Below are 288,358 nucleotides of genomic sequence, written 5' to 3'. Positions count from 1 at the left end.
AAGTGGCTGTTTTTTTCTATATACTTTCTGTATTTTACCACTTTTCCACACGAAAGTCTTGAACGTCTCTAACTCTTTTGCCTAACTCATCCTGTGCTCAGAAGGGTGCTTTCTGATCTGCCATTTAGACTCTGAAATGGACTATCCTACCAGGAGGATGGTAATGTCCTGCACAGATGAATAAAGTTGGTAACCCTGGGCCATTCGCCTCCTATTAACGGTCACCTTTGCATTGATGAGTACAAATATGGTACTGGCCTTGCAGTAACCACCCCATGAAATCCTGCACTTAGCAAAGCTGGGCTCCTCTGTTTACTCCAACAGCTGGGGAATCCTCCCTGCCTCCCCCACTGAAGGGTTTTTCCATGTCTCCAGAGAAATAACACAGAGTGTGGATGAGAGGAGGAAGGATAAGCAGGGGTGCTGAGGACACAGTGCTTGGGTCCCTAAGGTAGAACTGTGCACCCATCTGGGACACCTCAGCAACCTAGCTTTAGGGTGTGTGCCCCTGAAAGGGGTGGCAGCCCATCTGGGAACTCTGGGTAAAGTACCGCTACCACAAGATAATAAACAGCAGTAATAAGGCCTCACTGGAAAACTGAATAATACTGTTATTAAAACTTTTATTACCTGTTTTATATGAATTTAATTGCCTCTGGCAGCTATATTTTGGGAGCAATGAGGATGACAGAAATAATAAGAATGAATTAAACCACAAGCAGATCCAGTATCTGGGGAAGACACAGAGCCCGCTTTCACCAACGGGATTGACAGCACCGACTCTGCAATTCTGCTCTGGTCTACATGAGGCAGCCCCAAGACCCCAAGGTCCCAGGCAGCAGCCACAGCCTGTCCTGATATTTGCCCCTCAAATACCAACCACACTTTGGGAGAGTTGAGGTCAAGCAGAATGAGTAATTCTTCCCTTCCTCTCTCTGCACTGAAAGGAAAATCACTACCCCTGTCCTCAAGTAACCGGGATTCTTTCATTATGGATTTCATCTGGATCAGTTATTTCTGTGGCTTAGAGAATGTTAATAAATGGACAAGGCAATTCTTTTACGCTATACTTTTAAGTAAAGCTGTTAACATGTACTATATTATATTTTATATATTAAAGAAAAAAAATAAGGTCTTTATAGACCATTCCAGGCATTTGACAATAAACAATCCTAACTCTCACAGTCTGGGCTGAGGAAGTTATAAATTATTAATGTGTCAAGCACTGCCTTCTGAAGCTTCTTTTCCAGCTCTGACCATGAACCCAAGTATCCTGTATTTTAAGTTCCATTCAGGCAGCAAGCCCCTGAGACACATTTTCAATTCCAGGCCATGAAGGTGGACGGTGCTGATGTCAGGGTTTCATCTGCACAGAGCAAACCCCCTCCTCCCTTGATATTTCAATGGGTTTTTGAAACACTCCACAATAGCTTCAATAACCTCGCCGGCAATTTGTGGAGTGGATCATCAGCTCCAGCTTGAACCTCTCCCAAAGCTCCCTCACTGATTATCCTAATGTAGCGGCGGTAGCAGCAGCAGCAGCAGCAAAAAATCACCACTGAGCCAAGAGGCCTTGGATCAGGAAGGCTCTTGGAGGGTGTTTTCTCGGAACTTCTGCCTAGAGCTGTCACCTTCACAACTTAAAGCACTATATATGTATATATGTAAATGTGTGTACACACACACACACACACACACACACACACACACACTGCATTTTCACTCACTTCCCAGGAAGGAGGCAGAAAAGATAAGAATTTCTTTGAGCCTGTCTTTGCATTGCTTTCTGTGAGCTTATTTTCCCCTCATATGTGTGCACTTTTAGGGTGTGGGGTCCCTAGAAGAACAGGGTCCTACTTTGTCCCGCAATATGGTGTTTCAGTGGAGTCCTAGACTTACAGTAGCCACTTAAAACATCCTGAAAGTTTTTTTTTTTTTCCCCAAATAAAATTTGCCATGGAAAACTTCTCCTCAGGGCCTTCATCACACGCACATGTGACTCGTTTGCATAGTTTTGTTTCTGGCACCCTGATTTCCATTAATAAAAGAACCCAGCAACGAAATAGTCTTCAGCTCTACCACAAATACCCATTTCCAACAGATTGCTCGTTTCATCTCAAACACCAAAAATAAAAAGTGACAAATGTCAAAGACCTAGAAAGGTCATCTATTTTATCTCTGCTCATTTTAAAGGACAGTTGCTTTAGAAGATTCTTACATACTGCCCCAACCTTCACACCATCTCTTTTTTGGGACAGGAAGTTAACGCCCACCCCGAGGGGGCTCCCCTTTTACAAAGGCTTGTGACTCCAATAAATGGGATGCTTCCCCCATGAGGCTGGGCCACGTGAGTCTGATTATTAAACAGGAGAAAAAAAAATCCTCCTGGGGGCAGGGAAGGGGGCAGTAGGTCAGAAGGTCACTAAGTGACAGAGAAGCCAGAAGCTTCATTTCTCACCAAGAAGTGGTATAGGCCCGGGGGTTCCTCCATCTGTCAGAGTACCCATATCCCAGGATTCTGGAACTCACTGAGCTTCTGAGGGAAGAAATGGAAGAGGCATCTGAGCGATTCCCTGGAGGGCCCATCTCCTCTCAGGGAGTAGCTTCGAGATGTTTTTCCATCTTTCTGACTTCTCTGAACTGCTGCAGAATCCTATTTGTTTCCCCCCCTCTTCAGTTTCTAACTCGACCGAACGTGTTAGTGGTACTATGAGGAATTCTGATTTTTAATCTCAGTTCCCCTGCCAGGTTTTCACCCCAAGCGCTGCCATACTCCGTGGACGTGGGATTTGCCCACGGCCCTGCCCCTACCCCACCGCTACTGCGGCTCTTACCAGCTGCCCTGTGCGTCGACCGCGTCTCGGCCATCCGGCTGTCCCGCCTGGAGTCCGGGGGCGGCACGACCTTCGCAAGCTCGCCGGAACCGGTGTCTGGGTGCGGTAGGGGGCGACTGTGCAGCAGCGGCTTCCTGGGCAGGGGAGGCTTGGCGCTGAGCGGCTCCGAGGGCCGGGCCTTCCCCTTTCCCGGCTCGTGCGGGGACCGTGCCCCTCGAGGGGAGGGGGCCTTCGCGGCCGGACGTTTCTCGTCTTTGGGGAGCAAAGCCAACCCCCCTTTTTCTAGCCGGATTTCAGCACTGTATCTCTTTACCCCTCTGACTTCGACAGAGGACGCCTCCCGGTGCTTGAAGGACAGAGAGGTGGAGCGCAGCTTGACAGGGAAGGGGCCTCTGTCGTCGCCCGAGGGCGGCTCGCGGGCGGCCGGGCAGGGGTCTCCAGGGGCATCCCGGGGGGTCCGGCCCGACCCGGCCTCTGTGTCCCCCGAGTCCCGAGAGGCGCCGCTGCCGCCTGCCGTCGCGGGTTTCCCGCCGTGGGGCTCGGGGGCCGGCCGCAGGTCGTCGAGCGCCGCCTCGCTCCTCCACACCAGGCTGCTCTTCAGAAGCGGCAGGCGGCCGGCCGAGGGGCCCGCGGGGCCGCCGCGCTCCAGCACGCGGGCGCCACCTGATCGCGGCCACGCGCGGCCCGACGACACCGAGAACTTCACGGCCCGCAGCTCGCTGCCTCCCCGCTCCACCTTCCGCTCCGGCGCCAGTCTCTCAGGACCCCCCGGTGGGGACTCCGCGGGTTCGGCCCTGGGCTGCTCGGCGGGGGCGGCCTCTCCGTCCTGGGGACGCGGAGCGGGCTCCTCCGCGGGCGACTCGCAGGCGGGCGGCGCGCTGGGGCCCACGCTCACCGCCGGGGCCTTGTGCTTCAAGCAGCTCTTGGGGGCCGGCGGGCTTGGGGCGGGGGCCTCGGGAGATCCCTTCCCTGCTCCCTCGGTCTCGGTCTCGGGCTCCGGCACAGGCACGGGCCCGGGCACTTCCATCGTCAGCTCCCCCTCCTTCTGGACACTTGGGTCTGGCCCCTCTGGACCAGCGGGAGTCTCCGAGGTGGTGGCAGCGTCAGTCTCAGGAGGTGTCGTGTCCTCCTCAGGGATACAGGGAGACAACCGAATCTCCACGTCTGCGGAAACGCAGACCACCTCCTCAGTGGGGTGCCTGGCTGGGGGACACGTGCTTTCCAGGGACACTTCGTCCCTCTGGTTTTCACTGTCGGGATTATGGTGTGGGGAACTTTCCGGCAGAGAGAGAGACTCGGGGCAGGGGGCCGGGCCTGACACGGGCTCGGTGACCTCGGGGGTGGCCGGGCGGCTTGAGGGGTTATCCCCAAGAAAGCGCTCCTCCTCCTCCTCAGCGCTGGCACTGAGGGCTGGGCAGTGCTGCAGGCGCGCCCGCCTAGCGCGCGGCCCCCCAGGCTGCAGCATGGCGGCTGGCCCCCCGGGCTCTGGGCTTCTGTCCAGTACCGCATCCTGCTGTGCTGAACTGGGGCTCTCTTCTGTGTTGACTCTGGGTAACGACTTCTCCTCGTATTCCTCTTCCTCTGGGGTACAGGTCAGATCACTAAGGGATTCAGACTGTGCTCGCTTGCAGGAATAAAGAGGACAAAAGACAGCATTATTATGTCGAATATTAGGAAGCCTATGACCTTTCCATTTTGTACAAGATTTAATATGGTTTAAAGGAAGCAGTGTGTCTCTTAAGCTGGCACCTAAGCAGACATTCACACATGGTGTCTCTTCTTAATCCTTCCCTTACCCATCTCTTTGGAAACTTGCCTTACAAGTTCAGCTTTCAGCAGAACAGTGGTGGCTATGCCCTGAAAGTAAATACTGCTTAAGACTCTAGTGACTGGGGGCACCTGGGTGGCTCAGTGGGTTAAGCCTCTGCCTTTGGCTCAGATCATGATCTCAGAGTCCTGGGATAGAGCCCCACATCGGGCTCTCTGCTCAACAGAGAGCCTGCTAACCCCCCCCCCCCCCACTACCTGTTATTTCTCTCTCTCTATCAATTAAATAAAATAAAATTAAAAAAAGATTCCAGTGACTGAACTACAAAACCAGCGGACACTGCTCTAAAAAATGAAGCAAAGGGGATCAAATAAGCTGGGGGTCTGCCGTGCTTTGCACTCTACACCTATTATTTTATTTACTCTTGATTCATCCCAGTAAGGATTATTTCCTTTTTGCACTTGAAGAACTGGAAGCTCAGAGAGGGCCACACCTTGGTAAAGATTGAGCTTATTAGCTCAGCTGAAAAGCTGGTGCTCTCTCCATGACCCTGTGCTGCCAAGAGCTAGTTTCCCAGTTCAGTGCTCTCTCTCCAGGGATGGGCCCCATGGTGAAGGGAGACTGGTTTGCCTAAAGGATGATTCTTATCACCTCAAACACAGTCAGGGCAAACCACATCTTGTAAGGTAACGTCCCAAACCATAGCTGATGGATAAAGTCCAAACTTTTCAGCTTAATTAAAAGTCCTATATTCTCTGGTCTTAAATTATTTCTCCCAATCCCTGCTCAGGTCAAGCTGGGCCCGCACTACTGAATATGCCAGCCTCTGGGCCAAGTGACTGGCCAGCTCCTCTGTCCCCACACCTCCAGGGTGTTCCACCAGCAGCCCCCCAAGAACAGTCTCAGATTCCACTCTTATAGGAGGAAGTCTTGCCTCTTCCCTGCAGCTTACGGTGTCCCTCCTTTCCTGAAGCCCTATTGGCTTGACAATCAAACACTGCCTTGTATTTTTCTTCTGAAAAGTGTCTGGAATTTAAATTTAGTCCAACTTCCTCCTTGCTGTACCCAAAGTCAGTCGCTGCTCACTTAGGAAGGAGAAGAGACCAAGGTAGTCATGAATTATTCAAAAATACTGTGAGAAAATGACCAAAAGCTTGAGGGTTTTGAGGTCACTCTTTTTTAAAAAAAAGTTCAGGACATTAGAAAACACTTTGATCTTCTTGGAAAAAAGAAAAGTTCAGGAAAGTAGACCTCCTTTCCTTTATGTTAAGAAATGTGCAGAGTGTTTGTGTTAGGTTTTTGTTGTTTGCTGGTACTATTTTAACATTTGTTGTTTGCTGGTGCTATTTTAACATCTTCCAGCTGGCCTCTGCTTGCTAACAGAACACAGGATAACTAGAGTGTTTGCGATAATACCTTAGCTAATTCTTGCCAAGGTGCACAGCCCTATGCCCCTGGATTGGAAAAAACGAAGATGTGCAAAGAAATCTACAGAAGAATTTTCAAAAGCCGCAGGTTCAAAAGATGTCACTGGCCTTCTGCTACTATAGGAAATCACTGATGTTGAAACCTGTTTAGGATGTGGGTCGTGTTTTAAAACTATCACAACCCTCGCAAAAGGAGCAGAAAGCTGAGAAGCAGGCCCAGCTGGGCATATCCCACCTTGAGCCACCGGAAGCTACAAGGAGGTGACAGTGAAGGGCTGGGCAGGATGAAGGCAGCATGGAGTGTGGACTTGGGACACTGAACAGAGGCTCTGCAGGGAGCAAAGGGTCTTCTGACTCAGCCTGGGCTCAAGCCCTGAGTCCAGCAGGAAGGCTGCACATACCTGCTCCATCTCTGCCGCCGCTGCCCCTCCCCTCCTCCTCAGGGCCCTCACAGCAGCTTCACACCCTGCAATCCTCTGGAGAAAGCGAGAGTGGAGGACCCACTGCTCAGCCGGCACCAAAATGGAGACGGTCATGGCTGCCTGCTCATCAGCCTCCTCTCACCAGAAAGAGTGAGTTTCGGGGCAGCAAATGTGTCATCTCTGGGCAGAGGACACTGCTGAGAAGTACTGTCAGTCTCTAAGACCCGGAACTCGCAGTTGGTAGCTCTGTCAGCCACAACCTGGGGCTACTCATATCATTGTGCTGCTCCCACTAAAAGAGAATTAATATTCCCTGCTCCTAGCACTGCTGGGGTGGGGATGAGGACTAGCCAGGGGCAAGGTGCTGCTGTAAATGTTCAGTTCACAGGCATCTGCTTCCGGCACGTCAGAGCCCCACACAGGCCCTGCTCCTGAGAGCAGGATAAAATGCTGAGATAACCGCCAGCTTTTGTCTTTTGTGTGTTTCTCTTCCCCGACCTCTGCTCTGGTGGGGCAGAAGTGTTTTTCCAACTGGTAATAAATATCATGGTCTTAATAGCCAAGGTTGGTTTGTTTTTTAACTGTGCCAAGATGGAGTTTTTAAGGCAAGAAAAGCCCGCCCGGCCCCTTTTTTTTCTCTAGAGCTCCAAAGATTCAGAGCCTAGATGGTGTCAGGTAGAGGGTTCACCCCCTCCCCCCGTGACAGAGCTGGAAGGTGCCTGGCCAGGCTGGACAGCTGTTCTGCCCAAAGGGAGGACAGAATGTGGACGGCGGCAGGAAGAGTCGGAGGGGGTGACTCAGAGAGAGATGCCTGAGTGGGGGCAGCGGTGAAAATGGGGAGGCATAAAGAAACCTCAGATGTTATGGGGGATCAGAAAAGCGGGGGAAACTTGAACCTCACTGTTCAGTGAAATCAGAAGGAACCCTGACCTCTGTAGAAGTCTTCAGGGTTCCAGGGGGCCACGGCAGCTCAGCCTCACCCTGGGAGCAGAACAGGAATGCAGGAAAGCACCCTGATCCCCAAGAGGGGCCAGAGTACCAGGAAAATCTTCATGGTTGGGAGGAGGGACCTTACAACCAAAGGGCAAAAGGTGCTATGAACACTGAAGGACAGGGGCCTCCACCTTAGGGCCCAACAGTGACACTGGTGACCACTAGCCAGACACCTCTGCCCAGTCAAAAACTGAAGGGTTTTAATCCCTACCAAGAAGGGAAAGCAAAGGAGGAGAGAGGATATGTAAATGACAGTGTTTAAATCAAGAAATGTTTACCCAGAGTGCCTAAATCAGAATTTGTTATTCTTAAAAAAAAAGGGGGGGGCGCCTGGGTGGCTCAGTGGGTTAAAGCCTCTGCCTTCGGCTCAGGTCATGATCTCAGGGTCCTGGGATCGACCCCCACATCGGGCTTTCTGCTCAGCAGGGAGCCTGCTTCCCTCTCTCTGCCTGCCTCTCTGCCTACTTGTGATCTCTCTCTCTCTCAAATAAATAAAATCTTTAAAAAAAAAAAAGGGGGGGTTTGAGGGCTAAGCCAAGCTGAAAAGTGGCGAGGTACAGTGCTGTCCAGTGGAGAGCGAGAAAGGATGCTGCATTTCCACCTGGAGTATGAGCCGGGCTTCCCTCTGCCACAAAGTCCTGGCCAGGCTGTGGCTGGCCCTTTGGTTGTGAGGTCCCTCCTCCCAACCACGAAGATTTTCCTGGTACTATGGCCCCTCCTGGCAAAAGACATCCCCAAGGGAATAAAGCCCAGACTTGAGGCCGGAGGGAGCGGGCTCTGTCCCTGCCCTGTGGCTCCACTCAGCATGAGGACAGGCAGGTTGGTTACTGGTCCCAGACAAGTCCCACAGCACCAAGCCTTTAACTGTAAATGTGCTGGGTGTGCGAGCATTTACACAAGTACCCTAGTGACCAGCTTGCACAAGGACACATTAGCCTGAGGGTAACCACAGTTCACTTCTCCAGTGTTAGTCTCCTCTAAAGTCACCCCTGCTGGCAGGCGTTTAAAAAGCACCTTCCACATGCCCAAAGGAAAACCTACTATCCCTAGCTGAGCACCTAGCTTGTCCGGGGCTTTTCATCACCCTACAGTCTTGTCTCCAGGGAAGGAAGAAGAGAATATTGGACTGTGGAGAAGTCTTTCTCAGCACTGTCATTCTCTGTGGCCAGGCTGGCCCCACACCCTGCTCTCAGCTCCTCCAGGGCTGAGACATTGTGGTAACCGCTGGGCAGCAGAGAGGGCAACAATCTTATGTGGATTTATTATTTATTTATTATTATTTGGATTCACTATGAATCCAAAGCACTCCATGAATGAGTTCTTGGCTCTTAGAACTATGAGCCGATGACTACACAGGCAGCATGCCTGGGTGTGGGGGGGGGGACTTCTGTCCTCACAGGGGCACAAACCCCACACTACTAAGTAGGTCCTTGCCCAAGGCAGGCGTTCGAGCTAATGTGTCAGCTTATCTGTCATTGTTCATTCCCTCATTCGTTCATCCGTTCAACAAATGTACATTAAATGCCAGCTGTGCAGCTGGCACTGCTCTAGGGGCCGGACACAGGGCTGGGGCGAGGGCTCAGGAAGACTGGTAACAGGAACACCTGGGTGGCTCAGTCAGTTAAGTGTCTACCTTTGGCTCAGATCGTGATCCCGGGCTTCTGGGATCGAGTCTCACACTGGGCTCCTTGCTCCATGGGGAGCCTGCTTCTCCCTTTGCTTCTGTTCTCCCTGCTTGTGCTCTCTCTCTGACATATAAATAAAATCTTTAAAAACAAAAACCAAAAAGACTGGCAGTAAATAAGTGAGCACGCACATTTATAAACATCATTTCTGTGTGTGGCCAGGGCTACGAAGGAAGGGACTGTACTGGTTGGAAGGTGGGGCTGCTTTCCACAGGGTGGTCAGGTGAGCCTTTCTGGGGAGAGGACCTCCGAGCTGAGACCCAAAGACAGAAGGAGCCAACCAGGAGGAGAGCATCTTAAGCCGTGGATACAGCAGGCATCAGGCCTGAGGCCAGAAACAGCTCTGGAGGCTACAGTGTGTTGAGAGAGAGGGAGAATAAGAGGAAGTCTGAGAGGTAGGCAGGGCCTGGTTGTTCCAGACCTGGAGTGCCGACCTTATGCTGACCTTACACTGCCATGGGAAGGCAGGGGCCCCCAGTGCATGATGGCTTCACGGGAGGTGTTGCAGAACCAATGAACAGATGGCATGTTTATGCAGCGAAGAGACCTACGTGATGTACATTGAAAAAGAGGAGCAACTCCAGCTCCTGCAGATGGTCCCACTGATCATGGGGGTTTCTTACAAGGGGCATGTGACCCTGAGAAGAGAGAGGCCAGGGTTGGAGGGTGTGGGCGTGGGGGCGACCAGGCCTGTGCAGCCTGCCTCTGCATATAGGAAGAAGCCCCATTACCGAAGACAGCCGCCTCATTTTGCTGGACCGCTGGTTGCGAGGCTTAACCAGGAGCTTGTGCTTAGCTGCAGAGTTGTCCAGGCAGGAGGAGAATTCTGGAGGGTAATCGAAATCAGCCACGGGTGCTGTGCTGCTGTCCGAGGTGCGGGGGGAGATGCCGGCATCGCTTGCCTGCCTGGAGAAGAGCTGGTCTGGAGACTGTGGCCGGGATGAGGAAACTAAAGAGACCTTCATGGGACAAGGAGCAAGCAGGCCATGCATTAACTCTTCAGTATGAAATGGGTCCAGCCAATATATCAGCTCCCTTCTTTTATTGTGCTCAGGCTTCCCACGCCGTCTCTGGACTTTACATGGAGGGACAGACCTACAGCCTGACTCTCAACAGGGAGGACTCTAGGGGACTTCCTTAGAAAGGAGCTTTAAATGTTGGGCCAACCCCCTACAAACTTCTCACTCATTTTCATGGCCATGCAGAGAGCCTGCATCCCGGGCAGCCTCGGTGAGACAACTCTGCTTTCACCCTTCCAAGCAGGTACAGGCACTTCGGTGAAGAGCCTCTTTCTCTGATGAGACAGACCCACCTGATCTCTCTAAGAGCAGGCGTGCTCCTGCCTCTAGAAGCCTAGAGTGTGCCCAGAGGTGGTTTTACAGGCTGGAGCGGAGGATGGGCAGAGCCTATCAACCCAGCAGCCCATCGCTGCAGCTGCATTTGTTCTTTCCAGAAGGTTTCTGTATCTTCATGTGTCCTCCTGCAGAAATCTGGTGTGACAGATATTTTGCTAGCTTACACCTCAGCAGCGAGGCACTGACAGTCAGTCAAGGGCAAAGGCACTGCCAGGGAGAAAGGGGATTTTGGTAGTCACCCGGAAGAATGACGGTAGCATGCTCTTGCCCGCCCACTGAACTTGGCCATCCCCTTCCCTGAGTGAGGTCTCAGTGGGTTCTACTGCAAAGAGGTTTATCAGCATGAAGAGGCGGAGGAGGGTACCCAGTGGGCACCCATGATAACCCACACAGAAGCAGGATGCAGAGAGAATCCGAGAGGTGCTGGGCTTTAGTTATAACCCTGTCCCCTGCTTCTATTCTGTATGGTGCTCAGCATTAGTGTCAAGTTTACATTTTTCTCCCAGTGTTGTTCATCTTTCACATTTCATACACACAACAAAAGTTACCATTGTAACCGCTTCTAGCCATACGGTTCAGTGGCAGTAACGACACTCCTGTTGCTGGGCAACCATCTGCAGAACTTTCTCTCTCATAAAACTGAAAGTCTGTGCCCACTAATCAAGAACTCCCCATTGCCCCCTGCCCCCCAGACCCTGGCAACCACTATTCTACTACCTTCTATCTCTATGACTCTGACTACTCTAGGTACCTCACATTAAGGGGAATCATTCAGGATTTGCCTTTTTTTGTCTCGCTTGTTTCACTTAACGTTCACCCATGTTGTAGCCTGGGTCAGACTCCCTATATTCCACTGTATGTAGATACCACACTTTGTTTATCTGTTCACCCATCAATGAATGATGCAATAAAGCAATGTGGTTGCTTCCACATTCTAGTTAGCGTGAATAAAGCTGCTGTGGACATGTGTGTACAAACACCTCTTCAACAACTAACTTTCAGTTCTTTCAGTTATATATCCAGAAGCAGAACTGCTGGATCATACAGGGGTTCTATTTTTAATTTTTTGAGAACCTCCATACTGTTTTTCCCACAGTGGCTGCATCATTTTGCATTCCCACCAACAGTGCACAGTGGCTCCAATCTCTCCACATCCTTGCCAACACTTGTAATTTTCTTCTTTGATAGGAGCCATCCTGATGGGTGCAACGTGGTGTCAAGCTTACATTTTAACCTAAGCCCTTAATTTTAGGCATTTCACAACGATTTAGTAAGCCCCCGTGAAGATGGTCTCCTCGGGAAGGAGGCAGCAAACAAGACGTGGGCAGTGGGCAGACTCCCAGCGGCCTGGTTACATGTTGCTCAGTTTCTTTTCCACAACCCTGGAGCCCCACACAGAGCAGGATGCAATAGCTTCTGCTAAACTAGGGGACCCTAGAAGAATGTCACTGTTAGAGAGACAAGCTGATGCAGGGACTGCCCCTGCAAGGGAACTTCCTTGGAGAAACGTATTTTCCCTCTTAACAGAAAGGTCCCTTATATATTCTCTTGCAAGTATGAAGTTTATTTCTGCCGAATGGGGGAAGACTATTACTACAATGAGGGGAAAAGGGTAATAAGTGGACATAATCTATTTTAATTCTCTTGTTTCAGCTACATGGGTTCTTACAGGAATAAAGCAAGAAAAATTATTAAAAAAAAAAATAAACCACAGGACAAGACTCCTGGCTTCCTCTGTGCCTGTGGCTTTGGCTTCCACTGTTGTAGCTGATGACTCAGTAAGTCACCCAAGATTGGATAGGTGACGCCTTTCCCAGGTGTCCTCCCTGAGGGTCACCATTAGAATGGGTACATTCCAAAGGTCAAAAGAATCCTTCATTCCACCCTTGTCCAGAGGAACGATATGTATATACACATGGTAAAATCTGGGGTTTTGTTTTCCTGACTGTGTGGAACTTAAGAGAACAGGAGAACAGGCCAGGTGAGCTGCTTCTGCAAATGCAGTACTCCCAGGTGAGAATGATTATGCCTTTTGTGAGGACATGGGCTTTGGTCACCTTCCTATAAACGCAAAGAATGAACCTTCCCTGCCTCCTCTCCACTCAGCTCCCCGGCTCGTCCACCACCTGAGCAGCTGGTCCTGGGCTCAGGCCCATACCAGCCCTGAGAGGGTTGGGGGCGGGGGGTACAATCTGGCAATGGGCTTAACTTCACAGAAACTCTGACCACAGTGACCTCTGTCCCTGCAAAATGCCTGCACTGGCTGTCACGGCTGGTCTTTCCTGCTAGGGCGCCCAACTCTCACTTCTCAGTCTTTGTGGTCATTCCGAGAGTTCTTGGAGCCTGAAAAGACCAACACCTTTCTGACTCAGGAGAATTATGCATCCTGTCTTTGATCAGCACAGCAAGTCTGTGAGGTAAGATAGGACAGGGCAGGAAAGCTGACCTGTGTTTTTATCTGTGGGCTGGAACCTTTCCCATTTGCACTGCTTGCTCCTAATCACCTGGTTTGTCCTGAAATCTGTGCTTCTGGATGATTCTGGAAGTGAATGATTTAAAAAGTCTAGCAGGTGGCCAGCCCTTCATTGGAGGAATGGAACTCAAACAGGAAAATGGCCTGGGGTTCATGGGCTTTTCCGGGGGTGACCCTGGGTGACAGCTGCTTTATAGTGTTTGTCCTCAAATAGAGGGGCTCAGCCAACAAGGTGTGGGCTGAGGCTTGTGCACACGGGAACAGCCTGCAGACATGAAGCAGGGCCGGTGGGGCCTTTTTGGGAAGGCTGTCTCCCAACCGGCTTTTAATCCCCAGCTGAAGCCAGGGGAGGCACTGACCTACCAGATCTCACATAATCCTCTCTAAAACCCTCTGAGAACATGGATGCATTTCTGCTAGAGCCTATGTTGTATCTCCCCATGTGATACCTGCCCTCATCTCCTGGGACAGCTTGTCAGCAGGACACCTTCTACCCAGTGCTTTCTACTTAATGGCAGGACACTTAGCAGATGGCTAGTTGGATGTCATTTTACCTTAAAACTAGCCAAATAAAGTTTTATTAATTGTCACCTCATGTCTGGTAATGAGATTTTTAAAATAATTCTAGGCATTTCCTGAAAAATTCATTCCATCAGAAAATACAACCTTGGCAGTACCATGAGATACTTGTTACTAGAAACATTTCACCACAATAATCTTCATTAAGTTTCTCTATCACACATGTGGGCCTGCTTCAGGAGTTACAACAGGAAAAAATGAAATACCCCCAATCCCATCCTTTGGGGATTTAGGGTATCATTATACCAAATATCACATGTTTATATGGAGACATTTTAAAGGGTGCACTGTTTCCCCGTCTCAACCAGTCCGCTGTGCCCAAGAAACTTTTAGGGCATTAAATATGATCACTATGTCTTAAAAACCATGATAACAAAGATTACACAAATTTTTTTTAGGTCTTAAGGGCTCCAATTTTAGTTTCCCATTACCCAATTAATGAAATTATCCAGTTAATAAAATCTCAGAACCTTGTTTTTCTTAGCAACATGACCAGGGATGCTGAGAAGGATGAGGCTAGCCCTGCCCAGTGAGAGGAGCCCCCACGCAGCTAACTATGTATTCTGTGCACTGTGGTGCTTTGCAGGTTCAGCGTTGGGTTCATGCCTTAATGAATGGAACTAAAAACTACCTGTTCTCCTGTACAATCCCAGCTAAAGGCAGAGAGAGCCAGAGAACTGTGGGATGGAGTGAGGGCAAACCAGTCCATACGGCTTATAAGAGTTGCTTCTCCAGCACGTGGCCCTGAAACTTACAATATCCCATCTGCCCCTGAGGCTGGAGATGCTGACGCTCCACATCTCAGAGTATGAGATGGGTCTGCCACGTGACAATGGAGTTAGCCATTGCCTGCCGACCTTCCCCTCCAGGATTTTAAGGGTTGGCTTGAAACCCATCAAATAGGCCAAATCATCCTTCTTGTCTTCTCCTCCTCTTCAACGTGGGAGAACAGATGTGGGTAGCTCACTGCCTTCAGACCCTGCTCATGGAACAAGCAGGGGCAGGTTCACCTTAGAGCAGAATTCTGGAGAGAACAATTCTCTAGCCAGCTCTGAGCGAACTCCCAACCCTGGAGCTTACTTACATGTAGCTATACCACAGCCCTTCCTCTGGCTTTCATTGGTGATGCTCAGGGGACCCACAACCGCACCTAAGTTAGATAAATATTCTTTCCCCTGCCTTTGCCAGGGGGCTTCTGGTTGTCCAAGCTGACGTGACTGCTGATGTATAACAGAGTGGCTCAGAATCTACAAGACAGTGGTTCACGATGAATCCCCGAGATTCCCAGTGAACACCCCTTCACTAGGGCACAAGCCAGAGCTCCAAGAATGCACCGGGCAGGGGAGTGGCTATAAAACATGGACTCTGGCCTTTGTTTTTCAAGTGTGAGAAAAACACATATAACTCCAATTTTATCCACCCCTCAGCAGGGCTGGTCTAAAGGGAAAAGGATCATTTATGTACAAGCACAGCCTATGGGCTTAAGATGGCGGCACCACGAGCAGGTTGACTTCCTCGGGGTGCAATTCTTCATCCTGTTTCCTAATGGGGAAGGGTGTTATCCACAATCAGCTCCCCTGCCCTGCTGAGGTCATAGATACCCCTCCTGCTTGTCAAACTTCCCCTGTTGCCCTGTTTTCCAGCAGCACACTACCGCATTCTAGCCCTAGACCAACAGGTTCTCATGGTCCTAAACTAAGATCAGAGAGTCCAGATTAAGTCACGTATGTTCACCACTCCCTCTCCCTCCAGCCAGATGTCATGACAACAGAAAACAGACATAAAGGTGTTTTCCTCCTTTCAGATGGGATGCCTGGTCTGGTCATCTGCTCAGACAGGAAAAACCAGGTAGAGGATTGATTGTATCAGATCTGTAACCATTACAAAAAAATGTTACCAAAACCGTATCTCCTGACAAGATGGACATTTCTGCTCAAATAATGGAAACAGCCCAAGACTGTGAGCTCCACTGACCTGGTCTGGAATACCGCCTGGCCACACAGACCATGGGACTCTTACAGGAGCACACGGGGGCCACCAGAGCACACCCCCACCCTCAGTGCCCTCTGAAGTGGGTGCACGCCAAGCCACGAGGTGGCACAGGCTTACTTGCCTTTATGGTTGTGCCAGGACCGATGTCAGGTAGCAAGGACATCTCCGGGGGGCTCCTGGGTAGACCGTCATCCTCAGAACTCATGCCGGCGTCATCTCCCCGCTTGGCAGGAAGGCCCCCCGGAGGAGGTGGTGGCCCCATTTTCACATTACACTGTATTTTTAGCTAGATTGTAATAAAGAACATTTGCTCTTATTTTCATCAGCAACTTTTTATCAACAAATATTCCTGCTCTGATTCATTCATTCAGGGTCTATTTTCAATGCCCCTGCCTGGTGTAGTGGACTGAACTGAAAAGCGTTGTCTGCCACCATCCCTCCTGCTCTTGAAAATAAGTGGTGACAATTCAGGATGAGTCAGGATCCGTCTGTAAGTAATTCGCAGTGTCCTGCATGCAATTATACTTCAGAATATGTCAAATAACAGGCAGAAAATAACTTGAAAACGTCTTGACTCGTATTTGACATACATACCAAGTGTCACTGCCAAGGAGCAGTTTACCTGCAGGGCTTTAATCCGGTCGCACACATTTTCTTGGGAAAATACCCGCACAGGTCGAGGGGGATCCTGTCCCGACTCAGGAATGAAAATACTGTCATGCGACAGGGCCCGGCTACCCAGTGCGCTCCTCGACTCCCTAGGACAAAAGAGGCACCGTGAGAGTCTGCACTCCTCCCTGTCTCATGCTGAGCACTCAGGATGGAGAGGAGGGCCGGGGCCTAGTGGCACAGCCACAGTAAGCCCTCAGTTGTATTTATTTTTAAATGGCTTTTCACTCTGGCTTATCCCCACCCTGTCAAATACCACAGCCAATGATGAGGAGCACTGCAGAGGTAGGAATTTTCCTGACGGCTCTGAAGGTTGTGTGAATTCTTTTTATTAATGGGAAAACCAGCGTTCAATGTGGTGTGAGGTCCAAGACAGCAGGCCTGCAAGAGGAAGGGCTGGCTGGGAGGGGTGGGCGGTGTGTGCAGAAGACTGTGGTGGATGCCTGAGGAAGGTGAAATCATTCCTGTGGGCAAACAAGCTGGTCCTCAGTAGGCTAGAGGTCGTGTCTGCACAGCAGCTGAGGACCTGCCTGACAGAGGGATCCTGGCAAGGCGGTCCAAAACACATATCCATGGACTGGGTTTGAAATGGGAACTGCCGATCTGCAAAGTCGTGCCCTCTTTTCATTACCTGCTGTGAATGATCTTTCTAATCCAGCTTGTGTGCCTAGCCCTGGAGCACAGATGGTGGGCCCTTTCATCATCCCCATCCCGGCCTCTGCCCCAGCCCCAAGCTCAAGACTCCATTTAGGAACCGAACGCACAGGACATTCACACAGTGTCTGTCCTAAGAGGATGTGGGGGTTAGCTGTCTGAACAATAGGTGGAAGGAGATGATTGAGACCCGATGATGAAGGAAGGAAAACCTGCCCCCATCGGCACTGGGCATCTGTACTCCATGCTCCCCCACCCGCAGGCCGCCCCAGGCATCCTGTTCTCTATGTGGCATTAAGAACTCTTGGGGGCGGTCCCACTTCACTTAGATCACGTTTTGTTGGTTAATGGTGCTTGCCAACTTCTTTCTAGCTCACGGTAGTGAGTCTGCAGCAGGGGAACCTAGAGGCTCCCAGAAGGATGTGTCCTCACTCTTCAGGGAGGGCATGAAGCCCAGTGAAAGAACCCGGCAGGCCCTCCCTGCCAGTGGCATCTCCTGTTACAAAGATCACATGCACACCTGCCTTTCCCTCCTACTGTGGGTAACCCATGGCCATGCCCTTTGAGAACCATTACCACTGCTCCAATGCCTCTACTCTTGGTATAAGCAGAAGTTGAGACAGCATGAAAAGGCCTCTGCAAAGATACACTGGCAAAAACATAGAAGGTCATATGCTCAGGGCCATTCATTACAATTACAGAAGGAAGAGACCACCAACATCCCAAATGGCCCTCAGCAGGTATGTGCATAAACCAAGGCACATCCCTCCCACCCTGCAGGTGACCACGCGGTAGGGCAGCACCAGACTGCACCGAGTGGAAAATGAAGCAGAGTGCACAACAAGGTTTATGGTATGTCAGCTCTATGTGGGGAAGGAGTGTCTGAATATAATTGAACACAGGTGAAGAGGTATGTTGTTTGCTTACATTTTAAAACATAAAAATAGAAGGATAAGTAATAGTTTCCGTTGGGGGGAGGGACAAGACAAGATCGGGAGACAGGGTGCCAAGGCACTTATACATGTATAATTTTGCCTTTAGAATTATGTAAATATTTTATATAGTTAAACGACAAAATCAGACAAAAAGAGAAATAAGATAATCTCTGAAACTAGAAAACAAACAGAAACAAACGAGCCTAATTTTATATCATATTGTTGGCATAACTGCACAGAGGACAGAATGATTTCAAGTGATTTTAACTCAACATCCAAGTGATTGTTTTTTGTTTTTGTTTTTGTTTTTTTTTTTGAGAGAGAGAGAGAGAGAGAGAGAGGGTGAAGGAGAAGCGAGGGGAAGTGGGGAGAGGGAGAGAGAGCATGGAGCCCAATAAGAGGTTTGATCTCACAACCCTGAGATCATGACCTGAGCTGAAACCAAGAGTTGAACATTTAACTGAATGAGCCACCCAGGTGCCCCCCCAGATGACTTTTGACTCTACATTCATAACAGGATAAATTCCAAGAACAAAAGAACCCACAAAGTTATAAAATTACACTTGGTAGTCTTTTTGGTAGCAATACTGATTTTTAAAAATGGTACACAACAATCTTAATAGACGTAACCTCTATGTGGGAAAGCGAGGTAATGAGATTATTGTAGGTATATTATATGAAGAAGAAAATGAATAATTTTGTTAATATCACTAGGAACCAAGTGTATAAGAGAACAGCGAATTCAAATAATTAAAGTAAAAAAATTTGTCTTAAGTTTGAACTGGAAATATCAGTGAGTTATTTTTCTCTTAAAAAACAGAATTTATTTTCTAGTATCTAATCTACTGAAGAAGTCTAGAAGCAATGAGAGCCAGCTAGCAATCATCACCTCTGGCAGCTAGACTGTGGTCTCTAAAAATCATTTCATACTAAAAGGAATGGGGACCATATGAAGAGGTGGCTGATCGTAGGTCTAGGCCAGGAAATGTACCAAATAAAGCAGGGATTTCTCATTGTATAAGGAAGCAAGGAAGGTTTCAAAGACAAATGCGGTCATGTCTAAAGAACCCAGGAGCTAATCTGAAGTGATTCCCAATAGTGTAAGATGAGGCATTGTGAGCATAAAAATGAATACTGTCATGTGCTAAAGCAAATAAAATATATAAAAATCCATGCATTCACAAAGATATATATTTAAAAAAAAAAAACAGAAAAAAAACCCAAAACTCTTTGGTCAGTGCTGGAAGTTAGAGTACCAGCTAGAGCACCAGAGCGTTACTCTGAAGGTAGATTGGTGAAAGGAGAACCAGGCATTATTCTGCCTTTCACGGACAACTTGCATGTTAAAGAAACAAAGGAGGTGATGGAAAAAAGGTCTCCTCCATGTAAGAATTCCAGCTAACATATACAGAATGAGTGATACAATTAGGAAAACCACCATTCTGCAATAAAATAATGGATCCAGGTAATGATCATCAGCAGGTGTTGAAACCATTAGGTGAAGGTTTGTGGAGCTATCACACTGAGAGAAACCCCTGACCCCACTGTTCTGTCTCAGTGTTGTGAGAAGTGGGACAACCAGACGGCATGTGCCTCATGAGGCGATGTGACAATAAGTACCCAGTACCATCTTGAACCTAAATCGAATTAAATATCCAGATCCATCTAACACTTTACAAGAGATTCAGAGACTATAAAAATGAGTTAAATCACACCAAGAGAAAGCAAATCCAGAATATGGGATATTTGGTAGAGAAAATTACCTTGCTTCTCCATCAGATCAATGGCATGAAACAAAGTGGGGTGGGTCGAGAGGGAGAAGGAAAATCATTACAGATTAAGAGACTTAAAAAGCATAACAACACAGACACAATAAATGGGTGTCAGCCTTTTAAACCGACAGGGTCCCATGTGGTTTCCCAGCATTAATGCACCTTGGCAAATGGAACTCTTTGCCCACGGTGATGGATGAGAAGTTGCTACAGAATCTAGAAAGCACACAGACTCTCAAAGGGGCTAAAAAGTGCCTCTAAGATTTTGTCCGTTATATAGTCAATTAATTTATAACAAAGAAGCCAAGAATATACAATAAGGAAAGGACAGTCACTTCTATAAATGGTGCTGGAAAAACTGAATAGCCACAAGCAAAAGAATGACACTGAACCCTATCTTATACCATAGAAAAAATGAATTAAAGACTTAGATATTAAGACTCAAAACCATAATACTCCTAGAAGAAAACAGGTAGTAAGTGACCTTGACATTGGTCATGGCAATAATTTCTTAAAAGCAAAGGCAACAAAAGAAAAATAAATAATGAAACTATTATCAAATTTAAAATCTTCTACACAGCAAAGGAAACCAACAACAAAATGAAAAGACAACCTATAGAATGGGAGAAAATATTTGGAAATCATATTATCTGATAAGGGGTTAATATGAAAAATATATAAAGGACTCATATAAATCAATAGCAAGAAAAAAAAAATCTGATCCAAAATAGGCAGAGGAATGAAATAGACATTTTCCCAAAGACACACAAATGGCTAAGAGACACATGAAAAGATGCTCAATATCACCCATTGTTGGGGAAATGCAAATCTCACACTTGTTAGAATGGCTATCATCAAAATGTTAAGAGATAAATGTCGGTGAGGATGTGGAGAAAAACTTTTTTGCAGTGTTGGTGGGAACGTAAGTTGGTGCAGTCACTGCGGAGAACAGCATGGAGGCTCCTCAAAAAATTTAAAATAGAACTACCATAGGATCCAGCAATTCTACTTCTGGGTATTTATCCAAAGGAAATGAAAATAGGATCTTGAAGAGATATCTGCCTTCCTATATTCACTGCATTATTCACAACAGCCAAAATATGGAAACAATCCAAGTGTCTATCAATATGAAGAAGAAAATGAATAATTTTGTTAATATCACTAGAAACCAAATGCATAAGAGAACAGTGAATTCAAATAATCAAAGTAAAAAAATTTAAGTTTGAACTGGAAATATCAGTGAGTTATTTCCATCCAGATGGATGGATACAGAAAATGTAGTCTGAATGTGTGTATATACATATACACATGGTATGTTACTAAGTCACAAGAAAGGGGGACATCCCTTGGTTTGTGACAACATGGATGAGCCCCAAGGGCGTTACACTAAGTGAAACAAAGAAGACAGAGAAAGATAAAAAACTGTATGATTTCACTTATATGCAGAATCTAAGAAAGTCGAACTCACAGAACACATAGTAGATGGTGGTTACTAGGGGCTGCAGGATGGGGGAAGTGGCACAAACTTCCAGTTGTAAGACGAGGAAGTAAAGAGATTGACAGCACAGTTTTGTATGGCACAGTCATTATCGTTAATACTCTTGTATTATACACTTGGAAATTGTTAAGAGACTAGATCTTAAATACTCTCACCTTAAAAAATAAATAGTAATTAGGTGACGTGATGCAGGTGTTAGCTCTATGGTGGTAATCTGTTTTTAATATATATGTGTATTAAATCAACATGTTATATGCCTTAAAATTCCACAAAGTTATGTATTAATTTTCTTCCAATAAAGTTGGGGGAGGAAAAGATCTTGTCTTATCCTCTGTGTTGCTCCCTAAAAGCAATGCACTTCCTGGGCCTCATCAGACCCCACCCCAGCCTAGCATCACTCCTGCAAACTCCTCCCCACCTCCATCAAGGAGCCAGATGCAGGGCTTGGTCCCAGGACCTCGAGATCATGACCTGAGCCAAAGGCAGATGCTTAACCGACTGAGCCACCATGGCGCCCCGTCAACAAATTTTTACCAGTAATTGAGGACCTGGCCCCTGCCAGGTGCTGGGAACATAAAGATAAAAAGGAATTTGTCCCCATTGTCTGTGGGCTCCAGAGACAATGAAGAGACACATAAGTAGAGAGGTCGTTTCTCACAAATGTACAGACACACACACCCTGCTCCCCACTCTGCTGTGGTCCTGTTCTCTGGTTGGAAGGGCCACTGTGTTCGGGTTAAGAGACAGGGCATGGGTGGTGAGTGAGTGTTAAAATTTCCCTGGGGCTGGTCCAGTGAAGACATTTACTAATCAGCAGGATTATCATGATAATGTCTTGTTTCCTCAGAATTTGGAGCTCACTGTCTTAAAAAATGCGTGTACCGCCCGTCCTCCACGCTCTTGATGAAGTGTAATGAGGGTCCTTTCTGCTCCCTGCCAGCACCAGGAAAGACAAAAAACCCACCAAAAACCCTGAAAGAAAAAACTTGAATCTTTCCACTTCAGTCATTTGGTGCCACCAAGTGGTCAATGCAATTTCTACTCCTCTAAAGCAGGCAAGGAGACTGGGGGGAGAAGAAGGGGACCGGTCAGCATCACCGGGATCCTGAAACTTATGACCCTGTCTAGCGGGATCTGTTCCCCCATCCCAAGGGTCATTATACCTTCTGTGGAATTTTATTCTCAAACTAAAACAAACTATGTTTGTTGCATGGCAACAAATCTGTTTTCTCCCCCCTTTTATTCACAGAAGTGACTTCTGGAATCACTGAAGCATGCATACTGTAACTATATTTTGGTGAGGTACCAGTTCTAGAAATAAGGATTACTTCACTAGATTTCCCCCAAGTTTTCACACCTATTGGTTCTATTGTATCCAACAAGAATTTTGGATGATTTTTCCAAGACTTTCCCCCGCCCCTCTCTCCTTCTAATGGAAAATTTTCTTATTAGATAGTTCAAAGTTCAGGCTTAGAGAGATGTATTTTCCTGGTATATTCTATGCCTTCAAAAGAGTGTTAAGTCAAATAAAATCATGGCTTGTGTCCTAATCTTACAGCTTTCAGTTGCAGGGCAATGGGCAAGTTCTCCAAAACTTCTCTAGAGCTTGGTTTGCTCACTTATAAGATGGTAGTTCTGGCTTCCTCTCCCACAGTGATTGGAGACTTTTAATAAACACAGCACTTGGCACATAGGTACGTGATAATGTCTTCCCTCAACCTTCTCCATCCCTATGTATGAAAAGACAGAAAATACAACTTCCCTAGAAGAACCTCCAGTCGAATTCCCTAGAAGAGAAAGAGACTCAGAAATCCAGCCAGTTACCAGGACACCAAGACAGAGTATCTGGGTCCTCCCGCGCTCGCACAGGCTTATTGGGGGAGAGGAGCCTGAAGGATGGACGGGGCAACTTACTCGAGCTCATCCTCTGAGTCATATCCCACTGGCCCTGACTCGATGGCAATCACCTCACTCTTCGCCTGACTTTGTTTCCAGGTGCTATTTCCAGTGGAAGACGTCGATTCCTTTCTCTTCTTTTTCCCAAAGAACTTCTTAAATGTCTTGAACTTGGACTTTTTCTTTCCTATGCAGAAAGAATGCATGTGGTTACTTGCTGAGCACGTGTGAGGTGTGCACCATGCATCCATTACTCACTCCTGGGAAGTCCTTTTTCCACACAGAAGTACGTGAAGTACACAGACAACTGCTTTTGCACATCTGAAAAAATGGATCCCATGACCCTGTGATCATGACCTGATCCGAGATCAGGAGTAGGATGCTTAACCAACTGAGCCACCTGGACACCCCCACATGCTTCTTTTTTAAATTGCTGAATAACAGTCCACTGTACAAATGAGAGCAAGTTTTAATATCTAAAATATACAGAGCTGAAAGCCAGAAGACCTGGTGAGATAAAGGCCATGTGTTAGCTCAAATTAGTTTTCTGAATAATCCTCAACTGCTTCATTTCTCATGAATGTGTGCACCAAGGACAATCAGAGGAGACCCAGCCTCACGGTGCTCACTGGAATGCCAGACGCCAGGAGGAGCTAACAACTTGTGGTGGAAAAGAAAACGTCAAATGGTGGTGACAGCACTGATCCCCCCACTCCCTGCTTTACCATGCTTCCTGGATTGTTAGAATTTATGACACTTTGAAACATTTTGTGATCTCTTCTCTGATGCTTCCTTTATTCTCACCCACAAATTCTATCATGTTCAGGATCCTGTGATGTCACATGACCAGCTCAGGGAACTTCATTCCTTTCCTTCTGAATATTTATGATAAACAACAGAAAGATGTAACATCAGAGATCACCAGGATATGTCAAACATATCTTGAACATTTCCTAAAACAATTTATTGGCTTTATAAGTAAGCAATTTTGTAAGGTTCCTTTAAAAAAAAAAAGATGTTATTTGAGAGAAATAGAGCAGGGAAGGGGCATGAGCAGGGGGGAAGGGTAGAGGGAGAGGGAAAAGCTGACTCCTTGATTGAGCAGGGCTCAATCCTGGGCCTCTGGGATCATGACCTGAGCTGAAGGCAACCGCTTAATGGACTGAGCCACCCAGCTGCCCCTAGCTGACTTCCTTTTTCAAAAAACCCAGTATTGAGGGGGGTAGGGAGAGGGTGGTGGGGTGATGGACATTGGGGAAGGTATGTGCTATGATGAGTGCTGTGAAGTGTGTAAACCTGATGATTCACAGACTTGTACCCCTGAGGCTAATAATACATAATATGTTAATAAAAAAAACAAAACAAAACCCAGTATCTTTATATTTATATGACTGTTCCCTTGGAACATGATCTTGCCTTAATGTGGAGAATTACTTAGGATTACTCTAGCTAGGGGTCCTTATATTATCTTAGGTGGGGCAGATCCCTGCACAAAGGGATATCAGTCCTATAGCTCAGTTTTCTTAGGTTCTAGTGGAAGTTTCCTTACCTTAACAATCACAAAATGTTTATGCTGTTAACTGATGGTTCTCAATGAGAGTTTATTTATTTACTTTAAAGATTTTTATTTATTTGTTTGACAGAGAGAGAGATCACAAGTAGGCAGAGAGGCAGGCAGAGAGGAGAAGCCGGCTTCCTGCTGAGCAGTGAGCTCGATGCAGGGCTCGATCCCAAGACCCTGAGATCACAACCCGAGCCGAAAGCAGAGGCTTTAACCCACTGAGCCACCCAGGTGCCCCTGATGAGAGTTTATTATTTGGAAAGTCTTAAGAATTTTCTGCATTTGCCAGAACACCATCTGGCCTTTGCCTAGCTGACACAGGTTTGCATCTCTGAAGGTCTGAACACATGTGCAGCCTCGCCACCCTCTGCAGTCAGAGACGCTGTTTCTGGGCCCACGAGCGTGGCTATGAAGACCCGGCCGGTAACTGCTGACCACTCCTGTCTGAACTGGAAGTGCCTGGTCAGCCAGCCACTTGAGCTCGTGTTAGATCTGTTCACCTGTTAGATTAAATTTCTTTAATGGTCACAGGAACTATTTGGATCTTTTACTTCTCGAAATTGTTTTATGAGGTTATGTTTTTTGGGAATTTGCCTATTTTCCCAAATTTTCAAATTTACTGGCATACAGTTATCAATAATATCCTCGTATTGTTTTAGTATCCACACCGCCTGTAATAAAGCCCCCTTCCTCAGCTCTGATATTCATTCTTTGTGCCTCCTCATTTTCCCTTGATCAGTGGTACCAGAGATCAATTTTATTTGCCTTTAAAAAATGTTGGCTTTGTTAATTCTCTCTGTTGAATGTTTATCTTTTTGTTCTATTAATTTCTGTTCTTATCGTTATTCTTCCTTTTCTTCTACTTTCTTCAGATTTACTGTGCTATCTTTTTAAACAACTTACCTAATTAATTTTTAGGCTTCTTTTTATAGTATATACATTTAAGGCAATACATTTCCCCCTAAATCCCTTTTAGCTGCATCCACATTTTTTTAACAGCATGGAAGATGTTTCTTTCTTTCTTTATTTTTTTATTATTATGATCAATTAGCCAGAATAGAGTACATCATTAGTTTTTGATGTAGTATTCAATGATTCATTAGTCCCAAGTTTTAATATATTTTCATTATTACTGAAATATTGTTGAAATATTTTCTAATTTCCATTATAAAACCTTCTTAGACCTAAAGGTTATTTAGATAAGTGGATCTTAATTTCCAAGCATTTGGAGATTTTCTTAGTGTCTTTCTGTTATTGATTTCCAGCTTAAGTGCTCTGTGGTTAGTGAGTATCTGGGTGATTTGAAACCATTCAAATGTGTTGAGATTTGCTTTATAGCTTACCATAAATTTGTAAATGTCCCCAGTGTGCTCGACAATAATGTATGTTTGCCAATGTTCTATATGTGTCCATTAGAAAAAGACTTTTTTCTTTTTAATTATGTTGTGTAGGTATGTGGTACCTTTACTAATTTTTAATACATTTGTTCTATCAGTTGCTGATGGAGATGTATTAAAAATAACCCACTCTGCATATTTTATTTTTTTTAACTGTCAATTTTTCCTCTACAAATTTTAATATTACAATGGTACAAAGAAAGGTACAATTCTTATCTTGCTGGGGAATTGAACCTTTTGTGATATGGCCCTCTTTATCTTTAGTGATGCTTTTTGCCTTAAATTTTATTTTGACTGCTTTTAATGTATCTACTGAGCTTCCTTTCTCCTAGTGTTTACAAGATGCATGTTTTTCTATCCTTTTACTTTCAGCTTTTCTGAATCCTTCTACCTAGGACTTAAGTTTTAGAAATCCAGTCTGATGATCTTTAACTTCTAACTGGAACAGTTACTGTAATTAGTCTACTTACACTTACTGTAACTACTGCTATGTTAATACAAGTCTACATCTTAAAACTTTTCCTTAATCTCCTTTTCTTGTTGTCTTTTGGATTAGCTGACTTTTAAAAGTTATTCCACTATTCCCACCACGAATTTGTAAGTTATGCCTTTAATGTCTGTTTTCTCCAGTAATTACCTTAGAAACTATGCTATGCATTCTATTATAGGACAAAACAAGGAACTTAGAATACTTCAATCCTATTTATATGCCCTATTGTTTTCATTCTTTGAAAAACCCAGAAGATATTCTTCTATGTTCATTTAGGTGTGTCTGCTTGTTTCTCATTTTCCTTGCTTGTCATTCTTCTTGTGTTCCAGACCCCCCATCTAGGACAATTTTCCTTTGGAATCTGCTTTGGGAGGGTCTGCTGAAGACAAATTCAGTTTCTGTTTGTCTGAAAATGGCTTTATACCTCCTTCATGCCTAAAATATATTTTTCCTAGGTATAACTTTCTAGGTTGGCAGTTATTTTTTTCTAAGTTATTCTTTCAATAATACTGAAAGATTATTTCACTGTTTGGCGGTTTCCATTGTGCAGTCGAGAAGTCAGTTGTCAGCTTCTGCCCTGTGAAGGTCATCTTTTTTTCTCAGAATGATTTTTCATTTTGTCTTTGATTTTCTACATTTTCACTGTATATGGATTTCCTTTTATTTATTCCTCTTGGGGTTCATTTGATTTCTTAAATCTGTGGGTCGGGTCATCATTTTAAAAAATCTGTTCCAGAAGATTCCCTGCTATTCTCTCCTCGAGACTATGCTCATGTGTATGTTCTACTCTTTCACTTATTTTTGTGCCTCTTATACTCTTCTGTACCTCCCATCATTTTACCATTCAGTGCTACATTCTGTATACCTTCTTGTGATTGGTCTATCCTGAGCTGATAGATTCTGCTGTTAAACTCATCCACTGTAACAGTTCTAAAAAAGCCATTTGGTGGTTTTCAAATCTGGTATGTCATTTTTTAAAAAGTTATTTTAGAATTTATACAGTAAAGCCAGACTGCCTGTATGGCTCAGTCAGTTGAGCGTCTCTTGATTTCAGCTCAGGTCATGATCTCAGGTTCGGGAGTTTGAGCCCCATGTTGCGCAACGTGCTAGGTGTGGAGCCTGCTTGGGATTCTTTCTCTCCCTCTCCCTCTCTCTTAAAAAAAATTACATAGTAAAATTCACTTTTTTGGGGGGACATATAGAGCTACATAATTACCTCAAGATATAAAACTTTACCACAACTCTTCATACTGTCCTTTTGTAGCCAAACCCGTCCCCTAGCTTTAACCCCTAGAAACCACTGATAGCTTCTCTGTTCCTATAGTTGTACCTTTTCCAGAATGTCATATAGATGGATTCATATAGTATGTGTCCTTTTGATTCTGGGTTCTTCTTCTCAGCACTACACATTAGAGACTCACCCATGCGGTTACATCCATCAGTAGTTTGTTCCTTATTACTGCCAAGTACATTGTAGGGAAAGACCACTTTATTTAAACATTAAGCAAACTGAAGGACATCTGGATTCGTTTCAGTTTTTGGCAATTATGAATAAAGTTGTTATAGGTTTTCTTTTCTTTCTTTTTTTTTTTTTTTTTGAGAGAGAAAGAGAGACTGCGAGTGAGGGGATGGGGAGAGGGGAAAAAGGAGAGGGAGAGAGAGAATCTCAAGCAAACTCCACTCTGAGCCAAGCCGGACACTGGGGCTCGTTCTCACCACCCTGAGATCATGACTGGAGCTGAAATCAAGACTCGGAGGCTTAACCGACTGAGCCACCCAAGCGCCTCTTGTTAAAGTTTTCTGTGTAGATATAAGTTTTCATTTCTCTTAGGTAAATACCTAGGAGCAGGACTGCTGGGTCTCAGACTAAAGGTATATTTAATTTGACAAGAAAATGCTGAAATATTTTTGAAAGTGGCTGTACCATTCTGCATTCCCAACAGCAATATGAGGATTCCAATTGCCCTGCATCCTCCCATCACCTGCTGCTGTCAGCAGCGGTGTTGTTTCTGTTCTGCTATTCTAACAGGTGTACAGTAATATAGTAGTTTCGACTTGCATTAACTAAAAGTTGAGCACATTTTCATGAGCTCATTTGCCATCTGTGTATCTTCTGAGGTAAAGCATCTTTTAGAACCTTTGCCTATTTTTTATTTGAGTTGTTTGTTTTCCTACTATTGAATTTTGAGAGTTCTAAACACAAGTCGCTTGTCAAGGATGACTTACAAATATCGCCTCCCAGGCTGTGACTTGTCTTTTCATTTTCTTAACAGGGTCTTTCACAGAGAAAAATTTTAAATTTTAATGAAGTCTAAGTTAGGGATGGAGGGGTCCTATCTAAGAATTCTATGTAATTCTAGGTCACATACATTTTCTATGTTTTCTTTGAAAGGTTTCATAGTGTTACATTTATGCCTATGATATATTTTAAGTTTACTTGTATGTCATCTGTGACATGTAGGTCGAAGTTCTTTTTTTTTCCCATCGGGATGTTCAATTTCTTCTAGCACCCTTTGTTGAAAAGACAACCCTCTCTCCACTGAATCAGTGCTCCACCTTTGTCAAAGATCACTTGACCATATTTGCACAGATGGGTCTGTTTTTGGCCTGTGCTCTATCTGTACGTATCCATCCTTTTGTCAGTACTGCACTTGACTTCATTATTGCAGCTTTACAGTAAGTCTTGAAATCAGGTAATAGGAGTTCTCCAATTTTGTTCTTTGTCCAAATTGTTTTCACTATTCTAGTTCTCTTGCTCTTTCATGTAAATTTTGGAATCAGCTTGTCAATGCTGGAAAAATATCCTTCTGGGATTTTGATTGTTTCATTTTATTCCTCCTCCTCCTTCCCATCCCTGTCAGGTTATTTCAAAGCAAATCCTCCCAGATACTATGATCACTTCATCCAATGGATCTGGCTTCTTCCTAAATAAAAAAATCTTTGACTCATCATGGAAATCAAATAAATGATCCCTGGTCAACACGCTTGCTACAGGATACTGAACCATGTCCAGCCTTCCCCAGCAGATGTATAAACAGTCTCCTCTCCCCCACAGGTATGAATGCACCATTCTGAAGCTCAGTTTGGGGGAGAACTGACATTGTAGCAACACCGAGTCTTCCAATCCGTAAATTTGGTTTTAGTCCATTCAGACTTCTATAATAAAGTACCATGGACTGGGTAGCTTATAAGTAACAGACATTCATTTCTCGCTGCTCTGGAGATGAGAAGCTTGCAATCAGGGAACCAGCACTGTGGGGCTCTGTTGGGAGCCCCCTCATGGGCTGGCTGACTGCAAATTCTTGCTGTGCCCTCACGTGGCAGAAAGAAAGCAAGTAGCTCTCTGGCCCCTTCTGATAAAGGCACTAATTCCATTCCTGAGAGCTCCACGCTCATGACCTACCTGCCAGAGGCTCCACCTCCTAATATCATCACACGGAGGGGCTAGGACTTTAACATATGAGCTTTGGGGGGAAATCAGATATTCAGTCCATAACGCTTAATATGCCACTCCATGTATTTAGGTCTTTGCTGATTTAAGCAACTCCTTTTTGTATTTTTGTATTTTTCAGTATGTAGAGCTTGCATATTTTTGGTTAGATATATACCAAAGTATTTTATTTGTGCTATTGTAAATGATACTTTTGAAAATTTAGTTTTTCAATCGTTCATTGCTAGTTACAGAGAAATACAATTGATATTTGTATTTTGACCTGGCATCTAACAGTCTTGCTAAACTTGAGAGATCTAAGTACTTTTTTGACATTTTATATAATCATGTCATCTGCAAATAAAGATAGTTTTATTTCTTCCTTTCACGTGTATCCCTTTTATTTCTCTCTCTTGCCTTTGAGCACTGGCTATGACACCTTTTACAGTTTCTGGTTCCTTCCGGATACTTTCAAACTTTTAAAAAATTGTCTTCGAACATACTGTGCACAACTGTTTAATAGCACATACTTGATAGTTCTGATACTTGATGCCTTTGAGTGTCTGCTTCTCTTGTTTCTGCTGTATATGAGTTTGCTAGGGCTGCTGGAACAGTACCACGAACCAAGCAGCTTCAATGGCAGAGTTGCTCTGGAGTCTCAGTTCTGGAGGCTAGAAGTCTGAGGTCAAGGTGTTTTTGGCAGTTTACTTCCTTCGAGTCACTGTGACAGGGAAATCTGTTCCATCTCCTCTGACTTCTGGTGGTTTGCTGGGAACTGGTGGCATTCCTTGGTGTGTAGAAGCCATCACCCTGATCTGACTTCGTCTTCACACGGTGTTCTCCCTGTGTGTGTCTGTGTCCATATTTTCCCTTTTTATAAGGGCATCAGTCATAGTAGATTAGGGGTCTACCATCCTCCAGTATGACCTTCTCTTAACTAATTACATCTTCAATGACCCAATAATGGCATTTTTTGAGACACTAGGGGTTAGGACTTCAAACTATGACTTCTGGGGAGACATAATTGAACCCATAATGTGTCAGTTCTCATTCATGGTGCCCTACTGCTTTATATGCTTGATCATCACTGACTGTATGTTTGTCATGGCGCTGAAAACATTTTCTTTAATAATTTGAAGTCTAGATAGAAGGCACCTTTCTTCAGAGAAGATGCTTGATTCTATAAGGTACCTATGGTCATATCCAGCCCAAGAATACTATTAGCCAAGTTCAAGGGCTGAGATTCTCTAAATTACCCAAGTGATGAAAACTCAAGCTATAAATCTATAAAGGGTTGACTTACCCCTGGTTCACACTTACTCAGATTTTATTGCTCCTTGGGCTCCCAACTTATTTTCAGGAGGGTCGTCTCATAGACAGCCCACCTGGAATGGACCTGTACTTTGATATCTGACCCATTGCCTCATCTACCACTCCATGAAGATGTGAAAATGAAATTTCAAAACTTCCAAGATTGGTAAATGATCTGAGAGCAAAAGTGGCTTCTATGATCATTTATCTCTCTGGATTACCATTTCTTTTTCAATTCTGACCTTCTTATTTCTTACTTTTAAAAAGATTTTTCTTATCTAGAATTTTTAAATCATTTTGTTTTTCTTCATCAAGATAAGTGTACTTTTTCATCCCCATCCCCTATTCCGCCCCCCCCCCCAGCCACCTCCCCTCTGGTACCCATCAGTTTATTTTCTATAGTTAAGAGTCTGCTTCTTGGTCTGTTTCCCTCTCTCTCTTGCCCTCCCCTTGCTTGTTTGTTTTGTTTAAGAAATGAGTGAGATCATATGGTATTTGACTTTCTCTGACTGATTTATTTTGCTTAGCATTATACTTTCTAGCTCTATCCATGTTGTTGCAAATGGCAAAATTTCTTTCCTTTTTATGACTAATCTTCCAGTGTGTGTGTGTGTGCGCGCGCACGCACGCATGCACGCGTGTGTGCATTTATGTATGCCACATCTTTTTTTAAAATCTATTTATTTATTTATTTATTTTTAATTTTAGTTTTTATAAACATATATTTTTTCCCCAAGGGTACAGGTCTGTGAATCGCCAGGTTTACACACTTCACAGCACTCACCATAGCACATACCCTCCCCAATGTCCATAACCCCACCCCCCTCCCAACCCCCCTCCCCCCAGCAACCCTCAGTTTGTTTTGTGAGATTAAGAGTCACTTATGGTTTATCTCCCTCCCAATCCCATCTTGCTTCATTTACTCTTCTCCTACCCCCTTAACCCCCATGTTGCATCTCCTCTCCCTCATATCAGGGAGATCATATGATAGTTGTCTTTCTCCGATTGACTTATTTCGCTAAGCATGATACCCTCTAGTTCCATCCACTTCGTCGCAAATGGCAAGATTTCATTTCTTTTGATGGCTGCATAGTATTCCATTGTGTATATATACCACATCTTCTTTATCCATTCGTCTGTTGATGGGCATCTAGGTTCTTTCCATAGTTTGGCTATTGTAGACATTGCTGCTATAAACATTCGGGTGCACGTGCCCCTTCGGATCACTACGTTTGTATCTTCAGGGTAAATACCCAGCAGTGCAGTTGCTGGGTCATAGGGTCGTTCTATTTTCAACATTTTGAGGAACCTCCATGCTGTTTTCCAGAGTGGTTGCACCAGCTTGCATTCCCACCAACAGTGTAGGAGGGTTCCCTTTTCTCCACATCCTCACCAGCATCTGTCATTTCCGGACTTGTTAATTTCAGCCATTCTGACCGGTGTACACCACATCTTCTTTATCCATTCATCAACTGATGGACACTTGGGCTGTTTCCAAAGTTTGGCTATTGGAAATAATGCCACAATAAACACAGAGGTGCATGTACCCCTTTGAGTTAATGTTTTTGTATTTGGGGATAAATACCAGTAGTATGATTCCTGGATCACAGGGTAGTTCTATTTTCAATTTTTTGAGGAACCTCTATACTGTTTTCCACAGTGGCTATACTAGTTTGCATTCCTACCAATAGTGCACAAGGGCTCCTTTTTCTCTAAATCCTCACCAACACTTGTTGTTTCTTATGGTTTTGATTTTAGCCATTCTGACAGGTATGAGGTGATATTTCATTATAGTTTTGATCTTCATTTTCCTGATGGTAAGTTATGTTTAGCATCTTTTGATGTATCTGTTGGCCATCTAGATGTCTTCTTTGAACAGAAGTTCAAAATCAGATATCATGTCTTCTGCCCATTTTTAACTGGATTATTTGTTTTTTGGGGGTAATGAGTTGTATTAGTTCTTTATATATTTTAGATACTAACCCCTTACTGGATATATCATTTACAAATATCTTCTCCCATTCAGTAGGTTGTCTTTTAGTTTTGTTGATCATTTCCTTTGCTATGCAAAAGCTTTTTATTTTGATGAAGTCTCAACAGTTTATTTTTGCTTTTATTTTCCTTGCGCATGTATCTAGAAAAATGTTGCTATGGCCAATGTCAAAGAGATTACTGCCTGTGCTCTGTTTTAGGATTTTTATGGTTTCAGGTCTTATATTTTCTTCATTTCGAGTTTATTTTTGTATATGGTAAAAGAAAGTGGTCCAGTTTCATTCTTTTGTATGTGGCTGTCCACTTTTCCCAATACCATTTGTTGACGCTTCTCTAGAATTTTAAATTTTAGTGAAGGGGTTGATGTAAATAATTTAGTTCACTTATTTGGAAAAAAGAATACTTAGTTTCTCTTTTTCTTTTTAAAAACTGATTCCTCGTGGTAACCTCTATAAATATCCAAAACTAGTGATTATGGAGGCTGTTTCATACTAAGGAAATACTTCTTCAAAGAATATTTTCTTGTTTAATTAATAATTCAAAATCCTAGAATACGAGAAGTTGTGAATTCCATTTTCTCTTACATTTAATTTTTAAAACCTCACCTTGTATTTAGGCCTATTTGGTGTCTATCAATATGTGACAGAGGAAAAGTAGTTCTAATACGGGATAATAAGGAAAATCTGTCTATAATATATGAAATAGAATCTTTAATGAAATTTTAATATCTGAAGCTAAAGGTTAGCATGTAGGATTTAGTACTAATGGAAGTTGTTCCTCCTGGACTATATCAAAGAAAATCATTACTAGCATTTTAACCTTAAACAAGAAAGTGATGGAGACCTTTGTTACTGAAATAAGGGGAGTATAAATGGCTAATCTAGGAAAAAGGTATGTTGTCCAGGGATCGGTGTTTTTTAATGCCAATTTTACAACTCTATCAAGACACAAATAACAATCGACAGATAACAGTGAACCAATCACATAACTGGGTAACTCTTAGAACATGTAATGGGATGATGAGTCATGGGCCTGGAATTTAGCTCAGTAAGGAGTATAATAAAGGTCTCTAAAGGAGAATAAAAGCCATAAAAGAGAGAGATCAAGGGCTCTTTCTTGATAATATTATTTCTTCTGCATGATCAGGCCATCTCATACTTTTTCCAACCACCAGTAGATCCTCTGGATGTTCTTAGGTGATGAATGATTCCATTGCTTTCAAGTCAACCAAACGAAGGGACAGATTTACCTCCAGGAATGAGTAAAGTGACTTTAAAAGCCCCTGTATTTGACAGGTATGAGGTGATACTCGGGTACTGCCCTGAGTGGCCTGAAATCATCTGGATGTGCTCTCTAATCACGATAGGAAGGGCATGGGGGTATTTGAACACACTATGAACTGAAACCCCCCCGTCCCCTCGCCGCCCTGCCACACACACAACCCAAAAGGCTTGGCTCCGTCAGCCTCTCTCCCTGGCCTGCAACCAGACATAGGCTCTTCCCAGAGAAGGAGAAATGAGGGCCTTACCTGTGCTGTCCTCCCCAAGGCCTTCGGCAGTTTCCCGAAGCTTAATATCCATCACCCTTGTGGAAATCATGTCCAGCTCACTAAAATCAGATGGAAATTCTTATTAAAAGGGACATGCTTAACGGAAGGTAACAATGAGTGAAACGACTTTGCTGACTGCTTTTTGCCCACAACTTCACCTGCACACACCCCAACAAAGAGAGACTCCAGGGCAGAGTACAGGGCAGCAAAGGCCAAACACGTGTCCACAGCTCAAGATTAGTAGCCTCATAGGCGTTTATCTAATCACCGACAAGGGCAATTTCATGGATATCAATTAACTGGAACGAATGCTACACTAATTTACACAATACAGATTTGTTTCCTTTCTTTCAAAAATTTTTTTTCAGAAAGTATGTTTTCCTCATGGGTGAAATAAAGGGGATTAAGAGAACACCTGTCATGATGAGCACTGAGCAACTTACAGAAATGCTGAATCATTACGTTGTATGCCAAAACTGCTATCACACTGATTGTTAGTTGTACCTTGAGAAAGAAAAGGAAATTATATTTTTCTCTTATTCACTGTAGAAAGTTTAGAAGGTAGACAGAATGAAAATTACCCCAAATCCCACCTTAACCAAGGGTAACCACAATTAAGGTTTTGACTTCCTTCCAATATATTTGTGTGTATGTGCATGCCCACATCTTATTAGGAAGACTGACTTCTAATTTTCTTGTATCACATCATCAAAATTCTTCATAAGCGTTACTGTAATGGCTAAATAATATTTTGATATGTAGCTGCAACATCATTAATATATAGTGGGTTCTTTAGAATTTTTATTATGAAAAATCTCAGAGATACAGAAATACAGAGAATGTATAATGAACTTAACATATTGTCACTCTTGTTTCATTTTTACACCTTCTTCCTCCCACTCCCACAAGGTTATTTCAAAGCAAATCATCCCAGATATTATTTCATTTCATCCATACAGTCTCATGGTTTCTTCCTAAATTAAAAAGCCCTGACTCTTTGTGGAAGTCAGTTCAAGCTGTGTCCCTGCCTTCCACAGTTGCCTTTAAAACAGTGTCTTCTACTCCATACATACTAACTCACCATTTATATGGAAAGCTGTTTATTACCGGCACTTACTATGAATCCTCAGACTTCATAAGCGGCTCAAACATCCAATTAGCCAACTAATATTTACCACTTGTACACAGCACATAATGGGAAATAATGGGAGAATTACAAAGAAAATATTTAACAGAGGAAAGGAGTTGTTGGTCTTTGCCCCAGTTGGGTCTAACATTTAGGTTTTTAATATTAATGTCAAAATGTCCATCTTCTAGTTAGCCAATTCCCGAAAAGGTGAAAAAAGTTTTACTGATTTTGTTTCTTCAATGTGCATATAATTTGGCTTCATAAAATGTCTGGTCAACAGAACAAAGGAGAAAAAACCCACATGATCATCTCAAATGATGTGGGGAAAAAATGGCTGACAAAATTCAATACACTTACATGGTAAAAACACTAAATAAGAATAGGAATAGAAGGAAACTCAACATAATAAAGGCCACATCTGACAAACCCAGAGCAAACATCATCCTCAACAGTGAAAAACTGAAAGCTTTTCCTCTAAGATCAGGAGCAAGACAAGGGGGACTGATTTCACCACTTCTATTCAATAGAGTATGAGAAGTCCTAGTCAGAGAAAATTAGACAAGAAAAAGAAGTAGAAGGCACCCAAACTGAAAAGGAAGAAGTCAAGGTATTTCTATTTGCAGATGACATGATCTTATATGTAGAAAACTATAAAAATCCCCCCAACACAAAAAACTGTTAGAACAAATCAATGAAGTCAGCAAAGTTGCAGGACACAAAATGAACACATGAAAATTAGTTGTTTCTATACACGGACAATGAACAATCTGAAAAGGAAAATAAGAAAAACGCTTCCATTTCTAACAGCATCAAAAAGAATAAAATACTGAGAAATAAATTTTACCAAGGAGGTGAAAGACGTGTATACTGAAAACTATAAAATGTTGCTGGAAAAAATTAAAGAAGATACCAAAAAATGGAAAGAGATCTCACGTTCATGGACTGAAAAAGGCTTATCATGATTTCCCCAAAGCAATGTACAGACGCAATCCCTGTCAAATTCCCTGAGCCCATAGTGTCCTGATATTCTATGAAACTGTGGTGGGGGCAGGGGGGTTGTGGTACCAGGGCATTTATATGGAAATAAAGAGGGAGCAAAGAAGGAAAAGCAGGAAAATGTAAGAAGCAAAGAGAATCAAAATTGTAAGGATTGGTTAAAAGTAACCAACTATTTCCCTGGGTATCATCCTTAAGGCTGCTACTGAACTAGAAAGTCCAAGGGCAAGAGCTTTCTACTGCTTGAGCCACAACAATTACAATGAACTCTTAAGCACGCAGTGTATCATCTGAACTACTTCATCTACTCCCCAGGAATCTTTAGTATTCACATTTTGGGACCGAGAATATATATTAAATAAGTATACTAACTGGCTCAACGTAGCAAAGCAGAGACACCAACCTGCATATTCATGTTGACCATATATCTAGCAAGTATGGGCTCTTTGGCCTGGGACACAGTGTGGATGAGACTGACATGCTCCCTGCATCTTGCAGGTGCTGATCCAGTGAAGGCAAGAGTCCTGAGCTATCATCAGAGGGGCTTCAGGGAAGCTAGGAAATCCAAAGGATATGCACCTCCTACTGAAACGACTCTGTCTGTCAAACAGCCCTGTGCAGAAACATGCCTGCACCCAGAGGACAGAGGCCCCAGGAAACCAGCCCCTGGGTTTGCCAGAGCATCTCAGTTTAGGGTGAAGGGGTTTGAGGCTGTCATTCTATATCTGTTATCACCCTTGAGGAGTCATGATCATGTAGGTCTACGTGGGAGAATGTGTGCACAAGCCCCAGGGGTTGGGGTATAGAAGGGCACTGCATCCCACCGAGGGTGGAACAGATCTGGATGCTCACACTGGCTTCCGCCTGGCTTGAAGTGAAGTCATGTGGTAAAGTCACACATGGCAGCAGGTTCAGGAGCTGGTGGGAGGCCCAAGAGAAAGGCCCAGTCTTCAACTTGCTGTAAGGCACATCCTGGTGGGGCCGGATGCAGGGAGCACCACCAGATGGCAAGGCTGTTAATGGACTCACACACAGAGGCAAAGATCACCCCACAGATGAAGAGATTACATGGGAATCAGGCTCAGCTTACATGGGAAGTTTTAGAACCTGCTTATATTTTCTGTTCCAAGCATGTTTATACCAAGAAGAGTGTAATATGGTGCAGAGGAAAAGGGGCAAAGACTGGGACATCAGGCAGTCCAGGGGTTGAAACCTCACCCCACCACACACCAGTGCTGAGCCTCAGTTTCTCCATATATAAAATGGGGATAAAAGAAAACTTTAATTAAATGGACTGCAAACACAGCACGCACAAGCACTTGCTGAGAACAGCTGTCAGTTTCTGCAGCTTGTTGCCCACCTCATACTAATGCATGTTTTTGCCTAAACGTCAACAAAAGCATGCACAACCAGCATGTCCTGGTAGCGGGGGAGTTTGAATCTATCTCATGAAGACAGTCTGCTTGTGCAAGAGGCTCACGTTAGGGGCGCCTGGGTGGCTCAGTGGGTTAAAGCCTCTGCCTTCAGCTCAGGTCATGATCCCAGAGTCCTGGGATCGAGCTCCACATAGGGCTCTCTGCTCAGCAGGGAGCCTGCTTCACTTCCTCTCTCTGCCTACCTGTGATCTCTGTCTGTCAAATAAATAAATAAAATCTTAAAAAAAAAAAAAGAGGCTCACGTTAGAGCCAGTGTTACCCAAGATCGACATCTGGACTCCCAGAAGACCCCTGTGCTTTCCAATGCCCTGCAACCTGAAGGACCTTCTTGAGCAAGGAGAACCACCACTGCCAGGTAACTGGTGAGAACACACTCCAGGCCACAGCGGAATGTCTACCCCTTGGGACTGTGGAGTGTGCACATGGAGGACCTTCCTCTTCACTCAGACACCCCAAGGGGTAATATTCCAGAGGTGTTATGACGGAATGTCTTCTCTACTGGGCCCAAAGGCTTGCCATTCTAGACACATGTTCTCCTACTCCTAGTAAAATTCAAGGACATGCCAGAAGAAAGAAAACCATAATGAGAAAGGTAATGTGGCAAACACCCTATAATTTCCAGCACCCCTTTTGCTTGAACTCCAAATTCACCTCAGGCCACCTCAATGTCCCCCTACCAGCTTTCTGCCCTTTAGCACCATCCCCAACCCCTGTTGTTCTGACAGCTCTAGTCCAGGGAAAGGAAAACTTATTCTTCAAACCTAGACCTGAGTGGATCTCTTCAGGGGTTCTCACTGATTTAAAAGGGGACTAAGCCTCCAGCCCCCTCTGTAGTTCACAGCACTCATCAGTGTGATGAGTAGTAGGGGCACCTACAGAATCCAGGGGAGTCCTGCGTCTAATGAAGCCTCCCTGGGTGGGGGGCTGCCCCACTCCCTCTCTCTGAACCCTAACTGTAATCACAGGCTCATGGCAAAATTTCATCATTAGTTGCAGCTTATATTAAAAAATTCTACAAAACTTCATTCATGTGAAGATTGAGAATAGTTTTAATAAGGTATTTTACAGGTTCTAATCCATTATATTTACCTACACAAGGCAAAGAAAAATATTTGTAAACTGACTGCATAACCTGAGCACATAATTACGTACGAAAGCCTTGGTGTTCATCCCTACAGACCTGCCAATCCCATCACACCCTCCAGGCCATGTTCAGATCCATGTGATATTCGTTCTCAGACCTTGTACCTTCTTTCACAATGCCCACCAATGCTGTTAGCAACTTGTTTATAAGATGTCTGCCTAACATTCCCCTCCCTTTCAAGATGGCGAGCTTGGCAGGATGAGCTCTGTGCCAGTTACATCCATTGCTCTCCTACCAGCACCTAGGACAGTGCCTGCAGCAAGGAATGGAACACAACGCAGGACCAAGATAGCTGACAAAATGAGAGACGTTTCTGCAGATGACTGACAGATGTACCAACAGAATGAAAAACAGTAAATCATCCAGTTCCAGAAATGGATCTATTCTTACAATCTGATTTAAGACTGAGGAAATCCAGTCTTGGAAAATGATACCTGACTTTGTAAAAAATAGTCCTTATCATGACCCTTCTCAATGGAAACTGAGGGAGGACTGAAGGAAGCTATATTTTCTTTACAAAGCAATACAACTTTGAAAAGATTAAAAACAGAGGTAAATTTGGCCCAGGTGCAGGTATTTCAGTGAGGCCAAATCTAGGTGTGCTTCTCTTGTGCTTCTTCCAGTGCCTGTGGCTACTTGGTATAGTCATGAGCCCTGGAGAAAGTGGACTCTACCTTTGCCTGTGTGTGGCTATACCTGAGATTCTCAGGGTGAGTGATGACAATTACAATTAACTTTTAAGAAAATTACAAACCAATGATCACAGAACCACAAATGCAGTTTATGTTTAAAAATAAGTCAAGAACACCTGGGTGGCTCAGTCAGTGAGGTGTCTGCCTTCGGCTCAGGTCATGGTCTTGGGGTCCTGGGATCAAATCCCACAGCAGGCTCTCTGCTCAGTGGGGAGTCTGCTTCTTCCTCTCACTGTTCTTCTGTGCTCTCCACCCCACCTCAAATAAATAAATAAAATCTTAAAAAAAAAGTAAATAAAAATGAATCTGAATACCAATGCTCATGTGCCAGATCATCTGAAAAATCTTAGAACCATTCCCAAATACCTGTCTTGAAAACGTCATCTGATCACTGAGATCTTTTGCTTTCCAGTGTCCTGCAAATGGGAGAACATGGACAGAGAATTCAGAGTCTCAGAGCTAGTGCTTCTTCCCAGATGACGCAAAAACTGACAAATATAAAATGCAACAATAGCTGAAGATTTCAACACCCTACTCTCAATAAGTGATAGAACTGAGCAGAGTATCAACAATGTTACAAAAGATTTGAAAAACACCATTAACTAACTGGATCTAATAGAAATCTATAGAGTGAGTACTCCACCCAACAGAACGAATAGCCTTCTCAAGTGCACATGAGAGATTCTACAGAATAGACCACAACTAGACCATAAAACAAGCCCAGATAGATTTAAAAGGCTTGAAATTACAGAAAGTATGTTTTCTGACAACCATGGAAGGAAATTAGAAATAAATAAGAGAAGGAGATTTGGGAAAGTCACAAATATGTGGAAATTAAATACTATGCTCCTAAATAACCAATGAAATGGCTGTATTAATGTCAGAGAAAAACAGATTTTAAGAGAAAACTGTTACCAGAGATAAACAGTCTTTCTGTAATGATAAATTGGTAAATCCATCAGGAAGATAGAACACTTATAAACAGGTATGTACTTAAAATCAGAGCCTCAATACACATGAAGCAAAAATTGATAAAATGGAGAAAGGCAATTCAATAACAATTGTGGCAACTTTAATAATTGGGGACCTCACTTTCAAAAATGGATAGAACAAATAGGCAGAAACTCAACAATGATGTAAAGGACTTGAGCAAGTCTGTAAATCAATTACAATATATGTATATACATACCACTCCATTCAACAACAAAATACATATTTGCCTTCCCTGCTATAGAACATTATCCATGACATCATATGGCAGGCCATAAAATAAGACTCAATAAATTTAGAATGAGTTAATTCAAATAAAATGCACTCTTTAATCACAATGGAAGTAAGTTAAAAATCAAAAGTAGAAAGAATTTGGGGAAATTTACAAATACACAGAAATTATACAATGTACTGCTAAATAACCAATCAAGTCAAAGAAGAAATAAGTGATAACATACTTTGAGATGAGCAAAAAACACAACATATCAAGACATGTGAGATACAACTAAAACACTGCCTAAAAGAACTTACACCTATAAACACCCACATAAAGAAGATCTTAAACCAGTATCATAGCTTTCCACTATATGAAACTAGAAAAAGAGAAAACTAAACTGAAAGAAAACAGAAGAAGGAACATAATAAATATTAAAGCAAAAATTAATGAAATACAGAATAGGAAAACATTCTGAAAAATCAATGAAACAAAGTTGATTCTTTAAAAAAGATCAACAAAATTGACAGACCTTCAGCTAAATAAAATGAGAGAAGATTCAAATTATTAAAATAAAAAATGAAAGAGCATTACTACCAGTCTTAGAGAAATAAGAAGGATAAAAAAAGAACATTATGAATAATTATATTTCAAAAAATAGATAGCTTAGATGAAATGGACAAATTCCTAGAAAGACCAAGCCACTGAATTTAAATCAACAAGACAGAAAATCTGACTACATTTACAATAAGTAAAAGGACTGAATTAGTCACTTAAAATTTCACACAAATAAAAGCCCAGGCCCAGTTATATTTACTGTTGCATCCTATCAAACATTTATAAAAGAATTAATAGCAAACTTTCCCTTCCAAATTGTTCTTCAAAAAATAAAAAACAGTAACAACTCCCAACTCAGTCTATGAGGCCAATATTATCCTGAAAGTCAAACCAGACAAAGACTCACAATAGAAGAAAACTATAGACTGACATCACTTAGGAATATAAACACAAAAATTCCCAAGACAATACTAGCTAATCACATCCAGAAAATGTAAAAGTGAGATTTATGCAAGGAATGTGGGCTGGTTTACTATATGAAAATCAACTAATTTAATGGCTGATCCCTTGGCACAGAGAGAGCCTACAGCAATTGAAAAAATAAAAACAAACCCCAGCAAATCCTGAGGAAGAGAGAAAATCTGATTTCTGGAATTATCACATTATTAGAATCAAATGTCCAGTTTTGAATCTATCCCTAAAAAAAGGCCCAAGGCAGATCTACTGGACAAAGACCTTAAAACAAGTATCTAAAGAACTAAAGAAAGATGTGGAGAAAGTCAATAAAGCAACGTATTAACAAAATGGAAATGTTAATAAAGGAGAAAACCTAAAAAGGAACAAAAATAAATTCTGGAGCTGAGAAGTACATTAATTGAAAGAGTCATTAGGATTCAAAGGCAGGATTCAACAGGCAGAAGAAAGAATTGGAAAACTTGAAGGCAGGTCAATGGAAATTATTGAGTTTGAGGAACAGAAAGAGAAAAGACTGAAGTAAAATGAACAAAGCATAAGGGCACCACCAAGTAAACAAACCTAGGCATTGTGAGAGTCCCAGAAGGAGAAAGAAAAAAAGAAGCAGAGAGAATATCTGAAGAAATAGTGACTCTAAAGTTCCCAAATTTGATGAAAGACATGAATATAAACATTCAAGGAGTCAATGAACTCCAAACAGGATGAAATACCCACACTGAGATACATTATAATCAAACTGTTGGAGTCCAAAGATAAAAAGAATCACGGAAGCAGCAAGTCATCACATGCAGGAGATCCCCAATAAAGCAGATTTCTCTCAGAGAGTCTAGAAGCCAGAAGGCAGTGGGCTGATATAGTCAATGTGCTAAAAAGAAAAATGTCAACCAAGAACATTGTATGTGGCAAAGTTGCCCTTCAAAAGGGAAGGATAAATTAAGATATCTCCAGATAAACAAAACCTGAGTTCATTACCACTAGCTCTGCCCTGCAAGAAATATTTGTTCAAGGGTATCCTGCAGGGTGAATGAAAGGGTGCTAGACAGTAATTTGAAGCCATATGAAGAAATATCTTAGTAAAGGTAAACACATGGGCACATGGGTTTATAACTCCGCTTTTTATTTTCTGTGTGACTTAAGAGACTAATACCTTTCTTTTTTGGGGGGGAATAAAGGTTTGTTTTATTGAATGACTGATCTATGTAAATGCCGAGGCCACTATGTATAGACAAAAGAGGGGGAACTTTGGTTCTTGGCCTCTTCCTCCTTGGACAGAGTCATAATTTCCTCCTTCTTGGCCTGGAGCCGCTCTTCAAGGCACTTAGGTACTTTCTTAGTCTTAGACTTGCAGGCCTCAGCTCAGTCCCAGAAGCTTCTTGTCAGCCTTGTATGACTTCAGCCTATGGATGTGTTCAATGAGAATGTGTTTGTTTTTCAACACGTTACCTCCACTTTCAAGTACAGGCTGTGACACATGTGGCAGTCAGTCTTCCTAGGTTCACAGTATCTTCTAAGCAGCCAGCACATAATTCTCATCCTCCTCATCTAGGTAACCTTCCTGGTCATCTGAGTGCTGGCAGTAGCCTTTCACTCCCCCTGTGCCCATATGCCTGCTTTCCGTGGGGCCAAAGTGTTTTTCTGCCATGGACTCCAGGAATGGATAGTCACAGGCTCCCAGATGATCAGCCCATCTTTGATCAGCTTCCAGATCTGCTGATGGGAGTTGGCCCTAGTAATTACGTTGGCCTCATTGAGATCCAACCAGACCTTCTTTCTGCTACAATGGAGGACACCGGAGGTAAGCCTCTTCCAAAGCCAAGCATGGCAGCGGCCATAGTAGTGGAAAGACCGAACTCCAGTCTCATACATTTTTAATTTTATTTTTTGAGAAGAATTAATCTACTTCTTTGCTTTTTTAAAAATTCTTTTTAAGTAAGCTTCCACACCCAGCATGGGGCTTGAACTCATGACCCTAAGATCAAAAGTTGCATGCTCTACTGACTTAGTGAGGTACTATTTTTTTTTTAAGATTTTATGTTTTTATTTTGAAAGAGAGTGGGTGTGCACAAGCAGGGGGAAAGGGGAAGAGAAAGGGAGAAGTAAGCTCTTCATGGAGCAGGGAGCCCAATTCAGGGCTCAATCCAGGACCTGGGATCATGACCTGAGCTGAGGGCAGACTCTTAACCGACTGAGCCATCCAGGTGCCCCACCCTAAAATGTTTCTTAAAAAGGAATTGGTAGTCGAAGAGCTTGCAATGTTGTAGCTTTGGTTTGTAATTCCTCATTTTGTTTTCTACATTACATAACAGAATGATGTATTTTTTTAATTATTAGTTTATGTTTTTGGACACACAATGCATAAAGATATTATTCTGTGACATGAACAACTGAAACAGATGAAGACAAACTTGTAAGAGGACTGGGGTTTTGTGTGTTACTAAAGCTAAGATGGTATAAATCCAAATTAAAGTGTTATAACTTTAGGATGTCAAATGTTATTCCCATGGGAACCACAAAGGATGGGGCTACAGAATATGTACAAAGGGAAAGAAGAAAGGAACTGAAACATTTCACTACCAAAAAAAAATCAACTAAACACAAAAGAAGACTGTAATGCATGAAATTAGTGATAAAAAAAAATCTGTAAGATATAGAAAAAAACAGCAAAATAACAGAAGAAAGTTTTTCCTTGTCATCCTTAAAAGGAAGGCAATTCTTAAATAAGCTACAATGTGGAGGAACCTTGACATTTTGCTAAGTGAAATAAGCCGATCATGAAAAGACAAATGCTCTATGATTCCAGTACTCAGAAGAGTCAAAATCATAGAGACAGAAAGTAGAATGGTGGTTTCTAGAGGCTGGGGAGAGCCGTAATGGGGAGCAACTGTTTAATGGGGAGTGACTGTTTAACGGGAACAGACTTCTTGTTTTGCACGGTGAAAAGCATTCTGGAGACAGACAGTGGGGATGGTTGCACGACAATATGAATATAGTTAATAATGAACAGCACACTTAAAAATGGTTAAGGTGATAAATTTTCTGTTGTGTGTATTTTATAACCAAAAAAATGAAAAAGAGGGCACACAAAAACTTGTTCACCAATGTTCATAGCAGCATTATTTCTAATAACCAAAAAGTATAAACATCCCAAATGTTCATCAGTTGATGAGCAAATAAAAAAACATGGCGGCACCTGGGCTCAGTTGGTTAAAGCCTCTGCCTTCGGCTCAGGGCATGATCTCAGGGTCCTGGAATTGAGCCCCACATTGGGCTCCTTGCACAGCAGGGAGCCTGCTGCTCTCCTGCCTGCCATTCCCCATGCTTGTGCTTGCTCTCTCTCTCTCTCACACTCACTTTAATAAATAAAATCTTTTTTAAAAATGTGGTATATACATATGATAGAATATTATTCAGCCATAAAAAGGAATGAAGTACTGATTCATGCTACAATTTGGATCAACTGTGAACACTACGTCGCAAAAGACCACAACCTCAATGAAATACCCAGAACGGGCAAATCCCTAGAGATGGAAAGTAGATTAGTGTTTGCCTAGGGCTGGGGGGTGGGGTGCTTGGGGAAGAGAGTTGGAGTGGGAAGAGACTGCTAGTGGGCACAAGGTTTCTTTTGGGTGAGATGAGTACGTTCTAAAGTTAGATTATGTTCATAGTTGCACACTCTATATAAATACTCCAACACCTGTTGACAGTGCACTTTAAACAGGTGAAGTTTATGGTACATAAATTATGTGTCAACAAAGCTCTTGGATAAAAAAAAGTGTTACCAGAAATAAAAAAAAAAAAAGGGTGAGATAGCTTTTTGGAACAGAAGATGTGATACAATTTGTCTCCAGCAACCCCACACTAAAACAAATGCTAAAGGAAGAAGGATATGATCTCAGATGGAAGCTGAAGATGTGGACAGGAACAGAGAGCAATATATAGGTGGGTAAATCTGAGTATGGACAAGAGGGATAAGGAGTCTGGATTTCAGCCAGAGGCCCTGTGCACAGATGGCACAAATGTGTGCCCTGGCCCTCCTCTCCTTTCACACAACGTTCCATTTCTTTCCAGCCCAGGACCTTTGCAGATGCTGTTCCTCTGCTCAAACATGCTCTTCCCTACCCTCACACCATACTTTTTTTCCTTATTAACACCAACTTAGCCTCAATTTCGTTTCCTCACCAAGACCGATGTGTCCCTTCAGGATGACCCAGGACTTCCCACAGCACACCTCCTGGTGACAGCCTTTGCCAATTTTAATCATTATCTGTGTTTGCATGATTCTTTGATCCAGTTCTGTTTTATAGATTTAAGCCTGCTTACATTCCCTATACATTTAATCAATTTTTCCTTTTCTTGGGAAAAAAGATAAAAATAAACTGTGACTTAACTATTGTTCTCTAGTGAGTCACACCAGGATCCGCCTGTACCTTTTTTAGAAAAGTAAATTTCACATTACTGAGGCAAATGGAATGTGTAATGCTTGCAAAGCTCCTGTGAGAAATCTCTCTTCAAAAATTGTGGCAGCTCCGTGATTCATGATAGATATTATTATCCTCCAGAGCAGCCTTGACCACTGTATCCACCCCAAAGTGACAGGGCTGTCAAGGCTGGCTTCACCACAGCCATCTCTGACACCTAGATGCATGTGCACAAAACCTTCTCTGTCCACCTGTCTGAAAGGAACCAGGGGTGGGGAGTGGTGGATAGATCCATTTTGACATTTGGGAGAAAAGAAAGCCAAGAAGTCTTACGAGCAAAGGGTTGAAACCAAAGAACTCAGACACTGAGTCACAGTGCTTTGAGTGGAGCAAGAGGGGAGAGTAAAGGAACATACTGGGTGGTCAGTTTTGAAGTGTCCAGTATCCTGTAATTGTTTATCTTATGAAACACTAAAATTAGGCTTGGCCTAGGGAAGCGAGTCATCCTATATCAAAACTTGAAGATTAACTCAGCATTGGGAATGTATAACAGGTGCTCAGTAAATACTGCTGAATGGAAGAAGGGGGGGGGGGGAAGGAACCAGATGCACGTATAACACTTGCTAGATAAAAGAATCACCTCCTGATAAAAATGAGACAGCCTCAATTACCCAGTCATTTCCCAAGGCTACTTCTCACTCCACTTAGCTCAACTATGTCACACTTCTTCGGTCTGAGTTCTGCCTGTCCATTGTCTTCCTTTAGACATTACTGAGGGACAATCATGCAGAGCTGAAGTTTGATAGCCTTCAGGAGTGAAGGAATATGGATGCAGAGGACCGCCCTGCTTCAGGTGCCTTGGCCCCATCCTCAGGCTTCCCTTTGGCTATAGGCTGGGCAGAAACAGCAAAGAATTCCGGAAAGAATGAGGCACTGGCCACATTTCACTGGCCTGTTTCTTTGCAAAGAAACGAGGTTGTTTTTTTTTTTTAAAGATTTTATTTATTTATTTGACAGAGAGAGATCACAAGTAGACGGAAAGGCAGGCAGAGAGAGAGAGAGAGAGAGAGGGAAGCAGGCTTCCTGCTGAGCAGAGAGCCTGACGTGGGACTCGATCCCAGGACCCTGAGATCATGACCTGAGCCGAAGGCAGCAGCCCAACCCACTGAGCCACCCAGGCGCCCAAGAAACGAGTTTCTTGATGAAGTCCCCGAAGTTCATTTTTGCTTTTGTTCCCTTTGCCTTTGGAGACGTTTTGCTTTGAAAGAAGTTGCTGTGGCCAATGTCGAAAAGGTTACTGCTTATGTTCTCCTCTAGGATTTTGATGGACTCCTGTCTCACATTGAGGTCTTTCATCCATTTAGAGTTTATCTTTGTGTATGGTGCAAGAGAATGATCGAGTTTCATTCTTCTATATATATACCTCATCAAGATAAAAAGCTTCTGCACAGCAAAGGAAACAGTAAACAAAACAAAAAGACAACCCACTGAATGGGAATAAGATATTTGCAAATGGCACTACAGATAAAGGGCTGGTATCCAAGATCTATAAAGAATGTCTCAAACTCAACACCTTCAAACAAATAAGTCAAAAAATGGGCAGAAGACATGAACAGATGCTTCTCCAAAGAAGAAATACAAATGGCTAACAGACACATGAAAAATGTTCAACATCATCAGCCATCAGGGAAATTCAAATTAAAACCACAGTGAGATATCACCTTACACCAGTTAGAATGGCAAAAATCAACAAGACAAGAAACAACAAATGTTGGGGAGGTTGTGGCAAAAGGTGAACCCTCTTACACTGTTGGTGGGAATGCAAGCTGGTGCAGCCACTTAGGAAAACAGTGGGGAGCTTCCTCAAAAAGTTAAAAACAGAGCTACCCTATGACCCAGCAATTGCACTACTTGGTATTTACCCCAAAGATACAGATATAGTAAAAAAAAAGGAGCACATGCACCTCAATGTGTATCACAGCAATGCCCACAATAGCCAAATTGTGGAAAGAGCTGAGATGCTCTCCAACAGAGGATCGGATAAAGAAGATGTGGTGCATATATACAAAGGAATATTATTCAGCCATCAGAAAGGATGAATACTCAACATTTGCATTAGACATGGATGGGACCAGAGGAGATTATGCTGAGTGAAAGAAGTCAAACAGAGAAGACAATTATATGGTTTCGCTTATTTGCGGAACATAAGGAATAGCATGGACATTAGGAGAAGGAAGGGAAAAATGAAGGGGGGGAATCGGAGGGGGCGACGAACCATGAGAGACTATAAACTCTGGGAAACAAACTGAGGGTTTTAGAGGGGAGTGGGGTGAGGGGATGGGCTAGCCTCGTGATGGATATCAAGGAGGGCATGAATTGCATGGAGCACTGGGTGTTATACACATACAATGAATCATGGAACACTCCATCAAAAACTACTGAGGTACTGTATATAATAGAATAAAAAATTATTAAAAAATTGTTGAATCACTGTTTTACCCCTGAAACGAATATAATGCTGTATGTTAATTATACTGGAATTAAAAATTTTTAAAAAGAAAAAGAAAAGAAAGAAGTTTCATTCAAACAAACTCGGTCATCCACAAGATAAACAGCATAGTTTATGAGCATATAAACAAGTATCTTATATTGGATAACCTATGCCATTTTTTGAAATTTACATAACAGTTGATTTCATGGTATTAGGAATCCTCGTAAATGGGCAAACTGATAAGCTACTTAGCTGGGAATGCATACGATGCAGTGTGTACATGGAGACAGGCACACATGAACTTGTGTTCACATATGAAGCCTAAGCCTCCGTGAATATTCCTCAATAAAACTTACATCTCATACTGTGGAACATGGCAGCTCTCACAGGAGGAACCTGCTTTTACACATCCAGGAGTGAAAGTTTGCATATGAAATTTGAAGAATGCTAGTTTAGACATTCTCGGGTTATTAAAGTGAAAAAAATTCTGTTAGAGACTTCTACAAAACTATTATTTCAAAAAGAGGTGAGCATAAGACCTTCCAACTTTGCAACCTTAATGTAGATACTGTATTTGCACAGTTCTTGGTAAAACAGCATATGAATTCACTCTAATGCTGGGGATGTCTTGCCAAGATGCTGTGTGACTTAGAAGCTTTCTGTCTTGAAGGGAGAGCTGTACCTTGTGCAGACAGCCGCACACACATCTGACCAAGGGACACTAGAACCCAAGGCCCAGGGAAGCTTTCCCAGAGCTGGATCACATTTAACTTCATCAGTTTACTGAGATAATAAACTCCCCATTTTCCAGAAAGATTTTATTTATTTGACAGAGAGAGAGGGAGGGAGGGAGTGCATGCATGTGTATGAGCAGGGGGAGGGGCAGAAGAGAGGGAGAAGCAGACTCCCCACTGAGCAGGGAGCCCAAGATGGAGCCCAGCCCCAGGACCCTGAGATACGACCCAAGCTGACGTTGGATACTTAACCAACTGAGCCGCCCAGTTCCCCCATAAACTTGCTTTTTAAATGACGTATACCAAAAATATTGACACAAAGAAAGTTCTTACAGCTTCATTTATCTAGGATGTTACATATGTGATTGGCATTTCAGCAGCACGGCAGATGCAGAGCTGAGATTTTTTTTTTGTTTTTGGTAGGAAGTCATGCTCTAAGGGCTATTAATAAGGAGACATAACACCACCTCTCATTCTGGCCCACTCAAAATAGGCAGACTCAGACACTGAGGCTGAATAATTATCAGTAAAAAGATTTTTCTGAAATAAGAACAATGATGAGGAGGACTCCCACACATAGGGCTTTACACAGCACAAAGGCCTGGCTTCACAGGGAATCCTAAATTGCTGGGTGGCTGCCCCTTTGTAACAGAAGAAGAGTGAGGCTCGGCAGGGTAGACCATCTGCCCCCAAGTCCCTGAACGTCCCCCACATTGCCAAGGGGTGTGCTGCCAAAGGCACACCATCTACATCCCAAGACCATCCAACCAGCCCAGGTGACGCGCAGATGTGACAGTCACCTGACTGACAGAGGCCGCCACACTGAGAAATCTCTATCCGGGGAACGAGACCTATGACTTGTTTCTCCTGAGCAAGTGAAGCTCAGTCAGGCCACGGCTCTCTACCACTGTGACAGAACCCACTGCACTGGGAACCACACAGCTTCAGAGGATGTGGTCATGGGCAGCAGGGCAGCTCCCACAGCCCCGTCTGTCGGCTGGGGACAAGCCCCCGGAGCTGGGTCTGAAGGGCAGGAATAATTCTGTCTTTTACTCTGGCCTCTGCTACATTCTCACTCCCTCCCCCCAACACAGTGTACAGACTGTGCCATGGGGATCCAAGTGTCAGGCATGGCGCATGAAGAGTAAAATGCTCCCAGTCCTCTTTCCCTCTCCCTTCCTTTCATTCCCCACCACTTCTGCTCTCTGCTTCTCCTCTCTCCATATGCATGTGCCACAAAGAAAAATAGTTCATACACGTCAAGGAGATAAATTAATGTCTGTAATGAAGGAGGGCATAAACGTACTAGAAAACATGACAAGAGATGCGGAAGGTCTACTCTTTTGCCCTAGGGGATGGCAGTTGTGGCCTCCCACCCCCTGCCTCCCATCTCTCTGTGCTCAGAAGCCCACCTGGGCTCAGGCCTGAGGCACTGCTCACAGGAAGCCACCCTCTGGGTGCTGAGTTAACCCCCCTGCACTTTCGTCCTGCTGGAAACCAGCAGCAGGGCAGGAGGGAGGGGCCTTACCAGTCCCATCCCCCATATCCCACGGTGGCCGGGGCCCTTGGGACACCATTGGGTGCTGATCCAGAGCCTTCTTCCTTGTGTCCCCAAGCAGCTTCACTGGGTCTGGCAACACTGTCACCTCCCCAGCCATGAGAAGTGGGGCCTCTGCCAAGCACAGCCACTTGGGTGAAACACACAGCAGTAAAAGCTAAGAACACATTCACTTGCTTCTTTCATTCCAAGTTGGGAAGGTCGGTGGGGGTGGCCCGGCACCGCAGGAAGCTGGTCCAGAGCCGGCACCTGCCTCCTCTGAGTCACTGCCAAATGGCTTTGGATGAAAAATAACCAACTTTGTTTCACTGGGCTTTGTTTCACTGGGCTCGCCACAGGGGAGGGCAGAGGGCACCGACAGGGTAAGGCTGCCTTTTCCATCTGGGTAGGCGCTGACCCCGGGAAGAAGTAAGATCCAATGCTGAAAAAATTCCCAAGCGGATTCTGAGCCTAACACAGTCAAGTTGTATGCCTCCCTCCCGTTCCGGCCCCAGGAACACACAGCACAGCCTGCCCTCCTTTAAGTGTGCTGACACCTGCGGAGCGAGGGGCCACTGCTGGGGACACCTTTGTCTCTGCCACTGAACACACACTCCTTAGCTTTGCTTTCTTGTTCTTTATTTTTAAAGACCCATCATGTTATCCTGGGTCCATGACAGGCTTTCTGGTCTGTTTTCCTGGGATCCTCCAAATGCTTGTGCTAGTGGGGCACTGGCTCAATCTACTCCCTGGCAGGGGCACAGATCATACCACTGGAGAAAGCACCAGTTGCTGCCTGCTTGGCGAGGCTCCCAAGCCTCTCCCCAGCACAACGCCACCCTCCCTGGAGATGTCCTCTCTGATACCTGCAGCTGGGCCACTTAGGAGTGATAGACTCCCAAAACCTGGCTTAGCAATGACACCTGTCTCCTGTTTGTCCAATGTCTCAAGGCTGCTTAACCAGGACAGTCAGCAGTTTCCAGGCAACGTCTGGAGGGTTGGCAGAAGGCTTTAGATGACAAGCGTGATTCTGTATTATCACTGAAACCAAGGAGCAGGCAGGCAGCAGGGGGTGGGGCTGACTTTGGAAGATGGTTCTAAGAAAGTCCTAGCTTGCTTTTCTGTTATCCAAAATGCATCTATATAAAGTTCTTGTCAGACGGTTCACAATTTAAACAACAAAGCATGAGCCGTGTATGTGATGGTGACAAAAGAAAGCAGTGAATTGAGAGAACTTGGGAAATAATCACCAAGAGCTTTGAAGGTTTTTATATATACTTGCCTTTATGTGCTTTAGACCTGAAGGCCTCCTGCCTCGATGCTGGCAGGAGTCAGCTGCTAAAGGTTCAGCCTCCTCCCAGAAGAGGGACAACAGGCTGGCAGGGTCCCTCATTTCCTGTAGGTGTTTCAGGGGCCTATGAGGTAGAATGAACTACTGAAGGGCCAGAGATGGCCTCAGGGCTCATTTCTCTGGGGTCCCAGGTAGCAGCCCTCCCCCAGAGGCATGAGCTGGTCAAACCCAGCAAGACCCAGGCAGCAACCCACTCCTGCTCTAGGCCAGCCTTGCTAGCCACACTAAGCTCTGAACCCACCCCACTGCCACCTGCTATGGCCTGCCCCATCTTGGGGTCACAGTGCTGGATGTCCCTGGGCCCGAGAGTTATGTGGGGAAAGATGGGCTCCAGGCGGCTTGCACAGGCATTCCTCTGTACCATGTCCCAGTGGGTGCTCTGCGGCACAGTTTGGATCTTAAACCTCTGTTCAATTTCAAGAAAAATGTTCAGGAATTTCCTTTCTTTGCTGCTTTCTTTGCCCATCTTTGCAGTGCCAAAGCCATACATCCCTTGGGACATGGGAGAACCAAACCAAAAGGCCAGTAATGCCCCTGGTGCACTACTATTCTAATGGAGTCTATAAACCTCCAACAGGAAATCTTTCTGCAAGGACATCAAAGGACAAGGACATCATTGTGTCAGGACCCTGGGCTCATTTTATTCGGAGGAAAGAGACTAAAGCAGGTCCCAGGTCTCAGATGGCTTACACCTTCTCTCACAGAATGCTCACGAACCTCTCCGAATTAAACAGCAACATCTCATCTCCTTTTTGTAGGTGAGAAAAGAGGATCAGAGAAGTTAAGCAACCTGCCCAAGATCACCCAGCCAAGAAGTAGAAAATCTGATCCTCAGATCAAAGCCTGTACCTCACCCAGGTGTGGTACCAGCCACCCACCCGCTAGCCTCCTAGAACGGATTCTGCTTGAGCCCACCTGGGCTGGGGCTGACAGGCTTGTATTTCTACCAGGTCCCCGGGGGATGCCGGGGATGCTGTCCATGGGCCCTCCCTAGATGAGCACTGTTCTCTAAAAGAGTGTGTGCAGCAAAACCCACTATTTTTTGAAAGTCTCTGGATGTATATGAGGAACACAGGCAGGACCACAAAGAGATGTGACCTGCAGTTATTTCTGGGTCACATAATTGTAGGTATTTTAAGATCTCCTTTTGTGCTTTTCAAGGTTTTGCAATTTTTCTGATTGAAACTGTATTTTATTCATAATTAGGAGATGCTCCAATAGTTTCTTTTGAAGATAAGGCAGGGGCTGTCAGGTGACCAGGACTTGGGGTCTACCCTCCCTGAGTCTGGGTCTCCTGACCTGGCAGCCTGAGGAGGGGCTAGAGCTGCGGCAGCTCCGGAGTGCAAGTTCCTGCCCAGGGCAGGGCACACCGAGGGCTCTCATCCACTGGAACCAAGAGCTCATTTGGGAGATGCCATGCCTATCATTTCCAAGGTACTTTCCCACTTGTTCCCCGTGTCTCCACATCATATCTTTGTCCGAGCTGGAGGAGAAAGTACCTCTAAAGGCAGGCAATCCTCTCAGCCACGCCTGCCAGGCACGTCCAGGCAGGCTGGCCCACAGTGAGCATCTGTCACAGGACGCAGCTTTTCTTCTGGTCCCACCGTGTCTCCCGTCCCACTGGTGGGCCCTTCCCACCGTGTTCTGCGCCCCCCTGCCCCGAAACAGGGATGCAGGGCCTGCCAAGAAGCTGACTGGGAGAGACTCCATGGGACATATGGCACTTAGCCTCTGTGCCTCTAGAACAGCCCCCACACACTCTTGGGACCTTAAAGATATCACAGTGTGGTAACCAGCTCTCCCAAGTGCAAGCCTACTGGGGCAAATGTGTCATTTCCTTGGCTGCCTCATTCCTGTTAGGTTTATTTTTTAATATTTTTATATAAATGCAGATACTTGTACCTCTTTACTTCCATCAGCATGAGCAAAGCCCATTCTCTGTGTTGTTTCCCAAAACCCTTGATGCCCCACGCTGAATCATTACCTGGTAGCTGGAGCTGCCAAGGATTTGCCCTCGTGGGCATGTGTGACACCTTTGGTCACTGCACAAATGTGGCCTGCTGGCCCATTCAGTTGCCTCTGGGTCATTTCTCAGATTTTTCCATTAGCCAGCTTGATCCCAGGTTAAGCCACGAGCCCCCAAATTAGCTTCACATTATTGAGAGCAAAAGCCAGAATGCTCCAGTGATCAGTCCAAACTGGAGAACATTCAGGTTTGGAGTTAGATGCAAAGCTTTGAGGAAAGTGTAAAATCCCTGAAAACAAATTCTAGATCTGGACTTGTTTGCCTTTGTTTTTTTGAACTGTGTAAGGATACAGGTAATCTTATTTTAATGCGTTAATAGGTCTCACATTGCCTTGTTGATTTAGCTATTAAAACAGTATCCACTTAGTTTATAAGTTGACTTAGAAGAAAACAGCTGATTTAGACAACCAGTACAAATGCACTGCAGAGCGTAAATCTGTTAAATTACTTTTCAGAGTTTTCCCATTCTCATACAGGCTGCTGACATTCCTTACTGAACACGGCATTGGCCCTGAGGCTGAGCTTAGTAAGGGCCAAGCTACAGGGGATACGACTTTGTGTCCCCAGCACCGAGGGCTGTGTCAGAGCCCAATATGTGGTTATTGACTTACATGAATATCTTGGAAGCCTCATTTTTAAAGTGACCACAAACCACAGTTTCTGCTTTTTGTACTACTTTGTTTTTATCATCACAAGGAAAGGTAAGGTGGAATGGCAACACAGGCCACGCCCATGGCCGTTCTCCCATGGCTTGCCCCTGGCACACATCAGTAACCAAGCCCAGCATCATTATCAGAATGACTCCGTACACAGGACTCCGGGAAGCTACTGCCTGTTCCTTGGGGCAGCAACTCTGTTGGCAGAAATGGCAACCTATCTATAGAACGCTTCTAGCCTTGGCTCCACCGCTAAAGAGCTACTAACCAGCTGAATGACTTGGAATGAATCATTTCCCTCTCTGGGCCTCAGTCTCCATTACTATAGGAGTGGCTTGGACTCGTATCTGATCTCGGAAGAGACCATTAAGTTACTTCGGAAAGATAAAGGTCTGTGAAATTAGCACACATTCCTCTTTCTGCGAAGATGTGTGAGTCAGTCAACATATAAAACATGTTGGAGCTGAGGAGAACGTATAGTGAAAATACATCTTGTTTTCTTTTAAAGATTTTATTTATTTGTCAGAGAGAGAGAGAGAGAATGAGCAAGGGGAAGGGAAGAGGCAGAGGGAGAAGGAGGCTCCCTGCTAAGCCAGGAGCTCCATGCCCGGCTCAATCCTAGAACCTTGAGATCCATGACCCGAGCAGAAAGCAGATGCTTAACTGACCGAGCCATCCAGGCACCCCCAAAATACATTTTCCACATCAGGTTCTCAAAGTACTGCTTGTTTGTGATCCACAAATGGAAGTACGATGGTAATCCCACCATCCCGTCCGGCCCATCCCCCCTTCCTGCCCCTCTTCTCCCCCACAAAACCACAGGCAGCCATGCCCGAGACGCAGCACACCTCCCTGGAATTCCTGCTCTTCACCTCCCACACTCATCAGCAACTCTCACCACCAACCCAGGCCCTGGGAAAACTCTGTGCTTGTCTGGCACCCTGCGTCCTTCCTGGGAACCTCTGGCCAGTCACCACGTTCATTCTTACACATCTCTGCTCCTGGACCTTGTGTTCCTTAAGAGCAGAGATGAGGTCTTTTCATCTCTGTAGCCTTCACCTACATACAGTAGGCGCTTCATAAATGTGTTCTCAGTGACTGAGCCTCACCACTGATGCAGCAAAAATCCAAGGGCAGCTTGCGTTAGGTAACAAATCCATAATCACTTTTAAGGAGGTCTTTCACTTTGTTAACTTTCTTTGGAATATCTAAGAAAAAAAATCTCAAATAGTTGATTTTATTTCAGCCATTTGGTAAGATTCCCTGACAAAGTGCTCCTGTGTGATTCAAATGTGGGGGCTGGCCAGGTTTGACATAAATATCTTCCTATGCTATAATCTAGAGACACCACGCTTGGAGTAAGGACATGGAGCAATGTGAACTTATATTTGGCTGGTTACGTGAAGATATTTAATGTTCCAAATTATTCCAGCCTCTCTGGATTTTAAAGACCTTTAAAAAGCAGCAAAATCCCCATTTCCTGAAATATTTCCATAGGATTTGGGTGTAGTACACAGAGCTGCCACAACACTTAGCAATTAACGACTTTTGCAGTCTCATGGGTCATAGCTGGCTTCTTCGATTAGACTGTGAATTCATTGAGGACAATACCAATAAATCTGGTTATTTCTTTTTATCCCAAGGTGCCAAGTGTGCAGCAGGTGCTTAATAAACGCACAGTGATGAACACAGTGCAACACATAAATCATGTTCTCCTCCCACTGGCCAGGGTCATTTGCAGACACAGGACTAAGCACGGTACTCGAGTCTTGCAGGGAGAACGGCATGCATTCTCTACTTGGCTGATGCACAGGAAAGTGACCATAGAGAGGCAGGTGCGTCGATCTGGCAAGACCTCGTGAACATGTGAGAACACTGAGGATTTCTCAGATTCTGCCTGAGAGTGATGGCAGCTCACCACATGCCAAGAATTGCTGTAAATATTTCATATATGTTTACTCTTTAAATGTTGGCTGAACTGAGTACTATGAGTGTCTTGTCCATGCCAGGCAACTCTGAGTTGTTAATCAGGGAAAGAGTCACCAGGCGGCAGTGGGCAAAGCAGGAAGCAGCAGCCCAGGCACAGGGAGTGCTGAGACCATGGGGCTGCTGTTTCTGAGCATGTTTGCCCGGTGCCTGCTCCTAAGGCAGAACAGGATTTCCAGGTCTCCGGCAGCAGATCAGGTAGCCGCACAGCTCGGAGGCTCGCTTCCCTCTCCACCTAATTTCTCTCCAGTGGCAAGGGCGTCGCGGCAAGAAGCGACCCAGAATACCTGATAGTCGCACTGGGCTCCGAGGGAGGACAGAGGTGCTGGGGAGCCCACTTCCCGGAGCTCTCTCTGGGAGCTGCATCAGCTAACCTTGTGGCCAAATCTGACACCCCCACTGCCATCCAAGGGAGGGACCCTCCTGCCCCTACTGACCACCCCCAGGGACCAGCCGCCTCAGCATTGCCTGGGAGCTGGGGGGTGGTGCAGACTGTCAGGCCCCGCCCAGGCCTACGGACGCAGAATCCCCACTGGAACAAGATCCCCCAGGTCATTCCTCTGCGTGTCCAAGTTTGAGAACCACAGGTTTAGGGTAGTTGTTCCCAACCCTTGTTGCACATCAGAATCACCTGGGGAGGTTTTGAAACTCCTGATACTCAGGTGATGCCCCAGCCCAACTGCTGGCCATGGGACCCAGGTGTCAGTATTTGCTTAGTGGTTTCAGTGGCGGCCAGGGTCGAGAACCACTATCCCACAGGTGTGTCAAGACCTGTGAGTGTGGCCCTCGCATCATTAGGTGAGCCTTCTGGTGAGACACACAGGACGCGTGTAAGGATACAGTGCTCACCCATAAGGATAAGAAGCAGATGCAAGACTGGTGCCCGCACCATTCAGGCAATGCTAGTGTCCATGACCTCGTGGTGGGAGCTGGGCACACAGCATCACTGGCTGGGGGAGGAGGGCTCTTCACACTGATCCAGCCCCCTTCTGAGATGCTGCTTACAATACAGGCTTAGGGTAGCCCAGAGAGATCTACCTGCCTACTCGAGGCTAGGCTGCACTCAGAAGGGCTAGAAAACTGGACTTCCTGGGGAAGGGACAGAATGCTTCCCAGCCCCCAGGGGAGCGCCAGGGAATAGTAGGGCTGAAGCAGCTAAAGCACAAACTGGGGGTGGAGTGGGGAGCACATGGGTCTGCATCCAGTGCTACAGCCTCCACCAACAAAAGGTTTTCCTTTAAGTCACTGAAGTTCAAACAAAGCAAAACTGAGGACCGCAGCCTCTTAGGAACAGAAACCCATGCAGCAGGGGAAGGTTAAAACTGTCCAGGCTGCATGCTACTTCAACTGGCTGGAAGGGGCAGCAACTCCATTCCTGGGCACTGCTGAACAGGGAGGGTGCAGGAGGGGTGGAAACCATGTGAGCTCATGGACTCAGTAAGAACCTGCCAAGGTCTGACTCTCAGGCCACCGTGTGGCCCAAGACAGGAGCTACAGCGATCGGCCAGGTCAATGTAGTTCCAGCCCCTAGGCAAGAGTGGCTGCTGCAGGGACAGACACACGACTTATTTCAGGCCAAAGAGAGAGTCAGAGCTCTTCTGGAACTGTTGAAAATAATTCTTTCCTGTTGAGTCTGGGAAGATGTGAGTCTAGAGAGGAAAGCGGTACCAAGACACGACGAGAGAACCGCAAATGCACCCGGGCACTTTCTTTAGAGTCGTGGATCCAGCCATTCCTAAAGCCAGCTATCCATGATGTTCTAGCCACAAAGTTTGTCTCCCTGGTTTTTTAAATGCCAGACAAGGCTTTTCAAGCCTTATGTACAAAAGAAAGTGTCCCAACTAATTCTCTGAGCAAACGGGCTGGATAAAAGAGGTCAAACTATCTGGACCCTCTGAAGTCACAGATAAGCTTTGTTTGGCTCCACTTTTTAAGATCTGCAGGACAAGGGCATTTGGTGTACTTTCAGGACAGCTGCACGCAGGACAGGCTGGAATACATGATAAAGCAGGTATCGGTGAGTGAAGGCAGGGTTCACTGTAGATTTGCATGGGGGCAAAGGCATAACCCCTGTGTCAGAGTTACTGATGTACAGCTCAGAGGTGGGTAGAATAAGCAAACTCTATGCCCTGTGGCATTCCCTGCATGTGCCCATGGGGTCATGGGGGCCTTGCCTCTTCCCTCTGGTGGGAAACAGCCTGGCAAAGGATGAAGGGCAAGGGCCTTAGAGTGACATAAACCCAGGTGGATGCAGGCAGCAAGATTCTTGGGTGGAAACAGCCATGAGGAGTGCTCAGGAGAGCAAGGCTTACTTTGTCCAGGGGCCTTCTAAGCCCCAGGAGAAGCACGGGGCAGAAGAACTCCCACACCTCAGGGGTGACCTGGGGTAAGGCAGGTGTCCAAACTCCAAGGGACGACGGTAAGGGAAGCCTCAATGCCAGCCCAGAGCAACTGGCCCAGAAGAGGGAGGACAGGGATCTTGATGGGTCAGGGCGCCAAGCACCAGAAGCATTTCTCCCATCTGGATACCAAGCACCAAGGCCACCTCCCAGAACACGGGTGCTACTCCCTGGGTGCCGAGGGCTGGGAGAAACACCACACTGGCTGAGGTCAAGACTGGAGCCCACGCACCCCTCGGAGCTCAAAGCAGAAAAGAAGCGGAGCTGCAGGAAAACCACGCTGTTTCTCAGGCACCTACACTGGCGGCCAGAGACCTGCCCCTAGGGGGCCCTGCCTGGGGCAGAAGTGGCTCCCCGGGGCCTCACACCACCTTGAGGAGATTGCGTTTGGCCGATGCTAACACAAAGTGCAACTTGCACAAAGAGCCAGAGGCAATAAAATTCTAACTCAAATAGGGGGGAGCACGTGTGACAAGCACAGGTGATGTATGGAAGTAGCGAATCACTCTATTGTATGCCTGAAACGAATACCACACTGCATGCTAACTGGAATTTAAATAAAAACTTTAAAAAACCACAAAGAAAGACAGGGGAAAGCTGGGCCTGAGTAGAACAGAAAGAGCACCAAGCTGCTGTCTGCACTGGAGTCCTGGCTGTCACTTTCCAGTCTGGCCTCAGTTTCCCACTTCTCACCAGCAGTCACATGGGCATGTGCAGGACGGAAGGAGGTGATGTAATGCATAAGAGAAGGATGGAGCTAATGGGAGGGATCATTGCTCACTGTTATTTTTGACATCTCTCGGGATGCAGCACATGGGTGCCCACCCACACCACCTCCACAAGAGGCCTGCTCTGGCTGTCCCATCCCTAACTCGCGGGGATGTGGAAATAGTGCCGCCCACAGGAGATGCTCCGTGGAGCGGCCTGCACAGGATGGGTGGGCGGGAGAGAGGGGTGGCAGACCCACAGGGGCAGGGTCCACATGGAGACAGAGGCTGGCAGAGGGCGCAAGGGGCCCTGTGGGTTAGAAGCTGGTGCCGGTCAGCAAACACCTGCTCCCTGCTGCCTGCTGGGGACTGAGCCATGCTGAAGAGGGTGAGCAGGGATCAGCAGCAAATTCCCTGCATGGGCCAGATGACTCAGGGACCTGCAGAGCTCACAGAGCTAGGAGTGGGGCTCAGGGCAGACGGACAGGACATGGCAGGGGCCCCGTGGAGCCACGGACCCATCACAGGCTCATGTGCTGGCCTTCTGCAAACAAGCGTGCACGGGCTGGAAGCCGGTGAAAAGGGATGTTAAGATGCGGCAGAGGGGTTGATCAGAAGGCCACTCTCTCCCACAATGACTACCGGCCAGCTCACCTGGCCATACCACCAGGACATCCATGACTCATCCGTGCCAGCCAGCCCCACTTCGGTGGGGAGAGAAAAGTAGGGATAATGCTCTGGCCACCCCCTCACCACCACCTGTAGTCTCCTGAAAAATGGGAGGATGAACCTGAGAGGGGTGGCCTGACCTCGAACCCCAGAAACAAGAGACCACGGGGTTGGCTTCACCTCACAAGGAGGGAAGTGAGAGGGCACCTGGAACAAAAATGCACAAGAGTGTGGGGAGGGGGTCTATGTCCTTGTCCATTGGGCATCTGTACTACAGAACCACCAGAAGGAAGCTGGAACCCAAGAAAAGGGGCTGCACTTCACGGAGATGATTCCATCAAGATGGTGACTGAAATCCATGACTGGACAGTGCATTCAGTGACTGAATTCTCCGGCAGCCTCAAGAAAGGGCTCAGGGAACATGGCGTCTTGCTTCCAGACTTGGAGATCATCCCCCTGGCACAGGAGGGCTGATTTAAAGGCCTCTCCTTCCACTTCATGCGAAGGAGCTGCTAACCCGTGATGTTGGTGGGAAGAACAACTGCATTTTTTTATTATGGTAAAACACACAACAGCTGCATTTTTAATTTCTCAGCAAGAATCAAAAGCCAAAAGCCACAGTGATGCTACTGGAAGAATATTACAGTTCAGAATAAAATAATTATTACAATATGATTGACAGAGTGTGATAAGAGGTTAAAAAAAAGTTAACTCAGTAAAAGCTGCATTAGGAAGAACTGAGAATGCAGATGAAGATATGGCCATCAGAAGCTCAGAATTTAGGAGGCAGGAAACACTGGAGTCTTCACTTGACAACTAACCATTTTTCAAGCAATGGAACTGAAGCTGAAAGGTTCTATAGTGTAACTTGCCCAGGATACAGTGAATTAATGACAAAACTGAGTTCTCTTAGCTAATCAAATATGATGATGCCAAGTATTCAGTGTAATTTAAAATACTTTTATTTTTTTAAAGATTTTATTTATTTGAGAGAGCACAAGCAGGGGGAGGGGCAGAGGGAGAAGCAGGATTCCTGCTGAGCAGGAACCTCCCTCCTCGCCACCTCCCTGCAAGGCTTGCTTGACCCCAAGACCCTGGGATCATGACCTGAGCTGAAGCCAGACGCTTAACGATTGAGCCACCCAGGAGCCCCTCAAAATACTTTTAATAATAAAACCGTAAGCAGGTGATATCAATAAAAATGGTAGACTAAGGACCTCCAAAAAATCTCTCCTCCAAAAAAGCAATGAGAAAACTGGGGAAAATGTTAGAATCAACTTTGTTACAACACTGGAAATTAACCAAAGGCTTGCAGTACTCCATGGAGCATTAATCAAGAGACATGGCTGAATCTTGGTATGAAGTGAGCTTTGTAGCATTTTAACTTGCCTTATTCCAACCCCCTGCTCTCCAGCTTTATGGTAGCCTTGAAAGCCAACAGCTTTACAATTACTCTGCAAATCAGCAGTCTAGCAGCCACTAGAGGGGGAAGAACCAAGCTGGAACTTCTTCAAATCTCCATTCCCAGAGAACTATCATTCTACCTCTCTGGTGGTTCCCTGGCAAACCCTAATCTGACCTAAGTCAGAGTTCACTCAGTGTGAAAAGCCTCTCCCCACCACCACCCACTGAGGTATTTGTTGAAAACAATTAAAGGCAAATGTTTACATTAAATGGAAATGGGTTAAATACTTCAAACAGAATACAGAGACAGGATGAATTTTTAAATGATCCAAAAATATGCTGTCTATAAGAGACACATTTTAAATTCAAAGAAACAAATAAGCTGAAAGTGAAAGGATGGAAAAACAATACACCATGCAAAGAATAAATAAAACAGAACTGGGGTAGCTATACTAGTATCGGACAAAACAGACTCCAAGACAAAATTACTAGAGACAATGTGGAAAATTATACAATAATAGGGTCAATTCATCAAAATTTAACAATTATATACATATAAGTACCTAATAATAGAGCTCCAAAATACACAAAGCAAAACTGACAGAACTGAAGGAAGAAATAGACAATTGGGTAGTAATAGCTGGAATCTTCAATGTCCCATTTTAGTAATTATAGAACAACTAGACATAGTATCAACAAGGAAACAGAAAACTTGAATACATGATGAAGGAACTAGATCTAACAGATCAGAACACTCACTCAGTAACAACAGCATGCACATTCTTCTCAAGGGCACACGGAACATTCTCCAAGACAGGACATTTTTTAGGCCATAAAACAAGTTTCAATATATTTTAAAAGATTAAAATTATACAAAGTATGTTCCCCAACACATATTAATTAAAAATTAATAACTGAAGGAAATCTGGAAAATTCATAATGTCTAGAATAAGTTAAATAACATACTCTTAAACAACAATAGGTCAAAGAAAAAAATCATGAGACTTTAGAAAATACTTTGAGATAAACTAAAACAAAAACTTACTGAATACAGCTAAAGCAGTACCTAAAAGGAAATTTACAGCTGTAAATGCCTATATTTAAAAAGAAGAAAGATCTCAATCAATAGCCTAATAACCCACCTTAAGAAATTTAAAAAGGGGCAAACTCAACTGAAAGCAAGAGGAAAAATAAAAACAATAAAGATGAGAGAAGAAATTAATGAAATTGAGAAGACAAAAACAATACAGAAAATCAACAAAAGCAAAAGTTGGTTCTTTGAAAACATCAACAAAATGGACAAACCTTTAGCTAGACCGAGCAAGAAAAAAGGAAAAAGGCTCAACTTACTAAAATCAAGAATGAAGAAGGGGCCATCAGTACTGACCTTACAGAAATAAAAATGTCTATAAGGAAATACTATGAACAACTGTATGCCCACAAACTAGATAAACCAGATGAAAGGGACACAATCTGAGAAAGACACAAACTACCAAAACTAACTCAAGAAGAAATTCAGACTTGACCTATTACAACTAAGGAGACAATTGGGAATTTTGAAACCTTCCACAAAGAAAATCCCAGGCTCAGGCTTTCCTGGTGAATTCCACTGACTGTTAATGGATATGTACTTTCTTCTGGGAGATGATGAAAATGTTCTGGACTCTGGTGGGATCTGTGAATTATATCTCAATTATTTAGAAAGGGTTGGAAAACAAAAGCAATCTAGTACAGTTGTAACAATGTAATTCCTGGACCTTTTTTTTTTCTTATTTGATAAAGTTGAACATTATTTGGATCGTTGTATGTGAATCACACACCCCTATCTTTTTTTTTTTAATCTTAAAAGTAGGTGACTTTCTGTTTCATCTCTTCCAAACCTTTCCTACACTGTGAAAGTTTTTGATAATATTGAAAGACATGAGTCAGGTGAGGAGGAAATATATACAATATCTATGAGAAAGGGAACATATATTTCTGATTTATAAAGAACTCTTATAAAGCAATATGGAAAATATAAACAACTCCACTGAAAAGTGGGCAAAGAATATGTAAAAGTATTCACATAATAGGGAATAGCCAGTAAGTGTATAAAAAATGGCCAACTCCACTAACCAAATGTAACAAGACTATCAGAAATTTTAAAAAAGGTAGATACTATTCACCACTGGTAGAGTGTGAGAAATGGTACTCCCATATGCTCCTGTTAGGAGTTAAAAAAATGATGCACCTTTTTTCAACACCCATTTGGCAGTTTTTATCAAAATATTAAATGTAGCATAGCAAGTCCACTTCTGGAAATTCATTCTATAGAAATATTCAGAAGCACATAGGGATAAATGAGCAAATACGTTCCCCACAGCCAGATTTGTATTAAAATTTAGACATATCATAAATATTCCTTCATATGGGAATGGTTAACCAAATTATTTAGAATACTAAGGAATGGTTAAAAGAAATGAAGTATATCTATTTACTGACAGGGAAGTATTTATAAAATACACTGTGAAGTTTAAATAAGGATCTGTAGGAAAATATGCAAACATAGTATTTAATTTTTGCAAAAAATGTGAACCCCAATATATGTGTGTATGTATGTGTGTGTGTGTAAAAATAACCAGTTATAGACCAAGCTGGACTTCTCAGAGTAAAAGCAGAAACCTACAGCGTCCTTCCTCACACTCTTACTAAACTCACTCTGCAGACCTGTTCCTGCCACCTCCACACATCTCAGCCAGAGCTTTTCCAGGCTTTCTGAAATAGATGAATAGACCATCTATTTTTGGCACCAAGCACTTCCAGTTCCAGTTGACTGGAAGGCAGAGTCCTTTCCACAAGAAAATGTCTTTACTCCCTGGCTAACAGAGGCCCAGAGGCTCATGGGGGGAAAATGTGGGCACCTCCCTGCCTGGCCCACCACCTGACTTGAACTTGGACAAAGGGTCCCGAAGGCAGGCCCAGTCCAGGGCCAGGGTCCTCCAGGTGGTCTGAAATCCCCCTCTCTATCCCTATTTCCACCTTTCTCCAGCATTATTGCCCCTGATCTGGGCCCACCTCCCCTCTGGCTCCCAAACTGTCCAGGAATCCCTTTGGCCAAGTCCCTCTTGGGAAGCCCTCACCATGGCCACACCCCTGGCAGGCCTGCCATCAGTCCAGAGACTTTCCCAAGAGCTTTCCACAACCTCTGGGCACAAAGTACCAGGAAGGCACCTTCTCCTTCCAATGGGAAGGTTCAGGGAAGGAAATGGGCTCACTTGATAATGTCTCCAAAGAAATGATCTCCCCCAAGATTCTAGGTCTTCAGCAGGCTGGAGACAGGTGGGGCCAATGTGCCCCACCACTTCACCATACTGTAGAAATAATAAGGGCTGTGTGTACCACACAAATGTCCTCAGTCAAGAATGCAGGAGGAAATGCTGCTTCACATTCTGTTGTCAAAGTACAGAAAAAAATCGAAAAGATACACAATGGCTTATCTCTGGAAAAGGCATTATAGATTTTTACTCTATATGCTTCTGTAGTGTTTGATTTTATTTTTAATTACTCATGTAATTAAAAGATAATTAAAGACCCCCCCCTCCCAAAATGTCTCCTGAGTCTATTTTCTGACCTTCTCAGCCTAAGCACACTGTCTTTTGCTGACAACACCCATGCCATCAGCAGAAGCCTGGCCAAGGGTGTGAAACCTCAGGTCCACCTGAATCCCCCGGGCTCTGAGAGAGTCACTGGGGCACCATCCCCAGAGATTCTGATGTCTTCGGTGAGGAAGAGGTTTGGGCATGAGGATGGGTTAGGAATTCCCCAGGGGATTCTCATGTGCAGCCAGGGTTAAGAAGTAACAGGCTTGCTCCTTTCAACAGGGCCCAAACGCTCCTAGCCATCCCTGTACCCACCTCATGCTCCCCTACCTGGGTCAGTACCACCTCCTCCTCACCCAGGGGAGCTGGAGAGACAATGCAGAGGTAGAAGTAGCATTTGGTGAGATGAATCTATGGGAGCCCACAGCCAGGCATGGGAGGGTTGACATTAAGCCCCAGTGTCACTCACTTTCCACCGAATGCTATGGCTAGTCCACTGGAAAGGAGACCCTTTTAGTGGGACCTCAGAACCTTCAAGAGTCAGGATCTGTTAAAGCATTCCCATTTTTCTTCAGCTTTCTTCACTTATTCTGATCATCAGCTGCCACTGTTTCATGTACATCATGTAATCCTTGTATGTGTTTTTGGTGTTTTTATTTTGTTTTGCTTTTTTCTTTGTCTGGAAGGTCTCTTTGATTACCCTTCCCCGCCCACACCCCCCAAATGGCATGTAAAGGCAAATTTTTGAGCTCTTGCAGTAAAGACAAAAATGTCTTTACTGGTCCTTGCACCTGATTAACAGTTTAGTAGAGACAGTTTAGTGTGTTAGGCTGGAGACCATCTCCCCTAGACCTTGGCAGATGTCACGCCACTGTGGCTTCCAATGGTGCTGACCAGAAGTCTGTGGCCAGTCTGAGTCTGCTCTTGTTGGCAACCCACTTTGTCTCTCCAGAAGTTTTAACACTATTTCTTCACCCTTACAATCTTGAAGTTTTGCTGGAATGTATTTCCCTCAGGCCTCTCCTTTGAATGGGAGGCAAGCTGTGGCTCTGGCTGGGTTAGTGGGACTCTCTCACAACTGCCAAAAAGAAAACTGCTTCAGTTCTCGGTGGAAAGGGTGTGATGTCTTTTACTCCTGGACAGCACCATCTTTCCCTTTTTTATTCTCCTCAAGGTCTGAGGTCACCTCAGGGTGTGCAGTAATTCTTTCTCAGACCCTAACACCACCACCAAGACATGCCCAGTTTCTTCAGCAATCTGAAGAGAAAGCTCTCAGGGTTCTGTCTTGGGGGCAAGCTCTGCCCTGGGCTACTTCAGCAGTCATCTTGGCGGAGGACTCTTTAAAAAAAAAAAAAAAAAGATTTATTTGAGAGACAGCACTAGAGAGAGAGAGCAAGCATAAGTGGGGGGGTGGCGGGCAGAAGAAGAGGGAAAAATAGGCTCCCCACTGAACAGGGAGCCTGCTGTGGAGTTTGATCCCAGGACCCTGGGATCATGACCTTAGCTGAAGGGAGACACTTAATTGAGCCACCCATGTGCCCCAATAGAGGACTCTTCTAATTCTGTTTAACTGACTGGTGCTTGGGGCATCTCCAGGGCTCCCAGGAAAGACTCATGTCTAGGGTGTTAGGCTGTAGTGTCTTCTGCTCTGGTTTCCTTGTCATTCCAATCTGTTTTTACTTTCTAGAGATTCCTCTGCATTCCCAGTTTGCTGAGGCTATTAGGACATCACTTCTTTTGGCTTCACACTGTTTATCCTTTCACTGGGACCAGGGAGGGAAGAAAGTGGATGTGCCTAGTCTACCATCCCAAACCTGTAACTCCCAGGAACAGTAAGTTTATTAAATCAAACTTTTGAAGAGAATCACAGTGACCACACCTCACCTGAACTGCTCATTGGAGAGGCGAGGAAACAGAGACCCAGAGATGTGTCCCATCAGCTGGTCATTGGGAAGTCAGGACAAATTAAGGGTCCTGCCACACAGGCAATGCTCGTAAGCCAAGACCACGGGACTTCCCAGTTCCTGGAGGTCTGTTTGTAATCAGGAAGTCAGACAAGGCTTTAAACAAGGACACGTATATGCCCCCGGCCCTGGCAGAACACTGAAGCCAGCAGAGCTTCTCAGCTCTCTGTGACAATCTTGATGGCTGTGAGAGCAAAGCAAAACTTTCCGAAAATGCTAAGACCAAGAAGGCAGGCGGGCTCAGCCCAGCACTGGACCCAACTTCAGAGATGGCTGATCCAGGTCTATGCACAAAGCACACCCCCTTCCCTGCCCCAAAGTCCAGCAGTGCGGATGGTCTGAGCAGCGGCTCACCCCACCTAGCACCCTACAATCACGTGGGTCATGGGCCGGAGCACGGGAGCCAGAGACTCAACCTCAGAGCTTCTAGAAATCCCCTACAAACAGAGCTGGACACAGGCACTTCTGACAACAGCTCCCGGGCAGACCACAAGATAAAGACTGCTTTCGGAACCCCTCCTGGGTTCTAATCAGAAGTACATGTGCTCAAACTTTGATTGAAGACACTGTGTTTCCCAAGCAGAAAGCCATCTTTTAAGGTGTAGGAGAAGTACACAGGAGCAGGAAGAGGAAAGAAGGGAGAGGAAGCCCTTGTCCCACCACATCTCTATGGACATTTGGCTGAGGACCACTCTGCAGGAGGGGGATAGCTCACCAGAGGCTGATTTGGGAAGTGTTTCCAGGTTGATGAGGGCAGAGAAGCAATAGCACAAGCATGCCATGTAAACACAGTGCAAAGGAGAGAGAGGTGCTGGGTCCAGGGGCCACATAACAAATTCCCCCTGTGATGTGACAAGAAAACCCCTGAAGCCACCCACAGAGGGCGAGGGGCTGGCCCTCGTGGTTCACTGAAGGTGAGTGTTTGTGTGTAGGGGGGTGTCAGTCCACAGTGAGAGGCAGACACAACAGGCAGAGAGTTGTGGGGAAAGCAGCTCTGGGAAGGTTCCTTAGCAGCCTCAACTCCAGATGCCACTTTAGCCCCCAGGCTCTCCTGTGGGGACCCTGGAGTCCGTGTCACATGGATTAAGAGTTACTCTCTCTCCCACCAGACCATAAGCAATTCCGAAGGCGGGCACTGGCTCCTCAAAGTCATTAGATTCCTGCTGGCCTGCTGGTTCTGGGGTTTTGCAGATGACTGTCCATCACTAGCTCTAAGCACAAGGCCAGGCACCTGGGACACAAGAGTGACAACACAGGGAGGACCCAAAGATCCGGGAACAATTATGATACAGCATGGCAGATGCTAGGATAGAGAAACAGGCAACTCTGATGCCAGGAAGGAGGGATGCTCAGCACAAGAAAGAGGGACCCAGCCTGAGGATGGGGAAATGAATAGAAAATTGGTCAGACAAATACTAAGTGAACAAGCTACTCTAAGAAGTGTGAGCACTGGACTGGGGGAGGGTAAAGACATTGAGTTAGAGAACTAAGCAGGAGAAAGCTAGATGATTCTAGAATATTAAACAATGTAAGGTGTTTGGGCTCTATATTGACAAGATTTTCAGCAGGAGAATGATATCTGAGTGTCAGAAAAATCCCCTTGGCTGAAGGGCTGAGTCAGGGGTGTGTGGGGATGAGGGTGGCAGCATGGGATGGAGAGGAATGGGCCGATCTGAGGGCTGTTTGGGAAAGAGAATATACAAGACATGGAGTGTAAAACAGGGCTGGTCAAGAATAAAAGGGAGCAACTCTGGGTTTCAAAATCAGACATGTGGGTGGGTGGCGGATCCCTCGCTCAGACAGGGGTCTCAGCAGTGAGGGACAGAGATAAACGAAGATGCATGTTTTTAGAGAAGAAAGAAATTAACAACCGACAGAGTAAATGTTCTAAATCTATCAATTTCATATGAGCACATTCCTGTAAACATTCATAGAAGCACTTACAAAAGGACATCCTGGAGTGGCCAAGAAGTTCCCTCAAACTTGCACCCCACGTCCATCTGGAGGGGCAAGTCTGGAGCAGAGGGGTGAATGCCACAATCTTTCACACAACAGAGAAACCCAGATCACAACCTGGATACATCCCAACAATGGTCTGCCGAATGGCACTGGCAACCTTGACCTGAGCCAGGGGTTGGATGCCTTTCTAAAGCTCTCGGCACAGAGGCGGTTACTTCTGGGAGAGGTGTGGGGGCCCAAACCTGCTGTCCGTGACCATACAATTCAGGCACCGATTGCCCTTCTGGCATTATTTTATTTGTCACTGATCACATAGGCCATCTGACTTGTCCGTGGCACACAGTTCCAGGAATCCTGATGCATGTATAGATTCACAAAGCCACCACCACACCGGGACACAAAACAGTTCCATCACCACCACCCCCCAAACTCCTCCAGCCTGCTCCTTTGCACTCACACACTCTCCCTCCCCCGCTCCCCGGCAACACCGATCTGTTCTCTACCACTGCAGTCCTGCCTTTTTGAGAATGTCACAGAAATGGAATCGTACAGGGTGTAACGTTTTGAGACTGGCTTCTTTCACTAGGCATGATGCTTTCAAGATCTGTCCAAGCCAATGCAGAGATCAATAGCTGTTCCTTTCACCCTTCTGGAATTAAATGCAAAAGAACCAACAGCATTGCAAATCTATATTTGCTTTGCTCCTTTTATCACCTACATTGTCTCCTTCATGGATGCCAGAAAAATTCTCTCTCTGCCACAGGTGCCCCGAGAGAAGCAAACCAGATCCCTAGTAACGAGTACACAGAAAATCAGTGACTTCTGCTAAATTAGTAAAACACAAACACCCTGCAGGTTCTTTTAGGTATAACTTTTTTTGATCATTTTTAACTCCTAAACTTAAGGATGCTCCATGTAACCCAATGAAAAGAAAAATTAGCCTTTATTTTAATTCTTTACAAACCTAACTTGGGAGACACAGTTAAGTCTTAGTTACAGGTTTTCCTAACCCATCCTTACAATATCAGAGAGGAGAAGTAGCACAGGGCACTCATGTATTCAGCAACTGATAGCAGTCTGAGCTACAAGGCAACTCTGGAGGGCATGCTCATCAGGCCATTTCTTCTGCAGACATTACTGAGTGCCTGCATATGCACAGCACAGTGCTGGGAACAGAGAGGTGGTACATCTCTCTGCCCTCAAGGGACAGGGTTCCCGATGGTCCCCAAACCCTGAGCCCACTGTGAGGTTTCCTGCAGTTAGTGGACTTCCCTCACTGCAACTTGCTTAGGTTCGATTTAAATCATGGTGCTGGGGCGCCTGGGTGACTCAGTTGGTTAAGCTTCTGCCTTTGGCTCAGGTCATGATCCCAGGGTCCTGGGTTCAAGTCCCCCATCACGCTCCTTGCACAGCAGGGAGCCTGCTTCTCCCTCTGCCTGTCTGCCCCTCCCCCTGCTTGTGTGCGTGTGCTTTCTCTCTGACAAATACATAAAAGCTTTTAAAATAAATAAATAAACCACAGTGCTCCTCACACTATCAATATGGGATTTACAGTCTGTCATATATAATCCCACATAGCGACCTCACACGTAACAGTGAAGAGTTGACTGCATTAGGGTTTAAGTACTCTAAAGAGCAAGCTACAAAGATTGTGGGATAGGCTGAAGGGAAATCCTCTATGGGTCACTTGCCTGGAAAGTGGAGTGTTACTGCTGGCTATCTTGGGGAGTTTTACTGTGTTTTTTCACACAAAAAAGAAAAAAGTCAATAATTAATACTCATTAAAAGGGCCATGTGCAAGTCAACTTGGTAGGCAATATTGGGGTCTTGAAGAGATTGGAGAATTGCGTCCTTACTCCCCTAAAGTTATGGGGGAAAGAAGATGGGCCTACAAGAAAAACACCAAAGCCCGGCATCACGTGCTGAGCACCAATGCAACGCCATGAAGCTTACAAGAATGGCCAGTCAGCTCCTCCAGGATCTCCACCAGGCAGGGCACAGCTGGAGTCCTCGTCCCCAGCCACCATAAGCATTCTCTGGGTCCAGGGCACATGCCCCTGGCTCAAAGGGGCTTGTTGCCACTGAGAGTCTGACCTCCTGGGGCCAGACACAGCACCTGCCTGTGGCTCCCACGCTGTCCAGAGCTCAGCAGGACCCTCCAGACACCCTCCTGCTGCCTCCACCACCCCAGTAGCACATCATGGAGCCTCCACGGATGTGCGGAAGGGAGGCCCTGTATCCCGTCACTGCGAACCATAACCTGTGATGGCCAAAGGCTACAGAAATGTCGCTGTGCTCAGAGAGCATGAGGGCACACTCTTTTCCTTCACAGGATAGCAAAAGTCTAGGTCACACACCTTTTTTTTCCTTCTTTTTCTTAAATAGAAGAATGCACTAATTTCTGCCAGAAAGGGTACTTCTTTCCAACAGAAGGAAGACAGAGGAGTCACAATCCAGGCCTGCACACCCCAAACATACCCTCTGCCTCATGGAACCTAAGAGGGACTGTGAGGACGGAAGGAGTGACCTGCGCTGCAGGCAGAGCAGTGGCAGAGGACGTGGAATGAGCCTGCTGCCCTGCGAGCCGGGTCCTCCAGTCCAGGCTCCACTTCCAACAAGACTCCATGCGGCCACTCTGCTTCACATAGCCCGTCTGTCCACTGACCAGAGACGGCCCTGGGCCTGGCACTGGCCACTTGGTAACGTGAAGAGGTAAGACGAGGTCTCTTAACCTCAAGGTGTTGGTCCTTTTTCTCAAAGTGAAAACTGTTTCGTACGCGTCCCAGGATGACAAAAATTACCAAACGTGAGTCCAATACAACCTTGTAGATTTTGTGGGGACGACAGATGCAAAAAGTGCAAGGAGGCCCCAGGATAAAGGAAAAATGTCCTGAAGGCAGTCCAGGAGCAGGTGCTAGAGGGATGGGCGAGCACGGAGGTGGCTCTAGGTCTGGAACCGTGGGGAGGGCCTCTGACACGGACAGCAGCCACGCTCCAAAGAACAGGTAAGGCCATGTCCAGGTGAAGAAGCAGGGGTGAGGGTTGCAGGTAGCCCTGGGGGAGCGCCCGAGAGCAAAGGGCAAGATGTGGTTGGCAGATGGACTGGCCCCATCGGACAGGAGAAAAAATGGCTCAGGAGGACGTGAAAGAATAAAGGCTGGAAAGCGGATGCAGCCCAATGACAGAGCTCTGGAGACTAGGCCCCCCGCCGTGTGTTTGGGAAATCCTGGCCCAACAGGAAAGCGAGGGCTGGACAGGTGGCTCGGTGTGTGGCGTGTCCTGGTCTCCCCTGTGGCCCCAGCCAGGCCGCAAAACCCACACGGCAACTCTTCCAGGTGTCACAGAGAGCCAGGGCCCAAAAAGAGCAGAGGTGGGACTCAGGGTCTGGCTGTCAACCATGCCCCCGGGGAGCCATGGGACAGTGGGCTGTTTTATAAACCACAGAGGAGGGCAACCATGTGCACTCATCCCATTCTGACTGGCGCCCCGAAAATGACTCAAGGGCCCCAGCCCAAGCCAGGAGGGATCTGTGCCTCCTCCCAAAGCCTCGCTGGGCAGAGCTCGTCAGCCACAGGAAACAATCAGGGATGGTTTCAGTTCCCCTCTGGTGGTGGCTGCCAAGACAGAGCCCTGTCTCAGAAGGAGCCTGGCATCCAGCTCCACGTTCTGTGACCAGAGCAATGGCTGGGGGAAGGAAGAAGAAGCACAGGAAGAAGATCCGGGCCCTCTCCTTGCTTAGGAAAGGAAGTGGTTCAACAAGGAAAGAGGATGGGGGCGCAGGGGGCCCAGGGCTTAGAGCTTTAAAAACACAGGGTTTTGCAGGCTCTGGGTTTCGATCTTGGCTCTGCCACTTAGAGAAAGGTGGCCTCTCCTTGCTTTCTCATCTGTGAAATGGGACCATGCCTCCTGGCAGGGTTGCTGAGAATTCAGTGAAGATGTGTTGGCTTAGGGCCTGGTCTTAGGATAGGCTCAATAAAAAGGAACCCTTTCGACCATCAGGAAGCCTTGGAGTCCCTGCAGCAGTGGGAAAGTTGCCAGCATTGCACAAACAGTTTTCTGGCTCTGGTTCCCACATGGCAGAGACAGTAGTCTCCCTAGCAAGGGTCTGCCCATCCTTGGTACACAGGGCATCTACAAAAGCATCGTCCCAGGGCTCCCTTTCTCCAGAGAGTTCAGGGGCCTGGAGGACGGAGTGGACATCCCATGTGCCCTGGGGATCCCGACACAGAATAGCACCAGCACCTCAGCCAGGGGGGTGCAGGCTGATGTCACATCCACTGAGCACCCAGGCCACGGTGCTTCCCCATGTGTGACACACCACACACCAGAGCATAGGGCCCACGCTGCACAAGGAATCCTTCCGTCTTTCCTTAAAGTCCTGAATCACAAAAATGACACAGTCTATGGAGATTCTGGACTCAGGGGTGAGATCTCTACTAGAGTCCAGGATGGGCAAAACTGGTGCGCCTCATCTGGGCGTGCGTCACTGGCAAGTGGAGTCCAGCATCAGCAAATGTGAATGACAGTTGGCTGAGAACGTGCTGTGCCCAGCAGCCCCAGGCAGAATCAAATACAGCCTTTCCTCACAAGGAGCCCAAGAACGAGCGGAAGTAGTAAGACACGAACAGCAGAGAAGCCCAGGAACAGATCCCAGCAGAACGTTTCATGACTGGACAGCAAGACAGAACATTATGGGCGTCTGCAAACAGAAGGAGCCATTTGGAGGCTCACCAACCCTAAAACATGACTTGGAAACACAGGCAAAGGAGATTTAGATGTCAGCCCCCATGGAATCACTGAAAGGGGTCGGGACAGATGTAGTCACAGACATGGGAGTGGGCTTGCCTCTCTGAGTGTCACCAGAGATATGGTGAAGGGGTCCCTGGAAGCCTTCACCCATGCTCCGGCCTGCAAGGCCCCCGTGAGGCCCCCTCTCCCACAGCCAGAAAAAAAGCCCCTCTCTTTGCCTAAGACTATGAACAGCTCTCACGGGAGACTCTGTGCATAGCGTACCTCCGGTGTATTGAGTGCGCTCCCCGAGCGTGCGGGTCCCAGGAACGTGTCCTCAGAGTGGCAGGCACAGGGTCGCTGCTCTTCAGCACAGATACAGGTGTTCTCCTAAATTTGCCAACCAGGCTGTCAGCTTTCAGAGCAGTTCTGACTGAGCTTGGTGACGGGCAGATCCCTGGTCATGGCCAAGGCCCGATCACTCCTCAAGCTGGAGGGAAAGTTCAGTAGGACCTAGAGTCCTGCCCTAGATAGGGGTCTCCCCACTGGGCGGAAACACCCTGAGAAGGCCAACTCCAGGGACTTGCCATGGCCCGCCTCCATAAACTCTGCAACCCTGTATCATCCGCTGACCTATGGGTTCAGTATTTCAGGGCAACTGTCACCTCTTCATTCAGAGGACACACGCTGATCTACATGTCATCTCTCTAAGACAAGCCAAGAAGCTCCAAGTTTATCAGACCTATTAAGGAAAATTTACTAACTGTCCCAGTACCCACAACCAGCTTTACCAGTGTCTTTTCTGGGGAGCTCAGTGTCCTGAAATGACAAAACCCATCCCCCTGGGGCGCACCTCTGCGGCGGCCCACGCTGGCACCCTCACCTGCCTCAGGTACATGGGGGAGGGGGACCATACTCACAGACCAGGTGCTCGCTCCCATCTGGTACGTGGTGGGCTCAGCCTCCCTCCCTTTGGAAAGTGAATCTCCAGGACAGCACAGAGGCAGGCAAGAGCTCCCTGAGGCTTCCTGCAAACCAGCAGAGCCAGCACCCTGAATCCAAACAGCCTGAAGCAGAAGCAGCTCACTCCCACCCATTTCCCTGAACTGTGCACATTAACACAAGGACAGGCCTGCCAGCGAGCGCCTGGCAACAACTAGGCAGAGGGACTGACTTTCCTCAACCCCCCACGTGCCTGCCTCTGGGACACATGACCTTCCAGAATTCCCTGATTTGAAAACGCACTTTATTTTCCCCCTCCTGACCAAAAATCTCGCCCAAGAAAAAAATAATGGAGTCTTCTTACGATTTCTCAGTGAACTCTAAGAGAGGACTTCATGCTTCATTGTGTCATATGATTCCGCCTGTGGGAAGAAGCCATATCTCAGTGGGTACCAGGACCCAGGAGGAGATTTAAACTACTACAGACACTTAAATCAAGGAATAGATTTTTTTTTTTCTTCCTAAAGCAACAACATAGCAACAACAAAAACACATTTGGGCTTTGATTATATCCAAACTCTGAGAGTGAGCTAAGCCTTCTTAACATGCCTCACCTGACAAGTGCTCTGCAAGTTTATCCTAGTAGTAATTTTTATTTGACGTATCACTACATCATGAGTGCAAAACCATTCTTTTCAGCATTACACACACACACACACACAAACACACAGGTATGCGGTCTTGCACTCAGAAATGGTACTGTTGGGGTGCCTCGGTGGCTTAGCTGGTTAAGTGTCTTCCTTTGGCTCAGGTCATAATCCCAGGGTCCTAGGATTGAGCCCTGCATTGGACTCCTTGCTCAGCAGGGAGCCTGCTTCTCCCTCTGTCTCTGCCTGCCACTCCCCATGCTCGTGTGCACGCTGCCTCTGTCATATAAATAAAATCTCAAAAAAAAAAAAAAAAGGAAAGGAAAGGAAAGAAATGCTGCTGTAGTCAGAAGTGTTGTTTTTGTGGCCCTCAGTCGGGGTGGCACTCTCTGGTCTGGCCTCACACCCAGAGTGACATCTGCAAAGCACGGCCCACAGGCTCACGTAAGAGAGCCCCAGCCAGGCTCATCAGGGCTGTGGGCAATACTCCGAGCTCCCATTAGCTCCATGCAGACCAGAGCCTCAGATTGGTGAGGACAAGGTAAAGTGATCCCAATAGAGTTTTAAAAAGTGAGAAGATATGGCCCATATATGTAATGGAGTATTACGCCTCCATCAGAAAGGATGAACACCCAACTTTTGTATCAACATGGACGGGACTGGAGGAGATTATGCTGAGTGAAATAAGTCAACAGAGAGTCAGTTATCATATGGTTTCACTTACTCTTGCGGAGAACAGGAATAACACGGAGGACACTGGGAGAAGGAGAGAAGTGAGTTGGGGGAAATCGGAGGGGGAGACGAACCATGAGAGACTGTGAACACTGAGAAACAAACCAAGGGCTTTGGAGGGGAGGAAGGTGTGGGATTGGGTGGGTTTGGTGGTGGGGATTAAAGAGGGCAAGTATTGCATGGAGCACTGGGTGTGGTGCATAAACAAGGAATCTTGGAACACTGAAAAAATAAAATTGAACTAAAAAACTAACATATACAATCAAAAAAAGTATGAGAGATCACTGAGAAAAGTTGACCCTGAATATACAGGTAGGCATCAAAGTACCTACCTCCTTACACACGCCTCATGAGAGTTCATTTTAATTCCTTTCCTTACTTTGGGTGCATACCCTCATCCTTGCCTACAGAACAATCTTTAGGAAGCCTCCCCACTGTGGTTATCATGGTTTTAGTCATGATATGATACCTTTGTCCCCATCACTCTTGGTGATCTGCCCAATGCATGAGGCATTTCGGGTGGAGCCCTTCCAAGGAGCACTTGACTAGGAGTTCCAAGACTTGGTCCTTGTCCCAGATGTGCCTCCTAATATGGAAATACTCTTGGGAAATCCATATGATTGCTCCCTGCCTATTTCTTCATCTGAGACTGAGAAGGTATTTTTCTTGTCTATTTCGAGGATCCAATGAGATACCATGCACACAAACGCCCAATCCCCTTTCATTTGGCAAAGGTCCCAAGAGTGTTTATTGATATGAATTTCAATCAGAGAAGAAAGAGGCCACCTTTATTTCTTCCCCTGGGTTCCCACAGGGCTCAAGGGAGCATATATTACAAAAGCCAGGGCCTCACGGAATTGCTCACACCCACGGACCGCTCCACAGTCTCCCCGGGTTCTCCACCTGTAGCTGAAGCCAGCCCATTGTTCTGGAACCCTTAGGACTTGGATCTCGGGGGCCCTCATTCAACCCCAGGGCCAGCAGGACCCTTCCTGTGCCTCTACTATGAAAACATCTGCTGGGCTGACCCCAGCCTCCATTCCCATAGAGCCTGTCTTCAAAGCAGACCTCAAAAATCAGCAACATTCTCTTCCTCCACCTGCTGCCTCACCTTCAGCACAGGTGCACAAAGCAGCGATACCAGAACATTTAACCTCATGAAAATCAGAACTGGGGGCTGCCTGCCCACGAGTGACCATGTAAGAACTCGGTTCCAGGAGCTGTTTCCCAACATAGGACACAGTGGAAAGGGACATGGGATGGAAATGCTGGACTCCTGGCTTTAGCAGCTCTGTATAGCCCTGAATGGGTAACAGAATCTCTCTGACTCACCATCCAACCCACTGCATCACCGGACGCTGTGCGGATCCAGTGTGGCAATGCCCAGGAAAGCACTTTGCAAATGATGGTGTGCCATGCAAATAACACGTGCCCTACAGAAGCGCCTGTCCCACTATCCCACCTCAGGACTTGACAAGACATCACTGTTTTTGACGGAAAATTTTCTTTCACACTAAAATACATGGATTTTTCAAAAAAGAAAATGGCAGATTCAAGGGCATACCACACCAAAGACTTGCCCATCAGGGTTTACCCCCAAGCTCCATCCTTATTAGCACAACATTTTGTTCTGAATCGCCTGTAAACAAATATTTACTGACTGCTGTTAAGGTCCAGGCCATGCTGGGTACTACAGATTGGGCAACAAACAACCACAAAAGACAAAATCTTTGTTTTAATGTTCCAAGGGGAAGAGACAAGGAACAAATGTGTCCAGTATGCCAGGTGGTGATGAGGGAAAGACTCGCCTTTAAATGTTTTAAAAAACAAAGCAAGGTTAGGAGGTGCTATTTTATTTTATTTTTAAGATTTTATTTCAGAGAGAGGGAGAGAGAGAGAGCTGCAGAGGGAGGTGCAGAGGGAGAGGGAGAAGCAGGTTCCCCACTGAGCAAGGAACCCGACACAGGGTTCAATCTTCAGACCCCAAGATCATGACATGAGCCCAAGGAAGATGCTTAACCCACTGAACCACCCAAGGAGCCCCAGGGGGTGCTTTTTTTTTTCTCCACATCTTAATTTTTTTTTTTTCAGTGTTCCATGGAGGTGCTATTTTAAATAAGGTGATCAAGAAGGCCATCTCTGAGAAGGTGACAGCTGAGCAGAGACTTGACTGGAATGAGGCAGTGAGCCAAGGCTGGTTGTGGGGAATGGGTGTGCAGGCACAGGGGAGAGCCAAGTCCCTCTGAACACAGCAGAGGGAGCCAAGGGGACAATAGGGACAGATCAGAGACATGGTAGGTGCCTGGGGAGAGGAGCCTACCCAGCAAGCAGGCCATTTAGCTCACAGGCAGGACTCTGAATTTCATTCTGAATGAAGTTAAGATGTCATCAGAAGGTTCCAGGTGGAATGCTGGCACCATTGGGACACAGTGAAATTGCATTTTCCAGTTACTCTTGCTAGTGTACAGGAACACAATAAATTTTTGCATGTTGCCCATCGATCCTATGACTTTGTTAAATTCATTTTTTTTTTAATTAAGTGCAATTAGCCAGCATGGTTGGAACTGGAGGGTATTATGCTAGGTGAAATAAATCAAGCTAAATTCACTTACTAGTTAAGATTATTTAGAATTCTGCCTTCCACAAACAAAGATAATTTTCCTTCTTCCTTTCCAACCCTTATGGCTTTTATTTCTTTCTGTTGCCTGATTACATGGACTGGGACTTCTAGTCCTGTGCTGTACAGAGTGGCGCACACAGACTTCCTTGCCTTACTCCTGATTGAGGAGGAGAGAATTCAATGTGTCACAGTTTAGAATGATTTCAGCTGTGGATTTTTGAAAGCGGTCCTCTAACATATGGTGGAATTTCCCTTTTATTCTGAGTTTGCTGAGAATTTCTGATCATAGGCTGTGAGTTTTATCACATGCTTTTTTCCTGCATCTACTGCACAGATCATATAATTTTCCTTTTTTATTCAATTAATGTGGTGTATTACAGTCACTAAATTTTCACATGTTAAAGCAACCTTGTATTCCTGGGGAACCCCACTTGGGTATGAGGTATCATGATTGCTATATGCAATATGCTAGGGGTTTTGTTATTTTTGGAAGAAATATTGGTTGTAACTTTTTTCATTTTTTTAACATGGTTATGCTGGCCTCAAGAAATTATATGGGACATGTTTTTCTCTAATTATTTGGAAAATGTTTCCTTGTTCATACTGGCAATTTAGTTTCCTTTCCTTTTTCCTTCATTAGTCTTCTTGGGGGTTTATCAATTTTATTCATCTTTTTAAGAGCCAACTTCTGTTTTTATTGATTATTCCCTATCACATGTCTATGTTTTATCATTTACCCTCCTCTCATCCCTTGTCATATATCTTACTGTTACATATATTATAAACTCCTAAATAAATTGCTATTATTTTGCTTTAAACCATCAATTATCTTTTAGTGAAGTTTAAAAATAAGAAAATTAATTCTTTTATATTTACAACACATTTCCCTTTTTATGGCACTTTTTATTCCTACATACAGATCCATTTTATCTGGTGGCATTTCCCTTCAGGCCAAAGACTTTCCTTTAATGGTCCTTTAATGGTCGCAGCAAACAGCTTCTCTCAACTTTTGTCAATCTGAAAATGTCTTTGTTTCACATTTATTTTTGAAAGATTTTTTTTTTTAGAACACTAATGACAATGTCCTACTGTCTTCTGCTTTGCATTGTTTTGATAAGAAGTCGGCCGTATTTTTACTTTTGTTCCCTTATATATAATAGATCTTTCCTCTGGCTGCTTTAATATTTTATTTTTCTCTTTTCCTTTCAGCAATTTAATTCTGGTGTGCCTAGGTGTGGTTTTCTCCAAGTCAACTCTGCTTGGGATTCCTTGAAATTTGGGAACCTGTAGATTGAAATTCTTTTCCTATCAAATTTGAGGGAATTTCCTCAAATATTTCTCTGCCCTAACCTCTCTTCTTTAGAATTCCAACTATACTAGACTACTTGATATTATCTCTCACATGTCATTGAGGTTCTGTTCATTTTTATTTATGTTTTTTTCACTCCATGCTTCAGTCTGAATTGTCTGTATTGATCTGTTTTCAAGTTCTTGGGTATTTTCTTCTATAGTGCCCAAACTGCTGTTAGATCCATCCAATCCAATTTTTCATTTCAGATACTACATTTTTCAGTTCTGGAATTTCTATTTGGTTATTTCTTAAATTTTCATTTCTCTACTGAAATTCCTATTTGCTCATTATGCTTGGATGGGTTTTTAATCTATTGATCTTTTCCTCTTTGTTATCACTCATACTACCCTGCATGCCTAGTGGTTTTTTTTTTTTTAATTTTATGCTTGCTGTTGCAGATAATACTTTGTTTAAATAATGTTGAGTTTTATTCTGCCAGACAGTTGGCTAGCCCATCATCTGATCCTAACAGGGCTTTCTTCTAGGTTTTGCTATAGTGGGTTTAGTGAGGTGCTTAGCCCAGGCTAGAGTAGACCTACTCTTGAGGTGGTGGCCTTTTTGTGGCCTCAGGTAAAAGACTGAGGTGCTCATAAAGTCTTCCCAGTCTGGCAGGTTATAACGTTACCTCTCCCAGTACCGTGTGACCCCCAGAATCTCTGCTCAGCTCACTACCCAGCCCTTGGGAGAGCCTTGTCCTATGTAAACACAGATTAGTATTAGGTAAGAATCTAGGGGACCACTTGGAAGATTTCTGAAATCCTTGCTCTGCTCAGAACTCTCCTCTACAACACCCCTCCCCCCAAATGCCAGCTGCCTCAGCACCCCAGGATTCTGATTCCCATTCCCTCCAATGAGCTCTGTGCCTGAGTCCACCTCCCTGTGCCTTGGTTGCAGAGACACTCCCCAACCCCCCTTCCCAGCCAACAGCAAGCCAGGAGGAACACACAGCTTGCCTCCGTTTGCATCACACACTGGCAAGGAGTGACATCCCAGTCTTAATAACAGTTGCTTCATCTGTTTTGTCCAATGTCATAATTGTTTAGGAAAGGAGAATAAATCCAACATTTATTAGTCCATCATGGCTGGAATCAGAAGTCTGATTATATTCTAAATGGTGGCTCTGGCTGCTGCACAGAAGAGGCTATAACACAGATGACCTACCATGAGAGACCCCACAAAAAGGACTGATGATGAAGCTTCTCTCAACACAGAACATGCAAATGATCTGATACTGACTAGACATCCATGCAAATCCCGCAAGGCATCAGGAGTCAAATGCGTACCTGTAGATAAACCCACGGGAACATGAGGCCAGTTCTCTTCTCTGACGCCAGGTACAGACCTATGGTTTGGAAGTCTGAAGAGACAGGATCCCCTCTCCTAGCCCAGCTACAGTTGGAGCAGCAGGAGGCAGTCCCTGAAGCTCCTTCTCTGTTCAGAGCTTACTGGCCACAATCTGCTAGACTGGCCATCTCATCTGGAAGACCAGCCACAAGGGCAGAGGAATCCAAAAGTATGGCCTGGAGAGCTCTGAGGTCACCCTCAAGTATCAGGTCTCTTCAGGATGACTCCAAGTCCTCAGCTGCGGGGCAGGAGTCGGGTCACACGTGCTGTCTCTCTCCTACAACTGCATGACCAAGTTAATCCTCCAACAAGTCATCTTCCTTGTAAATGTCTGGCCGTGGCACTGCAAATAGGGGTATGGGTGGCTAACAGGCCAGCAGTCCTTCCTGACCACCCAGCTAGAGGATTCTGTGGCTTCTCCTATCCAAATCCTGTGGATAGTTTGTCAACCAAAGAGTTTAAATGTGTACAGGAAGATTTTATCAGCCCAAATAAAAATGCAAACTCAAACCTGCCCTATCACTGTGGATGTCTATCAGCAGATAAATAGCTGAATGAGCCATCCCCTCCCTTCCCTGGCACAAGCTGCTGCTTGCCCTGGACAACAGACCAAGGCTCGGGTTTCCAAGGTGGCTTACAGATCCAATGACCTTCCCCTGCCAACCTTCCCCTGCCAGCCCCGCCCCCCCTCCCCGCTCCGTGGCACTGCCTCCAACAGAGAAGGCACAGAATGAAGCATTTGCCATCTACGAAAGGCCAAGGTCTGCCCTTGAGATGTCGACCACACCTCACCATTTCTACTAAATGCCCTTTCATATAGAAATTAATTTCATTTACACCTGGCCTATTTTCTCTCATTGGGGTCTGGGTCCCTATTCTCTTTGGTACAATTAGCCAGAATAGTCTTAAAGGTTCAGAGGTCAACACAGTAAAAGCCCACGACCTGAAACTTGACTTCCCCGACCCCCTGTTTAAAGGCTGAATCTGAACTCGAAGTGTAGACGTTGTATTAATGTGTCCTGGTTTTCAGCCTCACGGAGGCCTGGGAGGACTTTCCAGAGAAGATTAAGGACAGACTGGCAGAGAGTCATCAGGCAAGTTCTGTGGAAGGCTTCTGAGCACACCATGAAATTCATATTTTCCAGAGCCCTAGACAGCAGTAGCAAATTCTTAAATTTCCCTGATGATATTTGCATCAGATGCCCTGTGCTTCTCAAGGGATACTTATTTGTTCATAAAATTATTTTCTTTATTTGTTCTAATTTTCTTCTGATTTAAGTGTAGCAGCTGTGCCATGTAATTGCTGTAACTTATAAGAAGAGGTAGACAGGTACGGGAAAGCCCCCGTGAAATGTCTGCGAAAACATTCATGATTATTGGGTAAAGGACACCAGAGGACGTTTTGAGTGTTTCCAAGTAATCTGGTCCCAAGCAACTGTCATCAAACTCAAGTTCATAAAAACTGCAAATGCAAACGAAACGAGCTGTCAGGAGCAAACCCCGGGCCGTGCAAAACGGAACTTCCTCCTTCCCACGCATTCCTGCTGCTGACCTGCTCAGGCCCATTGAAATCTGATGCCCAGGCTGAGGCTGGTCGGCCTCCCAGGGGAGCAGGGCCCTGGCATGGAGCCCTCCATCTGGTGGCACACCCCAAGCCACCTGGCCAGCTGCTCCTTTACCCTCATTCCCTTTTGGCCAAAGGAATCGTGTTCCTGTGCCACCTGTAATCTCAGGGAGCCTTTCCCCAGGTCTGCAGCCCATTAGTGGGCCTGGCAAAGGGCCAGCAAAAGGGCTCAGGGAAGACCAGAGCCAAAGGCCTAGGTAGCAGGGCTCTGGCGGCTTTTGTAAAGGGGTCCTTTCACCCTGAAGGGGGGAACTGCTATGTGTTGGACAAATCTCAACCCTCCAGCTTCACAAAACATGGAGCAGTCTTCCTCATTGTGTCCTTGGTCTCCAACATCACACTTGGGGTAATCCTACTCCCTGGCCCCCCTCCCTGCCTGGCATGGCCTCCCAACTCGGCCCCTGCAGGCGGCAGATTTCAATGACCTCTCACCAAGAGGGGTTGTGGGCCAGACCCAAGCTCAGGCAGGAGACCCCACATACCTTTTGAGAAAAGCAGTCAGCACATCTTCTCTAAAAATGTACTCTGAGAAGTTTCTTATTTCCCAAACTGTTGCTCTCAGGACCTCTCAGGACTGGATCGGCTCTGGCTCATGATGAAAACCATTCCCCTCTGACAAGGAGCCTCAAAGAGGAGGGTGTCCGACATCCACCCCGTGCTAGGGTATGGGCTTTGGAGCACACCAGGTCTAGATCTGCTTACGTGGGTGACCCTGGCAAGGGCATGTTTCCTTTTCTACAAAGCAGAGCTAGGAACTGCACCTTCTCTCGGGGTTCACACGGGGTTCAATATGGTGGTACAGATCAATGGGTTAGCTCAAGTCTGCACACAAGTCCCTTTGGGTGAAAGGGGCAGCTTGGGACTCAGGTGTCAATGAGCTTGGCAAAGAGAACCAGACCCTAAGAAACCTTCTATTTTTTGAGAAAGGTTGAGAAGTTGTCCTCAAACCCAGAGGACTGTCAGGAAGTAGAGTATACCGCTAGGCTCCCCGGCCCGAGGCGTCTCAGTGTTGAGAGTAGCTGTTACACAAGGATCATACCAATGTCACTGGCAAAGAATTAGAAACCCTGACTGGGATTTTCTTTTTTAATTTCTCCCCAGAGAATTCTTTCCAACATTCAACCTACTGCAAATTACTTCACTCTTGTTGGCTTCGGTGCTCATACTTGGAAAATACAGAAATTGTCCAATCTCTGGATCTATTCTTGCTCCAAGCTGCCCCAGTTTGAGGCTCACCAGTGGGGTCATGACACCCAGAGTTCTGGGTGCAGCCTGGAGGGACAGTCTGATGGGATGCCAGGCAGCAGGCGAGCAGCAGGCCCCTGGGCAAGGTGCTGAAGTGAGGGGCTGGGGAGCCTCTGCGCCTGTCATTCTGCCCCCAACACAGGCACATCCTTTCTACCATCTGGCCCTCAGGTACCTTGTCCTTCAAAGGGGAATGTTACTTCCAGCCCTGCCCACCTCACAGTTGATGTGGGGCCCAAACAAGACAGCTGAGTACACGGTGTGCCTTGAAAAAACCAGATGGCTCTAACAACAGGAAAGTTTCTTCAAGACTTGTGGGACCCTTAACACAAATGTCCCCAGGGACTGGACCCAGGTACCAGAGGGAGCCTGTAGGTACAACGTAAGGGTCCTGGACCTCTGTGTGAAGAACACTGGATCAGGCACTAAAGGGACAAAGCTGGCAGAAGCATGGTCCCTGGTCTCCAACTGTCCCAGCAGGGGACTACTCCCTCCCCGTGCTAGGTCTAGGTGTGGCCCAACACATCCCTTCTGAAATCCTGTGTTCAGAGCTGACAAGGCTGGCCGGATCAACACTGAAGTGGCAGTGCTAGGGCAAGAAGGGAAGGCACCTGCGAAATGGGAGCGCTGGTCCTCTGTGGGACAGGACACCGGTGGTGGGCTCACTGTGCGCAGAGCCAGCCCGTGGTGGCCTCTGGGGCACAAATGCAGTGCAGGCCCAGCTGTAAGGCGGAAGGAAGTCAGTTGCTGAGCTTCAAAGCTGGGCCACCCTGAAAACCTTCGGATGCTTTGTTTTCTTCCCCAAATTGTTCTACTCACGCGATTCCACCCACAGCAACCCCCAGCACACCAATCACTCAGACTGTGAGCGCTTCATGCAGCAATGGGGAAGCCACAGCAGCAACCTCGGGTACCCAGGCCGCATGCTGGAATCTTTGCAAATGTTTTTTCTAGAACAATGCTGACACACATGTGATTCAATATCCCACCGTTCCACCTAGCGGATTCATTCAGTGGCACCACAAGTGCCAGTCCCCTCCCCGCTCCTGGGAAGCATAAAGCCTGCTCCTTTGTTTTGCACCAAGGAGCAGCAGCAGCGGTACTGCTGCCCTGTTGTCTCCAGTGACAACCGCGGGCGTCCTGGGCAACACACCAATGCCAGAGGTTGGAGAGAGCAGGGAAAGGGGCAAGGGAAAACAAAGCATTTTGCAATCTGTTAAAATACCCATGCTCACCAATCCCTCCCTGGGAATAGAAAGGCAGCTTACAAAGAGAGAACGCCAGGCAGAGGAGGAGGGCGTGCTGCCTCGGGGTGGGGTCAGCTCAGGGGCAGCTGGGCTCTGCCTGGCTCAGTGTGCAGCAGGCGGGCAGGTAAAGGCACGGAGCCACCAGAAGGGGAGCAGGGAGCACGGTGGTGCCCACACCTGTCTGCCACTCACTCCTGGCAAGTGAGGCTACACCAGCTGTGCTGGCACAAGCCTGCTTCTCGGAACCCCTGCTCATCTATAATTGGGTGTGTGCCAGGCACAGAGCAGGCCCTCCCCCAACACCCTGGGGCCAGGATTGGCTCCTGAGAGCTGACCCCCATGCCACTCAGGACTGCTGCCTCTGGGCCCCCCCTCCACGCCTGGCACAGCCACCTCCTCCCTGCTGCAACCCTGCTAAAACACAGCTGAGCTAATTCTGGGCTCCCTGCCACCCGCACAAGCCCACGCTGCACATGTTCTGACTCATTTCTGAGGCTCCCAAAGCTAGGGCCAGGAGAAAGGATGCAAGGGACCCACCAGGCACCCCATCAGCCCAGGCCCAGGGTCTTTAGGCCTGGCAGTGGAACCAGAGGCAGATCTGAGACCTCTAACCACCACGACCCCATCACACTGGTAGGAGATGAGCCTAAATTTTAAACTCCATGAATATCTTGAGATTCATATATTCATAGCCATAGACTCATAGTACACATAGCATGGAGTTAAAATCTAAAATTAAAAATTAAACCTATGCTACTCTTACCACCAGGACCCATTCTGACACATGGAAAATTCTCACCCTATTAAAGCTCTCAAACATAAAAAGCATGAGATCAGAAAAGAAGGAGAATATTTACATCGAGCAGCTCAATTCTACCTAATTCAAAAACCATTTCCTGGGGCACCTGGGTGGCTCAGTGGGTTGGAGCCTCTGCCTTTGGCTCAGGTCATGATTCCGGGGTCCTGGGATCGAGTCCCGCATCAGGCTCTCTGCTCAGCGGAGAGCCTGCTTCCCCGCTCTCTCTGCCTGCCTCTCTGCCTACTTGTGATCTCTGTCTGTCAAATAAATAAATAAAATCTTAAAACAAAAAACAAAAAACAAAAAAAACCCATTTGCTGAACACCTATTATGCATTATTCTTCTTTGTGTTTCCAGAACCTAAGGCACAGTCTCTACCCTCAAGAAATCTCAGTCTTTGGAGGAAATAGTCATTTCTACAGTCTGCTTATAATGGAGGGACATATAATGTGACAGGGGGAAGCCACAGGGAACAGTCACTTCTGCCCAGGAGGTGAGGGAGCAGAAAGAGTGACCTGTGGCCAGGCCGCTGGGTGGATCCAGTGGGCAGCTTGTGGGCAGCAAGGACACAGGTCTGATGTCTGGAGAGCAAGGAGTATAAAGGTTGCAACCTTTGGGCAATGAGGGGAGGGGCTGGTGTCAGAAGTGGTTACATGGCCAGACACCAAGCCCCTTTGTAAAGACGTCCCTTCCAGCAGAATGCAGGTCTGGGCATCAAAGGTGTGAGGGAAGGTGTGGGCTTCAGAAGTACAGAGACCTCCCCTCCCCAATGCCTACAGCAGGCAAGCAGTTCCCATGCTCTGAGCCTCACAATGATCAGAATAAACAATCAGAACAAAACCTACCTTTCAGGGCTGCTCTGAGGATTAAATAAGCTATGGAGAAGCCCCTGGCAAAGCTTCTGGCCCATGGCCAGTGATCCTGCAGTGACCCAGTGAGACATGATGGGGACAATACACAGTTTAGCGTCAGACAGGCTGGCAGTCAAACCCCAGGTCCACCATCAAGAACCAGTACAACCTGGGGAACATTACTTCATACCTCCAAGCCCCAGCCTCATCAACAAGAAGGGCAAAAACAAGTGACCTGTTACTAGGCTTAGAAATTATCTCTGCCTTACAGGCTTTTATTATCATTCTGTCATTCCCCAGGACCCACCAGCCAGAGTGGGGCGGGCAGGCTGGCACACATGCCCCACTTGTGGTCAGAAGCCAGGATTCAAAGTCAAGCACAGGCCGGAGCCTGGGTAACCGTGTTCCTGGAATTCCTCTACGGAACCTGCTACTCGGTCACCTCCTCCTGCCTCCTCAGGCAACACATGGCAACCTAGCCAGCTCCAGGCAGCATGGAAATTTACTCAAGGTGGCCTCTGCCCCTCCACCCTAGACAGGAAGTGCCACGGAGCCGGGTTTCCAGGGGGCAGGTTCCTCTAACACAGGCTGTGGCACCCACGTGCGTGAATGCTGATGCTATGAACATGCAGAGAAAGTGCATGTGGGCAGCTTCATACACAAGAGAGGGCCCCCTGAGAAACCTAGCAGGGTCCTGCCCACCCTGATGCTGAGGGTGGCCCCCAGCCCACCGGGCTGGCGTGCTCCCCCACAGGCTCCCTGAACATCCTGCCCCACCGAGCTCCTGCGTGGGCAGGCAGGCAGGTGGCATCCCCGCTTGGTGTGGGCTACAGCGACATGCGTACCCACGGGAGTGCGGCGGAGCTTCCCTGAAAAACTGCCCCCACGCTGCTCCAGGCTTGGGTTACAGAGGCTGGCTCCTGTCACTGCCGCCCACAGTGGCTCTGAGATTACACGAGCTGGACATCGTCCAGGCAAACCTACTGTTTGTTTTCATCCTCTTTGAAGGAGACTTTAAAAAAAAAAACAAACAAAAAAACCAGGAGTCTGGGCTGGGGAGAAAGAAGCCCTGCTCCCATCCCCTCCTCCACCTTCTGGGTGACTGTTCACTAGCAGGAGACCTGGGCCCTCACCACCAACAGGCCCCTGTTGTCTCCAAACAGGAGGGCCCTGTGCAAGGAGGCAGGGGTAGCCTTGGGTGCAGGTGCCCATCAGCCAGCACCCATCCAGGGAGAGCCAGCCACCCATCCTCCTGCTTCTGTTTTTGACAGTCTCATCCTGGAACCTAAGACCTCTGAGAGAGAAGGAAGGCTGATGTGACTCTCAGCTCCCCCATGCTGTTCCCAGAGCACTGTGACATTCTGTCCCAGCCCCTTGAGACAATGTCTGGCAATCAGCAGGTGCACAATGGGCAAAGGGGTGCAGCCCAGAGCAGGAGACCCAGGCACTTGGGTATCAGCCCCCTTGTCAGTCTTGGGTCTCTTCCAGTATGGGCAGTTTTGGTATAGGAGTTGGCATGGGGCCCTCAGGGTAGAGATATAATGGAGGGAGGGAAGGCAGCAGGCTGGGAGTGTCCATTTCCTGGTCTGGCACAGGGACTGGGTCTAACCCCTACTCAGAGTGATAAAGAAAGAAAAGGACATCACATAACAGACCTTAGGAGACTGGGGCTCGGGGACAAGGAGGTATCCAGAGTGTGGGAGAGGGGTTGCCCCTCACTGTCTCCTTTCTGCAAGGAAACAGGGGTAGTAGCTAAGTCCTTCCTTTGGGCCTTCCTTTGGATTATCTAGAGGAGGCCAGAGCAGAATGTCACAGTGCACTGGCTTCTGAGCACACTGGAGACACCTTCTGGTACCCCCAGTGATGAAGGCAACAACAAATAGGGGCAAGAACATGCTAATGCCCATCCCTGTGCCCACAAGGACAAGTGAGACCTGAGAACATGACTCTCCTGAGACCTCAGGAGTCTGGAGTCCTGCAGGAGTTGCGTAGGTTTGTGCTAAACCAGGAGATAGGGAGACCTCATGAAAATCACCTGAGAGCGGAAGGAGGAGGGCTGTCAGTTTTGTCCAAGGGAAGGACAGGAGCTGCAGGGAGACGGACAGGGGCTGCACTGGGCAGGTGAAGAGGGGGCTGCTGGGGCACAATGGAGAGAGTTGCGACCCTTTCTTGCCCTTGTCTCTCCACCTGTGACTCACCAGCCCCACAGGCCACCCACCGTCCTCAAGCACCGTAGATGCCCTGGGGGCCTATTGTATTCTTCGGGGCCCAGGCCCCTCTCCTGCTGCCCCTCCCCCTCCTGTGTGCCACCACCTTTAGCCACCCCACTGGTATCAGGGAAGCCTGGGATTCCATCCCCGCCCTCAGCCTCTGGGGTCTAGGAGAGTCCATATCCCCACAGAGCCTTAAGCGTCTACTTCTGTGAAGTATTTTTTTGACTGTTTCATGGAAAACAAGCCTTGGAAATAAACCTCTATTAAACCACTTTATAACCAAAACTCTGGCACCCTCTGTGTCCACCCCCAGCTGTCTGCCCTTTTCATTCCTTGCCATTTGTGTCGCAAGTCCAGGCAGCTCTCCGATGCTCCCCCTCGTGCCCTGTCTCTCCCCGCCCTCTTCCTCGCTCTCTGCTCCTCTCCTCCTTCTCTTCATCCTCAGCCAGTGCCCCTTCCCGTCCTCCCCTTCTAACATGCTCACTGAGCTGAGGAAGCCAGGCAGGCAGGCTGGTCATCGCTGGGCATCGCTGGGCAGGCACAGTCAGGGTCCATGTGATAGGTCAAAGTTATACACTCAATGCCAATTTGTGACAAGAGGTCAAGTTCCTTCAACACAGCTTTTTCTGACTCTAGAACTGAGAAGAAGCACAAAGGCAGGTCTTGAAAATGTCTGCTAACCAGCACTTCATCTCATAGAACCAAAACCAAACTCCGACCATATACAGTACAAGTGTTCAAAGGCTTGGCTAAGCCTTTATTTGGCAAATGATAGCACCTGGTCCTTCTGGGCTTTCCAGATTGCTGCCTTTTAAAGCCACTGTGTCAGGCTTGGAAAACTGCCCCACATTTCTAGAGGGGGATGGACAGTAGGAACCCCAACAACACTGTCTAATCTCAGGGTACACTCAGAAAAATGGGGATTTTCCTAATTATAAAAGTAATTCACAGGGCCGTAAGAAACCCGCAGCATGCACACAATGGAACACTACTTGGCAATAAGAAGGACTAAATCACTGAAACCCACCATCTCCATGGATGAACTACAAAATAAGAGGCTCAAAGAAGCCAGACAAAGAGATTCCATACTGTAAGATGGCACTGACATAAAATTTTAGGGAATATATACTGAATAACAGCGACATAGAGTGGGTCGGTGGTCACCTTGTGGGGATGGAGGGAGGAGATTATGAAGGGCATGATGGGTATGTTCATTATCTTTTTTTTTTTTTAAGATTTTATTTATTTATTTGACACACAGAGAGAGAAATCACAAGTAGTCAGAGAGGCAGGCAGAGAGAGAGGGGGAAGCAGGCTCGATGCGGGACTCGATCCCAGGACCCTGAGATCATGACCTGAGCTGAAGGCAGAGGCTTAACCCACTGAGCCACCCAGGCGCCCTATGTTCATTATCTTGACAGTGTGTGTCAGTTTCATGGATATGTACATGTGTCAAAACTTATCAGATTAAACTGCAGGCTATGTGTCAATTATATCCCAATACAGCTGTTTTTTTAAAAAAAAACTCATCCATCCTGATTTTAAGAGAAAATACAGAAAAATATTATATCTCCCATAATTCTATCAGAGCATTATTTTCTCTATACACATAAATAATATCTGAATTTGTTTTTATGTAGAAGGCAATCTCTTTTTTTGGAAAGTTTTATGTTCTGAATTATTATTATTATTATTTTAATTTTAAAATGGTCCTTCCTGAATGTTTTTTGTTTGGGTTTTAAGCACCAATCCCTCAGGCATGCTGAGAAGAGGAGGTGGGAATAAGCAGCTCCCAGGAAGGGAAGAGCAGCAAGGCGAGGGGTAGAGCCCCTGCAGCGAGCCTGTCCAAAGGGGCTGGGTGGACACACAGCAGGGCACAGGTCCCTGACCCTGAGTGACAACCTGCCTGAACTTCTGGGAATGTCCACACCCCTTCCTTTGGCTCAGTCCACCCAAACCCTCTTGTGCTCTAGATCAAGCTGAAATGACAGTGCCATGTACCCATTACCCATTCCATCAAAATTTGCCAAAGGGAGTCTTAAAAAATGTGATGACCAGCCTATTCACCCAGCATCTCTCCCATTCTCACTCTGGCCCCCAGCTCTTTCCCTCCGGTCCTGCTCTCCCTTCATTTCCCTTCCAGCTCTAGCCACCATCCTTCCTGCCTTCTCCATTTAGCCTTAGACCATGACGCTCCCTTCACCAAGCATCCTGAGTAAAGCTCTCAAGGGCTCGACCACACTCTGGCATGAGAATGACTCATTCCCCGTTATTGGATGTTTAAGTTGCTTCCAAATTTTCATCTTTATAAATAACATCGTGAGGAACATCCTTGCACGGAAACTTTTTGACTGCAGAGTTCATTGTTTCCTGGGGAAAAATTCCTAAAAGCAGAATCACCAGGATAAAGGGATGAATTCTTTTAAGGGTTTTGGGACATTGTTCCAAAGCCGCTTGGCAGAGAGCTCTTACCGTCCCTTTCTAAAGGCACAGGGGAGTCCTTGCCACACGTGTCCACGTGTGCGGAGCACTGTCATTCACAAAAACAATATACACCAAAAACTTGCTAATTTGATAGCAAAAATTAGTACCTAATTTTCACATGCATCTATTTTATTACTGTAAGACTGACCTTTCTCACATTTGCTGCCACAGGGGGCGCCTGGGTGGCTCAGCTCGTTGAGCGTGTGACTCTTGATTTCGGTTCAGGTCATGATTTCAAGGTCCTGGAATGGAGCCCCGCTCAGTGTGGAGTCTGCTTCTCTCCCTCTTCTTCTGCCCTTCCCCCTCGCTCCTGTGTGCACACACGCTCTCGCTGTCTCTCTCAAATACATAAATCTTTAAAAAAAAAAACACCAACAAATTCATATCCTTTACCCACTTTCCTACCAATAAGTTCATTTGTAAAAAGACTTCTTCATATCAATTATGAGATTTGTTTCCATAAAAGAGTATGTGTCATACACATTGCAGGAGTTTTTTCTTAGTTTATCAACTGACTTTTGACTTTGTTTTTGGGTTTCTTTTCTTGGCATATTGAAATTTTTATTTCCCCTGATGAACAAACAAAACAATTGTGGCGTTGTGGCTTTTGCCTCTAGCATCATATATCAAAAGATGTTTCTCATCCAATAATTTCTCATATACTTAAGGTGAATTTAATAATTTACAAATTTAATATATTTGGGGAATATATTTTGAGGTTTGATGACTGAGGGAACTGATGGTTTCCCCCACATGGTTAAATATCAACTGTATCTGTTAACTTCTATTTTCCGGACTTTCTAGTCTGTTCCACGGACATGTTTTCTATTACTATCTCAATATCAAAATGTTTAAAGTATGACAAACTTATAATGTTTTACTATCTGGTGGGTCATCCTCCCAGATCCTGGCTGGGAGTTGCGTTAAATCCGTAATTTGGGAACAACTTAAATATGTAAAGTATTGATCCCTCCCTTCCAGAAGCACACTGAACATTTTTATTTACACAATTCCACTTTTGTGTCTCCAGCGCTACCTGTGTTCTGCATATAGCTTCTACACAGTTCCTAGGATGTGCCCTCCCTAAGTCTGCCATCTTTGATGCTGTCAGGAAAGGAACAGCTTCCCCGTGCGCACACTTCCACATGGAGGCGCTGTCTCCGCGACGTCCCCCAGGCCAAGCATGGCTGGTTCCAAGCCCTTACTGAGGGATCACCCTGACCCCCGGGGCCATGACCCCTGCAAGGAGCCCACCTTCCCTGTTCAGCTGCAGCCTACTTCTGTAAACTCTTCAGCCCACCTCATCCCTCCACACCATCCATTTTCTGTCCCATCAGACTTGGTTCGTTCCACACATGTCACACCCCTCATCCCCCTGTGCTTCCCTGACTGTGGAAGTGTCATTCACGCCTCCGGATCCACAGTGCTGCCTCTGTAATCGAACTCATTAGGCCCCACGGGTTGGGCATCTTGTGGAGGAACCCCTATTTCTGATGATAAGGGGTGTTCACACGTCTCCGTTCTATCAGGTGATGCCATGAAGGCCTGACCCATGTCTAAGCTCCCCTGCCTCAAATCACAGTGCTGTGCACATGGCTGTAGCAAACATGTGTTGACAAACTAGATGAGGGAAACTGGAAACGTGGGTGTGCAGAAGCTGCTCGTCCCTGCTCATTCCTTAAGCCAAAAGGAAGGAGTACTGCAGGAAGACAGGGAGGCCCATGGGGCTGAGGACAAAGGAGCTCCTGTGCCTTCTCAGAGTGAATGGGATGCAGGCCAGCCCAGTCTTGCCCTCTTGGACTCTCCCCAGGTCTGGGGCTCCTCCCTCCCTCAAGAAGGTGAGAGCCTCCGTCTTGGAAGTCAAATCTGCCAAGCCATGGCCCAGACATGCTCCGGTGAAGGCCAAAGGCCTCAACCCCGGCCACACAGAAGATTCACCTGTAAAGCTTGTTAAACACAAACTATGGTCCCACCCAGACCTCCTGAGTCAGCCTGGTGGGGAGGCTGGGGCAGCTGCAATTGGTGCTGGTACCAGGCCAAGGCACGGCCCAGGGAAAGGCACCTCCACCTTGTTGGCCTGCCCCGAACAGGCAAAGCCGACAAGTGAAGAAGGAAACCAACATTTGACAATGGCCAGAGGCGAGGCACCAGGCTAGGAAGGCATTTGGGATGAATCAGCTCATTCCCTCAGCAAACCTGTATAGGTTACTGCCCCCAACTTATAGATGAGGAAACACGTTCCAAGGCGTGTGTCTCACCCCCAAGGGACCAGGTTGGGACTAAGACCAAAAAAAATACCCCACATTTGAGAAAGCCAACCTTTTTGGGTTTAGCTAATACTCTGAAAGTCCTAAAATTCCCCAGCATCTACCTCCCAGGGACATCTGAGCCCGAGGTACCCAAGCACCTGGATGCAAACCCAAGGGCTGTTTGCCTTTGATGAACAGGTTGTGGCCAAGGTGGAGCCAGGGTCCTTGCTTTCCTCCAGCCCCAGTCCGCACTCATGCATTGCTGACTGAGGCCACTAAGTGGTCCCTACCTTACCCTGGTCATCCCTGCTTGTGTGACTCTGCTCAGGCAGTTCCCTGAGTCAGGAGGTCCCTCTGTCACACTTGCTGCCCAGACCAGTCACTCTGCCACCCAGGGCCGCATTATGACTTTTCTGGGCTCTTGGCACCTTTGCCTATATAGGTCCTCTCCTCTATTAAAGAGCAATTAGGAAGTATATGTTACAATTGCCTCAGCATAAAGACAATTATGTATTAAAATAACTTGTCAAACCTAAAGTTCATGTTTCCCTTCTGACTTTAAAAGAAATTAAAACCTTTCTGTGGGCCCCTGCAACTATTACAGACCCTCAGCATCACACCTCCCATATCTAGTGGGCCAGTCAGCCCCATCCGACCATGAGCCCAGGAGAGTTCCCTCGAAACTCCCCGTGGCAGACCCCGCTCAAGCCTGGCCAGGGTCTCCACCACCCAGACCCCACAGACCCTGCCCCAGGGGAATCCACTCTCCTCATCTGTCACCTCTGCTGCACTTACACGGATATATCTGGAGCTACTGTACAGGCTGGGAGCTCACAGGGGCCCTGATAAGTGTGTACTGAAAGAACACTGAATAAAATAAACAGACTGAATTATAACCAGATGAACTGAGTTTCTTGTGGCTGTGTATTTCATATTCAAACTAGCTCAACACCCAGCTCTCTCTCACAGGTGAAGAGGAGGCCAAGGTACCCTTCGAGACTGGGTTACTAGGGGGAAAATATGGCAACAAGAGTCCCAGAGCCTTCTGCTGGGGTCCAGGGGAAAGACAGGGGTCTGAGGTGCCTCATGGTTCCCAAGTGGCTAAGACAATCTGTATAATTTTAATATGAAAACTATACTGGGCTGTGACACCTTAAACCCTTTGGAAGGAGTACAGGGGCCAATGGTTTGGATTGTTTTTAATGCTTGTGAGCTAAGAAAAAAGTAAATATGGAATTATAAAAAACTAAGCTCTATTAGAAAACTATTAGAAAAAAATAATCACTGGAAATTTGGTGTTATTCAGCCTGCTACATCTTTTAAATTTGTCTTCATGTTTGGCTACTTCTTCTAAACCATATTCTCTTAATTTATATATTTTTTTGCAACTAAAGTATTTTTGTCCTAAAAAGAAGACATTTGGGAAGAGAAAACTACATACACTTGGTCCCATCACTGCGGTAAAGCCTGCGGAAGCATCCTAATCCCAGGCACCCCCTGGTGGAACATACTGAAATTGCAAGCAAAGTACCCACCAGGAAAAAGTAAACTGCAAAAGGGTACAACCACTTTTTTTTAAAATGGCTACAGATATGCAATTTCCAAACATATATCCTTAGTCCTTTACATGTGACTCCCTGTTCTACAAGCTTTATCTGGAAAAGGCATCGATATTACATCGCATACATATACAGGTCATTTTTTTTTTCAATACCTGTAGATGTGATTAATAAAATGCAAAGTTATCAAGATGAGCTTCAAAATTCATTGTGTGTTTTTGTTTACATATATTTCCCTCATTGATGGCTCACAAAAATATAATTACTGTCATTTGAAAGTCTTCTCAAATTGTTTGATGTTACAAAGGGACCCTCATTCTCAGAAAAACCAGGCACTCTGGCTTTAGGGGAGAAGCTATAGCCTTTACAAAACCAAACACCATGGTAGGCCATTCTGGACCTTGCTCACTGATGTGAGGTCAGATGGGAATTCCAGTGTGGCTGGCAGTAAGGGGCTTAAACCATAACTTTGTACAAAAGACTCTATGTCCACCAGAAGAAAAAAGATCTGGTAGAATATCAGCACGATGTCACAACAGAAGTGTTTATTTGGGAATGGGGGAGAAACATGAACAGATGATGTTTGGGAAGTGTTTGCTCCTACAGCTAATCATGCTGGTACATGGTGAACAGTTCCCATAGGATGGCCCCCTGGAGCCAGAAAGACTTGGGACCCAGTACCTTAGGTCTCCTCGGAGTGGGACGGGCTTTTCACTTTCACCTCCCTGAGCTTTAGTTTCCTCACCTTAAGACAGGGATAATCATTTCTGCTTTTCAATGTTATTCCCAGAATTAGTGGGGTAATAGATTCCTTAAGTGCCTAATAGTGCCTACAGTACCATACATGCTCAGCCAATGGTGGCTCCAACCCAGTCTCCCTCACTGTGCCTCTTCAGTTTTTATTCTCACAGATGGTAATGATGTGAAATGTTGGGGTTCAGAGAGAGAATTCTTAAGACACCTTCAGTGCAAAAAACAGTGGTTTTATTAAAGCATGGGGTGAGGATTCGTGGACAGAAAGAGCCTCACTGGGGTTGTGTATACTTACAAGTTGGGAGGGGGTTAGGGATAGGGTTGAGTCTCTAAGGAATCTGGAAGCAACCTTAAGGGTTAGCTGTTGTTAGGAAAAGGTCATTTATTACTGTCCAGTAAACCCTTTGTCATGAGACCCTTCAGAAGTGTATCATGGGCCATATGCCTGGAGGATGATTGCCAACATATATCTTGGGGGTGGGGAGGTCGAGATAAAGGGAAGTTTCCAAAGGGATATTCATATGTTAAAGTAGACTTACAGGATCCTGGGGATCAGGCTAACGTCAAGCTAAGGTTGACTTTTGCCTCTAGCAAAGTATTTTTTTTTTTAAGATGTTATTCATTTATTTGACAGAGACACAGCAAGAGAGGGGCACAAGCAGGATATTAACATCAAGGCAGTTGAATTCCTGGAGTCACTCCACCTATTTCGAGGACTTGACAATGGGCTGTAAGTTGTAAGGAAGTTTAATTTTTTTCTGTATTTCTCTGGCCTTTGACCACCTCAGTGGTAGCCATTTAGCTTTTACTCCTTCAGGTGGCAAGGGGCTAATTATGTGCTCACCGTGGGTCAGGCACATTACCAACACCAGCACTCCAGCCAGTCCACACAACTACCCTCTGAGGGGAGCACTAGTCCCATCCCCAGTTCTGGGGGTGGGAACAGAGGCACTGAGAGACCACACGGCTGGAGAATGGGAGAGTCAGCCTTTGTGCTCAGAGCCCCCAGTCACAAGGCCTTATTCTAACTAGAAGTAAAAAGGGCCTAATTATTAGAAAATGTCATTTCTAACTCACTCTTGTCCACTGGTTACAGTTTATCTGCCATTTCCACATGAACTATTGCCCTCGCTTCTCCCAACACCCCTGGGAAGCGTGTATCTCAATCTCCCAGTGTGTGCAGGAGGAAAAGAAGCCCAAGGCTGTGCTCAAGGTGACCCAAACAGCCAGAGACCTGCCAGGGTCTGGTCAGCCCAGGCCCCAGCCATCCCCTTCCACCTGCCACCTCTACCTGTGACCTTCCTCTCCTCTCCTTTCCTGCAAAAGCTGCTGCAGGCTGGCCAGACGAGGCGGGAGGGAAGAAGGGTCTCCATGTAGACTCCAGTTGTGGGTGGTAAGTCAGGGAAGTGGCTCAGCGGGAAGTTGCCCAGGGAATAAGGAGGCCCTCCCATGCCCCAGGCCCTGTGCATACCCAAGGGAATAATTTGACAAGAGTGTTCACTCAATAAGTAAAACCCTGTGGGGCGGTGGTTATAAAGACAATTCTCTGCCAAGTTAACTGTTCAAGACAGGTTTAAAAAAAGGAGAGAAAAGACACTGGATTCAAATCCCTGCTCCACTGTGTACTGGTGATTTAGGTAAGTCCTATAACCTGTGTGTGCCTCAGTTTGCTCCTCTGTAAAATGGGGATAAGAACAGAGAGTGGTGAAGCAACCATGACAGCACCTGGGTGTGTTTGCTAACTGGTGTGAGCTCGAGCTAACAAACAGCAATAGAGCCAAAAACGACACAGCACTTGTGCAAGCGGAGGGGTGAGTGCCTGGGTGGTTTTCAAGGGGAAACCATCTTCTCAGAGAAATGGGGTGGGTGGTGAAGCTGAGTTCACAACTCTTTCACTCACTAGCTGAGGGACCTTGGCCAAGGTACTTCACTTCTCTGGGCCCTAGCTTCCTTATTTATAAGAGGCACAGGGTGACTCTAAGTCTTCCATGAGAGAAGGTGAAACACCGGCCTTCAACAGGTAGTAAATCTAGTGACCGGCTCTGACATCACTGACTCTGGGTTGGAAAGGGACTCTTCTTATATGCCCATACTCACACTTTACTACTTTAAAAGATTGGTGGCAGAGTGGAGAGGTGTGTGGGATTATGCAACACGCAGCCTGTATCATCCAGTGTTTACATGCCCGCCCCACCCCTCAGAATCTCATTTTATATGGTTGGAGGAACTGAAAGAAAAACATCTGTTGCTGGTAAAATTATTATTCTGGTTTACTTCATAATATACAGTCAGGGTATAACCCCCCAAAATTAAAGAAAGAGAAACAGGATTAAATATAAGTTAAGTCCTATTTTTAATTCCTAGAAGGAAGGTGCTGTAGAAATCCGAGGTGAATCACTTGGGATATATGGAGTGTCTGTTACTTTCCCCTTTTCAAAAGATGTGGATTTCTTTGATGGGTTTCTAACACCTGATCCACTAGGCCCTCCCCGGGGCAGTCCCAAGGGCTGTCACACCCCACCTTGAGTTGGAGGGTGGGCTCTTCTCTCCTCATGCCCAGCATCCACTGTGAGGCTTTGAGTCAGGGGCCACCAGCTTGCTTTAAATAGTCCCTCTCTGACCTTAAGTGGGAAAGGGCCCATTTAGGGCCAGAAAGGTATGCACCATCAGTCACCAGAACACCCAGGCCCACCAAGGGGCTCGGAGTCGCTAAAGACAGTCTTTCCTAGAACCATGCCTTAGCAATGCTTTTCTTGAACAACTGAAAACACAGAAATCCACTCAAGAGGGGGGCCCTGGCACCCTACAAACACCTGAATTCATAGTGATTATGCAAAAAAGCCTGTTTGAAGAGGCAAAGAGAAATATAGTTCAACAACTGGCTGTTAATCAGTTATGGCTCATGAAAAAACAAACCAACCAACCTGGCTCTTAACTTAGCAGCATGTTAACTTGTGTTTCCTCCCCATGCCTAATAACTGAGGGCTGTTGAGCGTGAACGTGACACCGCCAGGAAAGGAGTGGAGTGAGTGAAGAGTCTCCAGGGCCGAAAGAAAACAACCAGACAGCCCATGCCGCTCCGACGGAGGCAGGTCTCTGGGGATCCAATTCTGAACTACGTGGTCTATGGACCGGGCAAGTGCGCAGGAACTCTTTGTATGTGGCTTCATGCTGTTTTGCCACCTATTTTGAACAAAGCTCAGGCTGGGGAAGCTTCTAATCTGGTTTCTGAGAAAGAGCAGGAAGGAGGCTGGGGCTCATGTCAGCGGGGACTGAAATGAAAACCTTATCCGTCAAAGATTCTGGGCCTTCTGTGAGAGCAGAATGATGGATTCTGTGAGACAGGGGCCAGGCCCACTGTACCTTTGGCTACAGTCTATGAATCTCTCACCTCTGCCTGCATCAAATACAATATTAAAAGCTCAACATTAGAAAAACAAATAAAGGCTGAGATGCCATGGACACTGTCCGGCTTATAATATAGCCTGCTGGAGGCTAGAAAACCAAGGACCACACTTCCTAGCCTCCCTGCCTGCCAGGCCCCCACACGGAGGAGTTTACTGTGCATCTCTGCTAACATAGAGGCATCAGGTTTTCCCATGGGAGAATTGGTGGGGGGGGGGTGAGTGGTGGAAGTCCCAGAGCCTCTTCCCCGGCTTCATGGATATCCACGGAGTAGAAGGAGGGACCTCCGTGGAACAGGTCTGGGATGGGAGGGGCTCTGGGGGTCACTCTTGCTGGTCTGGCCAAGGGCCAAGCTTCCAACAATTCTGTCAGCCCTGAATTTCCTGCATTAAATCTTCTTCTGCCTAAACTAACTAGAGCAAGTCCTGAATAACACAGATGCTAAAACCACTGTTGACCAAGATGCAAGAAATCTCATCCAAAAATAAATAAATAAATAAATAAATAAATAAACCTTTAGTGTGAAAAAAGATCATTCCAGGCAGGACATATCAAAGGAGGAGATAGGTACATACACAGGAAATCTACTTATGAGCTAGTACTTGGAAGGACCCAACCAGACAATATGCTGACGAGCGTGGACAAGGATGTTCACTGTCCTGCTGTTACTAAGAGAAAAAAGGTTGAAAATTACCCAAGTAAACATCCATCCAACAGAGGGCTTGGATAAGTAAGCTGGGGCTACCCATGCAATGGGACTTCCTCACAGATGATGTGAAGGAAAAACATCTAACGATGTGAGAAAGAGACTCAACGCATACTACTAATTCTGAAAAAGCAGCACAAAACAATACAGACATTACTTCTTTGTATCAAAGATATACTTTTGTGCATACACACACACACACACACACACTCAATATAGCACAGACAGAAGTTTGGAGGGATACGCGCGCAAACCTATCAAGACGCCCCCTCATGTTCCACCCCTGGGGTTCACTGGGTGGTGGAGACGCGTGTTGGGTAGCTCCTGGCCTCGTGCCACTTGAGGGAGCAGCCAAAGAGCAGCCTGACTGTGACGAGCCAAATCACAAGTCTGGTCGGCACTCCAGACGGCTGGCAGGCCTGCTCCGCGCCAAGTTTGCTGCCTTCTAGGCCTTCCCTGCTTGCTGAACTGGCTGAGTCCTGTGTGCGGTTGTTCCTTCACCACCAAGAGGTGCCCCTGGATGCCTCAGGACCCACGGAACATACCCAGTGATTTCGGTTCTAAATGTGGTCCCGGGGAAGCCTCACTTACCTGAACACCTCAACTGAAAGAACCATCTTTGCTCACGAAGCCATGAGGGAAACAAGATGGTATGGGCCAAGCCTCAGAAAACAGTGACTCAAATCTGCCAAATATTCTGTGTTCGTACTTCAAGCACCTGTCTGACCCAGACAGCATACTGGAGATGCTACTACACGGTGATTTGGAGATCTGTTTCCAATGGAGCAAGCAGCTGCCACCCAGCAACCAACCAACCATTCATGACCGCTTCAGATTACTGTGGAAGTAATCCCAGTTTGCAAAGTGAATCACCAGGTGAAGCGGCCTGACCGAGTGATTCAGACGTCAAGTGCGTGGGTCTGACCCGCCAACAAACCCCATCCTCCTCCTCGCTTCCATTAGTGGAGTTAGCACTCGCGGCTTTCAAGTCCTAAACCCTCTACACAGAAAAGGACCCACAGAAACATTCTTATTGCCACTTCTTGGGGAGAGGAAGCAAGAAAGATGAGTAATTAAGGTATTAAGGCGAGATGATGGAACACACTTTGGGACGAGGAGTGGGGTACTAAACCCAGGTGAGAACAGCAGGTGCAGAGAGGCGACGGAGCTTCTGAGCAGCTCATGGCATGACCCACACCACCAGCAGCAGGACAGTAAGGAGAAGTCAAGACACCCAGCTCTGAGCCTAGGCCCTGGGACCACAGGGGCCCCATGCCCAAGGCCCCGTCCCTGCACCTGTTGGGTGCAGATGTTGTGCCTGGCCACACAGCTGCAACCAACCAAAAAGAGCTAACCTGCCCAAGGTTCAGAGCAGCATGTACAGCCTAAAAGGTGGGCACTGGCCCATGGGCACTTATCTCCTGAGGAGCCAAGGGCAGAAAGCAGCCCTGTGCGTGCAGTTCAGCGTCAGTCTACAAATCTGAAGTGGGTATGAGCAAGCTGTCTGAGCCTATACAGACCTACACCTGGTCCCAGAGGTCCCCATGCACTTTGGACTCACCCGTCTTGATGGGACAGTGGCTTCACAAAGATATATTCAACTGGAACCTGATTTTAAGAGACTAAGTTAGTGTAATAGATATTATTTGAGAATATTCAATTCTAAAAAAAAGACAGCAGAGGGGATGGATGACTTGTAAGGTATGTTTAGTACAGATGAAACTCAGTAAGGGGAGCACATGTGTATTGAACAAAATAGAAAGGTGTGGAAAGACAAGAGATACCTAATATTCATGAGGCACTAAATATATCCAAGGCAGCTAGGCAGTAAATATTTATGATACACTCAATGGTATAAAGGTAGTAAATATTCACGATATACTCATATGCATGAGACTAAACATATAAGAGGAACCTAATATTGGTTGCGATTTGGTTACTCATCACTGATGCCCATTCTGATCCTCTAACCCATGGCAGTTCATCAGGCTCACTGGGGAGCCACAGATGTGCCAGGGCAGAATCATCCCTATGTCTTGCCACTAGAACAAGCGTGTGTGTGTGTGTGTGTGTGTGTGTGTGTGTGTGTGAGAGAGAGACAGACAGACAGACAGACAGACAATTGGCTCAGGGCACCTCCCATTGGTCGACCTGCTGCTAGTATCTGAACTCTGCTTCTTGTAACCACACATGAGCAGGGCAAGCTAAGGCTGCAGAGAGGGATGGAACATGTGAACATGGAGTACCCCAGGACTTGAGCAGCTGAGGCTCCACCAGCTCGCACCCTCTCCTACCTATGCTACCTTCCGCGTCCCTTTCCCCCTCCTCCTCACTGCATGCTTCCCACACGCCATCGACCACCAGCTCTGCTCAGACGTACTCAGCAGCAGATCTGCCCATCTTCCTTCAATGCCATCAGGTCTCGGATGCAGAAGGACCCTTTATTGCTTCAGGGTACTTATTAGGGGGTTCTAACTGGGAAATACAATAAGTGCCCTTGCACCTTCTTTAAAAAAGATAATGGAAGAATAAGAGTCATAAATAATTTATGAAACATTTCTTCTGCTGATACAGTACCTCAAGTGACGCTTGTGTGTGTGTATGTGTGTGTATCACCCCCCACCCCATTCTTGGGGTGCCCGAGGTTGCAGGGACTCTGCGTGGCACAGCTGAGACCAGAGCCCTGACTGTGACTCTTGTCTGGACCATGTGCTTTAAGAAAACAAAACTCCTCTGACATTTTCATATCCCACATTCAGGACGGCTGTTCTGAGAGCAGTTTCTTGGGAAACTTGCACACCACAGTTAAAGCTTCTATTGCCTCCCACAGACCTGAGAATTTATGGGGGGGGGGGGGGGGCAGGAACCAGAGAGACTGGTGTATGGACCTCAGAGGTGAGGCCAAGTATTCTGGAAGTTCTCAAACTTCATATGTTTACAAATGGGCCTCACTCACCAGGGCCAGGAAGAGGCTTGAGAAAATAAATAACTTTCTACTCTTCACCTTTCAAAAGGAGCTTTGGTAATTTCTTTTCACAGATACCTTAATCAGAAGGAAAATACATGAAAGTGCTTCCTCCCAGGAATGTGCACAGGAACATTGCAAAGGTCTGCATGGAGTCAGGGGCTGACACCAGTGAGGAGGGTCTCTTGGCTGCACGGTTACACCTGTCTCGTGTCAATTAGCCACTAAATTCCTATGGCATCTTCTGGTTCATGATCTGCTGAGCTCAGAATTCTAGGTGATAGCCTGTTAAAGCAATACAAAGAATTCTCAGGTAATTCCTCAGAATTACAAATGGGTCTCAAGGACCACTGACCTGACCTAAAAGTTTAAAAGTGTTTTCTACATATAAATATCTATCTAAGAAAACAGGGTTAGTTGGAAACTCCTCTGATTTCCACTGTGTAGAGAAAACACAAGGAACTTTGAATGCCACCCTTTCCTGTTGTCTTACTTACAAATGACAGTAACTATGCCAGTGTTTACAGGTACCTAGACAACAAAAGGGATAAGCATGACCCCAGGAAGGGTCCAGCCACAAGTGGATCCCAGGGGTGGGAAGCCCTTCTGTCTCTAGGTACTCAAGAACTTCTCATGGAAAGTTCTCTTTCATCTCATATCCAGGTAGCTAAATCTTTTTTTTTTAAGATTTTATTTATTTATTTGAGATGGAAAGTGACAGAAAGACAGCATGAGCGGGGTGAAGGGCACAGGGAGAAGTAGACACCCTGCTGAGCAGGGAGCCTGATGCAGAGCTTAATCTAGGGACTCCAGGATCATGACCTGAGTCCAAGCAGCCACTTAACTGACTGAGACACCCAGGGGCCCCATGTATGACCAAGTCTTAATGTTACTTAAGGTCACCTCCTCCAAGAAGCCTTTCCTGACTACTTCACCTTCCAACCGAACTTGAACAAAACCCAGAGCTTAGCTTTATAGGTTTAGGCTTCCTAAAGGCTAATCTTATTCTCCAAATAATTCCTGAAGAAGCAACTAATTTTGACTTGGATTTTACTGTATTTCTCCTATGCTTTTAGTAAATGCCAAGTACACGGCACATCATTCTGATGATGAAGAAACAGCAACATAAATGGGGTGATAGTTTGAAAGACGCTAATCCACAGGAAACTGGTTTACTGGGCTGGACTAGGTAATGTGCAAGCCAAAAGCTAGTCTCTTCTCCCACCCACCACCAAATCTTCAAAGCTGCTCTTTCCCCATTTCCTCCCAGCCTGTCACTGGCATCTCCAGTGGGTCCTACAGCTTTCACATATTAGGAAGTCCAGCACACATAACCCAGGTCAGCCTGCCAGAAAGATGGAGAAGGGGGAGAGGAAGGGAACAACTTCTTTATTTTCCCAGTTTGTTCCTCCCTGACTCCTTCCCACACCCACCAGGATGCATCTGATTTTTCCCAGGGAACGGGGTGGGGGGGTGGATAATAGAAAAAGATGTTTTAATTCCCTCTGCATATCAAGAGGAGAGCTTAGAAGGGTTGATCCCAAAGTTTTATTCTAAGTCATAATGAAGAGAGGACAGAAGGTATGACCTAATGAAGACCGGCCCCACAAGTTAAAAAAAAAAAAAAAAAAGAAAGAAAGAAAGAAAAGAAAAAGCTCTCGGGGAACCTGGCTGGCTCCGTCAGTGGAGGAGCACGTAATTCCTGATCTCAGGGTGGTAAGTTTGAGTCCCACATTGCATGCAGAGATTACTTAAAAATAAAATCTTTAAAAATTTTTTTAAAAAGCTCTACTGGTACTGAGAAAAGAGGAACCTGGAGGGACAGAGTCCCTTCTCCCCCCTTCCCATGCACCTTGCCCAGAGAAGGGGTAGTAAGGGAAGAAAAATCTCTTGTAGGTTGAGGGGGACACAGAAAGCATGGGAAGTTTTCATCCTGCTTCCTACTGGGAACACTGGGGACAGCTTGGGACAGTGGAAATGGAAGCCTAGCATATAGTGCCTCCCAACCTGGGCAGGTTCTCATGTGCCCAGGAGAGACCTTGAAGAGAACCAGAGTGTGCAGAGCTCCAGACCAGATGCAGGAACCAGGTCCCAGCTGTGGCTTAGCCCAGGGAAACCCAGCCGGACCATCCTCTACAGACAGGGAAAAGAGGGGTGCCTGGGTGGCCCAGTGGGTTAAAGCCTCTGCCTTCGGCTTGGGTCGTGATCCTGGGGTCCTGGGATCGAGCCCCGTGTCGGGTTATCTGCTCGCCAGGGAGCCTTCTTCCCCACCTCTCTCTCAGTCTGCCTCTCTGCCCACCTGTGATTTCTGTCTGCTAAATAAATAAATAAAAATCTTAAAAAAAAACAAAAACAAAAACAAAAAAAACACACACACACAGGGAAAGGAGGCCCAGTTGTGAGGAGGGGAAACTCCCCAGAGGACAGCAAGAGGACCAGATGACTGGCAAGAGGCCACTCTCCCACACACCCTGATGTGACTACAACCTTCTCCTGGTAACCAGAGACCACCTGTGGGGAAAAGGGGCCCCCAACGGTTACCAACACAGACTGAGACACTGACTCACAAGGGACAAGCTGCTTTAAGCTAGTGACTGAGATAATACTACTTGACTTGGGCTCAGGAAAATTACAATCATGAATGAGGACTAAATATACCAAAAGGGAACCAAAGTCATTTTGTTTGCAGTAGCAAAATTAAGTTCATTTATAAAATGTTTTGCATAGTATGACCTGTGGCTGGTGAACTTCACCACTCCAAAATAAACCCTCAACAGGAAACATCTCTACTTTGGTTCAGCTGCTTCTGAAGGGTCTTTGTGCAACACAAGCAGAACTTAAGAGTGTCTGTGTATGGCAAGGCACAACCTCCACAGGAAAAGCAAGTGGTTGCAAGCTTGCAAGGCAAATCCAGGCCCCCAAGCCATCACAGAAAACTTACCCTCCAGGAGGGCCAGTGCCTTCACACACATTCTCTCATTGAACCCCGCCAGCATCCCTGTGAGCTGGCTATTATTACTCCCATTTTGTGGAATGGCAAACTGAGACTCAGCAGGATTCAGTGACTAGCTCAGATGACCAGGCTGAGGGGCCATACCAATAGAACAGCCACCCATCACTGTCCCTACATGGCTAGTCCTATGCAACAGCCCCATGCCATGCATAAGCTGTGCATCATCTATGGAGGGTCCACTTTTTAAAAAATTTTATAAATGAGGAAACTGATGCTTACAGAGGTTAAGAAACTGGACTCACAGGCAAGTTTAGAACTAGACTGAGGAAAGTGAGTCATGCACCTCAGGCACAATATTTAGGGGGATATCAAAAAACTCCCTAAGGTGAAACATTTTAATGCAATGTTTTAAAACATCAAATGAACACAAAATCTACATTGTTCTAAATATCACAATTTTGAATAAAGACAGGATTCATATTAGTGATTTTTCCTTTTGCCCCAGGCTCCAAAATGGCTCAGCACAGCACTAGGGCAGAGCAAGGAAACCAGCCACTTCAATCCTTCTCCACCAGCCCCCAAAGACAGGGATCCCAGATACCACTGCAGGGGCCCTCTCCAGATGCTTCCCCTCACTATTTTATAACCTCAAAGGGCTCTTAGGAGTGACCATCATGCTCCATAAATCCAGATGAGGGGGGGTGGCTGAGTTCCAGGTTGAAGACCAGAGGTCTTAAGAGATTTATTCCGTGGTCCCCAGCGTGTGTTATGTAAATGAAGGAAGCTTGCAGGCTTGAATAAGGGAGTAGGATATTTTAAGATACCAGCTTGAGAAGGTATGGGGTGGGCTCTGAAAGATCAAACAGCTGCTTGTCTCCCACTTGATAAATTTCCTGGCTCAAAATTAAGTGTTCGACAGTGACACGATGCCAGCTGTCAGCCTGTACCTACACAAGTCCAATTCAAACGGTGGCATTCCTTTTTCCTTGCATTTCAAAAGCCAAATGTTAGCTCCTTTGAGTAACTACCTATGCTCTGATCACTTGTTAACCTCAAATTAAAGCCCTACCTGATATGAAGCATCTATTCAAGATCTATTTTATCGATTAAAATTTGAACACTGTGGTGAGCATTGCATAACATATAGAACTGTCGAATCACTATGTTGCACACTGGAAACTAATATAACATTGCATGTCAACTATGATTAAAAAAAAAAATCACACCCCCTAATTTGAATATTTCTTAGATCAAACCCCAAATCGCTTACTGGTAGCTTGTAATAGAAACCTAAACCTATTTACAAACAAACCATTAACTAGAGCGTAAGAAAGACAGTTAATGAATTTGTCCACTAATCTCTCCTGCAACGGCCTTTAGAGACAGCAGGCACAAATACTTCGTACCCTAACAGTTCAAACCCGGCAAGACCGGCTTCCTGTTCCTGTATTTTCTTAAAGCTTGAAAAGCTTCACCTCACAATTCAAAGTTAAGTCCAGCAAAGTGAGTAAAGGAAAACTTCGGGCACTTGGGTGAGCGTGTCTGCTCCCCTCAGCCAGTGCCCGCCCTGCCCCAAGAGGGGGCCGCGGGGATCGCGCCCCCAACCCCCGGTCCGAGGGGCACCTGGCGGAGTGGGCTCTGTCCTGGCTGTCCCACACCTGACCTGACGTCGGGGCGCGCGCGACTCGGTCTGCGCCGCTCCCGCCCGGGTCTCCCCGCGCCACCCGGTCGTCGGCCCACGCACGCTTCGCCGCCAACCCGCTTCGAACCGCCCCGGTACCTGGCGCAGGAGCTTGGCGCGGGCTCGGCGAAGCGCAGGAGGGACACCGTCCGCAGGGTACGGGGTAGGCTTCTGCCGTGAGCGCGCGCGCCCGGCAGCCCCCGCCCGAAACCTCTCAGTCGCCCGCGCCGGAACGCTGAGGCCCGCGGCGCGACGCAGCAGGTGGCCGCTGGCCTCGCCACAGTCCGGGGCCGGGGCCGGAGAGCGGGGCGCGGGCGCGACCCTCGCGCGGACGGCCCTCTGCCTGCTTCGGCGCGCGCTCCCAGCGACAGGCGCGCCGGCTCTGCTCGGCTCGGCTCGGCTCGGCGGGGGCGGACGCCGCGCCGCTCCGCTCTGCTCGCCCGTGGCCGCCGCGCGCACCTCCCCCGCGGCGCGCCGCTTCTGCCGCAGCTGCCGCCGCCGAGTCGCCCCGGCGGCCGAGTCACGGCCAAAAGCTAGTGGGGAAAGACGCCGGCGGGCCCTCGCTGTCCCCGAGCGCCCGGCCGGGACCACTCCCCACCTTGAGGCTGCTCCCGCCGCCCTCCTTCGGCCGGCCCACGCGGAGGCGCTGTAGGGGTTCCCCTCCAGGCCACCCCTACCTTGGCGAGGTCGGGGTCCACCGGCGACCCCGACGGGCCTGGAGGACGAGGAGTCCACGCCCCGGCGGCCCGGCGCTCCTTGGAGGGGAGAGATTCCGCCCGACTCCAGGCTCAACCTTCCAGGTCACCAGGGGGCTTGGCGGGCGACGGTGCGAGGCCTGGGGCGCTCCGGATCCGCCTCGCTAAGCAGGCGGCCCGAGAGCCCGGGGCCGAAGGGAGTGGGCGCAGTGGGTGGGAAGTGTGCATTTTAATAAAAGTAAAAGTTGTTGTTGTTGTTGTTGTTGTTTTTATAACCGTGCGGGTCCGGAGCGTCTCCAGGCTAATTAGGGAAGCTGCCGCCCTGTGTTGAGGTGAATCATTGTTGTGATACCACAAGTGTGGGAAGAAAGGCTGCCGAAGACTTCTCAGGCTCGCTGCCCCCCCCCCTTTATTTTCTTTTAAAGACAGCCTGGTCCATTTAAGAAAATCGTCTTAGGAAACTTACTGGCCTCAGGTGGTCGCTCAGCTCATCAGCTGGAGAGTCCTCAGGGAAGCCTTGGTCGGCTGATTGCACAGCCCAGAACTATGTGCCCCCAAGAGCAAGGAGCTTTTCCGGCAGGGAGGGAAGATGAACGTGAGCTGCGTCCCCGCAGAGACAGAAGCCACGACAGCTTACACGCGAGAAAATTTCACGCTTCAGCTAGAAGAGATAAAGCTAATGTCGGAGAGTGTTACCCGACGTCCGGATTATCAGCGACATCGGCGGTGTTATGTGGTGACCACCCAGAATCTGCACCACATCCTAGGATGGTGGGTCTGATGATTTCTCCCTGCGGAGAACTGAGGACGGTGAGAAGCCAACATTTGCATAACTATCTGCCCCAGAACCTGGGTAAACCCTGGAAGGGGCTTTCTCCACCTCTGGCTTCAGACAGGATCAAAATCCTAAATAGAATAATCTGAGGCAGGGCGAAAAAAGGCTAAAGACAGATCCCATTTACCTGAGCATATAAACAGAAGTTTCCTTTAAAATTTTTAAATACCCATTTGGCACAAGCTGTTCACTTAAAAGCCCCCTTTGATGGTTAAGAGCTTTATAAATTCCTTTCATGAAAGGAATAAATTTATACTGGGAATCAGTCTACAGCCCCCAAGTTAATAACATGCGTTTGAAATGGACAGGTGACTCATCATTCTTAGAGACAATGACTTTGTTAGGTGTGTTTTCTCTTTTCAAAATCCTCAAACTAAACTGAACAACTACAAGTAAATCTACACACCCTTCTCTCACCTTGAGCCTCCGCTTCTTGCTATTCAGAAATCACATTTTTTTTGTTGTAACTACTAAATATTTATTGACTCTATAAGTAACCTTTTCACCTAAGAATTTTATTTGTTCCAGAATATCTTAAGCCTCTGGCTTTATTTGTGTGTGCTGTGGGTGGCTTTTAAAGTTACTGGCGGTTTTGAGAGAACAAAAACCAAAGTTCTTGGTGATTAGCTAAGGCTGAGAAAGAACATAGTGTCAATACCCAAAATAGAAAGTGGTAGGGAACTATGTGAATACGTTAGGAAAATGGGAAATTATCTGGCACCTGGTAGAGCAAGTCCATTTAAAAATGTCCCCCCTCCCGCTTGCCAGTCACTTCCACCTTCTTGCTGAGTCCTCCAGTCCCCAGGGCCCTGCCATGTGGCTCAAGAGAGCTCTTTCCCTTCTTAATGTTTCTTGGACCAAACCTTGAAGCTGGATTGAGAAAAGGATAAAAGGTTAGCAAGGCTTTGCTAAAGGTTCAAAGGAAATAGAGAACCATGTAGTTTCTGGAAGCCTGCACCGACAACCATAAAGTTAAGAGCAAGGGTTTCTTTTTTCCACCCCTCCCTCCCCCGGGCTCCAGAAAACCTCACAGCTATCCCTGAGAACCTCACTGATACAGCAAAAGAAAGAAGACTCTGCTGTTTCTAAGTATATTGAACTTCATCTGGGAACACATTTTTATCAAATGCTAGGCACTGTTCTAAACCATTTACAATTAATCGCTCATTTAAATCGTTCAGTCCCTAGAAGAACGCTGAGCTAAGATCAGGCATTACCCCTGTTCTCCAGATGAGGTTCTGTTATTATCTCCATGTTGTGGATGAGAAAACTCAGGCATGAAAATGGCAAGTAATGTGTGCACAGTCATGCAGGAAGTAGTGGCAGAACCCCCAGTCTGCACGCTTCGGCACTGAACAGGCTGCCTTTCTAAAAGTGGCAACTGATTCTGCAAACTCAAAACTGCCTTTCAGCTTAGAAAAGAAAGGAGAAGTGGCCCTTCCCACACTCAGGAAGAGGAATCCTTTGGGATATCAGAAAACCAGAGTATTTAAGTTCAGTGTTTTTATCCAAGGATTCTGCTCTTGGGTCCTCATTAGACACACAAACTGCCTGTCGTCTCTGGGTTCCAAAAATAGACCCCGTAGGCACAGGCATCCCTACCCAGGTAGAGAATTGAAATGAAGGATCAGCCAGGAACTACCTAGGAAAGAGCGAGGCCATTCTTCTTATGCCCAGGTGAGCCTTGGTGAGAGAGGTCAGATTGAACAGTGTCACAGTCAGAAGGCACATGAACCCTATTCCTGAGGGACTTTTTCCATAAACTGGCTATCCAACAGTATTCAGATCCAGCCACAGTCCCTCCCAACCTCCTCCAGTAATATGAATGACCATGTCATTTCCCTCTTTCAAAGCCCTTCTGTTGGTTTTCATCCAATTAGGAGAAAATCCAAATCCCTTAAGGGAGCCTGATCTGTTCCTCGCCGATCTCTTTCATGGGCTTCTTTCAGTACCACCATCCACTCACTGCACACCAGACTGGCCTTCTTCCAGTTACTAAACACTCCATCTTCTTCCCTGCCCTGGTGCCCTTGCCTGAGCAGCCCCCACTCCTGGAATACTTTGTTTCTGCCCGTCACCTTATCCTCACCTGACTTCATCTTACTAACTTCCTCTTATCCCTCAGGTTTTAGCTTAAATGTCACTTCCTTTGGTCTTTTTTCTTGACCTGTATTTCCCATTTGCACCTCCTCTTTAGAGTACATATCCTGCTTTGTAGGGGGTTATTTTTGGTTTCACACTGAGTGCTCCCAGCAGAGCATGACTTCAAGAGGGCAGAGACTTTATCTGTGTTGAGCATGATTGTTGCATATCCAGCACTTAGCAGAGTGCTTGTACATAGTAGTTGCTTGATAAATATCTCTTAATCCATCACTGTCACAACCTTGGATTGCTATATGTACCTCAAATGTATTAGTCTATGGTACCCACTCCCTCTTTCCAACTCTTCCCTACCCTGGTCTTGCTCTCCCAAACTTCTGCTCTTTCACCTTCTAGGGGCCTTCTGCTCCTTGCACTCTTGTCCTAAGAGTCATCTCTCCATAGCATCCATCCTTTGCAGTCCTGATCCTCATGAACATCACCCCAACTGATCCTCTGTACTCCCAGTGCCCCCCTCATCGCTTGGTCCTGAGTAAAATCACAGAACTATGCAGACCAAAGCCACAAAAATCTACAGTCTCCAGCCTTACTTGGGCCTTACTACCTTTAAACTTTCTCTGAAAAACAAGTAGGACAATACATAAAGTAAGTAAGAAGGAATAATTCCAACCTCAGAGGAATTGCTGTTGCCATTTGATTGTTTTTCCTTCCAGTTTTTCTTTTATAAAAAAGGCAATGGAGTTAGCCTGCAAATTCATTTGTCTTCTATGTAGTTGAGATGAAGCCAAATACATAACTTTGAGTTCTGATATTTTCAACTACATTGTACTACAAGTATATTCCATGGGATAACCAAGTCTCCATAAATATAAATCCTAATGACTGGCTAGTAGTCCATTATGTGCATATACCAATTGATTTTTACCATTTCCCTATTGCATTGCTTTCAATTTGAAGGTATTCTAAAACATTCTTTCACAAATAGCTGTGTACATAATTTGTCTGCATTTATAATTATATCCTTAGAAGTGATCCAGAGGAGGGATTCCTGAGTCAGTGGCTATGAATGAGTCTAGGAATCTGATTGAGTCAGAAGGTAGAAGAAGACCCAAAGGACACAACTAGACACTATTTTCATTTTTCTCTGGGCAGCTTCTTCCCCCATTCCCCACAGCAACTACTCCTAACTGCTCTCATGCAGCATGTGTTCTCAGTCCCCATCACACTCTTCTGAACTGATGATTTTGCTTCCTTCTTCAGAAAAAATTCAAGTTACTAGGGATGGAGATAGTTTTGTTAATCAACTGACTTTAAAATACAGAGATTTTCCTGGATTATTCAGGTGGTCCCAATGTAACCACGGAGGTGCTTAAAAAGGGAAGAGGGAGCAGAGAGATGATAGTATGAGAAGGACTCAAGTCAATATTGCTGATTCTGAAGGCATAGGGTGGGGCCACAAGTCAAGGACAGTGGGTAGATTTTAGAAGCTCAAAAAGACAATAGAATGGATTCACAAATCCTTCCAACACCTGGATTTTAGCTTAATGAGACACATATTAGAGTTCTGACCTCCAAAATTTTAATTAGTGTTGTTTTAAGCCACTAAATTTATGGTAATTTGTTACTGCAACAATAGGAAAGTAATACAAAATTTATCATGAAACTCCCTACCCTTATTCCTGGAAACTCCACTTCTCTATCCCTACTCAATGGCATCTACAGCAGAGTTCCCATTAAACATGCCTTGTATGAATTCCAGGTGAATAACTTTAATATTTTATTTATTCTATTTTTAAAGATATTTACTTACTTACTTACTTGAGAAAGAGAGAGAGAGAAAGAGCAGGAGCAGGAGGGGCAGAGAAAGAGGGAGAATCTCAAGCCAACTGCACTGAGCATAGAGACCAATAGGGCTCAATCCCATGTTCCTGAGATCACGACCTGAGCCCAAACCAAGAGTCAAATCCTTAATTGACTACTATCCAGGTGTCCCTAACTTTAATATTTTAAATGGAGGTTATTATTCAGACTGCTGTAATGGGATTCATTCAGACTCTTAGCTGAGACTCATCTAGGCTTTCCTACTTTCTTTTTTTAAAGTTTTTTTTTTTAAGTGGATCTTTTTTTTTAAGATTTCATTTATTTATTTGACAGAGAGAGATCACAAGTAGGCAGAGAGGCAGGCAGAGTGGGGGAAGCAGGCTCCCCACTGAGCAGAGAGCCCAATGAGGGCTGAGTCCCAGGACCCCAAGATCATGACCTGAGCCGAAGGCAGAGGCCCAACCCACTGAGCCACCCAGGCGCCCATCCTACTTTCTTTTTTGACAAATAGTCTGAAATTTTGGACCCTTGGGCAGCCATCTAAATACCTTTCAGGATTGTTCATAACAATATCTTCTGGTAACTCAAAAACATTTTTGATTTTAACTTGCCCAAATTTTGTAAGATTTATTTTTAGTTCTTCCCTCTTAAAGTGTTCATTATGACATCTAAGAATCATAGTTATGCTAGTTTTTAACACTAATAATGTAATTTTTCCATAAAACTCTTATTTTAACCTAACAAATATTTGTTTGTCCAATGGTATCTGCTTCCTGGACTGGGTATGAATCTAAAAGGTTATTTTGGAAAAATGCCCACGACAGTCCCCATTTTATGTTTATATGGAAGAATATTTTAAATAAGAGACATGAGAACTTAAGCTTATGAAGAAAAAGTCTAAACTGCTACTTTTCTTTTGGGCAGAGAGATAAAACAAGCATATATCTGATTTATGTGCTGGCCCACATAGCTCTTTTTGCAAATATGGCTTTAAACCAGCTAATCTTTTAAAAGTCTTTACACTGACTAATTTAGAACCAAGGAGAACAAATGTGGGAGTATAAATGTAAGGCACTGAATAAGAGTGATAATCTCTGCCAATGAACACACTGCTGTGTTTCTGAGTACCCAATGCAGTTCATGATTTTCATTTAGATGGAGCTTCCTGGAGCTTGTCTTGCCTCCCCAGCACGATTTGCTACGTGACTGAAATTCAGATTTGCAAGGTTAGATCTGTCCAGGATCTTACAGCTCATGTGCTTCAGCCTCATTGTTTGGGAGATCATGTAAGGCAACTAGCCACAGGTTATACATCGATGACGGAGCCACACCTCACACCTGCCTCTAAAGGAGGCTATATTATGCACCTGCCCACCCCTCATTCATTCTGTAGCTTCCTGAATCTCTGGTAATCACCAACAAAATTTGGACCTAAAGGTGATCATCTTAGTAGAACAAATTAGCAACATTATTCATTTGATAGATTATAAATAAAAATATAATATAAATGAGTATAAAAATCCAAATGTAGGGTTTTTTTTTTCCAATTACAGAAAGTTGTCAGTATTTGGGAAACTTATTATTTCCTTATTTTTGACAGGCCTATGAACAAAAACATGCTCATAAGGCAGTTGTTGGATACCTAAAACATATGCTCTCTTCTGGAAACTGCTGGAACTGTTCCCCCTTGTCTCTATCAGTGAAATGATATGACATCAAGGTGAAAGAACTAAGTGAATGTTTCCATAGCAAATGCTAACACTAAAAATAGTGTTTAGAATGAAAGTAGGATGAGGAATAATTTCTTCATTGTTTCCATGGAAAAACAGGAAAGTGGCAATGATGTATCCACTGACTGTTCCTATAATGCCTTAGGTAGATTTGGGGACTTCCTTAAAAGAAATAGAATGGCATCTACTGACAAAATAACTCTCAAAAAAGCTGTTAATCATTTCACAGACATCTCTATGATCTCTTCCCATTCTAAAAGTCTATGAGACTGATTTATTTCATGCATATATGGAAGTTTTTGTTGACTGTACTTTTATAGAAAAGTTTATTATTGCCTGATCCACATTCATTCGATGCAAAATTGCACAGGGTGTGCCAACCCTATGCAAAGTTATGATGTAGGTGAAGCTTGTTCTTGATGCACTTAGGATCCTCTTGCAGTTCAGAGACTTATTCTGCAGGTGTCCTACAGGTGCCTTAAACCAACATGGTAGTAAACCAGTCCCTTCAAAGATGTAAATGGCAAGTACTGACATACTATTTTCCTGTCTATATCTTCATTTAATAAGAGTATGTGTAATTTTTTAAAATCTTTGGAAGAAGAGGTCCTAGAAAAGGCATGCCTATTGGTAAAAAACACAAGACAGGGCGTTGGGGAAGAAGATGCTGGGGTGCAGGTCTCTGGTAACTTCCCACCACAACACTGAGCCCAATCTGCTTTTCCATGAGCTGGTCATACATCAAGCTTTAGTTTCAGACATATGTTGCTATTTAATACTCACAATCCACTTATAAAAGAAATATCTCCATTTCAGGAGTTAGGAAACTCAGAGGATTGCTGAAGTTCATAGAGCTAGTCATTGAAGTCAAATTCAGACCCAACCTGGTCTGAGTCTAAGGCACTTAGTATGGGTCCTGCCTCTCCTCCTCTCCATTATAAGGAGTTTGAAGAAATTCTGATAATTGGGTTAAGATAATTTGGTGGTTCTGAACTCAAGTGCTTGGTAGAAACTTAAATGTATTTCTTTCCAGCCTATGGGGCATAACTTTAAAACCAGTCAGCTGTGTGAGCTTCATATGGTGAAGCTGACCCCTGGGCTTCTCTCTCTGGGATTGCCTGAAGCCTAGGTATGCCACCCCCTTGTCTCCCATGGCTTTTCTTCCTCCTGTGGCCTGAGAACAGATTTAGCTAAACTAACACATTCCTGCTTACTCATACACAAACAGGCTATGGCTGAGGGAAGATCTGTGATTAAAGTCACTAATGAGATTTTGTGAGCCTCTCAGAACATGGCTCTGCAGTCTTTTTAGTTAAGCCATGATGCACAAATAGCACATTTCAGTATTCAGTGCTCCAAAGACATCTAAAAGTTGTGAATTTTATATCAACACAGATGACTTTATAGCTCAATTTTAAAACTTAAAGTTTTTAAAAGTTCACCCCAAATTTCTGCCCTTGAGCACAATGGTGTAAGAACGACCAGACTCAATAACTAAAAAACTGGAACAAAGATATAAAATAATTAAATTATTTAAATTTAAGTAAATTAAAAAATAATCACTCCTGTGAAGGACAGGCAGAAGAAATGTTGGACTTTTCAGTAGGGTTCTTTAAAGATTTTGCAGATAAAATTTATACATTTGAAGACCATGCCTCATTTGGGAATTTTAACTAGATATTTTCCCAGTGGTTAAACTAGTGATCTAAGAACCTACATGATCAACAGGCAGACCCCAAAGCAAATCTGTTTATTCCCGTCCAGTGGGCTCAAATATTATGATTGGACTGGAAAAAACTGGATGTAGTCACATGACAGTATGCCTTTCCATGAATTGCTGGCTAGACAGCAGTTTATAATTAATAAGTGAATTAAAATTATCCTCCTTGGTCTGTTCAGGAAGAGGTATTAGATGACCAGCTTATTTTTAGACACTTTAAAAGCTGTAAATCCAAGACTACTGCTTTGTTCTGCAGTTGAATTGGTATCTTATCTTTTCCTTCCCATTTCTGCAGACAGTTGGACTGTATGTGACAGCTTTTACATTGGATTGAAAGAATATATTATTTTCCATCCCATCCTTGCGTTTTAATTTTTAATATCAGATGAATTATTTTGATTTCCTCACATGATCTCCCTTATCTTTTATTTTATCTACAAATGTGTATATACTTTAAGATAGTAACCTCACAAAAAAGAAAAAGAAAAAGTCTTGGGAGCAATATGAATGGCTTTACTCTTCATACTTTGAAGGACGTCAACCCTACCTTGTTATTCCTTATTAAAATGAGTCTTATTAAAGAGTAAACCACCAACAATCCCAGGCCTCTTTGAAAGTATAAGACCATTTCTGAGCCCTTTAGTATTGAAGTGATTAGAGCAGAATGGGAATTCTCAAACAGATGACCATTTGTTTGTTTGTTTTTTTGTGCTACAAATGTGTGGCCTTCAGTGGGACAACACAAGGAGATATGCTATGCCTTCCTTCCAAAAATCTCCAAGATTCTCCCCTAAGAAAAGTAGGGGGAAATGCCCTCTCCATAGGATGAGTGGCACAACATAATAAACAAGGTCAAAAAGCATAAGAAGATGCTACCTAAATTGTGAAGGATAAAATAAATACAAGTGGGGGTGCCTGGGTGGCTCAGTGGGTTAAGCCTCTGCCTTCATCTCAGGTCATGATCTCAGGCTCCTGGGATTGAGCCCCGCATCGGGCTGTCTGCTCAATGGGGAGCCTGCTTCCCTTCTCTCTCTGCCTGCCTCTCTGCCTACTTGTGATCTCTCTCTGTGTCAAATAAATAAATACAATCTTTAAAAAAAGAACAATTCCTGAGATGCCATAGCCTTTTAAGAAAACTGAGGAAGCAGAAGACATTTCTAGCACACTGAAGAGTCAGAAGATTTCTATTTCAGAATACTGAAAAATAGCATCTCTATTATATCATATGCGAGAGCCTAAGAGATGATGCAAATGCATTAATATTACCATAAACTCTGTATTATACCGAGATAAAACTGGTTTAAATCCCGCTCAACAAAATACATATAAATAGGTAACAAGCAGATGATGGATTTTTTTCCTTGCATCATTGAAACAGGCCACAACGATTTAGGTATTTGTCATACCTAAGTAGACACCAGCTCTTCGACCATACACATAGTTAACATTACCTCAAAAAAGTGAAATAAACATAAAATATTAATTCTTCATTTCCTGAGGGACAAAAGCGGGGTATTTATACATTTTATCTTTTCTTATTTGTTGAAGCTTTATGAAATATGGTCTTCATTTTACTAAATGTGTGGGTATAAGATGCAAAATTTCCTCTAACTACAGAATAAAAATTTAAAACACAAAAAACTCCTGCACAGCAAAAGAACCCATTAACAAAATGAAAAGGCAACCTACTAAATGGAAGAAAATATTTGCAAATCATATCTGATGAGGCAATAGTATCAAAAATATATAAAGAACCCATACAACTTAGTAGCCAAAACCCCCAAACAATCCAATTAAAAAATGAGGAGAGGTTCTGAATAGATATTTTTCCAAAGAAGACATAGACATGGTCAATTTCTACTTAAAAAGGTGTTCAACATCACTAATCATCAAGTAAAATGCAAATCAAAACCAAAATGAGATACCGGCCCATACCCATTAGAACAGCTATTATCAAAAAGATAAAAGTGGTGCCTGGATAGCTCAGTCTGTTAAGGTCTCATCCCAGGATCCCGGGATGGAGCCCTGCAATGGGCTCCCTGCTCAATGGGGAGTCTGTTTCTCTCTCTACCCCCTGCCCATGCTCTCTCTCTCTTGCTTGCTCATGATCTCTCTAAAATAAATAAAATCTTAAAAAAGAACACAGGAAATAACAAGTGTTGATGAGGTTGTGGAGAAAAGGGAACCCTATGCATTGTTGGGAATGTAAATCCCACTGTGGAGAAGAATATAGAGGTTCCTCAAAAAATTAAAAATAACATTACATATGATCCCTCAATTCCACTTCTGGGTATTCACCCAAAGAAAATAAAAACACTAATTGAAAAAGAAATAAGCACCTCCATGTTCATTACAACATTATTTACAATAGCCGAGGTACAGAAACAACCTAAGTGTGCAATGCTAAATGAATTGATAAAGAAAACGTGGTGCGTATGTGTATATACATATGTTTGAATATTATTCAGCCATAAAGAAAGAGTTATATTTTGCCATTTGCTAACACAGATGAACTTCAAGGGCATTACAGTAAATAAAATAAGTCAGAGAAAGGATAAATACTCACTTATATGGGTTATCTTTAAAAAGAAAACACGTTCATAGATATAAGAAAAGATTAGTGGTTGCCAGAGATGAGGGGTGGAGTGTGGACAAAATGGGTGATGGGGTCAAAGAATATAAACTTTCAGTTATAAAGTAAATAAACCATAGGGATGTAATGTAGAACATGGCAACTATAGTTAATAATACTGTACTGTGTATTTGAAAGTTGCTAAGAGAGTAGATCCTTAAAGTTTTCATCATAAGAAAGAAAAATTATAACTATGTATAGTGACAGGTGTTAACTAGAATTACTGTGATCATTTCACAATGTATACAAATAACAAATCATTATGTTGTACCCCTGAAACTAATATAAAGTTGTGTTAGTTATACCTCAATTAAAAAAAGGAGGTGGGCTTTCTCCATTTAGTCATGGAGCCACAGAAAGAGGAGGGGATACTAGAAACATGTTTTCCAGCTGAAAAGATAACTTTCTCACAAGAAGAGCTTTCTCTGTATTGAAAGCCTGGGGAATTCCTCTACTTAGCTTCAATGGCCCCTTTTTTGACTCCCCATGCCATAACCCTCTGCCCATCTCAACTGACAGTAATAAAGATGCACTTTCTAACCACAATTCAAAGAAAGGAACTCCTCTTATCTATGAATTCTGGTATGCAATCTGAAAGCTAAAGAGAAAAAAAAATGAAGAAAAATGAACAGAGCCTCAGAAAAATGTTAGACACTATTAAACTCAGCAATGTACATGTCCTGGGAATACCAGAAAACAAGAGAGAAAGAAGAAGCAGTTCAATAAATAATGTCTGAGAAGTCCCAAATTTGATATAAATATTAACCTACATGTCCAATAAGCACAACAAACTAAAAGGATAAACACGAAGATATCAATACACAGACACATCATACTCAAGGTGTTGAAACTAAAAACTAAAAGTAAAACTTGAAAGCAGCAAGAGAAAAACCACTCAGTATATACCCTAATTACAGATTAACAGCTGACTTCTCAACTGTTCTAATAGAACTCCAGAAGCCTAACAGCTGATTTATCATCAGAAAGAATACAAGCCAAAAAGCAATAGGATGATATATGCAAAGTGCTAGGAAAAATAACTTTTCAATCAAGATTTCCACATCTAACAAAACTATCTCTCAGAAAGGAAAGTGAAGCAAAGACTTCCCAGAATATAACGAGTGTTGGTAATGACATAGAAAAATTGGAAACTTTTTTATTGGTGGGAATGTAAAATGGTTCAGCTGCTAGAGAAAACAGTATGACTAACTTCCAAGACTGACTAGAGAAGAAATAGAAATTTTGATAAGATTTATGACAAGTGAAGAGACTGAATAAATTTAAAAGCTACCTAGGACAATATGGTCTCACTGGTGAATTCTACCAAATATTTAAAGAATTAATGTCAATCCTAAATAAACCCATGCAGAAAATAAGAAAAACACTAATCAACTAATTCTATGAGATTAGTATTATCTTGATATCAAAACCAGACAAAGATACCAGACTAAAATAAAACCATAGGCCAATTTTTTTATGAAGATAGATGCAAAAAATGTTTAATAGAATATGAAACAGAAAAACAGTTTTGTATATTGAAATGTTTGTTTATTGATTTGAGATCTTTCTTTTTTTTAATATAAGTGGTTACAAGTATAAATTTCCTTCTAACCAATATTCAAAGAATATTCAACTAGCAAATGAAATCCAGCAACACATAAAAAAGATAATAAAAAAGGTTATACGCCATGACCAAGTGGAAGTGAATTTATTTCAGAAATGCAAGGTTGTTCTAATATCCACAAATAAATTCTTGTAATATACCATATTAATAGGATAAAGGACAAAACTACATAAGCAACTTACTAGATACAGAAAAAAGTATCTGACAAATAGCACTTTTTCACTTTTTCACATACTGGGTCACAAATCAGGCCTCAAACAGTACAAAAAGACTGAGATCATATCATGCATAGTTTCAGACCACAATGCTATGAAACTTGAAGTCAACCACAAGAAAAAATTTGGAAGTATTACAAATACATAGAAGTTAAAGAATATCTTGCTAAAGAATGAATGGGTTAACCAAGAAATTAAAGAAGAATTTAAAAATATATGGAACCAAATGAAATGAAAACACAACAATTGGAAACTTTTGGGAAGCAGCAAAGGCATCTTAAGAGGGAAGTACCTAGCAATTCAGGCCTTCTTTAAGAAGCAAGAAAAGTCTTAAATCCACAACCTAACCTTACACCTAAAGGACCTGAAAAAAGAACAGCAAATAAAGCCTATATCCATCAGGAGAAAGGAAATAATAAAGATTAGAGCAGAAATCAATAACATAGAAATCAAAGAAATGGTAGAACAGATCAACAAAACTAGGAGTTATTTCTCTGAAAGAATTAACAAGATTGATAAGCCCCTAGCCAGACTTATCAAAAGGAAAGAGAAAGGATCCAAATAAATAAAATCATGAATGAAAAAGGTGATATCACAATCAGCACTGGAGAAATACTAACAATTTTAAGAGAATATTATGAGCAATTATATGCCAACAAATTAGGTAATCTGGAAGAAAAGGATAAATTTCTAGAAATATATAAATGACCAAAAGTGAAACAGGAAGAAACCAAATACCTGAACAGACCCATAATCAGCAAAGAAATTGAATCAGTAATCAAAAATCTCCAAACAAGAGTCCAGGGCCGAATGACTTAGGGGAATTTTACTAAACATTTAAAGAAGAATTTATATCCACTCTTCTGAAACTGTTCCAAAAAATAAAAATGGAAGGAAAACTTCCAAACTCATTCTATGAGTCCATAAATACCTTGATTGCAAAACCAAAGACCCCACTAAAAAGGAGACCAACATCCCTGATGAATATGGATGCAAAAATTCCCAACAAGATACTGGCTAACTAGATCCAAAAGTACATTAAAAAGATTATTCACCACAACCAAATGGGATTCATTCCTGGGCTGCAGGGGTGGTTCAACATCTGCAAATAAATCACGGTGATACATTACATTAATGAAAGAAAAGAGCCATATGATCCTCTTAATAGATGCAGAAAAAGCATTTGATATAATATAGCATCCTTTCTTGGTAAAAACCCTCCACAAAGTAGAGATAGAGGAAACATACCTCAACATCATAAAGGCCATATATTAAAAACCCACAGATAATAACATCCTCTATGGGAAAACAGAGCTTTTCCCCTAAGGTAAGGAACAAGACAGGGATGTCTGTCCACTCACCACTGTTGTTTGACATAATACATAATTGCTAGAACTGATGCAGGAATTCAGCAAAGTCACAGGATATAAAATCAGTGCACAGAAATCTGCTGCATTTCTACACACCAACAATGAAGCAGCAGAAAAAGAAATCAAGGAATTGGTCCCATTTATAATTGCACTAAAATGCATAAGAAACCTAGGAATAAGCCTAATCAAAGAGGAAAAAGAGCTGTAGTCTGAAAACTATAGAACACTTATGAAAGAAATTGAGGAAGACTCAAAGAAATAGAAGAATATCCCATGTTCATGGATCAGAAGAGCAAACAGTGTTAAAATGTCTATGGTACTCAAAACAATCTACAAATTCAAGGCAATCCCTATCAAAATACCACCAGCATTTTTCATAGAGATGGAACAAACAATTCCAAAATTTGTATGGAACCAGAAAAGACCTGAATAGCCAAAATAATGTTGAAAAAGAAAACAAAATCCAGAGGCATAATAATTCCAGACTTCAAGCTCTATTACAAAGCTGTAATCATCAAGACAGTACAGTACTGGCACAAAAACAGACACATAGATCAATGGAACCCAGAAGTGGACCCTCAACTCTATGGTCAACTAATCTTTGACAAAGCAAGAATGAATATCCAACGGAAAAAAGATGGGTCTCTTCAATAAATGGTGCTGGGAAAATTAGACAGCCACATGCAGAAGAATGAAACTGGTCCACTTTTTTACACCATACACAAAAATAAACTCAAAATGGATTAAAGACCTAAATGTGAGACAGGAGTCCATCAAAATCCTAGAGAAAAACACAGGGCAGAAACCTCTTTGACCTCAGCCACAGCAACTTCTTACTAGACATATCACCAGAGGCAAGGGAAACAAAGACAAAAATGAACTTTTAGGACTTCATCTGGATAAAAAGCTTCTGCACAGCAAAGGAAATGATCAACACAACTAAAAGGCAACCTACGGAATGGGAGAAGATATTCACAAACAACATATCAGATAAAGGGCCAGTATCCAAAATCTATAAATAACTTATGAAACTCAACACCCAAACCCAAAAAATCCAGTCAAGAAATGGGCAAAAGATACGAACAGGCATTTCTGCAAAGAAGACCTACAAGTGGCTAATGGACACATGGAAAAATTGCTCCAAATCACTTGGCATTAGGGAAATACAAATCAAAACCCCAATGAGATACCACCTCACACTTGTCAGAATGGCTAAAATGAACACCTCAAGAAACAACAGATGTTGGGGAGGATGCGAAGAAAGAGGAACCCTTTTGCACTGTTGGTGGGAATGCGAAGTGTGAATGCAAACTGGTGCAGCTACTCTGGAAAACGTTATAGAGATTCCTCAAAAAGTTAAAAATAGAGCAATTGCACTACTAGGTATTTATCCAAAGGATACAAACATAGTGATTTGAAGGGGCACATGTACCCCAGTGTTTGTAGCAGCAATGTTCACAATAGCCAAACTACGGAAAGAGCCCAGATGTCCATCAATGGAAGAATAGATAAAGAAAATGTGATATATAATGGAATATTACTCAGCCATCAAAAAGAATGAAACCTTGTCATTTGCAACGACATGGATAGAACTAGGGGAGGGGCGCCTGGGTGGCTCAGTGGGTTAAAGCCTCTGCCTTCAGCTCGGGTCATGATCCCAGGGTCCTGGGATCGAGCCCCACATTGGGATCTCTGCTAGCAGGGAGCCTGCTTCCTCCTCTCTCTGTGCCTGCCTCTCTGCCTCCTTGTGATTTCTGTCTGTCAAATAAATAAATAAATCTTTAAAAAAAAAGAACTAGGGGATATTATGCTAAGTGAAATAAGTTAGTCAGAGAAAGACAAATGCCGTATGATATCACTCATATGTCGAGTTAAGAAACAAAAGTGATGAACATATGGGAAGGGAAGGGAAAATAAAAGGCAAAAACAGGGAGACAAATGATACAGAACAAACTGAGGGTTGCTGGAGAGAAGGTGGGTAGGGAGATGGAGTAATTGGGTAATGGGCATTAAGGAGGGCACTTGATGTAATGAGCATTGGGTGTAATATGCAACTGATGAATCACTAAACTCTACCCTGAAACTAATAATATACTATATGTTAACTAACTTGAATTTAAATAAAACAAAAAAATAAATTAATTAAAAAATAAAAAGAATCAATCAATAAATGGTATTACAGAAACTGGACAAATACATGCAAAAGAATGCGACTGGACCTCTTTCTTACACTGTACACAAAAATAAACTCAAAAAGGTTTAAAGATCAAGTTGTGAGACCTGATACTTTAAAACTCCTAAAAGAAAACAGGCAGTGATCACCTGGATATTGGTCTTAGCAACATAGTTATGGATATGTTTCCTCAGGCAAGGAAAAGAAAGGTAAAAATAAGCTATTGGGACTACACCAAAAAAGAAAAACAAAAAGAAAAAAAAAGAAAACATAAGAAACTGTATTCATGATTTTGAGTTAGGCAATGGTTTCTTAGAACACCAAAAATACAAGTAACATAAACTGGACTTTACCAATTAAAAGCTATGTAGTATAAGTGATACCACTGAGAAAGTAAAAAGGCAACCAATGAATGGGATAAAAATTTGCAGCTGAAAAGGGTCTAGTATCCAGAACAAATAAAGAAAACTTACAACTTGACAATAAAAATAACCCAATTTTTAAAAAGGCAATGAATCTGAATAGACATTTCTCCAAAGACATATAAATAGCAAATAAGCACATGACAAGATACTCATTACCAATAGCCATTGGGGAAATACACAAATCAAAACAATAACACATTACACCCACTAAAGTAGTTTAAAAAAAAAAAAGACAAGTGCTGGTGAGGATGTGGAGAAATTGGACCCCCACTGCTGATGGGGATATAAAATAGTACAACTGTTTGAAAAACAGATTGGAGATTCCCAAAGATATTACTGTATGATCCAGAAAGTTCACTCCTAGATACATTTAGAGAACATATATCTGGGTGGCTGAGTCAGTTAAGCATTTGCCCTCAGCTTAGATCATGATCCTAAGCTCCTGGGATCAAGCCCCAGGTCAGACTCTCTGCTTAGTGAACAGCCTCTTCTCCCTCTCCTTCTGCTGCTCCCCCTGCTTGGTAAAATAAATAAATAAAATATTTTAAAAAATAGAAAATATATGTCCACACAAAGACTTGTACATGAATAGTTATTCATAATAGCCAAAAGGTGGATACAATCCAAATGTTCATTAACTCCTGAATGGATAAATAAGATACAGTATATTCACACAATGCAATACAATTTAGCAATAAAAATGAATGAAGTACCAATACCTGTTATAATGTAGAAAGTCCTTGAAAACATTATGCTATGTGAGAGAAGCCAGTCACAAAACACCATATGTCATATGATTCCTTTTATGTGAAATATCCAGAATAGGCAAATAAGAGAAACAGCAAGATGCTTAGCTGTTGTCTAAGGCTGAGTGTATGGAGGGGAATAGGGAGTGAGTGATTGTTAATGGGTATGGTGTTTCTTTTGGGATGAAAGAAAATATTCTAAAATTAGAATGTGATGATGATTGCATAACTCTTGTGAATATACCAAAAACCATTGAGTTACATACTTTAAACAGGTGAGTTACATGGTATGTGAATTATATCTAAAAAGGTCATTAAAAGGAAGAACAGGGCAAGCGGAAAAACTGTAGTTCTGACTCAGAGGAAATGTTTTTAGGGACAGAAACAAAGTATATCTTCTCAGTCCCAGAGAACATCACAAATAAGCCCTGACATATACAAATAAGAGAACACTTATTAAGCAAATGAAGATAGTTAGAGTGCTATAGGGGTACAAAAGGTAGAAATGTGTTGCACTTTATTTCTCTAGGACATTAGAACATTGGAGGTTGCTTTAGAAAACTAGTTTTGGCATGTTGATAAAGTTGGTTATCTAGTTCCAAAATTTAGAGATCTGATACTGCACCTGTTAATCATCCTAGCATTCATTAAATAACTACTTACATTTTCAGCATGGTGAGACAATGAAAAACTTAAACAATGGGTCCAGGTATATCTGATAAAACAAAGCAAAATACAAATGAAGTGGGGACATAGTTAAATATTCATCCATTCAACATATATTTAAAGACAACCTGTCATGTATGAAGAAATGCTTTGAACAGGAGAAGGCTGGGGATAAAGATATAAATGAATAAAAATATATTCTTTCACCTCAAAATATTCAAAGCCTATTAGAAAATGGAAACATAAGACAAATAGATGTAATACAAGGCAATTACATGATACATGCCTAAAAGTGTTAAGCATTTTATTTATTTATTTGACAGAGAGAGAGAGACAGAGAGAGAGATCACAAGTAGGCAGAGAGGCAAGCAGAGAGAGAGGAGGAAGCAGATTCCCCACTGAGCAGAAAGCCCGATGTGGGGCTCGATCCTAGGACCCTGGGATCATGACCTGAGCTGAAGGCAGAGGCTTTAACCCACTGAGCCACCTAGGCACCCAAGGGTTAAGCATTTTAATAGGAGGTCAGAGAAGGGTAAAATAATTTAGAGCTGATGAGGTTAGAGAGTTTCAAATCCTTCTAGCTATTGACCCATCTCTCATCTTCACTCTTAAAACAAAAGGATATAAAAAAAGTTAATATTTATGCATTTTGCTTTTATTTTAATTAGTATTATAAAAGATTCAAATAGTTCTTCAAGGTAAGACAACAGTATTCAGCCAGACATATTCTCACCTCTGCATTCCTCTCTCCCAAAGGCAATCATTTTTACCTCTTCAGTTGATTGTTTAGGTATCCTTGTCTCTAAACAACATACTTATATTGTTATTTATTGATTTTTCCATTTTTAGGTATTATCTATTGACATCCCACTATGAAAGAAGAAAATCTAGCTTTAGTTCCTTCCCAGGCTTTTATCATACATTGCTTCTTTCCCCTTCCTTCATCCTCTTGTTAATTAATTTTATAATTTTGCTGAGATTTATATTTGGCATCCACATTATTATGACTATGAAGTACTATTTACAACTGAATCCATCTGATAAACCATGGTTAATCTTTCTTTTTCTGAACTGCCTTCTGTTTTCCCTATCTTGTTTTTCATTTGTTTGATCTCCCATCCTATACCTGCCGAGGACTACCAAATCTTTTTCTCCAGCCACATTTTCCCTAAGTCTCAAACATATAGATTTATCAATTCAACAAATGATTAAAAACATCTACTGACCATCTACTATATTGTCTGATGTTGTATTGAGACTAAACACTTTAGGTATATTATTATCTCAATTAATCCCCATATTATTTTGAGTCGGGCACTATTATAGACACATCTTTTACAAATAAGGAAAATAAAGTTTAGAAAGTTTAACTTCATCAAGTACATTGCTAGTCAGTGTAGAGACATGATTCAAAGACAAGCAGTGTGACTCTAGAAACTATGATTTTAACCACCTTTATTATATATTCTTTCAAGGACTATGTATTAACTGAAAGCCACCATAATTCTAGCATAGTCTCTACATGATAAACAAATCAGACTATTCTTCCTGCCTTCATGGAGCTCACAGCCTTTCAGCTATGGCATACAAACAAGACTACATGGTAAGAACGCAATGGAGCACGAAGGAGAAGTAAAGCTAATAACAAGTAGAAGAATACATAGAACATAGAAATCTAGTTAGACTTTCATTTTTATTTTTTTATTTTTTAAAATATTTTATTTATTTATTTGAAAGACAGAGATCACAAGTAGGCAGAGAGGGAGGCGGGGGGGTGGGGAAGCAGGCTCCCCACTGAGCAGAGAGCCTGATGCGGGGCTTGATCCCAGGACCTGGGGATCATGACCTGAGTGGAAGGCAGAGGCTTTAACCCACTGAGCCACCCAGGTGCCCTAGACTTTCATTTTTTAAAGGAAATATTTGTTGAGCACATACTATGTGCCAGGCACCATGAGAGGGGCTGGACACTGTGTTAAGCCAAACAAGAATTTTCCAGGCTGGGAGGGGAAATGGGAGAGGAAAAAATGAGTGATCTTGGCAGAAGAAAGAGAATGTGCAAAGGCCAAGAGCTAAAAGAGCATAAGCTGTTCCAAATGTTGAAAGTAATTCAGAATAACTATAATATATAATTGTAATGTAGGTGGGATGAGTTATGATACACAAGAGATGAAAAAAAAGAAGCAGCAAATCAGAGTGGTCTGTGAGGACAATGTTAAAGAGCTTAGGCTTAGCATAATGCCAAATTTGGTACTCAAAGGGTATGTGTGTGGGGAGGGATGTGATTGTACTTGTGTTTTAAAACTATTTCTTTGATTACAGTGTAAATAATGGATTAAATGGAAGTATGACTGAAAGAAGAGAGAGCGAATAGGAGGCTGTTGCATTATTCTAAATTAAGAGGTTATTATAGTCTGGATTACAGTGAGAAGAGAAAAAAGTAGATTAATTCCAAAGATATTTATGAGATAGACTTGTCAGGAATTAGGGATAATTCATTTCTTTATTTGTTCCAGAAGAATTTATAGAATACCTAGTATGTGTCAAGCACTGTGCTACACTTTAGTAGCAGATACAACAGTGAAGGTAGATATCATCCCCTGCCCTGATATGTATTACAGTAAAGAAGGCAGATATGCAGCAAATGTGCAAATATTACAATATATGTGCAAATATTACACAAATAATTAATTATAACTGCCCTCTAAAGGAGAAATACTGGGTGTTTTAGAATCTGACCCTATTAGATCAATGTTAGGAGTCAGAGAAAACTTGAGAAAATGACTTTTTTTATTGTGGTAAATATACATAATATTTACCACTTTAACCACTTACAATTGTACAATTCAGTGGCATTAAGTGCATTTGTAATGTTGTATAACAATTACCATTATCTTGTTCTAAAACTTGTCTATCACCCTAAACAGAAACCCTGTTCCCACTAGGCAGTCTCTCTCCATTGCCCTCTGGCAGCCACTAATTGGCACCGTCTCTAGGGATTTGCCTATTGTGGATATTGCATATGAATGGAATATGAAAATATGTGGTTTTATGTCTGGATTATTTTACTTAGTTTTCAAGGGCTATCCATGTAACAGTAACTCATTCATATTGGACTATATTGGACTATAGGGATGTATCACATTCTGTTTGTTCTTTCATCAGTTGTTGGACATTTGTTTCTATCTTTTGCTTATTTTGAATTAGAGCTGCTGTGAATATTCATGTACAAATATTTGTTGAATACTTTTTCCATTCTTTTGGATATATACTTAGTAGTTGAATTGCTGGGTCATATGATATTTCTATGTTTAATTTATTGAGGCACTGCCAGACTGTTTCCCACAGTGGCTGCACCATTTTATATTTCCACCAGAATGGGTTCCAATTTCACATCCTCATCAGTATTTGTTATTTTCTATCTTTCCTATGATAGCCATCTTAGTGCACAAGAAGTGATGTTACTGTAGTTTGATTTCCATTTCTCTAATAACTAATGAGAATTTAGTATTTTTGTATTTATGACTATTGGTATACATTCTTCGGAGAATTGCCTATTCAAGTCTTTTGCACATTTTTTTAATTGTGTTGTTTTTTGTTGTCAGTTTGTAAAAATTTTTTATTTTTCTGGATATTAACACCCTTATTAGATACATGATTTACAAATATTTTCTCCTATCATTTGGGTTATCTTTCACTTTCTTCGTAGTGACTTTTGATGCACAAAGATTTTAATTCTGCTGAAATCCACCTTATCTATTCCTGTTGCTTGTCATTTAAGTCATAATATGTAAGAAACCATTGTGAAATCCAAGGCTATGAAGATTTGCCTCTATGTTTTCTTCAAAGAGTTTTATAGTTTAGCACGTAAATTTAGGCTATGATCCATTTTAAGTTGATTTTTGTATGTGGTGTGTAAGGGTCCAGCTAGACTCTTTTGCGTGTGGTTATCCAAGTGTCCCAGCATCACTGCTGAAGAGACTACTCTTTTTCCATAGCATGGTCTTTGCACCTTTGTCAAAAATCAAATGACCACAGATGTATGGGTTTATATCTGGACTTTCAATTCCATTCCTTTCATTCATATGTCTATCCTTATGCCATTACCACACTATTTTGATTACTGCAGCTTTGTATTAACTTTTGAAATTGGGAAATATGGATCCTTCAACTTTGTTCTTCCGTTTCAAGACTTTTTAGCCTATTCTTGGTCCCTTGCAATTCCACATAAATTTTCTGATTGGCTTTTCCATTTCTACAGCAAACAAACAAACAAACAAAAAACACAAAACAATAAAAAACACAAAACAACAACAACAAAACTCCACTGGTATTTTGATAAGCTTATATTTAACCTGGAGATGGTTTGGGGGAATACTACCATCTTAACAATATTAAGCCTTTTAATCCATGAATGTGGAAGTCTTTTCATTTAATTAGGTCTTTCAGCAATTAATTTCTTTCAGCAATATCGTGTAGTAGGAAAGGACATTTAAAGTTGACTGAATGTGTGGAGTGAGAAGGGAATGGAGTGACCTGAGATGGCATGTGGGCAAGGGCTCAGGCTTCTGACGTGGTAGCTGATGACACTCTACTATGGGAAACAAAGGCAGAGAATGCAAGGGGGAGACATTGTTGAATCTAGTTGAGATCTACTGAAACACAACACCCATGAGATATTTAACTTGGAGGGTTAACAATCTTCTTTCAAAACACCCTTACTTCAGTAAGAGTGGAAGCTTTGTATTGAACATGACATTTCAAAGCTGAGAGCTCTTTTTCAGATTTTTTTTGTCATCAAGAAAAGAATTTGTCTCATATAGTTTCTGCATTATGTATTTTACAGTCTCTACCATATCAATAGGCTATTATATATTTATCTGAAGTGATTAGAATCTCGTTTAAAATGATATGTGTTCTTAAATACTACCATAGAAAAAAATCCTTTCTTTGAGTTTTAACATAGAATACAGTTGCAGTTTCCCAACCTTTGGATAAGTTGACCCCTTCATACTTAACATACAATTTTCCTTTAAATATTCTGTAATTAACAGCACAAATACAGTATACTTTGAATCAAATACGGAAATATTTTCTTATGTAGTTCATTCCTATTCTCTCATGCTCCTTTTCCCACATACTGCCCTCCACATACAACATGTTAAATGCAAATGACAGGTGACACTCAGCTCCTTGTCAGCTCTTCTAGGAGGTAGTTAGACTAAAATTAATGCTGTGGTGATCTAGTGCTTAGGCCACTATATCACCTGTCAAAGGTTAATTTTTCATATTTATCAGTATATTACTTAATATTAGCAAGAACAATTTTTGTATATTATTCTCTAAAATGTTTATAAAAAGGACATCTTATTTTAAATTATTCAATTTTTTTAAAGATTTTATTTATTATTTATTTGACAGACAGAAATCACAAGTAGGCAGAGAGGCAGGCAGAGAGAGAAGGAAGCAGGCTCCCCACTGAGCAGAGAGCCCGATGTGGGGCTCAATCCCAGGATCCTGGGATCATGACCTGAGCTGAAGGCAGAGGCTTTAACCCATTGAGCCACCCAGGCACCCCTAAATTATTCAATTTTTAAAACCAATCTGTAATGACTGTCTTGAACTAGATGGGTAAACCTCAAGGTTTTTAAAACGCAAACTAAAGTCAATATATAGCATGAATTTATAGTAAAATGTCAGAATGCTATTGATTAAACAAGACCTAAATCAGGGCACTGTTCTATTGTAGTGATACTGTATAGTAACTACATAAAATGAGAAATTGTCTACTTCATATGAATATTATTAATGACAGGACTTTTTTTTTATTAAAATGGAAAGAATACAAATAGCTCATATCAATCAGTAAAATACAGTAGTGTTCAGGCTTTAATATCAACATTAAATCAAAGCCTATGGATAGAAAAGGGAAGAGATTTAAGAAATTTTAGGAGAAATAAGAAAACGTAACTAAACTTGTTACTCTAAGTTACAGACACCTGCCACAGGCAAAAAAATTAAATAAATAAAATGGCAATTAGGTTGATTGCAGTACTTTAATATTGTAAAGAAAACTTATTAAAATACAGATTTTTTAAAAATCTTACATTCTTGACAATATAGCATCACCTACCTTTCTAAAAATAGTACGGGTAAACACAATTGCAGAAAATGTATGTTAATTAGTGGTACAATCCTATGGATTTAAAAACTCTGAAACACTCCTACTATCTGCTGCTTTGAAATCAGATTACGGCCTGGAAATTATGTCAGGTTGGTTCCCAAATGGAATATTGGGTCCCAGGCCAGTATTAGTAAACTTTGCCTATTTTGACACAACTTCTCCATCAATGAAAGCATAAATCACAAAGAAAAAATTTAACCAACCAATTATTTGAGATATCAAGAAAGGAAAGGAAATCAGTTTTGTAAAAACACTTTTCCCTCTTTTTATAAGCTTCTTTATTTACTCCAGATAGTTAACATAACAGTGTTCAATAGTGAAGTAAGCAGATTTTACACTCACTATTACTGCACGGATAGAAAGCCATATGCATTTTTGTTTTTATAAGTCATCTCAGATCACTGCAATATGGCACATGCGAACAGAGATTCAGAGGCACAAAGTTAATAAATACATTTAACATTGTCAAGCATTCAAAAGATAAATGCAATCATGTAGCAAAAAAAAAATCAGTTTGTAACTTTGACCTTTCCCAAGGATGTGAAGAATCTTTTCGTGTGTCAGAAATCTCTATAGCAAAGATTCCTACGAGAGAGAAAAAAATCGCAGATTAATAAACTTAATAAATTTAAGATTTCACTGATGTACAACATGTATTCTGACATTACTTTGTCAATACTTAAATTTTTTTTTTCCAGCCTCTGTGAAGGAAAACATAGACAATGTATTTTTTTCATTCAGCTTTCATAAACTGTGATATATCCATAACATGGAATAATATTCAACAACAAAAAGAACTATCTTTTTCAAATTTTTTTAATTTAAATTTAGTTAACATATAGTATATTATTAGTTTCAGGGGTAGAATTTAGTGATTGATCAGCTGCATATAGCATCCACTACTCATTGCATCAAGTGCCCTCCTTAATGTCCTTCACCCACTTACCCCATTCCCCTACCCAGAGCCCCTCCAGCAACCCTCAGTTTGTTCCCTATAGTTAAGAGTCTTTTATGGTTGTAAATACAACTTGGATGGATCTCATGGGCATTGTGCTAAATGAAAAAATCCAATCTCAAAATGTTATACACTGTGTGTGATTTCATTTATATCACAGTCTCAAAATGACAGAATTAAAGATATGAAGAACAAATCAGTGTTTGCCAGGAAGGAGGAGGAGAGGAGTGTGACTATAAAAAGGTTATCACAAGAGGGAGCAAATTCCTTGGTTCTGATGGACAATATAGTATGGTATTCTGCTTGTAACTGTGGTAGATGAGTCTTATGTAAAAAACAAACAAACAACTGCACACACACGTACATATGAGTGTATGTAAAAATGAAATCTGAATAAGGCCTATGGCCTAGTTAATCATTTTGTACCAAAATCAATTTCCCAGTTTATAAGATATTGCCATTGGGGAAGTTGGGGTAAGGATATGTGGGATTATCTGTATTATTTTTGCAACTACTTGTGAGAATGTAGTTATTTCGAAATAAAAAGTGTAACAAAGCAAACAAAGCTGTAGTGAGGACATACAAGGAAATACTGCTCAGCAGTTCAAAGGAACATGCAACAAAATCTGATCCATACAACAACCTGGATATATTTCAAATATATTATGCTGCATGGAAGTCAGCCACTAGAGGATATATATGTGATTCCATTTATAGAACAACTTTGAAAAGTTAAATATATAGGGGCAGTTAACAGATCAGCGGTTGGGGAAAGTAAATTAAATACATTGACTGTTGTCTAGGTAATAGGCGGCAGTCAAAATATACCATTTAAAACTAACAGCAAAAGGCTAAGTAAGAAAAAGGAGAATTAATGGCACTCTTTAAATTATTAAGAGGAAGGTGACTACTATAATAAAATACAAGCCTTGAATATCAAAAGAAATGACCAAAAGCGAAGAATAGCCAAATTGAGAAATGCAGTAAATGTCACACAATAAACACAGTTATCATAAGATAATATGACAGAGTTGAGACCAAATTTTAAAGTCATATCAATAATGTGAAAAAGCTTACCTCATCCACTATTTTAAAATGGCTCATAAAGCAAAACTTAAATCCATACTATAAATAAGAGAGATACTCAAAATTCAGTGACTCAGAAGAGCTAAAAATAAAGAGATGGACAAAGATTTGCAAGGCAGATGGAGACCTTTGTACCTGTAACTCTAATACTAGACAAGTAGACACCAAGCCCCTCCCAACTCCAAAAAATTAAATGTATTGGAAAGGCACATTCATAAAATCCACATTGCACAATGAAGATACGGCAGTTCCAAATATCCATGCAGCAAACAAAACAGCAAACTTACATAAAACAAAATTTATAGGAGATAGATAAAGAAATAAAAACAATAATAACAGGAGATTTTAAAGCACCATTCTTAGTAAAACAGGTCAAGTGAATAAAAATTAAGAAATGACATAAAAGAACTAAATAAAATTAAAAAGGTAAATCTTTTATATGTATATACACTCACACTAGAAATATATACCTTGATAAGAAAAAATACATCTTTTCAGGGGCACATGAACTATCCACACAAATTCATCATGTAGTAAAGTACAAAGAAAACATCAGTAGTTTCCACAATAGAAACATTATAAACAATACTCTCTAATCACAATGCAATAACACTAGAAATTTAAAAATGAAATGGAAACACAAAAAGCTCTTCTAACTGGAAATTATAAGATTTTCTATCAACTAACTCTTGGGTAAAAGTGAAAACACAAACAGAAATTACAGAACTTCTAAAAAAATGATAATAAAAACAACATATCAGAATCTATGGGATACATTTAAAGTAATGATCACTGGAAAATTCATAATATTTATATCAATAAGAATGAAAGAATGGCAATAAATGAATTAAATTCCTAACTTAAAATACTGAGGGAACAAAACCAACTAAGTAAATAAAAAGATAGCGGAGGAAAGAAATAAGATAAACGAAACCATAAATTAGTAAGATAAAATAAATCAATAAATCAAAATGCTGTTTCTTTGAGGCAATAAACAAAGTAAACAAGTCACTGGCTACGGTAACAAAGAAATAGAAGAGGAAAGCACATATCTACAATTAAGAAATGACAATGGGATATAGCTATTTATAAAAAGGAAATTTAAAAATTCATAAGATAGGGGCACCTGGGTGGCTCAGTTGGTTGGGCGACTGCCTTCGGCTCAGGTCGTGATCCCGGAGTCCTGGGATCGAGTCCCATATCGGGCTCCCAGCTCCATGGGGAGTCTGTTTCTCCCTCTGACCTCCCCTCTCATGCTCTCTCTCTCTGACTCTCTCTCTCTCTCAAATAAATAAATAAAATCTTAAAAAAAATTCATAAGATAAAGCATTGGTTACTTCTGTGCAAATAAATTCAAAAACTTAGAGAGAGGCACCTCATGGCTCTGCCTCCAGTTCAGGTCATGATCCCAGGGTCTCGGGATGAGTTCCATCTTGAGACTCCAGTGGGGAGTCTGCTTTTCCCTCTCCCTCTATCCCTCCCCCATTCATGTATACATTCATGATCTCTCTCTTTCAGTCTCTCAAATAAATAAAATCTTTTAAAAAATGATCCTAGAGAAAATAGATTATTTTTAGACAAATAGAGATAAAAAGCTTAAAACAACCCCCCCCCAAAAAAAACAGAAAAATTTAGCAAGGAAATATACCTTACAAAAAAGAAAGAACCAAGGCTGTGTGGTTTCACAGGTGAACCCAAACAAACCCTTAGAGATCAGACGATCACAAACTACATAAATTGTTTCAAAGCACAGTAAGTGAAAACTTTCAAATTCCTTTTTTGCAGCAAATATAACACTGATATCTAAACTTGCTAAGAGAGTACAAAGAAAAAAATTATAGACCAATATCACAAATATTGATACACAAATCTACAATAAAATATAAGTGAACATTAAGAATAGAATACATTAAGACCAAGTAAGGTTTATACCATAAATTCAAAGATGGTTCAATATCTGAAAATCTTTTCAAATAATTCACAAAGTAACAGTTCTAAAGAGAAAAACCATATCTCTATAGATGCTGAAAAAGCCCTTGAAAAAATTAAACACCCATTCCTAATAAAATATAAAATCTTGAGAAAATAAAAATGGGCAGATATCATAAAACATTTATACCTCAGTTCTAAAGCCAGCATCTTACATTTACTTGACAAACCCTAGAGGCATTCCCACTTAAGGTCAGAATCAAAACAAGGATGCCCATTTTCTCCACTACCGTTTATCACTATTCTGAGGATACTAGCTATTGCAATTAATTAGAGAATACAATTCAAGAGATAAAAATAGGCAAAGAAGAAATAAAATGATCTCTTTTTTGCAGATGACACGATAACATATCTGGACTCCCCTAATGAGTCAATGATAAAACTTAATGAAAAAATAAAAAAAAATCTAGCACAATAACGTGATGATAAATTAACATGCAAAAATAGCATTTTTTGAAGAATGAATGGGGAGAAAAAAACTAAAGATAAACTATTTAGGAATAAACTTAAGAAATGTTCAAAACCTATATAAAGGAAACTGCAACTCACTTTTTAATTAAAAAAAGCTTTTGAACTTTTGTAGCAACATGGACGGGACTGGAAGAGATTATGCTGAGTGAAATAAGTCAATCAGAGAGAATCAATTATCATATGGTTTCACTTATTTGTGGAGCATAACAAATAGCATGGAGGACAAGGGGAGTTAGAGAGGAGAAGGGAGTTGGGGGAAATTGGAAGGGGAGGTGAACCATGAGAGACTATGGACTCTGAAAAACAATCTGAGGGTTCTGAAGGGGCGGAGGGTGGGAGGTTGGGGGAACAAGGTGGTGGGTATTAGACAGGACATGGATTACATGGAGCACTGGGTGTGGTGCAAAAACAATGAATACTGTTATGCTGAAAATAAATTTAAAAAAAGCTTTTGATTTTATCTATTTATTATTCTTTTTTGTTTTTTAAGATTTTATTTATTTGACAGACAGAGATCACAAGTAGACAGAGAGAGAGGAGGAAGCAGGCTCCTTGCTGAGCAGAGAGCCTGATGTGGGGCTTGATCCCAGGACCCTGAGATCATGACCTGAGCTGAAGGCAGAGGCTTTAACCCACTGAGCCACCCAGGTGCCCCTATTTTTTATTATTCTTGAATGACACATGTGAGTTTGAAAAAAATGGAAGGACATCCTTGTTTTTTTGGTTAGGACAGCTCAACATTACCAAGATGTCAGTTCTCCCCAAGTTAATTTATAAATTTAATGTGATTCTAATAAAAATTCCAATGGGCTTTTTAAATTGGAGCTAGATAAGCTAATGCTACTTTCAGATGCAACATTCTAAGTTTTGTTGTAGTGTTCAATGATTCATTAGTTGTGTAATATGGAAAACAAACTCACATGAAAATATAGGCAAATACTTAAAAGGAAGTGCTCCTATAGGCGCTAAATTATCGGTATGCTGGAGCTGGCTCACAGCTGATTGTAAATATTCAGAAATTTTGTGAGCTGGTAGTTAAACTAGCTTGGCAGCTTGAAACTGTACAATATATTTATAGAATATGTAGAATTGTGTAATCACTATATTGTACACCTGAGACTAAGATAACACTGTATGTCAACTACACGTTAACATAAAGAAAGAGAAAGAAAGAAAAAAAGAAAACAAGAAAGAAAGAGGAAACAAACAAAGTGGCTTCCTGGCCACAGTGGGCATATTTACACCACTGAAATTGGCAAATGCTACAAATCAGGGCTTCTCCCTTCCCTTCTTCGGAGAACCAGTTTACCAGCAAACCATCAAACTAGTCCTAAAAAATGAAAAATATTACAAAGGCTCTATAATTAAAATAGTGTGGGATTTGAGCATAAATAAACCCAAAGGAACAGAAGAGAAAGTCCAGAGAGGGACCTGAATCACTTGGACAAAATATTTTTACTAAATGATCTTTGAAAAACTGGTTAGTCATTTGGAAAAAAGTAAAATTAGACCTATTTTTCATACCATATGCAAAATAAACTTTAAATGAATCAGAAATCTAAATGTAATAAGATATATATATATATATATATATACATATATATATATATATATAACTTATATAAGTGCTAAAACATTGAAACTAAAAACACTGATTTCCTCTGTTATCTATCTGGGTATAAGAAAAGATTTTTCTAACTATAAACAGAAATTGGATGTTTAAAATATATTTAAAAATTTGACTACATAAAAACAAACTTTTCCATGTAAAAAATAGTTTAAATTCAAAAGAAAAGTGACAAAATGGAAGAAAATATTTGCAACATATATCAGTAATAAAAAGTTAATTTCCCATTATTCTTTTATAATGTGAAATAAATCTATTGTTGCTCATTAAATATGTTAGCAGAAAGCAATGTGATTCTTTTCTCAGCAAAGTCAACAGGGGGTGGTGGTGGGAGGATAAAGATAATAGTTTACTTTCTGATAACATTGAAAAACTCATGTACTAAAAGTAAAAGTGAGAAATAAAAACTGCTTTGTAAATCCAAAAAAAAGTTAATTTCCCACATTTACAAAGAAAATTTAACAAAAAGAGAACATTCCATTAGAAAAATGGGCAAAAGAAATGGCCAATTTAAAAAAAAGATATAAAACAGCCCTTAAACATATGAAAAGATATTAAAATTCACTCATAGAAAGAGAAATGCAAATTAAAACTACACTGAAATACCATTTCTTACCCACCATACTCACAAAAACTCAAGAACTTGACAGTATACTCTGCTGATGATGCTGTAGGGAAACAAGCACTTTAAACCATAGTTGGTGGGAATGAAAAATACTACAACCCTGGCAGAGGGGGATTTTGGCACTATTTAACCAAACTATACACATACACATTTACCCTTTGACCCAGAAACCCTGCTTCTAGGAATTTATCCTGAAGATATACCTCCACCAATATGAAAATACATTCATTATAGTCTTATTTGTAATTGCAAATTGTTGAAAACTACCTAAATGTCCAAATATAGGAGGTCAGTTGCATAACTACAGTATGTCCATAAAATGGAATACTATGCAACTGTAAAAAGGAACAAGGGGAATCTGTATGAATATAAAGTGACTTCTAAAAGAAGTGAGAAAAGAAAAGTGTAAGAAACATATATAGTATGCCACCTTTTGCATATGAAAAGAAAAATATACCTGAATGTCATTATATAAACCATAAAGCAATATGGGGGACATGGGATAGAGGGTATATAGGAGAAAGTAAGACTTCTCTGGTTATTACTTTTTGCAGAGTTTTGACTTTTAAAAGCATATTAATCTACATATTCAAAAATAAAACTAAATCAAGGAAAAAACTAGGAAGGGGAAAAATGAAAAGTGAAAGCAAATTGAAGTAAATGAAACTAGTGTTATCCTAACCGCATATCATAATCACAGCAAAAGGGGAAAAAAGGAATTAATCTAAGTAATTTTTAAGCTCAGTATTTGAGTGTATGCCCTCAAGATTTATGCAGAGTAGTATATGGAGACAGGAATTACAAATAGATCATGAACTTTAATGTTGGTCTATTTAATGTAGTGACATAGGTGAAGAAATTTCGAACCTATTTTAGATGCACTCTGGGATTGAGCAAAAGAGTAACTACGTACATACTGTTGATAAACACAATGTTGAGCCAGGGTTCTCACTGTAGAAGAAAGGACATACAAATACAAAATGGAAGAAAGAAAGGAAGAAACCTGGGGAGATGGTTTGGAACTGGAGGTATTTCAGGTTTTTAAAATGTTTGTGTGTGTGCATGGCATGTGTGTGTGTGCACCCATGCATACATGGAAAGAAAACATATGTAAAAGTGTGAGTAAATAAGACAGCAAATGTGTTGTCTCAAACATAGAAAAAGCAAATGGAGTAAAATTTTAATGATGAGTATGGGTAAAAGGTATATAGCTGTTCTGTGCATTATTTTATTTTTATAACTTCTTATAAGTTCGAATTTATTTTGAAATTCAAGCATTTGTACAAAATTTGTGACATATCAGAATATATCTAAAATATTTTCCTCTGAAAAATAAACTGCTTTCCTAAAGCATAAGCATTTTATGGTGCTGTAATTAACTAATATTTTGTTAATGTAAGCATATGGAAAAATTTAAGTTTTAGAATAAGAAGAAAATTACATTTTAAATATATAACTTATATAAACATTAGATAAAGATCTTTAATTTTAGCAAATTTATATAAAACTAATGATCAAAATACTTCACTTTTATGTCTATATACTTAATGATGTAATTGTGTTTAAATAGCACTATTAATGATAGATTGATTTGAGCTTCCTTACTTCCTCAAATATTCTATATGGTCTCCAGAGAATGGATCCTTGAACTACTTACTCTTCTAATGATCGATCTAGGCCTCGGTCAGGAGATCGATGGTGAGCACGTTCTGGTGAATGACATTTTGTATTTGGCTTTATTGTAGAACTCATATGATAAGCATTACTTGAGTAATTCTGGCGGCGAAGTTCTTGTACAGCCCTCTCCCTGGAGCAAAATAGTGAGGCTTTTAAATTTTATATCCAGTGATGTTACTAATACCATCATAAAACTGTAGTTCAGTTCATACTTTAAAAGCTATCATGAAATTATCAAACTCTGTTGTTACGTAAACACAACAACAACGCTTTCCAGACTGAACACTGCATAGAGACGAACTTACCTTTCAAAGCGCTCCGTCCCTAGTTGTCGTTTGGTAATGTCTAAATCAGCTTCCAACTGTGTTACAACATTTCTGAACTGGGCCACATCTCTACTCTGGATGGCCCTGTGTTAAAAAAAAGTATGAGTGACAGCTGATTAAATTTAAAATATGGCTAGGACTTACCACATTAAACCATGTTGGCAATGGTTGCTCAGTAGGAACCATGCCAGACTGTGATTTTTATGGATGTATTAGTACATCTAAAATATGCCAATTTTAGAAGTAGTAAATATGAATATAGCCTACTTGAAAAGGCTAAGCTCTCTCAGTCCCATTCAATTAGTTAAACCTTCTCTCTCTGTTTCCCTATGTTTAGATGGGTAATATTATCTATTATCTATCTATATTATCTATTTTTTAAAGTACTTTAAGGTATTATATACAAAGTAGTATTATAACCAAATAATACCATTATTAGTCCTACTATATATATTTATTAAATCAAGTGTCTTGTATATACTTATAATGAAATTTGATTCATGCAATTTATATTTGCACATACAAACTGTATACATATACAAACTGTAAAATACAAAATCTCTTCAATTTAACAGGATCCTCCTTAGAGCCAAACAATGCCTCAAAAACTCTGTGATAAGGCACACTATCATAAGGAAGATGGGGAAAGCAATGAATGCTGCTTGCACAGAACATTCTATCCTCTTTGCCTGCCAGACAGCACTGTTGACTGCTGAAATCTAAACTTTAGAGATTAAGAACATAAGAGTTTATTATGCTTACCAGTTCTAAGTGAGCGTACATTCTAAAACAAAATGCATCCCTAAAGGTGAGGGGGTTGGGCATATTTCACCAAGGTAGATTTCCAAACAGAGCTTGAGAAAGTGATCCTGCAGAACCAGTTGAAGATATTACAAAAGCCCAGCTACAGTGACTGAAAAGAATGACTCACAGCTGCCATAACCTGAAAATAGTTTCTCAAGGAAACTGGCCCTGGCTCTGCAACCCTTCCTCAGTCAGGGGGTCCTAGGAGTGACTGATTCCTGAGACCATGATTCCTATCCTTCTCCCCAGGTCCCATGCTCAGATGGGAAGACAGAGTTGAGGGGATGAAAAAGTGTTATAGATGGGACAGATAACAATAGAGGCTAAGGGTCCCCATCAGTTTTTGTGAGAGGTCACCAGGTTTCATAATAAAACATTCACTGTCCAGGCAGGCATTTCTACTACCTCCTAGCCAAGGTTCTTATAATAAGATGGTAATGGAGCTAGGGATGCTTAAAAAAACAAAAAACCCAAAGTCAGTGCTCTAAGGGAAGTCTTCAGTATTCTGTGAATATAAGAGTTCTTCCAGGTACCCAATATATACTTATAGGTGCATAAGGAAATACTAAGTGACAAGTCTAAATACTCAGCAGCAATCCAGGTGGGTCCATAAACAGAAAAATTCCTCTGGCTTCAGTAGTGCTCAATTTTTTCCCCTAAAAACTTGTTATAATATTTCTAAAAGGTAATGTTTTAGGTCAGACATTCTATTATATCCAAAGCTCTGTTGGAAATAATCAAAAAAGATGGTTCAATTTAAATTTAGATAAACATATAATAGAAACGAGTACTAAATCTTAGGCAAATCACAGTATTTCTGATTCTCAGTTTAATTAATGGCAAAAGATGGGCACTAAATTGTCTAAATTCCAGCTGTTAAATTCTACTAACCTATAAAGTATAAAAAAAATTTAAAATACGAATTCATGCTACTGTATTGTTAACCAACTCACATTTTATTTTCTGCCAAACAAAGGTGTTCTTTAAGAAGCTGAATTTCAGATTCTTTTTCTTGAAGCGCTATCTGAGACTGATATTCTTTGTCTCGATTGGCCACCAGCAAAGCTTCTAGATTCTGCATGGAGATTCTCTCATTTGTCATCTGACTCCTGAGGAGTTCTATTTCAGAGCGAGCAGAATCTAACTCATTCTCCATCTGTATGATAATAGGAATATATCTATACTTATTCCCATTCATTTAACTGATCTATTATCAGAGACTCATAAAATTTCTATATAATGTTATAAATTGACAACTGCTTTTTAAAAAGATTTTATTTATTTATTTGACAGACAGAGATCATAAGCAGGCAGAGATGCAGGCTGGGGGTGGAGGGAGCAGGCTCCCCACTGAGCAGAGAGCCCGATGCGGGGCTCAGTCCTAGAACCCTGAGATCATGACCCGAGCAGAAGGCAGAGGCTTAACCCACTGAGCCACCCAGGAGGCCCCCTGACAACTGTTTTTAATTTCTTAATTAGAAATTATGTCTTCCTTCTTACCAAACACACACACACACACACACACACACACACACACACACACACACACAGTATCACTTTCTTCAATTCTCTCATCATATAAAAAATTCATTAATTTAACACTTATTAATAATCCCAAACTGCAAAGGATTTCCATTCCCAGAATTTATATTTTTTTATATATTTCTGCAAGACTGACATAGTGCTATACATGACTACTGTTTTGTCCTAAGTTAGGTGAGTTACAAACAGCTAACTACCTTGTAGAATATTATTGTCCCTCATAGTTAAGGAAGATAAGGAGCTGCACATTCCCTCTCTTGCATAAACCTGTGGAAAGCTTAGTTTTTTTAAGGTTTTCTTGAGTCTCAAAAATGCTCTGTGAGCCAAATGTTTCTTCAAAAGGAGGAAAACCAGATATTGCTTTTTAGAAAAAAAGTGTTCTTTATCTCATAATACACATTATAATAAATTATAGATGTATTTAAAAAGTTAAATGTGAAAAAATAGAACTTTAAGAAAAAAGAATTTAATAAAGATGAAATTATGAGGAGTGAGCAGATAGGGGAAGGACTGTCTATACTAGATACAACTAAGAATGATGTATAACCATATAAAAAATAAACATAGCAATAGTCAATATAAACCTAACCAAAATTTGGAAGGAAACAACTGGAAGAATATAAACTCAGTTTGTATGGTGACAAGTGGTAGTAGCTACACTTGTGGTGAGCATAGCATTTGTATAATCTTATTGAATCATTACATTGCACACCTGAAACTAATTAAAATTTTGTGTCATCTATACTCAAGGTTTTTTTCATTATGTTCAATTAGCCAATATATAGTACATCATAAGTTTTCACTGTAGTGTTCAATGATTCATGAGTTGCATATAACACCCAGTGCTCATCCCAACACCTGTTCATATTTTTAAAAATTTATTTTAAAGAAACTCAGTAAGTAAAGTGGTTAAATCTTATACTAAAAGGAACTCATATGAATTGATGAGAAATATGAACAAATCATATGAATAGAAGATTTACAAAATATAACTCATTAGTAAACATATGGGGAAAAACTACCCTTACTAATAATCTAATAAATACAAAATGAAACAAGATGCTATTTCCAGTCCATGGTTTCATAATCTTAACACTACTGACCTTTTGGATTGGAAAATTATTTGGTGTAGGGAGGTGTCTTATGTGCTGTAGGATATTTAGCAGCATACCTGGTCTCAACTCATTAGAGGCCAATAGCATCCTCCTACCCCAGTTGTGACAATCAAAACTAACTCCAGAGGCACCTTGGTAGCTCAGTTAAGCATCTGACTTGGGATCTGGTCATGATCTTAGGTCTGGGATCGAGCCATGTTGGGCTCCATGCTCAACAGGGAATCTGCTTCTCTCTCTCCCTCTTCCCTTTCTCCCACTTGTGCTCTCTCTCTCTCTCTTTATCTTTCTGTCTCTCTCTCAAATAAATAAATAAAATATCTTTTTAAGAAAAGTCTCCAGACATTGCGGAATGGCCACAGGGGAGCAAAATCTCTTTCAGTTGAATCATTGTCCTAGTTTATCAAATTGGCAAATTTCTTAGTGTGTATTGATTAACATTAAAGTGAGCAATGGCAATTTCATACACTCTGCCAGGAGGAATACAAAATGGAGGATCACTTTTTTTTTTTTTTTTTTTAGAATCACTTCTTTTGGCAATAGCTTTATTGGATTATAATTTACATACAACTCATACAACTCACCCAATTTCCATTTACTTACAATTCAACTGTTTTTTTTTTCATTTGTTTGTTTTTATTTAAATTCCAGTTAGTTGACACATAGTGTAATATTAGTTTCAGGAATAGAATTTATGATTCATCACTTATATATAACACCCAGTGGTCATCACAACAAGCGTCCTCCTTTATGCCCATCACCCATTTATCCTATCCCCCACCTACCTGCCCCTTAGCAACCCTCAGTTTGTTTTCTGTAATTAAGAGTCTCTTCTATGATTTGCCTCTCTCTTTTTTTCTTTCCCCTGTATTAATCTGTTATGTTTCTTAAATTCTTCATATGAGTGAAATCATAACATATCTTTCTCTAACTGACTTACTTCACTTGGTGTAATATATTCTAGCTCCACCCACGTCATTGCAAGTAGCAAGATTTCATTCTCTTTTATGGCTAAGTAATAATGATGCAGAAAAAGCATTTGACAAATTACAGCATCCTTTCTTGATAAAAACCCTCTACAAAGTAGGGATAGAGGGAACATATATCAACATCATAAAGGCCACATATGAAAGACCCACAGCTAATACATCCTCCATGGGGAAAAACAGAGCTTTTCCTCTAAGGTCAGGAATATGACAGGGATGTCCACTCCCACCACTGTTGTTCAACATAGTAGTAGAAGTCCTAGCCTCAGCTATCAGACAACAAAAAGAAATAAAGGGCACCCAAATTGGCAAAGAAGAACTCAAACTTTCACTCTTTGCAGATGACATGATACTCTATGTAGAAAACCCAAAAGATTCCACCAAAAAATTGCTAGAACTGATGCAGGAGTTCATCAAAGTTGTAGGATATAAAATCAAAGCACAGAATTCTGCTGCATTTCTATACACCAACAATGAAGCAGCAGAAAGAGAAATCAAGAAATTGGTCCCATTTACAATTGCACCAAAACCCATAAGATACATAGGAATAAACCTAACCAAAGCAAAAGATCTGTACTCTGAAAACTATGGAACACTTATGAAAGAAATTGAGGAAGACACAAATAGAACATTCCACGCTCATGTATCAGAAGAGCAAATACTCTTATAATGCCTATAACTACCCAAAGCAATCTATACATTTAATGCAATCCCTATCAAAACACTACCAGCATTTTCCAGAGAGCTAGAACAAATAATCCTAAAATTTGTATGGAACCACAAAAGACCCCAAAGAGCCAAAGAAATCTTGAAAAAGAAAACCAAAGCTGGAGGCATCACAATTCCAGACTTTAAGCTCTATTACAAAGCTGTCACTGGCACAAAAACAGACAGACAGATCAATAGGATGGAATAGAAAACCAAGAAATGGACCCTCAACTAATCTTTGACAAAGCAGGAAATAATATACAATGGAAAAAAGACAGTCTTTTCAACATATGATGCTGGAAAACTTGAGGAAATCGTTTTAATCTATTTTTTTCTGTTGTGGCTTGTGCTTTTGATGTGGATCTAAGAAAGCATTACCTAACCCAAGGTCACAAAGATTTACTTAATGTTTTCTCATTAAGAGTTTTATAATTTTAGCTCTTACATTCAGGCCTATAATCTATTTTAAGTTAATTTTTGCATATGGTATGTGGTAAGAATCCAGCATTATTCTTTTCCATGTGGATGTTCAATTGTCCCAGAACCATTCATTGAAGAGACTATTCTTCCCTCATTAAGTTGTATTGGTATCAATTTTCTGAAAATCATTTGAGCACAAATTTAAGACTTTATTTCTGGATTCTCAATTCTGTTCCACTGGCCTGTATGTCTTTCTTCATGCTGGTATTACATTACCTCGATTACTGTACTTCTGTAGCCAGTTTTGAAATTGGGAAGTGTTAGTTCTCTGATTTTATTCTTTTTCTTCTCTCTCTCTTTTTAAAAAGATTTTATTTATTTGAGAAAGAGAGAATGAGCAAGGGGGATGTGGAGAGGGAAAAGCAGACTTCCTGCTGAGCAGGGAGCCCAATGTGGGGCTTGATTCCAGGACCCTGAAATCATAACCTGAGCCAAAGGCAGATGCTTAACCAACTGAGCCACCCAGGCACCCCAGATTTGTTCTTTTTCAGGATTGTTTTGGCTACTCTGGGGCACTTGAACTTCCCTATTAATTTTATAGCACCTTGCCAATTTCTATAAAGAAGCCAGCCGGGATTCTCATAGGCATTGTATTGAATCTATAGATCAATTTGGCGGTAGTACTGCCTTTTTAACAATGTTTAGTCTTCTAATCCATGAATACAGAATGTTTTTCCATCTCCTTAGGTCCTCTTTAAATTTTTTTAGCAATGTTTTCTAGTTTTGTAAAGTACAAGTTTTGCACTTCTTTTGTTAAAATTACACCTAAGCCATTTTATCTCCTCTTGGTGCAATCCCTTTTGATGCAATCTCATCTGATGGAATTGTTTTATTTTCATTTTTTTGGATTGTACATTGCTTGTATATAGAGATGTAACTGATTATTGTATATTGATATACAATATACTTGGCCTGCCAAGTTTCTGTGGATAGATCTGCTGTAAACCTAATTTGTCTTCCCTTATAGGTTAAGGACTTTTTTCCATTGCTGCTTTCAGGATTCTTTCCTTGTCTGTGTATTTGGTAAATTTGACTATGATATGTCTTGGTGTAGGTCAGCTTTTGTTGAATTTGATCAGAGCTCTCTGTGCCTCTTAGATTTTGATGTCTGTTTTCTTCCCCCAATTAGAGAAGTTTTCAGCTATAATTTGCTCAAATAAACTTTCTGCCCACTTTTCCCTCTCTTCTTCTTCTGAGACTCCCAACACAAATGTTATTATGCTTTAAGGAGTTACTGAGTTCTCTAAGGCTACATTCATGATTCAATACTTTTCCTTCCCTCTTCTTTTCAGCTTTATTATTTTCCATAATTTCATCTTCTATATCACTGATTTATTCTTCTGCTTCAGCCATTCTCATTCTCATTGCATCCAGTCAGTTTTGCATCTCAGTTACAGCACCTTTTTTTAAATCTTGGCCTGACCATTTTTTAGTTTTTATCTCCACAGTAAAGGAGATAGTGTCTTTGACACTTTTCTCAAGCCCAGCTAGTATCCTTATGATTGCTGTTTTAAACTCTGGTTCAAGAATCTCACTTATATCTGTTTTGATTAAATCCCTGGCCATTGGGACGCCTGGGTGGCTCAGTTGGTTAAGCGGCTGCCTTTGGCTCGGGTCATGATCCCAGCGTCCTGGGATCGAGTCCCACATAGGGCTCCTTGCTCGGCAGGGAGCCTGCTTCTCCCTCTGCCTCTGCCTGCCTCTCTGTCTGCCTGTGCTCGCTCGCTCTCTCTCCCTCTGTCTCTGACAAATAAATAAATAAAATCTTAAAAAAAAAAAAAAATCCCTGGCCATTACTTCTTGTTCTTTCTTTTGGGGTGAATTCCTCAAACTTGTCATTTTGTTTAGGTCACTTTTTTGTGTGTGATTTTTAAGAAAGATTGTTATATTCCTTCTCCTGAGAGTAATGGCTATGTTAAGAAGAGGTCCTATATGTGCTGGGCCTGGTGCTTCAGGAGGTGTTTCAAAGTGTGCACTCTGCTGTTGTGTGTTGGCTGCTCTTTCCCTCAGGTCAGTCCTCTGCAGAGCTTCTTCTTGCCAGCACTGGGGGGTGTCTGGACCTTGTCCACTCTTGCCAAGTTTTAACTGGGTGTGTTTTGGTCTGCTTGTTAAAAGAAGATGGATTCTATTTTCCTTAGACCTGAAGCTTTGCAACACTCTATGACTTGGTGTGTGCAAGGGGTTTGTGCTGGTCTTTTGGGGGAGAGGCCTGCTGTGCTGATTTTCAAGCAGATTTGCCCTAGTGGAGATGCACCTGCAGGGCACAAAGGGGTGGGTCTTATTTTAAGCAGGGCCAGCATCCACTGGGGGGTGTTCTGTTGCTGTCAAGTTGGTCAGTGCTAATGGGTTTGGCAGGGGGTGATGCCACTCTCTCTCTCGACCCCAGGCCAGGGAGTTTGCACCGACCACTCTTCAGGAAGCCCTCACAGAAGAGCAAACAATCTCTCCCCATGTGTCCCCAGCTTTCATCAGATTGCTGCCTGTCTGTGTCGGATCTGTCTGCCTGCCAGAGTACTCGTGTGTTTTATCTCAGATGTGCAGCTAGGTTCAAAACTCCAAATTTTAGGGACCCACTGCCCTTAACCATTTTCTTTGTTCCTATGCCAGTAAACAGGGCAGCACATTGGTGCCTGCCAGCTCTTTTGTTCCCAGAGAGGCCATGCCACCCTTCCCAAATGCACTCTGAGAAGGGGAAATGTTTCTCCCTGTGGGACCCAGGGGATCCTCAAACCATACTGCCTGCTCCTGATCTCTAGCCTCCTTCCTCACTGGAGCACTGCTAAGCCCACCAGTCATTACTGTGACAATGGCAAAGGCTTCTAAAACTTCAGACTTTGAGCACCATTACTTGTGGTAGGCAGCCCCTCTCCTTTTCCCAATCAAGTTTTGAGGAATAGTTTTTCTTGTGCAATCCCTTGTGTGCTGCTTTAACTCTTTCTCTCTCACCCTTCTCTCTGTGATCAGAGCTCCCACTTCCCTGCAGCACTTACACTTCTTTTCTCCCTCAAATCAACTCTCTGTAACTCCTATTTTCTACCTCTACATGTGCAGTTTGTTTTACCAGTCCTCAGGTCAATTTCTTGGGTATTTGGAATGATTTGATAGTTATCTAGCTGTGTTCGAGAGATGAGACAAGCTTATGGCCTCCCTATTCCTCTACCTTAACTCTACAGGAAACCATGTTTAAAGAAGTAAAGGAATGTATAATGACAATGTGTCATCAGTAGAGCTTAATAATAAGGATATGGGAATTATGAACTGTTCTCAAAGGCAATTTCTTTTGCTTGCTTTATTTACCTGTAGATGAGTCACACTTTCTTGTTTCTTTGAAAGTCAAATTCTTGTCATTGATGAACACTGGACATTTAAGATTCTATATTATAACAACTCTGAATACTGATCCTCTCCATGTCAGGAGTATTGTAGTCCTTCATTGCCTTCCTTCCTTTCTCCCTGCCTCCCTCCCTCCCTTCCTTTCCCTGGACAGTTCCCATGAAGTCTATTTCCCTTGCAGTGTACAACTTCTGATGTTATTCCTCAGGGTATATGCATAATCACTCTGACTCATTTACCATCAGCATGTTTACAGTCTCTCTAAACCTTTCTATTGAGATGACAGTGGATTTAGTCAGGCTATCTTTGATTGTCTCTCTCCTTGATCTCCCTGTTAAGTTTCTAGCTGTCTGTTTCTATTGCTATCATCTAAATGCTAGTCTCCATTAATTGTTGACTAACTGCTCTATTGATTTCACAATGGCCTATGGGTATAAGTTGCTTTACAGTCTGATCCAATTAAATTTGGACTCCTTTGCCAGATGGTAGGGATAAGTCTTTAAGGCTTGCTCTAACTCCAAAGGGGAACTCTTAGCTATCACTTTCCATGGTTCTTTATTAAGCTTCTAAGTAGCATATTGTTTTGCTTCTTGTTATCATGAAGTTACTAGTTTTCTTTAAAAAAAAAGTTTTATTGCATGACTAATTGCTGAAATCCTTAGGATGAACTAGATAATGCAACAGCTGCCCTTCTGGGTTTAGGTGTTGCTTCTTCATGGAATCCATGCCTGAATCTCTGGTATACAACTTTTACATGCCTCATTGAACTGGTCCCAGTGGTATTTCACCTTTTAGCCTTTGCACTCAAGTTATACTTTCTCTTCTACTTGGCAGGGCAACAATAATTTGCCACATTGACTTCTAAAAGTGGTAGGCCTTAGAGCCACAGCAGCAGCACATGTGCATCTCCTTGCCATGCTTTCCAAATGATGACATTCACTTCATCATCTCAGTTCTATGGCTGATATCAAAGAGAAGACATTTCTGCTACATCATGCTCAGAATATCTGCCCAGGAGAGCACCACTAGTTTCTTTGTAATTGTGTTTCATAACTTTCTGAAAGCTTTCTGACTATATATACCCAAATTCCCACTTCTGGGAATGCATCTTAAGAATATAATGCAAAATGTGATAAAAGTTTTATGTAACAAAATAATACCATGTTGTTTTATACACAAAAAAAATCTGAAAAATTTTTACTGCCCAGCAATAGGGAAGTAGTGAAAAGTAGAATACTCAATTTAATATGCTACTATTGCAAATATGTAAATGAACACAAAAATCTGGCTAGGAAAAGAAAAGAGCTTGAAGAAAATATAACAAAACATTTATAATAGGAGAATGGTTCTCATTCTAGTTTTAGGTTCTGAAATTCACTGTAGCCTAAGAAGATTATTATACTTTTAAAAATCTTTTGTTTCATTAAAAATTATATGAGATTCTCCAAAGCATATTTCATATTATTCTTAAGAAAATCATCTACAACACAAGTATTAATTAAAGAACATTAAAGGATGTATATTTGGAATTCATATTCTTGACATTCCTCTTAAGAAGAATTAGATAAGAGACAGATATACTGTATTTATTTGAAAAATAGAAAACTAAGGCCTGGGTGAATTGGTATGATTATACATACCTCAGTGTTGGGGAACATCCTTATAAATATGTGACTACCAATTGACCTATGAACTGGACCTAAATACTCAAAGACTCCCTACCCTCTCCCCTGTACCTGAAATGTGGGTTCTCTTTGTCTTTCCCACTCTCAGAGGCTGCTCCAAAGACACAGAGGTGGTATATTGATACAATGTTGAAAACACCCACACAGTATATGACTGAATTCAGTTAGGACCTCTTTATAAATGTTTAAGATTTGGTAGGTTAGTACAAGGATCCATTCATCCTTCTCCTGTCTAAGACAAGCCTCATATGTAAGTTCCCTTTGCTTAATAAAACTGCCACCTATCAGTCTGGAGTAGCTTGTCTCTTTTTGTGGTCTCTCTATGTGCTCTGAGTACAGGGACTATTTTCAAATTACACCTAGAAAGCTTCTAGGTGGGTTACAAACCAAAACTCAGTAAATAATTTTTTTAAAGAAGAAAAGTAAACTAAGACTATAAAAGATTCTAAAATTCCTTATTCTAGTGCTTTAAATAATTTCACTGGAGAATGAAGATAAATATATGTATCTCTTCCCCTTAACCTCTACTTCCTTGTTTAAAATCATCTGAGTGATTCCAGGAATACAAGGCTGGCTCAATTTTCAAATATCAATCAGTATAATCTATCATAAAAACAGGCTAAAGAAAAAAAATGAGTACATTAATTGATGTAGAAAAAGCATTTGAAAAAAAATTCAATACTCATTCATGATAAAAACTCTCAGAAATACAGACACAGACAGAAATATCCCCAACTTAATAAAAAGCATCTACAAAATTCGACAGATAACAGTATGCTTAATGGTGAAAAATTGACTCCTTTTTTACCCTAAGACTGTAATAAAGCAAGAACTTTCACCATTCTTATTCAACATAGCATTAAAGTACTAACCAGTATAATAAGGCAAGAAGTAGCATAAAGATTGAACATGAAGAAATAAAATCCTTATCTTCAGATAACATGCTTGTCTATGTAGAAAATTGCAAAGAATCTACAGAAAAACCACTAGAACTAGTAAGTGAATTCAGTAGGGTCACAGAATATAAGATAAACATTCAAAAATCAATACTCACATATACTTGCAATGAACATATTCACAGCAAAATTAAAACAATACCATTTATGGTAACTCAAAAAAAAAAGAAGTATTCTACATTTTGTAGTTGTAAATCTCACAAAACAGGTATAGAACTTACATGCTGACTACACCAATCTGATAAAAGAAATCAAAGAAGATCTAAATAAAACATGCCATCTTCATGGATTGGAAATCTCAATACAGTAAGGATGTTAGTTCTTCCCAGGTTTAATGTGATTCCTATCAAAATCCCAACAAGATTTTTTATGAAAATAGATACAGTATCCTAAAATTTATATGGAAAAGCAAGGAAACTAGAATAGTTAAGACAATTTTGAAAAAGCAGAGTATAGTGGACAAATTCAGTGTACTTGAAAAAAAAATCAGTCTACTTGATTTAAAGACTTATTATATAGCTTTGGTAATAAAAATTGTGTGGTATTAGGGAAGAGACAGACACATAGATAAATGTAAAAGAATAGAAAAACAAGAAATAGGCCCACTCTGTATGTCCAAATGATTTTTCACAAATGTAAAGAATCAATTTAATGACTGATTAAATCAATCAAATTAGGGAGTAATTTTTAGAAAAAATACTATGACAATAGTAAGCTACAAACAAATGGTACTGAAACAATTGGACACCCATAGGCAAAAAAATGAAGCTTGATGTAAACCTCACACCTTATGTAGAAACTGACTCAAAATGGATCAGGCATTAAATGTGAAACATAAAACTATAACATTTTTAGAATAAAAACTAGGAAAAACCTTTAGGATTGAGAGCTATGCAAAGAATTTTTAGACTTAAAACCAAAAGCACAATCCATAAAAGGAAACTGATAAACTGCACACTACCCAAACTTAAACTTTGCTCTTAGAAAGATGCTGATAAGAAGATGAAAACACAAGCTACATACTGGGAGAAAATACCTACAAACCACGTATCTGATAAATAACCAGTATCTAAGATATATAAAAAATGCTTACTATTCAACATTTAAAAAGTAAATAATTCATTGAAAACATGGGCAAAAGATACAGAGAGCTGTTTCACCAAAGAAGATATATAAATGGCAAATAATCATATAAAAATATGGTCTGCTTCATTAATTTAGGAAAATGCAACTAGACAATGATATAGCACTACACCTATATCAGGATGGTCAAAATAAAAAATAGTGACACCACCAACTATGGACAAAGATGTGGAAAAACTGATCACTCACACATTGTTGGTGGGAATGCAAAACGGTATAGACTGGGGGAAACAGTTTGTCACTTTTTTAAAAAATGAATTATGCAACTACCATATAATCCAAAAGCTGCATTTCTGGGCATTTAATGAGAAATGAAGACAAGTTTCACACAAAAACATGTAGACAATGTTTACAATGGTTTCATTTGTATGATCTAAAAACTAGAAATAACCCAGGTATTCAATGCATGAATGGTTAAACAAACTGTGTTACACCCAAAGCACAGAATACTGCTTAACAACGAAAAGGAATGAACTACTAATACACGCAACAACCTAGATGACTCTCCAGAGAATTATGCTGAGTGAAAAAATCCAAGCCCCAAAAGTTACATACCATATGATTCCATTTATGTAACATTCTTGAAGTGATAAAATTAGAGAAAGGAAGACTAGATTAGTGGTTGCTATGCATTAAGGGGGTGGGTGGGGATAGAAGGGAAGAAGACAGGGCTACAAAAGTGCAACATGATGTATCCTTGATGGAAATGTTCCATATCTTGCCTGATTCAATGTCAACATCCTGCTTGTGATGTTATACAATAATTTTACAAGAGGTTATAATTGGGCAGACAAGGTAAATGATACTTTGTATTATTTCTTACAATTGCATGTGAATCTATAATTATCTCAAAATCAAAATTTAATTTACAAAATTATTTGATTGTAGCCTATACACGTAGCTGAGGAAATACAAATGTAAATAAGATGGTCCCTGCACTTGAAACTATAGCTTAAAATGGTGGTAAACATATATACATAAATAACTAACTTTTAAGGCAAAAAATTTATGTCAGGAGTATTTTAAAATACAGTTAGACTTAGCCTGACCACTTCACAACCACTAGGATAGCTATTATCAAGAACAGGGAAAGAAAAAGCTAAAATATAATAAATGTTGGCAAGGATATAGAGAAACTGGAACCTGTGTGTGCTGTTGTTGGGAATGTAAAATGATACAGTCATTGTAGAAAACAGTACAAAATTCCCTCAAAAAATTAAAAATAGAATTGCCATATGATCCAGAAATCCAGCTTCTGCGTATAAATCCAAAAGAACTGAAAGGCCTTGAAGAGCTATTTGTAAACTCATTCATAGCAGCATTATTCACAATAGCTAAAACATGGAATCAACCCAAGCGTCTATGATGAATAAATTTTTTAAAATGTAGTATATTGAGGAATTAACTGAGGATTTTGGAGGGGTGAGAGGTTGGGTGAGCTTGGTGGTGAGTATTGTGGAGGGCACATACTGCATGGAGCACTGGGTGTGGTGCATAAACAATGAATTCTGGAACAATGAAAAGAAATTTAAAAAATAAATAAAAATTAAAAAAAAAGAAAAAATGTAGTATATTCATACAATGGAATATTATTCAGCCTTAAAAAGATAGAAATTCTGTAATACAACACTGATAAACCTTGAGGACATCACGCTAAGTGTAAAAAGCAGTCACAAAAGACAAATACTATATAAATCCACTTACATGAGATACTTAGAGTAGTAAAAACCATAAAGAGAGAAAGTATAATGATGGTTTCCAGGGGCTGGGGAAAGGGGAAAATAAGGAGTTATTGTTTAATAGATATAGTTTCAGATTTACAAGATGAAATGAGTTATGATGGTGAAGGCTGCACAACAATGTGAATATATTTAATACCAATGAACTGTACACTTAAAAATGGTTAAAATAGAAAAGGTTATGCAATATGTATTTTAAAATAAAAGAAAAAATAGAAAAAAATACTTTGAGAGTAGTAAGCTACAAAACTTGAAGTAAACATCCTTAATGGTTAAAAATTCATATAAATCACTTTCAAGTTTATATATTGTACTTCTACGGGTAATGAATTTAAGGCTTAAAGAAAACTACTGGTACCACTACTGGTATATACCCTACTCGGTCATGGTGTATTATTATCTTAATAAGCTTTGAGATATTTTTGGCATTTCATCTTAATATTGTTTCATTTGCAATGACATGTATTACTTTTCCAATTTGAAAACAGCAAGTAAAAAAATATTTTTAAAGAAAAAATTGATTTTTTGAATTTTTACAGTGAAAATATATTCATGAGTTACTTCCATCATTAAAAAATTCTTGTTAAAATAAGAAAAATAATTTAAAGGAAGACTCAGAAAATCCTTGCATATACCACTTCATTAATAAAATATTAACAGTGGATTCTTATAGAAATCAACAGACTCATGATTCTTAAATGCATCATATCCTCCTAGCGAATAGTAGACTAACAAAATTTAAAAACTGGAAATGTAAAGACCAAAATTTGTTGACTTTTTAAAAAGTTTTAAAATTCCAGTTAGTTAACATTCAGTGTAATATTAGTTTCAGGTGAATGGGATAGTGATTCAACATTTCCATACAACACCCAGGGCTCATCACAATAAGTGCACTCTTCAATCCCCATTATCTATTTAACCCATCCCCTCACTACCTCCCTTCTGGTAACCATCAGTTTGTTCTCTACAGTTAAGAGTCTGTTTCTTAGTTTGCCTTTTTCTTTTTTTTTTTTCCCTTTGCTCATCTGTTTTGTTTCTTAAATTCCACATATGAGTGAAATCATATTGTATTTGTCTTTCTCTGACTTATTTTACTTAGCATAATGCTCTCTAGCTCTATACATGTCATTGCAAATGGCAAAATTCCATTCTTTTTTTATGGCTGAGTAATATCCCATTGTATATATATTCCACATCTTTATCCATTCATCCATTGGAGGACACTTGGGCTGTTGCCATGATTTGGCTGAGACACATATGGGGGTGCATATATCCCTTTGATTTTTTTTATTATTTGGGTAAATTCAATTACCCTGTGCAACTTGTATACATATTCCTTTAGAATCCAGGCTCCAGTGATCTCTCCAAATACAACTCTAGCCACTTTCACCTGTGCATGCCATTGTAAATCACGTACTATTCACTCGAGAATTCATTTATAACTCCATACCATCGTCTATGTTGTTCTCTCTGAATAGGATGCCTCCTCTCTTTTGAGCTCAGTAGTACATCCTTGTGAAGTTCTCCCTGACACACATAGACTGATAAGGAATTCCCTCTCTCAAACCTTGAATATTTTTTATTAGTATAACATTCATACCAAACAATTTGTATCTCAATACTGGGAGGTCCTCAAGAGCAAGGACCTTTTTCTTTTTCTCTTTTTCTTTTTTTTCCCTTTCCTTTCCTTTATTCTTTCCCTTCCCTTTTCCTTTCCCTTCCTTTCTTTTCTTCTTTCTTTCTTCCTTTCTTTCTCTCTTCTATTTTTTTTGAGTATATATGACACATGATGTTACATTAGCTTCAAGTGTATAATATAGTGGTTCATCAACTCTATTATGTTAGACTATGATTAGTAGCTACCACCTGTCATCATGCTATCCTATTACAATACCACTAACTACATTCCCTATGCTATACTTTTTATCACCATGACTTATTTATTCCATTGCTGGAAGCCTGTATCTCTCACTCTCCTTCACCCATTTTGCCCACGCCCACTCCCAACCCTTCCCTTCTGGCAACCATCACTTTGTTCTCTGTATTTATGGGTTGGATTATTCATTTGTTTTATTTTATAGATTCTACATATAAGTGAAATCATTTGGTATTTGTCTTTTTCTGATATATTTCACTTAGCATAATATCCACTGGGTCCTACCCTGTTTTGAACATTATGTTCACAGTGGCAAGCACAATGTCAGTATATACAATCAAATGAATTATAGCTTAAAAGAACCCACCCAGTTAAATAAATTTAGCCTAAAAGAATACCATTAAAGTTATAATTTAGCTGAATAAACCCCAACTTCACAGTTCTTTGCTGATTGCTATGTTAATGTGTTTTATAATTCTTCTGGCTAAAAGTAAACGTTACATACTTAAAGAAAAAGTTTCTGTTACTTTCTTTAATTGTTGTAATACAGCTGTCAACAATTTATATTCTGGACTTTAGAAATAAAATCTAAAGTTTATAGACATGGTTTGTGTAATATTTTATAAGAAAGAGTTTGATTTTCTAAAATTGTAGTAACTTTATAATAACAATAGTATTTCAAAAAACCATTTAAAAATGTATTACATACCATTTCTATTTCTTGATCTTTGGCAACCAGCTGTCGATTAAGAAGTTCTTTGCTTGAGTCAAGTTTAATACAAAGTTCCCTTGTGGAAGATAAATCTGCAAGGGCAGACACTTTTTCAAACTGAACCTTCTGAAGTTCCTCTTCCATCTTTACAACAGATTTGTGTAAGGTAGAAATCTGGGACTTATAAGACCTTTCTGCATTTAAGTGCTGCAAGGACAAAATTATTATTTTATATATCTACATACATATATATACATTTTTTTAATTTGAAAAAACTAAAACGTGGAAAAGTAGGGAAAATCTTTGATGGTACACTTTGATTATAAGGAACTTTATATAATATAGGTGGTAATAGTATATACAAAAACACCCTGGGAAAGACAAATTTGACTTTCAAATGTCTGTGTATAAAATCCATGAGCAAGCTGGTCAACTGGTCATTATTTTAATGTGTTTAGTAAACAACTTCCACCCTCATAAAAGTCTCAACCTGAAAGTTAGTTGAGATACATACATGTTTGGTCTGCAGTTCTATTTTTACCACAGTTTCAATTATTCTATAAGATAAACATTATTGTTGTTAAAGATAAAACGTTAGCCAACACTGTTTCACTCACAATACCCATTTTCCAAATCTTAAATGGCATGTTCACCTAAATCAAAATATCATAAAATGAGGACTGATATCTCTCTGGTACTTACTAATAACTCTAAGGGAAAAAGACTCTAGACTAGAATAAATTAAGGATTAATCCACATTATGGGAAATAAGAGCATGTTTTAAAAATTGCACGATAAGATTCAAGTTACATAAATGCTTTTAAAAGTTCAGGATAATACCACCCTATTTTTTGTTTCAGAGAAATATCTTACATAAGTACACTGCCACCTACAGAGAAGTTTTTGCTATTATGTGAAGCTGACAGAACTGAGAGACAAAGAAATTTTCCTGCTTTTAAGAGTACAAAACACAAAAAAAATTGCTCCTAGAAGTTACTTGGCCACAATTCTGCCCCCTTTCCTTCCTCACTCATTCTTCAAACAACCTTCTATCCATCTACCCACCCATCCATCTATCCGTCCATTTCATATTTTTTAGTATATTCTATGTTCCAGCCGATGTGCTTAGATGCATATCCAGTAATAACCAAAATAGTCTCTGTTCTCATGACACTTCCAGACTATGAGGGAGCCATACATCAGTCAAATAATCACACAAATGACTATATAAATACACATTAACCAAATACTTCTAGAGAAAAAAAGTATATAACAAAGTAAAGTGATCCAGACTAAGAGGGTCAGAGAAGTCAGGAAAGCCTTCTCCAAGTAAATGACACATGAGTTGAGATCTGAATGGTGTGTAGATAGATATACAGTGTGGGTTGGGGAAGGTGGTTTTTCAAACTGAAGGAATGCTAAATTCAAAGACCCCAGAGGGAATGTGTTGAGGGAGGGAAAATGACGTGCTCCAAAAACAAGGAGAAAACTTGTTTGGCTAGAACTCAAGAGACCACAGAGAAGAGTGATAGCATATGCATTTGAAAAGGTATTAAAAAACTCACAAGACAGAGCCTGATAAGCTGGGTTAAAATTTAGGTCTTTATCTATGAAAAAAAGAGGGAGGTAATAGGATCAGTTTTGTGCCTTGAAAAGATAATACTGGATATTTCAGGTTCTAGTGAGATAGCTGATTAATCTAAGAGGAAAACCTTTTGGTAAAATAGAAAACAAAATTTTATAATTCACAGCTGAGCTTGCAGGAAAGAAAAATAAATTTTCATATTTGCCAAAGACAAAGATAAAACAAATTCAGAACAGGAAGAAATTGAGAAGGCCTGAAGCTAAAAGTTGGGAGTAGGAAGACCCAGTGACAGTGAAAGGCTTGTGTTTAAACACTGAATCAAGGACAGGAGAAAAGAAGTTAGGACTACTGGATAATTGGAACTAGGTCCAATTCATAATCTGGAACACTTGAAAAGAGGTTCCAGAGGAAAAATCCACTCACCCTCACAGAGATACAACTGAAAGTTTATCTTCTCCTACTCTCTAAGTAGGGAAAAAAATGTATTCTGTAAGAAACCTTAGGTCTAACTTCATTCAGTTTTGGAGTCTGACTGCACAGTACTGACTACCAATTCTAAACTTTAACATAAAGTTTGTCCCATCCCAATGATAACACAGAATCCCTTTGTAGAAGCAAACCCATATTCCTGGCCATGAAAGATTCTGCAGGAAAGTTCTCCTTTAAAGGAGCTTACAAACTTGGGGTGACTTAATCCACCATGAGTGAGAGTGGGAGCAACATAACACATAGCAGGAACAGAACTCTAGAACTTCAAGTTATTAAACAAGATATTTTAGAAGACATGAAAAATATGCTTATAAGTATTAAGGACATTAAAGAAGAAACTGCAAAGAATGAGACTTAGGACAAAACAGGAAAATTTGAAGAAGAGCCAATAGAACTTCTGGAAAGAAGAGAAAAGCAGTCAAGAAAATGAAAAATATAATGAATGCATCAACAAACAGACTAGTACAGCTGAAGAGGGAAGAAGGAACTAGAAGAGAGATCACAGCACAGAGAGATAAACATATGGAAACTATAATAAAAATATTAACAAGCATTTAGACTAGGAGATCCAACAAGCATATTATAAAAGTTGAGAGAAACAGTAGAGTGAATTTAAAGGTGGTAATATTCAAATAAATAATATTTGAAAATTTCCAGACCTACCAAAAGTATTAATACTCTGATAAATGGCAAAACCAAAACCCCTCCTTTTGATAAACCCCAAAACAATACCTAGACATATATAGTCAAACTACAAAGAGAAAAAGAAGACCGTAAAAGAAAACAATGGCAAAAGAAGACTTAAAAAGAAAAACAATTAGAATGAGAACAGACTTCTCAATAAATTTTTTTTTAAGTTATGAAAGGAAAATAACCCACAACCCAGAATTCTATACTCAGCTAAACTAATACTCAAGAATAAGGGTAAAATAAATTGATTTTCAGGCAAAGACTGAGAAAATTAACTCATAAATCAAAGAAAGGAAGTAGTCTCAAGAAAGAAATTAAATGTAGAAGTAAGAAATAGAATGCAAGGGGCACCTGGGTGGCTCAGTGGGTTGAGCCTCTGCCTTCGGCTCAGGTCATGATCTCAGGGTCCTGGGATCGAGCCCCGCATCAGGCTCTGTGCTCAGCATGGAGCCTGCTTCCTCCTCTCTCTCTGCCTGCCTCTCTGCCTACTTGTGATCTCTGTCTGTCAAATAAATAAATAAAATTTAAAAATTTAAAAAAAAAATAGAATGCAAGAAGCAATGTTGAAAAATTTTGTAGACAAATAAGTGGATACAAATAAGCATTGACTGAAAGAATAAGAACAGGAGTAGTGATTTATTTTTAATGCTATAAAAAGCCAATGTGAATATAAGAGTATGCAATTATATTATAACAGATTGGGGTTGTGTAAGGGGGGAGGTAGAGAATAAGAAAACACATTCATTAGTAAGCAGGATATTGTGTTCAATATTCAAATATTCTTAGGACCACATATTTTTTAGGAGGAGAGTTGGAAATACTAATAATAGACTTTTTAAAATATGCATATTACAGATTTAACTTTTAAAAGACTAGGTTGAAAATGTATAACTTCCAAACCAATAAGTAGCCGAGGTAGAAAGTGGGTAAAGAAACAAATATATAAAAGATAAAGGAAAGAAAGATAAAAGAATCAGGAAAAGAATAAAGTATAAATACAAAAAATGGAAATAATAAACATAAATGAGTCAGCAATTCAAACACAAATGGTAAACTTACTAGTTAATAGAAAGATATTCTAAGAATTTTTTTAAAATTAGAATATGTGATGTTTATTAGAGACAGCTGAAAAGGATTAAGAAAAGATATATTATACTTCTGTTTCCAGCCTTGATAGAAAAACTGAGACTGAACTTATCCTCCCACTGTTAACAAGTGTAAAACTAGGAAGGAAGGAAAGAAGGGAAAGGAAAAGAAAGGAAAGGAAATAGGAAGAAGGAAAGGTGGGGGGATTGCGTCTAGATATTGAACAATAGGCACCATAGGGTTGTGATCTCTGAGAGAAGGAAAACAAACAAGATGAGCACTATGATCATTCCAGCTTTCTGTCAGGAGACGATTTTCCAGTCTTCAGAGAAAGAAACTTCAGTCAGAGCACAGTTGATTTGTTGATTTGCAGAGGAGACAGAAATAAGCACCTGAAATATGTGGGATAGGGTTCCAGAAATGAAGGGTCTACACACACAAAAAAAGACAACCAGAAATTTGCCTAGGAGTCTCCTTGAGTCTGTTGCTGAATACTAAGCCATGAATATGTATTGTGAAACTCCAAAAGGCTAGGAAAGAAAACCAGAGAGCTCTAAAATAACCAAAACCACAGCTGATACACAGTTGGAAAAATCCTATGTTCGAACCTGCCAAAGTAGAGTCCTTAATGAACACCCCAGGTTGGGCATTTAATAGAGAACACAGAAAGGTCACACCATAGTGGTAAGATTAAAATAGTATTACAGAAAAGGCTACTTTAAGCCTGCCCCATCAAAGTTTAAAGACAATCACAAAAGTATCAGTTTATTTGCAAGTAATTTAACAACCTGCCAGAACAAATACAACACTCTTAAAAGGAAGGCACAAAGTCTAAAATTCAACAAAGTAAAATTCCCAGTCTCCAGAACCCAATTGAAAAAATACCAGACAGGGGCATCTGGGTGGCTCAGTGGGTTAAGCGTCTGCCTTCAACTCAGGTTGTGATATCTTGGTCCTGAGATCGAGCCCTGCATTGGGCTCCCTGCTCAGCGGGGTGTCTGCTTCTCTCTCCCTTTGCCCCTCCCACCACCCCACCCTTGCTCATGGCTCATGCTCTCTCTCAAATAAATAAACAAAATATTTAAAAAAGAAATACCAGATATGTAGGGGTGCCTGGGTGGCTCAGTGGGTTAAAGCCTCTGTCTTCAGCTCGGGTCATAATCCCAGGGTCCTGGGATTGAGCCCTGCATTGGGCTCTCTGCTCAGAAGGAGCCTGCTTCCCCATCTCTCTCTCTGCCTGCCTCTCTGCCTACTTGTGATCTGTTAAATAAATAAATAAATAAAATCTTTAAAAAAATTACCAGATATGTAAAGATGTAGAAATGTAACCTATAGCAGGACAAAAATTAGTCAATATAAGTGGATGCAAAACTGACAAAGATGATGGTAATTGGAAACAGTCAACAAAACTAAAAGAGAACCTACAGAAGGGAAAGAGATATTTGCAAATGTCTTATCAGATAAAGGGCTAGTATACAAAATCTATAAAGAACTTATCAAACTCAACATGCAAAATAATAATTATAATAATGTGAAGCATAACAAATAACATGGAGAACATGGGGAGATGGAGAGGAGAAGGGAGTTGAGGGAAATTGGAAGGGGAGATGAACCATGAGAGACTATGGACTATGAAAAACAATCTGAGGGTTTTGAAGGGGCGGGGGATGGGAGGTCGGGGGAGCCAGGTGATGGGTATTATAGAGGGCACGTATTACACGGAGCACTGGGTGTGTTGCATAAGTAATGAATTCTGTTACAGTGAAAAGAAAAAAAAAAAGTAAAAAAAAAAATAATAATCCCAGTCAAGTAATGGGCAGACGACATGAACAGACATTGCACCAAAGAAGACATACAAATGGTCAACAGACACACGAAAAAATGCTCTACATCACTTGGCATCAGGGAAATACAAATACAATACAAATACAAATACAAATACAAATACAATCAACACTACAGTGAGGTACCACCTCACACCAGTCAGAATGGCTTAAATTAACAAGTCAGGAAATAACAGCTAGCTGTTGGCAAGGATGTGGAAAAAGGCGAACCCTCTTACACTGTTGATGGGAATGCAAACTGGGGAATACAACTGCTCTGGAAAACAGTATGGAGAGTCCTCAAAAAGTTAAAAATATCACTACCCTAAGATCCAGCAATTGCACTACTAGGTATTTACCCAAAGAATACAAACATAGTGATTCTAAGGGTCACAGGTACTACAATGTTTATAGCAGTGATGTCCACAATAGCCTAACTATGGTAAGAGCCCAGATGTCCCTCGGGAGATGAATGGATAAAGAAGATGTGGTGTGTATATACATATACAATGGAATATATGTATATACAATCGGCCATCAAAAAGAATGAAATCTTGCTATTTTGCAATGACATGGATGGAACTAGAGGGTATTATGCTAAGTGAAATAAGTCAATCAGAGAAAGACAACTCATATGATTTCACTCATATGTGAAATTTAAGAAACAAAACAGATGAACATAGGTGAAGGGAGGGAAAAATAAAATAAAATGAAATCAGAGAGGGAGATAAACCATAAGAGACTCTTAACTATAGGAAACAAACTGAAGTACTGGGAAGGGATATGGGTAGGGGTATGGGGTAACTGGGTGATGGGCATTAAGGAGGGCACTTGATGTAAGGAGCACTGAGTTTTATATGCAGCTGATGAATCACTAAACTCTACTTCTGAAACTAATAACAACACATTATATGTTAATGAATTGATTTTAAGTAAAATGTAAAAAACAGCTATTATCCATGATACAAGAGTCTGAATTACTTTGTTGGCACAAACAACTAGAAAATTTGACAAAATATAGGAAGGAAAACTCGTTTTCATACCATGCATAGCAATTAGCAGAGAATTCTGATCTCTAAGGGAAAGAAAACAAACAAAGTAAATACAGTTCCAGTAGCATCTTGCTTACATACGAATTCTGGACCATTAGGAAAAGGAACCAGTCCGGTTACCTCAATGAGTTCAAAAGACAATTATCAGCCTTCAGGAAGCTGAAGTGTTTAGAATTTGTGGAGCAGAGCACCAGAGAGAAGGGAGCTAAGCAAAGACAGAGTTCCAGAAATCTGCACATACATGGGTGAAATTGTGAAGCCAAAGAACAATTTCCTAGAAAAGAACAATAACCAAGAAAACTGGGCCAGGCAATTCCTACATCTGATATTGGACCAGGGAGTATATCATCATCCAGAGTGGAGACACTTTGATATGTCATTGACTATACAAGGCATTCAATAGAAAACTCTATCGAGAATCACACCTTAGTGGTAGGGATAAGTTAGCCCTAGAATAAAGACTATTCTAGAGCTAACCTGAAGAACTTATAAATAATCCTTGAAAAGATAAAGTGAAAGTCAAGTAACTTAGTTTGGCAAGATAAGATATATCCAACAATTTCAAAATCCAGTTCTCAAGGATAGGAAATTAACAAAAGCCAGAATACAATCAGGATTTACTAAATGGGGCCAGAAGTAGGAAGATGAGATCTATAATCAAAAGAAAAATCAGTCATGGTGCGCCTAGGTGGATCAGTCAATTAGGCATCTGCCTTTAGCTCAGGTCATGATTCCAAGGTCCTGGGATCAAGCCCTGCGTTGACCCTGGGGTCAATCTCTGCTCAGCAGAAAGTCTACTTCTCCCTCTCTCTCTGCCTGCTGTTCCCCTTGCTTGTGCTCACTCTCTCTATATCTCTCTCTGATAAATAAATAAAATCTTAAAAGAAGAGAGAGAGAAAAATCAATCAACACAGAATCAAATGTGGAAGATATAATGAAATTAGCAAACAAGGACACTGAAATAGCTCTTATAAATGCACTCAATAGGCTCAAGGATTTAGAGGGAAAAATAATGAGGAAAAAATGGACTTCTTGAAGATGAAAATATAATCCACAAAGTAAAAATTTCACTGAATGGAATTAATAGCATATTATACATGTCAGAGGAAAAAAATCACTAGATTTGAAGACACAAAAATGGCAACAATCCAAAATGAAGCAAAAAGAAAAAAAGACCAGAAGAAAAATGTAGTGTTCATGATTTGTGGAATAATATCAAGTATCTAATGTACTTTGGAGTTCCAGGAAAATATGAGAGAGAGAGAAAGTGAGAAACCAAAAATATTTGAAGAAATAATGGCCAAATATTTTCTGAATTTGATGAAATAATGGAGTATTACAGACACAAGGAAAACAACATAATTTCAACTGTGCAAAGTGCTATTGCTGAAAACTAGTGATAAATAGAAAAAAATTAAAAATAGCCAGAGTAACTCAGGTCATGATCTCAGGGTCGTGAGATCGAGCCCTGTATTGGGCTGGATCCAGACTCAGTGTGGAGTCTGCTTGAGATTCTTTCTATCCTTTTCCCTCTCCCTCTGCTTCTCCCACTGCTAATATGCTCTCTTTCTAAAATAAATAAAATATTCAAACAATAAAAATAAAAATAGCCAGAGTAAACAAAAAGAAAGAAAAAAGGAACATTTTAGAGAACTAAAGATAAACTTGACTTCAGATTTCTCTCCAGAAATATAAGAATATTAGGAATAATAAGAATATAAGGAAAAGAGAAAGAGAAAACCAAGAAAGAGAGACAACTATAGAGAACTGAAGGTTACCAAAAGGGAGGTGGGGGAGATGGGTTAAATAGGTGATGGGGATTAAGGAGTGTACTTGATGAGCACCAGGTGTCGCATAGAAGAATTGAATCTCTATATCATACACCTAAACCTAATATTACACAGTCTGTTAACTAACTGGAATTTAAATAAAAACTTTAAGAAAAAAGAAACAACAATGCTAAAATGCTAAAAAAAAATTTCTACCAACTTAGAATTCTCAATTCTCTATCCAGCAAATATCTTCTTCAGGAATGAAGGTGAAACAAACACTTTTTAATGCAAATAAGACCCGAGTTTAATGTCAACAAACTGCAAGAAATGTTTAAAGGAAATTCTTCTAGCAAAAAGAAAATAATAGTAGATGAAAACTTGGATCCAACCAAAGGAATGAAAAGCATAAAAAATAGTAAATATGTGGGTGAATTTTAAAAAGCCATTCATTCATCACATATTTTAATTTCTTTAAAGTGAAATAATGAATTTAAAGTGAAAATAATAAAAACACTACGGAATACACAATAGATGAAGAAGTAGGATAGATGAAGAAGTAGGATAAATGATGGGAGGGAAGAAATAGGGAAGAAATAAAAGTGTACTATGTAGTAATATGTTATTTGAAGACAGACTATGACAATAAAAAATGCATGGTATATACTCTTAGAGCAATAAATAAAACAAAAAATGATGTATAGTTTATATGAGCATAATAGAGATAGAATGGAATATTTAAAGCTCCCTATAAATAAAGGCAGGCAAGATGATTCAGGCACAAAATACCCTGGAACACTCCAAGGCCATACCTGCATTGGCTCCAAAAACCTTGACAAGGTGCCCCAACTATGAAGCACCCAAGAACTCCCCAACTTGCACCCACTTCAGGTTGAGCCATCATATCATAAGGTCCTCTGTTTAGAGAGCTCTGGGTCTCCCTCAGACTTGAAGCCACTTCAGCTTCAGCTGTCCTGCCAGAGAGCCCTCTGTGTAGGGAACCCAGGACCCCTCAGGGTTCCACCCACCTCAGCTTCTGCTGTCCAACCAAGATGCCCTCTGTGCAGAGAATCCAAGGACAGCCCCAACCCATGCCCACTTTAGCTCCATCCATCCCATCAGTATCAGCACTGAGTGTCCCAGATCCCCTAGCCCATTCAGCCACAGCTCCAGCCAGCCAGAAAAATTCACCAGGCACAGTCTACACAGAGAAAGATCACACACAAGAACATTCCATCGAGTTTATGAAAAGTAGCTATTCTGCCTAATTCATACAAACAAACACAGAAAGGCAAGGAAAATTAAGACAGAGGAATATGCTCCAGATAAAAGAAAGAGATAAACCTTAAAAGAAGAACAGAATGAAATGGGAGATAACCAATCTATCTGATAAAAAGATCAAAGTAATGATCATAAACATACTCACTGGACTAGAGAGAAGACTGGATGAACTCAGTAAGAACTTCAGCAAAGAAACAGAAAATATAAAAAAGAACCAATTAGTGTTGAAAAATACAATAACCAAAATGAAAAAATACACTAGAAGGAATTAACAATAGACTGGAGGGCACAGAAGAATGAATCAGCAATGTGGAAGACAGGGTAATGGAAAGCACCCAAGCAAAACAGAAAAAAAAATTAAAAATGAAGATGGGGCGCCTGGGTGGCTCGGTGGTTTAAGCCACTGCCTTCGGCTCAGTTCATGATCTCAGGGTCCTGGGATTGAGCCCCGCATCGGGCTCAATAATGAGGAAGCAGCATGCTTCCCCCCCACCCCCACAACCTGCCCCTCTGCCTGCTTGTGATATCTGTCAAATAAATAAAGTCTTTTAAAAAGGAAGATAGGTTAAAGGATCTCTTAGATAACATCAGGTGAACAAATAATCCCATTATAGGAATTGCAGAGGAAATGAGAGGAAGAAAAGGGTAGAAAGCATTTTAAAGAAATAATAGCTGAAAACTTCCCTAACTTTGGGAAGGAAATAGACATCCAAGTTCAGGAATCACAGAGAGTTCCAAACAACATGAACCCAGTGAGGTTCATATCATGACATAGTTAAAATGTCAAAGATAAAAGATAAAAAATTTTAAAAGCAGCAAGAGAGAACCAATTACTTATATAAAAGGCAAACTCCAAGGTGTTACCAGCTGATTTTTCAGCAGAAACTTTGCAGAAGAGAGCAGAATGATATATTCAAAGTGCCAAAAGAAAAAAAAGAAACAAAACCCTACAACAAAGAACTCTCTACCCAGCAAGGTTATCATTCAGAATTGAAGGAGGGATAAAGAGTTTCTGAGACATACAAAAGTTAAAGTAGTTCATCATCACTAAGCCAGCCTTACAAGAAAAGTTAAAGGGCCTTTGTTAAGTAGAAAAGGCCATAATTATGCCCACTCTCACCACTCTTGTTCAACATAGTATTAGAAGTCCTGGCAACAGCAATCAGACAACAAAGAGGAAATAAAAGGTATTCAAATTGGCAATGAAGAAGTCAAACTCTCTCTCTTCACAGATGACATGATACTTTATATGGAAAACCCAAAAGACTCCACCCCCAAACTACTAGAACTCATACAGCAATTCAGTAATGTGGTAGGATACAAAATCAATGTACAGGAATCAGTTGCTTTCTTATACATTAACAATAAAAATACAGAAAGGGAAACTAAAAAATCAATTGCATTTGCTATAGCACCAAGAACCATAAGATACCTGGGAATAAGCCTAACCAAAGAGGTAAAGGATCTATACTCAAGGAACTACAGAACACTCTTGAAAGAAACTGAAGAAGACACAAAAAGATGGAAGACCATTCCATGCTCATGGATCGGAAGAATAAACATTGTTAAAATGTCTATACTGCCTAGAGCAATCTATACTTTCAATGCAATTCCAATCAAAATTCCACCAGCATTTTTCAAAGACCTGGAGCAAACAATCCTAAAATTTGTATGGAATCAGAAGAGACCCAGAATTGCTAAGGAAATGTTGAAAAAGAAAACAAAACTGGGGGCATCATGCTGCCTGATTTCAAGCTTTACTAAAAGCTGTGATCACCAAGACAGGATGGTACTGGCACAAAAACAGACACATAGACCAGTGGAACAGAGTAGAGAGCCCAGATATGGACCCTCAACTCTATGGTCAAATAATCTTCGACAAAGTAGGAAAAAATATCCAGTGGAAAAAAGATAGTCTCTTCAATAAATGGTGCTGGGAAAATTGGACAGCTATGTGTAGAAGAATGGAACTCGACCATTCTCTTACACCATACACAAAGATAAACTTGAAATGGATATAAAAGACCTCAATATGAGGCAGGAATTCATCAGAATCCTAGAGGAGAACATAGGCAGTAACCTCTTCGATATCAGCCACAGCAACTTATTTTAAGATATGTCTCCAAAGGCAAAGGAAACAAAAGCAAAAATGAATTTTTGGGACTTCGCCAAGATCAAAAGCTTCTGCACAGCAAAGGAAATGGTTAAAACAAAGAGGCAGCCCACAGAACGGGAGAAGATATTCGCAAATGACAATAAAAGGGCTGATATCCAGGATCTATAAAGAACTCCTCAAACTCAACATACACAAAACAGATAATCATGTCAAAAAATGGGCAGAAGACATGAACAGACACTTCTCCAATGAAGACATACAAATGGCTACTAGACACATGCCATCATGCCATCATCACAAGCCATCAGGGAGATTCAAATCAAAACCACATTGAGATACCACCTTACACCAGTTAGAATGGCCAAAAATAAAAAGACAGTAAATAATGTGTGTTGGAGAGGATGTGGAGAAAGGGGAATCTTCTTACACTGTTGGTGGGAATGCAAGTTGGTACAGCCACTTTGGAAAACAGTGTGGAGATTCCTTGAGAAATTAAAAATAGAGCTTCCCTATGACCCTGCAATTGCACTACTGGGTATTTACCCCAAAGATACAGATATAGTGAAAAGAAGGGTCATCTTTTCCCCCAATGTTCATAGCAGCAATGGCCACAGTCGCCAATCTGTGGAAAGAACCAAGATGCCCTTCAATGGACGAATGGATAAGGAAGATGTGGTCCATATATACTATGGAGTATTATGCTTCCATCAGAAAGGATGAATACCCAACTTTTATAGCAGTATGGACAGGACTGGAAGAGATTATGCTGAGTGAAATAAGTCAAGCAGAGAGAGCCAATTATCATATGGTTTTGCTTATTTGTGGGGCATAAGGAATAACACGGAGGACATAGGGAGCTTGAGGGGAGAAGGGAGTTGGGGGAAATTGGAGGGGGAGACAAACTATGAGAGACTGTAGACTCTGAGAAACAATCTGAGGGATTTGGAGGGGAAGGGGGTGATAGGTTGGGTGAACCTGGTGGTGGGTATTAGAGAGGGCACATATTGCATGGAGCACAGGGTGTTTTGCATAAACAATGAATTCTGGAACACTGAAAAGAAATTTTAAAAAATAGAAGTAAAAAAAGGCCATAATTATAAGAAAATTATGAAAGGAAAAAATATCATGAGTAAAAGCAAATATACAGTAAGGTTAATAGATCAGTCACTTATAAAGCTAGTATGAAAGTTAAAAGGCAAAAGAAGTAAAATCAATTATATCTTAAAAAATTAGTTAAGGAAAATCACAAAATAAAAATATGTAAAACATGACAACAAATTCATAATATATGAATATGGAAGGAAGGAGAGAGTAAAGATAAAGTTCTTTTAGAATGCATTAGAAGTTAAGTGACCATCAATTTAATACAGACTATTATATACTTACAGTGTTATATAGAACATCATGGTAACCACAAACCAAAAACCTATAATACACGAAAAAATAAAGGAAAGGAAAGACAAGCATAATACCAATCATAAGGAAAAGGAGCAAAAGAAGAAAAAACAGACAAGAACTACAAGACAACAAAAAAACAATGAACAAAAGGGCAGTAAGTACATACCTATCAATAATTACTTTAAATGTAAATGGTCTGAGTACTCCAATCAAAAGACAATATTAACAATAATAACCTGGTTATTGAGGTTAATGAGGTACATACCTCATTAATCTGTAAGGCAGATAAACAAAATCTGACAATGACATAATTGCAGACAAATCCCCATGAAACAGATACAAAGATCCACAACAAAATATTATAATTTAACAGTTTCTTTAAAATGTTAGCAATCTAATCATTTATTTTAAAGTTCTAGCAATATAAAAATTTACTTATAAAGTAATGTATCATGAACAACTGGTATTTATTCCAGGAATAGATTTTTTAAAATCAATCAATGTAGTGAGGGAGGAGTCAAGATGGCGGAGAAGTAGCAGGCTGATATTACCTCAGGTAGCGGGAGATCAGCTAGATAGCTTATCTAAAGATTGCAAACACCTAAAAATCCAATGGGAGATCGAAGAGAAGAAGAACAGCAATTCTAGAAACAGAAAATCAACCACTTTCTGAAAGGTAGGACTGGCGGAGAAGTGAATCCAAAGCTACGGGAAGATAGACCGCGGGGGGAGGGGCCGGCTCCTGGCAAGCAGCGGAGCAACGGAGCACAAAATCAGGATTTTTAAACGTCTGTTCCGCTGAGGGACATCGCTCCAGAGGCTAAACCGGGGGGAAGCCCACGTGGGGTCAGCGTGGCCTCAGATCCCGCAGGGTCACAGAAGGATCGGGGGTGTCTGAGTGTCGCAGAGCTTACACGTATTAGAACGGGTAAGCCGGCTACAGAGACAGAGCCGAGGAGTGAGCTCTAAGCTCGGAGTTACCTTGAACGGGTCGCAGGCTCAGTCAGCTCGGAGCACGGCCGGAGGCCAGGGTGACGGGAGTAATTGGGCGCTGTTCTCTGAGGGCGCACTGAGGAGTGGGGTCCTGGGCTCTCGGCTCCTCCGGGCTGGAGACTGGGAGGCCGCCATCTTCATTCCCGTCCTCCGGACTCTACGGAAAGCGCTCAGGGAACAAAAGCTCCCGAAAGCAAACCCGAGTGGATTACTCAGCCCGGCCCCTGGTAAGGGTGGTGCACCTCTGCCTGGGGCAAAGACACTTGAGAATCACTACAACAGGCCCCTCCCCCAGAAGATCAACAAGAAACCCAGCCAGGACCAAGTTCACCTACCAAGGAGTGCAGTTTCAATACCAAGGAGAGCCGCGGAATTCCAGAGGAGGAGAAAGCAAAGCACAGAACTCATGGCTTTCTCCCCATGATTCTTTAGCCTTGCAGTTAATTTAATTTTTATTCTTTTTCAAATTTTTTTCTCTTCTTCTGCTAATTTTTTTTAACTTTTACCCTTTTCTTTTTTAAAGTTTTTTTTACTAGTTTATCTAATACATATATATTTTTTTTCCTTTTTATATTTTTTCTTTATTGGTTTTCTTTTTTTAGTTGTTTCTTTCTTTTTTTTTTTTTTTCCTTTCTGAACTTCTTTTTATCCCTTTCTCCCCCCTCACGATTTGGTATCTCTTCTGATTTGGCTAAAGCATATTATCCTGGGGTTGTTCCACCCTTTTAGTATGTTACTTGCTCCTTCATATACTCTTACCTGGACAAAATGACAAGGCGGAAAAATTCACCACAAAAAAAAGAACAAGAGGCAGTACCAAAGGCTAGGGACCTAATCAATACAGACATTGGTAATATGTCAGATCTAGAGTTCAGAATGACGATTCTCAAGGTTCTAGCCGGGCTCAAAAAAGGCATGGAAGATATTAGAGAAACCCTCTCGGGAGATATAAAAGCCCTTTCTGGAGAAATAAAAGAACTAAAATCTAACCAAGTTGAAATCAAAAAAGCTATTAATGAGGGCAATCAAAAATGGAGGCTCTCACTGCTAGGATAAATGAGGCAGAAGAAAGAATTAGCGATATAGAAGACCAACTGACAGAGAATAAAGAAGCTGAGCAAAAGAGGGACAAACAGCTACTGGACCACGAGGGCAGAATTCGAGAGATAAGTGACACCATAAGACGAAACAACATTAGAATAATTGGGATTCCAGAAGAAGAAGAAAGAGAGAGGGGAGCAGAAGGTATATTGGAGAGAATTATTGGAGAGAATTTCCCCAATATGGTGAAGGGAACAAGCATCAAAATCCAGAAGGTTCAGAGAACCCCCCTCAAAATCAATAAGAATAGGTCCACACCCCATCACCTAATAGTAAAATTTCAAGTCTTAGTGACAAAGAGAAAATCCTGAAAGCAGCCCGGGAAAAGAAGGCTGTAACATACAATGGTAAAAATATTAGATTGGCAGCAGACTTATCCACAGAGACCTGGCAGGCCAGAAAGAGCTGGCATGATATATTCAGAGCACTAAACGAGAAAAACATGCAGCCAAGAATACTATATCCAGCTAGATATAGTAGGATAGTATAGTATAGATAGTATAGTATAGATAGTATAGTATAGTATAGTATAGTATAGATAGTATAGTATAGTATAGTATCCAGCTAGGCTATCATTGAAAACAGAAGGAGAGATTAAAAGCTTATAGGACAAACAAAAACTGAAAGAATTTGCAAACACCAAACCAGCTCTACAGGAAATATTGAAAGGGGTCCTCTAAGCAAAGAGAGAGCCTAAAAGTAGTAGATCAGAAAGGAACAGAGACAATATACAATAACAGTCACCTTACAGGCAATACAATGGCACTAAATTCATATCTCTCAAAAGTTACCCTGAATGTTAATGGGCTAAATGCCCCAATCAAAAGACACAGGGTATCAGAATGGATAAAAAAACAAAACCCATCTATATGTTGCCTACAAGAAACTCATTTGAAACCCGAAGACACCTCCAGATTTAAAGCGAGGGGGTGGAAAACAATTTACCATGCTAACGGACATCAGAAGAAAGCAGGAGTGGCAATCCTCATATCAGATCAATTAGATTTTAAGCCAAAGACTATAATAAGAGATGAGGAAGGACACTATATCATACTCAAAGGATCTGTCCAACAAGAAGATCTAACAATTTTAAATATCTATGCCTCTAACGTGGGAGCAGCCAACTATATAAACCAATTAATAACAAAATCAAAGAAACACATCCACAATAATACAATAATAGTAGGGGACTTTAACACTCCCCTCACTGAAATGGACAGATCATCCAAGCAAAAGATCAACAAGGAAAAAAAGGCCTTAAGTGACACACTGGACCAGATGGACATCACAGATATATTCAGAACATTTCATCCCAAAGCAACAGAACACACATCTTCTCTAGTGCACATGGAACATTCTCCAGAATAGATCACATCCTCGGTCCTAAATCAGGTCTCAACCGGTATCAAAAGATTGGGATCATTCCCTGCATATTTTCAGACCACAATGCTCTGAAGCTAGAACTCAATCACAAGAGGAAATTTGGAAAGAACCCAAATACATGGAGACTAAACAGCATCCTTCTAAAGAATGAATGGGTCAACCAGGAAATTAAAGAAGAATTGAAAAAAGTCATGGAAACAAATGATAATGAAAACACAACGGTTCAAAATCTGTGGGACACAACAAAGGCAGTCCTGAGAGGAATATATATAGCGGTACAAGCCTTTCTCTTGAAACAAGAAAGGTCTCAGGTACACAACCTACCCCTACACCTAAAGGAGCTGAAGAAAGAACAAGAAAGAAACCCTAAACCCAGCAGGAAAAGAGAAATCATAAAGATCAGAGCAGAAATCAATGAAACAGAAACCAAAAAAACAATAGAACAAATCAATGAAACTAGGAGCTCGTTCTTTGAAAGAATTAATAAGATTGATAAACCCCTGGCCAGACTTATCAAAAAGAAAAGAGAAAGGACCCAAATAAATAAAATCACGAATGAAAGAGGAGAGATCACAACTAACACCAAAGAAATACAGACAATTATAAGAACATACTATGAGCAACTCTACGCCAACAAATTTGACAATCTGGAAGAAATGGATGCATTCCTAGAGACATATAAACTACCACAACTGAACCAGGAAGAAATAGAAAGCCTGAACAGACCCATAACCACTAAGGAGATTGAAACAGTCATCAAAAATCTCCAAACAAACAAAAGCCCAGGGCCAGACGGCTTCCCGGGGGAATTCTACCAAACATTTAAAGAAGAACTAATTCCTATTCTCCTGAAACTGTTCCAAAAAATAGAAATGGAAGGAAAACTTCCACACTCATTTTATGAGGCCAGCATCACCTTGATCCCAAAACCAGACAAGGATCCCATCAAAAAAGAGAACTACAGACCAATATCCTTGATGAACACAGATGCAAAAATTCTCACCAAATTACCAGCCAATAGGATTCAACGGTACATTAAAGGATTATTCACCACGACCAAGTGGGATTTATTCCAGGGCTGCAAGGTTGGTTCAACATCCGCAAATCAATCAATGTGATACAACACATTAATAAAAGAAAGAACAGGAACCATATGATACTCTCCAGAGATGCTGAAAAAGCATTTGACAAAGTACAGCATCCCTTCCTGATCAAAACTCTTCAAAGTGTAGGGATAGAGGGCACATACCTCAATATTATCAAAGCCATCTATGAAAAACCCACCGCAAATATCATTCTCAATGGAGAAAAACTGAAAGCTTTTCCGCTAAGGTCAGGAACACGGCAGGGATGTCCGTTATCACCACTGCTATTCAACATAGTACTAGAAGTCCTAGCCTCAGCAATCAGACAACAAAAGGAAATTAAAGGCATCCAAATCGGCAAAGAAGAAGTCAAACTATCACTCTTCGCAGATGATATGATACTATATGTGGAAAACCCAAAAGACTCCACTCCAAAACTGCCAGAACTTGTACAAGAATTCAGTAAAGTGTCAGGATATAAAATCAATGCACAGAAATCAGTTGCATTTCTCTACACCAACAACAAGACAGAAGAAAGAGAAATTAAGGAGTCTATCCCATTTACAATTGCACCCAAAACTATAAGATACCTAGGAATAAACCTAACCAAAGGGACTAAGAATCTACACACAGAAAACTATAAAGTACTCATGAAAGAAATTGAGGAAGACACAAAGAAATGGAAAAATGTTCCATGCTCCTGGATTGGAAGAATAAATATTGTGAAAATGTCTATGCTACCTAAAGCAATCTACACATTTAATGCAATTCCTCTCAAAGTACCATCCATTTTTTTCAAAGAAATGGAACAAATAATCCTAAAATTTATATGGAACCAGAAAAGACCTCGAATAGCCAAAGGAATATTGAAAAAGAAAGCCAAAGTCGGTGGCATCACAATTCAGGACTTCAAGCTCTAATACAAAGCTGTCATCATCAAGACAGCATGGTACTGGCACAAAAACAGACACATAGATCAATGGAACAGAATAGAGAGCCCAGAAATAGACCCTCAACTCTATGGTCAACTCATCTTCGACAAAGCAGGAAAGAATGTCCAATGGAAAAAAGACAGCCTCTTCAATAAATGGTGTTGGGAAAGTTGGACAGCCACATGCAGAAAAATGAAATTGGATCATTTCCTTACACCACACACGAAAATAGACTCAAAATGGATGAAGGACCTCAATGTGAGAAAGGAATCCATCAAAATCCTTGAGGAGAACACAGGCAGCAACCTCTTCGACCTCAGCCGCAGCAACATCTTCCTAGGAACATCGCCAAAGGCAAGGGAAGCAAGGGCAAAAATGAACTATTGGGATTTTATCAAGATCAAAAGCTTTTGCACAGCAAAGGAAACAGTGAACAAAACCAAAAGACAACTGACAGAATGAGAGAAGATATTTGCAAATGACATATCAGATAAAGGGCTAGTGTCCAGAATCTATAAAGAACTTAGCAAACTCAACACCCAAAGAACATATAATCCAGTCAAGAAATGGGCAGAAGACATGAACAGACATTTCTGCAAAGAAGACATCCAGATGGCCAACAGACACATGAAAAAGTGCTCCATATCACTCGGCATCAGGAAAATACAAATCACAACCACAATGAGATATCACCTCACACCAGTCAGAATGGCTAAAATGAACAAGTCAGGAAATGACAGATGCTGGCAAGGATGCGGAGAAAGGGGAACCCTCCTACACTGTTGGTGGGAATGTAAGCTGGTGCAACCACTCTGGAAAACAGCATGGAGGTTCCTCAAAATGTTGAAAATAGAACTACCCTATGACCCAGCAATTGCACTGCTGGGTATTTACCCTAAAGATACAAACGTAGTGATCCGAAGGGGCACGTGCACCCGAATGTTTATAGCAACAATGTCTACAACAGCCAAACTATGGAAAGAACCTAGATGTCCATCAACAGATGCATGGATAAAGAAGATGTGGTATATATACATAATGGAATACTATGCAGCCATCAAAAAAATGAAATCTTGCCATTTGTGACGACGTGGATGGAACTAGAGGGTATCATGCTTAGCAAAATAAGTCAATTGGAGAAAGAGAACTATCATATGATCTCCCTGATATGAGGGAGAGGAGATGCAACATGGGGGGTTAAAGGGGTAGGAGAAGAGTAAATGAAACAAGATGGGGTTGGGAGGGAGACAAACTATAAGTGACTCTTAATCTCACAAAACAAACTGAGGGTTGATGGGGGAAGGGGGGTTGGGAGGGGGGGTAGGGTTATGGACATTGGGGAGGGTATGTGCTACGGTGAGTGCTGTGAAGTGTGTAAACCTGGTGATTCACAGACCTGTACCCCTGGGGATAAAATATGTTTATAAAAAATAAAATTAAAAAAGAATCAATCAATGTAGTAACCATTTTAACCAGCAAAAAAAAATTTTAAAAAGGTATGACTATCTCAATAATTATAGAAAAGGTATTTGATGAAATTCTATACCCATTCATGATAAGAAACTCTAAATAAATTTATAAGAGGTCTTCAACCTGATCAAATATTTCTACAAGAACATATAGCTAATATCATATTCACAAAAGAAACACTGAATCCTTTTCTCTTAAGATGACAAATGAGGCAAAGATGTCCACTCTCACCACTTTTATTCCATACCAGATAGAAATAAAAAGCATTCAGATTGGGAAAGAAGTTAAACGAACTGTATATGTGAAGGACATGATTGCTTATATAGAAAATCCTTTAAAAATCTACCAAAAATAACCCTACTAGAACTAAAAAAATTAAATTCAGGCAATACTACAGAATAAAAGACAACAAAATTCTCCCCTATTTCTGTGCACAGGCTACCAAACACTGCAATACAAAATAAAGGAACAACGTATCATTTACAGTGGTACTTTAAAGACCCATGAGATAATAGGATAATAACAAAATATATATAATATCTATACACTGAAAAGTATAAAACATGTGGATACACTATATGTATGTACTGGAAGACTCAGTATCATTAAGATCTCCACTCTCCCCATATCGATCTGTACATTTAATACCATGCTATCAAACTCCAAGTACTTAGGTTTTTTTTCTATAGAAAATGACTCATTCTAAGATGTATATGAAAATGAAGAGGCCCCATAGCAGCCAACATTCTGAAAAAGAACACATTTGGAGGACTCATACTAACTAATTTCAAGACTTACTATAAAGTTACATGAAAAAAGATTCTATGATACTGGCTAAGAATGGACATTGTATATCCATGAGACAGAAGAGTTCAGAAATAGATCTATACATATAGGATCATTTTATTTTTGCTAAAAGTTCTAAAATAATTCAGTGGTGAAAGGACAGTCTTTGACAAATGGTGCTGGAAGACTTCAAATCCATGTGATAAAAAAAATAAACCTTGACCATTATCTTCCATCATACATAACTATTAATTCAAAATGTATCATAGACCAAAACATAAAAGTGTAAGATTTCAAGAAGAAACATAAAAGAAAGCCTATGCATTCTTGGTGTATGCAAAGATTCATTAGATAGGACACAGAATTATAAAGTATGGGAAAAAACTGATAAACTGGACTTCATAAAAAATTTAAAACTTTTATCTTGGAACACTACATCAAAACCTAATGATGTATTACATGGTGACTAACACAACACAATAAAAATTTTAAAATATCTAAACTTTTGCTAAAGATCTAAAATAAAAAGGCAAGCCAATGACCGGGAGAAAATATTTAAAAATACATGTATCTGACAAAGGAACATCTAGAGTGTTCAAAAAAAATTCTTACAACTTTGGTAACAAGAATCCCAATAAAAAGATCAGCAACAGATTTGAACAGATACGTCACAGAAGATATTTTCATGATCAATAAGAATGTGGACAGATGCTCAACACCATTAGTCAAAAAGGAAATGCAAACTAAAACTACAGTGTGATAGCTGTACACATCTATTACCAACACATAGTGTTTTGAAAGGTGTAGAACCACTGGGACTCTCATTCAAGTCAAGTGGGAGTGTAAAGTGATATAATTTGGAAAATAGTTTGTCAGTCTCATACAAAATTAAGCACACTTATCATATGATCCAGCAATCTCACTGCTGTTTGTTTATCCAAGAAAAATGAAAACCTACATACAAAGACTCACATGTGATGTTCATAGCAGTTTTATTCATAATGGCCCAAAACTACAACTTGTTGTGGACTAAATTTTGCCCCCCTCAAAATGCATCTGTTGAAGCCCTAACCACCCAATGTGAATGTACTTGGAGATAGGGCCTTTAAGAAGGTAATTAAGACTATGATGTCATAACAATGGGGCCAAGATGACTGGTAAACTTATAAGAAGAGAGAGTCATCAGTGATGTACATGCACAGAAGAAAGGCACTGTGAGGACACAGTAATAAGGTGGCCATTTGCAGACCAAGTTGAGAGGCCTCAGAAGAAAGTTAAACTGCCAGCACCTTGATCTTGGACTTCCAGACTCTGGAAATAAGAGAATATAAATTTGTAATTTCTATTCTTTAAGCCACCCAATCTGTGATAGTTTGTTATGTCACCCCGAGCAGATTAATGCACAAATTAAATGTCTATCAAAAAGTGCATAAACAAATTGTGAGATAGCTCTACAATGGAATACTACACAACAATATGAACGAATAATGAACTAACACACAACAACATGCATGAACTTCAAAATCATTATGTTGAGAGAGCAAAGTCAAGATTCAAATGAATACTTACTACCTGATTTCATGTATATAAAATTCTAGAGAGAGCAAATCAGTAATAGGGAGAGGAAGCAAATCAGTAGTTGCCTAGGGATTAGGATGGATGGACTGCAAAATGGCTTGAAGGAAGATTAGGGAGGTAATGGGATATTCTAGGACTTGATTATAGTGATGATTGTGAAAATGTATTCATTTGTCAAAAACCATCATATCACACTTTAAATTGCTTTTTATTGCATGTAAATTATAGTTCAATATAGTTTAAATAATTTTATTTATTTATTTATTTGAGAGAGAGAAAGCAATCTAGAGCATGAGTGGTGGGGAGGGCAGAGGGAGAGGGAGAAGCAGACTCCCTGCTGAGAAGGAAGCCCTGGGATCATGACTTGAGCTAAAGGCAGAAGATTAACCAACTGAGCCACCCAGGCATCCCTACTTCAATACAGGTGATTAGAAATTAGATATCTAGGGGCGCCTAGGTGGCTTAGTTGTTAAGCGTCTGCCTTTGGGCTCAGGTCATGATCCCAGGGTCCTGGGGTCAAGCCTCACATCTGACTCCCTACTCAGCAGGATCCTACTTCTGCCTCTCCCACTCCCTCTACTTCTGTTCTCATTCTCTCTCTCTCTTTCTGACAAAATAAATAAATAAATAAATAAATAAAATCTTTAAAAATGAAGTTAGATATCTAGCAGTTTGTGAACAATAAACAAATCAGATAGCTTTATTAATATATAAAACACAATTTTAAGCAGAGAGTATTATTCTGGTAACTCACTACACATTTACATTTTCATCATAAATATATAAAATGCTGAACAAACAGCAGTCTTAAAAATACAGCAAAATCAGTTATCATTCAGAGAAAAATAGACAAATCCACAATTCCAGGACAATCTTAACACATTTCTTTCAGTAACTGAAAGATAAAGAATACAAACTTGTAAAGATTTGTAAGAAGCGTATGACACTATTAATAAGTCTAAGCACATGTATATATAAATCTATATAACATACATACATTCCCCCAAAATAAGTTCATACACATGCTTTTCAGGCTCATGCAGAGTATTACCAAATATTAATTGTGCACTCTACCACTAAGCAAGTTTTAACAGATACCAAAGAATGAATATCATATAAGCCATTTTATTTCATCATAATGTACAACAAAACTAGAAATCAAACAAAATAACCTCAATTCCCCTATATACTGGAAATTCAAAAAATAACTTCAGTGATCATAATTATTTTGAATGTAAATGGATTAAATGCTCCAATCAAAAGACATGGGATGTCGGAATGGATAAAATATCAAGACCCATCTATATGCTGCCTACAAGAGACTCATTTTAGACCTAAAGACATCTGCAGAGAAAAAGTGAGGGAATGGAGAAATATTTATCATGCAGATGGATGTCAAAAGAAAGATGAAGTAGTTATACTTATCTTAGACAACCTAGACTTTAAAACAAAAAGTATAAAAAGAAACATAAGAGGGCATTATGGAACCATATAGGGGACAATCCAACAAGAAAATATAATAATATAAATATTTATACCCAACATGGAAGCATCCAAATATATAAAACTAATAACAAACATAAAGGATTTAATTTTTAATAACATAATAATAGTAGGGACTTTAACACCCTATTTACATCAATGGACAGATCATCTAAACAGAAAATAAACAAAGAAACAATGGCTTTGGATGACACACTGGACCACATGGACTTAATAGACATATTGAGAGCATTTTATTCTAAAGCAGCAGAATATACATTCTTTTCAAGTGCAAATGGAACATTCTCCAGAAGAGATCACATATTAGGTCATAAAACAGGCCTCAACAAATACAAAAGATGAAAATCATACCATGCACCTTTTCTGACCAAAACACTAAGAAACTAGATGTCAACGACAAGAAAAAATTTGGAAAAAGCACATATACATAGATGTTAAACATTATGCTACTAAACAACTAATGGGTTAACCAGGAAATCAAAGAAAATTTAAAAATACATGCAAACAAATGAAAATGAAAACACAATATTCCAAAGCCTTTGGGATGCAGCAAAAGCCGTCCTATGAGGGAAGTATATAGCAATACAGGCCTACCTCAAGAAGCAAGAAAAATCTCAGATACACAACCTAACGTTATACCTAAAGGAGCTAGAAAAAGAACAGCAAGTGAAGCAAAGATAGCAGAAGGAAGGAAATAATAAAAATTTGAGCAGAAATAAATCATATAGAAAATTTTAAAAAAACAATAGAACAGATTAATGTAATCAAGGGCCAGTTCTTTGAAAAAATTAATAAAATTGTAAAACTCTGGCCAGACTTATCACAAAGAAAAGATAAAGGACCCAAATGAATAAAATCACAAATGAGAGCAGAGAAATAACAATCAACACCACAGAAATACAATTATAAGAAAATATAATGAAAAACTATATGCCAACAAATTGGACAACCTGGAAGAAATGGTAAATTCCTAGAATTTATAAACTACCAAAACTGAAACAGGAAGAAATAGAAAACTTCAACAGACCAAAAAACAGCAAAGAAATTGGATTGGAAATCAAAAAACTCCCAACAAACACAAGTGCTGGGCCAGACGACCTCACAGGTGAATTCTACCAAACATTTAAAGAAGAGTTAATATCTATTCTTCTCAAACTAGCCCCCCCAACAAAAAAAAGGAAAGGAAAAAAAAAGAAACTTCCAAATTCATTCTGTGAGGCCAGCAGTACCCTAATACAAAGTCAGATAAAGACTCCACTAAAAAAGAGAAGTACAGGAGTGTGTGGTTCAGTCAGTGGAGTGAGAGACTCTTGTTCTCAGGGTCACGAATTCAAGTCCCACATAGCATAGAGATTACTAAAAAATTAAAAAAAAACTTTAATAAAAAGAGATAACTACAGGTCAATATCCCTGATGAGCCTGGATACAAAAATTCACAATAAAATACTGGCAAATACTGAATCCAATAACTTACTAAAAAAATCATTCACCATGATCAAGTCTGATTTACTCCTGGGTTGCCAGGGAGGTTCAATATTTGCAAATCAATCAGTGTATTATACCACATTAATAATAAAAAGGATAAGAACCATATGATCACTTGAATAGATGCAGAAAAAGCAGTTGACAAAGTACAACTTCGACTCATGACAAAAAACCCTCAACAAAGTAGGTTTAGACAGAACATACCTCAGCATAATAAAAGCCGTATACAAAAAAAACCAAAAAACAAAAACCAAAAAACAAAACCAAAAACAGAAAAAAACACAGCTAATATCCTCAATGGAGAAAACCTGAGAGCTTTTCCTCTATGGTCAGGAAAAAAGACAAGGATGTCCACTCATACCACTGTTATTTAACATAATACTGGAAGTACTAGCCACGCAAACAACAATAAACAAAAGGCATCCAAATTGGCAAGGAAGAAGTCAAGAAGGGCATTAAAGAGGGCACATGATATGATGAGCAATGGATGCTATACTGAACTAATGAATCACTGAACACTATATCAAAAACTAATGCTGTACTATACCTTGGCTAATTGAATTTAAATTCAAAAAAGGGGAAAAAAAACCACTAGAACTGATACACAAATTCAGTAAGGTCACAGGACACAAAAATCAACATACAGAAATCTGTTGTATTTCTATACCCAAACAAAGAAGCCACAGAAAGAAAAATGAAGGAATCAATCCCATTTACAAATGCACCAAAACCTAGGAATAACCCTAACCAAAGAGGTGAAAGACCTGTACTCTGAAAACTATGAAACACCAATGAAGGAAATTGAAGATGACAGAAAGAAATGGAAAGACATTCCATGCCCATGGATTAGAAGAACAAATATTGTTAAAATGTCTATATTATCCAAAGCAATCTATACATTTAATGCAATCCCTATCAAAATACCACCAGCATTTTTCACAGAGCTAGAACAATCCTAAATTTGTATGAAACCACAGAAGACCCTGAATAGCCAGAGGAATGTTGAAAAAGAAAACCAAACCTGGAGGCATCACAATTCCAGATTTCAAGTTACACTACAAAGCTGTAGTGATCAAAACAGGATGGTAATAGCACAAAAATAGGTAAATCAATAGAACAAAATAGAAAACCTAGAAATTAACCACAACTATGTGGTCAATTAATACTCAAAAAAGCAGGAAAGAATATCCAATTGAAAAAGAGAGTCTCTTCAACAAATAGTGTTGGGAAAAGTGGACAGCAACATGCTAAAAAATGAAACCAGGACATTCTCTTACACCAAACATAAAGATAAATTCAAAATGGATTTACGACCTAAATATGAGACCTGAATCCATAAAAATCCTAGAGGAGAACACAGGCAGCAACTTCTCTGCCACGTGCCATAGCAATTTTTTTCTGGATAGGTCTCAAGGCAAGAGAAACAAAAGCAGAAATAAACTATTGGAATTTCATCAAAATAAAAAGCACAGCAAAGGAAACAATCAACAAAACTAAAAGGGCAGCCTATGGAATGGGAGAGGATACTTGCAAATGACATTAACAATAAAGGATTAGTATCCAAAAATATAAAGAACTTATAAAACTTGACACCCCCAAAATAAATAATCCAATTAAAAAGGAGAAGACATGAATAGATATGTTTCCAAAGAAGACCCACAGACAGCCAACAGACACATGAATAGATGCTCAACATTACTCATCATCAGAGAAATACAAATCAAAATTACAATGAGATATCACCTCGAACCTATCAGAATGTCTAGAAACAACACAAGAAACAACAAGTGTAGGCAAAGATGTAGAGAAAGGGAAAACCTCTTGCACTGTGGTGGGAAAGCAAGCTGGTGAAGCCACTCTGAAAAACAGTACAGAGGTTCCTCAAAAAGTTAAAAATAGAGCTACCCTAAGATCCAGTAATTACACTATTAGGTATTTGCCCAAAGAATACAAAAATACTAATTCAAAGGGATACATACACCCCAATGTTTATAGCAGCCATTATCTGCGATAGCCAAATTATGGAAATAGCCCACATTTCCTCTGGCTGATGAATAGATAAAGATGTGGAATAGGGGTGCCTAGGTGGCTTAGTTGGTTAAGTGTCTGCCTTCAGCTCAGGTCATGATCTCAAGGACCAGGGAGGGAGCCCTGCCCCGGGCTCCCTGCTCAGTAGGGAGTCTGCTTCTCCCTCTGCCTCTCACCCACCCCCACTCATGCTTACACACACTCTCAAATAAATAAATAAAATCTTCAAAAAAATTTGGGGGGAGAGGCACCTGGGTGACTCCGATAGTTAAGCATCTGCCTTCGGCTCAGGTCTTGATCCTGGGGTCCTGGGATCAAGTCCCACATTGGGCTCCCTGATTCTCTAGGAGCCTGCTTCTCCCTCTGCCTCTGCCTCTCTCTCCATCTCTCATGAATAAATAAATAGAATCTTTTTTTTTAAATGGGGGGAACATTAATCCCAGATATTAAGACTTAACATAAAACTATAGAAGCTCCAAGGATTTATTGTTAGAAAACAGATAAAATGACCAATGGAGCAGAACAAATGGAAACAAAGTAGACTTATAATTCAGTGAAGAAAGGATGGTGGATATCCATCCACAAAAACAAAAATGACATCTCTATTTCAAACCATACAATTCAATCTCAAATGGATTAAAGGTCTAAATGTGAAGGGCAAAATTTCACATACTTTAAGAATTTTAGAAAAACTTTTAAAATATGAGAAAATATCTTTCTGGTCTTGGGATAGTAAAGGATTTCTTAGAGAAGACATAAAAACATAAACCATATGGGAAAACACTGACGATAATTCTGACAGCATCAGAATTTAAAACTTCTGTTTATCTTGCAAGCACAGTGAAAAAACATGCCAGAGAGAGAGGATAACCATGGTGTCTTTAAAAGGAATATTATCAAGAATATATAGGTAATTCCTATACATCAATATGAAAAAGATAAATAACCCAATAGAAAATGGACAAAAGTTTACAAAAATGCATTCAAGGGAGAATCAAGAGAAAATTTATAGAGGAGGTATTCTGAATGGCCAAGAAAGATGAAAAGATCCCCAATTTCATTTTTAATCAAGGAAAAAGAAAACAGACTATATATGAAAAAAAAAAAAAACAAGAATCTGAACACATCAAGTATTGATTAATAACAATTCCATGATTTCTACTGAAAGGGTAAAACTTTGGGAGAGCACTTTGACAATACTTAGAAGAGTTAAAACTGTCCATATCTTGGATCTAGGTATTCTACTTCCAGGCATTAACCCAGAGATATATACACCCAAGGAAAAATGTAAAAGAATGTTTGCTGCAGCATTTTATTATAGAAAATGTGAAGACAATTAAATTTCCTTTAATATTGGAATGAATTTTAAAAATAAAATATTTATACAATGACTACAGATGCAACTGTTTGGATATATACTGTAGGTATCAAAATGGATAAATTTCAAAATTATAATATGGAACAAAAAAGGCAAAATGCAAATGGATATCTAGAGTATCACTTAAAAACTTAAATCACACAAAACATTATACATAACGTATGGGTAATAAACATGCAGAAAAAGTATAAACACATACCAAAGAGTTACAAAACTGATGAAAGTTATCCACACTAACCATTAGGGAGAGAAGTGGTGAAAGGATAAAGTGCTGTATCTGTAATATTTTGTTTTGTTTTGTTTTTTTCACAAAAAGAGAGTCTTGAAGGAACTTGGAAAAATGTTAGCTTTAGCATCCTTCAACTAGGGAGATGGGTATATGTGTGCTATTTATATTACCTTTTTTTTTTTAAACTTTCTTAGTATATTTGAAATAATTCCTAATTTTAAAAAATGCCAGATTATTCCAATTGTAGGGCAGTTAATAGATTAAAGCAGAACCAGAGTGGATATAGGAGAATAGTTAGTCTATAATTCACAGTATATTTAAATAAGTTAAATGTTTATTTATATATTTATAGAATGCCAAACAAAACTCTTTTAACAATTATGCAGAATGTCCTACATGTATATTTTCCCAAACTTACCTGCTCAACCTCTCTGTTGAGAGAATCTACTTTTTCTTTTAATCTGTTACCCTCTGCCTCAGCAGTGATAAGTTCTAATTTGAGAGTATTGTTATCTGCTTCTGCTTGACGGGCCTTATTTTCCCAGTTTTCAGCATCTTCATTGGCTTTTCGGAGTTGGTCCATCATTTGCCGGTTCTCAGATTCCTAAAAAGCAAATCTTAGGTATTACTTCAAAAGATGTAAAATGGTCAACATATGAGCAAATTAAACACTATTTGCCAGGTCATTGGAAATTTATTTGCTACAGGATGATTTATCACATAACCTCAAGGAATCCTATCCATACTCAATTTAGAATGTCAGACATCTTGTAATTAAGTAAAGAGAGTGGTACCAGGATCTGCCCTGGCTCCTGAGTCACACTCATCCATCTAGTAAAGTTAAGCTGTTTACTCTTATCTTTAGAACCTGGATGAATATGTTCTTGTATTTATATTTATTTGCTTTTGTTCAAACAAAATCCTTCATTGCCTCCTTTTCCTATATATCTGTTTACTTACTACTTATTGGTCTGATTTTTGACCTTTTGTATCTGTGTATTCCCTTGTTCTTGACTGCTTTTCTAGGTTGTACTGGTCACAGAAACAGTCAGAAGACTGTTTACATATCTCAGGCATCAGCTTCTGATATTTTTGTTGGTTTGGCACATTTCCTGTCAACACCTGACATTCATTCATTACCCCAACCTCAATCTTCTCCATCATGGACTATTCTATGATTCACTTTTATTCACCACTCTATTAACTTGCCCAAAATTACTAAGAAGTAAAATACCAAACCTATGCCAATAAACACTGTTCATAAATATACAGTCACAGTGGTCATTTGATATAGAAACACATTTTTAAAACCTTAAAATGTCTATCATGACAGAGTGACTACAGTGGAATCTTATTTCTCTCTCTCTTTTTTAAGATTTTATTTATTTGAGAGAGAGAGGCAGAGAGAGAAAGAGAGAGAGAGAGAGAGTATGTGTGTGTGTGTGTGTGTGTGTGTGTGTGTGTGTGTGAGGGGAGGGGGCAGAGGGCAAGGGAGAGACAGAATTTCAAGCCTGACTCAGGGCTTGATCTCAGAACCCTGAGCTCATGACCTGAGCAGAAACTAAGAGTTGGTCATCTAACCAAATTGAGCCACCAGGGTGCCCCCAGGACATCTTATTTCTAAAGGAAAACAATCAGCTCCACAAATGATATACGATATTGAGTAATCATTATGAGGCTAGTTTTAAAAACATATTTTAGTAATATGGTTTGGTCAACTCCTTCTTAAAATGTCATTTATAATTGGTAATTAATTTAAAAGGAACTACATCTCTTTCTCTCCTACCTGTTAATAAACACCGAATATCTCTATCAGAACCATAAAGTGACCAAATTGTAATAAGCAATGTCTCACTGTAGTAAGGCTTTCAAGTCAGATTTAAGTTTTTACCAATATGATTAATCACAAGACTGGTTGAAATTCAGTTAATATCTCCACCTTGTGGTTTGATTACCTATAGCTAATGTAAAAGATCTTTGCCAATTCTGTTAGTAAATAAGTTAACATACTATACTACTGCATTGGCTTTCAAGATTCAGATATTCTGAAGGTGCCACTAGAAATCTGATGTGTTTTCCATCATTCTACTAAAAATAACAGTTGTGTACACAGTGTGTACCTCGGAGGTACAGAGTACAGTATACATAAACTAAATGTTATCCCCATCAATCTTCACCCTCTTTAACTTTCTGTAGTACTCACTATCTCTTAACACTGTCTTATTGCTTTACACTGTTAGGTGTGGATGTCCAGTCTCCTCACTAACATCTGAATTCCTTGAAGATAGAAACCATTTTTTAAACACTACATTTAGTTTTCTGACTAAAATATGAGCCATCTTTTTTATTAAATGTGGTTCTGTGATTCCCAGGTCACATGGTTCAAAGTTTAAGTTTAAGCGGTAAAAATGATTGGTATTAAATGTCTCTTCTGGCCACCAAATTCCTACTGCATCTCCCTCTGGGCAACCAGAGACCCTATTTTCTCTTTTTTGTACCCACTCAAAGCAGCCAGAGCAGTGGGGGGCCCACGACAGGCAACATTTGAAAGAAAGTCAAACTATTCCTTGGTACTCTCCAATTCCCTCTTTCAGGATCTGTTTATCACTTTCTGGTGCTATCCCCATCCCTGTACCCCTCAGCTCCCTCTGATCTACAACTGGGCTCAATGCAATACTCACCCACAGCAAAGCTGGGGCTGTCTCAGCTGGAATCCTTTGTGCTACGTGACTGAATTATGGATATAGCCCCCGCTAAATGATCTCTCTGTGATTTTGTTACCCTTCTGATTTATTATTGCCAACATTGCCAGAACGATCTTTCTAAAACGCAGTTCTTCAAATAACATCTGTGCTCATGTTGTAACAAAAGGTTCCTAAAAACAAGAGTACAAACAAGTGCTTCTCCCCCTGCATTATCACACTTACACACTCCCCTCGAGCTATAGAACACACTTTTTCTGCCTTACACCTTTGCTCTTGTTGTTCCTACTGCCTGGGGTGCCATTCTCTTTCCAATTTGTCATGTCTGGCACCTCAGCACCTAGCATACTACACACTGAATGAATGAGTGAATGAATCAAGTATTCAACAATTCTTAATGGACCTATGGTTTGTTCTCTTAAGGGACTGCGTGGATCCACCCAGTTTTGTGTGAAATGAATCTCTTTTAAAAACCTCATACTAGGGGCGCCTGGGTGGCTCAGTGGATTAAAGCCTCTGCCTTCGGCTCAGGTCAGGCTCCCAGGGTGCTGGAATTGAGCCCCACATCAGGCTCTCTGCTCAGCGGGAAGCCTGCTTTCCTTCCTCTCTCTCTGCCTGCCTCTCTGCCTAGTTGTGATCTCTGTCAAGTAAGTAAAATCTTAAAAAAAAAAACAAAACAAAAAAAAAAAAACCCCCAAAAACCTCATACTAGCCTCAAGACATTAAAAAATAGAGCTACCCTATGACCCAGAAATTGCACTACTAGGTATTTATCCCAAAGATACAGATGTAGTGAAAGGAAGGGACACCTGTACCCCAATGTTCATAGCAGCAATGCCCACAATAGCCGAACTATGGAAGAAGACAAGATGTCCTTCAATAGATAAATGGGTAAAGAAGATGTGGTTCAAATATACAATAGAATATTATTCAGCCATCAGAAAGGATGAATACCTATCATTTGTTTCAACATGGATGGAATTGGAGGAGATTATGCTAAGTGAAATAAGGCAAGCAGAGAAAGACAATTATCATATGGTTTCATTTATATGTGGAACATAAGGAATAGCACAGAGGACCATAGGGGAAGGGAGGGAAACCTGAATGGGAGAGAGGGAGATAAACCATGAGACTCTAGACTCTGGGAAACAAACTGAGGGTTGCAGAAAGGAGAGGAGTGAGGGGATGGGGTAGCCGGGTAATGGGTATTAAAGAGGGCATGTTAACACACTGGGTGCTATATGCAACTAATGAATCGTTGAACACCACATCAAAAACTAATGTACTCTGTGCTGGCTAACTGAACATAATAATAAAAAATGTATTAAAAAAACAAAACTAATGATGTACTATATTTGGGCTAGCTGAACATAATATAAAAAAAGCATTCTTTTCCTGAAAAAACAAAAACAAAAAACAAAAAACCCTCATACTAGATGCCACCAGCTGAGAGCAGCCTGATGTGTGATGTCTGAAAATACAATTCCACAACCTAAAAGACCCAGGCCCTAACGGTGGAATTTCAGGTAATGTGACAGGCTAGGGAGAAAAGTCTGACACTGACTGAAAGCTTAGTACATTAAATGTTCAGATATTCATTTATTTATATTCTACCTTCTTCCAGAATATACTTAAATGGTTCACTGTGTTAGGTCTATCTTTCTTACTTGGGCCTTCTTTCCAATTACAGATGGGCCACTGAGACTCAGAAGGGTTGAGCAGCCCACCTAAGTCCATGTTATTGGTGAGAAGAGGGGTCAGACTTATCTGACATCGAAGCTTCCAACTGTTTATGGTATTATGTTGTTGACACCTTAAAATCAAGACTTGTAGGAAACCATCTGCTTTGCCAATGTAAGGCTGCTGCCTTACTGCCTTATTTGCAGTTTAGGTGTCCTTAGAATTTCTTCTCTCTCAAGGTTTTAAACAGTTTTATATACACCAAAAATGTTCAGGAAATGTTTGCAGACTGATAATAAATGAGATGTTATATAAAACAAGGAAAACAGTTTTGGGGTGCAAAGTTCCTATTAATGGTCTGAGTGGTATGTAGGGAACACTATACCTATTATAATCATCAATCCAATTACAGTATTTTATTTTTAAAATTTGATTAGCCTACATATAGTATATAATTAGTTTCAGATGTAGAATTCAGTTTTTTTATCAGTTGCATATAACACCCAGCGCTCATCACATCACATGCCCTCCTTAATGCCTACCACACAATTACCGTTAAGTTTTTTTCCTATAGTTAAGTCTCTTATGGTTCTCCCTCTCTGATGACTTCCCATTCAGTTTTCCCTCCCTTCCCCTCTGATCCTTTGTGCTATTTCTTATATTCTACATATGAGTGAAACCATATGATAATTGTCTTTCTCTGACTTATTTTGCTTAGCATAATACTTTCCAGTTCCATCCACATTGATGTAAATGAAACTATTCATCTTTTCTGATGGCTGAGAAATATTCCATTTATTTCATATATACTAATATTCCAGATATACCACAACTTCTTTATTCATTCACCTGTCAATGGACATCTTGTCCCCTTCCATAGTTTGGCTATTGTGGAAAATGCTGCTATGAACACTGGGCTGCAGTTGTCCCTTCAGACTACCACATTTGTATCTTTGGGGTAAATGCCCCATAGTGTAATTAGGGGGCTACAGGGTAGCTCTATTTTTAACTTCATGAGGAACCTCCATACTGTTTTCCAGAGTGGCTGTATCAGTTTGCATTCCCACCAACACTGTAAGAGGGTTTCCCTTTCTCCACATCCTCACCAACATTTGTTGTTTCCTGTCTTGTTAATTTTAGCCATTCTGATTGGTGTGAGGTGGTATCTCATGGTGGTTTTGATTTGTATTTCCCTGATGCTGAGTGATGTTGAGCACTTTTTCATGTGTCTATTGGCCATTTGGATGTCTTCTTTGTAGAAATGTCTCTCATGTCTTTTGCCCATTTCTTGATTGGAATATTTTTCTCTGGGTGTTGCGTTTGATAAGTTCTTTACAGATTTTGGATACTAGCCCTTTATCTGATATGTCATTTGCAAATATCTTCTCCCATTTGTTTGGTTGTCTTTTGGTTTTGTTGACTGTTTCCTTTGCTGTACAAAAGCTTTTTATCTTGATGAAGTCTTGATGAAGTTCATTTTTGCCCTTGCATCCCTTGCCTTTGGTGATGTTTCTAGGAAGAAGCTGCTGCGGCTGATCTCAAAGAGGTTGCTGTGCTGTCTGTGCTCTCCTCAAGGATTTTGATGGATTCCTGTCTCACATTGAGGTCTTTCATCCATTTTGTGTCTATTTTTGTATGTGGTTTAAGGAAATGGTCCAGTTTCATTCTTCTGCATGTGGCTGTCCAATTTTCTCAACACCATTTGTTGAAGAGACTTTTTCCCTTGGTCATTCTTTCCTGCTTTGTCGAAGATTAGTTGATCGTAGAGTTGAGGTCCATTTCTGGGCTGTCTATTCTGTTCCATTGATCTATGTGCCTGTTTTTGTGCCAGTACCATACAGTCTTGATGATTACAGCTTTGTAATAGAGCTTAGAGTCTGGAATTGTGATACCACCAACTTTGGTTTTCTTTTTCAACATTCCTCAGGCTATTCAGGGTCTTTTCTGGTTCCACATAAATTTTAGCATTATTTTTTCCATTTCATTGAAAAAAGTTGATGGTTTTTTGATAGGGATTGCATTAAATGTGTAGATTGCTCAAGGTAGCATAGACATTTTTACAATATTTATTCTTCCAATCCATGTGCATGGAATGTTTTTCCATTTTTTGGTGTCTTCCTCGATATCTTTCATGAGTATTCTATAGCTTTCAGAGTACAGATCTTTTAACTGTTTGGTTAGGTTTATTTTGAGGTATCTTGTGATTTTTGGTGCAATTGTGAACAGGATCAATTCCTTGATTTCTTTTTCTGCTGCTTTATTGTTAGGGCATAGAAATGCAACAGATTTCTGTGCATTGAAAAAAAATATATATATAATCATAGGATTATGATTTTGCTGAATTCCTGTATCAGTTCTAGCAATTTTTTGGTGGAGTCTTTTGGGTTTTCCAAATAGAGTATCATGTCATCTGTGAAGAGTGAATGTTTGACTTCTTTGCCAGTTTGGATGCCTTTTATTTCTTTTTGTTGTCTGATTGCTGAGGCTAAGACTTCCAATACTATATTGAACAATAGTGGGGAGAGTGGGCATCCATGTCACGTTCCTGACCTTAGGGGAAAATCGTTCAGTTTTTCCCCACTGAGAATATTTGCTGTGGGCTTTTCATATATGGCTTTTGTGATATTGAGGTATGTTCCCTCTATCCCTACATCATGGAAAGTTTATATCAAGAAAGCATGCTGTATTTTGCCAAATGCTTTTTCTGCATCAACTAAGAGGATCATATTGCTCTTATCCCTTCTTTTATTAATGTGATGTATTCATGTTGATTGATTTGTGAATACTGAACCACCTTTGCATCCCAGGAATAAATCCCACTTGGTCGTGGTGAATAATCCATATAATGTACACTTGGAGCCTATTGGTTAGTATCTTGGTGAGAATTTTTGCATCCATGTTTATCAGGGATATTGGTCTGTAATTCTCCTTTCTGGTGGGGCCTTTCTCTGGTTTTGGGATCAAGGTAATGCTGGCCTCACAGAATGAGTATCAAAGTTTTCCTTCCAATTTGATTTTTTGAAACCACTTCAGAAGAATAGGTATTAGTTCTTTTTAAAATGTTTGGTAGAATTTCCCTGGGAAGCCCTGCAGCCCTGGACTCTTGTTTGCTAGGAGATTTTTGATTACTGCTTCAATTGCTTTGCTAGTTATCAGTCTGCTCAGGTCTTCTATTTCTTTCTGTTTCAGTTTTGGTAGTTCATATGTTTCCAGATTGTGTCCATTTCTTCCAGATTGCCTAATTTGTTGGCATATAGTTGCTCATATATTCTTTAAATTCTATTTCCTTGGTGTTGGTCATGATCTCTCCTCTTTCATTCATGATTTTATTTGGGTCCTTTCTCTTTTCTTTTTGGTAGATCTGGCTAGGGGTTTATCGATCTTATTAATTCTTTCAAAGAACCAGCTTCTTGTTTCATTGATCTGTTCTAATAGTCTTTTGGTTTCTACTTCCTTGATTTCTGCTCTAATCCTTATTATTTTTCTTCTCTGGCTTGGTTTAGGTTCTATTTGCTGTTCTTTCATGAGCTCCTTTAGATGTAAGGTTGGCTTGTGTACTTGAGACTTCTCTAATTTCTTGAGAGAAGCTTGAATTGCTAGGTACTTCCTTCTTAGGACCACCTTTGCTAAATCCCAAAGGTTTTGAACAGTTGTAGTTTCATTTTAATTTGTTTCCATGAATTTTTTAAGTACTTCTTTAATTTTCTGGTTCACCCATTTATTCTTTAGTAGGATGCTCTTTAACCTCCAAGTGTTTGAATTCCTTCCAAATTTCATCTTGTGATTGAGTTCAAGTTTCAAAGCATTGTGGTTGGAAAATATGCAAGGAATAATCTCAATCTTTTGGTACCTGCTGAGACCTGATTTGTGACCCAGTATGTGATCTATTCTGGAGAATGTTCCATGTGCACTCCAGAAGAATGTGTATTCTGCAGCTTTAGGATGAAATGCTCTGTCCATTAGAAAAAAAAAAATCAAATTTCCTTTTTGATCTTCTGCTTAGATGATCTGTTTGTTGCTATGAGTCGGGTTTTGAAGTCTCCTAATATTATTGCATTATTATTAATGTGTTTCTTTAATTTGGTTATTAATTGGTTTATGGGATTGGCTGTTCCTAAATTAGAAGCATAAATATTTATATTTGTTAGATCTTCTTGTTGGATAGACCCTTTAGGTATGATGAAGTAGTCCTCTTCATCCCTTACTACGGTCTTTGATTTAAATCTAATTTGTCTGATGTGAGAATTGCTACCTCAGCTTTCTTTTGATGACCACTGGCATGATAAATGGTTCGCCACCCCCCCACTTTCAATCTGGAGATGTCTTTAAGTATACAGTATAGGGATGGGTCTTCTTTTTTATCCAATCTGATACCGTGTGTCTTTTGATTGGAGCATTTAGCGCATTTATATTCAGAGTAACTATTGAAAGATACTAATTTATTGCCATTGTATTACCTGTAAATCCTGTTTCTGTAGATTGTCTGTTTCTTTCTAGTCTATGTTACTGTTGGGCTCTCTCTTCACTTACAGGATCCCCTTTAATATTTCTTGCAAGACTAGTTAAGTGATCACAAATTCCTTTATTTTCTGTTTGTCCTGATAGCTCTTTATCTCTCCTTCCATTCTGAATGCTGGCCTTGCTGGATAAGATATTCTTTGCTGCATGTTTTTCTCATTTATTGTCCTGAATATATTATGCCAGCCCTTTCTGACCTGCCAGGTCTCTGTAGATAGGTCTGCTGCCAGTCTACTGTTTCTACCATTGTAGGTTATGGAGCTCCTGCCTCAAGCTGCTTTCAGGATTTTCTCTGAAATCTGCAAGCTTCACTATTATATGTTGGGGTGTTGATCTATTTTTATTGATTTTGGGGGGCAGTTCCTCTACCTCTTGGACCTGAATGCCTGTTTCCTTCTCCAAATTAGGGAAGTTCTCAGCTATGATTTGCTAAATATACCTTCTGTCCGTCTCTCTCTCTCTCTTTCTTCTTCCTCTGGACCCCAATAATTCTAATATTGATTCATTTTATGGTATTGCTGATTTTTTGAAGCCTCCCCTCATGGTCCATTAGTTGTTTTTCTCTTTTTTTGTCAGCTTCCTTCCTTTCCATTATTTTGTCTTCTATGTCACTGACTCTCTCTTCTACCTCATTTACCCTAACTGTTAGAGCATCCAATTTAGACTGCATCCCAGTTAGAGAATTTTTAACTTGGGCCTGATTAGATTTTATTTCTGCACAAAGAGATTCTCTAGTGTCTTTCATGCTTTTTTCAAACCCAGCTAATAACTTTATAATCATTATCCTGAATTCCAGCTCTAACATTTTATCTATATCCATATCACTTAGATATGTGGCAGAGAGTATTACATCTGGTTCTTTCCTTTGTTTTGAATTCCTACTAGTTATTTTGCCCACAGAAGAATGGATGAACAAGAGAACAAAACAACAACAAAAAATCAACCACAATAGACATATCCAAAGAGGTCAGAATCCAAAAAAGGAAAGAAAAAGAAAAAGAAAAAAGGGGGAAAAAGAGAATATAAAATCCCAGGTGGACAAAACAGGGTGATCGACTTTGTCCTGGGTGTATTTGGGTCTGTTTGTTAGAAGACACTAAATCTCAAAATTGTAAAGAAAGCAAAACTTATATATAAACAAAAATAAAATTTAATACAATGAAAGCCAGAAATGAAAATATCTATAAAATATAAATGTAAAAATGTTAAATATTAAAAATTCATGTTAAAAAATTAGAAACAAAGAGTTGATAAAATAAGGAAATAGCTGAAAAGGGGAAATTTTTTTTTAATTTTTTTTTTAAATTTTTATAAACATATATTTTTATCCCCAGGGGTACAGGTCTGTGAATCGCCAGGTTTACACACTTCACAGCACTCACCATAGCACATACCCTCCCCAATGTCCATGACCCCACCCCCCTCCCCCCAGCAACCCTCAGTTTGTTTTGTGAGATTGAGTCACTTATGGTTTGTCTCCCTCCCAATCCCATCTTATTTCATTTATTCTTCTCCTACCCCCTTAACCCGGCCATGTTGCATCTCCACTTCCTCATATCAGGGAGATCATATGATAGTTGTCTTTCTCCAACTGACTTATTTCGCTAAGCATGATATCCTCTAGTTCCACCCATGTCGTCGCAAATGGCAAGATTTCATTTCTTTTGATGGCTGCATAGTATTCCATTGTGTATATATACCACCTCTTCTTTATCCATTCATTTGTTGATGGACATCTAGGTTCTTTCCATAGTTTGGCTATTGTAGACATTGCTGCTATAAACATTTGGGTGCACATGCCCCTTCGGATCACTACGTTTGTATCTTTAGGGTAAATACCCAGTAGTGCAATTGCTGGGTCATAGGGTAGCTCTATTTTCAACATTTTGAGGAACCTCCATGGAAAAGGGGAAAATTTTTAAATTGAAAGATAAAAGAATCATGAGAAAAAGCTCTCAAATTCTATATAATATTTTCCACTAGTGCTGGAGTTTTGCAATTCTGTGTGCTTGGTAAACTTGATATTCCCCTGATGCTATAGCTGGTCATCTTGCAGAGGGACTTGCTGTGCTGATTTTCATGTGTCTTTGCCTGGGCAGAGTTGTACCACCCTTTGCCAAGGGGCCAGGCTCAGTGTAAGCTGCTTTGGGTTCTTCTATGTAGCTTTCATTCCCTGGAGGCTTTCTGTGCTACTTCAGAGGACCAAAATAAAAAACGGCAGTGCACTGATCTCCAGCCCTGGAGCTGAAAGATGGCGGCCCCCTTTCTTCCTTAAACCCTCAGGGAAAAGCAATCTTCACTTTTCAGAGTGCCAAACTCTGCAGACTCCTGCTCTATGCACACACAACAACCCTCCTTGTGGAAGGAAGGGTTGCCATAGGCCTGCAGGGCCCCTGCATAGACAGCGGGTTTGTGGTTTATGGCACAAACCAGTTTGTGGTTTATGGCAAACCAAGCTGCAAGCCCACTCCCGGGCTCACTGACCATAGCCACCCTGCTCCAGTGCTTGGGAACTATGCCAGCTCAGGCATCCCTGTTCTTTCTGTGACCCCAGGGATCTCGAAACCACACTATCCCATCTAGAATTCTGCCCCACTTTGCCACCTGAGCACCTTTCAGGCAGGGACATCTCTCAGTGGGGCAGACTTCTAAAAGTCCCGATTTTGCACTCTGGGGCTCTATCACTTTCCAGTAGCTGATTTATAGAGGCTCCCTCTCCCCACTGTTTATCATACTATATTACATTTCCTCAGATTCACTTCTCCACACCTCTTCCTTGCAAAAAATGGTCGTTTTTCTATTTGTAGAATTCCAGCAATTCTTTTCTTACATCTCAGGTTGAATTCATAGGTGTTCAGAATGCTTTGACAGTTATCTAGCTAAATTAAAGGGACTAGATGAAACAAGGTCCTTTATTCTTCTGCCATCTTGCCCCCCTCTCCCAACTACAGCATTTTAGATAATATTTTACCTAATGGGCTTACCTAACTCCTTGGTCAAGCTGTCTATTCCAGCGTTGCCACCCATATACCCAGATTTATTTGGTATTATCTGATGTATGCTACAAATGTTTGGTCAAATGATTACTAACAGAGAATTATAGAGCAGAGTCATATATTCTCAAGTCCTAAGAAATAGATGGCCCCATAACAAGGTGATCAATTCTGATCTGCTACCAAATCTGGTGGAGCTTCTTTTGTCAAAGGTTTATAAACTGAAAACTACCATTTTTCAAATATAAGTGATTTTTGTCTTTTTTTCCTTCACCTATTTAGCAGGATTCTAGTTATCTAGAATGGCTGAGTGGCAAACTAAAAGCGACATATTCTTGAGTTATCTTTCTGGACATTGGTGTCATTCTAAAGATATAGTCACATTTACAGTGACATTTACATATACAGTAAACATACAGACGACCCATCATTGTCAACACAAAAATATGCTACGTATTAAGGGAAGACTTGACTCATCTGGTTCCTATGATCAATAACTTTAGCAAAATCTCTTAGGTGTCATGAGCAAAGAGGAAAAAACTATATACATACTTCAGATTTTAATATATTCTTCAGCTTGTTAACCTCCAAATTAGTATCTTGGACCTTCTGTTTTATGTCATTAAGTTCATTGTGCGTATCATTCAATTTTTTAGACAGGGCCTATAAGAAAAAGATAGCTAGATTTGACTATGAAAAAGTAAAAAAAAAAAACAAAAACTCTGTGTCAAAAACTACCATAAATTTTAAATATTTTTAATAAATAGTAATAAATAAAAGTTAATATACCTAATATACAAAACTCATAAAAACCTAAAACACCCCAAATCCTCATGCCTTTTAATATCACACTCTTCACCTTAAGACCTTGTAACTCCTTCCAGTGAGTCAAAGTCCATTTAACTTGCCTTCACAATTTGTTTGGCTAATGGAACAATAAACAATATAACACAAATACAGACTAGAAAATTATTTATTTATTTATTTACTGGGACTTTCTGTTTGCTGCTTTTGAGAATACTGCAACTATTACCATGTGAATAAATCTGGGTGAGGCTGTGGGATTATGGGAGACATGAGGCCCATCATCCTACTAGTGAAAAAACAAAACAGAAAACACAAGAATCAAAATAGTAAATAAGTGAAGAACCCAAGCAGAAAATTCACAAAGGAAGCACAAGTAGATAATACTTGAAAAAAGTTAAAATTTACTAGTAATCAAAAATATGTTTTTAACTTTTTAAACTTTTAAGATTTTTACATTTTAATTTTAAAAATAATTTTTAAAATCAAATACTATATTGCCTATCAAATCAGCAAAGAATTAAAGTTACTCTGTTATGGCAAGGAATAAGCATTTCCATGTATCTTGGTGTAAACATAAATTTGCAAAAAGCAAATCTGTGATCTGCTATTTGTTATCTATCATCTATTTCAAGAAACATTTTTAAATGTTCATAAAAACAGGAAAGACAAATATGTTTTAGAAAAAACGAATTTTTTGAAGGTGGTACATAGATACATAAGTATTCACTACCTTTGAAAACGTCCACTTAGAAAAGTTTTTTTTTTAAATTTATAAAACAAACTTCATAAACTCTGATTTGATTTAAAACTAAATCTAGAAAAATTTAACATAACAAAGAATGTTCACTAAGGCAGTATCTGTTATGGTGACAATATTCACATTAAGTGAATGATGTCATAAAAAATAGTATCTACATAGTCCACATACAAGATATCTATGAGAAATGTTTAGAATAACTTTTTAAAAAGATTTTACTTATTTATTTGACAGAGAGAGAGAGAGAAAGCACAAGCAGGGAGAGTAGAAGGAGAAGCAGGCTCCCCGCTGAGCAGGGAGCCCGATGTGGGACTTGATCTCAGGACCCCGAGATCATGACCTGAGCCAAAGGCAGTCGCTTAACCATGTGAGCCACCCAGGTGCCCCTAGAATAAATTTTAATAACAGAGGAAAATGTTCATCTATATTTTGTTAAAAAGTCAGGATAAAACACTAAAAATACTTCCTCCTAATTTGTTAAAAATTATGATTTTGAGGACGATATTTTTTTAAAGGCTTCTGCTTTCTAAATTTTCTATGATATGGTACTAAACTTGTGGTCCACAGAGGGATCCATCTTCTATCCCTTGGGCCTATAACTCAAACAAAGGGAAAAAACTACTCCTGAACAAATGTAAATTGTTTAAACAACAATTTTCTTATGATTATTAGAAAACATTTATGAAGTTTTAACAAAGCAGAGGAGTGCTTATGATGTCACAGTAAGCTAATAATAGCTACAAGATATTTATCCAGTGATTATGTTAGACGATCCAATGAGTGCTTTCCAGGAATATTTTCATTTGCTCTCCATTTCTACATATATAAACTGAGATTCAAAGAAGTTAAATGGTATGATCCCACAGCCAGGCAGGACATTCAAACTCATGAATCTTAAATACTCCACTCTTCTGCCTTATCATGTAGAAAAAAGCTTGATATAAAATGGCATGTGGTTTTATCCCAGTTACATTAAAAATTCATGTAAATGAAAGTATAAAAAGTATTTAAAACACATGGAAAATCAGTAAAAAAAAGTATGTTAACATATTTTTACCATTTTACCATTTACCATTAACATGGTAAAAAGTGTTCAATCTAGTTTTTCATAAATATAAGGTATATTTACCTTTAGTCTACTTGCTCTAGCTATAAGTAGAGTGTATAAAAGTAGATCCTATTTATGTTTTTTATTGCTATACATTAACTTAAAAAAAACTCTCAGAATAATTTTAGATTTACAGAAAAGTTGTGAAATTGGTACAAAGAGGGGCACCTGGGTGGCTCAATGGGTTAAAGCCTCTGCCTTTAGATCAGGTCATGAATCGGGCTCTCTGCTCAGCGGGAAGCCTGCTTCCTCCTCTCTCTCTCTGCCTGCTTCTCCGCCTACTTGTGATCTCTGTCTGTCAAATAAATGAATAAAATCTTAAAAAAAAAAAAAAAAGAAAATGGTATAAAGAGTCCCCATCTACCCTATACTTGATGTCTTCTTACATCAGTGTGGTATAATTATCACCATTAATGAAACAAATTGATATATTACTAACTAAAGTCCACATTTTATGCAAAATTGCTTCATTTTTATATAGTATGCTTTTTCTATCCCAGGGTCCCATTATTCACTAACTTTTTTTAAGAAAAGATTTTATTTATTTATTTTCAGAGAGAGGATGTGTGAGCAGGGAGAGGGGCAGAAGGAGAGGGAGAGATAGAATCTCAAGCAGACTCCCTGCTGAGTGTGGAGCCTGATGTGGGCTTGATCTCACCTGGGCTCAATCTCCCCACTGTGAGACAACGACCTGAGCTGAAATCAAGAGTCAGAAGCTTAACCAACTGAGTCACCCAAACATCCTTCATTAATATTTGATCAAAGTATTTTAACAGCTCAGGCAATTTTTTTTTAAAGATTTTATTTATTTGACAGAGATCACAAGTAGGCAGAGAGGCAGGCAGAGAGAGAGGAAGGGAAGCAGGCTCCCCACTGAGCAGAGAGCCCGATGCTGGGCTCGATCCCAGGACCCTGAGATCATGACCTGAGCTGAAGGCAGAGGCTTTATTTAACCCACTGAGCCACCCAGGTGCCCCAGTTCAAGCAATTTTTTTTATAATTAACAAAGCATTGCAGTTTTATATCTGTTTATATAAATTAAAAATATTTAACAATTAAAACTACAGACTTTCATGATGCAAACTAAACACACTGAGAGTGACAGCAAGTGAGGGAACCATTTAGACTAAGTCATTTTAAGTGGGGCAAGAAAGCTTCCCAAAAGAGTTTTTAATGCTCAAATTAAAATAATGATATTGGAAATGAAAAGAGTGGATATACCGAAATATATTGGCTTAAGGAGGGAATAATTATAAAATTTCCCAAAGAATCATAGTGCTAAAGAGGACCAAAATATGTAGCATAGTCCATACACTCATACTTAAACAGAATAATCGTCCATCAAATAAATCTATCCGTCTCTCAAAAGTTTCTGAAGGCTTTTATCTTTCTTTGTTAATTTGTTCAAATATTTATTGTCAAGGAAGTACTTCCTAAGGTTTAATATAAATCTATTATATCACCACTCCCTCTCTCCTTTAATACTTCATGTCTGAAAATTTCATTTAGAAATTATGTGTCATATTCTGTGTAATAAAGATTAAAAAATGGCTGATTCCAAAGTCTGAGCTCTTCTACAAAATGAAATGAGGACTGTGTCTCAGAATAAAACAAAAATTTTCTTGGAGAAAAAAGATTCTAGGTGGAAGTATACCTGGTTTTCTTGTTTAGCTTTAGAAAACTGTTCTTGGAGACCGTCATTCTCATGAGCCAAGAGATCTCTCTCCCTGGCAATCTGAGCCAGCTCATCATTTGTTTCATCCAATTGCCGACGCATTCTGGAAATGTCTTGTTCACACATAATTAGGGCTTCAGTAGACTGTCTATTCCACAGATCAGATAATACATAAGTAAAGACATTTTACCAAAAACAGAATAACAAATTCTCATAAGATAGAAGAGTGACAGTTAAGCAAGAAAACATTTGACATTTTAAACACACTTAAAATTTAAATATAGTTCACAGGAATTTCTCTATGTTGCTCACAGTTCACAATAAAAAGGGAGGTTAAATATACATAATAGTCAATGATTTGCTAAGTATTTCAAAACTTCTGACATTCAAGTATAAGAAAGCCTTCATTCTACCTCTAGCTGCTATAGCTTAGTCTTCTTTGCAGGTACTTTGTCCTTTGTCCTCTTAAAAATTAATGGTTCTCAGGGCTTAACTCTCAGACTCCTTCCTCTTCTCACTCTACCCCTTCCTCAGAAAATCCATTCATAGCCATGGCTCCCAGCCGCATCTTCAGATGACTCTGAAATCTTATCTCTAGCCTCAGCCTCTTCCTTAATACTTCAAAATCATATTTAACTGATTACTAGACATATCTACAGGAAAGTCTCAAAGGTTCTTCAAATTCAGTGGAAAATCATGTGTTTCCACATACTTTCTTAACGCCCAGTTCATCCCTACCCAGAAACCTGGCATTCTCCTAGATTCTCTCCCTCATAAGCACCTCACTCCTCTGTCTCCCAACTCATCTACCCCAATCTAGCATCATCTCTTCGGCCTGGGTAATCTTTCTAACACAAAAATCTTCCTGATTTTAATGATTTCTTATTGTCCAAAAGATAAAATCAAGACTCATTTGTCTATACCACAGGCCTCTGCCTAGTTAGACTTTCCTTCTACTGCTTCTCTTACACTTTGGGTTCCAACACACTCACCTACTTGTCATTCAAGAGGCTCTTGAATGTGATCTGTGGTTCTTTGCTATTCCTTTTACCTTTACATGGCTAACACCATGTTTTGTTTTACTTCCCTAGACAGACTTATGCCTCCTTTCAACATTAGAAAGTTATCACCTCATAGGTAACACTAAGCCCCTTGTCTCCTACTGTCTTTGTACCTAACATCAAACTTTGCCCCCAATAAGTGCTCAAATTTTGGTGGAGTGAACAATTTACCTTGATGCCTGTTCCATCTCAGCAATGATATTCTTCATGCCTGAAATGGTCTTTTCCTTGAAAAATAATACAAGTATTAAATTTAAAAATTATTTTAAATAATTTCTCTTAAAACTAAATGAACAAAAATAAATCCTCCCTTTTTGATTCCTATTCAGTTTTAAACATTCACATCTATTCTTTTCTACACTTTAAAACTAAAGCATATATATCAGTGTAGATGTACTGGATAAAAACAAGATTATGCTTATAAAAGACCATACTTAGGTACATTGGTATGAGATCAATATAGCAAATACTTTGTTAAAATGTTTTGTGTAGTCACCCAGCAACACAAAGACCCCATAATCACCCTGTTCTTGTTGGCAAACCAGTGGTTTGACATTGGAGTGTTGTATATTGGGAACAGAACTGATTTACCTCCTCACTTCTCCATGTTGTAAAACCCAGCAAAGTGAATTATTTAACACTAATTTAAATTCTGAGCAATAATAACTGTGATAAAGTAAATTATTTATATTAGTAATCACATCATCTTCAAAAAGCTATTCCAATTGAATTACTTATAAAAGTATACTATTAATTTTAGATGTAAGCTAATAAAAAGATAAGCATTAGGCCTAGAGCAAAAATATAAAAATAAACTACTGACATTCTCCCTTTTTGAGGGTATGGTGAGGGAGAATTAATGGAATCAGTTAAGGCTCAGGGTATGAATATCTTAATGCCATCAATACCATCACTACGCCTCCTCTTTCTAAAACTCTCATTGATCCTGAGGTAGTGACAGATAACTGTACACAAATAATTAGGGCTACATTAGACCTTAAAAAAAAAGGAGGAAAATTATTCTTTCACTAAGGAACTACATTTCATTTTGCCCTTTGAATTTTCAAATCCTTAATAACCAAGCAGTAAGATGAAAAACTAAATCCATAGTTAGTAACCAAGCAGTAAGATGAAAAACTAAATCCATATTTCCCAACCAGTTCTGTTCCCGTTCTTTAGAGAGACAGTTGTGTGTATGTGAGTGTATGTTAGTTATCTTCCTTTATTCATGTGCTCCTCTTGAGGTTATTTTAGCTCCAGTTTCCCATTCTGCTTTCTGGTAAAATGGTGCAGACATCTGGCAGTAATGGATATCAGAATATAGTTAAAATACATATTAGCAAAACAGTTAAACACCTTTAAGAAGCACAAGCCAATAAAGAGAAAATACTGCCTAAAATGGAATATTTACACAAGGTTTTAAAATATAACAATACATTTCTAAATAAATTATAAAAAACTAACTGAACTTCTAGTATTTCTGAAAGCCATTAGTTGGTTAAAACTCTAAATATGGGTTATAATGACTTCCTTTATCAGTAGAAATTTATATTGGAAGTAAGATTCTCTGAGAACATTGTAAAGCATCCGGACAATAAAATTATTGGGTAAAATCTAATATCTTCTTACCCTATTTTTCTCTTAATATGACCCTAATGTCATTATTTCCTAAATTGTTGAGATCTATGCCATCATTATCAATGTAATATTCCTTGTACAACCTCAATATGCTTATCCAGAGATACAGACTCAAGTTAATTATTAAAAATTCAATGTGAAAATGGTCATAAATCTACTTGGAAAAAAGAAATGAACTAAAATATTTCACAAATAGTTCTATTATTATTAAAAAACTGTGAACTTGCTATGGAGTTTTCTAACTTTAATTGGTAGCAACTAGTAAAATATCTTTTAAAACTATGATTACCAGAAAAAAATTTCTCCTTATTCACTATAATGTAGGCTTTTTCCATAGTAATCTATTTATGTAATCACAAGATTAGACTGTAAAATTACTGCTTTTTACTGAAGGGTATTTGCAAATTCAGTTCTGAAATACTATTGTAGAGAATATTTTCTCTTTTGAATGTCTAACACTGTTTTAAAAAGTTATTTTCCCTTCAGAGGATGGATGTGCTTACATTCGTGATCTTTTTTTTTTTTTTTTTTTTACATTCATGATCTTATTTGAAGGTCTTGATTTTGAGATGGACTTGCAAATCAGTATTCCTCATGAAGAAAAAAATAATGTTGGCAAGTTAGCAGAATCGAAGATACATGAAATATTAGATACAGCAGAGGAAAGCAATTCAGAAATTTCTAAATAATTTGTTTCTAAATGTTAGTGTTTTTAAAGAAAATCGTAACAAACTATTCAAAAAGTGTTCTGAATAAAATCAGAAGTAAAACTCCACTTCCCCAAAACCCATAAAATATCAAAAATATTAAGGCATAACTATAATGAGTCAGTCTTTTCCACAAATCAAAATTTACTATCTCATGAACTTAGATAGCAAGATCTCAATTGTGCTCATGATTCCCAAATCTATTAACTTCACTTCAACTTTCTCTCCAAACTTAAAAATCCAAGAGCCTATGACTATTGCAACTATGTGTTCCAAAGACATGTCAATAATCTTCCTAAGCCTGTTTGATTTGTTTCTTAGTTCATGCACAGGAACTATCCATGTAGTTTCTAAGTCAGAAAGCATATCTTGTCAATCTTCCCTAAAAGATCTATTTCTCTTACAGATACTGCTACTATCCTAACAAAATTCTTATTGTTTTACTCACGGCTGGTATCCTTGTCACTATACTCATTTCCCTATAGTCCATTCTTTACATGGATTAACAAGTGCCAGAATATTTGTTTCAACAAAAAGATCTAATCATGACACATCTTTTACAGTATTTCAATGATTCTCTATATCCATGATGATAGAGTCTAAACTCAGTATCACATGTATTTCTATGATTTGTTGCTTAACCGTCCCACCTCATCTTTTGCCACCCAGCCCTGCTCCCATACTGACCTCTCTTGAAATTCTTTTATGAAAGTCACTGGGCTTCCACAGAAGCTGCTTAACCTGTCTGGATCTCCCATTCTCTCACTGTCCCCTTTGTCTAAATCTTGTCCCGGCTATCCCTAGTCATCAGACAGCAGCCCAGGCACTTCCTGGAAGGCTCTCTAGATCTTTCTCCTCCCCTAATCCAATCCCCAGCCCGAATTAGATGTGTTTCTGCCTAACTCCATTTGCACATTGTGTACATATTGCTATTGCACTTAGCACATTCCATCAAGATAGCATCTTAATTTATCTTTCTCCCAATTATACTGCAGCCTAATGGAAGGCATACCACTCAACCTCAGTTTCTAACATTATACCTGGTACATGCCAATAAATGTTTGTTAAATGCATGGATGGGTGGATGGATGGACGAATGGATAAATGAATGAATTAGATCCCTTAGAGAGGGAAAAGACCTTATTATAATGATGCTACCTTCACTTAACTCATTTGTGGGAAACAGTTCAGGAATTGTCTTCAGAATTGGTTTATGAAATAGATAAGGGTATCAATATTTCTCTGCCTTTTTGGCAACACCTTTGTTAGTGTTCTTTGAACAACAAAAAATGTGGGATGGAGATTATCATCCATCTTTATTTACCAGCTACATATGATCTATTCTCAAAGGCTGAGGAGGATGCAAAAATATGCTCCTAGTTTTGAGCACAATCACAAAAGGCAGTTTTTTAATGGACATATTGCTTCCCAAAATGGCTGCCTGAAAATATAAGTTCTGGTGTTCTTTTAAAAACAAATCTATCTCACCGTTTCATTACTATGCTTCACATTTTGATATTTGAATTAGTTATTACCAGTGAATGTTAATCACAATTTATGAGGGAAAATCAATTTTAAAAATATTAGTGGACTTGAACACACAGTTCCCAAGATTATCTTGAAATTATCTTTGAAATTTTCCAAATCAGATTCTATAGTTTCAACTCTCTAGGAAAAAAAAATTGAGAAAATTCTATTATTTTATTCAGATTCAAGTTCAAACATTTCTTTTAAACCACAGTTCTCAGAACATACTTTCATTGCCAAACTCTCTCCAAGGGATGCAATATTCTCAGATTTTTTATCCAAACATGCTTGCAGGCATTCCTTTTCTTTAGCCAGATCGTTGAGGGTTGCACCAAGAATGCTGATTTCTTCTCTCTGGGCAATACTTTGCCTGGTAAAATTATCTAAATATGTAATCATAAAGGCATTGTTTTAATCAAGATAATTTTCTTTCTAGTTCAAGCAGATTAAAATGCTTTTCAAAGTAAATTCTCCTATATTGTGTTCAATGACTAAAAATAAGTACTGTATCCCAAACAAAAAATAGCTTTTGTTGTTAGTGATTAAAAACTAAGATGAATCATGAAATACTAAATGACTCATAAATGTAAAAGCACAATTAACACATTTAAATTAGAACAGCAAAGGAAAGCTCTATATCACAAGTTCTTGAAGTAGATTTACATGTGTGGTGGGGGAGGAGATGGTGCATGAGTGGTCAAAATGAGTGGAATATTAAATCAACCTGTGACCTCTCTCCCTCTAATTTCTCCACCATTATACTGAACTTGGTAACTAAAATAATATATTTAATTAGTTCATCTTCAGAGTCAAATGTCTCCTGATATTCTGATTTTTCTAAAGTAGGGTTATAAAAATTCCCAGGGGGGGAAAATCCCGTAAAGTCTGATTTGATTTGTGATAACAGTGTTAGTATTGTGCCAACAATGTCAGTATCGAAGGCCTGATTGACTGGTATAGAATAGCAGTTTTCAAATTGTGGTTTTTCATCCAGCACCATCAGCATCATCTGGGAACTTATCAGAAATATAAATTCTGAGGTCCCATACCAGAAATTCTGAATCAGAAATTCTGAGTGGGCAGAGCAATTTATGTTTTCAGAAACACCCCACCCATGTGATTCTAATGCATGACAAATTTGGAGAACCACTTGAGGAATTAGCAAAGATACAAAAAGCCTTGGCTATATCTTATTTCAAAGAGCCTAGCTACAGTGATGTTTATTAGCTCTCCAAGTAATTCTGACACACACCAAAGTTTGAGAAACCCTGGTCCAGAGCTCTACAAGGGAAGTTTGTTACACCATACCTCAAGGTAAATCCTTGGGAACAGTCATCCAGAGCAATGCTAAGGGAGGTAAAACCATATGCCAAGAGGATGATCTATACAGTACTTAAAAATACATCATGTCCCTTTTCCAGAGAGCACTGTCTTTAAGGTAAACCACATGTTTTGGGTATTCTGATATTTGAGTTCTTTCTCAATGGCATAAAATAAATACATTTTAAAACTCTAAAACACCTCTACATATCTCCTAGCTTAAAAAAAAATCCTCGACGTCACATTCCACTTAAGCTACCATACTGTTTTTCTGCTTCTGTTAATAGCTAAGTTAAAGAGACTTCTATTGTCTCCTGTCACTACCTCCTCGCTTCCCAATCATTCCTCAACCAACATCCAACACTCCATTCACACTTTTTTCGGTCAATGTTACCAAAACCTCCAATGTGCCAAATACAATCAGTATTTTTCATTCTTACCTTCTTTCTCAAAGATATCTGAATATTGATCATACCTTCCTTTTAAAACTATTTTGCTCTCTTGCCTCCCAAAATAACACTCACTTCTGGGTTCTCCTACTTCTTTTGCTGCTTCTTACTGAGTCCTGGATCCTCTTCTCTTTCTCTACATTTTCCCTAGGCAATTTCATGGTTTTAAAATATCATTTATATGCTGATGTGTCCCAGATGTTTATCTTTAGCTTAGATTTCTCTTCTGAGATAAAAACTTATCTCTTTAACTGCTTACCTTACATTTTTATTTAGACTTAAAATACCAAAAATGTCTTCTTTAATATTCCCCTTCTATAATTCTCTTATAATATTTACTATTTTAATAAAAAGCACTTCTACTCACCTAACTGTTTATGCCAGACATTTTTTAACTACAAAACGGAAAATGTTTAAAAAAAATACTCCCCATTTTAAGATGGGCTTTTTAATAGTCCTGACCAAAATTTTACTTTACAATTATAAGAAGATTAAGTTATGACCACATTTTCACAGAAATCACTGGTAAGAAACATAAATAGGATACTTCATAAAAACAATATTCTCTATGAACCCAAGTGATAGCATATAGTCAAACATATGTACATTTGCCACCAAAATAATATACAGATATGTACTATGTTTCATTATAACACTATGGACAAGACACAATGTAGTACAAACAATTGTAAACTTACAAGGGATCAGGACAAATTTACAAAATGTCACTGTTTTGTTCAGCTATTTCTTCACTGAAAAATATGAAGCCATGTCTAAATATTTATGGTCCTAAGTATAGTAAAAAAATTTTACTATCAAAGAAAAAACACATTTTTCCACAATTCTTAAGTGATAAATGTTTAATTTATGGGCTATTTCCAAGTTTATGTTATAACTAAACAGAAGAAAACACGTTTTTCTACCAGATTGTAAAATATATATATTTATCATGGGGAAAAAACTCACCAATTTTCTCATCCAAGCACATAATTTTCTCCTGAGTAAGCTGTAGCTCATACTTTTTCTTAGCAAGATGTCGCTGAGTATCAGAAAGATCTTTTTCTGTGTTTTCATATAAAAGTCTGTAAACATTTTAATAATAAAACTAATTCTGAAATTTTTTTGTTTTATCAACTTTTTAGTGTATTTAAATATAAAAACTGGTAAGGACAGTAATACACATTTTGTTTTAAATTTTTTAAATAAAAGTACATTAAAGGAAGTTTGGAGAATAAATAGTAAAAAGTTCTCCATCAAAATCTACTATTAGGAAAAAAAAAGCTACTATTAGCATTTTTGTGTTCAGTATTCAGTACTTTTTCACAATATATATTTTAAAGTTATCATACTATATATTCAAAATTGAATCCTGTTTTTTTCCACTTACACTTAATCTTTAATATTTTTTAGTCCTATAATACAGCCCTCCAAATCACCATTTTATGGCTGAAAAGTATTATATGAACAATAGCCATTTACTTTTTTTTTTTTTAAAGATTTTGTTTATTTGTCAGAGAGAGAAAGAATGCACAAGCAGTGGGAGCAGCAAGCTCCCCACCAAGCAAGGAGCTGGATGTGGGACTCCATCCCAGGACTCTGGGATCATGACCTGAGCTGAAGGCAAATGCTTAGCCGAATGAGCCACCCAGGTGTCCCAAACGTAAAGTACTCTCTTTTTTTTTTTTTAAAAGATTTTATTATTTATTTATTTGACAGAAAGAGAGAGTGCACAAGCAGGGGGAGCAGCAGAGGGAGAGGGAGAAGCAGGCTCTCCACTAAGCAGGGAGCCCGATGCAGGGCCTCAGTTCCAGTACCCTGGGATGATGACTCCAGCCAAAGGCAGACGCTTAACCAACTGAGCCCCCCCAGATGCCCCAGCATAAAGTACTCTTGAGACAACACCCACAGAAAACCAGGTTATCAGAAATACCCCACCACAACCGAAATAATAAAAACAAACCCCCCTCCAGTATATACACACCAACAGAAGTTACCATGAAAAAAAAAACATAAAACAAAAAACCACCCACTATCAAAAGCATAAATAACTGGTCTTCACTTCAACAAAGAAAAACCAGAGGAAAGTACGAATGCAGTCTCCCACTACCACAAATTATGCTGCTGAATTCCCCACATTTGGGGGAAATCACGGGGGTCAGCACATCTGGAGTGCAATGGATAAGCCTAGCCCTGGGAAAACCACCTTTGTGAGTATAAAAAATTTTTTGAAAATATAGTGAAATTCCACTGTAGTCCAAATGAAGAATCTTTTCATATGCCTTGATGAAGTATTATCTTAGCTTTTTTTCTTGTAAAGCAGCATTTAAAAATGCATGCTAAAGGCTCCCTCACTGGCTCATTCAGTGGAATGCACAACTCTTGATCTCAGGGTTATGGGTTCAAGCCCCACACTGGGTATAGCTATTACTTTAAAAAAAAAAAAAACTTTAAAAACTGCATGCTAAAATCAGAGGTATAAATGTAACAAGCCTATCAATTCACATGATAATGATGAGTCCTGAAAGAGGCATATACCTTCCAAGGCATACTGTGGCTATTCTTATGCTATTAAATTGCATTGCAGCCATACACTTTCCAAAAGAGCCATATTCCCCAGCACAACACAGGGATCCCTCTATTAAGAAAAACAAAATAGAAAATTACACACATAAGCAGAATTTCTAAAATCAGACCTTTAAATCACTGACCAACAAACCCACACCTAAAGCAGACATTTAATAGCAACTTTAGAAATAAAGCTCTTAGCTTCTTTTGCAGACTATTGTAACACTGATGTCAGAAAAGACTCTTACAACTCCTCTAAGATATATTTAGAACTTTAAACAACCGACTTTTCTTTTTTCCAAGTGCCCAGAGTCATAGAGGAGATTTTTGGTTGCTTCCAAGCTTGGGCAATTATGATTAAAGCTGCTATAAACATCGTGTGCAGGTTTTTGTGTACACATAAGATTTCAACTACTTTAAGTACAACAGAGCACTATATGATAAGAGTGTGTTTAGCTTTGTAGAAACCGCTGAACTGTCTAATAAAGTGGCTGTACCATTTTGAATTCCCACCAGCAATGAATAAGTGTTGCTATTGAACCACATCCTCACCAGCTTTTATTTTCAGTGATTGAGATTTTGTCCATTCTAATAGGTATGTAATGGTATCTCACTGTTGTTTTAATTTGTATTTCCCTGGTGACCTATGATGTAAAACACCTTTCATACGCTTATTTGCCACCTGGATATCTTCTTCGTGGAGATCTGCTAAGGTCTTGGCCCATTTTTTAATTGGGTTGTTTGTTTTCTTATTGTTGAGTTTTAAAAGAGTTCTTTGTATGTTTTAGATCCAGTTCTTTATCAGCTGTGTCTTTAGCAAATATTTTCTCCCAGTTTGTGGCTTGGCTTCTCATATTCTTGACATTGTCTTTAGCAGAGCATAAGTCTTTAATTTTAATGAAGTACAGTTAATCAGTTATTTCTTGCATGGACTGTGCCTTTGCTGTTATACCTAAAAAAGTCATCAACATACTAAAGTCATCTAGGTTTTCTCCTGTTATCTTGTAGAGGTTTTACAGTTTTGCATTTTACATTTAGGAATGTGATCCATTTAGAATTAATCTGAAGGTGTGATATCTGTGTTGCAACTACCTCTGCTCTATTGTATTGCTTTTAAAAGCTCCTTTGTCAAAGATCAGTTGACTATATTTATGTGGGTCTATTTCTGGGCTCTCTGATCTGTTCCACTGATCTATTTGTCTATTCATTTACCAATACCACATTGTCTTAATTACTGTAACTTTATCTCAAGTCTTGATGTCAAGTTTGACCAGTGCTCCAACTTAGTTTTTCTTCAATGTTCTGTTGCCTATTCTTTTGCCTCCCCATATAAACTTTAAAATCTGCTCACTGATATCCACAAATAATTTGCTGTGATTCTAATTAGAACTTACTGAATCTATAGATCAAGTTGAGAAGAATGGACATCTTGAAAATATTATGTTTTCCCATCTGTAAATAAAGAATATTTTTCTTTCTTTTTTAAAAAAAGATTAATTTATTTGCAGGGGAGGAGAGGCAAAGGGAGAGGGAAAGAGAATCCTTAAGCAGACTCCCTGCTGAGCACAGAGCCCAATTCAAGGGCCCAATCTCATGACTCTGAGATCACGACCCAAGCCAAAATCACAAGTAGGATGCTTAAGCAACTGAGCTAACCCCGGCACCCCTAGAATATTTTTCAGTTTATTTAGTTCCACTTCGATTTCTTTTGTACTTTTTTTTTCTTTTGTACCGATTTTGTACTTTTTCTCATATAGATCTTATACATAATTTGTTAGATTTACACTTAAGTATTTATTTTGGGGGGTACTAATATATATGGTACTGTGTTTTCAATTTTAAATTCCATTTCTTCATTGCTAGTATTAAAAAAACAACTGATTTTGTATATTAACCACATATCCTGCAATCCTGTAGCAACTGCTTATTAGTTCTAGATTTTTTGTTAATTATTTTGTATTTTCGACATAGAATATCATGTCATCTACAATAGATTTTAATACCGAAATCTTTTTGGTCTCAAATACCCAGACTCAAACTGAACTGGTCTTGGAATCACTGGACACAAAGACCCAAACTAACTTTTTATTACCAGAAAGCTCTATCAATCATTCAACTATATGGAAAATTCTTCTTGGGCCTACAGATGTTTCATACACTGATGCAGACACACAAGTTTCTTTTTTTTTTTTTTAAATCTACTTCTAGGAAATGTTCTGAAAATACTCTAGCTTTTTTACTATCATTGTCTGACACAGAAACCCAAAGAGAAGAACTTGTGCTACACTAAAATATACCTGTTTGAAAGAAAAGTTCACCTAAGCAGTATAGGAACACAGATAATGAGTATTGGTTTTGAAACACTGGGAAATTTCTTCTTCCACCAGCAGTGAAACCCAAACAGAAATGGAATAATTTCTTTTTGACTGATTTGGCTTGGAATACTATGGAACTTCAGTTTAGAGATACAGGAATCCAGATATGTGTGCTGAACGGCGCTCACGACTCAATTTCTAGTGTGTGTTCACACTAGACAGGACAAAACATAATTTTCTTATCAACTGACAAAACAGAAAACAGGAACAACAATATTTTAACTATATTCAATGTAGTTGGATTATGTAGCTTATAATTAGATTATCTGTAATTCCTTGCCTTTTGTACATGTATATAATATGAATATATTATAAAGTATAAGATACTGATTTATAAAAAATAAACTGACAGCTGACTTCTCAGCAGAAATAATGTACATCTAAGATAGTAGAAAGATATTATCAAAGTATTAAAATAAAAATAATTCCCAACTTTTAGAATTCTCTACCTAGCAAAAATATCCTTCAATATCAGCAAGGTTACAACAGGGGTGGTGAGAAATGCTCGGCTTTTGAGTATATTTTGAAGACAAAACAAACTGCATTGGATATGGATATATGAAGCCACAAATTATTCAGGGTTTCAGGCCAAGAATTGCATGAACAGACTTCCCAGACTAAGCTGGGAAGATTGAAAAAGCAGATTTATGTGTGTTGGAGGGTGAATGAAGGGTAGTGGGTAACAGAACTCAGGTTTGAAATGTTAAGTTTGAAATGTATGTTAGACATTCCAGAGATGAAAAAGAAGATGAAAAGGAGGTGGCTGGACATTCAAGTCCTGAGTTCAAGAAAAAAGTTCATGCTACAGATATACATTTGAGAGTCAAGAGTAAATACATGAGACTGGATGAGGGATAAGTACACATACAAGAAAAGAAGTGGTCTAAGGACTGGGCTGAGGAACACTCCAACATTTGCAGATTATGGAGATGAGGAGGAACTAGCAGAAGAGCCTTAGAAGGACATCCAAAGAGATGAAAAGAAAATCAAATGAGCATGGTACCTCAGAAGACAAATACGGAAAGTATTTAAAGAAACGGAGAAAAAAGCACAACTGAACATCTTTATCAAATGTTGTTGATAGGTCAAATAAAATGAAGACTGAGGACTGACTACTGAATTGAGTAACATGAAAGTAAATATTACCTGGAAAAAAAGTTTTCATGAAATGGTAGGAGAAAAGGCAGATTACAGCAGGTTTAAAAGAGAAAGAAATGTAAGACACTGGAGCCAGAAGTTTAGACAACTCTTTCAATAAAATCCCTGTAAATAAGATAAAAAATTTAGTACAAATATGTAATTAACAAAAAGACAATCAAAAAGGTAAGTGAAAACTCATTATGTTTTTGGATACTTAAAATCACACTAATAAATAACTAATAGTTCAATTAAGAAGTAATGATGAAAATTAGAAAATATTTTATAAAAAGTACATAACAAAGCTTGTAAAATACATTCAAGTAAGTATTTTGAGGGAAACTTATGGCCTTAAATGTCTATATGAGAAAAAAAGCCTGAAAAGTAATAATATAAGCATTCATCTAAAGAAATTAGAAAAAAAATAAAAATAAATCTAAAGAAAATATAAGGAAATAATAAAGAACAAAACTTAATGAGGATCACCAAAGCAAAATGGTGGTTCTTTGAAAAGACTAATAACAACACACTAAAAAAGAAGAAATCACTATAGATTCTATAGACATTAAAATGTTCATAGGATATTATAAATAACATTATCCTAAAAATGTTTTAAAATTTAAAGAAAATGAACAAATACCTTAAGAATATATATTGAATGGCATAAGAAGAAATTTCTAATTGTTCTTTTACCCATTAAACAAATAAAATTAAAACTTCCCTCAAAATAAATAAATAAAAGTCAGACCCAAATGGCTTCATTGGTTAAGTTTTAAAACTTCAATATTATGTCAACTCTTCCAGGTAATGAAAGAAGACTAAATGAATTGAGATTATTATAAGATTTACATGACACTGACACCAAAATCTGATTTTAAGAAGCCCCAAGAAGGGTACATCATTGGCCAATCCCAATTATAAAAATAAATGTAAATATCTTAAATAAAGCATTAACTGACACCAGAAATCTATAACAAGTATAACATACTCTGACTGATTTGACAAAACACATTTATTCCTGAAAAAAAAAATAAAATCTCAGTAATATAGGAATAAAGGAAACTTCTTCAACCTGAAAGAATACATCTACGAAAAACACATAGCCAACATCATACTAACTGTTGAGAATCTAAATGCTTCCCCTTTTTGTGGAACAAGACAAGGATGTCCATTTCATCATTTCTATTCAACATTGTACTGGATGTTCCAGCCAATGCAATAAGGCAAGAAATTGAGGGGCGAGGGGAGGGAGCATGCAGACTGAACACGTAAAACTGTCTTTATCTGCAGATGACCTGATTGTCTACATAGAAAATTAAATGGATTCTACAAAAAGGCTACCAAAACTAAAAGGTAAATTTAGCAAAGTTGTAAAATACCAGGTAAATATATAAAAATCAATTGTAGGACTTCTGGTTTTAACCCTGAGAAGAGCTTAGTAACTGTCATTTCCATTGTTACAACAACAAAAGAAATGAACAAAATGAAACTCAAAAACTTTCTGTGACACATTAGAATAGTGAATTACAGAGTAAACTGCCAATTCAAAATCTGAAAAGAATAACCAAGATCTGCTCATCTGAAGCAGAAACCACTGGAATCACAAATGGTTAAGAGCTTAAAAAATAATTTTGTCACATTGCTGGAGGCTGAGTTTGCACTTATATGAGATGGAGAAGCTCTTAGAGGCCACAGTTTTAGAGGGATCTCTATATTTCAGTGTTTACCTCCAGGAACTCCACTAAGTTCTCACATTAAAGATCTGAGAAAGATCCCCTATAACTCTCACAAGGGGGAGTAATTGTTGTGAAATATGCTCAGAGCATGCTCCATAATAAAGGCTTACTCATCAAATAAAAGGACTTTATCATAGCCTTATCCCAGCTCTAACAGGACATTTCTCCCACTCTACCTTCTCTAGCCTTCTTGTCCCACAAAAGTAGATTAAAAAAAAATAAAAGTTATACCAATGGAAAAACACTTGTAAACATCATAGCTCAAAGACACAGGTCCACCAAGACTAAAATTTAAGTACAAGAGTAGAGAACAAGTTCCCTCCTCTCACCTAATTACCACAATAACAGGGCTCCATGATAATCACAGTGACTCACAACCAAAAGAGCTGCAAGATGCATGCTCTCACTGAGGAAGAGCACCCAGGGAAGCCTAAAGTCAAAAGGAGAAACAACAATCAGGACAGCAAGAATCTGGTATCTCTGGCACCTGCATCTACAACAGACCTTGAACATAGCTCAATTGCCAGCCAAATTAACATAAACATTCACACTAAAGGCTTATTTACTTCAGTTAACACCCAATAAAATATGCGTGACTTCAATGAAAAAATTATAAGTAATGCCAAAAGTTAAGCAAAAACACAATGGAAGGATAAAACCAGAGTCAGATATAGCACAGACACAGGAATTCTCAGACAGGATATTTTAAATAACTATGACTAATTGGCTAAGGGCACTAATGGGAAAAGTAGACAATATGCAGTAATGGGGAGGGTGGGTAACATAAACATAGAAATGGAAACTGAGAGAAACGAAAGGAAATGCTAGAAAGCAAAATACAGTGACAAAAATAAAGAATGCCTTTGATGGGCTCATCAGTAGACTGGGCACAGTCAAGCCTAAATCACTGAGCTTAAAGACAGGTCAATAAAAACTTCCCAAACTGCAATGAAAAATGCAAAGAGAAAAACAAAAATAAAACAGAACAGAATATCTAAGAACTGTAAGTATAATTCAATACCAAAAGAAGAAAAAAGAGCATAAGAACTATCTGAAGTAATTATAAAATAAAAATAAGTCATGGGGATGAAAAGTACAGTATAGGGAATATAGTCAATAATAGTGTAATAACTGTACCATGATCCATAGTAACCACACTTATTGTGGTGAACATTTCATAATGTATATAGTTGTCAATCACTATGTTCCACACTTAGAAAAATATATATGTCAACTATACTTCAATTTTTAAAATATTTTAAGTAATAAGCGCCTAGAACTTTGCAAAGTTAATGCACAGTATCTATAGGCATGGAACTATAAAACAATGATGAGAGAAATCAAAGATCTAAAAAAATGGAGAAATAGTCCATGTTCATGGATTGAAACATTCCATATCAAGATGTCCATTCTCCCCAACCTGATCTACAGATTCAATGCAAATACAATTACGATTTCAGACAGCTATTTTATAGATATTTATTTTAGAATCAGAGGTACTGATTCTAAATTTTATGTGGGAAGGCAAAAGACCAAGAATTGCCAATATACAATTAGAGAGAAAGTTGGAGGATTCACACTACCTAGTTTCAAGACTTACTATATAGTTATAGAAATCAAGACAGCATGGTTTGGCAAAAGAATGAATAAAACAGATCAATGGAATAGAATGAAGATCCCAAAAATAGGCCCCCACAAATATAAGTAATTGCTCTTTGACAGAGGAACAAAGACAATACTGAAAGGGCAGTCTTTCAACAAATGGTGCTGAAACAATTTTAAGACATCCATATGCAAATTTTTTAGAAAGATTTTACATCCTTCACAGAATTAATTCAACACAGATCATTGAACTTAAGCATAAAATGAAAAACTACACAACTTCTAGAAGAAAACATAGGAGAAAAATATGTACACTTGGGTTTGGTAATGAGTTTTCAAATACAACACCAAAAACACAACCATGAAAGTAAAAGTTGAACTTTATCAAAATTTAAAATTTATGCTCTGCAAAAGATACCATTAAGAGAATGAAAAGACAAGGCACAGATAGGGTGAATATATCTGCAAATGACCTGATAACATGTATCCAAAATATTAAAAGAATTCTCAAAATTCAACAATAAGTAAAAAAAAAAACTGAAAAATGGGCAAAGTATCTAAACAGATACCTTACCGAAGAAAATATAAAGATGGCAAGTAACAATATGAAAAGATGCTCCATATCCTTTGTCATTAGCAAACTGCAAATTAAAACAATGAAATATTGCTACATACCTGTTATAATGGCTAAAATAAAAAAATGTGACAATACCAAATAGTAACATGGATATGGAGCAACAGAAATTCTCATTCATTGCCGGTGGAAAAGCAAAATAGTACAGTCACTTTGAAAGAGTTGGCCACTTTCTTATAAAGCTAAATATAGTTTCAATCTATGATTTAGCAATTGTGCTCCTAGGTATTTACTGACCTGATCTGAAAACCTATGTCCATACAAAAACCTGCACATGAAAGATTACACCAGCTTTATTCATAATTACCAAAAACTGGAAGCAACCAAGATGTCTTTCAATAGGTGCACGGATAAACACACTACAGTATATACATATGATAAATTATTACTCGGTGACAAGAAATAAGCTATCCAGGTATGAAAAAAACATGAATGAACCTAAGATGCATATTGCTAAGTGAAAGAAGCTGGCCTGAAAAGGTTATATACTGTGTGATTTCGATTATATGACATTCTGGAAAAGGCAAACATTTCCTCAGCCGGATGATAAAGGTCAAAATCAACAGTAATAAATCCTATGGACAGTACATACCCATAATACCCTAGATATATACCCTAAAATGGCATTTTACCTCTATGACCTCTCTCTCAAAAACAAATTACCCAGTCTAATCATGACAAAAACAGCAGACAAACCCCAACTGAGAGACATTCTACAAAATACCTGATCAGTATTCCTCCAAACTGTCAAGGTCATCAAAAACAAGGAAAGTCTGAAACTGTCATAGCCAAGAGAAGCCTAAGGAAACATGACAACTAAATGTAATGTAGTGTTCTGGATGGGATCCTGGAACAGAAAAAGGACATCAGGGGAAAACTAAGGAAATATGAATAAAGTACGGACTTCAGTTAATAATGTATCAAATAATTCATTAATTCTAACAAATGTATTAATGTAAGATGTTAATAAGATAGTAAATTGGGTCTGAGGTATGTAGGAACTCTACCTTCTTCATAATTGCTCTGTTAATCTAAAACTGTTGTAAAATACAAAGTTTACTTTTAAAAACAACTATATTTTCTTTTTTTTATCATTTTTTAAAATTTATTTTCAACATAACAGTATTCATTGTTTTTGTACCACACCCAGTGCTCCATGCAATCCGTGCCCTCTCTAATACTCACCACCTGGTTCCCCCAACCTCCCACCCCCCCACCTCTTCCAACCCTTCAGATTGTTTTCCAGAGTCCATATTATACTATATTTTCATATACAAACAATAACCAATCAGAAAATGAAATTTTAAGATTCCATTTACAACAGCATCAAAAAACATAGGAAATACTCATATAAATCTGAAAAAAGTAGTACAGGACCTATATATTAAACACAACAAAACATTGCTGAGGGAAATTAAAGATCTAAACAATGAAGAGATATACTGTGTTTATGAGGGGGAACATGTGAAATTCTTTAGATGTCATCTTCCCCAATTCTAATCAAATTCCCAAGCAGTTTTTTTTTTTTTATAAACTGTGAAAATGATTCTTAAATTAAAATAAAATGCAAAGGAATTAGAATAGCCAAAACTATTTAGAGAAAGAACAAATTTGGAGATTAACATTACCTAATTTGAAGACTTAAAAAAAAAACCCAAAAACAAAGTAATCAGGCAGATTATACCGGGATTAAGATATATAAATAGATCCATCAAATAAAACTGACCATCAAGAAAAGAGCTATACATATATGGATAACTGACCTTCTATAAAGCACAAAAACAAGAAAGGATAGTTTTTCAACAAATTATGGAACAACTGGATATCCCTATGCAAAAAAAGGTGAACTTTGACTTGTACCTTGACTGTATATGAAAACTTTGACATGAATAGCAGAATTAAATGTTGAGAACTATAAAATTGCTAGAAGAAAACACAAAACAAAAATCTCAGTGACCTTACATTTGACAATGATATCTTTAAAAGAGTACATGAAGCCGGATATAATTTTTAAAAAATCAATAAATTTCACTTAATCAAAATGAAAAACATTTGCTCTTTAAAAGACAATTGCTATAAATGTAAGCCAGAGTGGGAGAAAATATTTGTAAAATAAAATTTAAAAAATAATAATAATAATAATGAATTTATGTACATAAGCACATGCTCAGATGCTCAAAAGCATCAGTTATTAGGGAAGGTGAATTAAAACCATAAAACATACCTATTAGAATGGTTAAGATTAAAAAAACAATGCATACCAAGTGTCGATGAGGCTACACAACACCTGCAACACTCATATACCACTGGTACAAATGTAAAATAAAATAGTACAACCACTTCGGAAAAATCTAATAGTTTCTTCAAAATTAAACATATATCCATCACATAACTCAGTCACTCTACTCTTAGGTATTCACCCAAGAAAAATAAAAGCTTATGTCTATACAAAGACTCATATAAGAATGTACATAAATGTTTTGTTATAGGCCCAAACTGGAAACAACCAAACTGTTCATATATTCACATATGGAATACTACTCAGGAACAAAAAGGAATAAACTATTGATTATATAACAAGGATAAATTTCAAAATAATTATGCTGAGGGAAAGCAGCCCACTAAAAATATATATATATACTGTAGGATTTCATTTATAAAACATTTTAGAAAACCCAAACAAATCTCTAGGACAGAAAGCAAATCAGTGGTTGTCTAGGGATTGGCAGGATAGTTGAAAGGTTACAGAGGGGCATGAGGAAACTTTTGGGAGCTATGGGTAGGGACACTATCTTGATTGTGCCGATATACTTACGAAGCTGAGCACTAAATATGTGCAGTTTACTGTATGTATGCCAACTAGATTCTAATAATACTGCTAAAAGAAAACAAATTATGCAAAAATCTTCTAAAATATTATACACCTATCTGATAGAATTTTTTAGTAAACTACTAAAATGCTTTCCAGGAATTTCTAATGACATGGACAATGCTTATCATATACAATTAAGTGAAATTGGCCAAATATATAACCTAATAGAATGACATCAATTACATAGAAAGCTTACATAACACAGATGGAAATATTCCTGGTTAGAAATAGATCTATATTAATAATAGCTTTCACTGAGTTATGAAATCATGGATGATTTACATTTTCTTTACACTTTTCTCTATTCTCCAAGGTTTTTGTTGTGTTGTTGTCTTATTTTATTATTATTTTTATTTTACCTGAGCCTGTAATATCCTTTTAAACAGGAAGTTTTAAAAAATTTAATGAAGGGAAAAAATTTGAGTCATTATCTGTCCTGACAAATCATTTCAACATACACACCACAGACCCCTGAATGATCAAAGAGGGGAATCTGGGAACTCTTATGTGAACCAAGTTATTATCTGTAGACTTAATATTTCATACTCATATGAACTACTATTTTTCAAAGGTTCACTGATGCACTATAATTCAACATTACTGAATTTGTAGAGCTTTATCTTTCGTATCAACAGACACTAAAACTGCTAACATGGTCTTCAAAAACTTATTCCCTTATATTTATTGCCTACTGTAGGTTGCTTTAATTGGAATTTCTTCTGCTACCATACCAGTATGTAGGAAGGGCTAAGAACCTACTTGGCATTCAATTAAAAGAAGTTCCATTACATTTTCCTACGTACTCAAATGCCAAAGTCAAATATGCTCTGTACCCAGAAGGACGTTGTGAAAGGTACTTCAGTTAAACATTAGGCTTTCTGCAAATGTAAGATGATTACTAGAAGTCTGATTGCTAGTTAAGTATGCCATTACTAGTCTGTAAGTGATCTTTGGGATATCAATTAATGTATGCTGAGACTTCTACAACTCCTTCATAATAATCCTCTCAGAAATTAAAGTCAACAAATAACTTAATTATCATTATAAAATACTCTACAAAAAGCAGATCTAGTAGTTATAGTAAACTAAAAGTAATTTACCTCAAAGAATTATTCTCTGCCTTTTGTCTGCCAAGTTCACTTTCAGTATCCATTGCCTTTCTTGCTAGTGATTTCATTTCTTTTTCCACAGTGGTTATGGTTTCCTTCATCAAAGTCATATTTGACATTTGCTCCATACGTTCATCATCAAGCTATGCAAGTAGAACGACAAGGTTACTGCCACCACCAACAAAATCTTCCTAAAGAGACATCCTTTCTGTGCAAACTGTGGCATATGACAAGATTTACACCAGGAGATGATCAGATTAGACCTGAATGTTGTGGGAGGCTATATGGGCAAGGTATTTTGGAATAGGAACAAGAACAAACCACTGCACAATCTGTGCATAGAGCCTATCACACTACATGTATCTACATTTTCAATATGGTTCATTTTGACTGTAGTATATATATCTTATTTGCAAAAGGATTTATTGTTCAACATTAATAAGTTATACATATAAAGTAGAATTATGAAAAAATATTTTTTCTCTCCTAAATAACGCTTTTTATTCTCATTATAACAACACAGATGAATGTATAAATATATTCAATTAAATTTGATAACAGAACTCAAAGTGTTTATATAGTCATAACATCTCAAATTCATAGCATCTAGAATTCTTGATTAGTAAAAAGGTGATGCTTCACATTTAAATTCAGTTTAAATATATTCTTCTCATTAATTTTCATGTCATAATAATTTCTTCTACCTTATCTACACTTTAGATAGAATAAGCCAGTTTCTCCGTATCTGGCAATGTTATGTTTAATGAAAGACAGAGATGAGAAAGCTGCTAAAATCCCACAGATGTATTCCTAATGGATTTTTTTTTTTAAAGAACACATTTTGCAACCTAAAAGAAAAAAGACTTTACTTACATTTTTTGGAAGGACATAAACAATGAAAAAGTGATAATTTATACTACACATACTACCTTAAATGTTTTAGGATTATTAACACTATCTCAGAAAAATAAAAGAACTTCTCTGAACATAGAAAAAAACAAAGAAAATGGGGAAGCTATTGACAGTTTATAGCTGAAAACAAAAGTGATTTTTCTTTACATTATGAACTGTACACTCCAGCTCTTCTATCCTTTGTTCCAAATGAGCCTTCTCATTAAATGCTGTCTCTTGGGCAATCTGTTTAAAAAACAAAAACAAAACAAAATGTTTTCAGTGTTGCTACACGGTGTTTCACAAATGGTCATACTGATAAAATTCATCCAAACCTTTAGCCTTTCCCTCAGGCTATCTCGTTCTGTGGTCATTCTTCGTAAATCAGTGAAGGCCACATCTCTTTCAGTCTCCACCCGGCGGAGGATGGCATGTGCTGTTGTTGATTTAGGAGACTTACAGTTTTTCATCATTTCTCTTCGAAGTCGGGCAATTTCTTCCTGTGCCTATTATTTAAATACACAGACTTCTATTTAACAAGTTTTAGAACAGACATAAATACAGCAATCTTATATCCAGCTAGTTAAAATACAAACCATTTATAAAAATGCATGCAACGGGATAATGTTTTTTTAATGAGTTTATATAAAGGCAAATGATGTCCAAAAATGCAAGTGAATGTATAAAAATAAAAGTCTGGTTTATAATATCTTTGCCAAAAATTTTTAAATTAATTTGGAGGAAGTCAATATAAGAGAGAATGTTTTACTAATGTTTCGTGATATAAATTTGAATTCAGCAAAATTCTGGTAAAATACTATTTTAATAAATATTACAGTGTTCCTATCTTTCTCTAATAAACATATATGCCATTTCCATGTCCTGGCTACTTCTATCCTGACAGAAGTCTCATCAATCCTTACTGACAACCCAATATACTCTCTCATACTTGTTCAACCATCCTCAGGTCCTAAAGCTATTCCACACCTACAGATGATTTCATATCCTACTGGACTCCTTAAAAGTCCCTGATCTTTCTTAATTTTGATCACTACCTATTCAGCTGGCCTACAAGTCTCAGAGGAAGATATATTACTTTCTAATTTCCATAGCAAAACTTTGGCCAGAATCCTGGATCTCATCTCCTAAAATGCCTAAAATGCTTTCTAAGATAATCCTGACTCAATTAGAGTTGACCCTTGAAAAACATGGGTTTGAACTTAAACACATACTTCTTCAACAAATACAGTATAGTATTGTAAAAGTATTTTCTCCTCCTCATGATTTTCTTACCAACATTTTCTCTTCTCTAGCTCATTTTATTGGAAGAATAAGTGTACAATACATACATAAGGAATGTGTTAATTGACTATGTTATCAGCAAGCTTCTGGTCAACAGTAGGTTAGTTGCAATTAAATTTGGGGGAGTCAAAAGTCATACAAAGATTTTCAACCATGGGACGCCTGGGTGGCTCAGTTGGTTAAGCAGCTGCCTTTGGCTCAGGTCATGATCCCAGTGTTCTGCGTTCAAGTCCCACACAGGGCTCGTTGCTTGGCAGGGAGCCTGCTTCTCCCTCTGCCTCTGCCTGCCACTCTGCCTGCCTGTGCACCCTCTCTCTCTCTCTCTGACAAATAAATAAATAAAATCTTAAAAAAAAAACAAACAGATTTTCAACTGTGCAGGAGGGTTGGCACCCCTAGTTCCACCTTGTTCAAGACTCAGCTGTATAATTATTTCCTCTCACTTTGAATACCACCCTCTCCACTGGCTCTCCCCTCCCTCTACCACAACACATGGCTCCCATATCTTAAAAAACTGTCATTTAACCTTGCTGCCCCATTTACCATCCCATATCTCTTTTGCATTAGACATATATATATATTTTTTTTTGCACTATGGTTTGTACCCATTTGCCTGTTCCTCAGCACCTACCATCCCACCCCAGTGTAAACTACTTGGCTCCTATACCTATCTCTTTGCAGAATTTCAAATAATGACCTCACCAAATGGCCTTTTCTCAGTTCCCATTTTTAATATTTGGCAACATTTGACATTATCTTCAACACCCTATTTTAGACTCATTCCTTCCTTGAGCTTAATATTTTTCTACTTTAGTTTCCTATCTTCTTATTCTTTTAAATATTCCCATACTAATTGGAAAAAAAAATCCCAACATTTCATCTGTTCCTCTATAGCTTTCCCATTCAGAGACCTCATCCACTCTGAAGGCCACAAAGTCACCTCTAAGAAGATGAATTCCCCATCTACATATTCAGTTCTTACCTCTCTCCCCACTGTAGTCCCACATTCTCTTCTGCCTAAATGCAATTACCACCTGATTGTATGACCATCATCTTACTCCATCTGTCTGAAAATAATACATCTTTTCCCTCAAATCACAAATGGCTTCACTATTTCTTTTTCTACTACCAAAATTCTTCAGTCATTCAAAAAAGAATTTCAGTGAGGTCCATTTATCCCTCCTTTTTGCTAAAATCAAATCTTGTCAAGGCTTCTGTTACAGTATCTATTGCATCTCTCCCTATCCTTACTTCCACTGATAGCATGCTAGTTTAGTTCTTAATGCCTCATGCATGGACTGCTTTCACAGCCTTCTAAAGAATCCACAATTTCCCCTTCCTCCAATTCTCTTGAAAGAAAAATTGTTATAAAAAGGTAACACAAAAAGATTATGAAACAGATAATATAAAATTGTTAACAGGTTTAAATTGTAAAAATGGGGCATTGGTCATTTCTTCTGTCCTAAAAAAGCAAAGCAAAGCAAAACAAAACAAAACAAAAAACAGACTGCCCATTGCTTATAAAGCAAAGTATAAACCCCTTATAAAGCCCATTAAACAGCCTCTACATGTACTTCAGAAGTTGGCAAACTACATGTAGTTCACAAGCCAAATCCAGCCTGCCTCCTGTTTTTGTAAGTCTGTAAGTTGAGAATGTTTCTTACACTTTTAAAAAATGATCAAAAAAACAAACAGATTTCATAATATGTATCATAAGTAAAAATAATATGAAATTCAAATTTCCATGTTCAAAAGTAAAGTTATATTATAACACAGCTAAACTCATTCATTTGTTAATTGTCTATAGCCTACTTTCACACCACAACAGAGTTGAATAGCTGTGAAACTGTGTGGCCTGCAGAGCCCAAGATACTTATTTTCTGGCATTCACAGAAAAGGTTTGCAGACCCCTTCTCTAGGTTCTAGTTCAATTTACCTCTCAAGCCTTAGCTCCTCCTTACTCCAATGGCATATAGCTTTTAGTCTAATCTTAACCCGATCCATTTATCTACTGATTTTCCTGCCTTTATCATTTGCCTCTCACTATTCCTTTGGTCTGGAATGTTCCTTACCCCTTTCAGGATAATAGGAACTCCTTTCTTCCTTTAGGACTCAAATTCCATATCATCTAGCAAAGATTTCCTTAATCACAACAACTAAAAATACCCACTTCTTTTGTTACAACATCTTCTGGACTACTTATACTTAAGTAATAAAAAATACATATAAGACTATACTTTATACTATACTATACTTTATCTCCCCAAGTAGACTGTGAACATAGAAAACAGTGTTGGTATTTTATCATTTTTTTCTATCTCTTAGAGTGGCAAGCTCAGAACCCCGCATACAGTAGTGATAATTTTTTTTTTAAGATTTTATTTATTTGATAGAGACACAGTGAGAGGGAACACAAGCAGGAGGAGTGGGAGAGGGAGAAGCAGGCCTCCTGCAGAGCAGGGAGCCAGATGCTGGGCTCCATCTCAGGTCCCTGGGATCATGACCTGAGCCAAAGGCAGATGCTTAACCGACTGAGCTACCCAAGCACCCCTGATAGTGATAATTCTCAATAAAATTTGATATTTTTAAAAGAAATTGTTAGTGATTTATGAGGTTTAATATTTGTTGAGTAAATAAGCTAAATGATTATAAGGGCTATATATATAACTAAGCTAAAAATGGGTATAAACTATAAACTGATTTTACTCTCCTAAATTAAGAAAATTATAGGCATTTCCTAAAGTGATTGATATCAAAGTAATGTTAGCATTTTCTAACCCCAAATCTCAAGTTTACCTTGAACTCACCATTTCCTGTCATTTAACAATTTCTTCATTTCTCATGCCAAAAATCAGACTATTTCTATACATGTATATGATCTTTTTTGGATATAAGGAAAAACGTGTATATTTGTGTTTGTACACATACACTTACTGTATCGTAAATACATTACATTTCATTAAGAATACCTTAAGAACAAAGTAATTCCCAAATGTTAGGTTAATTTGATTGGCAGATTTAAGCATTCTTATAGAACTTAAAAAATTACATATCTCAAAAATTGAATATCATTAGATATGTTATTTATAAATAAATTTACCTGTTCATAAAGAAGAAAGGTCTTGTCTCTCTCAGATGTAAGAACCTTGACATTACCCTGAATTTCTGCCAAATGACGCTCATATTTTTCCAGCATGCATTTTAGTTCTTCACGGTCTCTTGTTGTCTTCAAAAGCTCTACATCACAGTTTGTACCCTATGATTATTATATAAGAAATCTGAAATTCTTCTTTGACACGTGGCTCTAAAAAAACAGCACTACACAATCTCTACTCAATCAAACATGACGATACAATGAAAAGAAATGATTTAAAAAAAAAAAAAAGTTTAAAAAAATCACTTCTCTTTTAAACAGCTTCGTCCCAAACTGGTCCACATTTATCTGATTACCTCCCAACTACTACCAATACTGGGGATACAGAACCAAATTCAATGGTCCACTGTGCCATGAAAGAGATCTCTGTCTTCCCAATTCTTGGATATATCAATTCATGCCAAATCAAAATGAATTGTTTGCATATTAGGTAAATCAAAGAATAAAAGTCAGTGTTTGAGCAACAAACTCCAAAATATTTGTAAGTTTCCAAAACCTACCCGGGAAGATGGAGATGGGCGTCTTGGACTTTTAGATCTACTTCTGATCATCTTTCTCAAATTTTGAGCTTCACTCTTGTAGTAATCTCTGTCTGCTTCTAAAGTCTTGACAAAGGAATCAAGTCTGGAAGGAGATTTATTTTGTGCTTTTTCAGACTCTAAAATTATCTTGCCAAGGAGGAAAAAATTAGGTTATTATTTTAAGCTACACTATAGCATCATTTTCTATATGAAAATTGAATAAACAGGATCCTTAAAAATAATAAACTTGGTATTTTAGAAGATAATTCATCAGTACTCTTTAAAAAGCAGTTAGCTGCCTTCTTTTTCTAGCATTTGTGAATGTTCTATATTTTTATTTAACTGAAAGAACCCTTAAATTTACTCAATAATTTTAAGGAAAAATGGTAAAGAAATTTCGGGGACAGAAATGCACACAGATCTAGTCGTAAGTCCTAGAAATTGAATTAATTTGCTTAGGAAACTTGTATGCTAATATTAAAGCTTCTGTTTACAGCATCTAAGTTTTGTTCAATAATTGTTCAATGAATGAATAAATTAAATGAATGCTGGATATTTTATACTTGTATACACTTTCAAGTACATTCTCATTTACCTTAATGTATTTAAAAGCATTTTTTCTTTTACAATCTTTATTTTACCAATACTTTATTGGGAGAAAATTACCGATATGCTTTCAGAGAGGGTGTTCCAAATATTTTAAATGATAACATTAAACAGTCTAAAAGGAGTTTTCATTTCACATTGTTAGAAAAAGAAAACTCACTACTCTGAATTAACTTACAACATCTGATTTAATATTTATTACTAAGAGGGATAAAAGTTAATGTGTAAACAAATGCATCTTATATTTTGAGAATTAAATTAATCATGGTCATCATTTTAAATCAAGTAACAGCTAAGGGTACTAATAAAACCAACCAAAGTTCTCTCCACCTCTGGGAAAGAAAGGCCTAACGATGAAATGGAGCGAGAACAGCAATGCTCTTACAGATGGGAAGCGCCCCTGTGCACCAAGCAGAGTGCTGATTTTAGAAAGCAGACATTTTTTAATGTTCACAAAATGCAGGAGAACTAAAACACATACACCATTTTTCACAGTCTAACAGAATAAAAATGACTCCGCAACTTAAATGTGTATAAAATGTACTTACAGATCTAAGCCTTTTTATTGTATCTTCCAATACTATTATATTATTTTGTTGGCAAATGAGTTCAATCTGAAAAATAAGCCAGAAAAAAAAGGTTATTTAGATTAAAAATATTTAAACAGATTAAAAAGAGAACACCAAAAAAGGAAGGCACTTGAAACAGGTACTGGCAAGGATGTGGACCAAAAGGAATTTTTATGTTGGTGGGAATGCAAACTGGTGCAGACATTGCAGAAAGAGTATGGTGGTTTCCAAAAAATTAAAATTAGAATTACCTTATGATCTAATAATCACACTACTGGGTATTTACCCAAAAAATATAAAAACACTAATTCAAAGGGATACAAGAACCCGTCTGTTCACTGCAGTATTATTTACAATAGCCAAATTATGGAAACAGCTCAAGTGTCCATTGATAAATGAATGGATAAAGATGTGGTTATATATACATACATACACACACACACACACACACACACACACACACACACACACAAATGGAATATTATTCAGCCATAAAAAGAATGAAGTCTTGCAATTTGCAATGACACAGATGGAGTTCTAGAGTATAATGCTAAGCAAAAAAAGTCAGAGAAAGACAAATACCATATGATCTCACTCATATGTGGAATTTAAGAAACAAAATAAATGAGCTAAGTGGAAAAAAAGAGAGAGAGAAAAACCAAGAAACAGACTCTTAACCATAGAGAACAAACTGTTACCAGAGTGGGAGGGTGGATGAGGTAGGTGAAAGAGGGGATGGAGATTAAATAGTACACTTACCATGATGAAAAAATAAAATTAAATTAAAAACTAAAAAAGGGAAGCCACTTAAAAATAAAATCATGTAGTGAATAATTTACAAAAGAAATGGTAATCTAGCCTTTCTGTTCACCTGCCTTTGGATGATAAAAGAACATAGAATGAAATATAGCAGTTCCTTTCCATTAACCCAAGTTTGTTATGAAATAGTAATTGGTTATATTTTACCAAATTACTCCCTACAAACTGCAATAAAATGTCAATACTAATTAAAATTCTGAAGATGATAATAGGGAAGAGATAAAAGAATGAGCAGGATAAAAGTATTCCCAAATCACCAAAGTCAGAGTGACTGCTTTCTCTTCTGAACTCTTTTAATAGTTTAGTTCAATCAAACCTATAAAATACTTTTTGTATCAGTTTTAGGACATTGAACATACCCGGTCTTACAGTATAGCTACCCGTAGTCATGTAGTTAGTATATGACTAGATTCTATGTCTCTAGAAGACAGTGACTATGTTTTCATGCAAAGATTTATTTGATATAATCTATGCTATAAATGCATATTAGTTTAATAAACTTATTTTTCAATTCATAAACCATCCACTCATTATTCTAAACTGTTTCCTGCTATATTTTAAATTTAACTTTTCTGGAATTATTGCTCCTCATTTGTTATTTAGACCCAAATTCTTTTCTAAGATTTCTCTGAAAGTCATATCTTTTGTAATCCATGAAATACTAAGGGGCAATGGTATGAAACAAAACTTATGTATAGTTTGGATAAGCTTATACAGTTTTGGATAGGGAATTTTCAACGCTTTAACTTACACTATTATGTAGATGCCAAAAAAACTGGATCTATATTAAATTATGTATAAAGGTGCCCACATTAAATTAGGTATAAAAACTCACACTGCCAAAAATTTTATCTGACATATTGTTGTAAAAAGGAAATTTATACACACATATCATAGATACAGATGGAACATAACCAGTAATATGTACACTCAGCAAGATAAGATTACGTCTAATTATAGTAAGATGTGATTTTCTTCATTATACTCCTCTATATGAAATTAAATTTTTATGATAAACATGTATTACTATTACAGACATAAAAAAACATAATGCTGTGAATTCTGGAACACTGAAAAGAAATTTAAAAAATAAATAAAAAATTAAAAAACCAAAAACATAATGCTGATTCTACTCTGAAAAACAAAATTATAACTAGCCCAAATGAAAAGATGTTAACCCAGTGTTTTCATTTATCTGACAAACGATTAATGAGGACCTACTATGTACCTGACATTGTGTTATATGCTGGGAATAGCAGTGAATAAAATAGACAAAAACCTCTGCCTTCCATCTGCATCCCAATGTTTACAGCAGCAATGTCCACAGTAGGAAAATTATGGAAAGAGCCCAGATGTTCATCAACAGATGAATGGATAAAGATGTGGTATATATAAACAACAGAATATTACTCAGCCATCAAAAAACTGAAATCTTGCCATTTGCAACAACATGGATGGAACTAGAGGGTACTATGCTAAGTGAAATAAGTCAATCAGAGAATGACAGTTGTCTTTTGATTTCACTCATGTGTGGAATTTAAGAAACAAAACAGAGGAGCATAGAGGAAGTGAGGGAAAAATAAAATAAGATGTAATCAGAGAGGAAGACAAACCATAAGAGACTCTTAACCATACGAAACAAACTGAGGGTTGCTGAAGGGGAGGAGTATCAGGGTGATGGGCATTAATGAGGGCATGTGATATAATGAGTACTGGGTTATATAACACTGTTGAGTCACTGAACTCTACCTCTGAAACTAATAATACACTCTATGTTATTAAGTGAATTTAAATTAAAAAAAAGAAAAAGAAAACCTCTGCCCTCATGGAACTTATATTCTAGCTGAAAAGAAAAGAAAAAGCTAACAGGTGAAATATATATCAGACAGTTACTGTCTTATTAAAAAAAATACATAATGAGCATTCACATCTGTTCTAAGCAACTGAGATAAAAAAAATAAACAAAGATCCCTACCTTTGTGGACCTTACATTCCATCTGGACAGACAATGAAAAATAAACCTAACAAATAAATTATATAGTACATTAGGGTAAAAAAAAAAAAGGAGAGTTAAGGATATTGGGAGTGTTTATGAAGGAATAGGTTGGAATTTTAAATAGGGTTATCAATTAAGTCCTCTTTGAAAGGAGACCTGTGAACAAGGAGAAAGGGGGTCTTCCTGGTTCAATTTTGGAAGTTTATAGTTCCGAGAGCTGGAGCAAACAATCCTAAAATTTATATGGAATCAGAATAGACCCAGAATTGCTAAGGAAATGTTGAAAAAGAAAAACAAAACTTGGGGCATCATGCTGCCTGATTTCAAGCTTTACTACAAAGCTGTGATCACCAAGACAGGATGGTACTGGCACAAAAACAGACACATAGACCAGTAGAACAGAGTAGAGAGCCCAGATATGGACCCTCAACTCTACAGTCAAATAATCTTCGACAAAGCAGGAAAAAATATCCAGTGGAAAAAAGACAATCTCTTTAATAAATGGTGCTGGGAAAATTGGACAGCTATATGTAGAAGAATGAAACTCAACCATTCTCTTATACCTTATACAAAGATAAACTTGAAATGGATATAAAAGACCTCAATGTGAGGCAGGAATCCATCAGAATCCTAGAGGAGAACATAGTAACCTCTTCGATATAAGCCACAGCAACTTATTTCAAGATATGTCTCCAAAGGCAAAAGAAACAAAAGCAAAAATGAATTTTTGGGACTTTGCCAAGATCAGAAGCTTCTGCACAGCAAAGGAAAGAGTCAACAAAACAAAGAGACAACCCACAGAATGGGAGAAGATATTCGCAAATGACAGTACAGACAAAAAGCTGATATCCAGAATCTATAAAGAACTCCTCAAACTTGACACACACAAAACAGATAATCATGTAAAAAAATGGGCAGAAGACATGAACAGACATTTCTCCAATGAAGACATACAAATGGCTACCAGACACATGAAAAAATGTTCATCATCACTAGCCATCAGGGAGATTCAAATCAAAACCACATTGAGATACCACCTTACACCAGTTAGAATGGCCAAAAATAACAAGACAGTAAATAATGTGTGTTGGAGAGGATGTGGAGAAAGGGGAACCCTCTTACACTGTTGGTGGGAATGCAAGTTGGTACAGCCACTTTGGAAAACAGTGTGGAGATTCCTTGAGAAATTAAAAATAGAGCTTCCCTATGACCCTGCAATTGCACTACTGGGTATTTACCCCAAAGATATAGATGTAGTGAAAAGAAGGGCCATCTGTACCCCAATGGCCACAATCACCAATCTGTGGAAAGAACCAAGATGCCCTTCAACGGACGAATGGATAAGGAAGATGTGGTCCATATATACTATGGAGTATTATGCCTCCATCAGAAAGGATGAATACCCAACTTTTGTATCAACACAGATGGGACTGGAAGAGATTATGCTGAGTGAAATAAGTCAAGCAGAGAGAGCTAATTATCATATGGTTTCACTTATTTGTGGAGCATAAGGAATAACACGGAGTACATGGGGAGATGGAGAAGAGAAGGCAGTTGGGGGAAATTGGAAGGGGAGATGAACCATGAGAGACTATGGACTCTGAAAAACAATCTGAGGGTTTTGAAGGGGTGGGGGGTGAGAGGTTGGGTGAGTCTGGTGGTGGGTATTATGGAGGGGATGTATTGCATGGAACACTGGGTGTGGTACATAAACAATGAATTCTGGTACACTGTAAAGAAATTTAAAAAAAAGATTATTATATTTAAAAAGAGAGAGAGAGAGAGAGAAAGGAGATCAACTATATAAAAATCTGAAAGAACATTCCAGGCAGAAGATACAATAAAAGCAAATGCCCTAAGGTAAAAGAATGTCAGCTAAATTCCAAGGAATAGTAAGGAGCTAGTGTGGCTGGAGTAGAGTGTGCATAGGGAAAAGTAGTTGGAAAGTACTACAGAGTAAAATAAAGCAGGGAAGGAAGAGGGGGAATCAGCATGAGGGGAGGAAGAACTTAAATAGCCTTACACTTTATCTTTCAATGGTAAATTTTGAAATATTTTTGATTAATGAAACAAATACCAATGTAACAATGACAAGAGCTATCAAAGATCCAGTCCAAGAATAGCCCTTATGTTAATTAAAATATAAATTGTATGAAGAAACTAGTAATGGTAAAATCGCAATTCTGCTTATTTCAAAAATTTATGTTGAATCAGCTGAGAAACACTGTATTATTAAAATATGAATGATTAAAAAAAACCTCAAAATGAGAAGATAAAAGCAGGCATATAATTCTGGTGGTTTTAAAATACATTCATAAATTTTGATATTCCTTACTTCAAATGATGGAGCTTAATTCCCTTCCCCTTAAGTGTGGCATATACTTAGTAACTCACTTCTAGTGAACAGGATATGATGGTTTGTAACTTTTGAGACAATCATAACAGGCATTGCAGATTCCTCCTTTCTGCCTATCTTGGATGACTGGCTCAGGGGAAGCAAGCCGATATAAAACTATCCAACAACCTTAAAGGAGGTGCACCTGTCAAGGAACTGAAGCTTCCCACCAAAAGCCAACAGTCATCTGAGTATGTTATCTAAAAGCAAACCCTCCAGTACCCATCAAGCCATGACTACAGACTGGCAACCATTTGATTACAATTTCCTGAGAAACGGTAAACCAAAACTACCCAGCTAACTAAGCTATACTTGAAACTATGAGAAACAAATGTTTGTTATCTGAGGCCACTAACATTTAGGAGTAATTTGTTACACATAAATAGAAAATAAAATAGTAAATATTCAATACATTTTAATGTAATAAATGATGGAAGAAGTCATTCTCTTGACCTTTAAAAATATGACTAAAAGTAAACTCTTGCAAATAAATACACTTAATATTATCTACCTCAATTCCAGACAAACTGACTTAACCTCAAACTCTACCTCTCTAGAGCATAAGCCCAAAGAGTACAGGAACACAAATATTCTTTCTCAACTCTCAAATCAGAAATTCTGTTTCAAGCTTCATCCCACAAATCAGACAAGGAATCTCTCCCCAGTAATTGGATACCTAAACTACATACCCAATGACATAAGGATGATGACAACATGCACTGGTGTTCATATCCCCAACACTGGTCATGTACTTTCTACTCCCCATTCTACCTGTAACATTCACTTACTGAGGTTGGTGATTTCATTTCAGTACGTTCAAACAACCCATTTTATCCCCTCTTTATTTATTATTCAATGTCTTTCCTGCATCAGCAATGCTATCTCTACTCAAGCTTTCCAGTTCTCAGATATACCAAACATTCCACATCATATGTGAATGTCTATTTCCTAGAAATGCTCTTTTTGAAGCTAGGCAGAATTTCCATCTATGGGCTTAACATATTCAGTTTTAGGTAAATCCTAGCTCTTTTATTTTAAATCTTTCCCATTCCTTAAATTCTCTTTTTGATAGCAGAAGTTTCACCCAGACAGAGTACTCACTCTCTAACACAGATTTTAAGAATCCTTTAAAATTGATGACTTCGAAACTGGGTACTCTCTTCAGGGGAATTTGGCCAACTAGGCACCCTAGACTGGGAAGCAACATAATTTTTAATTTGAGGAAGAAAACAAGAAAGAAAATAAAACTTTAACCCAGTATTCTTTAATTTGATAATCTTTATTATTTTTTAAAGATTTTATTTATTTATTTGTCAGAGAGAGAGAAAGAGGGCACAAGTAGGAGGAGTGGCATGCAGAGGGAGGAGTAGGGTCCCCTCCAAGGAAGAAGCCCAATGGGGACTCAATCACAGGGCCCTGGGATCAAAACCTGAGCTGAAGGCAGATGCTTAACCAACTGAGCCACCTAAGCATCTTGATAATTTTTATTATTAAGACTGAACTTAATTTGACACTAAATTGTTAATGAAGGATAACTATTTTTAAAAGAAACAGTATAAACAAAAAGAATTTATTGAAAAATGTTTAAAATATTCAAGCTACCTTTTAATGTCCTTCAAATACTTTAGTAGCAATCATCTGCCTTCAGCTCAGGTCATGGTCTCAGAGTCCTGGGATCGAGTCCCGCATTGGGCTCTCTGCTCAGGAGGAAGCCTGCTTCCTCCTCTCTCTGCCTGCCTCTCTGCCTACTTGTGATCTGTCAGATAAATAAATAAAATCTTCGAAAGAAGAAAAAAAAAATTCAGTAGGTTCACTCTGGCTTTGAAATACATTGTATCTTGCTTATAAACTGTTAGGCAATAAAAATTATAATTGTGTGAAGTTATAATTTCCAACATTTTTTACATTAAAATATTTTGAGTATTTACTATTTTATTTTCTATTCCTAGATAACAAATTACCCTAACCTTACTGACCTCAAATGTCAAACATTTTTATCTCATAATTTCAAGTATAGCTTAGTTATAATATAAATCAAAGTTTATGATATGTGAAGTTTCTTAATGTTCCTAGTTTCTAAATTTCATGGCAGAGTACTAAAAACTCAATCAAGAAATAAAATGTTTATCAAAATATCATAAAGCTACATTAACTAAAATAATGTGATGGTGGCACAGATAACAGCACATAAAGAAGTCTATGAAATCAAATAATCCAGAAACATATCCAAGCACATATGAGAATTTAGTAATTATTAAAATGGCATTTCAAATCAGTGACTAAAGGAAGGACTATCCAACCCTACCTATTACTAGAACAAGAAGAAATTCCAGGATTAAAACTTACAAAAATATTAAAAAGTATTTAAAAATGTAGAAAATATTCTTGAGTTCTTGAGGTGAGAAGATCTTCCTAAACAAGAATCAAAACTAGGTGGAGAACAGAGGATTTTTAGGGCAGTGAAATTACTCTGCATGATACCATAATGGTACACACATTTCATTCTACATTTGTTCAAACTCTTGGAACATATAACACCAAGTGTGAACCCTAATGTAAACTATGGACTCTAGGTTATAATGATGAGTCAATGTAGGTTCATCAATTTTAGCAAAGGTATCACTTGGGTGGGGGATGTTGCTAACAGGGAGGGTGTCCATATGTAGGGCCAGGGGTATATGGGAAATCTCTATACATTCTGCTTAATTTTGCTATAAACCTAAAACTGCTCTAAAAATAAAGTTATTCAAATTTTTAAAAAAGGGGAGGACCTTGAAAAGATAAAAGAATCAAAACTCAAAGTCAGTAAAGATTGACAAATTTTACTACACAAAAATTTAAAACTTTGATTAAGAAAACCTTTTTAAAGTGTGAAATAAATTATGGGTGTGAAAACAGAAAAAAAGGATGGAAATACATGTATCATCTATTTGTTGGTAGATATTTCTGCAGAGGAGAGAAGAATTAGGAAGGAAGAGAAATGTCCTATATACAAAACATTCCTGCTTTTCTTCAAAATTTTTATTTAAATTCTAGTTAGTTAACATACAGTGTGACACTGGTTTCAGGAGTAGAATTTAATGATTCATCACTTACATATAACACCCAGTGCTCATCATAACAAGTTCCCTCCTTAAACCCCATCACCCATTTAGCCCATCTCCTGCCCACCTCCCTCCATCAACCTTGTTTGTTCTCTATCATTAAGAATCTCTTATGGTGTACTTCCCCCTCTCTTTTTCTCCCCTTCCCATATGTTTTATTTCCTAAATTCCACATATAAGTGAAATCATAAGATATTTGTTTTTCTGACTTAATTTGCTTAGCATAATACCCTCTAGTTCCATCCATGTTGTTGCAAATGTCAAGATTTCACCCTGTTTGATGGCTGAGCAATCTTCCATCATGTATATATATATGGCCCATACAGAACATTCCTATTGCCTGCCAGTTTTTATCATGACTACATATTACTTTGGAAATTTTTTGAGCAAAACTTTTTAAAAGAAATAAAACGTGCAATACAATTTAATCCCTAAATATTTAAATGTAATTTCAAATCTAAAAAACTGTCAAATGATATAAATGTGAACATCACTCTATTGCATTCAATAATTGCATGATGTTTAGAGTAGAATTAAAATCCTAACTAGAATTACTGCACTGATCATTTCACAATATATAGAAATACTGAATCATTATTTTGTACAACTTGAGCTAATGCAATACTATATATCAGTTAGAACTCAATAAAAAATCCTATTGTGGTAAATGTAATACCTTTGCTTCTTCAAGTTCTTTGTCAGCGGTATCCACCACAAAATTTTTCTCTTTTTCTAGTTGCTCTGCTAGTTGGTCAATTTTAATCAATTCTTTACAAAGATGCTCATTGTGGCTGGTTAAATCATCTACTTGACTGCTTACCACCTCCTTACTATCCAAGAGTTTCCTAACATATTCTTCCAAGCCATGATTTGTCTGTTTGAGATCTTCAATCTGTTATAATTAGAAAGAAAATAGACATATTACAATATTTCCTTTGCTTCCCTCTGAGGAGAACAAGCAGGCGACTAGAATCAGGAAAGGAGGTTTGCATCCCTAGAAGGAGACCTAACTATATATATATTTTTCACTTTCTGAATTTTGTACCATGTGAATGTAATACCTATCTGAAAAAAACACATTAAATGAAAATTCAAAAAGGTTTATAGCTACATCTTCCAAAACAATTTACAATTAATAAACTTAATTACTATTTCTTTTTAGCCAAAACTATTAGAAAAATGGCCAAATATTTATATCTACACAAAAGAAACCAGTCTTGAAATTACTTAATTTTAATACCAATTAATGTTCTTCAGAATTAAATTTCTAATTTTTGTTACCAAAATATGTTAACTCAAAAAAAAAAAAAAGTTCTTTTGAACATATCAATAACTTACTTGACTAAGCTAAATACCAAATCAATCAAGTATTTGCTGACTAATGTGGAGGACCACAGCTTTCCTTCCCAGCCCACTATCAAAACATCAATGGATGAAGAAAAGGGACTTTTCTATCACGGAGGTATCCAAATGCCTTTAAAGGAAAAAAAATATATTAGACCCATTGAAAATGACTGTATGTCAGGACATACGGTGAATTATTTAAAGTTTCCTTTTTTGCCCTGGCCTCAAGAAATTTTAAAGCCTACCTGCAACCCACCTCTAGCAACTAGCACAGAACCTGTGTGCAATGATCTTCTGCCTGCTATTCTTGTCCCATGCTTTAAGTTTATTTTCCCCTATTCTTATTACCTAAGTTATTTTTATTACTTGTATCTTTTTTAAAACTATAGGATGTGGGATAAACACACATAAACTTCAATATATCTATCCATATGTCTTTTTATCTTTGTTCATGGCTTCTACAGTGCTATATTTTCTGAGCAATAAGGACACACTAAAAATGTTTGCTAACTTTCCACTGCACCAGGAGAGGTTAAATGCTTTTCCTCTCTGTGCCACCATAAAGCCTCTTACACAATTTAATCTTGGTATCTGATAACATATATTATTATTTACTTCCCTGTCCCTTCCACTAAATTCTAAGCAACTTTAAAGCGATTGTCTCTAACTTCAGTATTAACACACCTCTAACTTCTATATCATTTACTATATACCTAACATATAATCTCAAATTTTTTAAATGAAATAAAACTAATAAATTATAAATTAAACACTCACTCTCCTCACCTCTAGCATCAAGCCATACACTTTTACTAAATTCCAAGACACAACTACTTTAGAAGAGGCAGTTTCAAGTGGTAGAAAGGATGTAGTCTTTGGAATTAGGCAGACCAGTTCAAGTCCTATTGTAGTTCTTTAATCAGTTACTTAATCCTGAAAATTTACCATATTTTCTTGATCCTAAGAGATGCATCTGACTTCAGGAAAAATAAATGGAAGCCTCCGGACTTTCATCTGCTAAATGGAGAGAATACCTACAATTTTCAGGATTGTAGTCAAGTATAACAAGTATAAAAGTTCAAGTAAAATTTCTGGAAGATGACAGGTACTCAAAAAGTAGCTTTTAAAAAAAACCTTTTTATTTTGAAATAACCAAAGGAGTCACAGGAAGTTACAAAGTATACAAAAGGATTTCTTTGGCCCTTAACCCACTTTTCCCAATAGTTCCATCTTAAATAATTATAATACAATATCAAACTCAGAGATTTGACATTGGTACAATGGGATCCCATGTAGAGTCAGCATCTCGGTAAGATATACAATTATTCCATTACCACAAAGATTGCACTCCTGTTACCCCTTTATAGTCACATCTTCTCCCCTCCCCATCCTTAACTCTTAGCAGCCACTAATCTCTATAATTTTGTCTTTTCAGGAATGTTATATAAGTAAAATCATGTGATAAAGATCATAGTATGTGATCTTTTGACACTGTCTTTTCACTGAGCATAATGTCGTTGAGATCTATCCAAGTTACACGAATGCATTGTTCATTCTTTTTGTTGCTAATATTCCATGGTATGGATTAACAATTTGTTTAGTCATTACTGATTAAGGGAAATTGTAGTTATTTCCAGTCTTTATGACAAATAAAGCTGCTATGAACAATCACATACAGGTATCTGAGTGGACATAAGTTTTCATTTCTCTGACATACCTGGGAGTGCAATTGCTGGGCTATATGATAAATATATCTTTAGTTTATAAAGAACAAAACTATTTTCCAGAGTGGTTGTACCATTTCCCATTCCTACCAGGAATGTATGAGTGATCTCCTCATCCTTGCCAGCACTGGGTATTGTCACTATTTTCCATCCTAACTGTTCTTATAGGCATGCATTGTTGTTTCATCTTGGTCTAAATCTGCATTTCCCTGATGTTTAGAAAGGATGAACTTCTTTTTATGTGCTTATCAACATATATCCTTCTATGAAATATCTCTTCACATCTTTTGCTCATTTTCTAATTGGATTGTTCCTTTTTAGTGCTGATTTTTAATAATTCTTCATGTATCTTACATATGATTCTTCTGGAAAAAATATGATTTGTAGCTTGTTTTGTCATCCTGTTAGATGGATTTTTCAAAGCAAAAGATTTAAATTTTGATGAAGTCCAAATTATCAATTTTTCTTTTATCAATCATGCTTTTGGTGTCACACCGAAGAACTCTTCACCAAGCCCAAGGTCCTGAAGATTTTCTGTATTATCCTAAAAAGTTTCCATTTTATGTTTTAAATTTAAATTTATGATCCATTTGGAATTAATTTTTTGTGTTAAGGTGTGAGTTTAGGTCTAGATTCGCTTTCAATTGTTTCAGCACCATTTGTTGAAAAGACTATCTTTCCTGCATTAAACTGCATTTGCACTTCTGTCAAAAGCCTTCTGGTTTTACTCGTGGAAGGGTATTTCTGGATTCTCTATTCTGTATCATTGATCTGTGTCTTTCTCTTTAGTGATACCAGTCTTAACTACTGTTAATTATATAATAAGCTTTGAAACCAAAGAGAATGACTCTTCCCACTTTATTATTCTTTTCAAAATTGTTTTTGTTGGGGTTTTGATGAGAACTGCATTAAATGTATACTGATTTGGAGAGAACTGACATCTTTACTATGTTGAGGCTTCCAATCCATAAACATGATGTCGCTCCATTTGTTTAGACCTTCTTTGGTTTTTCATTAGCATGTTGTAGTTTTCAGATTATAAGTTCATACTTCAAATATCTAAGGATTCCATTTTCTATTTGAGTAATTGTAAATGATATTGCATTTTCTGATTTCCACATGTTAATTGCTAATATAAAGAAAATGAACATATATTGTGACCTTGATGAACTCATTTGCTAGTTCTAGTTTTGTACTGTAGATTTTATGAAATTTTCTAGGTAGAGGACACATGTCATCTACCATCAGGGATGACAGTTTTGTTTCTTAATCTCCAGTTTGTATGCCTTTCAACCTTTCAACCTACATGTATAGTTATATTTGAAGTGAATTTCTTACAGATAGCGTTAAGGCTAGATCAGGTTTTTTAATCCAGTCTACTAGTTTCTGTCTTTCAATTGTTATACTTAGACTGTTATATTAAGATTCAAGTGTGAGTCAACTATACTTCAGTTTAAAAAAACATTCAAGTGTGACTTCTTTTTGGTCGTTTGTTTTGTTTTTCCTGCCTTCCTGTGGGTTACTTGAACTTTTTTAAAATTCCATTTTGAATTATTTATAGTGTTTTTGAGAAATCTCTTTGCACAGCTTTTTAGTGGTTGCTCAAAGTGTAATTTATTTGTAACTTAGCACAGCATTTTACCAGCTCAAGTGTAGAAAACTTACTTACCTTTATACCCCTTATATCCCTTTACCCTCCTCTACTAATAAAATAATTATCTTAAATATTTCATCTACATCCATTAGATGTAATTGAGAATTACATTTGACAACACATCCATCTCAATGTAATTGAGAATTACGTTTGACAAACACAATTTAGAAAACAACAAAAAAGGAAACTGTATTGCATTTAGCCATATCCTTCTTTGTCTTTCTTTCCTATTCTTTCAAGGTTCTTTTATCACTTCCTTTCTAGTTAGAGAAATTCCTTTAGCTATTCTTGTAGGATAGTTCTGCTGTCTACCAATTATCTTAGATTTCTTTATCTGAAAATGCCTTGATTTTCCATTAATTTCTGAAGGATACTTTCACTGAATACAGAATACTGTATAACATGTTTTACCTCTTTCCAACCTCCACATTTTCAGATCTGCTGTTATTTGAATTGGTGCTCACCTATAAGTAATGAACTGTTATTTTCAGGATTACTTTTTTTTGTCTTTAGTTCTCACAAGTTTGAATACAAGGTGTCTTGGCATGGGTTTCTTTGAGAGATTCCTGGTAGGTGTTCACTTATCTTCTTTAATCCATATCAAGTCTTTTGCCAAATTTGGAGAATATCTAGCCTTCCCACTTTATTTTCAGCTTCCTACTTTATTTTCTTCTGCTTATGGCCTATTACACATCACCTATTGGTTTTGTTTTCATTCTGTCTTTTCTGTATCCTAATTTTGTTTCTGAAAATTCAGTTCAACTATTATTTTAGAATATACTGTATGCCAGGCAGTATTCCATTCCATTAATGCTCTGAATATTTTTTCAGTCTGATCCTCTCTTAACTTTCTTTCTGGGACTCTAGTGATCTAAATATTAACCCGTTTGTTATAGTCCCACCTGTCCTGAGGCTCTCTTCACACTTTTTCAATCCATTTTCTCTCTGTTCAGATTAGGTTATTTGCATTTTCTATTCTCATGTTCACCAACTCATTCCTATATCCTTTCCATCCTGTTGTTTGAGAGCACTGAGTTTTTGTTACTGTATTTTTTAAAATTTTCATTATGGTAAAACATACATAAAACTTACTATTTTAACCACTCCTAAGTGTGCGATTTGGTGGCAGTAAGTACATCCACAATATTTTGGAACTATCCCACATCCATTTCCAGAATTTGTTTTAATTATCCCAAAATCTGTACCCACTAAACAATAACCCTCTATGAATTTGCCTATTCTAGGTACTTCATATAAGTGGAATCACATACTTGTCCCTCTGTGCCTGGCTTATTTCATTTAGCATAATGTTTTCAAGTCTCACCCATGTTGCAATATTGCATCAGAATTTCAGTCTTTTTAAAGGCTGAATAATATTCCATTGTAAGTACTCACCACATCTTGTTATGCATCTATTGACAGACAGCTAGGTTGCTTCCACCTTTTGGCCATTGAAAATCATGCTGCTATGAACGTCAGTGTACAAGTATCTGAATTCCTATTTTCAATCTTTTGGGGCTATATCTAGGAGTGGAATAGCTGAATCATGTGGTAATTCTATATTTAACTTTTACAGGAACTGCTGAACTTTTTCCACCATGGCTGCACCATTTTATATTACCACTAACAATGCACAAGGGCTCCAGCTGTTCCACAACATCACCTGCACTTGTTATTTTGTTTTGATAACAGCAATCCTAAAGGTATGAAATGATACCACATTGTGGTTTTGATTTGCATTTTTTCAATGGATCATGATGTTGACCATCTTTTCATGTGCTTACTTGCCATTTGTATATCTTTGGAAAAACGCCTATTCAAGTCCTTTGCCCACTTTTGAATTGGGTTGTTTTGTTTTTTGATTATTGAGTTGTAAAGTTCTTTAAATATTCTCGATATTAATCCCTTATCAGCTATATGATTTAGAAATATTTTCTCCCGTGCATTTTTAATTGACTTTATTTTTTTTTGAAGTTTAATTTAATTTTTTGAGAGAGAGACACACACACACATGCAGGGGGAGGGGAAGGGAGAAGCAGACTCCAGTCTGAGCAGGGAGCCAGATGCGTGGCTTGATCCCAGGTCCCCAGGATCATGACTTGAGCTGAAGGCAGATGCTTAACCGCATGAGCCACCAAGGTGCCCTTACACATTTTTCTTTTAGAGTAGTTTTAGGCTTACAGAAAAGTTAATCAGGAAATACAGAGAGTTCCCACATACTCCTTCTCCCCATATGACAGTTTCCCATCTTATTTATGAATATTGACACATTAAATAAAGTCCAGAGTTTATGTTAGGGTTTACTCTTTGCGTTGTAGATTCTACAGCTTTTGACAAATGCTTAGTGACATGTATCTACCACCACTGTATCATACAGAATAGCTTCACTTTCCTAAAAAAAACCTGTGCTCCATTTACCCTTCCCACCTTTTCTTCCTTCAAATTCCTGGCAATCAGTGATCTTTCTAATGTCTTTGTTTTATCTTTTCCAGAAGGTCAAATAGTTGGAATCATGGAGTATGTAACCTTTTTGGTTAGCTTTTCTCACCTAGCAATTTGCTTTCAAGTTTCCTTCATGTCTTTTTGTGACTTGATAGTTCATTTCTTTTTATCAAGGAATAATATTCTATTGTACAGATATACCACAATTTTTTAATCTATTTACCTACTGAAGAACATCTTGGTTGCTTCCAAAATTTTCACTTGGTTCTTCTTTATATCTTTTATTTCTTTGATGAGATTTTCTAGCTTTGTGCTTGTTTCAAACATGGTCAGAACTGCATGAAGCATGTATATGATAATGGATCTAAAATCCTTGTGAGATAGTTGTTTCACCTCTGTGTTGGCATCTTCTGGTTGTCTTTTCTCATTAAGGTTGAGATATTCCTGATTTTTGAGATAAGAAGTGATTTTTTTTTTCATTGAGATCTGCTCTTGTGTTTTAGTAGGCTTCTTCTCACACTTCTGTGACTTTAGTTCCAGCTAATAAACGGGGATGCTACCTCTTATTGCCAGGTGAAGGTGGAGGTCTAATTTCTCTACTGTGCCTCTGTTGATACCTGGGGGAGGACTGGTGTCCTTGTTACTATTAGGCAGGGATGGGTGTTCAGGGTCCCCACCAGGACTCTGCTGATACCACCACAGTAAGGAAGAATACAGGTACCTTGTTATTGTTCCCATGTGCTCTCCACCAACTCTGTGGGTGGGTGGACTTGTTACTGCTAGAAGGAAGTAAAAATCCTGAATCTGCATGTGGTCCCCTCTGAAACCACATCAACAAAAAGTAAAGGGGAAACCTGTTACTCTCGGTGAGGGTGGATATCTAGGCTCCTGATGTGGTCTTTGCTGACACTAGGCGGTTGTGGGGGATACTTACTGCCTAGTAGACAATACAGTCTTGGCTCCCCAGCATGCCTTTTTGATATCACCTTGGTGGGATGTGGGGGCTTGGAGGGTGAGCCATGAGGTATGGCTGAGACTCCTTGTCACAGCTTGACAAGGATGGAAGTCTAGGCTCTTTACTCAGATTTTTCCAGCAGGAATGAGGCTACGGTTTTTTTCATGGTGTTTGAACAGGTAGTTATTGTCCCCAAACAGTCTTCATTAGAAACAGATCCATAAATACAGAGAACAAAATGATGGTTGCTAGAGGGGAGGAAGATGAGAAAGTGGGTGAAGGGGAGTGAGAGGTATAGGCTTCCACTTATGGGATGAGTAAGTCATAAGGATGAAGGGTAAAATGTAGGGAATTTAGTCAATAGTATTATAATAGCACTGTATGGTGACAGATGGCAACTACACTTGTGGTGAGCAGAGCATGAAGTATAGAGTTGTCAAATCACTATGCTGTATATCTGAAAATAATGTAATACTATGTGTCAACTATACTTTAATTAAAAAATTAAAAATTAAAAAATAATTAGTAGAGAAAAAAGAGGAACTTCACCAGGGAAAGAAAAGCCCAGAAGATAACACTTTAAGCAAGGGATCCAATTAAAGATCATTAGTAATGGGACAAATTGAAATTGTGTGCTATTTGATAGGAGGCAATGAAAAGAACCCACCATCATTTCTGTGATATTCCTGTCTGTATTAATTTTGTATCTTAAGCCAACAATTATGTCACAGTTTCCTGTTATCAGGGATCTGAAGTGACTTAATTTGGTAATTTTGGTTTAAGGTCTCTCACTAGGTCAAAGGAGTCAGTCAGGGTGACTGTCACCATAGGAAGGTTTAAGTGGGGCTACAGAATCCCCTTCCAAACTCACCCAACATACTTGGTAGACCTCAGTTTCTCACTGGCTATTGGCTGTTTCAGTTCCTTTCCAGGTGGGCCTATCTACAGAGCTGCTCACAACATGGAAACTTGCTTCCTATAGAGCAAGTGATCCAAGAGATCACTTTATAACTTAAACACTTCTGCTCTATGCTCTTGGTCACAAAGATCAATGCTGGTACCATGTGCAAGGAGACTGTATTAGAGTGGGAATAAAAGAGGTGGGCCAATTTGAAGGCTGATTTCCACACAGCCAAAGGTTCATAACATAAAGATGATCATAACAAACCCAAATCAATAGCCATTCTATAAAATAATTGGCTTGTATTCTTCAAAGTGTTGTGGTCATGAAAATCAAGGAATAATGTTCCTGATTGAAGAAGATAAAGGGACACAATAGCTAAATGCAATGTGTGATGCTGGATCTCTTTGTTATTGAGGACGTTATGGGACAACTGGAAAAAACTTGAATGGGGTCAGAGGATTAGCTGGCAGCAATGTATTCAAGTTCATTTCCTGATTTTTACCAGGTTGTATTGTGATCTTGTAGTAGAGTGTTCTTATTTATAGGAAAGACCCACTCAAATGTGAGGGATATCAGGACATCAGGTCTGCAACTTACTCTCAAATGGTTTGGGATTGTAGGGGGGATATTCTTTGTTCTGTAATTGCAACTTTTAGAGAAATTTGAGATTGTTTCCAGATTAAAAATATATATAAACTATAAAGACCCAGGACAGAAAAAAAAGTGGTCTACATTGCTAGACTGCCCCCTTCCTAGTTCTTTTTTTGTCTGTATCCATTCTAGATGCCAGTTTTTCTAGCAATGAGATACATGGAGCAAAAGGAAAACCCAGAAATTCACTAACATGTCAATTATTGTATGCTGAGGTCCCTAGCCAGTCTTCCTGCTCCTGCCCACCTTTCAGAATGTCCTTATGTTTGTTTTATAACAAAATGTTCAGCATTTTTAGTTGTACTAAGTGGGACAAATAGGGTAAAGTAAGTCTACTCCGTCTTCCTAAAAGAGGAAGTTTCTTTTAATAGCCTTCATTAGTAGCCTTACCGCAGATCAGGCACCAGGAAAACAAATATCAAACCTGGAACTGGGTTCCAGAGAACTGGCTTCAAATCCTAGCTAACTTGGGAGTCCAGACAAATGCTACCTAGCTTTGTCACTTGTTAGTCAAATGTAATTCTATAGCTTCTTGGAATTTTAGTTTCCATGTCTGTAAAATGGAAATCACAGCACTATTTCACAAGGTTGGAATTAAATAAGATTATGTACGTAAAAGCACTGGACACAACACTTCCACATAGTTTGCACTCATATATATCTGAATCTTCATGTATCAAAATGATTAGGATATAAATGGAATGATTTTAGACCCATAAAATTCCAAGGAGCACTGAATTAGTATTTATTATCCATCTTCTTGTTTTAAAATAGGCCCTCATCTCAAATTAATTCAGGGAAATAAATGTAACCTGTAATTTCAGTGCAGAGATGAATTTATCTTGATTTCTCACTTCTTGTTCTAGCTGCAGAGTATTCTGGTATTTTTCAGCTTCAGAAACTGGAGCCCCTAGACCAAAATCATGTTCTTTGGTGGTAACCTAGTGGAAAAAAATGGGAATGATACAGAGGCATTCAGTTTAAAACAGTTTTGTGATTTTTCACAACTGTCAATGATACTTGGAAATTAACAATATTCTTAGATACACAATTATTTTTAACTCTGTCTCACCAGCTAAGAGGATTTTCATCAAACTTTACTTTCTTAAAATCCCATGTTATGAAACTTTTTCTGTGTTTTCCAAATATAAAACCACAATATTCAACGTGCTTTTCAAAAAAAAAAAAAAAAAATCCCATCCTATCCCATTTGTAACCACCCTTCTAAGGAAATATGGGTCATCAGTAAATAATGCAGGCTACTTCTAAGCCTGTGTTGACCAATATAATAGCTACTAGCTACCTATTTATTGCTGCTTTTGTATATTAACAAAAAGGTTTGCTACCCATACCACAAAGGGCTAATGTCCCTAATACAGAAATAACTCATATAAATAAAAAAGGAGATGAAATACCCTAATAGAAAAAGTGGCAAAGAATATGGATATTTCATAGAAATGGCTTTTAAACAGATTTAAAGATTCTATCTCACAAATTAAAACAACACTGAGATACCTTTTTTAACTTCACATTGGCAAAGATCAGGAAGTTGGATATATAATTTAACATTCTTATACATCACTGATGGCAGCATAAATTGATACAATATTTCTGGAGAACAGCTGTGCAAAATCTAGCAACATTATAAATGCACAAAGCTTCTGTACTAATAATTCCAATTTTAGGAAATTTTCCTAAATACATATTTGCACATGTGCAAAATAATAACGTTAAAATATTTTTCACTTTAGAGTACTATACATACTACCCCATACTGTGCTTTTTTATATAACAATGTATCTCAGAAATTATATCATTTAGGGAAATAATTTGTTCTTTCCCTGAATCAAGGCTGCCTGCTGTTATGTTAAGGAAGAGAGAATTTGCTATAAGAATCCTAGATCTCTCCTGGCAACACAGATGCTATTCTACAAAAACTAGCATTTGAGAAATTATAGGATCAGGATGCCCCAGTCATTGACTTTCTATTACACCCTGCATGACCCACTACTTAGCAGTCTGACAGGCTTATTTTCTTTTTCCCCTCCCTTAAACCAGACCTAAATCTGCTTTTCAGTTCTTCATTTCAGCACTTATTGCCTCACCAGGAATTTCAGCACTAATTCTCACAGAGTATTTCTAACTTAGGAATCATTTAGGCCTATATAGCTTAGGCCAAAATCCTAAGTATCTTTTTTTTACATAGTTTCTGTTGAAAAATGTGTTCCTATATGCTAACTGAACATAAAAAAAAAAGGTGTTCTTACTCATAAACATTTGACTTAGAATACCAGATTCAGACTATACACTATAGTAACACTTATGAATTTTCTTATTTACAGTAGGCCTGAAATGCTGCATTTCTAAAAATGCTGCTCAGTAATTCCTTATTTGGCTAGTACAGAGACCACTTTGAATAGCAAGGATCTCTTCAATTAAAGTTGTAACCTGCCACACACTCAGAGTTCTTCATAATTTGGTCACATCCCACTTCTCCAAACTTATCTCCTAGTTGATACCTCCAAGAATACCTCTATAAAAGACAAACTATTCTCCATATTCTTTATACATACGTTCATATTATCATTATAAATATACAGTAACTTTTGCTCATGAGCCTTGCTCTTTTCTCTGTTTAAAGACACTTTTGAGGCTCAGCCTGAATTCCACATTCTCTTAGGACGTGTTCTCAATATTCTCCATCAAATCGTGATCACTTCTTCATTGAGACTTCTGTACGTACTGGTTACAGAATAAACTGCGTAGCTATATTTTTCTTCCAGATAGGTCTTCCTCACACAATTATTAGAATATATTTCTTGGGGTGCCTGGGTGGCTCAGTGGGTCAGGTCATGATCCCAGGGTCCTGGGATGGAGCCCCGCATCGGGATCTCAGCTCAGCAGGGGAGCCTGCTTCCTCCTCTCTCTCTGCCTTCCTCTCTGCCTACTTGTAATCTCTGTCAAATAAATAAATAACTAAAATCTTGAAAAAAAAAAAAAGAATATATTTCTTATTGTGTTATGTTAGTCACCATACAGTACTTCATTAGTTTTTTATGATGTGTTCCATGACTCATTGTTTGCATATAAAACCCAGTGCTCATTGCAATACGTACCCTCCTTAATACCCATCACCAGGCTAACACATCCCCCTGTCCACCTCCCCTCTGAAACCCTCAGTTTGTTTCCCAGGGTCTCTCATGGTTCATCTCCCCCTCTGGTCTCCCCACCTTCATTTTCCCTTCCTTCTCCTAATGTCCTCCATGTTATTCCTTATGTTCCACATGTAAGTGAAACCACATGATAATTGTCTTTCTCCGCTTGACTTATTTCACTTAGCATAATTCCTTCCAGTTCCATCCATGTTGAGGCAAATGGTGGGTATTCATCCTTTCTGATGGCTGAGTAATATTCCATTGTACATATGGACCACATCTTCTTTATCCACTCACCTACTGAAGGGCATCTCATCTCCTCCCAGTTTGGCTATTGTGGATACTGATGCTATGAACAATGGGGTGCATGTGCCCCTTCAGATCACTACATTTCTATCTTTGGGGTAAATACCCAGGAGCATGATGCTGGATCATAGGGTAACTCTATTTTAATGTTTTGAGGAACCTCCAAACAGTTGTCCAAAGTGACTGTACCAACTTGCATTCCTACCAACAGTGTAACACGGTTACCCTTTCTCCACATCCTCATCAACATTTGTTGTTTCCTGCCTTGTGAATTTTTGCCATTCTAACTGGTGTAAGATGGTATTTCAGTGTGATTTTGATTTGGATTTCCGTGGTGGCTAATGATGCTAAACATGTTTTCATGTGTCTTTTAGCCATGTGTATGTCTTCTTTGGAGAAGTGTCTGTTCATGTCTTTTGCCCCTTTTTTTCACTTGATTATTTGTTTTTTGGATGTTGAATTTGAGAAGTTCTTTATAGATCTTGGATACCAGCCCTTTATCTGTAGTGTCATTTGGAAATATCTTCTCCTATTCCATGGGTTGCCTCTTTGTTTTGTTGACTATTTCCTCTGCTGTGCAGAAGGTTTTTATCTTGCTCAAGTCCCAAAAGTTCATTTTTGCTTTTGTTTACCTTGCCTTTGGAAACGTGTCTTGAAAGAAGTTGCTGTGGCTGATGTCAAAGAGGTTACTGCCTATGTTCTCCTCTAGGATTTTGATGGATTCCTGTCTCACATTGAGGTCTTTCATCCATTTAGAGTTTATCTTTGTGTATGGTGGAAGAGAACGGTCGAGTTTCATTCTTCTGTATATAGCTGTCCAATTTTCCCAGTACCATTTATTGAACAGACTGTCTTTTTTCCATTGGCTATTCTTTCCTGCTTTGTTGAAGATTAGTTGACTATAGAGTTGAGGGTCCATATCTGGGCTCTCTATTCTGTTCCATTTATCTATGTGTCTTTTTGTGCCAGTACCATACTGTCTTGGTGATCACAGCTTTGTAATATAGCTTGAAATAAGGCAATGTGATACAATCAGCTTTTTTTTTCTTTTTCAACATTTCCTTGGTGATTTGGGGTCTTTTCTGGTGCCATACAAATTTTAGAACTTTTTGTTCCAGCTCTTTGAAAAATGCCATTGGTATTTTGATCAGGACGGAAGTGAAAGTGTAGATTGCTCTGGGCAGGATAGACATTTTAACAGTATTAGTTCTTCCAGTCCATGAGCATGGAATGTTTTCCCATCTTTTTGTGTTTTCTTCAATTTCTTTCCTAAGTGTTCCATAGTTTCTAGATCCTTTACCTCTTTCATTAGGTTTATTCCAAGGTACCTTATGGTTTTCGGTGCTATTGTAAATAGAATCGATTCCCTAATTTCTCTTTGTACGGTTACATCATTAGTGTATAGAAAAACAACTGATTTCTGTGCACAGATTTTGTATCCTGCCACGTTACTGAATTGCCATATGATTCTAGTAATTTGGAGGTGGAGTCTTTTTGGGTTTTTCACATAAGGTATCATGTCATCTGCAAAGAGAGAGAGTTTTACTTCTCTTTGCCAATCTGGATACCTTTTATTTCTTTTTGTTGTCTGGTTGCTAATGTTAGGACTTCTAGCACTATGTTGAACAATAGTGGTGAGAGTGGGCATCCTTGTCATGTTCCTGATCTTAAGGGAAAAGCTGATATTTGCTGTGGGCTTTTCACAGATGGTTTTTAAGAAATTGAGGACTGTTCCCTCTATCCCTACACTCTGAAGAGTTTTAATCAGGAAAGGATGCTATATTTTGTCAAATGTTTTTTTCTGCATCAAATGAGAGGATCGTGTGGTTCTTGTTTTTTCTTTCATTTATGTGTTCTATCACACTGATTGATTTGTGACTGTTGCACCACCCTTGCATCCCAGGAATAAATCCTACCTGGTCCTGATAGACAATCCTTTTAATGTACTGTTGGATCCAATTGGTTAGGATCTTGTTGAGAATTCTGGCATCCATATTCATCAGGACTATTGGTCTGTAATTCTGCTTTTTGATAGGGTCTTTGCCTGGTTTGGGGGTTAAGGTAATGCTGGCCTCATAGACTGAGTTTGGAAGTTTTCCTTCTGTTTTTATTTTTTGAAACAACTTCAAGAGAATAGGTATTATTTCTTCTTTAAATGTTTGGTAGAATTCCCCTGGGAATTCATTAGGCCCTGGACTTGTTTTTTTGTTTTGTTTTGTTTTTTTGGTGGGGGGTGGTTGATCATTGCTTCAATTTCATTACTGGTTATTGGGCTATACAGATTGCCAATTTCTTCCTGTTTCAGTCTTGATAGTTTCTATGTTTTCAGGAAGGCATCCATTTCTTCCATGTTGCTTAATTTATTGGCATACAGTTGTTGATAATAATTTCTAATAATTGTTTTTATTTCCTTGGTGTTAGTCATGATCTCTCCCCTTACATTCATAATTTTATTAATTTGGGTCCTTTCTCATTTCTTTTGGATAAATCTGGCCAGGAGTTTATCAGTCTTATTAATTCTTTCAAAGAACCAGCTTCTAGTTTCATTGATCTGCTCTACCATATTTCTGTTCCCTAATTCATTGATCTCTTCTCTAATCTTAATATTTCTCTTCTCCTGCTTGGCTTAGGCTTTATTTGTTGTTCTTTCTCCAGTTCTTTAAGGTGTAAAGTTAGCTTGTGTATTTGGGATTTTTCTATTTCTTTGAGTGAGACTTGGATGGCTACCTATTTCCTTCTTAGGGCCACCTTTGCCATATCCCATAGGTTCTGGACTGTTCTCATTCTCATTGGTTTCCATGAATTGTTTAAGTTCTTCTTTAATTTCCTGGTTGACCCAAACATTCTTAAGCAGGATGTAAAGTCTTTAGCTGCCAAGTGTTTGAATTCCTTCCAAATTTTTTCTTGTGATTGAGTTCCAGTTTCAAAGTATTGTGGTCTAAGAATATGCAGGGAATAACCTCAAATCTTTTGGTATCGCTTCTGACCTGATTTGTGACCCAGTATGTGGTCTATTCTGGAGATAGTTCCATGTGTGTTTGAGAAGAATGAGTATTCTGTTGTTTTAGGGTATATGTATCTGTATATATCTATGAAGTCCATCTGGTCCGGTGTGTCATTCAAAGCTCTTGTTTCTTTGTTGATCTTCTGCTTTGATGATCTGTGTATTGCTGAGAGTGGAGTGTTGAGGTCTCCTACTATTAAAGTATTATTACCAATGATTATTTTGGTTAACAGCTGTCTTATGTAGTTGGCTGCTCCCATGTTGGGGGCATAGATATTTACAATTCTTAGATCTTCTTGTTGGACAGATCATTTAAGAATTATAGTGTTCTTCTGTATCTCTTACTACAGTCTTTAGCTTAAAATCTAATTTGTCTGATACGAGAATTGCTACCCCAGCTTTCTTTTGAGGTCCGTTGGCATGTAAAATGGTTCTCTATCCCTTCACTTTCAGTCTAGATGTATCTTTAGATTCAAAATGAGTCTCAGGTGCCTGGGTGGCTCAGTGGGTTAAGCCGCTGCCTTCAGCTCAGGTTATGATCTCAGGGTCCTGGGATCAAGTCCCACATCAGGCTCTCTGCTCAGCAGCGAGCCTGCTCCCCCCCGCCAGCCTACTTGTGATCTCTCTGTCAAATAAATAAACAAAATCTTTAAAATAAAAAAAAAAAAGAATGTATCTTATAGATTCAAAATGAGTCTCTTGTAGACAGCATATGGATGGGATAGGTCTTTTTATCCAACCTACAACTCTGTGCCATTTCATGGGAGCATTTAGGCCGTTCATGATGAGAGTATTATTGACAGATAAGATTTTATTGCCATGATGTTGCCAGTGAAGTCCCTGTTTCTATAGATTGTCTCTGTAAATTTCTGGCCTACATTACTCTTCAGGTCTTTCTTCTTTTATAGAACTTCCCTTAATATTTCTTGCAGGGCTGGTTTGTGGTCACATATTCCTTCGGTTTCTGCCGGTCTTGGAAGTTCCTTGTCTTTCCATCCATTTCTGAATGACAGACTTGCTGGGTAAAGTATCCTTGCCTGCATGTTCTTCTCATTTAGTACCCTGAATGTCTTGCCAGTCCTTTCTGGCTTTCCAGGTCTCTGTGGATAGGTCTGACGTTATTCTGATATTCTTCCCTCTATACATAAGAAATCTCTTTCCCCTAGCCACTTTCAAGATTGTTTCCTTGGATCGAAGATTTGTGACTTGTACTATTATATGTCAGGGTATTTGTCTGTTCTCTTTGATCTTAGGAGGGGTCCTCTCTACCTCTTGGACACGAAAGCTTGTTTTCATCCCCAGATTAGGTAAGTTCTCAGCTACAATTTGCTCAAATATATCTTCTACACCACTCTCTCTCCACCTCCCTCAGGGATCCCAATAATTCTGACACAGGAACGTTTCATGGCATTATTAATCTCTCTCAGTGTGATCTCTTGGGCTTTAATCTGTTTTTCCCAGGCCTCCTCAGTTTTCTTCTTTTCTATCTTCTTATCTTCCAGCTCACGAATTCATTCTCCTGCCTTGTTTACCCTGGCAGTCAGAGTATCCAATTTAGACTGCATTTCATTCATAGCATTTTTAAGTTCCACCTGGTTAGATCACATTTCTGCCCTTAGAGATTCTATATCATCACTCATATTTTTCTCAAGCCTAGATACCGACTTTATAATTGTTACTCTGAATTCTATTTCTGACATCTTGCTTATATCCATATCCATTAAGTCTGTAGCAGAGGACATTGTCTCTGATTCTTTTCTTTGTTAGTCATTCTGTTGGGGGGTGGTTGAGGGAATGTACAGAGTTCAAAGTATTTACCATGCCTCAAGCAAGATGCACCTGTTTTATAGGGACCTTTGGGTTGTCGTCCTCTTGTTCTTCCAGCCTCTCTTCTTGGGGAGGGTCCTGCCAGGCTGTTACTCAGGCAACCCTGCTTGGGCAGAGTTGCCCTGTCCCCTGGGGAGGGAGTGGACTTAGTGAAAACCATGGTGGGCGGGCTTTTATTCTCTGGCAGCTTTCCTTGGTGGCTTTCCATGTCTCTTCCCAGAGTCAGAGCAGAAGTGACTGCATCTAAATCTGTCTCAAAACAAAGAAATTGCAGTCTGCTCTTCACTGAGCTCTCTATGCCACACTGTCTCCATTTCCGTCTGCACTGCTAAAAATTGCAGGCTCCCTGGTCGTGAGCCCCATAGCAACATTCCCAGTGGTAGAACCCAGGGCCAGGCATGTCTCTGCCCTTTGTGCTTCTAAAATTGAGAGCAGCCCCTGGTTCACTCATGTGCACCCACATGTCCTAGATCTTGTCTGGGGGCTGCACTGAAATCCTTTCACCTCCGCTACTGGTCTGTGAGTCTGTGCAAGATCCCCAGTGTGGGATGCTTTTGCACTCCAGTGTTATATCACCTTCCTGGCATCAGCTTATGGTGGCTCCCTCCCCCTTCTGTTTGTCTTCTGATATCTGAGTGCAGAATCATGGCTCCCTGCTTCATACCTCAAGACCACTGGAGATTTTCTGTTTGTACAGATCCAAATATATATTCTTACATCTCAGGCTGATTTAATGGGTGTTTAGAATGGTTTGATAGATGACCGGCTAAATTCAGGGGACCAGTAGAATTACGGTTTCCTACTCCTCTGCCATCTTTTCCCACAATCCCAATTATTAGAATCTTAATAACAAGCAATGTCCTAGAGCTCTCCATACTCCTACAAACCTACATAGAATTCTCTGCATAATAAGTACCAATAAAAATTTATATAGATTGATATTAAAGGAGTGTACAAAAGCAGATAAAGTTGAACTTTCCTTCTTCTCCTTGGTAAACTGAACAGTCAGAGATTCTATAAAATTACCTATCAAGTTACACTAGAAATTAAAAGTAGGAAGAGACCAAAAGTCTACCTGACAAGTGTGAGCAATTGAGTAGCAATATTAGAGTTGCTACTTGCTCTGCTTTGGAGGCAAATGAAAAGGGAGAGAAATCGGTATATCTGAAATGCCCATGTCTCTTCTGCCACTTTCCCCACCTCAGGCCACCTGAATATCCTCCACATTCCCACAACCTCTATCAAAATGGAACCTGTATTCCTGTACAGATTTCAGAGAATGCAAGTAAAAGTACTTTGGAAGCAGCAAATCATTATGATAAAAACCCAAGCTAGAAGCACATTCTCAATAAGGAAGCAACATAGCATAGTAGTTAGGAACTTGTTCTTTAGCATCAGAGTGCTTATGTTCATAATGCTAGCTTTGCTGCTTCTTAGCTGCATGACCATGAGCAAGTTACTTCTCTGGCCATGTCTTCATCTATAAAATAGGAATGATAATAGTACTTGCCTCCGAGATCTGTTGTGAGGATTAAATGAGTTACAGTAAAGCACTTTAGAACACTACCTGGCAAGAAGTGCTCTATATATATTATTGGCCATCAAGTTCTACTTATCTTTTCATTAAAACCACTCTCAAGTACATTTCTTCTGTATCTACTGTCCCTGTTTCAGTTTATAGTTTCATATTTTAACACTCACACTTATTCACTTGTCAAACAAATTCATAAACAGCTAGAATAAGAATGAACCAATATTAGATTCTATGGATAGAAAGATGGGAAACAGGGGTGCCTGGGTGGCTCAGTCGGTTAAGCATCCACCTCTTGATTTCGGCTCAGGTCATGATCTCAGGGTTGTGTGATTGAGCCCCATGTCAGGCTCTGCGCTGGCCATGGAGTCTGCTTGAGATCCTCTCTCCCTCCTCCTCTACCCTTTCCCCTTTCTCTTTCTCTCTGTCTTCCTCTTAAAAAAAAAAAAAGAAAGAAAGAAAAGAAAAGAAAAGAAAAAGAAACATGGAAAACAAATAAAAACCTACAATCTCAACCCTCAGTGGGGCTAGGAAGTCCAGAAAAATAAATTAAAAATTACAGTACAACAGGATTAGTGCCATATCAGAGGAATGCACATGAATGCTAAGGGAATATAGAGAAAAAGACCACAAAAAAATAGTTTTGACTTCAACTCCCCTCAAAAAAGACTTAGGATGTATTTTCCATAATTCCCCAAAACTATGAATATACTCCTACTGGAGCACTTAACACATTGTATTGTGTCTCCTGAATGTCCAGAGCCATCACAACTTTAACACATCTAGGACAGACCTCTAAGTTCCCCACTTGCACTTCTGCTCTCAACCCTGCTTCTACTATGTTCCTTCCCAGTCTTTCCCATGTGAAATGTACCATCATTTGTGCAGTGCCCAAGGGACTGTCTTTGTTTCCTTTATCTAACCCCTGCAAAATGAACCCTATTCGATTGACCTCTAAAATATTTTCCAAATCCATCCACTTCTCAACATGCTTATTACCACCTCCATATTCCTCTCCTACAAGACTACCGGTACAGTTCCCTAAGTGGTCTTTATACTTATACTATTGCTCGCTACAACTTTTTTTCCAAATCAAAATCAAAACTATCACTTTAAAATCATGAGATCCTGTTCAAAATAGTCCAATGCCTTCCCACTGCAATTAGAATAAAAATCCAAACTTTTAAAGGTCCTACATAATTTGGCCCTTGCTTTCAGTTCCCTAAGTAGATCTAGTACTCTCTTTTTCACCCATCGGCTTTATTGGTTTTCTTTCTGTTCCTCCACTGTGCCAAACTCATCCCACTTCAAGGAATGAAGTGGAATCTTGCTTTCCCTCTCTTCAGAACACTCTCTCTCCCAGCCCTGTGCATGACCGGCTCCTTCTCTGGCTCAAATGTCAGCAGGTCTTCCCTGACCTCTTCTGTAAAGTGACCTCTTCCCTAAAGTAACCTCTCTCCTAGATACTCTCTCATCAGGTTATTTGCACTTAACACTATTTGAAATTATATCATTTATTTTTCACTTGTTTATGGTCTGTCTCCACACTCCTAGAAGGTAAACTCCAAGAGATCTAGGCTTCTGTCTGGTCACTCTTATATCTCTAATGCCTACAGAAGTGCCCAACACAAAGTTGGTGGCCAACAGAACATTTTCAAAATAACAAAATTTTGACGATCCAAAGAAAGTAGTTTCAATGGTACAGAAGGAGTAGAAGCACATTCAAAGAGGACTAATAAATGAGTAATGAACAAAAGGAAATAGAAAATGTAGACTTCTTTTAGGAAGCATGATTGTGAGACAAGTAGAGTGAAAGGTAGAAGATGACCCTGTTGTTGAAGGGTTATTTACAAAGGAGAAAAATTTATTTCTTAATTCTCTTTATATCAAGGACACCCTTCAGAATTAAACAAAAGCCCGAGTCCTCTCCTCAGTAAAATAAAAACACATACAAAACGTTACAAACAATTTCAGGGGGTTGAAGAACTCCCTAAAGTTTTTGTGCTCTCGGTTAAGTCCTACAGTATAAACACATAGACGATTCCTAAGACAAGGGTTAATGTTAACTAATGGGAAAAGTCACTGAGCCAATTAAAGGAAACCCAAATAAATGTCAGATGCACTGTCCTTGGAGACAAGAAAGAGGAAAGCAAGGTCAGGTGAAGATTTAGATAAGAAGGGGTAGAAATCTTAAGAGTCCTGCCTGACAGAATTTTCATTTTTCATGAAATAGGAGATAAGATCATGCACTAAAAAGAAAAAAATACCAATCCTGAGTAAAATATCACACATATAACACACACTCAACAAAAGTCACCAAATATTTTGGTAGAATAATTTAAAATACTACCGTATTTTATATGGGATTCTGAAATCTGGTTCCACAAAAAGTCAACTTGTTTTCTTTTTATAAAAAAAGTTTACACTGACAGATCCTTTGAAGTAGGAAGGAATAACATCAAAGAAAGATGTAGAAAACAACACAGTTTCATGAATAATTTTGAGATAGGTTTTTGTATTATAAAAATAAGTGAATAAAGGTTTTGGGAACTCACCTCAAACAAAACAATAAGGACACAATGCTTAACCTATCTTATGAAAAAGAAATAATCTCTCCAGTTATCCATTCAAATTCAAGCTCTTTAGTTATCTTCAATGCAGACTATTCTGTAAAGAAATAACTTGTCTTTTTAAAGGAGCATAAAACAATGGCCCCAGGAGAAGTATCGTTTACCAAGACCTCTAAGAAACACAGGGGGTTAAGGAGTTGTTTTCAAGAGGCTTTCCTGAACTAAAAAATATTAATAATAAACTGATGTTAATCCCCTAACTAAGACAAATACAACTACCCTACTAACTAGGTCAATTCAAAAGATTATAATGAGGTACATGTATGAGAAAGTCCACAGCAGTGGTTCATATTTACCAAAACTGTAAAAACCTTAATAGTAGAGTAGGTAAACACTAAACAACAAACGATAAGCAACAAGCATAAATCTTAAAAACATAATGTTGACTAAAGAAGCAAACTAGAAAGGAATACTTAACAATTCCATTTATATGAAGTTCAAAAACAAGCCAAACTAGAATGTGCGTGTTCGCATATACAAAGATGGTGAAACTCTAAGGAACAGCAAGGAAGTGGTTATCATAGAAATCAGGATGGTGGCTACATCTGGGCAGAAGAGGTAGCATGTGATGAGAAAAGAGAATGAATAATAACACCTGCTCTGTCTCCATATATGGAATACTCTAAAAGTAAATTACCCTAAAACTGATCTAAGCAACTAAAAAAGAAGACAGAAAAGGAGCCAACAAAATCTCTACATCTGATTATATGTTGGACTACAGTGATTTCCAGACAATAAACAAAATAAGATATATTTTGCAAGCTGCCATTAAATAATGCCAAAGTTTGTTTACAATAAATATTTCATTAATATACCTTCCTAGTTATTTCTCACTAATTAAAATGGAATGGTTCAGTTCCTTGAGCAATTAAGATACAAACAAGAATCAGTTTTATCCTGAAGGCAGATCTGAATGTGCCACTTTCCATTTGTTTATAACTAACCTAGTTTCCTCTAGCATAAACCAATTTTATTCCATTTATTTCCATACAGGTTTTTTTTTTTTTTAAGTGTACTTTAAATGCTGAAAACCAGTAGAGGAAATTTAAAACAACGAATATCCTGCGATACAAGGTCCTGGAATGTTAGAAGGAAAACACCGGGGCTGTGTCATCTGTGCAAACCGTTCTTGAAGCCCTGATCCTTGCCTTTAAAACAAACAATAACAATGTATTCCTATGCATATTTAAGTATCAGGTCCATAATCGCCGCTGTTACTCTACTTTAGTCTAAAATATTTTTTCAAACAAAACCCAGCTTATCCTGCCTTTCCTGTGTACAATTTCTACTGAAATTTTATGAAATATTCATGCAAATGCCTATGGAATCTCGGCCCTTCACCTCCCAAAGTCTATAAAGAGGCTTAGAAGTGAGAGGCTGGGAGTCAAGAAGGGCAGGTTGAACTACCAATCTTTGACTTCCAAATTCCTCACTTCCACTCCAACGTTTCTAAACAAAACAGCCCCCGCAACAACCAAGCGGAGAGCTGCGGCAGGAAGCGAAGCGGTCACCATAGGAACTGGGCTCAACCCTAAGCGCCCAAGAAACGACAACAGCGGCAAAGTTTGCTCCTGGAGGGCTTCCCTGGACCGCAGCTCAGCCCGCTACCGTCCCTCACAGCCGTCAAGCAGTGAATCCCCACTTCAGAGATCACCCTCAGCCCCTAATCCCCGTCATATCCTCCCTGTTGCAGGGCCTTCTGGTCCAGGAGCTGCTTTACCCCAAACCGGCACATCTCTGCTGCCTCTACCTGGAGCTGAGAGTCCCTCCCCGGGTTTCTCTGCCCGTCTTCCTCCCCGGAGCTCATGTCGACGACTGGCAAGTCCTGGCCTGTGCCAGGGATCCTGGTCCCTCCCCGTCTCCATCCTCCGCCCTTTTCCCCTCCCCTCACCCCCAAATCAACCTGGCCCCACCCCGCTGGAGGCAGAGGAAGGCGGGACCCGGAGGGAAGGAGGCGGGGGCGGTTAGCGTCGGTCGGCGCCGCCGTGGGCCCCGCCCTCACGCTCTGTACCTGAGGGGGGCTCGTCCTCCACCTCCCCGGCGCCTTCGCTCCGCTTCCGTCCCGCGCGCCCCCAGTTCCCGTGCGCACGCGTACCTCGCTCGACCTTCCTTCTCGCGGGGACTAGAAGCCGTGCGTGCGCACCCACGCACGTAGCGACGCGTACGTCCACCTTCCCGTACAGGGTGTGTAGTAGAGGCCTCTTCCTGGTCCATCCGCGCCGCGCAGGCGTAGGCCCACGCTGCGCTTAGCCGTCCCCACACGAGCGTCCCGTCTCCTAGTAACCAGCCGCTGCCCTCTTCTTCACCACTTAATTCTTACTCCCTGCTTGGCGGCGGCCGCACCTGAATAGAACACGCATGTGCAGGGCTGTATCTCCGCCAGCCTCCCTACCTTGGCTTTAGAACACCTGCTGCTTCGCTATTGCAGCTTTGTAGCATTTTTTTTTCCCCCCTAGGGCTATATTACCGTTTTGGACCCGCTTTCAGCGAACTCGTTACTCCCCAGAGCTGCTTTTGGGCAGTGGGAGGTTGTTGAGCTCTCCTGCCGTGGCAAGGGGCCGGTTTTCAGTGAATCTCCTATGTCGGGTTCTGCTGCTGCATCCTCTCGGAAGGGAGAAGTTCTTTCTGTTCCGGTAAGGCAGCCAGCGAACCCACGACACGGTCAGCCCTGCACGATTCAGTCATGGTTGAATTAGGAAGTGGCAGAACTTCATTGCTATGCAAAAAGGCGCAGATTCCTGACTGGTTTTCCTTCTCCACATGCCAGTTCTTCTTCAAGACCCCTTTCCAGAAAAACTGGTGATGATTAACAAAAGAGGAAAGGGTATACTCTCCCACTTGATATTTAATATTGTATTGATTGTTTGCCTGTTTAATACCATTTACATTTGTCTGCTCCCGAGTAGGAGCCTCCAGTCTTGGAACACTCCTTTAATTTAACCAGGTGTAATATTTTTGGCCATCCAACTATGTTAAAATTAACCGCATTACCTAAAAGTGGAGAAATTAGATTTTTAGTGAAAAAGAATGAGGACTGCATTACTCTGCCAAATTTTGGGAGCCCGGCTTGAAAATAAATACTGTTTTTAACATTTCTTAATATAAAATAAACTGTCTTAACCCAAGGGCTTCTGAATTCTAATGGCTTTATCTGCTTGTCTTTTCCGACAGACGAATAGATAACTAGATTTTTATAGCTGTTCTCTGATGATCTTGATAAAGTTTGCACCTCTGTATTTCAAATAATTTCACATTTGAAGAGACTAACAATTCCTGTTTTTGCCAGGTGAGTACTCCCCCCCCAATAATATAGTGGCAGTCATAAACACGTTAGAACAAATTTCTTCGTAGAAGTACATTTAATTATAAGGGCCATATGTTTTCCCCATCTCTGCTCTTTCGCCATTACTTGTGCCATTACATCTCCTAGTTTGTAGCATTTATTTCAGCTATCATATACTTTGTAAGTATAGCTAGACACTAAAATTTACCTTGAGTGTCCTTGTTCTTTTAAACAAAGAAGTCACAGATTTCAAGAGGTACATATAATTATCCCTAACTGATAAAATAAGTTACAAAGAAACATGAATTGGAGCACGTGACTTGCTCAGTTGGTAAAGCATGTGACTCTTGCTTTTGGGGTGGTGAGTTCAAGCCCATGTTTGGTGTAGTACTAAAAAATTTTTTTAATTAAAATTTATTTTTAGATTTTAAAATTAGGGGTGCCTGTGTGGTTCAGTTGGTTGAGTGTCTGCCTTTGGCTCAGGTCATGATCCCAGGATCCTAGGCCAGTGCGGGGAGCCTGCTTCTCCCTCCCCGTCTGATTTTCGCCCTATTCATCCTCTCCCCCTCTCTCACTGTCTCTCAAATAAATAAAATCTTTTAAAAAGTACTTTCCTACTTCCCATATTAGTACTTCTCTACGGGAAAAATAAGAAAAGCTTTAGCATTTATGTGCACTACCTAGATGTTACTGAAGATTCCTTGGAAAAACTATAGGGAAAAGGACATTTTAAGGCCAAACCAGGGCATGAAGCTTTTCCTTTCTTTTCTTATCAAGGACAGTTAACTTTGTCTCCTAACCCAAGACAGTGAATATTTTCTTCCCTCTCTAGAAGTCCAAAGAGTGGTTAGTGCTCCATCCTGCCTCAACTAATCCTTTTATATACCTGTGCTCTCCAGCTGTTTCAGACACTCCTGTGTAATTCTAAGCCCTGTGTTTCTGTTCCCTTAGTTTCCCTCCATCATTTCACAGTCTTCACTATGAAAGCCTCTATTTTGGGGTGCCTGGGTGGCTCAGTCCATTAAGCTTCTGCCTTCGGCTCAGGTCATGATCCCCGTCGGGCCCCCTGTGTCAGGCTCCCTGCTCAGCAAAGAGCCTGCTTCTCCCTCTGCCCCCCACCCAACTTGTGATTTCTCTCTCTGTCTCTTTTGTGTATGCTCTCTCTCAAATAAATAAAATCTTAAAAAAGAAAGAAAGAAAGAAAGAAAACCTCTATTTTGTCTTTTTTTCCCCTGTACTTCCTTGGTTCTCTAAGAAAAAAATTGGGGACGCCAGTTGAACATATGTTAAGTTGCTTAATGTTTTTCCACAGTGAACTGGTGCTCTGTTCATTTTAATACATCTTTTGGTATATCTTCAAGTTCACTCTTCTTTCCTTTGGCAGTGTTAACTCCATCCACAGTATTCTTTATGTCAGAATTGGTTTTTTTCATCTCTGGAAGTTTAATTATTTTTAATATCTTCCATTTCTAACCTCATCATGATCATTTTTTCCTCTACCTTCTTGAAAATATGAAGTGTATTTAAAATAGCTTTTAAAAGTCTTTATATACTAATTATATCACCTGTGTCATTTCTGGGTTTGTTTCTATTACCTAATTTTTTTTTCTCCTGCTTATGGGTCATATTTTTCTGCTTATTTTCATGCCTGATTAATTTTTTTGACTGCCAGACACTGCATATTTTACATTGTTGGGTGCTGGAAGTTTTATTTTTATTTTTCTTTAAATATATTTAGGCTTTGTTCTGAGATGTAGTAATACTACTTGGAAACAGTTGTATCCTTTAGAGCTAAACTGTTGAAAATAATAACCACTAGCTACATGTGGCATTTTGAATTTTTATTAATAAAAGTATATAAAACTTAAATTATTAATATTAGATAAGGTTATATAATGTTGAATATTTATATATAATAAGGTTATATAATATTAAATATTAAACAAAATTAGAAAAAACTTAAAATTTCATTTGTACTATGTACATTTCAACTTCCAAAGCCACGTGGGGCTAGTGGCTAGTATAGTGGACAATAGATAGAGAATATTTAAATAATTGAGGAAAGTTCTGTTGGAGAGCGACGCTTTAGAAACTTTTTTTTAAAGATTTTATTTATTTATTTGACAAGGACACAGCAAGAGAGGGAACACAGACAGGGGGAGTGGGAGAGGGAGAAGCAGGCTTCCTGCTGAGCAGATGCAGGGCTTGATTCCAGGACCCTGGGATCATGACCTGAGCCGAAGGCAGACATTTAACGACTGAGCCACCCATATGCCCCTAGAAGCTTGCTTTTAAGCTTTGTTAGGTCCAAATACTCTTTAGGGCTCATCTGTTCCCTTTCTGAGGACACAGATCAATGCCCGGTATATTAGGAGTTCTTTACATTCAGGCCGGTGGGAACTCCATTCTTGGCCCTGTGCAAGCTCTACAGACTATTCGGCCTTCTCTTTTGGTGGTTCTTTCTCAGGCCTCATTAGTTTCCTTACACATGTGTTTCCTAATTAGTATTCAGCCAAAGAATTGTGGGGAATCCTCTGCACATCTCTGGAGCTCTTCCTCTCACTGCCCCTCCTTCCACAAGTTCTAGTGACCTTGGCTTCTATAGACTCTGAACTTCTGTCTTCTCAACTCATTGAAATAACCGGACACACTTTGGGTTCCCCCTCCTTGTGCAGAAGACTGAAATTTTCAGGCAGTAAGCACTTACAGGGCTCACCTCGTTTATTTCCTTTCTGTCAGGGATTACTCTCCTGCACTGCCTTTTATACATTATCTAAAAACCATGTGTTTTGTCTGTTTTATAACAGTGGTTTGAAATTTAAAAATTGCTTCAGACTGAGGGAACTGTAAGCGTATGAGCCCTAAGCAGAAGAGGGGTTGGCACAGCATATACTTAGGAATGGCAATGAGTTCATGGGGCAGAATAAGTGAGAGAGATAGGAGTCTGAGAGGACACAGTGTTAGCTGGCATATCAGTCTCCTATTGCTGCTGTAATAATTTACCACAAACTTGGTGGCTTTAAACAGCACAAGTATATTATCTTAAGTTCTGGAGGTTAGGAGTCCAAAATGGATCTCACTAGAGTACAATCAAGATGTCAGCTGGGCTGTGTTCCTTCTGGGAGTTCTCTGGGAATATCCATTTTCTTATCTTTCCAGTTTCTGCAGAATGCCTGCTTTGTTCGGTTCATGGTGTCCTTTTATCTTCAAAGCCAGCAATAGCCAGTCAGGTCCTTCCCACATTGCATCATTCTAGCAGTGACATTCCCACCTCTCTTTCACTTATGCAGACCAGTGATCACCAGTGATGAGTCCAGGATAATCTCACCACCTCAAGGTTGGTTGACTGGGAACCTTAATTCAATCTGCAACCTTAATTTCCCCTTGCTATGTGACATATTCACAGGTTCTGGGAATTAGTATGTGGACATCTTTGGGGACCATTTTTCTGCCTAACACAGCTGGAGACTCAATATGTAGACAATTTGGCTTTCACTCTGACATGGAAGGTACCTAGAGCAGAGTGGTGAGCAGAGGATTGATGAGATCTGGTTCATGATTTAAAAGACTCATTCCAGATACAGTCTGAAGAACATACAGTGGGAAAGTATAGAAACAGAAACAAGATTCATTGAAGGATTGGATGTGGAATGTTAATAGGAGCTAGAAATTACTCCACCAGCAATGCACAGGTTTTCCCATCATCCTATATTCTCCTTAAATCTCCATGTTATCCACCTTTCTAGAATGCCATTCTGATGGTAGTAAACTTGCATTTCTCTGATTCTTACTAAGTTTGAACATCTCTTTATATACTTATTGTCTATTTGGGATTCTCCAATCTGCGAATTATATCTTTATATCCTTTGCCCATTTTTCTATTGGATTTCCTTTTTTCTTTTTGGTTTGTAGTTATTCTCATATTCTAGCTGTAAATCCCTTGCTTTATATAGCACATCTTCCAATCTCCATCATTTTAACTTTCTTTATACTTTATTGAAGTTCTTAATTATGAGTAGTCAGGTCCATCTGTTTTCTTCCTTATTCTTTTAAGCCCTTCAGTTTTTATTCAATAAATCCTTCTCCACCCAAGGTGACAAACATATTGTCCTACACTTTAAAAATTTCATTTATAGTTCTATGATACCACATATAAGTCTTTACTGTATTTGGAGTCTACTTTTGTTTATATCCAAAATAGTGATCCAGCTTTATTTTCATTCCCATGATGAGTCAGTATTCACAGTATTATTCTACTAACTTGGTCTGTTCTATCCCCCTTTGTTGTATGGTGCCACTTTTACCATATGTGAAGTTCTGGCACATAACTAGGTCCAGATTAGAATTCTGTCATGTTCTGTTGGTCCTTTATTTATTCCTTCACCTGTACTAAACTGTACACGTTTTTTTTTTCACTTTCACTTTGTAGCATATCTTAATGATAAGGCAAGTTGTGTATGTCCAAATTTATTTAGTTTTTAATGGAACTTTATTCTTCCTTATGCATTTAAGATTTTTTTCTTGAATGGCAACGTGAATGTCAAGCCAAAGAGGCCCAAAATACACTTGTTCTCCATGTCCACAAGATTCCAAATTAAGGTGAGACTCAAAGGGCCAAATCTATCTTATTGCTTTTGGTCCCTCCTCAATCCCTCTATTAAACTGAAATTTAATGTGCTAATAGAGAATCTGTATGTTACCATTATTTTACCATTGTTGATTTCAAATGCAGTATGTTGTTGTTTTACAGAGTTTTGTTACTATTGTTGACTCTTCAACAATGCAGGGGTGGGAGGCACCAGCCCCCTGCCCATGCAGTAAAAAATCTGCATATACCTATCAAGCCCCCAAAACTGAACTAATAGCCTACTGCTGACTGGAAGCCTTACCAATAATATAAAAATTAACACATATTTTGTATGTCATGTGTATTATATACTGTATTCTTATGATAAGTAAGTTACAGAGAAGAAAAGGTTATTAAGAAAAATCTAAGAGGAAATACATTTACATTACTATGCCGTTATTTATTGAAAAAATTTGCATATAAGTGGATACATGTGGTTCAAAAGTGTGTTGTTCAAGCGTCAATTGTATATTATTTTTAGCTTTTTTCAACTTTGTATTTTGAAGTTGTAAGCATACAGAAACTTAACAAGAATAATACACTGAACAATTTTTTATCCTTTCTCACCAAACTGAACAATTGTTAACATTTAACACATTTATTTTCTCTTCATATCTATCTATTGCTAGGTAATTTGAAAGCAAGTTGTAGATATGATCCTTTACCCCTATTTCAGCACGTATCTCCTAAGAACAAGAACATTCAGTAATATAACCACAGTACAGTTGCCAGATTCAAGGCATTTCACATCAATGCAATATTATTATTTAATAAACTATCCATATTCAAATTTTCCAATTGTCCAAGAAATGGCCCTTATGATACATTTCTCCCCCACCTCCCCAAGTAAGGATCATTCATTGCATTTGGAAATCATGTCTCTTTAGTTTTATTTAATATGGAACAATTCTTCAGTTTCTCTTTGTCTTTCATACATTGACATTTTTGAGTAGAGGCTGTTTTATGTAATATCCCAATTTGGGTTTATCTGATTGTTTCCTCATAATTAGATTCAAGTTATACATTTTTAACAGAAGGACTTCCTTTTTAAGTAATCAAAGAGGACAGACCAAAGAATAGAAGAAATTCAATTTTATTAATTCGAAGATAATATTAGATATATATTTGATGAGAAAAAAATTCACCTTGAGTTTCCAACTCTAAGAAATAGGTATACCTACATTTTAGAATATCATCAGAGAGATCTATCCATCTTTCAAAGCCCAACTCTTACCTTTGGTCCCCTCCTTTCAGAACCTTTCCAAGTCCTCCCTCCATGTTGCACATTCATATCTCTTGACAGATTGGGTATCTGTACTAAGAGGTACTGTATCTTTATTGGACTTTTTTTTTTTTTTTTGTACCGTGGTAAAATATACATACAATTTACCATCTTAACCATTTTTAAGTGTACAGTTCAGTGTATTAAAGACATTCAGCATGATGTTAAATCCTTTTAAGGGTGGTTTTCTCTTAGGATGGGAGGGCCCCCTGTCCCTCCCACCTGCCTTCCAGCTATCCTTCATCATTTCCCCCTCTGAAGAGGTAACCCTAACTGCTATTACGGAAGAAAGGTGATGACCAATTGGAGCTACTTCCTACTGGTCAGGGGCATTGGATGGGTTAGCAGTCAGGGTTCCTCTCATCTCAGTCTATCAAGGGGTCCCCTATAGATGTCTGGTTTGACCTCTATGTGAGGCGCCATCTGAACCACCATTTGGAATTTGATGACCTTTATTCTGGAAGATATAAAGCCGGTTAGGGCACTTAGGAGGCAAAGCCCAAGGCACAATGCAAGACCGAGTACAGCCAGGGGTCCAGTGAGAGATAGGGGATGTTTTAGTGAACTCCCCCACACACACTGAGGAGAGAGCAGGAAAAAGGAATCCCATAAGGATTATGATTTTGATAGGATAAAGGGAAGGTAACATTTAAGAAGACTTATCTGTGACTTGTATCTTCAAGTCTAGTTTGAGGTCCTTTCTGGGTTCATAGAGGGATTTCAGTTCCTTATTGTTAGGCCCTACTAGGGACCAGGGTTTGACTGAAATAGTGGATACAGGCTTCAAATTTAGGCACTTAGATTGCTATTGGAGTGGCTAAAATCACTGTTTGTAGGCCTTCTCAGATAGGCTCTAACAAGCAGTTGGTAAATATCCCACTTGCTATTGAGCTGGTCCCCAGGCCTGGGTTAGAACATCCAAGGTCATTCCCTTTAAAGCTGGAGCATGGAATAAGGTCTTCTTGAGATTTTAAAAAGTTTTTTTCTGACTCTGGATCCCACATTAATAGATGGGTACCAGCTTTCTAGGTGTCCAGTTTTATTAGTTTTAGATCTTACATTTAGGTCTTTGATACATTTTGAATTAATTTTTGCATATAGTGTTGGGTAAATATCAATTTCTTTCTTTCTTTCTTTCCTTTCTTTCTTTCTTTCTTTTTTTTTTTTTTTTTTTGCACATGGATATCTGGTTTCCCCAGTACCTTTTGTTGAAAATATTGTCCTCTTCTTCATCAAATTATCAAAGCACCTTTGTCAAAAATCATTTGACCATGTATCTGTGGGTTTATTTCTGGGCTCTCTATTCTGTTACATTGGTCTGTATGTCTGCTTTTAGGCCATTGTGAGTCTTCCACTTTTTCTTCTTTTTCAAGGTTTTTTTGATTATTTGTGATTCCAAATGAATTTTTGGATGGATTTTTCTATTTCTGCAAAAAGTGTCACTGGGATGTTGATAGGGATTGCACTGAATGTGTAGATCACTTTGAGTAATATAGACATCTTGCAATATTAGGTCTTCTAATCCATGAACATGGGATATGTTTTATTTATGTCTTCTTTAATTTCTTTCAATGGTGTTTTAGTTTCCATCATACAAGTCTTTTACCTTGGTTAATTCCTAAGTATTTTTTTTGTTCTATTTACACTATTGTAGATGGATTTATTTTCTTAATTTCCTTTGCAGATTATGCATTGTTAGTGCATAGAAATACAACTAAAAAATTTTTATTCAAATTCAGTTTCGTTAACATATAGTGTATTATTAGCTTCAATGCTAGAATGTAGCAATTCATCAGTTCCATATAACACCCAGTGCTTATTGTATCAAGTGGCCTCCTTAATGCCCATCACCTGATTACCACATTCCCCCCACACCTCCCCTCTAGCCAACCTCAGTTTCTTTCCTATAGTTAAGAGTCTCTTATGGTTTGCCTCCCTATTTTTATATTGTTTTATTTTTCATTCCCTTCCCCTTTGTTTGTCTGTTTTGTTTCTTAAATTCCACATATGAATGAAATCATATGGTATCTGTCTTTCTCTGACTGACTTATTTCATTTGGCATAATACTCTCTAGTTCTGTCCACATTATTGCAAATGACAAGATTTCATTTTTGATGGCTAAGTAATATTCCATTACATATATTTACACACGACATATTCTTTATCCATTCTTCTATTGATGGACACCTTGGCTCTTTGCATATTTTGGCTATTGTGGATATTGCTGCTATGAACACTGGGGTGCAGGTGCCCTTTTGGATAACTACGTTTTTATCCTTTGGAAAAATACCTAGTAGTGCAGTTGCTTGATCATACGATAGCTATATTTTTAACTTTTATTTTTTTAAATTTATTTTAATTTTATTTTTTATAATAATATAATATATTTTTATCCCCAGGGGTACAGGTCTATAAATCACCAGTTTTACACACTTCACAGCACTCACCATAGCACATACCCTCCCCAGTGTCCATAACCCCACCCCCCTCCTTACCCCCCTCCCCCCAGCAACCCTCAGTTTGTTTTGTAAGATTAAGAGTCACTTATGGTTTGTCTCCCTCCCAATCCCATCTTGTTTCATTTACTCTTCTCCTACCTCCTAACCCCCCATTTTGCATCTCCTCTCCCTCATATCAGGGAGATCATATGATAGTTGTCTTTCTCCGATTAACTTATTTCGCTAAACATGATACCCTCTAGTTCCATCCATGTCGTCGAAATGGCAAGATTTCATTTCTTTTGATGGCTGCATAGTATTCCATTGTGTATATATACCACATCTTCTTTATCCATTCATCTGTTGATGGACATCTAGGTTCTTTCCATAGTTTGGCTATTGTAGACATTGATGCTATAAACATTCGGGTGCACGTGCCCCTTCGGACCACTACGTTTGTATCTTTAGGGTAAATACCCAGCAGTGCAATTGCTGGGTCATAGGGTAGTTCTATTTTCAACATTTTGAGGAACCTCCATGCTGTTTTCCAGAGTGGTTGCACCAGCTTGCATTCCCACCAACAGGTAGGAGGGTTCCCCTTTCTCCGCATCCTCACCAGCATCTGTCGTTTCTGGACTTGTTCATTTTAGCCATTCTGACTGGTGTGAGGTGGTATCTCATTGTGGTTTTGATTTGTATTTCCCTGATAGTGATATGGAACACTTTTTCATGTGTCTGTTGGCCATCTGGATGTCTTCTTTGCAGAAATGTCTGTTCATGTCTTCTGCCCATTTCTTGATTGGATTATTTGTTCTTTGGGTGTTGAGTTTGCTAAGTTCTTTATAGATTTTGGACACTAGCCCTTTATCTGATATGTCATTTGCAAATATCTTCTCCTATTCTGACAGTTGTCTTTTGGTTTTGTTAACTGTTTCCTTTGCTGTGCAAAAGCTTTTGATCTTGATAAAATCCCAATAGTTCATTTTTGCCCTTGCTTCCCTTGCCTTTGGCGATGTTCCTAGGAAGATGTTGCTGCGGCTGAGGTCGAAGAGGTTGCTGCCTGTGTTCTCCTCAAGGATTTTGATGGATTCCTTTCTCACATTGAGGTCCTTCATCCATTTTGAGTCTATTTTCGTGTGTGGTGTAAGGAAATGATCCAATTTCATTTTTCTGCATGTGGCTGTCCAACTTTCCCAACACCATTTATTGAAGAGGCTGTCTTTTATCCATTGGACATTCTTTCCTGCTTTGTCGAAGATTAGTTGACCATAGAGTTGAGGGTCTATTTCTGGGCTCTCTATTCTGTTCCATTGATCTATGTGTCTGTTTTTGTGCCAGTACCATGCTGTCTTGATGATGACAGCTTTGTATTAGAGCTTGAAGTCCTGAATTGTGATGCCACCGACTTTGGCTTTCTTTTTCAATATTCCTTTGGCTATTCGAGGTCTTTTCTGGTTCCATATAAATTTTAGGATTATTTGTTCCATTTCTTTGAAAAAAATGGATGGTACTTTGATAGAAATGCATTAAATGTGTAGATTGCTTTTGGTAGCATAGACATTTTCACAATATTTATTCTTCCAATCCAGGAGCATGGAACACTTTTCCATTTCTTTGTGTCTTCCTCAATTTCTTTCATGAGTACTTTATAGTTTTCTGTGTATAGATTCTTAGTCTCTTTGGTTAGGTTTATTCCTAGGTATCTTATAGTTTTGGGTGCAATTGTAAATGGGATAGACTCCTTAATTTCTCTTTCTTCTGTCTTGTTGTTGGTGTAGAGAAATGCAACTGATTTCTGTGCATTGATTTTATATCCTGACACTTTACTGAATTCCTGTACCAGTTCTAGCAGTTTTGGAGTGGAATCTTTTGGGTTTTCCACATATAGTATCATATCATCTGTGAAGAGTGATAGTTTGACTTCTTTGCCGATTTGGATGCCTTTAATTTCCTTTTGTTGTCTGATTGCTGAGGCTAGGACTTCTAGTACTATGTAGAATAGCAGTGGTGATAACGGACATCCCTGCCGTGTTCCTGACCTTAGCGGAAAAGCTTTCAGTTTTTCTCCATTGAGAATGATATTTGCGGTGGGTTTTTCATAGATGGCTTTGATAATATTGAGGTATGTGCCCTCTATCCCTACACTTTGAAGAGTTTTGATCAGGAAGGGATGCTGTACTTTGTCAAATGCTTTTTCAGCATCTCTGGAGAGTATCATATGGTTCTTGTTCTTTCTTTTATTAATGTGTTGTATCACATTGATTGATTTGCGGATGTTGAACCAACCTTGCAGCCCTGGAATAAATCCCACTTGGTCGTGGTGAATAATCCTTTAATGTACTGTTGAATCCTATTGGCTAGTATTTTGGTGAGAATTTTCGCATCTGTGTTCATCAAGGATATTGGTCTGTAGTTCTCTTTTTTGATGGGATCCTTGTCTGGTTTTGGGATCAAGGTGATGCTGGCCTCATAAAATGAGTTTGGAAGTTTTCCTTCCATTTCTATTTTTTGGAACAGTTTCAGGAGAATAGGAATTAGTTCTTCCTTAAATGTTTGGTAGAATTCCCCCGGGAAGCCGTCTGGCCCTGGGCTTTTGTTTGTTTGGAGATTTTTGATGACTGTTTCAATCTCCTTACTGGTTATGGGTCTGTTCAGGCTTTCTATTTCTTCCTGGTTCAGTTGTGGTAGTTTATATATCTCTAGGAATGCATCCATTTCTTCCAGATTGTCAAATTTGTTGGCATAGAGTTGCTCATAATATGTTCTTATAATTGTCTGTATTTCTTTGGTGTTAGTTGTGATCTCTCCTCTTTCATTCGTGATTTTATTTATTTGGGTCCTTTCTCTTTTCTTTTTGATAAGTCTGGCCAGGGGTTTATCAATCTTATTAATTCTTTCAAAGAACCAGCTCCTAGTTTCGTTGATTTGTTCTATTGTTTTTTTTGGTTTCTATTTCATTGATTTCTGCTCTGATCTTTATGATTTCTCTTCTCCTGCTGGGTTTAGGGTTTCTTTCTTGTTCTTTCTCCAGCTCCTTTAGGTGTAGGGGTAGGTTGTGTACCTGAGACCTTTCTTGTTTCTTGAGAAAGGCTTGTACCGCTATATATTTTCCTCTCAGGACTGCCTTTGGTGTGTCCCACAGATTTTGAACCATTGTGTTTTCATTATCATTTGTTTCCATGACTTTTTTCAATTCTTCTTTAATTTCCTGGTTGACCCATTCATTCTTTAGAAGGATGCTGTTAAGTCTCCATGTATTTGGGTTCTTTCCAACTTTCCTCTTCTGATTGAGTTCTAGCTTCAGAGCATTGTGGTCTGAAAATATGCAGGGAATGATCCCAATCTTTTGATACCAGCTGAGACCTGACTTAGGACCGAGGATGTGATCTATTCTGGAGAATGTTCCATGTGCACTAGAGAAGAATGTGTATTCTGTTGCTTTGGGATGAAATGTTCTGAATATATCTGTGATGTCCATCTGGTCCAGTGTGTCATTTAAGGCCTTTATTTCCTTGTTGATCTTCTGCTTGGATGATCTGTCCATTTCAGTGAGGGGAGTGTTAAAGTCCCCTACTATTATTGTATTATTGTGGATGTGTTTCTTTGATTTTGTTATTAATTGGTTTATATAGTTGGCTGCTCCCACGTTAGAGGCATAGATATTTAAAATTGTTAGATCTTCTTGTTGGACAGATCCTTTGAGTATGATATAGTGTCCTTCCTCATCTCTTATTATAGTCTTTGGCTTAAAATCTAATTGATCTGATATGAGGATTGCCACTCCTGCTTTCTTCTGATGTCCGTTAGCATGGTAAATTGTTTTCCACCCCCTCGCTTTAAATCTGGAGGTGTCTTCGGGTTTCAAATGAGTTTCTTGTAGGCAACATATAGATGGGTTTTGTTTTTTTATCCATTCTGATACCCTGTGTCTTTTGATTGGGGCATTTAGCCCATTAACATTCAGGGTAACTTTTGAGAGATATGAATTTAGTGCCATTGTATTGCCTGTAAGGTGACTGTTATTGTATATTGTCTCTGTTCCTTTCTGATCTACTACTTTTAGGCTCTCTCTTTGCTTAGAGGACCCCTTTCAATATTTCCTGTAGAGCTGGTTTGGTGTTTGCAAATTCTTTCAGTTTTTGTTTGTCCTGTAAGCTTTTAATCTCTCCTTCTGTTTTCAATGATAGCCTAGCTGGATATAGTATTCTTGGCTGCATGTTTTTCTCGTTTAGTGCTCTGAATATATCATGCCAGCTCTTTCTGGCCTGCCAGGTCTCTGTGGATAAGTCTGCTGCCAATCTAGTATTTTTACCATTGTATGTTACAGATTTCTTTTCCCGGGCTGCTTTCAGGATTTTCTCTTTGTCACTAAGACTTGAAATTTTACTATTAGGTGATGGGGTGTGGACCTATTCTTATTGATTTTGAGGGGGGTTCTCTGAACCTTCTGGATTTTGATGCTTGTTCCCTTCACCATATTGGGGAAATTCTCTCCAATAATTCTCTCCAATATACCTTCTGCTCCCCTCTCTCTTTCTTCTTCTTCTGGAATCCCAATTATTCTAATGTTGTTTCGTCTTATGGTGTCACTTATCTCTCGAATTCTCCCCTCGTGGTCCAGTAGCTGTTTGTCCCTCTTTTGCTCAGCTTCTTTATTCTCTGTCATTTGGTCTTCTATATCGCTAATTCTTTCTTCTGCCTCATTTATCCTAGCAGTGAGAGCCTCCATTTTTTATTGCACCTCATTAATAGCTTTTCTGATTTCAACTTGGTTAGATTTTAGTTCTTTTATTTCTCCAGAAAGGGCTTTTATATCTCCCGAGAGGGTTTCTCTAATATCTTCCATGCCTTTTTTGAGCCCGGCTAGAACCTTGAGAATCGTCATTCTGAACTCTAGATCTGACATATTACCAATGTCTGAATTGATTAGGTCCCTAGCCTTTGGTACTGCCTCTTGTTCTTTTTTTTGTGGTGAATTTTTCTGCCTTGTCATTTTGTCCAGAGAAGAATATATGAAGGAGCAAGTAAAATACTAAAAGGGTGGCAACAACCCCAGGAAAATATGCTTTAGCCAAATCAGAAGAGATCCCAAATCGTGAGGGGGGAGAAAGGGGATAAAAAGGTTCAGAAAGAAAAATTAAATAAATAAACAATTAAAAAAAGAAAACCAATAAGGAAAAAATATAAAAAGGAAAAAAATATATATATATTAGATAAACTAGTTAAAAAACGTTAAAAAAGAAATGGGTAAAAGTTAAAAAAAATTTAGCAGAAGAGAAAAAAAAATTGAAAAAGAAAAAAAAAATTAAATTAACTGCAAGGCTAAAGAATCATGGGGAGAAAGCCATGAGTTCTGTGCTTTGCTTTCTCCTCCTCTGGAATTCCGCCGCTCTCCTTGGTATTGAAACTGCACTCCTTGGTAGGTGAACTTGGTCCTGGCTGGGTTTCTTGTTGATATTCTGGGGGAGGGGCCTGTTGAAGTGATTCTCAAGTGTTTTTGCCCCAGGCGGAGTTGCACCGCCCTTACCAGGGGCCAGGCTGAGTAATCCGCTTGGGTTTGCTTTCTGGAGCTTTTGTTCCCTGAGCGCTTTCCGTAGAGTTCCGGAGGACGGGAATGAAGATGGTGGCCTCCCGGTCTCCGGCCAGGAGGAGCCGAGAGCTCGGGGCCCCACTCCTCAGTGCGCCCTCAGAGAACAGCGCCCAATTACTCCCGTCACCCTGCCTCCGGCCGCGCTCCGAGCTGACCGAGCCTGCGACCGGTTCAAGGTAACCCCGAGCTGTGAGCTCACTCCTCGGCTCTGTCTCTATAGCCGGCTTCCCCGTTCTAATACCTGCAAGCTCTGCAACATTCAGACCCACCCCACCCCCCCACCCCCGATCCTTCTGTGACCCTGCGGGACCTGAGGCCACACTGACCCCGCATGGGCTTCACCCTGGTTAAGCCTCTGGAGCGATGTCCCTCAGCGGAACAGACTTTTAAAAGTCCTGATTTTTGCTCCGTTGCTCCGCCGCTTGCCGGGAGCCGGCCCCTCCCCCCGCAGTCTATCTTCCCGTCGCTTTGGATTCACTTCTCCGCCAGTCCTACGTTTCAGAAAGTGGTAGATTTTCTGTTTCTAGAATTGCTGTTCCTCTTCTCTTTGATCTCCCATTGGATTTGTAGGTGTTTGCAATCTTTAGATAAGCTATCTAGCTGATCTCCCGCTACCTGAAGTAGTCTCAGCCTGCTACTTCTCCGCCATCTTGACTCCTCTCCTATTTTTAACTTTTTGAGGAACCTCTGTACTGTTTTCCAGAGTGGCTGCATGAATTTTCTTTTCCACCAACAGTGTAAGATGGTTCCCCTTTATTTGTATCCTTCCCAACATCTTTTGTTTCCTGAGTTGTTCATTTTAACCATTCTGACAGGTGTGAGGTGTTATCTCATTGTGATTTTGGTTGTATTTCCCTGATGTTGAGTGATATTGAGCATTTTTTTCATGTGTCTGTTGGCCATTTGTATATCTTCTTGGGGAAATGTCTGTTCATGTCTTCTGCCCATTTCTTGACAGGATTTTTTTGGGTTTTGTGTGTTGAGTATGTTAAGTTCTTTAGATTTTGGATACTGGCCTTTTTTCTGATATGTCATTTGTGAATATCTTCTCCCATCCTGTAGGTTGCCTTTTAGTTTTGTTGATTGCTTCCTTTGCTGTGCAGAAGCTTTTTATCCTGATGACGTCCCAGTAATTCATTGTTGCTTTTGTTTCCCTTGCCTCTGGAGAGGTGTCTAGCAAGAAGTTGCTGTGGCTGAGGTCAAAGAGGTTGCTGGCTCTGTTCTAGGAATTTGATGGATTCCTGTCTCACCTTGAGGTCTTTCATCCATTTTGAGTTTATTTTTGGGTGTGGTGTAAGAAAGTGGTCCAATTTCATTCTGCATGTGGCTGTCCAATTTTTCCAACACCATTTGTTGAAGAGTCTGTCATTTTTCCATTGGATATTCTTTAGTGCTTTGTAGAAAATTACTTGACTGTAGAGCTGAGGGTCCATTTCTGGGTTCTCTATTCTGTCCATTCATCTATGTGTCTGTTTTTGTGCCAGTATCAACTGCCTTGGTGATTAGAGCTTTGTAATACAGCTTAAAGTCCAGAATTGTGATGCCTTCAGCTTTGGTTTCTTTTTTCTTTTCTTTCTTCTCCTTCTTTTCCTCCCTCCCTTCCTCACCACCCCTCCCCTCGCCTTTCTTTCAGATTTATTTACTTGAGAGAAAGAGAGAATGTAGAGGGGAGAGAAAGAATCCTCCACAAGTGTGGAGCCTGACACAGGGCTTGATCCCAGGACCCTGAGATCATGACCTGAGTTGAAATCAAGAGTCAGATAATTAACTGAGCCACAAAGGCACCCCGGTTTTCTTTTTCAACATTACTTTGGCTATTCGGGGGTCTTTTCTAGTTCCATACAAATTTTGGAATGGTTTATTCCAGCTCTGTGAGAAATGCTGGTAGTATTTTGATAGTAATTGCATTAAATGTGTAGATTGCTTTGGGTAGCATAGATTTTTTTTAAATTTTATTTTCAGCATAACAGTATTCATTGTTTTTGCACAACACCCAGTGCTCCATGCAATCCGTGCCCTCTCTAATACCCACCACCTGGTTCCCCCAGCCTCCCACCCCCCGCCCCTTCAAACCCCTCAGATTGTTTTTCAGAGTCCATAGTCTCTCATGGTTCATGTCCCCTTCCAATTTCTCCCAACTCCCTTCTCCTCTCTAACTCCCCTTTTCCTCCATGCTATTTGTTATGCTCCACAAATAAGTGAAACCATATGATAATTGACTCTCTCTGCTTGACTTATTTCACTCAGCATAATCTCTTCCAGTCCTGTCCATGTTGCTACAAAAGTTGGGTATTCATCCTTTCTGATGGAGGCATAATACTCCATAGTGTATATGGACCACATCTTCCTTATCCATTTGTCCGTTGAAGGGCATCTTGGTTCTTTCCACAGTTTGGCGACCGTGGCCATTGCTGCTATAAACATTGGGGTACAGATGGCCCTTCTTTTCACTACCTCTGTGTCTTTGGGGTAAATACCCAGTAGTACAATTGCAGGGTCATAGGGAAGCTCTAACATTTTTAACAATATTTGTTCTCCCAATCCATGAGCATGGAATGTTTTTCCATTGCTTTGTGTCTTCCTCAATATCTTTCATGAGTATTCTATAGTTTTCAGAGTATAGATCTTTTAATTCTTTGGTTAGGTTTATTCTGAGGTACCTTGTGATTTTTGGTGCAGTTGTGAACGGGATCAATTCCTTGATTTCTCTTTCTGCTGCTTTATTGCTAGGGCATAGAAATGTAACAGATTTCTGTGCATTGATTTTATATCCTATCGCTTCTCTGCCTTTTGGCTAAGATCAAGTGTGATTTTATATCCTATGACTTTGCTGAATTCCTGTATCAGTTCTAGCAATTTTTTGGTGGAGTCCTTTGGGTTTTTCAAATAGAGTATCATGTTATCTGTGAAGAGTGAATGTTTGACTTCTTTGCCAATTTGTATGCCTTTTATTTCTTTTTGTTGTCTGACTGATGAAGCTAGGACTTCCAGTACTATGTTGAACAACAGTGGTAAGAGTGGATATCCCTGTCCTGTTCCTGACCTTAGGGGAAAAGTTCTCATTTTTCCCCATTGAGAATGATATTCACTGTGGGTTTTCATATGGCTTTTACGACATTGAGGTATGTTCCTTCTATCCCTACAGAGTGGAGAGTTTTTATCAAGAAAGGATGCTGTATTTTGTCAAATGCTTTTTCTGCATTTATTGAGAGGACCATACAGTTCTTATCCTTTCTTTTATTAATGTGGTATATCACATTGATTGATTTGCAGATCTTGAACCAACCCTGCATCCCAGGAATAAATCCCACTTGGTCATGATAAATAATCCTTTTAATGTACTGTTGGATCTTATTAGCTAGTATCTTGGTAAGAATTTTTACATCCATGTTCATCAGGGATATTGGTCTGTAATTTTCCTTTTTAGTGGAGTCTTTGTCTGGTTTGGGGATCAAGGTAATGCTAGCCTCATAGAAAGAGTTTGAAAGTTTTCCTTCCATTTCTATTTTTTGAAACAGCTTCAGAAGAATAGGTATTAATTCTTCCTTAAATGTTTGGGAGAATGACCCTGAGAAGCCAACTAGCCCAAGACTCCTGTTTGTTGGGAGATTTTTGGTTAGTAATTCAGTTCTTTGCTGATTATGGGTCTGTTCAGGTTTTCTATTTCTTCCTGTTTTAGTTTGGTAGTTCATAGGTTTCTAGGAATTTATCCATTTATTCCAGGTTGCCTAATTTATTGGTATATAATTGCTCATACTATTCTAATTGTTTATATTTCTTCAGTAATTATTTATTTAATCCATTAATAATTTGTTAAAAGTTTTTGATAGCAAAAATGATATAATGGACTAAGTAGAGAAGTTCTTTTATTTTCTGAAAGGTGACAAAGCATAAAACCTGATAAATTCCTTTTTTAAAAGACTTTCAGAGAATATATAGAGCCTGCAAACCCTTTCACAAAGAAAATGTGAACACAGAGATAGAAGGCAATTTTACCTTATATTTTTGGCTTCATCATCATGATGTTTCATGAAAACAAGCATTGCCATGAGGTTAGTTGAAATTCCCACTGTATTCACTTGTTGTTATTTCTTTTCCAAGCAATCAAGTTGAAGAAACGTTTCCACTACTTAAAGAGGTATCTGCAAACTGTATTTATTCAACCATCCCCATGGGATTTTCCCTTAGTAAATCTGCTACTCAGGTATCTGCTATGCACATGGATTCAAAAGTGGATGATCATTTGATGCAAGGAACTGAGAAAACCAAGTTGGAACCAGTGACTCGATTATTTCAAAACACCAAGAAAATCAGATTAGAAGACACAAACCAAGAAAACTTTACAAGAAGTAAAGAGATTGCCTCAGGATCTCTTTCAGAGAAAACCTCAGGTTCTGTGGTATATGTTAAAGAAAGTGATGGAATAGAAATGACAGATGTGGAATGAAGTTATTTGTACATACTACCAAAGAAACCAGAATTTGCTTTTGACTACGAGTGCATGTTGAATGAGAACTTAACCTTACTAGGAAAACCTAATGAAGGAAGACAATTGCTTATTTTTCACTATTCACGAATCACATTAGGCTGCACTTTTTTGATACATATTTTAAAAAGTTAATGTTTTAGGGGAAGAAAAACTTCCCAAAACTCAAGGCAAAATTCTCTGGTATTACATTCTATCCTTGTCAAAAATCAGAATTTTTTGAATAACAGTATTTAAATGGTACCAAAATATTTTAATTATAGTGTATTTCTTTAACAACTGATCAAAAAACAGTGCCCAAACAATTTGACATCTGTATTTCACACTACGTATGGTGTACCAATTTTGTAAGAGTTCTAGTTTGTGATTTTGCTTTACATTACTTTGTACATTGAATTCATCTCAAAATTACAAAATAGTTATTTTCAAGTGTAACAGTTTATCTTAGATACTACCATTTTATACTACCGATATTTAATATAAGAAAACAGCCTAGTGTTAAAAAAAAAATCTTGTTTTATATATATATGTATATATATATATATGTATACATATATATATATATATCAGTTTGTCATTCTTACTGAAATGTCTAGTAGTTTGAGACAGCAATATTGTCCCAAGTATTATAAGATGAAATTAAAACCATTTTGTGTCTGGACATATAGTGACCTGTAACTATATTATGTATGTTTTGAACATTTTCCTGTACTTTAATATTTATTGGCTACTTCTAATGCCCAATTGTGAGTTATCTCCATAATAGTCTTAAAAACAAAGATGAAAAGGCATCTTCTCTTAGGGGAATCAATATTTTATGAATCAGAAAAACACAAATGTAGTATATTTATAGGGAATATTAAGCTTAGAGCTAAATAAAATTATTGAATGGGATATAAGCCAAGAGGATGATGCTTTTATCATTTTCAGAACATAATTCTTTGGGACAGAAAAAAAATTAAATTATTTGATTTGTTCACCTAACCTCGCACTGTGCTTGTTGCTAGAGATACAGTGGTGAATAAAATAGGCACTGCCATCATAATGTTTACCATCTGTCTGCCAGAGAAGATAGAACATCAGACAGTAATTATATAAGATAAAAATTATGATGTGCCATGAAGAAAAAGTAAAATGTCTAGAGGGACAGGACACATAAACTTGATTTTTAATTGTGGGAACTAGGAAGTTTTCTCTAAGGTCATGTCATTTATAGCTTTTGCAGTGAGATAGTTTTCCAAGTAAGATGATGGTAATGGTCAAGGTCTTGAGAAGTAGAGAGAGTCCTGGTGAAGGTTAGCAGGACAGAATGATGGTTTGGAAGTGAGAAGTGAGGAAAAAGAAAGGAATTCCAGCTAAAAAGGCTATGCATGGAGGTTCTCTGGGGAAAAGACTGAGCTCAGGAGCATGGTTTTGGGACATAACACAGTTTCCAAGGCAAGTAGACAGTTATATGTATGGAATTAAAAATATGAATTTTGAAGTTGTATGTAGAAATGGTATCGAAAGCCTTGGAAATGAATGAGATTGTTTAAGGTGAATGTATAGTGTGAGCTAAAGTCCTGAGGAACTCAAACATTTTAGGAGCTGGTCAGCATGGGGAAGCTAGCAAAGAGAACTGAGGACTTGGCAGTGAGATGGTAGAAAACTAAGACAAGGTAATGTCAAGATTGCCCATAGTAGTTGTTATGGTGGAGGTAGTCAACTGAAAGGTTAGACAAGGATGGAAAGGTCCATTGGATCCAGCAGTATGAAATGTTGCAGTAACCTTAGCAAAAACTACTTTCCTCTTTTTTTTTTTTTTTAAACAGGGGCATGGCTCAGATATTTACAGCCTTGTTTTTCATCTCCATGAGTGTCAAAAAGAACATTTGATAGTCATGTTGGATGCTGAATTTGGGATGATCTTTCATTGTGCTTGATGCCTCCTGCATTGCAGAATGTGAAATACAGTGTCACACTCCAGTCATTGAGACTATAAAAAATGCAAACATTAATTACTCTCATTGAGAACCACTGCTGCTAAGACAACAGAAAATTGGAATCCCCAAATCCAATCTAAGCCATAGTTTTAGCAGCCTGCTCAAGAAGGGAATTGTACAAAGACTTCCTGGAAGAGGTAGAATGGAACAAGCTCAATAAGGACAACAACCTCACTTAAGTGTTTTGGGAAAATTCTACAAGTGGTATCTTAAAGTGACTACTTTTCAGAGTTTTGTTGTTTCTACTAAGATAGCAAATTCTCCATATTAAAAAGTGTACTTCAGCAGAAATAAGGGTGTTGGGAGACTTTAAATCCAACATATCCATAAAATAAGATACCTAAACCTATTATTATACATGCATTGGTATTGCATCTATTGGTGTTGTCATGATGCTAATAATAAAAGCTTTCATTTTTTGAGCTAGTGTGACTGTCTTAATTGGGACTCCCAGAAGCTACCTGAGACAGGGATTCAGGTGCACATGATTTTTGAGAGTATGCTCTGTAGGAAAAGCATTTAAGGGAGTGAAGACAGCAAGATGGGTCAACATGAAGAGTCAACTAAGGATGAGAGCTTAGATAAATTCTTGGCCTGATCCACAGGATGCTCTAGAAGGACCAGACAGCACAGTTGTCCCATTACTCACTTTGAGGCAAAGGGTGGGATGATTGTAACCCCCTACTGGTCTGGCCTTGGTTGTCACCACAAAGCCAAAGAGGGAGGCTGGAGGAGCAAGGAGGTGGCATGAATCACTCAGGTGTCTCTGGGCACAAAAGCTCCTATACCATGGCAGCTGAAGAAGGAAAGCATGGATTAAGGGTAAAGGGGACATGGGCAGGGCACTAACAGTCTTTATTACAGTATAAGACACCTAACATATATTATTTTCCTTTTATTTTGAAACAATGTCAAA

At 39.9% G+C, this 288,358-nt stretch overlaps 2 protein-coding genes and 3 pseudogenes across 11 annotated transcripts in view; all 5 read right to left on the bottom strand.

The window, feature by feature from the left end:
- Positions 1-110,818, bottom strand: part of CRACDL (CRACD like) — a 132,348-nt gene extending 21,530 nt beyond the window's left edge. For 2 of the 6 annotated variants that reach the window (XM_032877862.1, XM_032877867.1), the window contains exons 1-7: positions 109,392-109,653; positions 34,662-34,741; positions 22,971-23,139; positions 16,151-16,286; positions 15,650-15,814; positions 9,861-10,088; positions 2,835-4,458 (exon numbers count right to left, since the gene is read on the bottom strand). In XM_032877862.1, the coding sequence (XP_032733753.1) occupies positions 2,835-4,458; positions 9,861-10,088; positions 15,650-15,814; positions 16,151-16,286; positions 22,971-23,139; positions 34,662-34,731 (2,392 nt within the window). In that variant the 5' untranslated portion in view covers positions 34,732-34,741; positions 109,392-109,653. Of the gene's footprint in view, positions 1-2,834; positions 4,459-9,860; positions 10,089-15,649; positions 15,815-16,150; positions 16,287-22,970; positions 23,140-34,661; positions 34,742-75,842; positions 76,002-93,169; positions 93,231-109,391; positions 109,654-109,969; positions 110,184-110,453 lie in introns of those variants that run through there. The other 4 variants (XM_032877865.1, XM_032877863.1, XM_032877864.1 and 1 more) reach the window with 4 other exon arrangements.
- Positions 43,531-44,181, bottom strand: LOC116879464 (annotated as a pseudogene).
- Positions 110,819-134,724: 23,906 nt separating the features above from the next.
- TSGA10 (testis specific 10) lies at positions 134,725-265,857 on the bottom strand. 5 transcript variants are annotated; one of them, XM_032877857.1, is made up of 20 exons: positions 265,765-265,857; positions 252,113-252,241; positions 242,303-242,518; positions 233,292-233,357; positions 232,117-232,284; positions 231,563-231,718; positions 227,496-227,666; positions 227,329-227,406; positions 226,261-226,412; positions 213,206-213,321; positions 210,699-210,853; positions 206,770-206,825; positions 205,517-205,685; positions 201,743-201,853; positions 189,716-189,901; positions 160,055-160,264; positions 144,739-144,941; positions 142,961-143,065; positions 142,636-142,785; positions 134,725-134,810 (listed from the first exon to the last, which is right to left on the bottom strand). In XM_032877857.1, the coding sequence occupies exons 5-20, from the start codon at positions 232,165-232,167 to the stop codon at positions 134,786-134,788; spliced, it is 2,094 nt and encodes a 697-aa protein (XP_032733748.1). In that variant the 5' UTR covers positions 232,168-232,284; positions 233,292-233,357; positions 242,303-242,518; positions 252,113-252,241; positions 265,765-265,857; the 3' UTR covers positions 134,725-134,785. The 5 variants fall into 5 exon arrangements, 4 of the variants coding, with proteins under 4 accessions (XP_032733748.1, XP_032733750.1, XP_032733751.1 ...); XM_032877859.1 differs by having other exon boundaries at positions 252,155-252,241; XM_032877860.1 differs by lacking the exon at positions 265,765-265,857 and adding an exon at positions 265,504-265,555.
- On the bottom strand, positions 152,605-152,894 carry LOC116879539 (annotated as a pseudogene).
- Positions 214,315-214,454, bottom strand: LOC116879591 (annotated as a pseudogene).
- Positions 265,858-288,358: the final 22,501 nt, after the last annotated feature.

The sequence above is a fragment of the Lontra canadensis genome, unplaced genomic scaffold (genome assembly GCF_010015895.1).
Source record: "Lontra canadensis isolate GAN:19392208 unplaced genomic scaffold, GSC_riverotter_1.0 scaffold61, whole genome shotgun sequence".
Lineage (NCBI taxonomy): Eukaryota > Metazoa > Chordata > Mammalia > Carnivora > Mustelidae > Lontra > Lontra canadensis.
This window is presented reverse-complemented; position numbering and strand designations above follow the sequence as displayed.

Bases quoted from the DNA above. Each gene is read 5' to 3' on its own strand.
- TSGA10 (XM_032877857.1), bottom strand. From the start codon at position 232,167: ATGATCAGAAGTAGATCTAAAAGTCCAAGACGCCCATCTCCATCTTCC. The intron at 227,667-231,562 runs GTAAATTTATTT...TTTAAATAATAG, and splicing joins CCTTTCTTCTTTATGAACAG to GCACAGGAAGAAATTGCCCG. The intron at 213,322-226,260 runs GTAAATTACTTT...AAATGTTTACAG, and splicing joins GCAGAGAATAATTCTTTGAG to ACTTTTATATGAAAACACAG.